The sequence below is a fragment of the Aythya ferina genome, assembly GCF_964211825.1.
Source record: "Aythya ferina genome assembly, chromosome: 1".
In the NCBI taxonomy this organism is placed as follows: domain Eukaryota; kingdom Metazoa; phylum Chordata; class Aves; order Anseriformes; family Anatidae; genus Aythya; species Aythya ferina.
In genome coordinates, this window is record NC_140296.1 from 64,019,932 (window position 1) to 64,284,414 (window position 264,483).

General features: G+C 43.6%; 1 protein-coding gene across 1 annotated transcript; it reads right to left on the reverse strand.

Annotated features, from left to right (window-relative positions):
- Positions 1-8,149: 8,149 nt before the first annotated feature.
- Positions 8,150-240,399, reverse strand: SH3RF3 (SH3 domain containing ring finger 3). Its single transcript, XM_084539157.1, has 10 exons — positions 239,975-240,399; positions 91,617-91,892; positions 84,894-84,989; positions 61,131-61,478; positions 49,447-49,541; positions 45,720-45,890; positions 42,428-42,675; positions 38,228-38,532; positions 18,746-19,083; positions 8,150-11,458 (listed from the first exon to the last, which is right to left on the reverse strand). The coding sequence occupies exons 1-10, from the start codon at positions 240,368-240,370 to the stop codon at positions 11,290-11,292; spliced, it is 2,442 nt and encodes an 813-aa protein (XP_084395283.1). The 5' UTR covers positions 240,371-240,399; the 3' UTR covers positions 8,150-11,289.
- Positions 240,400-264,483: the final 24,084 nt, after the last annotated feature.

The window sequence follows — 264,483 nt, forward strand, 5'->3', positions numbered from 1 at the left end:
CCATTGATAAAAGCCATGTTTTAAAATTTGCCTGGTGTTTAAAAAAAAAAAAACACATAGAATCCTGTGTTCTTTTTAAAAAAGATTTGCAGCTTAAAAAAAATCATAAAATGCACTAAAATATAAGTCGTTTCTCATCACACCTGAAGCAGTAAATTCACTGCTCTCTGACAGAGAGGACCTCCATGCTGAAATGTTAGTATCAGTTTTTAGAAACTGCCTTGGGCAGCTTGGGAAACTGCAGATGGACTGGTGAGTTTGACTTGTTAGTGACCTAAAACATTTTTCAAATAAAACATTTTGATTTAGCTGCTTAGAAAAAAAAAATAAAAAATAAAAAATAAAAAAATAAAAGAGACCAGAGGTGGTGTTTTTGGAAACACCACAACTCTTTGCATGAAAGACTATTTTTAAAGAATACTACAATTTTCTGGGAAATTAAAAAGGGAAGATACATTGGCGTTGTTCTCAATCTTGTATGTAATACATTTTTTGATATATTTCTTCTCTCTGTATTTTAAAGCCCATTTTAGTCTATTTTATACAAGCTGCCAGAGAGGGGTGCTAAATAACCATGCTTTAAAGACTGCAGCTTCTGGAGCTCTGTCCTGCTGTAAGCCAAAAATGATGTTTAAGTGTAAAAAACAAACCCACAGGCAAAGAAAAGCTGTGTAAATCCCACTTTATACAGAGGAGGAAAAAAAAAAAAAAAAGACTGTCAGGATTTTATTTCCCAGAAGCAAGTGGGATGGAAAATCCCTGGGCAATTTGAGGTCCGTGTAAGATCGTAATTGCACAAAGAATTCAGCAACACAAAATGTGAAAGGCCACATCATGAGGTCTTTGGTTTGAGAAAGCAAAGGGCACAGAGCAGCCAGAAAAGGTGAAGATGAGGGCCTTTGGGACAGGCATGGCATGGCAGGATCTTGACCTTCCCAGTGTGACGAGTTTCATACAATGTGTTTTAAAACAGGTCTTCCAGAAGGAAGACTTTTGAGATTTTTCTGTCTTGTCTTAGCTGTCAACTATGAGAGGTTGGTTGATGTTTTTATTTAGACCATTATTTTCTTTTAATACCAGATGTAACAGTACACCCTTCCTCTTCCGAGTTAACTACTTGCTCAGTAAATCTCCTTGTGATGATTCTCAGCCTCAAAATCTGAAAATGTGCTTTTACCTAAGTGTGAAGGAATGTTCTTTAGTAATATAGTCAGTGTTTTACATCTTAAAACATTCTTTGAAGTAAAAACTCCACCTCTGATGTCTCTGTCCTCTTGCACTTACTGTCAGCACCCGAGCAGGAGGATGCGCTGGCTCTGCCAGGTGCTGTGCAGATGATCGCTGCTTCCTTCTGTGATGCTTTCTCAGGCCAGGTGTGAAAGGTAGAGGCTAAAGGTGCAGATGTAAGCAGGTGAGACAACACATACATCAGAAGACTTCCTCCTTAGGAGAAAGAAGTCCTTGGGATTTCTGATGTGACGACTTCTTGTAGGGCTGGAGGAGTGATGTCTGTTGCTCTTTAGGGTCAGCATAGGATGGGAAGAGTCCCTCTAGAGCAAAGAGTAGGGACAGTGGAGGAAATAACTCCTCACCAGCTGTTACAGGAGGAGAGACTTCCCCACTGACATCTAATTTACCTGGAGAGGAACAAACTACCTGCTGGCAATTTCCTACAGTTTCCTGCTGGGAAAGAGCTTGGTATTTCAGTCAAATAAAGCACAAAACGATTCTTAGCAATCTGAAAGTGTTTTCTTCTTCTTTCTGAGCAAAACCCAATGAAATAAAACAGTGAATTCCATTTCATTCGGCACAGTTGTTCCTCTGGGTGCAATGAAACGCTTTGTTCTAGGGCTGGAGTAGGTCGGCGCACTCTCACTCCGAGACCTGCAGCCTCCTGATGCCCTGGGACCAGCGATGCCCAAATAACAGCAGTCCTCAGGGGCAGGCAGCAGGGGACCGGTGGCTGGAGGATAGCTGGGGAACCATCCCAAGGGACAGGCGGAGGGGACAGGTCCTTTCTGAGTCCCTCCTTCATGGCATGCCTGTGATTATTTTCCCCAGGTATGTTGGGTTGCTCCTTCCTCAGCTTGAACTTCATGGCTTTTCTTTGTCCACGCAGGGTTTGCACACTTTCCAGGTCCTGCTGTAACATTTCCCTGTCCTCACTTTTGATTCCGACACCTCCCAGTTCCCATATTGGCTCCAAATGCAGCTTGCTATTTTCTGTAAAGAGTACTAAGACATCAGCTTGACATCTACTCGGCCTCCTGCCAGGACATGTGCTCCCGACGAGGCTGTTCTCTCTTTACCCACCCTAACGAAGCGGTGACAAATCACTGGGGTGTCTTGCCTCGCCTCCAAGGCCGTGAGGTCATGTCTCGTGCTCGTGTTGATGAGCGACCCGCTCAGCTGCACACAGCTCTGGCTCATTTAGGCTGGGTCCTGCAAGAGAGCCAGGCACCGTGGTGGGCCTGTCATTAAAACATGGTGCCCTTTGCTCCCCGATGTGTCACCACGGGTGTCGAAACCACCACTTCTTCACATGATTCGCCTCTATGGACCCAGGAGGAGCACGAGCATCTCGGACCCCACCTCACCAAGCCTGAGAAGAGGTTGCAGTGACCTCGGAAATGACTTGGGTTGACAACAGACATTTGATAGTTTTGTGGTTTTTTGGCTGATCTTAGTGATTGCAGTGGGTGAGAAAGCAAGGACAGATTTTTACTCTACCAGCTAGCTGCTCAATAACTTCACAGTCGGTGTGTAAAGCTAAGAGCATCCTTAAACCTCTGTAGGACTGTGATATCTTTTTGTCTGTTTCCCCACCAGGATGGGAAGTTCCTCGACTTCTCTTTGGAAAATTGAACTTCTGCTAATTGCCAGCCAGGACAAGGCCTCCTTTAAGGCTTGTGCAAGTGTGGGGTGGGCGCCAGGAGCCCAGGCGGCCTGCTTCGCTTCAGGCCTGCTCCGCCCGGAAACCTGAGGTAAAAAACAAGTTAAACTTATTAGGATACGATGGGGATTTAAGTGAGACGTTAAAGAGATGTGATCGGAGTAATATATTGGATTTGGTGTAATTTTATTAAGTCAGAGTTGGATTTGGCAGCCTGCCTGCCTTCCCTTCGCAAGTGCATCGTAGGTGTGGTTGATGGCCCCAGTAGTGGGAAAGGGGCAGGCCCCACAGGTGGATCTTTAAATTCATCCTATCCCAGTTTGGACCAAGGAAAGCTGATGCCTTAGAGGGGCTAAAATCAAGCCTGAAACCCTTATAAACAGAAAACGGGCTGGGTTCACATCCAGAAATGATTACCGGCCTTGCTATTCAGCACCCTAAAAACACATTTATGCCTAAATTACAGCTTCTGCTCAGCGAGGATGGTAATTTTCGACTTTCTCCAAAGGTCGTTTCGTGCTGCATGCCTCCTAAAAGCGTTATTTTCGGGTATCCTCTCTTCAGGCACAACTGCACCCGCGCCATTAGCAGAGCCGACACCGCCAAGCCCACTCCTGCACGGCGCGGAGACAAAGGCGAACTAATCTGCATCGAGCCGTAATGAACCTAAATTTCACCTTAACCGTGCTCGGCTCTTCTGCCGTCTTCATCGCATGCCAGAGGCCTTTTTCCTAATTGAAAATGATAGCTCCCTGGGTGCTGGGGAGTCACATGGCAGCCTTTTATTGCGGGATGTATTATGTGCCCACTATATTTCACATACTGCCTGGAGAAATGCGGCAGATTTTATTGATATGAGGGACAGTTCCTCATTGGGTTTCTCCGTCTCCTGCGTACGTTCTCAGTGCAGCTCATTTCCAATTTTATTAACGTCTGGGATGTGGCAGGAAGGCTTCCATACAGAAATTAGCAGAGAGAGCAGGGAGAAAAATTCCCTGACAGTTGGGTTACGGGGATGCACACTCACCAACTTACACTTGCACACATAAATGTGTTTTATTAAAAGAAAATGTGTGCAAAAAAGCCCCTCAACTTGCTTGATCATCAAAAAAAAAAAAAAGAAAGAAAGAAAGAAAGGAGATTCTTTTGTCCTCAGAAAGGTTAATCTAGTCTCTCAAGCTGGGGAGATTAATGAAAGTGCAAAACCTAATGTAGTTTAGAAACTAAGTCAGTTTTAGAAAGCGAGATAAGGCTAATGACAAAATAAATCACTCCATGACCATTTAGCAAGTGCTTTATGACTGACGAGCTCCCGGGTGGGTGTCCCCGTCCCCGCAGTGTCCATGGCAGGGCCAGCTGCTCACTCCCTGCCTGGATGGGGCTGGGGTGCAGCCGTGCCTGCTCTGAAACTGCTCGCAGCTCTTTGAGCCCTCAGCTTGGGCAGCGTTGGAGGAGCAAGGGGAGATGTTACTCCAACAGCTGCTGGAATATTGTGGTAGGCACAACCAATAATGAGGTGATGCTGAGGCTCCCCACATCCCTGGGACACCCTCCCTAACTGCTCGCCCATCCCATCCCATCCCATCCCATCCCATCCCATCCCATCCCATCCCATCCCATCCCATCCCATCCCATCCCATCCCATCCCAATCAGGCAGGGTGTGGGGGCTGATGTGTGCCTTGGACACTCGCGGTCTCACTCCACTTCTTGTCTATGAATAATTTAATGCCCACTGGAGCAGGCACCGGCAACCTGATCCTCCCCGCGCCAGTCGAGCTCTCTTGCTTTCTCTCCCTCTCTCAATCTCTCACCTAATGAATATTTATTCAGACAAAGTGTAGCAGTGCTTTTTACAAATTGTCTTGGGCAAAATTTACCCTTAATTGGGTGTGTGTTTCCAGAGCACTTTACTGTCCTGCGCTCATGGTAAATGGATGGAGGTGCAATATTGCAGCAGCAGCTTTTTGTACAAAGCCATGGAAAATGCTCAAGAATACATTTCTCTGCCTTCAAATCTGAATAAATGATGCTCTGTGTAATGAAGAACTCTTCTGTGAGGACTGGAGGGTCAAAGGAAGGATGACTTCACTTTTTCCTTTTTGCTTTGTTTTCCCTTTAAAGTGCCTTTTCAGAGCCCCCTGACATCAATAGAAAGCTTAGGCACGGGATCATTTCTTAAATGCATATTTATGCATTTGGATTTGCCAAACTGTCCTTGGTCCTTCTTCTCTCATGGTGTGAGGCATCCCTTGTGAAGGGTCGCTGAAGGTCTGGCTCGCAGCAGCAGAGCCAGGGGATGAAATCAAAACCCTGGCATCCCCCAAACACAGGGCACAGCCCTCCCAGGTGGGCTGCAGTCCCCACTCCTTCATTGCCCTTCCCAAAAGCACAGACTACCGCAGCCACCCCAGCACATTCACTTGCTTTCAAATGTCCCTTTCAGCGTGGATTTTGGTGAGTTGCTTGGCTGCCTTGTATTAAACGGTCTGTGAGCCCCACCATTTATATACACACACAACCTGTGTTGTTTTTGCAGATCTATTGCTTTTTTCCTGCCTCGTAGAGAGCCGTGTGCATTTTTCTGCATGAGACATATTTAATACTGAAAATAAAAATAACACATTAATCTTTTCCTTCCTCTGCATCCCAGACGAGCAAAACTGTTGGAGTAAACTCAAAACTGTTCCTTAATTTATGGAGAAATGCAGAAGCCTAAATCAAGCTCAGAGATGGTTATATCACAAATTTTCCGTGGAAAAACTTCAGGGAGACCAATTCTGCGAGACGCTGAAAGCGTCGACTTCTTGACCCCCTCTGAACTGCCGCAGACACCTCTTTGCCCCAGGATAAGGGTAAAGAGAATTATTGTTTTCCCTTTGGAAAATGCCACACCGCCTAAATGCCAGCACAGCTCTCACGGGTAGCCTCAGGCAGGCTGCCTGCGTGGAGCGCTGCCCCAGTACCCGCAGCACAAGAGGCAGCCGATAGCAGTCACCCCAAAACTGGGCTCTGGAGCAGGATGCAGGAGCAGGAATTAGGATGTAGGAACGCTGTGCGAGGCAGGTTTGAAGTCTCTGAATTTTGTACTAACTCTTTTTTTGTTTTTAATTCAACAAACCGAAACAGGAGCTGCTGCACATCCAGCCTTGGGCAACCAGCTGGGGAGACACCGCCGAGCACGTGGCGGGGGCGTCCTGGGAAGCCGTCAGCCTGGGTTGTATTGCATTTCTCAGATGTGTCCTGTAATTGTTCCTGCACTGGGAAGGACATAAATATCCCACCAGAGCGGAGCCTGGGAGCTGCTGGAGCGGCGGTGCAGGGAAGGGGATGGGGACGGAGGTGTTACGTGTCCCAGTGCGCGGGGCTCCTGGTGCACCGCGTACTCGCCAGGCACCTTGGCAGCGCTGCCATATACAAACCCGCTCATCTAACAGGAGAAACAGGCCAGGAGCATGGCAAATGGTTTTTTTCTGTCTGTTCTCCAGCCTCTCCGTGTGTTTCATCAGGGAGAACAAGACAGGAGCCCTGGACGTGGCAGGGCTGTGACGGTGGCTGCTCTGTCATGCTCCACGCCAGCTCGGGGGCACGTGAGCTGCGGAAATACAACCGCAACACCGCTGTGCTACATCTTGTTTCAAAAAAACCCCAATTTGTTAAGAGAAATCCCGCACCGAGTGACCGATTCTGGTCCATTAAAATATGTAAACAGAGGGCCCCGCCGCTTAGCTGTCACGTATGCTGATAGCCTCTACGAACTGAAAGGCAATTCTCTCCCCTGGCTGCGCTATCACGTAACCTCATCAGAAGACGAACAGCCTCCTTACCCCCAAACATTTCCCAATTTGCATTTAGATTGTTCAGAGGAAGACGCTTCCCGGCTCCCTCAGACAAAACCCGGTTGTCATTTAGCACAGCGGCAGCCAATTTACGTTCCCATTAATGCGGATCCCAGGCAATTATACAGGGAGGGGAGGGGGGAGACCCTAACAGATTGCCCCCCACCCCTGTGCCTGCTCGGTTTATTGCCAAGCGGGCAGCTGCGGGGCAAATTGGATGCACCCGTGAAGAGGAGCATGTTAATGCTCTTCTGCTACTGCTTTGGGGGGACGGAAGGTGTGGGGTGGACCTCGTGCATGCCTCGAGTCCCTCTGCAGCATCGCCAGCTGGGAGAGACTCAAAAAAGTGCTGAAAATCCCTTTCTGTGACTTCCTCGCTGAGCCCATGGGATGCTGAGTGATAAGGGTGCAAGGGGATGGGCTCACCTGCAGCAGAGCTGCCCCTATAACTACGGGGGGAAGAGGAGCCCAGTGCCAGCCCCTGCCTGGTGGCCTGGCTCGGGTGGCTGAGAAAAAACAAGTGGGTTTCTGTGGGTGGGGGAGACACCCACGCTCCAGTAATTGGAAATCCATCTGTGGCCGCTTGGAAAGTTATTTTTGCTACATGAAAGGCTGGGATGTGAGGACGGGGCCTTCTCCAGACTGTATCACCTCTTGGCTCTCCTGCTAGGACAGCTCATTTATTTGGCTTGGCAGCGGTGCGCCGAGCTGCGGGTCTGCCAGGTTCACCATGTTGTAAGGAGCTGCTGATGTCAGGAAGAGCTTTTGGACGCAGGAAAGCCCCGCAGATGTTGTCCAGGTGGTTCTGCTCTCCACAAGCAGTTTCGGCCCAGCCAAGCCGCGTCACAACTTTACGATGATTATTTTTCTGTTGAAACCTGGCTGGAATCGCGTCGCGCGCTGGGGCAGGAGCAAAGCGCGAGGTGCGGGGCCGGGGCTCAGCGAGGTACGTGGCCTCGGAAAGTAGCTGGCCTGCTCCTCCCGATGGCATTTTGCACCGTCCTGTGGGTCAAACCGGGCAGCTGGCGAGGCTAAACAGGAGGGAAAGCTGCTGCCTCCCCATGTTTTAATTCCTGCGTATCCCACGTTTTAATTTTTTTGACTCAGGAGCCAGGTCTGCAGGTTCCCCGGCTGTACTCAGCCCTGGGGACACACGGGGCACGCTGCCAGCACGTTGCCTGTGCCCATGCAGGGGTCTTCTTCTTCTTCTTCTTCTTCTTCTTCTTCTTCTTCTTCTTCTTCTTCTTCTGCCCATCAACCTTCTCAGTCTGAGGGTTGAAGGCTGCTGAGGTCCTTGAAAACGCCCTGAGCACCTCCAGGGATGGGGCAGCCACAGCTTCTCTGGGCAGCCTGTGCCCGTGCCTCAGCACCCTCTGAGTGAAGAAATTATCTCTAATGAAGAGAGAAACCTCAATCGAGTTGCCTTAATGTTTATTTTATTTAAAGAATCAGAAACACAGTCATTGTAGTTCATTTGTACTCATATCCGCCAACATTTCCTAAACCACATTAACATTCATGTATAACAAAACATTTTCTGAGCTGTGCAAAGTCCAAACAATTCGTTCAATCACTTGAACCCACTTCTAGAACAGCAAACCTGGCATTTTACAGACTGAGGCCACCAGAAGGATTCTTCCCCTTTCCCTCCCTGTTGCAGGAGATGCAAATCTCCTTCCCCTTCCCCTTGTAAGACAGGTAGAAGTTAGACCACAGTACAAGTCAAACCTCTCTCAGCCCAGGACTTTCCAAATGGCACTGGGTCACGTTTCCGTATCACGGATCTGTATTTTGTTCTGCACTTGTGCTCCCTGCATGGAAGTGATTTGTCCAGGAAGATTACTCAATAACCCGAAGTGTGATGCTAAGCAGTAAACAGGGGCCAGAAAACAGCTGTGATCCAAACAGATCTCCCCCCCCCCAGCCCCAACTATTTTTCCTTGCAGGAGGTATGACGGGAAGGGTTGTTGTCCATTAAAAAACCCACCATCCTCCCCTGCAGAATAGATATTAAAGCACTGATTTCACGACACAACATCTGCGTGTTTCCCTTTATCTTCTCACATACCAACTTTTGTCCTGCTAGAGTTAAGCGTTAAAAGGTGGAAATCTGGAACCATTTTAGATCTGGCTAAACACAATAGGCAGCAACCAAGCCGTCATCCTGTTCTGTTTTGCTGCGTGTAGTAAATGCACCCATGGAACAGAATTTTAAAAGAACTTTAACCGCTGTAAGTTGTCAGAAAAATCTCCCCGCCTCTGACGGAGCTAACCCAGAATTTTTATTGGACTCAATAACACGCATTTTGGCATTTCCAACTCGCTAACTGTGCAGTTTCCTGTTTGAGGTGCAGCGATACCAATTGTGATTTGGACCAAATAAACGGACTGATATGGCTCTATTCTCAAGCAAGTCTTTCCAGAAGACATTTCTTCAATCTCTTAGAGGTTATGAAAAGGCAATTTCCTCTCAACAGTAACTAAACTTTTAGTGGCTGACTCATTACAATCTGGAATACGAACAAATGCGGCAACGTTGAATATAAAAAGAAACATCCTGAAAATAATGCCTCCCTGTTCGAAGGTGCTATACTTGGCCATGGACTGTGTTTCTGGAATCTGTTTGTTACGTGTGACAGCAAGAAGAAACTTATTTTACAGAGAACAAAGTCACAGAGCTGAACTTAAATAGGAACCTTCACTTACACGTTTTTTGATATGTACTAGTATACACGGCTTGAATGAAAAAAAAAACTTACACCTTCACATATGAAATACTGGCAACGTAGTAATGATGATCACCCACTGGGCCTCTTCCTTTTAATAAGATCATCTCCAGGTTACAGTGCCTCCAACATGCTTTTAAATGACCACCACATGTTGGCTTTGGCGAAGAGCCAGCCGCCGGGAAAGGCAAGGTACAGATACAGCTAAGAAAATTCTTTCATCACATTTCATTCACCAAGAGCTGATTTCTTTTTAAATACTCTCACAATTACATTATTGAATTTTTCTCATTCTGCTTCATAGGAATAACTGACTAAACTCGCTTTACATTTATTGCACCTTTAAGTCCCTGGTAGATGGAAGCTCATATTGCCTGATACGATTTGTATTGTAGCTTGACTGTGTTAAGAAATTGAACAGTCTCCAAAAACTGTACATTTCTACAGTAAGAAATCGTGTGTCGGTAATGCTAATTACAGCCGTCGCAGATCAGCTCTCATCTCCGTGATGCAACAACAGAGGAAAACTCCAAGGTCCCTGCGCGTGCTAGAACCTGCAGTGTTCTTCTTATTGCCATGAAAAAGTCAATTAAAGCGACTCCTCCGGGAATTGCTTCCAATTCTGGAGTAATTATCACTCTCCAGACAGAATGCTGTGCTTCAGCGTGGGTCTTCAGACACTATAAATATGCAAGAGAGAGCGAGCGTGTGCATATTGCACGGGCACGCTCCTCCAGGTATATTTATCAGTGACCAAGCAGCTTTTTCTCTTTTCCTCTATGAAGCATGAACAGTCTGATCTCGTTCTTCTGGTACACTTCTGATTTTGTGTGTTGAATGCAAGCTTTGTTGCAGCCTCTCTGTTTAACCAAACCGCATCTTGAACAATTAAAAAAAATAGCACCAGATGTATGAAAAAGAGGAAATGTCTGATCTAGTAGGAATATATATAAAGTATAACAATTCTTACAGTAAAAAGGTACGTCATTACAAAAAAGCAATGGAAAGTGATACGGAAGGACACAACTCCATGCTGCATATAATAAGGGCAGAAGACGGGCAAAAGGGATTCTGCTTGAATAACCACAGTTTCATGGTGGAGCCAAACTTCCTCCAGGATCTCCCCGGTGCAAATGCCGGGACACATCGGATGACGGGGGACTCTGAGCACTGACACACTTACCGACAAACTCACGCAGCATCTCTCTGAGGTATATAGAAAGCATGACGTTAACGTTTTGGACTCCTCCTTCTTTCTTGCAAGACGACGCGCAAATCTTTAGTCGTGATTTTTTATTTATTTATTTATTTTTATTCCACCCTCCCCTCCCTCTTTTTCCGTCAAGAAAAAACAAAATCCCAGTTTAAGAGCTTCCTAGCACACCTCCGTGAACTCTCAAATCCATCTTGCATAGGCCAGTAATAAGAACACTGCAGCTCTGACAAATAAGTTACAGCAATATAACAACTTTCCTCTTAATTTTTTTTTTTCATTCTTTCTTTCTTTTTTTTTTTTTTTAAAGATATTTTCTCTATAATTTACACAAAGGGATAACAGCCGGAGTTCGGGTCACGTACAGTCCGGATGGGCGTCCTTTCAGTCTGTGATTCCAGGTGGAAGGCACTACTTCAACATACCACTGTATGCACCGCGCGCGGGTTCAGAAGCACAGCGGGGCGCTGCGTCTCCAGAGCTGTAGACTGAAGGGCCTGGGGGAGTCTTTGGAAATAAAAATGGCAGTGGTTATCAGTCCAGTTTCCCTTTGCTGTCTCTCCTTGTGCTATGCAGTTTCCCCTGACAGCTCCTCCAGCCCGGAGAGCCGTGCTCCGTGCTCAGAAGCTCTCTACAAAGCTCCCGGGAAAGAGGCCCGTCCTGCCGTTCCTCTGTAGCGTCCCTTTGTACCAGCCGTCCTCCCGCTTCTTGTGCACAAACACAATGTCTCCTTCCTTCAGTTCGATCTCCGCCTCGCTCTGCGGCGGGTAGGGAACCACAACGCGGTACCTTGGAAACAAAAAAGGCAAAGAGGGTGTCAGACACAGCCCCCGACCCCGACCTGTGGTGCGGGGCGGCCATGTCGCAAGAGATGGGCGGGCATGGCCGGGCCTGCGCCTTGTCCCCCCCTCAGCTTGTTTGGCACCATCCTGAGTCCCTCAGCACCTCCTGGGCTGGATGTGAGGGGCTGTGTGGACAGACAGGGTGTCTGTCAGACCCCTCAACCCCATTGAGGGCCCCCTGGGGGGTTCCCTAGGGATGTGACTGGGAGGGATGCATCCCCAGGGAGAGAGATGCGTGCCAGCCCCCGCTTGGCTGCTGGGAGCCTTTTGCCTCTTTCTGGTGCCGAACTGTAAAGTGAGATCTGTAAGGCAGCCTGGCTTTCATGCTGCTTTTGCTGCTAATGAAGTGTCAGAGCCAGCAGCTGCCTGAAACCCCATGTCAGGCCGGCCTGCTCCGGGACAGAGAAAGGAGCCGGCTTCCTCCTCCCCTCCTGCGCCCCATTCCTCAGCCCGGCGGCCCCAGGGGCTGCTGCTAGCTCGGCCAGGAAGACATGGGAAGATTTGTAATTGGGAAAAATAAAAAAAAAAACTGGCTGTGTTTCGAGGCAGAAACATCACCTCGCCTCTCCCTCCCCCGCTTCCTGCGAACCAGAAACCTTGAGGAAAAATACGTTTGGGAACATCAGTAAGTCAGGTTTTCTCCAAGCAGTTGTGTCTGAGGCAGCTACATTTTCTACTAAAACTCAATATCATGGGAAGATTGCTGGCCAGATCGACCAGAGGCTTCGCTGGGACGTGCTCTGGAGCCGGATGGTGACAGCAGGACGGTGCTGCCACATGCCTGGAGCGACAGCCTCGCTCACTGCTGCATCCCTCCATCCCAAACGGGACTTGGCAGGGCTCTGGCAGACTGCCTTTGGTATCAGCAGAGCAGCCAAAGCACTTCACATTTGTCTTCTTGCTATGAATGTACTTTGGGTCCCTCAAACCCAAAGGGAAACTAAACTGGAAAGATGTGAAATTGCTTTCGAAGCCTCTCCAAACCAAGAGGGAGCCCTACCCAGGCCCTTTTACACCGGCGCACTTGTGAGCAGAGCTGGGAACTCACTGCCTCACTCTTCTTCCTTCTCAGCACGTGTACTTTCACGGTCCTCTGGTGTTTGCTTAACAATCAATACCTGTCTTGCTAATTGCAACGTAATGAATATGGTACGATAGTTGCCAATTGATTATCTAAAGCCCATCTCCTGAGGATTAATATTTCCACAACCGCTGGATGGCCGCTGATGCCCCAGTCAAGCTTTTATCAGGCAAGCATTTATTTAAAATAATATCCTGTCTTATAGGACTGAGTTTGACATGCACTGAAGGATCTGGAGCACTCCCTGCAGCCATTCCCTGTGAGGTGGTACCAAGGCAAGGGGTTACAGAACCAGAGAATCAGAGAACCCCAGAATCATCTAGGTTGGAAGAGACCTCCAAGATCCCAGAGTCCAACCTCTGACCTAACACTAACAGTCCTCCACTAAACCATATCACTGAGCTCTACATCTAAACATCTTTTAAAGACCTCCAGGGATGGAGACTCCACCACTTCCCTGGGCAGCCCATTCCAATGCCTCACAACCCTTTCAGTAAAGAAGTTCTTCCTAATATCCAGCCTAACTTGGTTGTTGAGTGGCAGCTGCTCATTTTCTTTGCAGACATTTCTCAAGTAGCTAGTGACCACCGTTCTGAAGCTAGGGACCCCGTTTTGACATGACTGTGAAAATACCAGATTTGGCTACACGTTTGGACACCTCCACGGCCAAACGTCCTGTTACTTGGAAACACATTCAACTCCATTTGGAGTGGGGGTTCTGTTCAAAAACCTGATTACAGCCTCATTAACTTGACAGGGCAATAGTGTCGTGTGGGAAATGGGTTTGTTTGAGTGCCATCAAAAATCTGTTGGTCACCTCCATCAATAAATCTCATTGTCACTTCCTTTCTCTGCGGAAAAGCAAATAATGGAGGTTGAAAAGTGTGCTGCTGGCTGGCTGCAGGAAAACGGTCTATCACGCTATCATCTGTGGAACCGCTACACTTACATCGTGAGGCTTTGCCAATTACAGCCATTATGCAAATGAATGCACACATTATTTCAAACACTCCGCTGCAGTGTTGATTAATTAAATTATCAGAGTGGAACAATTTTAGCTAAGACGACGCCAAGTTTCAGATCTCACAACTCCACGTACAACCGGAGCTCTGCTCCGGGATCTCGAAAGGCTCTGAGGAAGAGGAGGGCTGGAACAGCAAAAGGTTGTGTCTGGTGCAGGGTCCCCCAAAAACCCACCTGTGACTGCCAACACCTCAGGTCATACCTTAAGTGCACGGCCAACCTTTTAAAGGCAGGCTGGGCCCTAGGAGTGATGAGTTGGCCGTCCCTAAATGGTTCACATTTGAAGGGAGGTGACCGCGCTCCATAAGAATGTGCCCATCTTCATAAAAGGGATCCTCAGAGCATTTCCTTGGAGAGTTAAAAAAAATAAATCCCAGTCACTGCCTTACAAAACGAAGCACTCCTTCCCATTTAAGGAAACCCCAAACGCTACGGTTTAAATTTAATTAACTACGGTACCTCCTAGGATAACACCGAAGTGTTTTTGATGGAATAAGGAAATCTTAGATACAAAAGCCCTTGCAAATCGGTTAATAAGTCCTCCGTGGGAGACAAAAAAAAAAATATAAAATAAAATAAGATGCTTGCATTTTTGTTTCCCTTGAGAGGCTTTTGAAGCAGTGCCGGGGAGAGCCAGAGCAATCAAAGTTGCAGTGTGCAGAAAAAAATGATCAGACGGCAGGGCTGCCAGCAAGGGGCTCGCAGGCACCATAAATCGCTCCTGTCAGAGCATGTGCTGCCACTCTGAAACCTCCAGGTGGCATTTCAGCCTAGTTTGTTTTTTTTTTTCTCTAGAGCTTAACTCATGTATTAGCCATACATATATGCAAATACATAGATTAGCCGTCTTTTCTGGCAGAAAAGACCTTTTTCTCTTTTCCCCCCCCAAGACGTTCTCCCTCGCTCCCAAAAAGGCAGTCCTCTCTGCTTCTATTTATATCTCCACTTTCCATTTCCCTTTTTGTCCCCTTGTCTTTGAGAAGCTGCAATAAAATTGCAGGTTTCCTCACATCATGCTGCCTCCTGGCATTTCAGATGGATCTCAGACACATCCCATTTTTGTCGAGGTCACGCTATACCTCTAACTCACCAACTTTTCAAAACGCTAAGTGGCTGGGCACCAACCACGATTACAAGTGTGGCAAGCACCTCTGCCTATTATTAACGACGTTGGGTATTTTCTGCTGCAAATTGTACCTTCAGACAGTCATAACTCTGCCACAGGCTGACCATTTCATCCCAAACTCTCCACAATGTCAGGCTGAGGGTCCCACGTGCAGCCTGGATGGTCCCATCACTTCGAGGGAGAACGTCAGGGTATTTTTGCAGTGCCAGCAGGACGCAGGTGAGGGCTTTCCCAAACTGCTATTGCCTCCCTATACTCGGGGAGCTGAGGAAAAACAGGACCATGATGGAAACTGGAAGCCCTGAGATGAGGTGTGGACCTGCCTGCTGAGAGGGAAGCCGTGCTGAGCTGAGCACGTAAGGGAAGAGACGTGTGGCTGCCGAAGCCACCTCATCCTCTGCGGAGGCTGGAAGATGCCAAGCCAGTGACCCCGGATAAATTCACTGAGTAGTGCAGGTGCGAGGCGAGCGGATTCTCCGACTCCTCCAGCTGCAGAGCCTCGTGCCACGCTTTCCACAGAGCGAGACTCATCTCATGCATTTTAGCAGCGTGGGAGGCAGTTGTCTGGTCTGAATTACTCACGCGGGCTCCTCTGCCAGTGCACGCAGACAGGCATTGAGCAGCATTGATCAGAACTGATCGGTAATTAAGGGCTGAGCTCAGGCCTGAACACTGAAGGGGGAAAAAAACAAAAAACAAGTATCTGCTCACTGAGTCAATATGTGCATCCAGTACAATGATGGAGGCACAGAGATTTACAAAATAGGGGTACAATAAGGCAAATTAGGACTGCAGGGCTAACCTCCACTCTGGAAATATTGCAGGATTCAATTCCCGAGGTGGCTAATTCCAGTTCCCCAGTCCTGAGGCAGGTGACCCTAGTTGGAGAAGCACCTAACCATGTGTACACGTGTTTGGTTAGAACACACTCCCGGGGTCATTTCTCTGGTATTGCTTTCCAGGAAAGAAGCACGCCCTTCCTTTGCTTTCCTTCTGGCAAAGACATACGTGCACGCCGAAATTGAAGTCAATGGGCGCTGAGCACATGCTTGAATGCTCCCTTGAATTGAGAGCTCGATTTCTAACGTGGCAGTGATTTGTAGGGAGGACACAGGGGAACACGGAGGGGGCTATTTTAAAGGTCAGACTCACTGCTCCTATTTTATTCTGCAGTGCTGCTGTGGCCACAACGTGCTCGAAGGCTCCCCGAAAACCACGCGAACACCGCGCGGCTGCGCCGGTCGTGACGGCAGGGCTGGCCATAAAAGCTTCATCAGAGAATGAGTGCCAGTCCCTACGAAAGAGTCAACAACGCGTGACATGTTTCACTCAGGTTCGCATTTGGGAACGGTGCCAGCCAGCCGGGGGGACACGGCTCAGGCACGCACCCCCTCGGCTCTCCCGCTCCTCTCCGCGCGCATCTTCTTGAAGGGGGTGGCAGGGAAAAGAAAAGATAAATAAACAATAAAATAAAATAAAATAAAATAAAATAAAATAAAAAATAAATAAAATAAAATAAAATAAAATAAAATAAAATAAAATAAAATAAAATAAAATAAAATAAAATAAAATAAAATAAAATAAAATAAAATAAAGTAAATAAAAAAGCTGCAATGAGGACCATGTCATGCACCTCCCACTGGTGCTAGTGGCACGGCTGCTTGTCCTTGACCAGTAGCCTGGCCGTGGCGAGTGCCGGAGACGCCGGGCAGCCTGCAGGGGAGAAGTAGCGGTGCTCTGCTGCCTGTGTGAGCCCCGTTCGAATGCCGTAAATATGAAGGAATGTGCTACTCCTTCCAACCTTCCCGTGCTCCGTTTCTGTGCGCACAGATGGGCGTTGGGGGACAGAAAGCCAAGTACAGCTAAGTGCGCTGAAATGCTCCGCAGCTTTTTAAAATTTCATCCAGCATCTGAATCTGTTTATCTAACCTTTTTTTTTTTTTTTTTCTTTTTCCTTTTCCTCCCCTCCCTTTTCTTTCTCGGAGAATTGCTCCTACTGTGCAGATGAAATGCACCAAAATGCAAACAAGCGAAATGTGGAGCTGAGTGATGTTGAATGCAAGTTCCTCCGCTGCCAGATGTGAAGAGAACAAGTGGTTTGAAAACCGTAATTTGTTTTAAAAAAAATATAATTTGGTACTTCTGAGCAATTTGATGATTTAATGAGCACAGATGGATGTGGGATGAATTTCTAAGAGACAAGTGTTTAATGTATCTGCTCAGATTATTCCAGGACTAAGCATTATCCTTCCTAGTGCATGAAGGTAATTAATATTTCCCATTATGGGCATGAAAAAGCCCATACGATCAGTTAAGGAACGCAGATACACCAATGATATGGAAGTTAATTCATAAATCAATTAAAGCATCTTGCCTGCTGTGTATAATTAGGGTTACTTCAATTATAGCTTATTTTCAGATTTAAGACTCAGGAATCAAAACGCTTAAAACCGGAGGAAGTTCCTCCCCACCATATACTGCAAGCGGAAGGCTTTGCACAGTCGTAGCAGCCTAGATGCATTTGCTCCTCATCCCAGCAAGGCTGAGCAGACGCAGCTAACTTGTGTCCCTCCGGCTCCATCCTGTTTCACTCCAGCTGCTTATAATTGCCATTAGTTGAACGTCTCACTGTCAGGGCCCTCCAGAGCTGAAATGAGAAATTTGTAGGATACGAGGCTGGCCCTGGCGTGTTAAATAAGGTGTCGCCAGGGAATAATGCTCCTCCCGGCTTCTTCTCATGGCTAGGTTTAACTAAAGGTGCAGCATTCCACTGATGTAGTTACGCCGGTGCTAAATCTGGTTTATATTGATTTAGCTTTTCTTATAGCATTAATCTAAACTGATGTAGACCAAATTAAGTGTGCCTAAATAGGGATTGGTTTTTCACTCTTTTCACTAAATTGGTTTTTCATGGATTTTAAGGGCAAGAGACTACTCTGATAGTGTGCTCTTGCTGCCTTCATTACAGCGCTGAAGGACTTGCCTGTATTTATTTCTGCTTCAAGCCTAATAGCTGTGCTTGAACCACCACATCTCTTTCAGACAAAATGCTCAACCCAGAATAAAAATATTCCCATGTCTGTTCCCTTCTTCAGTCTCCTACAGCCTGGTACCAAGCTGTTCCTAAGCCTGCTATTTAACAGATGCAACAAAGATCTGCGTATCACTTCCTAACAGCACATTGTTTTAAATTTTCCATTGTTCTTATGATATTCCTCTGAGCTCACTCCATCTCACCTCAAATTTGGCTCTTCTGAAATATGCTGTTCCTGGGTATTGAATTATCCCTGTACCATCGTGTCTACCCTCTTCATCACCTTCCTCCCACTTTAATCACATGTCCTGCAGCAGCATAGACTTTATGCTGGGCAGTGCAGGTCCAAGACCCAACTCTTTTGTTAGGGATTCCCAGTCTAGAGTTACATGCAATGAATCAGTCTGCAATCTACGTGGTATCTGCTGGTCATCTCTGTACAGTTTGCTCAGCAGGACACTTTGTGGTAACAGGCCAGATGCCTTAGAGAAGTTTAAATATGTCACAGGGACACTGTTATCATCCCAGCCAAATTTCAACCTGCCTTCAGTGAACACTGTAAGGTGTGGACTGTCCTGTAGCATCCCTTGTGATGCCCTGCATCAGCTGCTCTGTAACCCTGACTAGATTCAGAGTCAGGCTGACCTGTCTGACGCATTTCATTTCGCCTCTTTCATACTCTCAGACAAAAATGATTTCTTTCAAATTTCTGCAGCTTTACTGTTGTTCCAAAATTGCTACATGAGAGCCTCATGAGTTTATTAAAATGCTGGGATCCCCTTTATAAAGTGGTATTTGCCACAGAACCCACACCCTTTGGGCTGAGAAAGCACTGCCCTCCTCTCCATTTAGCCACCTGCAGTCAATCTCCAGAGCTGAAAAACCCAACAACCCTTGAGCAAGTCAAGCTTGCAGCTCTCCCTGAGGATGGCTGCATGCTCCAGGTGACCCCTGGAGACACCCAGCTTACCTTTCCCGAGGCAAAGGCTTGGGCTCTGGCCGAATAGCTGCCATGGAAGAGAGGGGCTGCCTGGCAGGAGAAGGGATGGAGAAATTCAAATCCAAGGAGCCTGTTTTTCTGTGCAGAGGCTCCAGCCCCATGGCTCCCTGCATTTCGCTCTCGATAGGGCACGAGCCGGCCCTGCCGTGGCTGGAGAGGGAGGAGAGCTCGGGTCCCACTGCCCCTTGTAGGACCCCTTCGATGGCCGCCTGGGGGTCGTGCGTGGGGGACACGGACGGCGGGGAGCGCGACTTCTTTTTCGTTGATGCTCCTGCTAGCAGCTTCAGCAGCCCACTCTTCTTCTCCTTCTGCAAAGGAACCAAAGGAAATTAGGGCAGTGGGCAGACATCCCTCATCCCTGTTCTTCTGCTGGAAAATATCACCGTGTGGCAGGAAACTTCATAAAAGAGTTCAACCTCTTGCTGAAGAGATGCGTCAGACCCTGCATGATTTTTATAACAATGAGAAATTCTGCTACATGTCTACCTCAAGCACAAACACAGAATATTCTTTCCTGCAGGTAGAAAGTTTTTTTGAGTGCACTGTGTGCAGAAACTGCCCATCTTCTGGCACAGAGCACGAGGCTCGAGTTGCAACCAGCAATGCTCTGCAGTCATTTTTCCACTTTTTTTTTTTTAACCACACAAGAAGTTTTGTTAAACGTCTGTTAGGTTTCTCTCTCCTCCATCAGACGTGCAAGGCATTATCCAAGACTATCTTCAGAGACTCGGGGCTGAGAAGTTTGGCTATATTTGATAATTTGTTCTATAGTAGGTTCCTGGGGGGGGAAAGGAAATGAACCCAGCAACCACAATGCTCATGGAAAAGGATCTCTCTATCTTTGAGCAGGAACACTGTTTGGAAATACGAGCCAGCAATTTATTTATTCTCTGTAGACAAAATGTCTCATGCGAGGTTTCAAATGATGCTCATTTATGTGCTGACTGCTGAAGTAATTTTTCAAAGCAGCTTTGAAGAATAGGAGGGCTACACTAAAATAGATATAAGCTTTTAGAAGATGCTCAGAGTAGTAAATCTACTTGGAAATGTACTTGGAGCATCTGATAGCCCAGCTCCCCAAGTTCTCGTTTGCACTTTTCAGCTGTCACGGACTGATCAGAAAGCAGAAATACCATAAATGTTAAAATATGGAAGAGCAAAAGCAAAGTGTAGTTGTTATTTCAGAGACAACGTCCGGTGATTTTTGAAGAACACTCTGAGCTATGCTACGTATGGTGCTCTCCTGCATACCACCAGCTCCAGCTATTAAGGGCATTTGTCACTTACAGGTTACTCTACGGATGAAGGGATCCCTCCTGCCAAGATGTTCATCCGGGCAGAACCTGTGGAAGCCAAGGGAGGCTGGCCATATGGCACCGTCAGGTCTAAACCACTGCCTTCATTCCCCTGGATGCACCAGAAAAGCAAGCCAAAGGCCCCCGAGGAGCATCTCCCCTCCCTGTCCAGAAGGCAGCCTTGCAGGAGCTGTGGTAGCTGTGTTCACTGCAACTCACCTGAGGTACCAGAAAATACTTCATGTGTGTAAGAGAGTGTTTCTCTCACTCTCTAATTAAGAAATATCGCAGCTGTCATCATTACATCAAATTTTAAAGCTCTTCAGAAACTGCAAACCTCTCCGTTCCCTGTAGCTCACTGAAACAACAGCTCTCATGATGCCGGCAGCCTGTGTCAATATGGGTTTGAAGGTGTCTAAAGGTCAGTGCCAGCACACAATAGCCCTTGTGGGACTCTGGAGAAATGGCTATTGTGCAGCAGTGAGCACTCTGAGCCCCTTTAATTGGCAGCTTTGCACATGCAAAGTAACTACAGGAACTAAAGCCCCGTATAATGAACAATTAATATTCCTAGGTGGTAGCAGCTCTTCTCATTTTTGCTCCTGATTTAAATACCCTGGCAAATTTTCATTAGAGAAACCTTGTGTGTCTAACACCACGTAAGGCATAGCAGCCAAAATCTTTGGAAATAAGGAAATGCGTACATCCACGCCCATCTATACATTAAAAAACATTCAGTTTTGTTTACAATAACAGCTTCCACCCTACGAGGTTAGCTCCGGCATCAGTTTCTACACCGAAGCTCCCATCCTTCGGACAGCAGAGAGCTGTAATGGACTCGCTGATGTACCCGTCCTTCTGCTTTAACAACAGGCAAAAATAAAGAATTGATTTTTCAGCCTCTTCGCATTCAGCCGAGCGTTTTACTAAACTTTTGAGGCTAAGATCTGTGGTCTTCAAAGAGCTAAGATGAAGCACTTCATTTAGAAAACACAGACCTGCTAGTCAAAACCCAAAGAGTCCCATCCTTCCCTCTGTGCCCGTGGGCAAGATATTTGGAGGTGAACACATACAAAAACACCTTGGGTGCCTGGAGTGCAGACATTACATCCCTCTCTCTGGCTCTGCCAAGTGCTCGCAGCCTCTTCTGGCCTCACACTGCCAAGATCCTCTGCTCAGAGCACTTCAAGCAAGACGAGGACTGTCAGGAGCTGGTAATTTATCGTGATGCCTCTCATGAGAAACAGATTGGGGTTGAACCTGCTGCGATCAGCAGTTCAGCTTGAACCCCTTCATGCCTCCTCCTCCCAGCTGTAAAACGGGAGTAAGTTAAAACCCCTCCTGCCGTGGGAATTCATTAGCGCTATGAAGCCACACGTTTCTTTAAGAGCAACTGGTCCCTTTCCATGGCTTCGATACCAAAACGAAAAATAAAAAAAAGGATTTTGGAACGGAATGTTAGGACGCAATCCCAGAAAGGATTTATTGCGAGTGTCCAAGTATTATGAATTCATTTAATATTTAGTGTAATAGCAACCATCCTTCATAAGAAATTAATTTAATATTTATACGGCTGTCCAAGACAGACCTTTCTGCAGCAGTTTTCCCTGTAAATCAACTAAGCGTTAGCGGGCATGAGTGCTGCAGAGAAATCTTCAGCAGACCCTGTGGGTTTTGAAAAGAGAGAAGAAGTTGACAGAAGACAGATCTGATGACTTTCAGGAATTAGGTTTTTCAACGAAAAAGAAAAAAAAAAAAAAGATGGTTTCCTTTTTCCATTCACAGGCTGCTGTTATATCGCTTTCTAGGAAATCTGTAATCTACTGAAACAGCTGTGCAATTATTGAGTTTTCTTTGTCTGGTAGCTGCATTTCCAATTGACTGCAAACTGTGTTTGACGTCCCTGCCTCCTGAACCCACCAAGGTCAGACCTTTGCATCTGTGCTGATGGATGGATTCACAGCCCTGACAGCCCTTCTCCCATCTCCTGGCTGCTGCCCGCACGTCTAACCAAATTTCAATCAGCACCTTTGTGCTGCTCAGGTTTTACTCGAGGAGGGTTACGGTCAAAAATTTCCAAATCATTAATTTCATAAGGATCAATACCTTAAAAAAAAAAAAAGAAAAGAAAAAAAAAGAAAAAAAGAGAGAAAGAGTGGAAATAGCTTTCAGATAAATCCCAGTTAAGAAAAAAAGGACTGTGAACACAGACAGTATCTGCAGGCCAGAATTTCTTCCTTCCTTCTAGGTGGAAATCAGTTGCTGGCAACACATGGATGGGATGGACAATGTTTCTGAGACCCTGAAGCCTTGGGAAGCCAACACTTGGATAGGTACAACTTCCCCTCTATCTGTCTGATCGATGCTCTGTGGGAGCATTTTGAAAAGTGAGTACAGCCTGAGCTCAAGAACTCATGAAAGACTAGATCAGAATTAAAGTCTCAGATATGTAAATGTTGAAATATTTTCCTTCACAGTAATTGGGGATGATTTTTCCCTTCATTAATAACCCCACTTGAAGATAATAACCAGCTCTTCTTTCAGCTTCGGCGATGAGACGAGCACAGAACGCGGCTCCTTGGCTGATGACTGATAACGGAGTCCCGTGTCTGCAAAGTAATAATCATGCCATAATCCAAATACCAATTATACAGCCTGGCTTTATTAATACAAGTCGTCATTTTCTTTCTTTCTTTCCTTTTTTTCTTTTTTTTTTTTTTTTCTCTTCCAAACCACCCCAATAAACAGAAAATTCGGCTTTAATTTCTTCATCTGCAGCCCCTAATACTTCATTTCCTACCTATCCAGGCTCATTAAATAAATGAGGAGACCTTGCTGCAGCTGATGGAGAAACTGGCTCCAGCCATTGAAATGAGGTAATTTCTCATGCAACACCAGTTACATCAATAGATAAGAGAGCCAGAGGGAGGAAAAAAAAATCATTTAAAAATGAAGAAAAGAGAAACAAAACCGCTTAATGCTGCCCTGAGCCCTAAAGAACCAAGGAGGAACTCATCTATCAGTCAGTACCCCCAAAACACCACTTTTATTGCTTGTTTAACTTGGTCAGAACTTTTTTCCAGTAAATTGAAGTTAGTGTCTGGAGAGTAATGCATTTTTATTCAGATTCCAACTTGGTTATTGGTGACCGATGCTTGCATTGGAAGAGTAGGTGGTCTTTTGGGTTATCTTTCAGGGAAAAAGCTGTTGAAATCCTGCAAAATTATTGGACTTGAGATTTCGATGATTATTTAAAAAGTGCAAAAACCAAACCAGCATCACCTCAGAGGAAAACTTCTCATCTGAGAACTTTTTGGATACGCATTTGTCACTTGCAGTTCGTTAGTATTTCTGGTGAGGCATGGGTGATAGATATGCTTCACAGGACAACAGCAATTATTTTTCCGTAATTGCTACACAAATGTGTCTGATTTTAGGAAAAGACTAGTTGTACATCTCATGTGGTGTGGAAATACTTGCCAAAGATTTAGTTTTTAATGGAGACAACTGCTTCTGGCCAGACGTCTATTATTATAATCTCAGTATACAAGTATGCTAAGGAACAAAAAGGATTTTAGGTTCGTAACATCATTAGCTCTTAAATTCCAGTGATAGTAACATGCCTATATACATACATGCACAAACGTATTAGGCTTATGGTCACTGACTTTTACAATAACCAATATTAAAGCCATAAATGCCTTGCAGTTAGATCTCACCAGGCCTTTTAAATGTTTTGAAAACAAAACTGAGAAAAGAAATTAGAGTTCAGGCCCCAGAACCGCAAAGCACACAGGCACTGGGGTGGATGCAAGGCTCTAGAGACTACTAAAGGAGATGCAGAAAGAACCTAAAAATATATTTGAATATTCAATTTAGATGGAATATTAGATCTTTCAAATACTGGAACAAAGTTAAAGACTAATTTGCAGGGAAAAAAAATAAAAATCTGAAGTGGAAGCAGAGAGTCGCAGCCACCACTGGGCTTCCTGGAGTCTTTTGCATTTGTAACAGCCAGGAGGTAGAAGGAAAAATTACTGGTTCTCTAAAACTATTTACAGAGAATGAGAGACAGATGATCTGCTACCCTGATATTGTCTTTTTTTTTTCTGAGTTTGATGGAGGCAGAAACTGATGGATAGTTTTGTATTTCTTTGCTTTTCCTGTTCTGGTACGCAGGGAATAGGTGATGGTTATGAAAAGTATGGGAAGTTTTAAGATATGCAACTTACTCCGTGCCCTGATACAACAGTTTTCAGTGATATTTTTTAGAGAGAAAAGCTGAAACAGAGCACCAGGGAACTGAAAACTACTCAATACCTCGACGAAATTATTCAAAATTGTGTGCTAAAAAAGTGAAGTACAATAACACCAAAGGAGGTGATGAAACCATGGTTCTGGCCAAGTCCATGGCAGCATTTCCACTTATTTACAAGCAGCCAGTATCTCTGGAAATAACCTCAAGCTCAGAGGGATGTGTTTTAATCCTGAGTTTAGTCCATCTCTTCCTTTGAAGTGTGAGCAACCTCTCAGGGAGCTCAAAACAAGGGAGCAGACATGATATCCGCGCACACATTTGGCATTCAGCTCCCTTCCTCGCTCAACAATGCTCAAAGCACAAAGCACGGAGTTCTCCTTTGCTCCGTTCTCCTGTCCCTATGCCCCTCAGCCTACAGGCAGAGGCACAAAGCATACATATTTCACATGGTAAGCGTGGTCTCCCACCTCTCTTCAGGAGGAAACTGAACAGAGGAATTCCAGGCAAGTGCTGCAAGCACGAGATGCCCAAACACGACCAGTCGTCCAAGGAATCCTCATCCTGTGCTTCTGGCGCTCTGCAGAGCTGGGGGCATGCTGTGAATCCCAGGTGGAAACAAGGAGCTTCCTCAGGTTGAAAAGAAGATCGAAGGTACCCTTCCCCTACCGGTATCTCCCGGCAGATAACTTAAATACCCGCTCTGCCCGGCAGGTTTTGTGAACCCCGTTTCCTAGGCACTTAGTTCTACCCCCAGGTTAACTGGGAATTGTGAATTCCACCACGAAGCAAGAGCCTTGGAGGTAATAAACTTCAGCACTCAGCAAAAGTTAATGCTCATTGTGAGACTGGCTGACAAGTCAATGCAGTGCGCGCTCTGGGAATAGAAATCGATAACCCCGAGTATACGCGTGCTGCTATTGACTCTAAATTGGCTATTCTCATACAGAAAGGGAGTCATTCCTAAAACCCGATGCTCAGCAGTATCAAAAGGCAAAAGATCATATTGGGAATTGCTAGGAAAGGGCTGGAGAGCTTGGCAAAGCTCTCCTACAGGAAACACCATTGTGAAAAGCCCCGCCGTGCCTTCTTGAACACCATGTCCTGTTCTGGCCACCGCAGCTGGAAAAGGCTGTGGACTAAAATTAGAGAACTACAAACAGCGCAGGGAATGGCAACGAGGATAATGAGAGGTGTGGAGCAACTCCTGCACAGTGGAGATGCCAGCTTGGAAAGCAGACAAGTGACGGGAAATAGGATAGCGGCCTACAAAACCCATTACTGCACAGAGAAGGTAACTTGGGAACAGATCGCTTCTTTCTCACAATGCAGGAATTAGGGGAAGCATAATGAGATTATCAGGCAAATGGTTGCAACTGAAAAGTAGGAAGCACTTCTTTACACAACACATAATTAAATACAGGCTTGCTGCACACGGGACCGTGGAAGCCGAAAGTACAAGCAGGTTCAAAAGGGATTAGAGAAATTAATGGAGAACCCATCCAGCAAAGGCTGTTAAAACGATGGTATGGATCCAACCTCTGCTTCAGGAAGCCACGAGAGGTAAATGAAACAGCACTTGGAGCACACACAGGGTGCCTCCACCTTGCTGCAAAGAGGTAGCAAGTACCCTAAACTGAAGGCCAGAAATTTTAAATCTTTTAAAAAACATATATATATAAATCGAGTATGGATAAATGATTTAGGCAATTTTGGTAGACTAACTGTAGTTTCCAAGGAATTTAAGCAAAACAGATGGACAGATTACAAGCATCTTTCTGAAAAGTTAGGTTCATTTATCAAAGCTAGAGAAAAATCTATCACAGCTTCACTGACAGCACAGGATTCTGAAACGAGAAAAAGATGTAGGGACGCATTAAATTTTAGACAAACTGCTTAGAAATAGTGTTTTTTAAATATGATGATTTAGACTGACTGGTTAGCTTGCTGCTCCTTGTCTTTTGTAGGGAAATGAGAAAGATTTATCGGTCCTGGGGAGCACTGGGAGCAACACTCGCTTTTTGCAGCAAGCCAGAACAAGCTCACTCGTTGAACACTCGAATGAAAGAAAACCCGTGGCAGAGTTCAGGATGTGCTTTGACACACTCTGATCTTACACATAGTTAGCTCTGGCTCTCCCCGTTCGCGAGGGATGGATTTCATTTCAGAAGCAAACAGTTAGAACCGCGTGGTCTTGCCTTGTAATCTTATTAAATGACAGACGAGTGAGATTTGTACTTGTATGGAAAGCAGAAACATGTGGGTAAAAGCTTTGGATTAGCGGAGGTCATCTCGTCCCTTGTCTGTGAGGATTGTATTCCCACTTGGTTGATCCTACTGCAGCAGCCATGCCACCTCGGGCTGTAATTTCAGCACTTCCACCGAGCTAAACAGCATTGGGGTGGCTGGCGCTCAGAGGCGAGACTGCTTGTGGAAAATTCAGGCAGCACAGCAGGTAGATTCTCCTCTCAGCACCAATTCCACACAGAAGGGAAACAGGGCTGCCTGTGGACAATGAAAAATTGGCAGGATTTGCGCGCGCCAGACACTGAAACACATTACGGTGAAATAATTCCTACAGACAATTCACCAGTTCATAAAAACGCATTTAACTAGAGACCCAGGAACCAGCCAAGACTGACAGAGCTTATCACACCCACATGGCCTGTGGGCCAGAGGCTGTGAAAGCAACACCCAGTGAACCACTCCTGGGACACACACAGCTGGACAAAGCCCTTTTGCCCTACAGAGACCAATTTGCTACATACAGGAGGAGCAAGGAATCCCAAAATCATTTTAAAGGCTTGCAAAGTAACCGGCTGTCAATGTCAGAGGATTGCTCAGGCATGTAAACTACAATTTCTTTGATAAAGTAACCAAGGCACTGCGGCTTTCCAAATGTCACAACACTTGGGTTATTGTTACTAATAAAGCTCTGCGGTACCTAAAGGCTCGCTAGAAGCTGCTGAAGCTCTGGCAGAATTTATTACAGGAGCATCCTCTCTTCTGCAAAAATTGGGTTTCGCCTAGTTTTGTCTTTTTGTTACTTAAAAAATAAAAATTGAACCTGCAAAGACAATTTGCTAATACAAACAACCCCCTTATGCCAAAGTCAGGTCTTTAGAGGAATGATATTCTCCTTTCTTAAATTAAAGAGCTGAGCAAGAAGGATCATCAGTGAAAAGCCCCATAATGCTGTTAAGCCAAACAAAACAGCTATATGGTAAGGAGGGAAGGGGAGTCAATAGCGTTGTGGCTTTGTTTCCTTTTGCCCTGGTTCATTATACAGCAAAATCTTATCCTCCCACCCTATCTTCCCTTCCTGTGTCTGTTCTATCCACTTTTTCTTCCTAGGCACGTGACCTACAGGTACAATCATCTAATTAAACGCAATTGAGGCACACTGATTTAACTAATTGCTACCTGTCACATTTCCCACCTAAACCACCGTTCTCCATTTCCTCAGCCCACTCCAACTGTGAGACAAAACACGTCAGCTCAGATGTCAGGTGTCAGCTGCCTCGGGTGAACCAAAAGGTCTGGGGAAACGTTTTAAGTCAAAGCTGGCAGTAGGAAACCTTCAGTGGGGCAGCCAGCGAGTGCCCCCTCACACGGGTTGTGGGCATACTCACATCGTAGCCTCATGAACTCTCTGGACACAAATGGCTCACGTGCTGCTCCTCTGGAGTGTGCTACATGAGGCTGTGACGCTCAGTTGTATTCTCACAGTTGCCACTGCACAAATATCCAGCAGCAACGACAGATATGCAGCATATTCCTCTTTGCTCTACCAGAAGAGGCCGGAATGACCTGGAATCAAAGGTGGATCCTGCCAACTAATAGCACAAAATGGTCGATTACAACACAGAAGCTCAAAAAGCCTCTGTGGAAACGTTGGTTGCATAGATCTCATATCTGAAAATCACAGAAACTATATAAAGATAAAATCACTGCTGCACTGGAGCAGAAATGACAGCTTTGTCATAACAGCCTGTCTCCAAGCCTGCCTACCACAGCTGAAGTTGAAAACCCCTTTACGCAAGTCAGATGAAAGTGCACAAAGATTTCCCCTTGACCTCAGTGGCTGATCAAATGATGCAGTGTACCCAAAGACTGACAGCCTTTCTTATTTTCATTTTAGCAAACGGGTGTGGGCAAACTCTGGCTTTGAGTCATCTCATCTTCAGTTTGACCATGGCTAGCTGGAATGTCTCTGCCTAGGAAGAAAACAGAATTATTGGTAGCCTGGTAGTTAAGCACTCACGACTTGTAGCCAAGTTCTTGTACCGTGATTACTATTGCTGCGTCTGACAGTCCTCCTACAGTAGAGCAGACAATATGATGAGTATCTTGAACAAGTTTGCCCTTTCAAGTTTTTCTTGTTTGGACGGCAATGTGTGTGTTTGAGGGGTCCCTTCCAGACTTGCTCTCTCTCTGTTTTAACTCAGCAGCAGGCATCCAAGAAGTCAGACTGAAGACAGATAACCAGATGTTACCAGTTCCTTTGCAACGTGTTCCAGGTAATGATTTTCTGTCAAATGGGAGAGCATTTCAAGTAGGTACCAACAGGGCTTGTCTTAGGCCGGTGCTATTCAATCTTTCCATTAATTGCTTGGTAGATGAGCTAGAGCTCTAAAACCTGCAGTGGGCACTGCGCTGAGTGTGTCTGCCAGTAGCTGAGAGAATAAACAGGGTAAGAATTCAAAACAATTTTCCTAAAATGGAGAAACGGTCCCAAATCAACACAGTGAAATTGAGAAAGACAAGCATGACTTGCAACTGCTTGGAAGGATAAATCGAATGCAGAGATGCAAAATGAGGAGTGATGGGCAAGCCAGCAGCTCTGCAGAAAGGGACATGGGAGTTACAGCAGATAACAAACAGGGAGTGAGTCGAGATGCTGCTGCGGAAAAAGCAAAACTCGCCTGGAAACACATTAACAAGCATCTTTTATGTAAGCCATGGAAAGTACTTACTCAACCCTAACAAGGTCTCAGCTGAATTCCACTCTGGGGCACTACTCCTCAACACCCCAGCAAGCTGAAGACTGCCCAAAGGAGAGCTGAAAGTATTATCAGACACTCAGAAAACTGTACCTGTGAAGAAAGGCTAGGAACAAGGTCTGGAAGCAGTGAAGTTGTGAGAGCAGAACATGCTATTAGTTCTCTAATACTGAAACTATGGGAAGAGAAAGCTTATCAGCTGCTTCTCCAGAGCAGGACATCAAGAAGCATCTGTAACCATAGAAGATTTAGGAGGGATAATAAGAATTTTTTTACCAATAGGGATGTGGAAGGACTGGAACAGATCTCTCAGGGAAGTTGTAGAGGGATCTTAATTGAGCAATTTAAAGAGAAGTTAGGCATCCGTGCTCTGACTTTCTGGTGAACCCATCCCATGCCTGTGGGGCCATGATCCTTCCTACCTTCTCCCTGCCACCTTCCCTTCTGGTCAGCAGCATCCCTCGGCCAGGTTGTGTCTAAGCCTGCCAACCAAAAGTATCTGGCTTAGAGATAAAACCTATCCAGAAAAAAAAAATAAAAATTAAAAAGTCAGAAAACCAGTTTTCTCTTTTATGTCCTGATCAAAGCCTAGCTTATGCGTTTCCCTTGACACAGCAGGCACCACTGTGTGGACAGGCTCTGCCTGCCCGACCTCCCCCCTCTCCTGTTGCAAAACTGAAGACAGGAAGGGCAACATGATGTGGTACAGGAGGGAATTGAGATCTCTGAAGTCATCAAAAAAGCCAGCGAGTTCCATTTTTAAATATGCCAGGTCTGAACTGTTCATGAGTGGGGACTAAAAAACACAGAATAGCAAATTTACTTTACTGTAAATTAAGTTGGCCATGGCCTCACATTAAATTACTTCTCTCCCTGGGGCATCTGGCGATGAAGCCCAGTGCCAGTCTGCTGCTAGAGTGCTGAATACAGTCTGATGTGAATGAATATTTTACCTTCTATAGTCTTGATTTAAAGAAACTTATCAGGGAAGGAGAACCAAGCAAAATACATGCAAAAAAGCAAAGCAACGTGTTGAGTTCTGCCTTTATAATGAATAGTTCTTATGAAAGGATGGCTGCTTGACACCCCAAATTAATTGATTCCAAGCATCCCGCAGACATCGTGTCTGAAAAACAACTTCTGTATGGTGTACTTCCTGAATTCCTCGGGATGATCTTCTCTCTAGAGGGCATAATAAGAGCATTTTTCTTTAGACCAACAGGGACAACCACTGACTCCATGTCCTCACTTGGTCTGAAGGGGATTACTTGATGCTTGAGACATTCAGACGGAAAAAAAAATAATACCACCACCACCAAAACTCCCCAGCAGATTGACTTTAAAGTGGCTTCACCATTTGGCACAATAAAAGCTGAGGGCTCGTGAATCTTTCTGCTGCTACTGCAAAATGGAAAATAAACAAAAATGTACAAAATAAGATAAATATCCCTCTGCTATAACTTGGTTATGCCCTCAAGTTACACGATGAAAACAGAAGCATGCTGCAGATATCTGTTGTCTGTTACAAAGTCCTGTTTCTGCAGGACTGATGTTTGACAGAAACTGCAATTTCATTTAGTTTACGTAATTCTTCAAACGGAGCTTATTGAAGTATTTCTGTGTTGACCCCGGATATTTTAACCCGCCTATTATGAGTAACCACAGAGCAAGGCAAGGAAAAATATCAGTACCTCTGCGACAGAAAAAGACAAATGTGGACACTGAGAAATTGATTGCTGCCAATTGATTACTGCCAAAAGTTCAAACTTTTTCTCCATAAGACAACTGTATTAGCACTCGAGATATTTGTATCTCGGTGAATAATCTCTGTTGCCTCTTGGCTGTGTGTAAGCACATGGTTGGATAACCACTGAGGAAAGCAAACGAGCCCTGGGCACGTGGGAGGCCGAGATGCCACCGACTCTGATGCCCTGCAAACTGTTTGCAGAGTTGCACTGCTGCTCACACGCAGACACACACACACACAGACACCTCCAGCTTTCTGTCTCCAGTGCTTCCTTGCGTGCTTTTCCCCAAACAGCACTGAGGATTTAGCAAAAACCCACGGGTCCTACGCGTTATAAAACTAGGTCCCTACAGGTGCCAGCAGAACGCTGCACCGTGGCACCCAAGCAGCTTTTGCGCCCAGCAAGCAGATGAAGTGAGTTTCTTCCTGAAGCTAAAGCGCTCTCCATCCTGGCCTCCCCTGGATCTGCTTCCCCCCCACAGCACAGAACCACTCGAACCACTTCAGAAATCCTGCGACAGTGCTACGAGGCAGATAAGCAGAGGACGGGGGAGAGGAGAGGGAAGAGGAAGAGCTCTCAGAGGCTGCTTGGCAGCGAAGTCAACGCTGGAAATATCTGTGGGGAGTTCGAAAGCATTTCCTAACATCAAAAATGCGAAGAAGAAAAAGAAATTTTGATCAATGGCTTATTGCCCTTGATCTAAGCAAAAGAATCCTAGCCAGTCAGAAATAACAGAAATCTGTTTTATAGTAAGGCTGAAGTTTTCTATGTTTTGACAGCTGGGGCTGATGCTTTTGGCTGGGTTATTTGCCAGCCCTAAAATATTCATCAGCGAGTTGCCAGGCTTTTGTCCTTTCAAATTGAACTCTAACGATGAAGGAGAAGGTGCTGGAGAGATTTGAAGCATGAGCTCTCTGCCCTAAAGCAGAACTTTGTGGCCTGAATTCACATGACCAGAAAAAGAGGTTTCCACTCCCTGGCCAAGTTTCTGGTGAATCACTTGCTGGTCACAGAGCCAAGATCTGTTCTTCTGGAGCATGGGAAGCAGTGGTGTGCTTGTGAGGGATACAGCCCCCCCTCCTTTGCTGAAAGGAAATGGATTAACAGTGTGCATTCTGTGCACAAGTCTTCAGAGATCTGAACTAAAATATTCCAGATTAAAGAGTTCTTCCTGAAGAATACACGGGAACATGCGCAGCAGAAAAATCAAACCTGACTCTGAAAACGATGGGTGAGATGTTGTTGTTGGCAGCTCTGGGATCAACTCAGATGTCTTACAGATTACCCAGACAAATTAGCTCCACATAATTTATTCTTTATGATTTTCACACAAATTTTTACATTACTATTTTAAGGTTGCTTCTTCCTGATGCTTTCCACATTCTGGTACACTTATTCTGAGAGTGCGAACCAGACTCCTCTGCTGTTGAGCAATTTGTTCATTTCTGTGTCTCGCTCTGCTTTCACGTTGTCACTTGGCTGTTATCGTTCTGTTTCCTACCTGTACAACTCAGGGGGCTCTCTTAGGTGAACCGGCTACAAAGTGAAATATATTAAATCTTTTCATATCTGCTAGGAAGACTGAATTCCTCTTCTGAAACTTCAGGGCCGGTCATACTGACTTTGTATCTGAAAAATCTACTTTCATCAACTCTGTCCTAAGCTGCTTTTATTCATCCCAGGGTGACCACTATTTTTGTTATGTCATTTTATATCTACACAGTTCCTGCAAGTGCTCAGCACTTCACTTTTGAGACTGATCTTCCATTTTCTGGATAAGGAATTCAATTTCTTTGGTAGATATGAAGTGATAACAAACCCTTTCCACTCAGGGACAAGTTAATATGAGAAGACGCCGCAACACGGCGGCTCCCAATAAATGAAAACTGAAGGTGAACTACCATGTAGAATCATGTCCTTTAGGCGGTTTTAGTTTTTCCAGCTGACAGCTTAAACACATGGCTTTGATGTGAAATCAGGCCAAAGAGCATCTCGGAGTTTACAAAGCCAAATTTTTTCAAAGGGCCTTTGATCTAGCCCCCAGCTCTACGCAGAGCCAGGGTGGGCATTGCCTGGTGGGACGGGGCAGCGGGCTGTGACTTCGCTGTGAGCAGAGGAAGGCAAAGGAGGAGCGCTGGAGAAGGAAATCTCACTGGTCACATCTTCTCTGCACATAAAATGAGGCCAGGAATGAGGATCAAACCCTGGTCTGCAACCATTAATCACCGTGGGTTTGGCTCTCCTCCAGGACAGCGTATGGGCCACACCACGTACCAGGACTGTTCTCGATAAGCAGTCTGGATGCAGTCACCCTGCTTTGGGTGGAGAAGAAAGCTTAGAAATGTGGATGTAAGTCATGCTGGGACACTTGCGCGGCCAGAAAACAGGCCTTGGCTTGTTCTACCTTGTAATTGAGTCCTTGCACCGGGATCAAGCCAAACAGACTGTATCATTTGAGGAATGCAGCTATTTTGAGCACAGCTGATATTTGAGAAAGTGAGTGACACCAGTGAGAAAAAATAACAGACAGATGTTTACTGATTCAATCTTCACATGCAAAACTGTTGGTGCATGTTCAAAGTCATTTTCTGAAGATGTGTCTCTTGCTATCTTAACATCAGCAAACAGAAACCCACTGTACTTTCCCATTCCCTGTGACATGCTTATCCAGCTCCTCTCTATATTCCAGGAACACAGCTACTAATTTTAAAACTGCAAATGGATTTTTTTTTTTCCCCTCAGCACAGTTATAAGGAACATTTAATTTTACATTGCCAATTTTCAAATATCTCTATACACTCTGGCTAGGTAAAACAGTAAGGAGTTGGTGTAACTCCGCGATGAATTAATGGGTTGTTCACTAGAGCAAGCTCTTATTTTCCTCTTTAGCAGATACTGGGCTAGACATTTTGGAAGAGTTTAATCAAAATCCTCAACAAAAGCCAAATGAGTGGATTTTAAAGAAAGTTTAATTACAGTGGTCAAACCACCCAGCATGATTTGCTTGATTTGATTAACGTAATGAGGAGCACATTTAATGAGAAATGCATTAATTCATTCAAACAAGTGGTTTTATCTGAGGTATTAAGCATCAGCCCAGATTATGTACAGCAGAAACTATTATAGCAAAAATTGACCGAGGTCAAGGCAGTAGTCATGCCATAATTACAAGCTCTTGGCTATAAGCTACCAGTTGAACTTGCATGGTGCTCTTCATGACTGAAAAATCAGGGTTTCTGATCTGAAAAAGCCCCCAAACACAGGGTTATACTTCCATTTCGCAGCCGGGATCTCCACCCCTTGCTTTTGAATGTTCAGAAGATTCGGGAACTGGGATTGTTTGAGTTTCAGATGGCTGCACATGTAGATATCATTAACAAATGATGAAACTAGAGCTCAAAGGACCTCTGACACCCCTGCACACCCCTAAAGGAAATAGGGTGTACCCCATTCTCTCTCTGTTCTACCTCCTTCTTGCCCTTGTAATGTTCTGGGATCGCTCCTTGAAGAGTCAAGAGACTGACTTTGAGGGGAATTATTTCACTTCTGGGGAAGGAAAACCCCTTCTTGGAAAAGAATAAGAACTGGCTTCAAGCAAGAAACATTTAAGAAATAGAAGAAAAACTCTTCTTTATACTTTGTTCCCTTCAACTCCCTTATTTAGCTAAACACCAGCCCCTATGCCCCAGCTACCCCATTTCAGGTTTCCTCTCCTTAGCTTCACACAGCACCCTCACCCTTGCCCTCCCCACTGATATCCCTTCTCCTTTGCCCCGCTACATCTCCCTGCAGCTGCTAAAGCCCTTCTCTCTCCTGTGCTGCCCTGAGCACGTTCCCTCTTTGACTTCTGCCATGCTCCCGTGTCTGTATTCAGTGCCCAGCTTGTTATTCCTGCGGCGTCTGCCCTACCTCTGCGTGAGCTGCCTTTCCTGCTGCTCTGTACCGAGTCCATGCAGCACTGCAACAGCTTTGATTTTCAAGCGCCCTACTTCTAAGCTTGCTCTGCTGCCGGAGCACTTTCCAAGCACAGTTGCACGGTGGACTTGAGCACTGTCTATTGCTCTGGCTTACTCAGCTAGCACCAGCAGTCGGCAAAGGATGGCAGCTTTGAAACTGTTCCCTAACTGGGCAGGAGGCTGGTCCCGGGATCCTTCTGGGATAAATGCACACCAACAAGTACAAATTGGCACGGAGCAGAAATCACTTACATTTTTGTAAGTAATTTTTAAATTTAATATTTAATATTTATTTTTTATTTACAAACGTAAAAACTGGAATCAGACTCCACTGATTTTAGAAAAATCCCCAAACGTGCCTGTATCTGACTGCTGCACACCAAGAGAAACCTCTGAAATGTCACTGACATATTAAATATTCGTGCAGGGAAAAGCATTAGCAGTGACTGCCTCACCAGTGCACTCAACAAGGATGTTCCCAATGCAAAAACAATCCTGTTTTGGAAAAAGCTACCCAAGTAGCATATACAGACTCATTACAACAGCTGCCCCTTGATGCCACGTTTGGCACCCTTGAGTGGAATCTAGGCAGGAACTCATAAAGCACAAATTGGTAGAGGATCACATCTTAAAATACATTTTCCCACTCTCTCTCATCCTGGCCTTCAAGGAACCAACCAACCTTTCTAAACCTACCGCCTGGAGAAAATTTCCAAGGACCAGTATATCTGACTATGCCAAAGTGACAAATGCAAAAAAAAAAAAAAAAAACAGTTTGTCTCCATAGCCTTTCACAGGAAATATTCTCTACAACAAAACCATGAAACCCAGTGGATCCTCAGCATGGCCATCCCAGAATGTAAACCACTTCTTCTTACATACCATGTGAACTCCCTCTGTACCTGAACTCACACTAACAATCAGCATGTGAAAGAAACACCCTGTTAACAAGAGAATGTTTCTCAAAACAGCTGGTCTGCCTCTGATTGCTCAGCCCTCATCCACAAAGGAAACCTACAAAGAAACTGGAAAGACAAAGCTGGGATTAAAATGCATAATGTGACCAAAAACCATTGAATCCAACAACAATGTTAATTTTATGGCATGTTACAATTTACCTCTGATGCTGCTTGCTAATTTCCTTTTCTCAGGAGATAATTATCTGTGCATTTCTTCCACCCTGTGTTCTGTAGAGCTGAAGACCTTATTACCACTCCTCTTACTAACATCCTCTCTGTTCCTTTAATCTCAAAGTACATGACTGATAATAACAATGAAACTGAACTTAGACAAACTGCTTCCAGTCTTTGCTCATCTGGCAGTTCGTTAGTTATGTCCATGCTTCTGTTTTTTGCCCCTCAAACCTGTCTGTGTTTTTCTAACAATATTTAGCAATAACAGACATTGCTTCTCTCCACAGATATTCCTTCTGAGTGTTATAGCTGTTCCCTGTTCATCCAAAAACCTGCCCAACCAGCCTTCACTTCGGAAATATCAAGTTTGGTTCTAGACAGGGCTCCAGTTGTGACTCACACCTCCTTTATGATTAGTGACACGGATTTTAGTCTGGCACTATTCAACCTCTCAACAGCTTCAAAGAGATATTTGGGTTTGATTTGAATTATGCAGAGAGCAGGAGCAAAACTTAACTGGCCAAACATCAGTCACTACTTCTAAAAGGAAAGGAAGCATCATTCACTCAGATCTTCCTAAAATGAAAGTGAAATACGACATGGACGAGATTCAGGAACATATTGCTCAACACAGCTGAGCATAGTTTTATACCACTCTGCAGTCAGAGATGACAATTTTTAGTGTCACTTCTGTCTGGTACTTCCCAGGTATTGAACTAATTTTTGACAATGCTGATTGCATTGATGTAGTACAATATTTGTGTCTCCCCTTTATCCACGCAGCTCAAGAAATCATAAATTTACTTCCATGCAACCAAATTCAATAACTTAAAGCTGTAACAATCTGGGAAAGGTTAACCAATATCTTAGGTAGGAATTTGACATACGTTTGCCTAGGAAATTTTGGAGTGTAGTCCTACATGAATTAAAATATATGGATCTACAGAATAGCATGCTAGTTTTAGGAGGTATTAAACGTGCCGCTACCCAAAGCTCAGAGGTAATATGCAGACCTACCACCATGGCTGAATGCTATACACTTCCTTTGACTTGCAGAAGTAGCAGAAGCCCTTGATGAACATTTGGAAGTCTTTCTTCGAAAGCAAGTACCTAAATTTCACATCTCTGGCAGCAGTTTACGCCTTTCCTCTTTCACTAAAGGACAACCAGAAAAGATAGGACTACATAAGGGCTTTAAAAACTCATATTCATCATCTTGTGAGAACAGAGGCTGCCTGTGACCCTGATCATTTGTGAGATCTGTAACCTCAGTGTTACCACGTCCAGAGCAAATGTTTACCCTACGTGTGCCTGTCACCATGGAAAAGCCTGGTGAACACACGGGAAGGAATATTTGCAGATCCAAAGGAAAAGCAAGCCCCCAGTTCTCTTCTTCATACTCATATACAAACCAGGAGTTTGCTTCCAGCAGGCCATTTAATCAATGGGCTCTGATAGGCAGCACAGAGATAACCCTCAGCACTGATAAATGGAAGCTGTTAACCCAATGTAAACATTTGGTAAAAGGAAAACCTAAAAGGCAGAGCATGGAGAGCAGCTCTCCATGCTGGCTTTCCTCAGCCTGGTGCACAAGGGATGGAAATGTGGCTGCCAGGGCTGGCTCCTGAAGGGCTGAACCTGCCGTGAGCTGCTTTTGAGGCCCTTTTCCCTGCTCCACTGTGCCCTGGCAACATTTGCTGCAAGAAAACCAGATATTTGCAGAGTGCTAAAACTGCTCTGACTGCTCATGTGTTGAGGTTTTAGTGTATCTGGGTCAACCATACTGCCGTAACTTTTGCCACGTTATTGGCAGACTGCTTTTGACTTGGCCATCTGGCTTTGAGGTCCGAGACCCTGCTATAATGTCTTTATGCAAAAATGTGAGATCTGGACACCAGTCAGTGGAAGGAACAGCGAAATTCAGGAGGAGAGCAGCTCCCCACGCTTTGCACCCCAGTGGGCAACACGGGAACAGAGCGGTGGGGAAAGGACGAAGAGCGCAAACAACCCGAGGCATGGCAGGTGATGAAAACCCTCTCTGGCCCTCCGTGGTGGCCCTTACCTTCTCGTTCTTCCTCTCTTCAGCCTTGCTGGCAGGGCTGGGGCTGGCAGGGCCACCCAAGGGCCCGCCACCCACCTCGCCATTGAGGTGGGCTGCGCTGACGTTGGGCGGCGTGATGGCGGCGGCGGCGGAGGTGAGGGGGATGAGGGGCCGGGCCCCCGGGGCGGGCGGCTGGTGGCCGTGCTGTGGGGACACGGTGGGGTGAGGCCGGATGGTGGCGGCCGGCAGGCGGGAGGGCGAGCTGGGCGTCCGTAGCGGTGACACCGTGGCGGTGGGACGCTCCGGGGCTGGTGCCGGGGGGTGAGCTGCAAAGGGAAGGCAAAGTCAGACCTGGTTCCCTGCCACGCTGCCAGTCCCTGCAATGAGGGTGCCGGAGAGCTTCAGCTCGTCGCCTTTCACTGAGGGTATCTCAGCATGAAAGTGCTTTGGGCAAAATCCTAGAAATCCCCCTGTCTGCAGACCCCAAAATGGCCGTTCCTCCCTAGTGGTGCCATAGGGGTAGAGTCTTGCTACCTACCTCCACGCTCAGAAATAAATAAAAACCCTACCTCATTTTTAAATACCCAATCTCATTCCATCCGAGCTGTTTTCCAAACTGCCAAGACCCCCTTCTAATGCTGTTGTGAATTCCCTGAAATTTTCTGGGGCCATGTAGTGTGGGACCTAAAGGGTTAGCCCAGATGACCTCGCAGGAGGCAATTACAAAGGGAGGTCTCTTGTTTCAGCCTTAACAAAATGATCAGCAGCGCGTCGCTGTGCTGTGCAAGATAAATTAAGCTAGAATCCGCTGGAGAGTTTCTGAGATCAGCCTCATCTCTGCTAGCGAGGTCCCTGGGGGACTATGAAGTGCCTTTTAGCCTTGCTTGCCCTGATGAGCACGCCCTGCCTATAACCACTAGGAACCAGGAGCTGGTGCTCAGCTGTTTAATGGTGACCACGACTCACTGCTGAAGTCACCCCCCCAGGGATTCGGGGCACTGTTGCATGCCTCATGTTTCAAAAATTTTGACAAAGCTCCAGGTCCATTCCCACAATGACATTTCTTTCGACTTCCAGGTTGGTTGGCTGCTTAGGTTGCTACATACAACTGCATTTCAGGTAGGTACAGAGCAGAAGCTGAGCCCACTTAAATGATTAAATAGTACGACTGTCTGGAAAACACCCATTTCACAAATAATTTCAGAGTTTGATCATGAGGTTCAGTGCAGCACCATTTGAGCTTTTGAACGTTTTTCTGAGCACAACCTATTCACCCACTCTGCAATAGCCTCCTCGGCTGGTCAGGGAATCTATACCTGGAGCATGAAAGCACAGCATCCAGTCATTGTGCACTGCCTATGCTATGCAGACAACAGATCTAGGCAGCTGACTATCCTCTTTCTTTCTCCTTCTCCTTCTCATTGCAGCCTGAGCCAGGACAGCTTTGTGGATGAAGTCTGCTTGAACTACATCCATTCCTGACAAAAAGCTTTAATTCCGACAAGTCAGCTTTTCTTTGACCAAGAAGCATTTTTCTGGAAAATTTCTGACCCACTCTGATCTGTGGTTTTCTTAAAATTCTTCTGAAGGATACATTTTTACGCAGGACCAAAAGCAACTACTGGAGTTCACTCAATGCATAACTAAACAATAATGCCAGAACAACTCAAACCACTTTTTTTTTTTTTTTTTTTTTCTTGTTTGTTTCTATGGTTAGTAATGGCACCCATTACCGGGGATTAAAATGACAAGGCGTGCCATTTGTCACACCTACTACACCAGCTGCTCACTCCTGCAGTCTGGAGGGAATTTAATCCCCCAGCCTTAGGCCATATGATACTGAACTTGATGGGCAAGAGATCATCAGATTAGCACCTCCAAAGTTTACATGATTCTCCTTCACAGTAACTCTCTGACTCTACAACATCTTTTTTTATTTTTATCATTTCTCATAGAAAATCAATCAAACTATCATCAGTTGGTCTTGCAATGATTTTACCAGGTAGCATGAAGAAGGGCCTAAAAGTTGTTATTATAGACCCCTTCAAGACCGTTCTTACGATTAGTTACCTTTTCTCCTCTTCCCTGGATTGCCAAGAACATCCATTAAGAAGTGTAATTCATTTCCAGAGAGCCAGAGAGGGCACCACTGGTTATCTTGAAGCAATTCTCTACTAATTTTTCTGTTTGGAGCCTGTGTAATGCACGACCTCCTCTGCCAGAAATCTAATTTTTCTGGGATAGTTAAGCTTGCAGGGTCAAGGTTTTGTACCTCTGGTTGCAGGGAGGAATGTCTTTCCTAATTCTGGAGGAAAAGCACTGTAATGGAATTTCACTACATGGATCTGGATGCTGAAGACTGATTTGATAATTATATTGTGTATATTACTTTTATATAGTCCTCCATGTTTCCAGACACAAAGGAAACAGAAAGCATGGAAAACGGCAAAATAAATGTCCTGAGAAAAATCAACTGTGAGCAGGACTCTCACATTTTATTCTGTAATTTCATCTGCTTACTGTTATAATGTATGCCTTTGCTCTGGGATCTCTGGATCTGGACTGTGCTGCATCAAACATGCTATTAATTAGCAATGTTCACTGAAGGCTATTTTTGTTCTACACCACTCATATTTCATTTTGGGTGTATTCCTACATTAGTGGCCTTGTGCAAAATTGATTTGTTACTCATGCATATTGCAAGCCAACAGAAAACGTGATTTGAATACCGTGCCAGCTTCCTTCTCTCAGAAGGCTTTCAGAAAGTGAATGTGCATTGCCCTGTCCTGCAGGGCCGTAGAGCTCTTTTGGAAAGGCTGGAGAAGTCCCACGTAGGAGGCTTCAGAGCTGTCCTGTGGCCTGTGGATTACACTGCTTGCTGGCTCCTTGGCACTTTGAGATGTCAGAGTGACCTGGAAGAGCAGCCTTAAATCTGGGAAGCTGCTGGAGATATGGCACAGCAGCACCGTGGATGGATGGCATGGGGTGAAACAATCCATCACCTCGGTTTTGGGGCAGCCCATCTGCCTGCTGGCATGGGCACAGGACGCACCAGGAGCTCCTAAATACTGGGCTGACAGAGGTTTGCATGCTGACACTCAGGGCACCCAGCACAGAGTCACGTCCTACACCATTTTTGAGCGCATCTTGCCCAAGGAGGGACATTTCTGCCTTTGCACTGCAGGAGCAGAAGGGCTTTTAACAGTGTGTGGCTTTAGGGGAAAACAGCAGCCCTCTAAAGCAGACAAAAAAAAAGGATAAACAGATTATTCCCCAGCGTGGCATGGATGGCATGTAAAGTCCTGCCAGTGTGTGTTGAGCCGAGGAGTTTGCCCTGTTCGAGACTCAGATTCACACGTGTTTGATTACATTTTCTTGCCTTTGGCCTGAACTGTGTAGGAGGTGAGATTAGACGGTCATAATGGTCCCTTCTGGCTTCAAAAGGTACAAATCCGTGACTTACAACACTGTATATTTCTCATCTAGGCCTGCTCTGTTTTGTGTCTGAGACCTCAGTTTTCAGCAGTCACAGTCCTTACTGATCTGCCTTTGTAAACACCATGGCTCAAGTCCCTATAAAATATCAGAAACAAAATGTTTTAAATTTTACTGTGAAGTTCCACCGCAGGATTTGCTTTTACTTTATTCAACATCAGAGCTGTTTAACATCAGGGATAGGGGGGAATAAATTGTGCTCCAGAAAATTGTGCCGTACATCAAAAAGGAAACCCAGAAAGAACAGAGCCCCCCTGGTGTGAGAAGCTCTTATTCCTGTTTCAAAAAAGGTGGCAGCATTTTTCAGATCTCTTGCTTTATCGCTAACACCGGGGCCCGTTCTGCCTAATAAATACCTTTCATCCCCGAAGCCCAATGAAATGCTTCTTAATTTTAAGTCGCACATTACTTGCCCTGTGATAAGGGCAGTGTTATTCCTTCAGCGTGCCAGCCGGACTCAGAACTGTTAATCTCCTTAGTATGCAGGGCGCTTGCTTTCGCTCAGATAAATTGTACAAATATTTGTAAACACCATAATCTACTCCAGCTGTAGCAACAGAACAATCTGAGAAGCACAACGTGGTTCCCAGAGATCAATCGACGCCCATAAACGTTACGAGCAAATAAAACCTTCCCTATCCCACACTGACCGAGCTGTGACTGAACCGAGAGCCTGGCCAAGGCGATCTACGGGGCCGTGCTGCCCAGGGAGGCTGCCGTACGTACCCATCTGCATGGCGTTGCGGGCCTGGCCGGCCGGCTGCTGAGCCGAGTACCTCAAGCAGTTATTCAGCTGCGGAGAGGCCGCCTGGAGCTGGGGATGCGTCTGCGGTGCCGTGATGGGAATGACCGGCCTGACGGCCGTGGTGGCGGTGTGAGCGGCCCCAGCGGGGTGGATGGCTCCGGGAGCTCCTTTCGCTGCCTGAGCTCCCCCAGCTCCGCCAGCCCTGGACTGCCCGGCTCCCACCGGCACCCTGTGTGGAGATGGAGCGGTGTCAGCATGCTGTGGAGACCCCAATACCCAGCCACCAGGGTGATGTGTACCCCAAGTTACTCAACACGACACCCCCTTGGGTGTTAAACAGAGCTACATGCAGTATTTGTACCCTTACAGGACACAGTAAGTGTGCTGGTGGACATTTTCACCCCTTCATCCTATAGGAAGAAGTTCAGGGTGAAAACAGAAAATTTTTCCCACATATATGTATTTTTTTTCCTTAAGCTCCTCTTCCACCTGAATAGTTTCTAGTGAAACCACAAATCTAAATTCAGAAGAAACAGGCATCCCCCAAACGTCGTGTTGTGTGCCAGAGGCTATTTCACCGGCGGTAATGGGCTAATAATTAAAACAGACATGGGGATCTTTCCCTAGGACCAAATCTGCATACTGCCCCACAGGGGGAAAAAAGATGGATGGCAGCAAATTTGTGTGTGTGGCTTTTGACGGGGACCGAAAAGCAGAGGACTTGGCAGGGGTTGGCTTGACTGAGCTCTTACCCTACCCACGCAACCATCCCTAGTGTAGCCTTGCTGGGGAAATACAGGAGGGAAGAAAATGCAGCTGACCTTGCTGAAAAGGAAATCCAAACAATAATCGACCCCTCTTCTGCTGCTCACTTTAAACTGCATGTGTAGTTCTTGTCTCATCTGGGTGACTGGGGAGAGACCTCAGCGGGGAGGAATGAGGCCATGCAATGAGTTCAGCCTAAAGCATGCCTCGTTCCTTGTACCACTGAGCTGGAGACTCTCTGACCAGGGCAGGAGGACAGCAGTGGACAAAATTGCTTGCTGCTCAGCAGCTCTTGTTGAGTTTTTCACTCGGGTTTCTGAGTAATTTCCCAGTAGGAGATGCTATGAAACAGAGGGATCATTTTGTGCTGTCCTCCTCTCCTTGGCTGCTCTGTCTGCCAAGGTTCCCTTCGAGGAGAGGGCAGCAAAGGGGACAAGATGCAGAACAAATTGTGTAGGAAATGGAAATGAGGCAGTGTAAGGGGTGAGCAAGGGAAGAGGGGATAACAGAAAAGAGGCAAGACCAACCTATGACAGTGGGTTTGGGAGAACTGCTGGGGCCCCAAACTGTTGTGTGGGATCAGAGAGAGGAGGAGAGCAGAAAGAGGGAGTATGGTGAACAATCCAGTGCAATTCAGAAAGACTGGGGAAGCAATTCCAAGAAAAGAGTGGAAGGGGGAAGAACCAAATGAGTGAAATTCTGACAGAAAGAGGCCAAAAAGACAGGCTGGAAGATATGCGCAGAAGAGTGAAAGAAATGAAAAGTGCAGAAGAGAGCAGTCCCCTTTGCCCCCTCTCCCCAAAAAGAAAATCATAGGAGGAAAAACAACACTGTACTGTCATAAAATCCAGACAGGGTTTGCCTAGATTATTATTTTTTAAACGCCTGATTATTTTTTTTTCCTTCAAAGTTTTTTTCATCAGCCTTCAAGTGGGGAAAGGCTAGGAGTCCCCCCAGGTGGAAATCTCAGCTGTCTGTCATCTGCCACGAAGACCTGGCAGGGTAGGGAGCAAGGTTCGGCTGGGGCTGGCTTGGCCATCTGTGCGAGATTGGCTTTGCCAGAAAAGCACGCCTAGCAGCCCGCTGAGGGCTGCCTTCAGGCAAGCATGCACACTGACAGGTACAGAAACTTTATCCGTGACTCCAGTAGAGCTGGATAGATAGTAGATGAGGCAAATTTTCTTTGCTGCCCTGTGCCTATCTGCCCGTCTAGATGGTCTTGCCCTTTTCCCATTGTGCTTTCACTATGCAGCTTATATATCGAGCTCACTGGTTAAATTCTTTTTCTTGGGTTTTGTAGGCAGTGCCCAAAAAACACACATGAATCTAATCCTCCGCTTAGCTGTCAAAATGAAGGGGAACAAAGTAAGTTGAAAGTGCAGCAAATAGGAGATTTTGTTGCTATCAGATTTTTCTTGCTGTTCTCACTGAGGGTGATTTACACAGGAACTTAATTAGCTCACAGGATCATAAATATAACGATAAAGCTGCTTTTGGTTTTGTGGAAAGGACTTTTGCCCTTTAGCACTTCTCTGTGTCTTGTTCTAGCTGTGACATGCTGCATTTAATAAAGTCTTGCTGATTCAGATCAACAACACTTCAGCACGAACCTCTTTACTAATTAAGAGCTGAAGAGGCACAGAGTGAAGGCAGCCATGGGGCTCTATAAAATCAGGTAAATACATTTAGGCTGATGAACAGTGAAGACCCCATGAATTAATGCTTTTTTTTTTTTTTTAGGACTGTCAGCAGGCTTAGTCATCATCTTCTCATCTGCTCTGAATTTTAGATCTTGCCCAGTCCATGTCTTACAAACTTCACGTCAGCTGAAGATGGAACAAACCTGGATTGATTTTTCAAGATCCACGCTCTCTGCATGGTGGGGTGCCTTTCTCTGGAAAGGACCAAGAGATAGTGGGAACATGTGAGAGGAGGCACTGACAGCTCTTGAGAAGGGGTGAGCTCCTTTTGCAAACCCAGGGTGGCTCTAAAGGAGAGATGGGCATACCCATGGCAACGTTTGCCTGCAAGGAGCAGTGGGGTTAAACAGCTGGGGATACACTCATTAACTTTCTCCTCAGCTTTCAGATTATTTCAGAATGGTCTACAAAAACAAAATTTAGATGAGGAGCTACTGCAAAGCAATCCACAAGCATTGCTTGCTTTGTTTAATACTGGTGTAAGTTCAGTGGTTTTGTAACAACACAGAATCATGAGCAAACAGATCCTGTGCAATAATAAAAGCTGGGCACATCAGACTTTGTAAAGCCGGGGGTTGTAAATGCCATCTTCTAACAAAACTAGCCAAGTCTGAGAGCGTGGATGACTCTGATGCTGCAACCCACAAATCACATTACCCAAGCCTGCAATGAACAACGCTGCCACTGGAAAACTTCTGCAGGGGAAAAGTGATTTAAAAGTGGAGCCACCTTTTTTTTCAGCATCCTTCAGCCACAGAACGCCTCCTACCCTATCTCAGGCACCTCCACCCTGGCCGGCGGCCCTCACCTGGAAACGGGTGTCACGTAGTTCCCTGGGAAGACCCCGGACATGCCGCTCCTCAGGGACGTGCCCTTGAACCAGCCATCCTGGCACTTCTCGATGACCCGGTACATCTCACCTTTGCGGAGCTCCAGCTCGTCGTTCTTCTGAGGCTTGTAGGCGTACAGGGCCAGGTAGCTGCGGGGAGAGGTCGCACATGAAGAAAGCACAGAGCTGATGTCAGCCCCACCTCGACTCCAGCCCCACGGAGCAGAAAGCGAGCAGAAACACTGCTCGGAAAGAGCGGTGGAAAAGGGACAGGGTGCAATTGAAGCCAAAAACTGCCACAAAGCATCACTCGAGAATTTAGCTGCAATTTCAGAAGGAGGAGGCAATTGCAGTCAGAGACCCCAACCAAGGGGTAACCAAGACCCCAACACCCAACAGGAAGGTTTGTCAGAGCCTAACATCTGGACGAAGCACACGTTCATATCCTTCAGGGCACGAGCCACCTCCACTGTGGAGTTTCAGAAGAAACTTTTCTTTTGGGTAGGCTATTTACAAATGATTCAGGCAGCTTTTCTTGCAACTTCCTCTGTGCTACTTGTGCTGGCTCGCTTTAGAAGCAACACATTGAACTGTTCTAATCCCTTATGGTAACACTCGTATTACGAGGGCAAAACAACAAGTGACGGAGGATGAATTTTACAACAGGATTTTTGCTTACGTAAGCTAAGTGGTAGGATTTGGCTTCGGATGTTTTGTATGCAAGCACACTCATAAATATTTAATGCAGTTCCCAATACGTAGAACTTTTTATTTATTTAATTATGGCTTTTTATTTATTCCCTTTGTTTAGAATCTTTCTTTTTATCTTTCTTTTGTTCTTCTGCTACCACTTCAGGGATGTGTCTGTTGTTGTGAACATGACTACAGCTTAAAGTCCCTAGAGGTATTCTTTCTGTTTAGAGAGAGCCTTGTTGGAAATTAAGAATGATTGCTTACACTTTGTGGAATAATGGAAAGTCTGGCTAGAATAGCAAGAATTGCATGCAGAACAACATTTCCTTTGTAAATACTATTATTTTTTTTTTTTGTGCTGTCACCTTTCTACAAATGCAAAAGGGATTTCTGGTAATTCTTGATCAGGGTTGTGCCTTGAGTTCTTGTTTGTTTGTTGCAAAACAGTTATGGAAGGTGCATTTACACTACAAAGTGCATCAGAATGCGTTTAGGCTCAGGGGTGGCTGAGTAGAGGCTTGCTGCCCACCTCATAGTTGCAACTTCATAGTTGCAAAACAAAGAAATAATGAAAACTATAACCGTTGTGATTTTAGACTTGCAGCCAATAAAAATGATACATGGCTTTTTACTTCTACCTCCTAGGAAATATGATTGAGGAATAAATCCTGTTAGTTTTCTAATTCTACTCCTTTATGGTGCCAGTAGATTTCCTTATTTTTATTCTGAAGGCAGTAAACAAACAGCAGTAATGAGCAGAATATGAAATATTTGGTAACAGCTCCTCGGGGCATCCTTAGGCTGATGTGCCTGACCGTATTTACCATGTGCATGGGGTACAAAAACACAATAAGAAATCGTATTTCATTAGTCATCAGATGGGAGAAAGCATCCTGCACATCTTTTGTTTAGCCTATGTCATCAGGTGGGCCCGAGCAGGCCTGTTGTTGTTCACCTGATGGAAAACACGAGGCTACATATGAACTGCAGAACATTAAAATGCATCACCCCGACATGAAATAAGGTTACATGCTTCAGTGCTAATCCTTCAGCACAGTGCTCTGCTAGGACATAACGGGAAGTGCTAGGAACTGTGCTCACTTGAGGGAGCAAAAAGAGTGGCTTTGGCTATGCCTTTTTAAATTGATGCTTAAATATGGCTTGTATTTATGAGCTATGGGTAAAGCAGGAGTCAAGGAGAGAGCATTATAGACTGTTACACTCACTTGGGCCTTGTCCCAAGGGGCTATATGTAATAATGCAATTTACAGGTTGAGATGCTGGAAGAAGGTGTAAGTAAAATTACCCTAAGTCAGGTGGATCATAGGCTGCTTTGCCTTGCAGCTGTCCCCAGCTCTCCTATGAGTTTCTTTCTGCTCCCCCCTGCAAATTCCCCAAACTCAGCCCCCAGTAAGTCTGAATAACCAATAGGCACATGCTCAGGACAGAGCACCAAAATCCTTGCTGAGACTGAAGGAAGATGTACAACAGCCCAGCCTGGACTCCATGCCAAGGCCAGTCCATCTCCGTGTGGTTAAACTGACAAAAGCTCTGTGTGATAACCCACAACGTGACCCTGGGACAACAACGGAGGTGATCAGTGCTTTCTCAATGGACTGTGTGAAAATTGTCACCAGCCAACTCTCCACGGCCAAGATGAAAGCGATGGAACAACAATCTGAAATCCTGGAAGACGTAATTATTCTGGGCTATGTGAAAAACTGAGGCTAACAGGGAGCATGAGCTAAAAGAAGCCAAATCTTCATAAAATTCCCTAAAAAAATGCCTATACGAGAAAGTATCTCCCGCTCTTGGCCTGGGGGAGCTGCCTGTAGCTCCAGTTACAATGCAAAACCCCCATGGCTCTGTCTAGGACCGTGCTTCTCTAGGTCTGGTACAGTCTTCAGAGAATGCTTCCTCTTTGGCTGGAGCTTGGCTTGCAAATGCAAAATGTCAGACTGGATTACAAGGATGCTTCTCAGGGGAGAGGACAGGAGAGGCGTGGGAGGGAGCAGGGGAGGCTTGCCGAGCCACAGAGGCAGGGGTACTGCCAGCCAGCTGGCAATTGGCCTGATTCAGCAGCTAAATACCAGAAATACTACTGATTATGGCATGGTTTGAAATATTTTTTTGCCTCACTCCGTGTCACACACACACCCTGGGGTGGCTATAGGGGACAGTGTGAGCTCTCCGTGGGGCAGCCGGCGATGTTGGGTGCCCCCAGGTGTGCAGACCTCACTTTGGTACCGGAAAACGATTTTACCTTGGCTCTGTTCCAACTCCCCTCTTCTCCTTAAAGCAGTTTTCCTATGTTCCTTTAAGATTTTATTTCTGAATTCAGATATCATTTTACCCGTATCATAACAATATCATAACAGTGGTGTTCACGCATGTGTGTGTTTATATAGTTCTGCTTATATAAAGCATATGTGATCAGAGGAAAGGGTTGAGTAGCTTGACTAGACAGGTAACAAATAAGCCAATTGGACTCCGAGAGATTTATTATAATGAAGTCTACCAGTTTTGTGCTGTACCTAGTCAACCTTCTGTTCTTCCACATACAGTTTAACAAGCTCCTATCCTCATGATACTCTTGCACTTTAAACGTTCACTTGATGCCTGTGTTTATGGTACTGAAAAAAGAATGTAATTGGGTCATTTTTTTCTAGTTAATGATAAACGTATCAGGTGTTTGATTGCCTGGGACTACACCTTTATAAGAGCTTTAGCTGAAGGAAGATTTTCCCTAGCTGAGAGGCATTCTGTTTGCTCCACAGTGATTCATGCAGCTGTAGTAAATACATCAGGAATCTAAAAGGGCTCATAGAGGAAGGGGAGCCTTGCTTTTCACGACTGTTTTTTCAGACTCAATGGATGCTGGGTCATGTAAGAAATCATGGTGTCTCTCTTCTCAGAGTGCTCCTGAGCTGAGATTCAGGCTTGCAGATTTCAAACACATGCACACAATTGGAAGCAAAGAGTTAGCAGGGAGTGAAGTGAGCTGTCTGCTTACATATTGAGGGGGAGCTGGACCTTCGGTGGTATTCCCTGATCTCCAATTATTGCACTTGTCCTGGGACCAGCCACTGTTCCAATTGAAGAGGAATCCTGAAAAATTCAAGAAAGAATATACAAGGATTAAGGTGAAGCTCACTGTTTCCTGAAGTGGTATAGGGTGAAGGCACAGAGGAAAAAAAAAAAAAAACACACATCCTTTATCAATTTCCAGATATCTTTTAGCCTTACACATTCCAGAAATACGTTTCTGACACAAGGGATATTAGCTTATTAACTGCATTTCCATGTACCTGTCAGAGAAATTCAGTTATCCCTTGCACGCAAATCCCTGAAAGTTTTAGAAAGCAAAACTACTTGAACTGCTTTGTAAAACCAGCTCAACATGCACATCTCTGCAGTAGTACCTTCTTTGATAAAAGTAACCTTTTCCCTCAGTAGCTTGTTTTTTCAATTTTTTTCTCCTTTAATCAATGACTTACAGATCTATGGAGAAGAAGATACTATTCAACTTCCAAAATGCAGTCTCATTTCTGCATATGTTTTTTGTCCTTAGAAATGCTATCCTTAAGAAAAAGAGACAGGTGACAGCACAACCCAAACCAGGAGTATCTCTGAATGGAGAAACTAGGAGTCTGCTACTCTTTTACCACATCAAATACATCACCTCTCTCATATAGGGATCCAGGCAGATATGTTTTCTAGCTAGTAATGTTGAAAGACAAATCTAAAAGTAATCATTCTTTTTTTTTTTTTCAAAGTTAATGCTGAGCCAAATTACGCAGGGCAAACTCTTTTGAGTTGTCTCATCAAAGTTCCAATTTGTCTACGTAAAAGATGAATTCTGTCTGGAAACCCCCTCTGAAGTAATGACAAGAGCAGTAGCAACAGGTCTTTGCTGCAAATACAGGACAAAGTTGGGCTGATGGGACTTGCAATGTTTTTTATAGTAAGTCCAGCCAAATGCTAGATGCATGTCCATATGTAGAATGGATCCACAGTGTAGTATCCGAAGTTTGTGTAGCAACTGTGGGTTCAGACAGAGCCTCTTCCACACAGCAAATAATCTGAGCGGTTCTCAGACCTCCAGTGCAGCTTTTCTGTTTCCAAACGCTATCTAACAAACAGTAAATATTGATCTACTTTGGGAACAGAAACATAGGGGCATTTTTTGCACTTACAAATGACACCGAATTAAGCCAAGACACACATTGCTACTTAATTAATGGATTTCAAGGTCACCTCATTCCAGAGAAGCCCACATAATTATTACAGTGTCATGTCTCGATACTGCACTGTTAATTTATATTGCTCTGCTGAATATTAACACACTATCATTAAGGAATCAGGCAGCAAACTATGAAGACTGCTCTGTGATTCCACAGCTTTTGGCAACAAGCAGCAAGCTGTCTCCTCTCTCACCAATATCTATGCTCCATCATGAAGCTGTAGTGACAAGCACATCTCCTTTTTCTCATTATTTCCCCTCGCTTTCTGGCTGCTTGCTCGAAGAAGGAAGGTTCCAGGCAGCTCTTAGTCCTATGTGTAAAAGTAAGCATTCTTTCCAGTTCCGTGACTAAGGCTCTATTAATCCTGCCTGTCATGTCAGTGAGATAATATCAACCCACCCAAAAATGTTAGGGATAGCTGGAGCGTGATCCCTCACTCGTTATTTTGAGCTCGTTAATGGGGTTAGGGATCGGGGAAGACGCTGAGCAGAGAGGCATGGCAAATGCCTCACCCAAGAGGCAAGTGAGAAGCCAGCTGGTGCGAAGTATTTCATGTTGTGCCCACTGTACGTCCGCTTGGAGCTGGAGAAACTGCCTCCAAAACAGCAAAAAACAGGTTGGAACCCGCCCTTTTCTGCTATGACAAAACACTTTGTTTCTTCCTTACGTGAAAAACTGGAGCTGAGTGAGCAACCTCAGGGCAAACTGTATGCAGACAAGATCTCAGCAGTGTAAGACACATGCTATCCTTTCCTGAGCTCACACGGTCCTCTCAAGCCCAGAGAGCAGCATTGCTGTGCCAGCATCAGCCACTCATTTGTTTGCACTGACACTGGTGGCCTGTGCATCATCTATATTGCTAGAAGCACGAGCCCAAACGCTTTTTATTTGCTGTTATGCTTGTTCTAACATACAGGCCTAGGGATTAAGACATCATATAATTGTCAGTTAGCGTTGCTTGATGGCAGTGTTGCTTTCTTCCCTTGACTAATCCCAAAGAAGTCTCTGTAGTCCTCTACGTTCTCTACCCACTTGACAGCCAGTGTCTTGCCTGCAGTCTGTTGCTGTAATATTGCTGCATCTGGCGCTACCCTGGACCCTACAAACTGTTCATTTTTGCCACCTTGCTCAGCCTAGTAACAACATACAAACTCTAAATCTGTGCCTGCTTCCTCACTGTGCTCCAGTTTTTCTTTAGGTGCTCACCCCTGCAGCCTTTAGCAGGATGGGTTACTTGTCAGTCTGCCTCCGCCCTCGATTTTCACCACCAGGTTTCACTCCACAGGACCCACTAGCCTTTCAGGGCACTGACTTCACAGACTGACTTCTGTGTGAGATGTGGGTGTTATTTTTTCATGCTTTTGATTACTTTTGTGGAAGCTTACCTTTCCCCTTTCCCTTTTCACAGTCTGTGTGGGTCCCTGCAGCTACTGGTACCACTGACAGCCCTCCTGCAGCACACAGCAGGCCTTCCTCCATCACTGCAAGCAGCAGGGCTTAGTTTGTTTTCCTCTTTTATTTAGCCCTGGAGCCCGGTTTTCCTTTTGCTATTGTGATCTAAGGAACAAGGTACTAAACATGCCCTCTTTTCTTCTTCCTCTGCTACGGGGAATGGGAATAGGAGGCAGTGCTCTGATACTTTGTTGGATACTTTTCGGGAGGTCAGTGTGCCACATCCATCTGTTCACCTCCTGATTAGGACATTTACCCTAATGTTGGTGTGCAGCCTTCTGAACTAGACACTGCCAACTCTCGTCCCAGGTACTTAGGTCACTGTACAGCCAAATCTGACTTTCTCAGCATGCTCCCACTTCCATCTGGCATCCTCCGAGTACCACTCACAAAGCCTGATGCTCTCAGCTCCACAGCAACAGCTCTCCTCTTCCCCAGGACAGCCTGGGCCCAGCTGCCAGTCAGCTGGAAAAGCTCCTGCCCAAAGGCACTCTCAGGACACCTCCACACCAAGTCCTGTTTCTTCACACCCAGTGAAGGGACTAGAAAACAAGACTTAAGAAGAATGGCTGAGGGAACTGGAGCTGTTTTGTCTGGAGAAGAGGAGGCTGAGGGGAGACCTTATCACTCTCTACCTGAAAGGAGGCTGAAGTGAGGACAGTGGCAAACTTTTCTCAGATGGCAAGGGACAGGAAAACAGCCTCAAGTTGTTCCAGGGGAGGTTTAGATCACATATAGGGAAGGATTTCTTCATGGAGAGGGTGGCCAAGCATTGAAGAGGGCTGCCCAAGGAGGTGGTGGAGTCACCATCCCTTGAGGTATTTGAGAGACGTGGGGATGTGGCACTAAGGGACATGGCTTAATGGTGGGATTCGCTTGGTCTTGGTTGGACTTGGTGATCTTGAAGGTCTTTTCCAACCTCAGTGATTCTGTGATGCACAGCAGAGTTACGTCTCTGTACCGCAGAAGGCTAAATCCTGAGTAAAACCCCCAGATGACTCCAATAAAACTTTTAGATACTTAAATAAGTAATGGCTACAGCCATTGTTTGGGTTGCATCTGAAAGGAAGAGACCCACAGGCAGCCGACAAGACTGAACTTTCCAGGCGACCGTGAAGCCTGCAGGTCGACATTTCCTGGAGAGAATGAATAGCACGACTTCCTCAGGAGTCACTGAGATGTGTCTAAGCTCAGACGAGTCTCATTCCTCCTCCAGCTGGTAAGTATTATTTACACTAGAACTACAGGAGCATCAAAACAAATCACACTTTAATGTATATGTAATGATATATTTCTATTACAGTTTATAGCATATACTCCTGAGTAAATAATACGCTGCTGAGAAGTTGCTGCCTCTTGTGTCAGCCCTGACATCTATTTAAAAACAACCAGCCTGGCAAAACATTACAGACAAGCCCACAGAGACCAGGAAATTAAAGGTAATAACCACTCATCTGGGCTGAAAGTTCATTTCAAATTCATTGCCTTTCTCTCTTCCCATCCATACTTCTACGAAAGCATGAAGATCAGTGCTCTGGACTTCCAGCATAAAAGCATCTTTTTCTCTCCCTTGTAGATTCGCTTTAGATTTTCACTGGTACTTTAAGGCCATATTTGTGGTTTAATTTGAAAAGACATGGTGCCTACGGGGATTAGGGAAGTGTCTTGCAAAAGCACGGGACTCAGACTTGGAGGGGAATAGAAGTCATGAAGACAGTGATAAAAGTAGGAGCAGGGTATGGTGATATTGCAGGTTGCAGCAGCCTTCACGGAAAAATAATTGCTGCTGCTATCAGACGAATGTTCTTATCATTGAGAAAATCACCAAGCAGAAATCTCTATTTTGACTTCAAAGCGAACCCAGCACTGTCTCACCACAGGGCACTTATCACATTCATTAATTCACAGGAAAAATTCTTTTAATGTCATGAATGCATATTTACAGCTTACTTTAAATTTCTCTTTAGTATTTATAATAAGAGAAAAACACTCAAACATTCAGCTCACATAGGCTGATATACCGTCCTCTGAAACTACCACAAGAAATAGCCTAATGGTCTTTAAGATTCCTGTGACTTGTTTCTCTAATTCACTGACTCCATAAAACAATGACTCTGGCAATCACTCCAGGCCCTAATGTTCCCAGAAATAATGTATAAGCACTTAATGCATGGCGGTGCCACCAAGTATTGATGAAAAGTGTTACACGCAAGATCAAATAGCCTCATCAAATGCTAATTACCAAAGCGGGAGCAGAAATGGACTTTCCAATTCTAAAGTAAGACTTTCTCTTCCTTAATGGTGTGTGTGTAAAAACAAACAAATGTGCACCATGGCAGCTGCAGCTGCGTAAATTCCTTCCTGCAAAAACTGGAGCTAAATTTCTCAAATTCAGTATTTACTGAGAGGTTCTTACAGCCTGTAAGTGACTATAGCTGGGGATGCCAGCCTGTTCTAGCACCACATTGGCCCCGATTATTTTTTGGTTCGTAACAGGTCAAAAATTCTAGACCATGTCTTCCATGAGTAGATCATGGAGTTACAGAGAGCCACTATCCTGCAGTCTAAGGATGGTTGTAAATCGGAGAGAGAAGCCCAAATATTTTTTGTCGTCTTCTTCCAAATGTTCATCTGACATTGCCATCCATAAGAGCGCTGATTATTCTGGTTTGCAGCTTCTCAGTTTCCCCAAATGAGGCTTAATTAAGCATTATGTGGATGAGCATCATGAGAATTATATTTTATTCAGCGTTGTTTCTCAATCAGAATAACCCTTTCAGCACTAAGCACTGGTGTCTAGCTCTCCCCTATGGGCGTTTAAATGGTTTTAGAGTAAATAGATTCTTGCAATTTGGGGATCAAACAACATAAAAAATCAAAGGCAGAGAAACAGGGAAGCTTAAAGTGAAGGCTTGACCTCTAAAACATGTTAATTTAATCCCGAGTTCGTAATTACCCTCTTGATAATTGAACAACAAACTCATCAGGATCCTGTGCGATGGCTCCTGTAGGAAGTCCCCCTCCAGGGAGATGGTAGCAGTAAACAAATAAACAAAAACCCCACACAGACAAAGAGGGAAAATACACACTGCGGTCACTTCTGCTAAAATGTCATGCATGTATACACGGAGTGTGTCGGATGGACAGCATTTTGCAGTGCAGTGTAAATGCCAAGAGGCTGCCTTGCTTGCTCTCGAGTCTTCCAAATCAGGAGCTGACTGGCAGGTAGCGTGAAGCCTCGGGATTCGCCCTGTGCAAAAATGATTTCAGTGGTAAAATGTTTTTGGGTTACTACCCTGAGGAGCATCTGGAAAAAAAAACAACGCGTTGTTTTTGTTTTACAGGCAAGAGGATTTCATGCACAGTTGAATAAACACCCTTCTAAAGCACTTCTCTGCCTCGATCCAATCAAAAATTAGATTTTGTGGTTCTTGAAAAATCTTTCAAAATATATTTGTGATGAGACAAATTACAGGATAAAAAGAACCCATTGTCTCCATGCTGGTAGCTTCTGAAAGGCGATCCTGCTTTGACCTGGATTCTCAGTAGCTTATGTAATCGGTCAATAGATGTAGTCAGCTCGTGTGTTTCATTTGCAGCAGTTTTGACAAATAATGTAATATATCCTAATACACACAGAGCATATTTAAAGACCTACTGGTAGCTATAAAAAATTGAAGCTCGCATGCCTGCCCAAAATGCTCTCCTTAAAAAACCTCAGTTCCTTCCCACCTCCTAACTCCAACAAGAGTTCTCTATAAAGTTATTTAAAATTGACGTGCAACAAACAGGCAATGTTTTGCTCCGGGTCTAAATAATTTAGAGTGGAGCTGGGAATATACAGAGACCAGGGAGCAGATTTGGTTAGACTTCAGCAAAGTCTTACACTGGATACGATTTGGAATCCAGACCAAAAAAATGAATTTTGAGCTAAGAAACACTTGAATTTCTCTTCTTTTCTCAGAGCCTGTTGTGCGCTTGAAAATTCCAGGTTCATAGCTAGTCTTTGGGTTTTAAATACAATCTGTATGCTTCTCATGGTCAGCACATTTAGGCTATCAGCCAAGGCTCAACCAGAGTTCTGCTATTACATTTTCTCAGCTAAAACCCAGCACTCCTAAATAACTGATAAGGAGTCACACTTCCGAGTGATTTATACGGGGAGACACTTCAAGGAAGGTTTTTCATTTCACATGCTGTCACTGCTCGGGACTGGGAGCGTGCAAGACATTGTTCTCAGCTTTTCCTGAACATGTGGCCTCCGGTTAGGAGCCTGTACCGACACCCGCAGATACAAGCGGATTTCCTGCGCGTGGTGACGAGTCGTTCAAAACGCTCACACCACAAGTTCCTCCTGCCAGGAGGATCCTTTCTTTCTTCCTCTCTCAGCTGCTGTCCTGGTGCACGCAAAGCCACGCTTCATTATTCATGAGACGCATTTTCTCCCCAAAACCAGGGGATTTGGAGCGCTACCGACCTCTGACCTTTCCGAATAGCAGGGACGAATAATTCATAAGGGGTGAAAATGGAAGCAGGACCAGCCACCTGAGGCCTAGGCACCATTACCATCCAGAGGGGAATTTCCCTCCTCTCCTGGGGATCTCAGTTACAAGTGGCTCCTCTGCGCCCGCAGCCTAATTCAGCTTCTGCTCCACCACAGGCCCACAGCACCACTTATATCTTCAATAAAAATCTGTTTTGCCAGCATGATGGGGCATCCTGCATGACGGGCAGACACTATCACCTTTTAGATGGAGGTCTTACATTCACTGAATGATACTCGGCATGCAACAAATAGCATACAACCAGCAAATTTGGCTGCAAGCAGAACGAAGACCCCAGCATTGCCCTTTTGTCAATAAGTGCTTTGTATCCTGGCTATTGTGATCCTGCAGTCACTATTTTATCCAGCTGAGGTGGTTTGAAGTTGATCCTTCTACCTCTGAGCATCCCTAGGTTGGCAGTCAATTAAGATATTTTTTTTAGACTCTCAAAATAGCATCTTGGCTTTTTGGAACCAGCTGGGTTGGTTCTGCTTCCAGAACAACGAGCACGTTATCAAAGGCAAGCAGTCCACAATTACTGAATTAATGATATGCAGAAGTACTTTCAAAGCATGGGAGTTCGTACTCTGGTCTGCATGTCAGTGCTCGAGTTGCATAAATCCGTGCCCTCCTGGAGAAGCAGGAGGCTTATTATAGTCTAACAACTCATAAAAACAAAAAACATGTCAGCTCTGCGTGAGAGTCTGGTTTCAATTCACAAATGCTGACAAAAGCCACAGGAATATAGTACTATGCATGAACTCGCTTTTAAGGGGTGGAATATATTCCACATTTACTGAAACATCTAAAATTTGCGCCTAGATTTTTAAGTTCCTACAGCCTTCAAAGTCTCTGTTTCGTCTCAAGAGAGCAGAGAGAAAGCAGGTGCTCCAGGTGGAGGTCTGCAGGGGAAATGGATGCCGATATTAGGAACAGGGTTTCACCAGGCATGGGTCAGTTGCCTGAGGTAGGGCAGTGGATGCTGTTCAGGAACTTCTGCGATTGAATTCTCCTTGTTCTAAGAATAGGCTGTAGGAAAAAAAAAAAAAAGCGTGTTGAACTTTTAAAAAAGGTAGAAACCCCTTGGGTTTCAGCTCAACACAGATCCTGGCTTGAATCAAAGATGCTCATACCTACTAAATTGAACAAAATTCCCTTATTTCTTTTTACAAGGAGATCCTTTTGAATGAACAATGATAAAGTGCCTGGAAATTTCAAGGACATGATATAAAGACACAGTGACACAAATTTAGATTCTACTGGTGAAAGGAAAGGCATAAATTTGCTAGACAGTCAGCGCTGAAACTGTAAATTTGTTGTTTCCCCCTATAAAAACACACTTTGGCTGAATTTGCTGCTGCAAACCAGCAGGGGCATGAGATGGTTATAGAGAGGACCACTCGAGGGCTGTAAGGATGATTTGCTGGGCAGGCAAGGGAGGAAAGAGAAGGTGAGGCTTCTTGTGGCCGAGCTCACGGGTCAGTTTGGCAGCTAAAAAGCATTTGCCAAACGCATTTGAGAACAAAAACAACACAAAGACAAGACTCTTGCTGCCCTGAACACCTGAGTGTGACACCTCAGAGGTCCCCTGGTTGTCCTATTTTGGCTGGCGTTTATCCACACTTGAATAAAACAAAAATGCTGAGCTGATCTTCTGTCTGAGGCTGTAGCAGTGCTAATTGTTTCAGAGCCGTGTCAGGTCTCAGCAGATGGCAGAGAAGGAGCTGAATTTCTGACATTTTGATTTAAAATGTACATATAATTACAGGTTTAATAGACATAAATGTATATAAGCACAATTTCAGTGCTCATTTTGTGAGAGGCAAAGTCTGGACTCTTTGCAGACCTATCGAAAAGGGCTGAAAGCAGGTGAATTCATGTTGGTAGCTCCTGCGATTTTACTGCAAGTCTTACAGCAGCGAGGCATTTTTCTGAAGGCTGTTCCTACGGCCAGGAGAATATAATGAGAATGTCAGCTCCACTTTTTTTTCCTCCCAATAGATCTATATTCATAGCAAAGTTTGAAAATGTAAATTTTTAAATCCCTCAGACCAGACGGAAAATAGTAAGGCCCCTAAAAGCAGACATACGTATTCATACATGCAAATGCCACTCTTGTGGAGGCTGGCTCCTTTTTGGGCTGCGATAATGCATTTTGACAGAGGGAAACCTCTTTTCGCTGAGGCTGATCCCTCTCACCAAGGCTCTTCTTACCCTGCCTGGATTCTGGCTGTGCTTGTTTTGGCAGCAGTGATCGAGACACCTCCACAGCTGCCTTGCCTGCAAGCCTGGGGCGAAAGATCCCCAAACCAGTGCCACAGCACTGTCCCTGTGTCCGTCTGTCACCACTGGAGGGGCTTTGTTGTCCCCCAGCCCTAGCTGTGCTCAGCACTGTGACACAGATGGCATGCCCTCCTCTCTGCAGTGAACGACCCAACCAACCTTCCTTTGGGTTGGGTTTCAAAATTTCTAATGGGGAACACGGGCCCCTTCTTGTCCCCTACCACTTGCACACAAACACTACAACAGCCTGTGAAATGAACGGGGTTTTGCACAACAGTTGTTCTGCCAAAGTAGGGGAGAGTAATTAAGGCACTTTCTGCTTTCCCGTCTAATTTTTGTGGTGTGCTAGCTTAGACCAAGTCTTCACATGACTCTGGCAAAGGGTGTGCACGCTTCTCTCCTCGGCTAGTACAAGAACAGAAAAGCCGCAGGCTGTCACATCTCTGCAAAGTCCAAATGTGTCACTTCAAGTGCCAAAAACGTGGGTGTCATTTACTTGACAAGCCTGGGACCCTCACTCACATCTAGGGCTCGCGCTGCGTCGCAGATGTCCCAGTACATCTTGGCACGTGTGCTGCTTTGTGCGGGGCCATATCCTCACCTTCACACTCCTGCTGAGGGCTGAGAGGAGGCGAAGACCTCCAGAACAGCCCCTTGGCACATCGTTTTGGCTGCCCTGTGGGCAGACCCTGTTATGTTTGGGTTGTCTGTGCATTAGCAAGCAGTGCAGAACAAGAGGGGCTGTTCTATAGAGGGAAACTGAGGGAAATAAGGACATGATGCTCCCAGGAAATGCATTTCAGGGCTTTTCACTTCAGGTCCGCTCCAAGAGCACTGCAAAACACAGGTGGATGCTTCGCTTCAGATGTGCACGCCTGGTCCTGCCAGTGCAACTGATCCCTGTGTTTTTTCAGGTATTCATTATTTTAGGAGGAGCTAATCTGCACACACCATGCATACAAGACCCTGCAGGAAGGTCAAGGCAGAAGAGGTTTGGGATTAACATTATCTACCACTTTCTTCTACGCCTTCAAACTGCAAATTGCCATTTGCATTTTGCTGTCTGCAGAAACAGCAGGTGTTTGCTTGGGATTTCAGCGTGTCCCTGGTGGGTTTGTCTCCTGCTTTCGCTCGTCCCTTGGCAGCGGTGGTCCAGACGTCCCTTGTCAGATCTGCTGGTATTCTCGAGGGGGGAAGGAGGGAATGGCCTGCACAATCAGCACACGTGCTTGTTTGAAACCTTGACGAGTGTTTCTGAATGGCAGCTACTTGCCAGGTGCCAGCTACTTGCCAAACTACAACACATTTGTTTGTCTTCCAGTGATCTATAGGGAAATAATTACTCTACAATTGCTTTTTGTCCCTGAGGTGTAACAAGCACATGAAGTTCATACCGGTAGTGTTACCCTAAGGGAGAGCAAATATAATCTGGAGTAAGGGTAATGGGATCACTCAAGATGATCTCTTTATATAACAGAAAGTGATGAAATATAAACTGTAATACACTACAGTTCAAACAAACTGTATGATCACTTTAAAATATATATATTGCATTATTGTAAGTCAGTGATTGGGTTTCAGAGGAGAGGAACAAAGCTGGTAAAGGGGCTGGAGGGCACGTCCTGTGAGGAGGGGCTGAGGATGCCTGGGCTGTTCAGTCTGGAGAACAGGAGGTTGAGAGGTGACCCCATTGCTCTCTGCAAGTCCTGAGGAGGGGAAGCACAGAGGGAGGTGTTGGTCTTTGCTCCCTGCTCACCGATGTCAGGGCGTGTGGAAATGGCTCAAGGCTGTGCCAGGGCAGGTTCAGTCTGGGCATTAGGAAAAAATTCTTTACTATGAGGGTGGTCCAACAGGCTTCCTGGAGAGGTGGTTGATTCCCCATGCCCGTCTGTTCAACAGGCATTTGGACAATGCCCTCATTACTATGCTTTAACTTTTGGGTAGCCCTGAAGTGGTTGGACTTGACAGTCTTTGAAGGTCTCTTCCAACTGAACTGTTCTGTTCTGTTCCAAATCAAACCTAAAATTATTTGGCTTTGTTCTCCAGCCCATCTCACCTGCCCACTCATTAACACATAGATGGGAAAGACCGACGCAGAGCCCTGCCAAGTGAGAATGACAGCAGCTTTGCACAAGCACAGATCCCCTTGGAAGAGGCCATGCCACCAGCCTTACCTGGGCGGGCGCGCTGGAGGAGAGGTGGGCCAGATCCCCGATCCTGGCAGCCGCCCGCGGGTCGCTGGAGCTGATGAGGACGGGGGCACTGATCTCCATGGAGTGCCGGTTGCTGGCGGCCTGGGAGGACTTGTGGGTCATGCTGAGGGCGGTGAAGGAGTGGCGCTTCTTGGCGTTCTTCTTGCCCTCCGCCTGCCGCGGGGCCGACACCACCGCTCCTGCGCCGCTCGGGGTGGGACATGGGCCCAGAGCCACTGCCGCGGCCGGATCTGGTGGCGCCTCGCAGCTGGAGGCAGCCGCTGAGCACGTCTTGTCCATCTCGATGAGCTGCTTGGCGGAGTCGTTGAGCTGAGGGCAGGGGAAAAGGGAGAGAGGAGGAGGGGGAGAAAAGGAAGAAGAGGAAGAAAGGAGAAGGAGAAGGAGGAGGAGAAGGAGAAGGAGAAGGAGAAGGAGAAGGAGAAGGAGAAGGAGAAGGAGAAGGAGAAGGAGAAGGAGAAGGAGAAGGAGAAGGAAAAAAGGAAAGGGAAAAGGGAGAAGGAAAGGAAAAGAGAAAGGGAAAGGGAAAGGGAAAGGGAAAGGGAAAGGGAAAGGGAAAGGGAAAGGGAAAGGGAAAGGGAAAGGGAAAGGGAAAGGGAAAGGGAAAGGGAAAGGGAAAGGGAAAGGGAAGGGGAAAGGGAAAGGGAAGGGGAAAGGAAAAATGAGAAGGATGAAAACGGACAAAGAAATATAGGGAAAAAAGGGGGAGAAAAATATAAAAAGGAAGAGAAAAGAAAGGGGAGAAAAAGAAAGGAAAAGGAAGAAGAAGGAACAGAAAAGACAAAGAAAGGAAAGAAAAAAAAAAGAAAATACAAGGGTAGGAAAAGGAAAAAGAGGAAAAAGAGGAAAAAGAGGAAAAAGAGGAAAAAGAGAAAAAGAGGAAAAAGAGGAAAGAAAGAAAGAAAAAAAAAAGAAGGGGGGACATTAATGACCCATCACAACTTGCTGATGGCACCTGCTGGACTCACCCGGACCACCCTTGTCAAAGCACTTATCCTGCATCATGGAGGCAGGAGGGATGCTCAGCCTACACCCGCCCTGGCCCCAGCAAGGGGCTGATGCTGAGCACCAAAATGCCACCCCTGGGCAGAGAGGAGTCTCAGGTGCTGAGGCCTGAGCAACATGTACTCTGCTGTGGGCACGTCCAGGAGCAGGCAAACAGCACCAGAGGTGCATGTAACAGGCTATTTTTGACTGAAAACTGGCTATGTTGGTTTCCATAACCACTATATGAAATATGGCAGCATGCAAGAATTTCAGTCAAGGACAAGGCCCCCTTGGGCTTCCTCTCCACTCTCCCCACCAAAAAAAATATAAATAAATAAATAGTTGCTGCTCGATGATGAGCTAATTTGGAAACCTGTTACAACTGAATATAAGAAGGAAAAATAGAGGTATGGGAAAAATAACAGTAGAAGTGTGCAGTTAAGCAAATGTGTAACTGAGTAGCTTTTATGGCTCCAAATCTCCATCGCCATACTGCAAATACAAACGAGAAATAGAGATCATCACCAGCCTTATGCCAGCCCTCCCAAGTCTGAAAGCGCTTCTGACTCCACGAGGACCCACTTGCACGGAAGAGGCACTACACGCTCCAGCACCTAGAAAAGCATCAACCTGCAGGATCCGTGGTTCGGTGACAGCCGCCACCAAGTCAACCAGGAGCCCCCAATTAGTGATGCTCCACCGCTGTCAGAGCTGCTGGGAGTCCTGCTACCATTCAATTAGCAGGCCATTTTCCCAGCTGCACTCTCCAACACGAGACCATGCTTACAGTGCACTGCACCTGCCAATTTTTGCCAATAACAGCTGATCCCGTCTCAGATTCTCCAAGAACGTCCATTATTTCCCACTTCATCATGCTGTAAATTGGTACAACCTAATATTTGCCAGCAGGCTGCAAGTTGCAAGGAAACCAGATGGTTCCCCTCCCTTAAGTAGGTGTTACAGCTCTGCTTACCCAACTGATAGAGACAGTCTAGCTGAATTATTTGAAATAATAAGGAGGAAAGGAGAAAGACATCAGATATGCATAATATTTTTCTACACCAGAGGGTCAGGAAGTTCTTTGCTAGTAAATCAAGCAGGAGAGGAATATATTTCAATTCTTTGACGTAAGAAAATATAGAGTTAAAAATCATAATAATAATAAAAAAAAATCTTTAGAACTTCCTGATTTTACAGCAAGTCAATCAGGTAGGATAAGAATAGATTTTAATTCTTTGACATAAGAAAATATAAAGAATTAAAAATAAACTTTAGAACTTCCTGACTTTACAGCAGTGCTCCATACAGTCAACGAAGCGCTCCAGCTCTCAATATCAAAACTCTGATTTGTCTCGTAGGAATCAGATTATAAATCCCCCTGGCTGGAATCCAATTTAACACTGAAACTGTTCTTTTTAAAACAACAAAACCCATTACTTTTTTGTTGTTGTTGTTCAAAGTAAAATCTGGTTTAAAAGGTCAATATGAAAGCTAGCATCTAAATGTAGAGTGATAAAAAATAGCCCCATATAGATATAAACAAAGTAAATCTCATTACTGGTAGAAGATTAAAGGCAAAAAGAGCCCCCCTTCCCAAAACAGGCAAGCTAATGAACTTTTGGGAATGTCAAAGTCTTCCTGAAATACTATGAAAAAATTATTTTGGCCTGCCAAGATAACAAATGCTTTATGGCTTTACCACTTTATTTTCATAGAGAACTCTGTTTTTAAACAGCTTTGCCCATGGATGCTGGAAAATACTTCCCAAATAGGCTCGGAGCACCAGAGGAAAGGTTCTGCTTACTGCTTTGTAGGACCAAGTGATGCTGTCTCTTTGCAAAGAACTTTTAGAAACCCTTTTTTTAAACATAAACATGACTGCAAATTTCTTATTTTAAACTTGGGGTATGTAAACAAGCATGGCTTTCTGGTGTCTGTCATCAGATCTTCAGGCAGATCTGCTTCCAGAGGAGAAGCCTAATGGAAAGTTCTGACCCACAGTCAGTCGCAGGAATTTGACATTTCTGTAAGACTGTAACTCTTACAACAACCCCTGATACCAGAACATAGCTTTCTTGCTGGTTTCTGATCCCTCCTCTGAAAAGAGTGCATGATCGAAATTCTGGCCCTGCTAATCCCAAATTGTAAAATGCCCTTAAGACTGCAGCGGGACTGGTTTTGCCCCAAATCTATTCTGTAGTAACGGGATGCCCTAGAAAACTCAGTATATGCTATAGAGGGACAAGGCTTGGATTTGAACGCTGAGCCAGCCAAACATTCCCAGCAGCCCTGCATTCCCTGGGAATGCAAATCCTCATGCAGCCACACCGTGTGACAGCCAAGGGACACTGCTGGGTAAGAGATGCAGAGAAACACTGCTGTGAAACTGCTTGCAGGCTCTCGGTGACTGCTGCCTGCGGTGCTGCGTGCTGAAATAAGGATGCACCAGCCTCAGCTCACAGAGGAATTCCTGCCTGTTTCTCAGGAAGGAATTCCTTGCTGCGAGGATCCGTGCTGGAGACGGCCCCATCTCCTCACTCCATCCCTGGGGTGAAGGAAAGGAGCTGCGCTCACCTCCAAACAACCTTTTCCCACAAAGGGAGCAGTAATCGAGTGCATTCATTAAAAATCTGCTGACCCTGATGAGGGAGCCACGCGGCTCTCCCAGCCACAATAATAGGAGCTGTCAGAGCTTTGGCCTCAAGCCAGCCAGTCCCTGCAATATGATCTGAGGGAGAATGTTTTTTCTTGTTCTTCTACTTCCTCCTCTTCCTCTTCTTCTTCTTCTTCTTCTTCTTCCTCTTCTGGCTTTTAGATAGGACTGTTTTAGATATTCTACTTGTGACTTTACCATACAGGCAGCAAAGGTACCAACATTAAACTACCTCAGGAGTTCTCCCTGCCAAAATTACTGTTTCATTAGTCTGTAGATAAACCTCATTTTTCTGCAAAACACATTATGGTGACTTTCTCTCTCTCTCTTTGGGTTACATATGCTTACATATGCTCACACACGTGCATGTGCACACACAATTGTCATCTGCACTGGCTGTCCCCAGGTGGGATTAAATCTGCCCTGTATACCCTAATGTGAGACAATGCAGTAAACTTTCAGTGGGCAGCACTATGTACCTACATATATGTTGAAGCTGGGAAAAAGAGGGAGGAAAAAGCTTCTTTTTTGGCCAGTATGCACTCAGCAGGGCCATAATTAGTCCTAGTTTTAGTTGGAAAAACAAACTATTACTGTGGAACTTATTATTATTATGGAACAAGGTAGAAGCACAGGAGATTAGGTCAAATTTAAACAATTAACCTTTGCTGCCCTAGTCTGCAACAGCAGCATTTCAGTCTTTTGTTGTCACAACAGCACTGCACCAGCAAAAAAAAAGACAATGCCACCATAATTTCTTTGGGCGATCAATAAACAAGTGTAAGGCCAAAACCACTACTCGACTAATAGAAAACCACATCTCCCCTGACAAATAGACCATCATGTTTGCTAATCCACGGGACTGGCAAAACTCCTGCAGTGCAGTTCAGACCTCCAAGGGACCCTGTGACACACAGCGGCCACCACAGCAGCTCTGTCTTCTCCAAGAGAGGGGACGGGCAGCAGGCCTCCCTCTGCTACTGAAGGCTCTTAGCTTTCTAGGCACTGAGGTCTGGGTACAGGATTTGCTTCTGCAGACCTGTGAAAGAGCTGGCCTCACTCTCTGCCAGGTTTAGCAACATATTTTGGTGCAAGCTTAATGTTGGGCACAGACCAAAGTGCCACAGATTGGACTAAAACGCTGCTCTTCTCTGAATAAGGAAGGATTGCTTACATCCTCAGTGTTACACACGTCCACAAGTATTTTGTTAGGCTGCAGCCAGTTTGAACCAGAAAGTGCAGTTTATTAAGGCTTTCAGGAAAACAACAGTTCATTTACTCTGTAAGCCTTTTCTGTCTGTATAGAAAGAATTAGCTGAAGGGTGGTGCTCTTCAAATACAGGCATAAGATAGAAATATGTTACTTCAGGCTTTTTTTAAATAAAAAAAGGTTTAAAAACCCCTCATATCAATCCATACTCAATAAAAAGAATAAACTGGTCAGGAAAAAATGTCATGCTCAAGGTTTTAGAGAGGAAGCACTTAGGAGAACAGAAAGGAAAATTAAGACTATTAATAAAAGTTCCTCACGATGTCTCTGCGAAAGACTGAAAATATTTCCACCTAGGGACTGCTAATTTTTATACTTCGCAGTTCATAAATATTGAGCAGATCACGCACATCCCCATTTTATGCCTTGCAGAAACTTTGGCAACTTGGAGTTCCACAGCTGATTCTGTGATTAAAATAAACAGTCTGAATTTATTACCGTGCTTTCAGTTTGGAGTAGTTACTTTCAGGAAATATTAAGTTCTTATGCCCTCATTAAATTAGTTTTCGCTAGTATTATGATTTATGCTCTGAAGCACAGTGAGGTTATTGAATAAGTAAGGACATAGCTATGGAAGAATCTCTGTCCCTGCGAGTTTCCTCTGAAGACTGCATCTATGGAAGCGTTTTCATCTCCAAAAAGCAGCATTTCAGGAAGTTCAGGCAGCTTTTCCTTATTGTTATCCCTACTGGTAAATGCAGGGTACAGCCTTTCTTCTGCTATAGCCAAGCAGCAAAACCTCCCAGTGACTCAAATGGGTGTTAGGAGAAAGTATACAACACCTCACCTAATACTGCAAATGTTCACGGGGTAAGTTAGCACAGACGATGCTACTTCCAAAGGCTTCCTAATGGGATATTAGCAGCCAAAGCTGTGCCAAAGGCTCTTCAAACAAGTCATACTGAATGCATCTATACTTGTAATCTTTTATATGATTCATATATTCGGATTTAAAAATGTTTAGGGAAAGCCTCCCAAGTTCTCCATGGACAATTTAAAATCATAGGGCAGAAGCCACAAAACCCTATCTCAATTATTCATTTATGCACTGTCTTCTAATGAGGAATCATTAGTGTGGCATGGTTGAAGAGAAAATACTATAGCTAAAACAAAGCATTATTTCATGGTTTTGTGTTAATCTCTGCAACAATCCAGTATTGCCTTTTCTAATTTATTGTCAGGGAAGGACAAGAAAATGCGAAACAGATTTGCTGCAAGTGGTTTATCCATCATGTAGGACAGATTTCTGAAACCCCACGCTGTGACTGGGAGCACAGTCACTCCACGCACCCAGAACATACAAGAAAAGCAATACAGGCGTTTGCTTGAACATATTCATACAGAATGATAGCTGCAGAAATACTTTGCTAGGACACATCTCAAACTGCAAGTGTCCCGTCCCTCTGCTCACAGGCCGAGGTGTAAGCCTTGTTCCCTATCCCAAAGCCTGCTAAATGTGTCAGCAAGTTCTGAAGGAAGGAAGAGAAGTCCCAAAATATATAGCCTTCCTAGTCAGGGTCATCCATGTACGTGTTTTTGTGCAGTCTGGAAAAACACAAGCCAATCATTTTTGTCCTCAACATGGTTCCTTGAGAGGCAGCAGAGTGGTACTTAGCAGTCTATTTCCCTGTCTTACAAGGCCTTTCTCATTTAGCAGCAATGTCACTTCTAACGCACTGAGAGGCCGAAGGAATGTAGCATATTAGAACAGCATGTGCTTGGACGAGCGTGTCATCATGATCTTGCAGAATGAAAATAAATGATGCGTGCAGCAGAAGTAAACACTAAGCCTTGGGTGGTGAACTGGGATTCTTTTTTTTTTTTTTTTTTTCTTTCCCTTTTTTCCAAACAGTTTTAAGATGGAAAATGGTTTGCAGTGATAGAGAGCAAACACATAGCTTGGTGAATCCCAGAAAAATGTTCGGTCTGCTGCAAAGTCTGCTCAGGAGCAAAGCGCAGCTAATTACCTTATGGAAGCTAATGTCCAAATGCTGAGAAGAACGAAAACAAAACTAACTGCAATGGCATTAAAAATAAATGAACTCACCAAAAAGAAGCGTGATTTCTTCATCCCTCCCCATTCCTTGAAACAATTCTAGCTATCTAGCCTTCAGCTCCAAGTATGAGGACTATCTTACTCTGATCTGTCATCTCTGAATCTCAGATCTGCTGTGCGTCTTCAGTGTGCCTGAGGATTTCCTTCTCTTTTCTTCCTGTCTGTCCTCTGTGGGCACCCTTTTTCATAATGAGATGCTCAGGATGGCACCAAAGCTCCTTTGAAACCAAGAAAAATAACCAAATACAGCTTTACTCAAGATCAGAAAGAGTGGGAGAATCCAGCCTATTTTTACTTATAAATTATTCAGAAAGCTAAATAAAAAGTGCAGTCGTGAATTCATGGGCTTGATCCTAATTCCTTTGAAGTCAGTGGCAAAACTCCAGCTGTCTTCAACGGTGGAAGGGCTGGTGCCCATCTGGCACCAATTTCAGCACCAGAAGAGTCCCTGTTGGAGGCTGCGAGGAGTTTACTGACAAACTGATTTATCATCAAAAAAAAAGAAATTCATCAGGACTGAACCACTTCCCTGGATCATCCTACTTTTGACAAGATGCCCATCAAGAGATTGTTTCTAGATGATATTTCTCAGCTAAAAATAATGGAAATAACCAAGTGTATGGTGGTTTGGGAGTTCACTCAGGTACCTGGGCCTGAGGCTCAAGGTCCCTGAGCTGAGGAACAGCCACTGGAGATCTGGAAGGACAGTGTCATTTTCCTGGGAGGAAGCCACTGGGTTTCTGGCCGTGCTGAGTCTCCCTTGCTCTTGCTCTTGCTAATTGGAAAACCTTCGTGCCTCTGTGAGCACAGGTGCCCATGTGCACCGAGGCAGAAGATACTGGTGCTGGCAGGAGAAGTGTGAGCAGCCTCGTGCTGGGTAGCAGCCAGGGCAAGAGGCTAAGACAGACTCAGGAGCACTCCCAGAAGCTTCTCAGATGTAATCCTCACACCTCGCTGATGCCTGGCAGCAGGATGAGCCCTTTACAGTTGCTGCCAGTTACTGTGAGGAAGGGAAGCCCTCTGAAGCAGCTCTGTGCTGAAATCTAGAAACCTCTTCTCGTGCAGAAACATTGAGCCAGCTGGATGCTGAAACCTCAGCACGGGCTAGGAAAAATCCTGGAGAAGAGCTGTGTGGATTGCAAGTGATCTCTGAGCAATATCTGCAGAGCCTACCTGCTTTACAGAGAGACAAGCCTCATGTTTCCAACGTTTTCTGGCAACTTTCTGTCTCTTTCCCTCATGTCCCACAAGGCTCCTGGTACTACTGTTTTCTTGGACGTGCAACAATACCTAAAACATTTTGAATTAGCTGAAAACTGATGGGTCAAATACCAGCAGTTAAGGCTGAGGATCACTTCGGAGTAAATGCACACATTGAGTCTGTGAGTCTCAAGGTAAATGACTTCCAAACAATGGTGTGTGACCCCAAGCAATTACAAATGGGACTGTGAACCAGGTAGTATTACGCTCACATTGCTGCACGGACCTTTGTTGTGTGCATTGTGGCATGGACCCACATCTTCAAGATGCTACATCGTGCCCTTTGGCTCATTCTCTGAGATTCACTCTCAGAAATATTGTGCTCGAAAGTACTGCATTTGTAATGTTCGGAGTTGTTGTGAAGGAAGCACCGATATTATAATGCCTTATTTAAGGAAAGAACTTCCTTCCAACTTAATGTGATAAAGGAAAAGGATGAAAGAAACATTAAAATAAATATAGATGCTGAAGATGATTCCTTTCTGAATTTGATTACAAAAGTGTTCTGGTGGATGCTGAGAAAAAGGCCTAAATGCACCCCACATCATGCTTTGTTATCCGCACAAAGCATGAGGTTGGATTAATCTAAGAAGCCCTTGGAATAACAGTACAAGGAGCATGTGGGAAAACAGAAGTCATTTTTCAAGCACTGCAAGGCTTTGCCTGCACTGAGCAGGCAAGGAGTCTTTGTTGAGGTGATTTACAACTTTGTGTAGAATAAGAAATCTCATGCAATTGGGGAAAATTAAGTTTTATGTGCTGCAACTGAAGATTACCTGTGGGGAATTGCACACAAATAAATGTACTGCTGTCTCTATCTCTGATAAAGCAGTGAAATGAAGAATGAAAGCAAATGCCAAGAAAATGTTTTGGTTCAATTGCTTGCAAAAGGAACCAAGGTGTACTCACTCCAGGCAGACATCAGCACTAACGGGTTGTGATAAACAGCCTTTGCCCCGCGTGTGCTATACATAGGAAAGAGACATTTTTGACTGTGTACTCTTGTGGCTCCTACTTCCCTGGACTGCTGGATGTGGTACAGGCTATTTGCAACACAGTGATGTCCCATGGGACCGTATAGTTAGATACTGTGTGTGTGGAGCTCCTGCCAGAGCTGGCTGGCCTGGTAAAACACCACAGCCCTCCGTTCCTTCAGTGGGAGCATGACTTTACACCCTCCTTCACTCTGTACAGCAACCAATCATCTTAAAACAACTTTCACACAAGGGTGTCTTACCTTGAAGACCTTTATACTTCTGTTATATTTGGTGAAAGGTGGGTAACAAATGGGCTGGGAGGGCATTTGGAAGCAGTGGCTGTTGCACAGGGCATAACCACGTGCATCTCCCTGTGTAGGGAGCCTGAGCAGTAGCTGAAGGCTCTGAAAGCCATCCTGCAAGACATGAAAGCGTGTTTTCTGTGCTGTACGATGATGTAATTGGGTTCACAACCCTCCCCCCCCCCATCTGCTGGAAGAGAAATCTGTCAGGGCTGAACCGCGACGAATTCCCTCGACTCTGCAAATTCTTGTCTTCAAAAGACGTTTAGATGTAGAGCTTAGGGATATGGTTTAGTGGAGGGCTGTTAGCGTTAGGTTGGAGGTTGGACTCGATGACCTTGAGGTCTCTTCCAACCTAGAAAATTCTGTGATTCTGTGATTCTGTGAAAATGGCAGCATTCAGCCTCGCACTCGTGGTGTGACTGAGTGTCCCACAGCTAGAGGAACCGTCCAAAGCCTTCTTTGGAGAATCATAGATGTTAAAATATGATTGGGTACATGGCCGAGGTCAGGGGCCGATGTCTGTCGACAGACTTGCCAATGGCCGCAGCCAAGGAGTTCACCGAACTTTCCGGCTACCAAACGAGAAAATGCTATTTGTTCAACCCCCTGCATTTGATTTCTGGCTCGGGGCAGAGGACACATATCCGGTGCTGTTGTGTCAGGCAGCAAAACAGCTCCTGCAAGCACACGGGAAGCTGGATTCACCCTCTGCTGTCTGTCCGAGCCCGCTGTGTCACGGCTAGATGAGAGGTGTGCCGCTGCCCCAGCGCCGGGCAGCTCGGAGCAGATCCCTGAGGATGCTTGGGCTCATGTGTCACGTTACAGCCGTGAAGTACAATGATTGCCGGCATTAGTCATTTTTATGACATCCACATGCAAATGCTGTTTATGTTAGTGTGCTGCAACTGGAAGGAATTTGGGAAACCACTGCTCTGGGCCATGTTGTTTGAGTTCTGAGATGGCAAAATTGATGGGCTAACAAGAAGTCTGCACAGTAGGAAATCTCTCTGAAAGGGCAGACCACTGTAGCCCCCCACGCCCCCAACATTACTCAAGTCCAAATATTTTCCTAACCCATTGCTTCCTGAAAATGGACTGCCCTGGGATGCACCTACATTCTTTAGGCAGGGAGACAAGTTGTCCTGAGGGAACTCAGTTTTTGCAGACTGCAACCACACTATGTGATGAAGTTACACAGACACATTTGTTAATAATGCTTATTATATTTGCCATTAAAAGCTGGAGAATTCTCACTACGGATCACAGCTCCGTTGTGAGAAATATCATGTAAACACAGAGCAAAAAGACAGCTCTTGCCACAAAGAAAGCACAAATTAAGATGAGGACAATATATAGATATAGTCAAAGTATACAGAGAGACAGCCTCATCAGCAAGAGGGACAAAAGACTTGGCACATCAGAAATCTTCTGTAGGCATCACAGCTAAGAACAATTTCAGAGAGGGGTCTGGAGGACCAATGCTGATGCAGCTGTTCAGATGTCTTTGAAGCATTCTTCACAACAGTGAAGAACAGAGCACTACAGAAGTAAATGACAATTTGGAAAAAAAAAAAAAAAGATGAAGTGATTGGCATCACTAGCTGATCAAAGGCAGGAGTTGATCTTCCAGTAGTAAATAAAAAACAGTAGATCATAAGAGAAATGAATAATCAAAGGTTTGCAAGTATGGGCAAGTTGTATGTATTCAACAGGAAAGCAAAGGCCATGAGAAGGACAGAATTGACAGCAGATGAGCACTTTCATGAGGTCACGAATGAGGCAGGTCTGCATTTGTTACGGATTTGTTATGGATTTGTAATAGGATGTAGCCCTAATGAGGATACAAGATGATCAGAGTTTGATTTTTGTGGATGCTCAGCAGTCAGGTTGTCCTGTGACTGTGCAGCATTGCCAGATACACAGATGAATGGAGCCAGGTGTGAGGATGTGATTCCCATGGGCAATGTCTTTATTACTTGTCATGAAAGCACATCGATCCCTCTTTAACCAAGGAGCAAATAGGAAAAATAACACATTTAACTCTGACAGTGTACTGCACTGAAACCTCAGGTGTGTGTTGAGAGAAAGTTACTCAATGCGAAAGCAGACAGACATGTCCTTTGCTATGAACTTAAGCTCAGCTCTCAGGAGCACTCTTGTGCCATCAAAGACCCTCATCTGCCAAAATTTAGAGGTAGTGCTTGAAGCAGAGCATGGCCCTAAGCAGCTGCTGAAAAGAAGCCACCCAGCTTCCATGGGGCAGAGAAGCCCAGTAGGTGCACCAAGAGCTCCCAGAACATGTTGTGGTTCAGGGAACTGCTTTACTTTCTCCACCAATATCAAAGCAGGCAGGGCTTGAACCAGGAGTGCTCTCCTTGTTACTGCAGATTGTTTTCTTCTCAATAAACAGTAAAATGGAGCAGAGTTGCCTCTTCCCTCAGTGCCCTCCCCTGAGAACCTGGGCAAGGGAGTACCTCCAGCATGAGTCCACCACTGCCTGAATGCTCTGGTGCCTCTCCTGCTTTGTCCCAAGGTTTCCAGAAGAATTCTGTTAGAGAAAAATTCTATTACGGAAACCTCCCTCATGAAATTTCCTGTCAATTTGATTTAATTGTGTCTAAGCAGATCGGAAGACTTCAAAGTCAGATTTAGAGCAGGACACTCCCTCCAGCCTTACTTAAACCAAGGGTAATATTGTTAGCATTGTTTACGGGGTATCCAGTGCTCCTTTGTCATAAAATTACAACTTAATAAAATAATCGGATAAATTGAGGGATGACCAGGAGGAAGAGGAGCTTGCTTGCACAAACGTTCCTCACCTCACCATTTTGATTTGGTGGGTTAGAGCACAATTCAACAGCAGCATCGCCTGCAGAATATCTGTGGGTGAGGGTTGGTGCCCTGGCCATGACTTCCTGAGGTAAGCGTGAGGTGCCACGTGCCTTCCTTTCCCTTTTTCACACTTTCTGCCCTGTATCCACGTGGATGCTCATGTGGCTACACAGTAAAAGGGATGAGGGAACAGACATGACTGGAAACTAACAAAGTAATGACAGCTTAAATGAGCAGCTTTCCCTGATCCATCTCAGTCTCTTAGGTCTGGAACAAGGGAAGTGACGTGAAAGTGTTGTCGTGGCTGAGGCAAAAGCAGGATAATCAATTCCTTTGGCAGCAGCCCTTGCTTTTGTCAGATTAAAATAATGACAGGATCACCCAACCCCAAAATGGTGCAGCAGAACATAAAATAAACAATGGCAGATCTATTTTGTAGAGGAAAGAAATAACCAAGATGAAGGACTTGCGTGCAAATTCTTCTACAGTGCACGCTAAATACCAAGGGATGGGCCTTCCACAATCCCGTACTCTAGAGAAAATGTTGAAAAGGTGGAGATCTCCAAATTAATTCCAACTCTCTTCCCCTGTTTCTGATTTTTGGTTTTAATTTGCTTGAACTGATTCCTCCTCTAGTCTTGTGAAGTTGGTATTCTCAATATTCAGCACTAACACCTAACAAAATGTTAGGGGATTTAAGACTTAACATCTGGTTTTAGTACAGCTAATGACATTTTTTTTCAGACTAAAAATCAACTTCACATGTTATTTCTGTTGTTTGAAGCAAGCATTGAGCACACATATGCAATCCCCTGTCTCTGAGTGTAGTATAAAGGGAGTTTGACCACTGCCACAATAAGAAACAATGAAAGAGGTAAAACCACTTCATAGCTTCATCATATCGTATGTTCTTGAGATGACTCCTCTTTGAAAGCTTAGAGGGTCAAGCTTAACCAAATTTAGTAACTCCTGAGCATGGGAGAAACATTATTTATATAAGATGCTATCTTCTGGAAGTAGAGATGAGGGGACTCTAGCAGGCAACTCCCAGCATATCATTTATGGTGTCACCAGCACCAGCTGTCCATCCTGTCCTTCTGATGGGGTTAACACACCCATCACACACATAGCAAAGGACAACATGAGCCTCCAGCTCCTCTAGGCCCTTTCACAGGCTGGTATTTTAATACTGGGCCCACTTTCCTTTGACCAGTGCCACAGCTGATGGGTGGGCACGTTTTACCCTCTGCTCATCAGGTTGTTGCCACCAGCAAAGGGGCAGGGGAGACAGCCAGTTGGCCATGGTTGTCCTCAAATCCTCTGTTCTCCCTCTGTGGCTACACCTGGATTGCTGATCTCCACTGGAAGAGCTCTGCAGCACCAGGAAAGCTCCCCAGGAAGGAAGCTAATTAAGACATGCGACGCACAGTAATAGCAACCGTAGGAAATGAAGTGAAGAATGTGTGAGACATAATGAAGTCCTTGAGGACTTTATTTTTCATTAACTGCTAGACAAATCGTGTATCTGTTGACATACAGCTTCTTAATATACATTCATGCATTAGCTCTAGGTAAGCGAGACCGAAAGACATTTTCTTTTTCAAAAGGAAAAAAGATGCCAAGAATTCAGCACCACTGAAGCGATCTTTAGAAGCTGTCAGAGGTGATCAATGGCTGGAAAAGACAAAAGCCCCTTCCCTTGCCTCCCCGAGAGCGAGCGGGTTGCTGATGTGCTCTAGAGCTGCCTCCAGGCCTGGGACAGCGGGTGTGCTCCGTGGGGGATGGCACAGAGGCCCACAGAAAACTGTGCCATTGCTAAAATGTTTCACTCCAATGGTTGGGTGCTACGAGGAGGCACTGCGGGGAAGTTCAGAATGGTTAATGGCAAATGCACAGGCAAAAGCCAACCCTAATATCCTACCCACTCAACCGGTCCTTCTGAGCGGGGACAGGGCCAAAGGGATGGATGGATCCTTTGCCTGAGGTATTTTCCCACTAGAAACATCTGCTTCCAAGTGAACATCTCCTTCTTATTTTTATTTAATTAATTACTTATTATTTTGTGTGTGTGTAGCCTCAGCTACCCCAGGAGCAGAATAAGGAAGTCATGGGTAGTAAAGGGTTTGCCTGGGCTTCCCCAAGGTTTGCTGCATGTATGTTTAAGCATTGTCAGAAGCTCATTCATTCACTTGTCAGAGATAGTTACAAGCAACCAACCAACAATAACAGCAATAAAAACCCTGTAAGAGATGTGAAAGGACATCTTGTTTCATTCTGAAAGACACGGCAGCTTTAACGTTTCTTAACAATATCAGAACAAACATCGATAGCTGTTTGACAGATAGGTACTCGGGGAAATTGATAAATACTGCCTATAACACAAAAGAACTGACCTGAACGTAGATACTCTTTGCTGAAGAGATGTGCAGGCTGTGCGTGCAACACCTGTGGTGGGCCTTCCCCTTGCACAGCAGGCAGAGCACAGACTCACAGCCTGAGCCACCGCAGAGTGGGGTCAAGGATTATCCCCCCACCATTGCCTTAGGCCAGAGCTGTCACCCCTGCCTTCCCCTCCTAGTCAATGCAGAGAAACAGGCTCTTCTACAAGGAGGCTGACATATTTCAGATGTCTCCATGAAGTGGCAATGTCTGTTTCCTCGACTGTGAGAACCTGCTTGCCTCAGTGGTAAGGGGCAATCTGGACAATTAGCTGGCCTGTAGAGGAAGATCGCACTTGGACAGATGAGCTGTACCTACAGACCTACAAGGTCTCCCACATGATTTGGAGCAGTATTTCGCAGTCCACAAGTGGTACTGGAGGCAGAACTGCTGTCCCGTTCCTGAATCTGCTCTGTGGTAAGACTGGGCTTCAGCAGCTGTCTCTTCACTTACAATGTAACTGAAAATTTAGAAGTTTAAAACAGGGAGGAAAAAGGGACAAAAGGAATGCAAGAGAAAGGGAACACTAAAATGGATGAAAATATTAGGAAGAGAAAACAGTTTGTGATATCGTTCTCTGTCCAGGGAACATGGGGCTCCATCAGCTGCTGCTTTTGTAACACAAGCAACTCTGGCAGCATAATGACATCACTTTGAGGCAGAAACCAAAGCTCAGCATAGAAACAGCAGAAACAAAACAGAACAGCATCCAGGGGCTGAAAAACACGTATTCAAGCACAAGCATAGTTCAGGAGAGTTGGAGGTAAAGGGAAGGGCTAGTGAGTAGCACTGTGTGCTGAAAGCAGATGTAAAACACGGCAGGAGTGTCCCCAGTCTTTTTATACTGGAGAAGGACAACAAACAGGATTTTGCAAGGGAAGTTCTGGAAGTTAGAAATGAGGAGACATTTCTGCTCAGAAAGAGCAGCCAGGCACTGGGACGGGTTGCCCAGGGAGGTGGTGGAGTCACCGTCCCTGGGGGTGTTCAAGGAGAGGTTGGGCTTGGTGCTTGGGGACATGGTTTGGTGGGTGACATTGGTGGCTGGGGGACGGTTGGACCAGATGATCTTGAAGTTTTTTCCAGCCTTAATGATTCTATGATTCTGTGATTCTAAGTCCGTGAGCGGATGATGGCTAGAAGTCTTGCTATCTGATCATGAGCCATCTTACTTAGGTACATAATTAGCACTTCAATTTTCAGTTCCTAGTAGGCAGCACTTAAAACATGCCCCATACAGATATCAAAATGATATATATGTTTTTAAAGAGTCAGGAAATGATCTTATTTGCCAAGGCTGTGTGTTTACATTGGCTGGACTGGAAGCTGCCTATAAATAACCCTGGAGAGTTATTTTTGCAAAACAAAATTTAGGAACTTCAGATGTTACTAATAATGGGGGGTGGGTAGGGAAGATATTCCTGAATGTGACAGCTGGCCAGTTTCTGATTCAACAGTCCCTGAAACAATAAGAGTTGGTAAGTGTTTAGATATGGTTTTGATTAATAGAAAGATTGGTCATAGCATGTTAATCTGAATAACTTAATTATGAATTCATTTGTGTGAAAGTAGGCAGGAGGAGAAGCAACAGAAGACCCGTAACTAAAACTGTCACTTTCCAAATGGCATTTTTTCATAACCTACAGCTATGTCTAAATTTAGGTGCCGTCTCTTCCCACAGCTCCCCGCAGGTCTCGTGACTGTCTGGGCTGGAGGATGACTCAAAGGTGACAGCGCTCCCACCCACCTCTGTACGCAGGCTTCCTCTTTGTGGCACCCACTCAAGATGAACTGTTGATGTAGGAGGAACATGCTCCCCGATGTGAAACCAGAAAGCAATCCTGCATCGACTTGTCCAGACATAGCCTAAGGGGAATGAGTGATTAAAACAAGTCTACGGAGCTGAGGAGCTCAGCTAATCCACTGTAGGCGAAAGCGGGCATTTAAGTCCAAAGGTGTTAACACTAGCTCAATTTTGTATCCTGAAGACAGAGGAAAATCTTACAGAATATGGATGAGTAATCACCTCATGAAGGATGCTAGAAAGTAATGGAGAACTTCAGAGAAATGACTTAAAGGTTAAGAAAAATGGGAAAAAAATGCCCAGAGTCATGCTAATTTACATTACATTAAAACAAGGAGCAAAAGGTTCTTCATTCATATAAACAAAAGGGAAAATAAGACATTGTTATGCAGAAAGGGTGGGACAGAGATTAAAAATAATACATATATGACTCACAAACTAGTGATATGCATGGTCCGGGAGAAAGTTTCAAGTAGATGCAAATACAGTGGCTATTGTAAAGATAATTCTTGACTGGTTTCTGAAAGGGATGGTATATTACCTGGTGGTTCACAATAGCTGGAACCCGACTAAGGAGAATGACTGTCCTACGTCCTTGCTAGTAGAGAGAAGTACGTGTTTAAAAGCAACAACCTGCACTGAGAACTGATTACACAGAAATCCCAGACCTGTCACTGTAGCTTTCATTTGGGCTATACCAGCCGCATCTGGAAAGCACAAAAGTCGCTTTTCAGCAACACTTCCAGGACAGAATGGGAAGGATGGTATATGTTCTATATATTTATATAAGCTAGAGACATTACAAGTGGTGAAAGCAGTGAAAATAGTGCACTGAGAAGTTGGATATGTTCCAGAAATGTGCAACAGACACTTACCCAAAGCTTCCCCTAATGAACAGCAGCACATTTGAATGTTTAATCTTCTTCTCCCTTCTGACTGCTAATACTCTTAGCTTTGCTGACTGGCATCATAGTTATTTGAAGTTATTTAAATGATTTTACTTTGTATGTGTGTGACAACACTTTAAATCAATAAGTTTTATCCACGGATTGACGTGAAAGTAGTAGTAAGTGTACAGGTTCTTACTGAGGTCCCTCTTGCAGCCTACAACACAACTTCTGCATGTTTCAGTTTGAATGTGAAACAGGGGAACTGTGTTTTATACTCCATCCACGCAGAAATCTGAAACCAGAAAGGATGCTGGAATATTCTAGTCTTCTATGCAAGAGGAAATCAGGTTGCACCAACTTTTTAGAAACTACGAAGATGCAGGAATGAGAGTCTTACAACGATGTAGTTACAAAATTTGAAAACGCATATCAATAATGCTTTTCAACAGAAATTAGCTGAACTCCTCTCACAGCTTACATTATTGCCAGATTTACAAGGTTCTTATACCATTTTTATCTGGCACACAAAAGGAAAGAGAACAGAAAAAATCAATTGTGATGTTAATGGGTATAATTCTCTACTCATTAGCGTTACACCTACTTACTACAGGGATGAATCTGCTCCTCTGAGATTTAGTAAGTCAGCTTTTCTAAAACCATCTACAGTTTCATTCTATCCACCTCTCAAAATCCCCCAATTTTATTATCATTAAATGATACTAGCAAGGTTAAAATGAACCATTTTGGAACCATTTTGACAGTCCCTAAAAACAGAGATCATTCCTTTTTTTTTTTTTTTCTTTTTTTTTTTTTGATAGGGCACCAAACAAACCTTACTATTTAATGACTGTCTAATGATCCCTTTTTTAAAAGGATGTCATAAGTGAGCCTCTGAAAGGTGTAGAGTATGCTCCCACAGAGGCCACACATCTCTAAGTGATGGGGCAGGCTTTGAGGCTGAATTCATTATGGGAGTCTCATAGGGATCCATCTGTCCTGCAGCTGCAGGGAGGAACCAAAAAAGGTTGAGAACAAAGAAAATGTAGACATGAAGTACGCAGTTTTCACGAATACAATGATATTTGGATATTTGGAACTAAGCTGGGAATCTGCAGACAGACAAAAAAAAAATCCCAAATCTGCCATCGAGACTGAATGTCAGACTGTGGGCAACAGCACCAGGAAAATGCTGAACACTTCAAAGTGAGGCAGGGCTATAGGCTGGGCTGTGGGATAGGCTTCACTGCCTTCAGACTGGCTCTCTCATCTCCTCCTGGAACACTCAGTCTTCAGATTAACTTGACACATACACACTAAACTCTTCACTGTTTGCACTGACCTGGTGGCTAACTAAAGGTTACCCTCAGCAAAAGACGTAGTTACACAATTAAGGACAAATTGTGCTGGGAAGACGGGTTTCTGTGACGCTATGCAATGACCACAGCTGGGATCCTGGGAAATGTGCTTGGGTACCCTTGTATGGAGTGAGCTGTTCTTACTGATCAGTAGAACCAGTGGTACTGTACAAAGCTGTTAAGAGGAGTGCTCTGCACGTGCAAAGCTCATTTTGGAATGAAAAAACATTGTTTTCTTTAAGAAATGCATTTGGTTTTGGATTATTTTTTTCCCTTTGTCTGCACTCCTTCTAAACACTGACTGACAAGATCTTTTTTCCCCTGGATCTCACGGGACTCTCCTGTATCCATGCTGTGGGGCACTGAGACCATCGGGTTTGTCAGTTCTCTTCCTCCCTCTTTCTCCTAGACCTCCTTTCCACCTTTTCCTGTTTCTGACTGTGAAGAACAGAAGATCTCCACTACGCTGCTTCACCGCTCTGTAAAAAGCCTTTAAAAACTCTCAATATTACTTAATCACAGCTTTCAGTGCCCCTGCTGTCATAAAACATTATAACAATGGGCTGGCACTTCATCAATTGTAATATGCTGATATTACAGTCACAGCCGTGCTCCACGTAATTGCCCTGCTCTAGCACGGACTCCTAAGGTTTCTCGATCTCAAGCAATGCCTCTCTGCACTGGGGGCTGCAGGCAGAGTTTCGGGTCTAACAGCTCTGCTTTCTGAAGTTACGGTTACTGATCATCCATCCGAGCAGGATTTGGCCTTTCACATACTAGGCGTGCCCTCAAATTTCCTTCCCACACACTTGAATCTATTAGGACACCCTGTATTCTTCATTATTCCCAATTTTAGACAGAACGGCGCTGCATTTACAACTTCCAAACAGAGATAATAGCAGTTATTAAGAATGAAGGAGCTAGCTTGAAGACAGTACAATAAAAGAAATCTTGTTAGGACTTTGAACTCCTTACAGGTCCTACACACTTCCCAGCAAAAAGATGACTTCAGACTATGGAAATTATTAATAAGATGCTTATTTCCAGGCAGAAGGCACCTTGAGAATAATTTTGATTGTTGTGTGTTTTTTTTTTCTGTAGCCAAATTAAAACATAAATTATCATCCCAAATGACTTCTACTGGACATGAAGGATGGCAACAAACTAAGAAAAAAATTGGTGTAAACTCTCCCTGACCACATCTTGTGTGTGACTCACTCTGCAAAAGTCGCCATAGTGAGCTGCAAATATTTATTGCTCACGCTATTGTAGCTTCTCTGACTGTAGGACACAGATGACACTACAGAGACAGGAAAAAGGCTCTTTGCAGGGAGCTCTCAGGCACAGCAGGCCTGCAAGCATCCTTGCTGGACACTTTTGAGGAGCAAAGCATAAAGAATATGCCACTTTGCACTGTGTGAAATATGGCTGCTTGGACAACCACACATAAGGCTGAGATACGGACTTTCTAAAACACTGCCGGGAGCAGATTTATTCTGGTATCTTTGTCCAGTGTTTTGTGCCATTGCTTTGTGACACAACAGTCTTGCTCTGGAAGTTGTCCTCCCAGGCACAGAAACTCAGCATCCATGAGCAACCAGAGTGGTTTTTGGAGCTCTGGCTGCTGTCGCAAGGGCAAGTGTCCTTGTTTGGGCTCCCTCCGGAGTGCACAGCTTTGGATGCCAGGCAAAATCCCACATGCTTTGGCTGATAAACTTGCACAAGTAAAAGGCTACTGTGCGAGTTAAACTTTGCTTATTCTGCACATTTTGCCAAGATTTTGAAAACCGCTTAATGGACTTGGACAGACTCAGGGAGTGTTTTTAGATGGAAGTACTACTTGTTTAATGGATTTATTTCATAAACATTGGCATTGAGATTTTCAAAACTTCTTTGGGATTTGGCCTGCTGCATCCCCTTAATTTTTAATGTAAAGTAACATCTGAACCTGGCAACAGTGAAATAACCATAAAACTCCACTAGCTGCACAAGCCCATTTCATACTCAGAACAAGGCCTCCATCCAACAGGATGTGGATGAAATAGGGGGCTGATGCTTATGTCTGGAGGATCTTTTCCCTTTGGCTTTACAAATCATGGCACAAGTATTATGTCCGTATCATCCAAGTGTCTCATTTGAAAACTTTAATATTACCAATTTCAAATTTGTGCAGATGAAATATGTGTGCATATTATGCAAGTATATGCATAAAGGTACATAGTTGTACTTATTTTATATACGTGTCTGTATATGAATGTATATGCACACACACATTCGTAAGTGCATTCTTCTCTCGTGGTGCTGGGTGCCTTGCTGTTGACATTTCTTTAGAAACTTCCAGTATTGATCTTCTGACTCTATACAGCCTTTCCTCTTATTCCTTTGTGGCCGCTTGGGACAAGCTAGTGCATTGAGAACTTCAGTGAGACAACACTGCACTTGTTCCCAGCAGGCTGCTCCTCTGAGGTTCCCAGACCTTCATCCTACAGGAGCAGTAATTAAAGAGAACAGATACCTAAGGGTGGGAGAGGCATCAGGATGCTGTATGGTGTGTAGGCAGCGCAAGCACTTGCAGCCTGCATGCGAGACTAGAGCTGGGGAAAGGTGGTGCTGTGCAACAGTGCCTGGCTGGCAGAGGTCCCCTCTTCGCTCTTTCTGTAGCAAAGTTCAGGACAGTCACCTTGTACCCTCAGGAACTTGAAAGAAAAGGGAAAAAGGATGGAATCTGGGAGAAATCCTGGTTCTCTGATTTAATCACAACAAACTGAAGAGGTCTTTACATGCTCAGAGTAGAAGAAAACTAGTCATTAACTTATGGGCAGCAGCTGGTTTCCCAATAAAGGCTCCTACACATTCTGGTTTTAATATCATTGTTCTTGTCAACTGTGGGAATGCAATGTGTATTAATGATAGTTTATTCCAAATTGGTCATTGTCAGAGTTAATAATTAGGTAGTCAGGCACTAATTATCTCTGTTTTGTCTCAAGTCATTAACTAAGAAATCTGGAGAAGCGATTTTGGAGGCAGGCATCAGAGCTGCATGTAGTAGGGCTGAAGCGGGCTCTGCTGTGCCCACACAAGAGATGCTTCACCCTGGAGAACAGCACCAGCCTACATTGATGCTGCTGTGTGGCTTTGGGATTGCTGAGCCTCTGGAGCAGAGTGGCAGCACCTCAACAAAATAGGAACACATGTGGTGCCCATCAGCGCTTTGCATGCATGGTTCATCTGTGAAGGAGGAAAGTTCTCTGGAAGTGCTCAGAGAGCAGAGCAGCTCCAACAGGGCCACCGTGATGGCACCCTGGGCTCTTCCCCTGACCCTCTGGCTGGATGGGAACCATCAGGAGGACACATAGCAGTGGGAAGAAGTGGCAGGACAGCTCTGCTTAGAGGACATGAGGTCAAAGTGTTTACTCCACAAGATGTCTCGTGTGGAAATGACTTATGGAAAGTGCTCAGGACAAAGAATTCTCTCTCTCAGAGACTTCAAACACAACTGAATTGTGAAAGACAGGCTAGTGACCAGTCCCTAGTCGGGTTCCCCTGGGCTCCATTATATGGCCAGTTCTTTTCAATGTTTTCATAAATGATCTGGACACAGGACTTGAATGCATACTAAGTTTACAGATTATACTAAATTAGGAGGAGCTTTTCACTCCCTTGTGGGTAGGGATTCTGTACCTGGGCTGGAGCAACCTTGAATACACGTATAGACTGTGGGACAAGAGGCTGGACAGCAGCCTCTTGTCTGCTCTGGTTGACAGCAAGTTGAACATGAGCCAGCAGTGTGCCCTGGCAGTCAAAAGGGCCAACTGTACCTATGGGTGCATCAAGCGCAGCAATGCTAGCTGGTCAAGCGAAAGGATTGTCCTGCTCTGCTCTGTGCTGGTGCGGCCTCACCTTGAGTACTGGGTGCGGTACTGGGTGCCACAATGTATGGACATGAAACTGTTAGAGAGTGTCCAAAGGAGAACTATAAAGATAGTGAAGGGTCTGGAGGGGAACATGCATGAGGAGCAGCTGAGGCCCCTTGGTGTGCTCAGCCCCGAGCAGAGCAGGCTGAGGGGAGGCCTCATGGCGGCCTGCAGCTCCCTCACGAGGGGAGCGGAGGGGCAGGCGCTGAGCTCTGCTCTCTGGGGACAGCGACAGGACCCGAGGGAACGGCATGGAGCTGGGACAGGGGAGGGTCAGGCTGGGGGTTAGGGAAAGGGTCTGCACCCAGAGGGGGGTTGGGCACTGGGACAGGCTCCTCAGGGCAGTGGTCACGGTACCAAGCATGTCAGAGTTCAAGAAGCATTTAGACAATGCTCTCAGACATCTGGTTTGGTTTTTGGGTGGTCCTGTGTGGAGCCAGGAGTTGGAGTTGATGGTCCTTATGGGTCCTTCCAACCTGGAATATCCTCTGATTCTAAGACATCCTGCTAAAATAACCCCACAAAACAAAACAAAACAAAACAAAACAAAACAAAACAAAACAAACAAAACCCGCCACTCATGTGGCACTTCCAGGCCCTTCAAAGAGCTCTGCTTCTGGGGCATGGCTGAGACTGTGGAGGTGCTTCCAACCCACTGGCAGCCCCTGCCTCTCCTTGGGTATGTGCAAGATGCCTTACTGTGGTCATCCTCTCCAATTTCCCATACACGTTGAGGAGATGACACCAGAAATGCTGGGTGGAAAGTCTTCAGCAGTTCCTGGTGTATGTTTTTCTCGCTGCTCCAAATTGAATTGACTGAGACAAATGTACTCTCAGTGCCTTAGGGCAGAGCACCAAAAAATTCAGTTACTGTGGTATATTTTGTGCTTCTCATGCAGGGATTTCCAAGGTTATCCTTCCCTTGCAGGTGCAAAAATAAATGGAGGATGTGCACAGAAGCCCACACCTCCACCTGTCATGAGCTTACCTCAACATAGAGGATAGGGAAAATGCCAATCTTGTCGCCCAGCATTCCTTCTGCCCAGTTGTCATCTACCCTCCTGATGACCGTCAAGATTTCATCCTAAAATCAAAAATATACAAAATACATCATTAGATTTTTTCCACTGGATAAATTCCAGGTTTTATAGTTAGATGTAGAAATGTTCCCTGAGTCCTGGACCAGCATCCTACCCCATGCATCCCAACCACAGAGCACTGTGTCCTGCAGCTCATGCCAGCTGCCAGCAGCTCCATGTGCATATACACAGCAGTAGGAACAGGTAACTCCTGTCTTCACTGCAGTTGTTTCTAATCTGAAGGAGAAAACATTCCAGCATAAACATGACACTTGGCTCCTGCAGAAGGAAATTCAGTGGGAAATCCCAGCGAGCACAAGTAGACCTGGAAACCTTTTCAGCAAGAAACATAGTATAGTGCAAGGTGCCCAGCAGCTATCTTTCACTGCTGGTGCACTGAATGTCAGTTTTCATTAAAAATAAATAAATCAGAAGGTGAAAATGCAGAGCAAGTAAAAAGGCAAGTATAACAGTATAAAAAATGAGTTGCATTCAACTGTTGGATCAGCTTCAGTTTAGATACAAGTTAGTTTGGTAAAGCCAATGGTGTTATAATACTATAGTTAATTCAAGATATATTGCAAAAAATCATAGCAGAAGATAAACTTTGATTATAAAGCAGATTAAGAAAAGCGTTGGTAAAGAAGACTCATACTGTACAAAGTTTCTTTTGATAGACTAAAACCCAAAACATACCAGTCATTACAAAAGCCCACATGACTAGAAACAAACCCTGAGTGTTTCCAGTTTGGGTGGTTTAACCCATCGATAGACCTGTGCTGTCACATCTGTGTGCTCAGTCTGCCACACCAAGCAAGACCTTGACCTAGCACCACTTTTTACAGCTGCTGCTGCAGGCAGCCCTCTCTGTGGAGCATCACCTGCATGCCCAGGTCCCACTGAGACTTTCCTGTATCTGCAGGAAAGGAGTGGGCTGAGAGAAGCTGTGAAGCCAAGTTTGCTGATATGCCACTCATTCTCTCATACCATCCAAGCCTCCTCCGTTTCTGTGCAGAAATTTGTAAGAGAGAAAAAATCCTTTTCCTCCAGAAAGCTGAGATGGAGTTCCCCGCCTTTCTTGCTTTATTTTCACCACTCAGCTAGGAAAATAAAAGCATACGTATACATATGGCATACAGTCCTCTGTATAACAAGTTATCCATGTTAACTGCTGAGGTGAGGGGAGATTTATTTTTTTTGCAGATAACTCTCAAACAGGAGAAAAAAAAAAAGAAAACAAACAAACAAACAAACAACAAACTAACTTCTGATCCAAGCTGTTCAGACCATGGACTTAAATTGATAGAAAATGCTCAGAACAGCGAGGTGACGTACTTTGCTGTTTTGAGAACGTGTGCATTTTGAACATGCACACTTTCAAATAGTTTAAATGTTTCCTTTGAATTATTCATCTGAATGATCCATTTGGGGAAAGCAAAGAGAAACAGCCACAGACTGAACCTTCAGCTATTTATTACAGCTGGAAGGATGCAAAAAGAATTTGTGCATTTAATTTCCTGAAGAGAAGAATAGCATTCCCTTCCAAAGCTGTGTCTGCACGGACCATTTTTGATCTGTGTAAAGAACTGACAGTTATATGTCTCTGCAAAGTTTCCACATGCTCTTACAAAAGACCGATTATCATAAATTTAGAATCTAGGTAAAGAGGGTAAATAAAGAAAATAAAAGACTTCACTGCTTCAAGAAGCTGCTATGAGAGTTTCTACTGCCTATATTTGTTCAGCTATTTTCTTAATGTACTTTTTATAAAACTGAAAGCGTGATGAGCCTACGCTTTCACTATATGTGTATATATATATGTACATATCTTATGTGTGCTTGTGTATGGGTATATATGCACACGCACATGTAAGATAAGAAACTGAGAAAAAACTTTTTAACTGTAAAAGCCCTGAACTCCTCGATTTGCCTTCATGTTAAAGGACCTGTGCAATTTTTGTCCATGGGGCACGCTGGACAGGCACATGACAGAAGAGGTGGATCCTGCTGGTCCTGCACAAGGATGGGGCAGGGAAGAGGGACCTTTGAAGGTCCCTTCCAGCTTTACTTTCTACAGACTTATAAAATCTGGAAGCATTTCCATACACTGATTTTAGTTTGGCTCTGCCAAGTCTGGCTGTTGAATGTGGCCATATATGAGAAAATCAGATCGTCGTACGTAATGAGATATACTGACATTCAAAATGTGCATCTTTGTGGGAGAGCAAAGTGCAAATCCTTGAGAATGCTTTCCATTACAGAATTCATTTTCAGAAGGGTTTTGAAAATCTGTAAGAATTACAGCAAAGCCTGAAACATCTCTTGACATTCTTTATTAATAGAAAGTTTCTTTGAATTCACAGCCCACGACATCATTCTACACACTGGGCTGGCAAAAGCTCCAGCATGAACTGTTTTAATGCCTTAAATTAGTTGGATGGCTGTGCTACCTATAAATTCCTAGAAGGGTTCCCTAAAGGATCATGAATAGTAAAGAGCCACAGATCTCTTGGCATACCACTTAAACTTTCTGAACTCCACTATTTCACATATACTAAATTGATTCCCAGGCAGCATAAGTGAATCCAAGCCTAAAGTCTCATTTCAAAAGCCGATGGTATCCACTGTAGGTTGACAAAGATAGCTCGTGCTCTTTTTATGCCTGTTCCTAAAGTTTCTCATTATTTGCTCCCTTTCACCTGCTGAAGTCTCTCCCTATTCACCAGCGTGGGGCAGCCCTGCTCCAGGCGCGTAGGACCTGCGCTTCCAGTTTATAACATTATCCGAAAGGAAGGCAAAGATAAATCACTCAGAAAGCAATCCGACTGACAGCAAAATGAACCCTTTTGCTGCGGAGACGGCACAAAACTGTGTCCAACAACAGCCGTGACTCACAGCCTGGTTTTTACTCTCGTCATTAACAGCCATTAACGGAGCGATACCAAGCAGATGAGTCTGCTGCTCTGCACGACGACAACCCCATCTCGAGCAGCAGGGAGATCCTGGCGCTGGCAGGGTGGCACCGTGCAGTGCTCCGTGCTCGTGCTGACCACTCTTGCCAGCTGGCGTGAGCGTCCCCGTTGCCATCTACCAGCATGACGGTCCCTCTGAAAAGCAAAGGCTGCTGGAGCTGCGTGCCAAGGGGCTGGGATGCTGCTCTGCAACCAGGCACCAGTATGGGATGTGGTAACTGTAAAAGTGGCAGGGCACTTGTTAACCAGCACCGTGGGCTGGGCGCAAAAATGATGGGAAGGGAAGGAAATGGCTGATGGATTAGCAATAAGGATTGGGAAACAGTTCGTGCTACCTTGACAGGTCTGAAACTTGTCTGCCACTGGGACTCGGCCTCCAAAGTGCCACCTGAACTTCTCCACACAAATGTGGTCAAAAAACAAAACAAAACCGGGCTGAATTTGGATTCTAAGGCTGAAGTAACTACACAGACAGACAGCAATGGGATTACTCCAGATTTGCATTGGTGTAGTTGAAATCCTTTTTGAACCAGAAATCCCAGCCCAAGGAAGGATGGGTCATTTTTTAAAACAAACAGCAGGAGCCCAGGTTCATACAGCGGTGTCACCTGAGGAGACATTAGAAAGCTGTGTTCAATGAGCATATCCCAAAAGTGTGCAGAGAGATGTCCTCTGGTGATAGCAAACACCAGTGAGAATAAGGAGCTGCCAGATTTAAATGGACCCAGGGATGGAGGCAGTCATTACAGAGAGCAACGTAGCTGCTTGGTCTGTCTGATCCCTACTAATCACTGAGGAAAACCACGTTAAGCTATAGATCCAGGGTGTTTTGTTTTCTTGCAGACACCGAAGAGGAGGGAACAGAGACGGAACCCTCAGCCTTAACCTACAGCTAATTTGGGAGGGGGAACTAAGGGAGCAGTCCACATGGTATAAGAAAATGGCAAGTTTGAGTTTTGTTTGTTGGCCTGGATGCTCAGGGTGCTGGTTGCTCTTTGCCTCCTGTTTTTAAACCTACAGCCACACATACAGAAGTGTTGTCATCGATTTATCTTTGGCCTTTTCTCTGTAGAGTGCTCTGCCTACAGGAGATGAGAATGGGTAAATGGTAGAGGCCCTCTGCAGAGGATCAGTGTGCAGCAGATTTCATTTCCTTGCAGTCCACCTCTGGGACAACAGGACATCTAAATATTGAAAAAAGTACTAAGAGGAAAACCCAAATATCCTTCCTTTGTTTTCTTTTACTGCACTGAGATACTCTGTCTGCACAGTAACAAAGAGGATGAGAAAAAGCAAAGTCTAGCAAATGAGTAACAAAACAGTGATACAGAAGGTGCCTGTGTTTGATTTATCTTCTTACAGTTGCTCTTCAGAATAAAATTGTTCTTTATTGTATGTTTACGTATAAAATCCAATTTCTTCTTTATTGTATGTTTATATATACAATCCAGTTATAAATGTCTGGCAGCATTAAATGAGATTTGGGACACCAACAGTTTACTCTGGTTTATATGAATGGTGTCCTGATGCAACTTCTCCTACCTGAGAAAAGAGAAAATAGAGTAAATGAAATTGAGATCGTGTCCGACGTCTTCAGATGCAAACTGAGACATTCAAATGACTACTACTCTGAGTGACAAATCGCATCTCCTGCAAGGCAGTGCTCGTGACTCTGTGCAGAGGAACTGACTGCATCAGCAGATGATCTGAAATCTGGGCTAAACAGGAACCTTCACCAGCACAGGTGACAGCTAAAATTAGCATTGAGAAAACCAATGAAAACATGACGGTAAAGTCCTGAGATGAAAAATAGATTATTCACTGTCAGAGAGAACAATAGGCAAGACATAAAAACAGTTACAAGGTGACAGTGCACGTAGTGGAAGCAAGAAAGCAGCAGCAGAACTGAAAGCAACCCCCCTTGGGGAAAACACAGGCGCCGGGGATAAAAGGATGCAGAGAGTAACAAGAGGGGCGAAAAAAAGGAAAATTGAGGGATGGAGACTAAAGCTACACAGCAGAAAGAAATGCTGCCTATAGGAATGGCGTTGGACAGCCAAGAAAATGAGAACTATCCGTATAAAAAGGCAGTTACTGTAAAGGGGGGATACTTAGATATGGCATCAAACAGACCAGATACCAAAGTGGCTAAGAAAGGACCCGCTCAAACAAAAGAGACTGCAACTCTGCCATCCCGACTGAGTTGCTTGGATCAAGCAAGCGATGAATACCTCGGGCAGACTAGGAAGAGTGCTTCTCAGATAAACCTCCTCTGTACCTCTGGGCAAGGGAAACCACACGCCAGCAAATACACTTGCTAGTAGCATCTCAGAGGTAACTCCTGGCTTTCTGTTAGTGCAGAGCTACTACTTGCCACAAAGCAGCCCGTTTTCTCAGAGTTTCACAGCTCAAATCAGTCCAGGTAGTGGCAGGGTCTGCAGTGTTTACAAGCAAACGCTTTGCTCGCTATAGAGCAAAAGTGCTTACAAATCTTCTCTTAAATAAATACAAGAAAGTGTACACTCTAGGAAATTGCATTGTGCTGAGAAATGTTGCACGAGTGGAAAAGATGTTCCATTTGGTGAGAAAATTATATGCTGCAAATAATTCATTCAGCTATAATAAGTAGCCTCAAAAGAGGAGGTCAGTAAAACCCTGGTGAGGGATATTTTTATCATCTCTTTCATATTCATTTCCAGCATAACTGTTATTACTTTATGTGATACTATAACAACCACAGACAGCTGAAATAAAACAGAAAATGACAATAAGCAGGTTCTCCATGGCATTCAATGCCATAAATTAACATTAGGGGATATGCTTTATTTTACTATGGGTTTTTTGGTATCCATGAAGCCCCTCCGAGGTCATCACAAATTGCTAGGGAGGGGATGGGGAGGCAGGAAGGGAGGTGGGGGGAGAAAGGGAAAACGTGACATTTTAAATCCAAAGGAAATGACAATATCTCAGTTTTCCCTCATTCCAAATGGAATTTATTAAACATTTCAGCTTTAAAAAAAATACAACACACAGACTATTTCTTGAATGTCTGCTTTTTAATATGTTTGTGTTCTTGAAATAGGAAATGCTGTGATATATGATGATAGTGCATTTCAATTGCTAATTGCTATACGGTATGATGCAACGTACATTTTGAAGCTGAATGCCATTTTAAAACAAAATACTGAAGCATCTGATTCAATGAGGAACACTAAAGGACACATTTCGATCTGATTTTTTTTTCAGAAATTCGGTAGTTCCTGCATAACACTTTAATGCAGGTGAAATATATGCCTTTTAGACAGAAAAAATGATCTCAGAAAGTGGGTATTACTGTTGTGTTTTGTGTTAATTGTGTGCTACCTGGCCCAAGCTATCTCTGTGGTGCATCCTTCAGACAAAATGGGAGCAATTTTCAGAGGATGCTGCCACAGGGCTTGCTGGGGGCACTGCAGAGTGGGTTCTGCCCCCGTAGGGAGGAGGATTTGCAGGTGTGGAGATGTCAATGTCCTTCAGCACGTGGCATGAGGGGGAATCCTGCTTGGCAAAGGAAATCCACCCTGCCAGCTCCCAGCATCACCTTGCTGCTAGCACCATAAGTGCCCCTTCAGTCCCTGCAGTAGCAAACTGTTAAAAAAAAACACACCACAGTTCCCCTACCTTGGTGAAGGTCAGGCAGTCCTTGTCCTGGTCTTTATCCTTTATCTCAAAGTCGTAAAGTGCTTTGCCCTGAGGTGGAGCTTGCGGGAGGGGCTTGATGCACTGGATGTAGCTGGCGGGGAAGAAGCCGTGGTTGCCATTGAGCTCCCCGTGGTACCAGTTCTCATCCACCTTCCTCCGCAGGATGATGATGTCCCCTTTGTTAAACTTGAGGTCGCCGGGCTCTTTCCCCTCATACGTATAGAGAGCTTTGCCGTAGGGAAGCTGAGAAGCACTCTGGAAAAAAAAAAATAAAAAAAAAAAATACATGACAGCTTTAAGAAAACTCCAGCCAGAGTCGGTTTCCTTTTCAAAGTCACTCGGAGCCAGACACAACCCGATTGCAACCAAACTACCCTGATGGCTGCAGCTGACTGTTACACAGCTCCAGACCCCAGACCCTACAGAAAAACGAGAATGTGTGTGGTAGCAGGATGGAGAAGGTGAGACACCAGAGCCAGCAGTGTGGCAGCAGAGGCTCAGCAGTCCTCCTGGAGCTCAGCTCAAACCCACAGCACCTCTCACACCATCGAGCACCTCCTGTCTGTCTGCACAGCGTGCTCTGGCAGCGGGATTTTGTGATTAAACAAGCAGAGCTTGGCATGCCTGGAGGTAACATTTCAGACGTTTTGACCTTCAGGGTTGCTTTGGTTTCTGCGGCACAGCAAGACAAACTAAACCAAACCAGCTTGAAGACTCGCATGGTTTTGGAAGTTGGCAAGTCGAGAATTGTTCGCGGTGTTTGTTTGAGCGATTCCAAACACTTTGGAGTTTGAAGCTTTGAGTTCAGCTTCTGATTCTGAAACCAAATACCCTCACTTCTTGCAAAATCCCCAAGTCTCCTGCTGTTCACTGAGGGCTACTGTAAACAGTTATAATAGTCATTGTTGCTTATGAATTAATGTCCCTGGGGAGAAGTGGAATAGACAGAACGCATCAAATCTTTCTTTTAGAGCTAAAAACAGCTCTGAGGCTCTTGCTCTCATTAAAAGAATGAAATAAACTTTTAAAAAATGACAGCACAAGCCTAAAAACTAAATACTTTGGTGCGACAGAAAACAGAAACCTATTCTGATGGAAACTACCCCATTGTGTGAAGAGCTCATGCCAGGGTTCACTTTGGCTTGGTGCAAGATCGTCTCACCCTGGCTGTGACTGCACAGACACTGTTTTGGGGGCACTGCCAGCTTACACAGCCCTTGCCTTGCCCTCCCTGGGGACTTGCTGCCCTTCCTGCTGAATGTCACGGTGCAGGGAGGAGCGGTGGGGACAGGTAGCTCTGCAACTGGCAGAGTGACCCATGCTGGTGGGGGAAAAGTGCATAGCTGCATTACCCTGTGACATCTCTTATTTTATTTAGCTCGATCTGAGAGTCAGCTTGCCAGACTCAGCACAAATGTGTAGCAATGTGTACAGCAGGGAACGTCAAAGGGGTTTTGTAAAGTCAGCCTTTCTCAAGCGTCTTTCATTCTGAGATGTGATCCCCAAAATGACATGCTTTTCTGCTCTCCCCTGCTCTGGTCACTGGCTGTGAATAGGGTGTCCTACAGGGACAACGAAAAACTAACAGGTATGTTCAATAAAACACGCTGGTATTTCCCAGGGTGCTTTTTGCACCTGTACTTCTGGATGATGCTCGTATGCATTGGAAGACTGATCTGATGCTTTCATGAAGGAGAAGGTGCAATGGCATGGCAGAAACACTCCATTTCTCCACCCCAACCAGAAAATGCAATGCTAGAAATTCTTTAGAGCTTTATTAGAGCAGCAAGCAGAGAGATTATTGGGCCCTGGTGGGAGAATTAAACAAATGTGGGGCAGTTTTTGTGCTCTACATCCTCACCATCCTGCCAGAGAAGCAGAAGCAGCAGCGCACCGTCTGCAGTGCCAGGTGCAGGGCAGGCACCACACTGATCAAAAAGGAAGTGTTTGGTCTTCATCCATGGGCATTAAATTACTCTTTTTATTAGGAAGGGATCAAATAGTTGTACAGGTTTGGGAATGGGTGTGCAACAGGTCTTCTTGCCTGTGTCAGCCACCGAGCCAGTCAGGCAGGTGCAGCCATAGGGAGCACTGTTTGTGCTGCCTGCATGAGGATTTGTTCTCTCAGATATGTCCCCAGCTGTCTCTGCTTTATTGTTCCTCTCATTTCCCTCTGTATTCTTTTTGCTTTTGGTGTGTACGAATGAAGGTAACCACTTAAAGACCAATATTTCGGAAGCACCTTCAAACATTACAAAAAGCAAAGAAGAAAAAAAAAAAACACAGAGAAAATCTACAGCCAGCTAACAAAACATGCATCAAACAGTCTCTGCCAAATCAGTGGCAGCATCCTACTGATATTTTTTCTCTCTGCCAGGATGGTTATTTCCCTTGACACCAAAGCTTTGCTTCTCTTCCCAGCATTTTAAAATTAGGCATATGATACAACCAAGCTGCTTAGGCCAAGGCATGGACTGCATTACCTATTTGAAACTATATATAAAAAAAAAAAAGCTGAAAGAAAGACTATGGAGCTTTGTAGTAATTTAGAAATAAAAGATTCATTGCCTTAACTCATGCTGGGAGAAGACAATTTATCAAGCATGGAGCAAGCCTTCTGCCAGGTGTGCACTGAACCACTGCTGATCCAGGCGCGAGCCTGGCAAGCACGCTCCGGATCACCTGCCCAAGACTGGGCCTTCCTATACGGAGATCTCTGTAGCAAGCCAAGGTCAAATCGCTTTCTTTACTTTTTAACCCCTTTCTCTTCCCAAGCCTCATTTCTGCTGTGTTAAAAATGCACAGCCCCGAAAGGCACAGAAAAAGAAACCAGATTTTATTTGGATTCGCATGTCATCGCTGAAATCCTCACACAACGTGTGCTGGGCTTTTTATCTAATTAATTGAGCTGGCTGGAAAGTTATTCAGGTGCTTTTTTATTCCTTAACCTGATAAAAAAAAAAAAAAAAAAAAAAAGGCTTTTAAGGAAAGCAATCAAACTGCAGCACAACAATGTTGATTTGAAATCTGGCTTTGTGGTTTTTTTTTAGAAACCCTAATGGGGCATCCCAGGGAATTTGCAGTTTAGGTGCTCGTGTTCCTGTTTTTTTCTTTTTTCTATAGCCTTAGTTATGGACCATGTCATCTGGCTGGGGACTGTCCTGCACAGACGAGGTCTGCACATATAAGGTACTGAAACTACAGCTACCAGTGAGAAGGTACTTCTGAAATGAAATGTTTCCATTATCAGCCAAAGCTTTTCTATTCTGAGCCACAGTTTTTAAAAAAATAAAAAATAACCTGTAAAGTTTTTTTTTTTTTTTTTTTTAATAAAAATGTTGGTTAGTGAAAAAGACACCCTCCCATTGAAAAATAGCTATAATTGAGACTTTTCCCAGTCTTTCTGTAAGGTCACAAGTACTCATTTTGATTTACACACCCCGGGTAAAGCTTGTGTTTACCTCTGCCCAGGCAGAGGTGAAAATAACAGTCCTCTAAATGTTTTCAAATAAAGCTGCTTTTCCCTTTCTAAAGCTCTAAGTGCATGCACCAATCAATCTCGGAGAGGAATTCAACATTGCAATTACTGAAGAAAAACAAAATAAACCCTTGAAGCTTTCTCAGTGATATTTTTCTGGCCCGAAGGTCCTGATTTCAGCGGACTTTCAGTCAATGAATATTTTATTTTGTTCCAATGAATTCTGATCCCTTAGCAGCAATTTTGGGGTGTTTCGCTATTATCATTCCTGCTTTTGGTTAATCCATATGTGCCTGGCAGACTGGATTCAGAAAGTGCCTCCTCACCTGAAAGGAGGGATCATTAAGCACATTTCAGAAACAGACGAAAAATGACTGCTGCTGCTCTTCAGTAGTTGAAACATCACTCCCTGTCAAGTGCTGGGTCATTCCTAGAAATCTTTGCATGATCCTGTGATTGTTTGGAAGCCGGTGGCTCCCAAATCAAATGGCCTCCTTCTCTGACTGCATGCTAAGAAATCGATTTGCCCCCCTTGGCTTATGGTTAGGCTAACTGGAATTCAGCTAGGATGCCTATTAAATTTCAATACTCCGTGTGGGTGTGTATAGAAATGAAGAACGCAAGAAAGAAAGGAAGGAAGGAAGGAAGGGATGAAGTCACAGTCAATGGCAAGGGCCATTTTCTATTCCCCTGCCAGAAAATGCTCGTTGGCACAGTGCTGAATTCTGCCAAAGGTTTCTTTTCTCTTTCAGCAATCAATACTGACGTAAAAGCCTGAAGCGTTAATATGCTGAAAACCCCCCTCGCAGAAGACTTAATGATATGTTGGCAACTCAATCATTCCGCATTTGTGTTTCAGCAATGTCAAATGGCAGCAGTTAAGCAGAAACCTGCTGGCAAATTGACAAACAACAGCCATGAAGCAATTAAGTGGCAACGCTGGAGAATTTTTCATTACATATCCCGAAGAACAAAAGGAAGGGAGAAAAAAACCCACAAACACGCTTGTTTCCAATAAATTCTCCCAGTAGAAAGCTTTGTAGAGTGTGAGCTGCTCTAGGTAGAGAAGGTCTTGAGTTGTCAAAAGTTACAGAAAAGAGAGGTTTTCTCAACATGCTTGAAAGCAACATGAGCTCCAAGCCTCAATTAGGCATGGCGTACACCAAAGACAGCATCAAGACCCCATGTACAAAATCATCAGAGAGGCTGGGCAGATTTGCTTGCTCACAAACACACAACAGGAAAGTACAAGACCAACGCTCAGCACCAGTACATTGCATTATCCCCTCTGCTATCCCCTCTATTACGTCCCTCTGCTGTCTCTCTGTGGGTCTCAGTCATAGCCAAAGCCAGTGGTAAAGCAGGAGTAGATGAAACCAAACAGCCCCAAAACACGCTGCTGTAGCAGCCTGCTAGCAGCACTACCAGGGGCAGGACATTTTTTTAGACTGTGCTTCACAGCCATTTTAGCAAAATACACTGGTATGTTACTTGGTGCAGTTCTTCAAGTTTCTACATATCTCCATATCCCCTGCCCTCTAAATACATTTATGAAGAGTCTGTTCCTTCGAGTGAATGAATGTGAATTTATCACTTTCAGGAAGTATCACCGAGTGCAAACTTCAAAACAAATCAAAGGCCTACGCAGAAGAAAAGAGACAGAAAGGAAAAAAAGTCATGAAAAGCACGTGCATCTGAGTGGTAATCTATAATTAAACACAAACCACCAGCATAAGGCATAAATAATAATTAAAATACACATTGTTAATTTTTTGCCTCATTTACTCTGAAGCATCACACAAATCCCAGTCGACACAGAGGTTCGGTGGTGACGCATGGGACAGTGTTTCTGGCTTCTGACGGGTTGGAGGCTCCCCATGAGGAGGTTGGGTGACCACTTCAGCACGTGGTCTCCTGCCGTGCAGAGAAAATCACCTCAGCTGTGGTAGAGAGGACAGGGACTGTGGTGGAGAGTTCAGAGCAGCCAGCACTGGCTTGGTCACAGTGGCAGTGGCAGCTTTGCCTGCCAGGCTGGGCAAAGGACAAGGCAGTGGGGCAGCAGGGACCAAGCACTGTCACCTTGCTCCTTGCCATCAACCCCACAGACCCATCCTCTCTGTGCTACCTACAGTCACTGCATCTTTCAAGAGTAACACATCTCAGTAGCCTACAGACACATGGGGACTTTGTGGCCAAGTCCAGGATTGAACTAGATCTCCTAAATCCCTGACCATTGCCCTTAACCACAGAAACAACGTATCATTCAGGCAAAGGTCTTGCTCATAGACTGGACAGGGCACTGATCCCTTCTGCTGCTTGTGCAAATGGGGAGCACCAGAACATGACAAGAACTTTTATCCCCTTTTTGGATACAGAAAATGAGGCAGGGAAGTCATGGGAGGAGAAGCAGGGGGAGTGAAAGGCATGGGAAGCATTAATGGGCTTGTCCAAGCTCACTTGCAACCTCTGCAGCTGTTCCATGGACAACATAACAATTTGTGGCACATGCAACTCTGCCCCTGCCTTCACAGATTTTAGATATCAACATCTATAAAATACCTAAAGAGAGGGTGCAGAGGACGGAGCCAGGCTCTTGTCAGAGCTGCCCAGTGCCAGAACAAGAAGCAATGGACACAAAAAGGCACCCAGGATCCCTGGCACAGGCTGCCCAGAGAGGCTGTGGGGTCTCCTCCTTGGAGGCCTTCCAAAGCCGCCTGGAGATGGGCCTGGGCAGCCTGCGCTGGGTGGCCCTGCTGGAGCAGGGCTGGGGTGTGGTGGCCTCCAGAGGGCCCTGACAGCCTCAGCCGTCTTGTGACTGTGGTTCTGTGATTCTGTAAACAGGGCAGAAAGCAAAAAAAAAATGCAATCAAATGAAGAAACTAAGGGGGGTAGGGCAGACTTCAGCTAATGCAGGTATACCTAATGTTACCACCATAAGATCTGTGACCCACACAGTTTTAAGTGGCTTCTGGAGGAGCCTTCAGGATGACTGATCACAAACCATCATTATGTCTCACAGCAAAGACTCTTAAAATGTTTTGTATGAGATGGTTTATCTTACATAAGGCCATTGTCCCCGGGTCACCTGACTTGACAGAGCGTGTCCGTGACACAGCCTCACTTACTTTCACACAACGTTAGTAATAGGAAAATTAATCAAAGAGAATCTAATATTGCACAAAGTAGCAAAGAGGAAGGCCAGCAATGTCAGCTCAGTGTGAACCATTGGTAAGAGCCTGAAAACCACAATTTGAAGGTTCAACCCTTAAAAAATCATCTTTGTGACAAAAAGTAGTTAAGCTGACAATAAAAGCAGCAGCATGAAGAATGAAAGCTGAGTGTAATCCTTTTTATACCCTGTGCAGCGTCATGCATATTTACTGTGATTATTATTAATAAATCAAGATACAAATAAAACTTCTTAATTAAAGCCCTACTGTTTCCTTTACCCAAGGACTTAGTCATAAGCCATTAGGCCCTGATCCTGGCTGATGATGCTGCAGAGCACTGCAGTCCCTGTGACATCTGAGGACACACACAGACAACATAAACTTGAGCACTAGGCACAGCTCCTACCTAGAGCAGGAGGTGAAATGTTTCTCAGAAAAAGAAAAAAAACATGTTCTAGGTTGTTTTGTAGTTTATACAGCAAGCTGGCCCAACTTGCATTTTACCTTATAAGGTCCACCTTGGTATACACCAAGAGTCAAAAATCTTTCAGACTTTTCCTTGGCAAACACAGTCAATGCCTGCAGCACAACTGCGAAAGAAACAGCAGGCTTTCCATTGCACAGCTTGTCGAATAGGTACATTTAGGATCCTCTGCTTTACCAAAATAAGAGCTGGGTTTTTATGATGCAACACCATCTCTCAGGAAGTTTAAAAACTTGCCTGCAAGAATGTCCCGTGCTGAGCTCATCTGATTTCATAAGCACAGCTAGAATAACTTCACACGTCCTGCACATCTCACACTATTTCAGCCAATCACTCAGTATCTATCAATATTTACACATCCAAAGATCTCTTTTGCCTAGTAACGCATTGTTTAAAGTGAAGTCTTTTCAAACTACGTGCACTTCTGTTAAACACCATGTGATTACAAGGGTCAGGTTAGATTTCTAGCAGTGCATTCACAGCTATTGCTACTCAGAGGATCTGTGGGTAACATCAGCCAGCTGTTTAACCATGTCAGAACAAAGTCTCTCATGCTCTGCAAAACCTGAAACTTTCCAGATTCTGTGTTCCTTAAGAAGTTGTACTGTCAACACAGTGCTGGCATTGTAGGTCCGATTCTGTTTTTGGTTAAATCACTTTAATCCAGTTAATCTTGATGAAGCAGCATGGATGTATAGAAAATTCCAACGCAGTATAGAGCTTTATCTTACGTGTAATCTCCTCTGAAACAAAGCTGAATGGCTGGCAGCCTCTACCGATACCAAATATTTTGTGATTTTTCACATGCTGGTGATAGCCTCTGCAAAGCCTAGGTACAGTCTGAGAGACTGCTTTTACCTTTCAGGAAGAAATCTGTCACTGGATCCTATGTCTTACCTATCACCCTGCGCCCGAGTCCTGGTGTAACATGCTACATGCTGGCATTTCAGAGCAGAAGCTGGTCTGAGCAAGCCTGGATGACAGCTGGGAGGACACAGACCAAGCATGAAGTGTGACCCTGAGACTGGCAGCAGCGGGGCTGACTGCCTCCCCCAGGACCTGGCCACCACACTTGTCCTTGGGGAGGAACACAGCAACTGGCAGTGGGTTAACGCAGGGGGAAGCAAACACCAGAAAGAAATCTGCTGCTGTGACTTAACAGGCAACCTCATTGCAGTGTGGTGCTTGCACAGGTCAAAGAGAAAAGACAGCAAAATTGGATATGTCTATGTACATTGTATATTTGTGCCTTAGAGAAGAGATGCTATAAACCAAGGCGAAGCTCCCCTGAGGCTACAGCAAAACGCAAACCAAAACTGTCTATTCAAGGCACTACGGCAGCTCCATATTTAAGGCTGCTCGTATTCTCCGTTCAAGGTGTGCCTTAAATCCTTTAAACAAACACGAAATCTCACGCTGATCGCTCCCCAGATGACACCGCTTCAGGCAGGACCACAAGCTGGTTTTCCCAGCTGCCTGCCAGAGCCTGGCCCTGGCTGGTTTCTTTTGGTAAATGAAAGGAGTTAAGAGTCAGGCTGCCGTGCAGTTTTGAGAGTCGTTATGTTTTTTCAGGCTCCTTCACCTCCACAACAGCAGCATTTACTGCCTTGGAATTTTACACAATTCTTTATGCCGTAGGTCACTGCAAGAAAAAAAAAACAACATTGTGGAGAAAACTCTAAAAGCGTTGCCTGAAAGCCCATAGCACGCAACTCTGCTGCAACTGCTTTATTTGATCTTTCCTGGTGGAAGCTGACAAAGCACGGGACAGCTTACATTTTCCAGTAGTGCCTTTGTAACTTTGCCACCCAGCCCGATACCTTCGGCTTGCTTTCCAGCCTTTCCACGTCTTTCTTCTTGGCTCCCTGCCTTGTGACTCAACCGTTTCCTCGGCAGCAGCCCTCTCCCACCTCCGCCCCGGAGAGGACTTCATGGTCCAGCTCTGCTGCAGCTCTTTGGAGCTGGATTCCCTCTTGAGGGACACCAGGCTGGGACACCCTGCTTTGGCAGGACCACTGGAAAGGGAAAAGGGTAGGGAAAGGCCTGGAGATGGATCTGCCCCAGACAGGAGCAGGCAGCTGTGGTGCAGAGGAAGGCATTTTCCATCTGGCGAAGCTCCCAGAGCTCAACAGAGGGAGCCCCACTCCGGCAAATCTCACCGGGCCTGCTGCGGGTCGGCAGCGGGCCTCAGGTTTTCTAACATAAATACATGCACACCAGGAAAATCTTTCTCCTCTCTGCCTCCCCCGCTCCGCGTTAACTTGAGGATGGCGCAAAAAGCTTCTGCTATCATTTCAATCACCAAAAATCAAGAAAATCAGCGGCTGAAATGACGCAAGCCACTTCATCAGCCTCGGCTCACAGGCTCCAGCACCCAAACAGCCTGTGACAGCTCAGGGGAGTCTGCTGGCAGCAGAATGCAAAACAAACCCTAAAAGCTTAAAAACAAATTATTTTTTTTAAAAAATCTAAGGTAAAACAGGGTTGATCAGGAGCCATGGTAGGGTCTGAGAAGTTTCCGAGGGTGTCAGTATTACAAGGTCTGAAGGGGGGACCTGGGATGGTGAACAGGGCAGCAAGCAGAGCCACGGCAGGGCTACCAGGGCATACATAAGGGAGAGGCTGGGGAAGACAAATGGCCACAAAAACCCTCTAATATGACAATATGGCAATGAGATGAAAAAATGGGAAAGCAGCTTTAACTCTTACTTCAGATGAAGGGAAGGAACAGAAATTCCTATTGAAAGCCCGAGGCTGGTTTATGATAAACAGGTGTGGTGCCCGGGACCGAACTATTTCTGCTGTATTTTCCTCATTGCATGTGACCACAGAGTGGAGTCCTGCACTACAAAGATGAAAATACATCCTCTTGCTTTCCTCTTACCCCAAGTTTTAGCAAGGCAGCTTTAAAATACATGCTCTGTGAGGACTTTCTGAAGTGGTATTAACAGTTTCATAAATACTGTATTACCTGAACAGGGCCTTCACTGGCTTGACAGGGCATTTGATGAATGCGCCACTGGCTGCATACACAGTGGAGCTAAAGAACATGTTTCCTTGGTAGCTCGGTTGTACACTTCAATAGGTGGATAAATTCCCATGTCACCAGAGAATATTTACAACTGAATCTTATTTATCAATAGCGTACCCTTACCAACAGCCCACACAAATCCTGTTACACAAAACCCGCTACAGCTCTTTTTTTTTCACGCTTACATTAAAACCGCGGAGGTTTCTTCTGCACCGAGGCAGGCTTTGTGAGAAGAAACTGCATCAGGAGATGCTAACGCTGAAACATTCTTGGCTCGGTGTCAGCGGGAGAGGAGTTAGCTCATCCACATCTGTGTGAGCAGCCTCCTCATCCCTCCACTGTCAGGGACCTTCTCAAGCGAGAGCACATCGGGTCCCACCATGCTCAGGTCGTCCCAAGGAATGAACGTGCCAACCCCCTTGCCAGGAATTTAAGGGAGATTATTTCCCCCCCTGTTTGCTGTGGTTAGTAATATTAAAATATCTGGTATCCATTAAGTATAAAAAAACCATGCTTTTTAAATCACGGAGTTGCAGCTTTGTTTATTGAAAGGGACACCATGGTTATTATTATTTCCCCCGAAAAGGACCTTTTCTGGGGAGATTCCTGCCTGCTCCCTGCCCCCCTGCACCTTGCCCCTGCAGCACCTGCCAGCTTTGTCCTCCCATCCAGGTCCCTCGCCCCGAAATGATTCATTAGCTGCAATCCACCGACGCGCTCTCCTCACAAAGACGATTAGGAATCGCTTTCAAGACCAAATCATGCTGACAGCACAGACAGGCGCCTTCCCGCACACACACACGAGCCAGCTTACAGCCAAAAGGACTTTAATCAGCTCCTGCTTTGATAAGCACTGGGCAGTGGGACCGTGGCCTCACTGTGCAGAGGAGGCCAAAAGGCATCTCGCACCCCAGCACCTCCAGGTGTTGCCTCCTCTGCAGCAGGAAGGGTCCCCCATCGTGCAGGGCTCCCATTAGGAGCAGCTGAGCTCCTCCAACAAACCCCTGTGTGTTTTGATGTTACGGAGTAACAGGAGTCAGAGCAGACAAGGAAAACATCAAGGAAGATACAAGGCTTCAGAATGCAAATCACACTTTTATGTCATCCTCCCGAATCCCCTTAGGGGGGAGGAAAGTTGATTATCTGCAGAATATGGGTCACAGTTATGCCTCAAGGATCTTTTGGAGCTTTGACTGCTGCTGACATACTACGGGGCTCCTTGGTGCCTTTTCAGGTTAATGCTTTCAAAGTGCTGTCCCTGTGCATAATAATAATAATAACACCGCCAAAAAAAAAAATAATAATTTCCTGCACCTACTTCCCAGAAGTTTCTCTCACACTGAATGTAATTGATACTTCCTTCTGCACTCTGAGGCATGATTAAAATGAAGGCTACACATGTTTGGAAGCACCGCGGATTTTGAACTCTGCGTGGTTTCTAATTAAAGTGATGCACACAGGATGCTTGTGCTACGTTTCACTCCTCTGTATGGCTATTATGGCTACATACATTTCATCAGGAGTCAAAAGAATATCCTCTACCTCTCATAATAGAATCCTGATCTAGACTGGATAATCACCAGTCATTGATTTGGGTGAAGAATGTCTTTAGGAAAGGAAAAAAAAAAGGCTCGTGATGCCACTAGCCCTCTGACACAGGCACGGATATTAATGACTGAAGTGTTTGAATTTCTGGCTAACCTGGAGTGTATGCTGCCCAATGTTAAGCACTGGTGCTAATGAGGTGCAAGAAAAGAAAAAAAAAAAAAAAGAAAAGAAAAAAAAAACAACACACACAATCAGCTAGAACAAAATCCCCATAATCTGCAAGGATGCAAACAAGTGATTAAGCAGTAGCACTGCTGTCTGAGTGTTAAGGTCTCTGCCACTACAGCCTGAATACTTGTTTTTAGGATTGCCTGTTCACCAAGGTAAAGTGCATCAGAAGACCTGTTACGCTCTCAATCATATGTCTGAGTTTTGCAATCCATCTTAGCATGTTATTGACATTATTTGACATATTCCTCTATCATCTAGGGATGTGTTTCCACAGAGCGTGGTCAAACCTGCAGACATGCTCAACTCCAGAGATTTCGGAAGCCACAACCCCACAAGCTCTGTGCTGTAGGATATGGTGTGCTGCTCACTAACCCTTCTGCATGGGTCACACACATGGCAGCGGCTCGGCTTCCTTCCCCTTGCTGTCCCAGGTGCAGGCAGCGCTGAACTCTTGCCCCAGTTACACTTCTGTATCATCAGCACCTGCACCTGACACCAGCAAAGCTGCACAACAAGGTCAATGCCCCTGTTTTCCTGTAAGAAAAGATAGGGCTGAAAACCTCAAAGGGGAAAATACTTCACATTTTTTTGCTATTAATATAAAGCCAGCTTATAAACCTCGCCTCGCAAAGCCGTACACTAATTTTGAAAGCTGCAGCTACTCATGACTTGATGCAATGACCTTAATGTTTTCCAAGGCCTGCTTCTGACTTTGCTTACACGAATGTAAATAAATCAAGAGCTCCCCCACTGACCGTAATGACGGTACTCCTGATTGTCACTGCTGTGATGGCACAGTCAGCTTCCATGGCAAGTGACACCGGGGGCAGTTCCGCGACAGTGATCCTATACTGCATTGCGTGCATCTTTTACCACCTAGTAACATCTGAAATATGGGATGCATTTGCCTTTAGAACGACTTGTAAAATGCTACATGCTATAAATAATTCAAAGCAATAATAATGGGATGCCTGGGCATTTATTTTCCAGGCTTAAGAAGATGACTGTCTAACTTGGTGGAGTGAACTGTTTTTACTGGAATAGTTTTCACAGCTGATAAAGAAATGGCTTACAATTAGATACACTGCATATTAGCAAATAAAAAAGACTTAACAACAAAGCAAAAATTGTGCTGGTGTATACATTTTTATTCCTTATTCATCTTCTGTATATTTCTGAATCCCTTCAGAATAGAATTGAACTCCTGTGCCTCTACCTCAGGCTAATGCTCTAATCGCTGGGATATTGTATAAAACAGGAGCATCGGTTTCTCTTCTAGCCATATCATCAGACTGAAGAGCATTTTGACTTTCAAAGACAGATATTAGACACCTAACTTCAGGAAAGGATTAGGGCATATCTCTCAAAACAAAGAAGATGCTTTGGCCTCTGAGAGGGGCAGAAGAAAGACATGCTCCTGCCATCACCACTCGCCTAGCAGCTAATTCAGGACACCTCCTTCACCTCTCACCTCCTTCACCAGGCTGACCCTTCAGGATCCCAGCCTCTCCTAACTATTTTCTCTGTGTGGGAAGCATAGGTGACCATTTCAGGACAGTGTATTCGGGAATGGTAATGCAGGATGTAGTCTTTTTCAGAGTGCATTTATATTTTTGCAGAGCAATGCTTAACTCCATACTTAACCCCTGGAAGCTCAAAGTTGTCACAACTGTTTGCAGGTGTCTCACCTCCTTTTTCACTGGCATTCCCTGGAAGGGCTGTATAGGCACAGCCCTATCTTAAAACCTTCAGTACGACAGTAAGTGATAGATAGCTCCAAGTCTAAGAATGAGCACTGGATCCTTCACTTGAGCAGATGGGAATTTCTCCGCTGAATTTCAAAGAAAGGGAATTTAATTTCCATACTATGCCAGTGCTTTCTTTTCACCACCTTTTCACCACAATTCATGACACAATTGTCCACATCCTGGTTTGAATGGAGTCAGAATTTGAAGGATTATGCCTGTGCTCAGAAATTATGCATCAGTCCATTACAGCACAACAATAACTCAACTGTAATTGCCTAACAGTACAGGCTGGAATAAACCAAGCATGAGCAAATCCAGAATCTGGGTAAGTCTGAGAAAAGTCAAGAAATGATGGACAGAGACCCTTTTGAGATGACTGGACCACTGAGTCTAGCCATCTGCGATCAAAAAGAAACATTGCAATAGATACATAGTCCTCAGGTTCTCAGATATTTTTTCCACATGCTCTAATTCAACACAGGCAACAAAGCACTTCCCAAAACCCTCTCAAGAGCTTAAAGCCAAGTAAGAAGGACCAGAAGCTGTAACTGTCATGCAATAGACCTGTAGACTGAAATCTAGAATACAATTACTCTGTGTTAATGATGTCCAGAGGAAGTGACAGGAGATGCTGCTTATAGGACATCAAGCCTATTTTACCCTAGAGCAGATATTACATGAAAGGGCAGCAGCAGCTGAAGATGTTCCCTTCCATCTTTGCCAGTACTGACCTTGATCAGACCAAATTATCAATCTCTGCAACTCCTGTGAACTCCCGTCATTATGAGAGCACACACACACTCGGTGCCTGATATGCATACATTATCTACAAGAATTAAAACAACTTGCATTTGTACGCTGAGCAGCTGGTCTGAAATTTACTCTAGAATAAAAATTAAAAAAAAAAAAAAAAAAGAAAAAGAAAAAGAAAAAGAAAAAAAGTCTCCAAACCATATATGCAGCTGGGATTGCTTATGAGTGAAAAATGTGGTATCTTTATAGCCAACAGCATATGTATTCAGTATGCAGATCTACAAATATTGAATTCACTGCCAAAATCATTGTTAAGCAAACTGGCTGACTCTCTGCATTTTCCTGATGAACCAGAAGGAACCTGCTGATGAGCAGGAGACAGAGCACTTTGCAAAAATTTCAGATCCCATCTTTACGGATCTGGCATCTCGCTAGTCACAGAGGAGCTGGTATGTCCCCACAAAACGGGTTGTTTCTGACCAGGATACGAGCTTGGATCCTAGGGAGGTGTCAGCACAGTTGTGACGAGCCCTGCTGGTGTGGTTATCGTGCTGCAAATTAGCTTGCCTGGAGCAAGCTTAGGTGCCTCTGCCCAAAGTTGTGGCGAGTGCTGTAGGCTCAGTGGAATGAGACCTTGTTTTCAAAGTGATGTAGTGGCCTCCTAAGATGACACACTCAACAGCCCCTTCCTCTGTAACGCTTAAACCAGCTACATTGCTTAGTTTGCAAGATCAAAAATAAATATTAATTAAAAAATAAGTCCTTGTTTATGTCTTTAACCGAAACCTTAACAAATGCTAAATTCCCCCCTTCTTATCTTGGATAATAGAATCTATGTAATGAGAATCATTTTTAATAGCGCTTCTCTGTGTTTTTACTTAGGGCATATTTTTACCCACTGCGTGGAGCTGACTTTGCACATATTCACTCTGCTATTTTAGCAGTAGGAGACTAGGTTAACACACCAGTCATTCACTCCTGGAGATCTGGATTCAGTTGCTGGCCTACATGACAAGTGATAATGAGTTTGGTTATTGAATCTCCAGGGGATATTTGTTCACATTACTAAGCAACCGCATAATTTGGCAAGATGTGTTAAGTATGTGCTAAGGATAAGACCAGGGGCCAATTGCTCAAATGACTGACACTATGCAGCCTCGCTCAGATCACTACACCAAGCTCTTCCTTTGGGTAATTCTGCCAGAGATCAGAACTGTGCAGGTTTTTTCCCGCACGTCTGTATTACAGGCTGTACTGAAACAGGTCAGTGCACAACACAGCGGGTAGGAGCTGGACCTTCAGATGCATAAAGACGCAGGGTCTATGTCCCTACTATCAGACCTAGCGCATAACTCAAGGTTACTTTAATCAGCTCTGCAACTTTTTTTTTTTTTTTCAGTGCTTGCAGCATCGCAAACCCCAAGCAATTAAAAAAACATGATGCAGGCTGAAAAAAACCTCAAGACTTAAAAAATAATTACGCAAGTTATTTTTGTTTGCCTTTTGGCAATCAGTTCTTCAGGGTGTGCATCTTAAGGCTTTTATTCGCAGACACAATGCTTAGAAAATTTCATTTAAACAAAATGTGTGATCACAAAACTCCATAAAACAGTGTGAAGGCAATGGGAAGTACCAGTAGCACTGTTGGGTGATGTTGGCTATGCATTTCAGGCAAGAGCATCCTTAAAATGGGCATATTGCTTCTGCGACCTATGTGGACCTTCTTTTGACCCTAATAACCTTGCGGTCTAGTTGACTGTGTCTCAACAGGAGGCATCTGCAAGCTTTTGTAGATGTCTTCTAACCACCAGGAGAGCAGATTGGGTCTTTCAAGAATAATACCTATGGGTATATAATTGTTATGCTGCTTTTAAGGATTCTGGCATCCTTCTTTCCCTGGGCCTCTATATAATAGAGAGGGTGGCTCCCTTTCAGATCTGTGAGCTCTGAGCACATCTGAGGAGTGGATCCCTCCCAAGACTTGGGAAGAGAAGGGCTGATTTTGCCTCGTCCTGCACCAGAGTGGCACATCTGTTGGTGCTACGCATCTGGTATTGGTGGCATGCCTATCTGCATGTTCCTGCACCTGTGGACCTTGGGAATCCTGAGGCCAAACACTGAAGTGCAGAGGGAGATTTAGATATCTGAGGAGCAAAGTGTTCTTGATCACTATCTGGGACTTTACTGTCTACATCTTTTAGGTCTTGCCTAATGCATTCTGCATCCTTTCCTTGGTATACCAGAGTAGTAATAAACCTTAGTCATGGGCCACAGGCATCTGCTGCAGGTTAAGGTTCAAAAGGGGTTAACTCTTCCAGCGTGTAGGAGAGCCCCGTGTCACATCATCGTGCAGTCATGCCACAAAAGTCAGAATTCATTGACAGCTTCTGCAGAAATTAAGGTTCAACACCTGGCAGGCTTAAACCCATAACACAGAAAAAAAAAAAAAAAAAAAAAAAAAAAAAAAAAAAAAAAAACACCACAGATAATCCTGCTCCCATTCCAACAGGAACAATGCTCATTGTGGGGGTGGCTGGTAGCTGAGTAAATCTGGAGTGACTGCAAATGAGGAAATGGCTTGTCAGCCAGCTCCAAGTCTTTTTTTGGCACACGAGCCTCCTGGGGAGGCTAGTGGCAGGAATGAGGCATTAATGTCTGATCAGTTGGGAATTTTATGAATAAAAAGATAAAGTTCACTCGCTGTGAATCACAGAAAACCAGAAAACTCTCCCTGCAGTGACCAAGAAAGCGTGTGAATAAAGCTTCATTGAGGAGAGGCCATGGTTGAGCGTGGTGTTACTCACAGATAAAAGCCAGTTGACCACGAGCTGAGGGACACAGCTAACAATTAGACAGCTCCCGTTTACACTGGAAATAATGCCGTGGCATTGTTCCAGTTTCCACTGACGGTCTGGACAGTGGCATCAGGGGGAGGTAAACGTGAGCCTGATGTGCGAATTCCTGCTCCCTCCCACTCTGCCCTCACATTTCAGCCCTGCATTGCCTCTAAAGCCCAGGCTGCCACTGTGCTAGCAGTGACTCCAAAGTCAGCAGCACGGGGGAGAAGGGATGGTACAGCCTACCTGATTTGGCAGCCTGTCTACGGAAACCTCCAATAGTGTCAGAAATGATAGAGAAAACATTTGCTTTGATGTAGAGTTCCTGCCTTCTATTGAAGGGATGCCAGAGACTCAAGAGTGTGAAAAAGGAGCGAAGCAAAGAAGGCAACTAATCTAGCACTAGTATTTATTTTATATGTATTTTTCTCTCTTCTCTCACAGCTCTCCACCTTCCCCAGATTATCTTTAAATCAAGCTCTGCTTCAGTCTGATGTCGTTCTTCAGAGCTGTATAAACCTGTGTGCTCAAATGCTCTGCCAACAGAAAAGCTATGCCAGCTTCAACTTCATCAAACCAATCATAAATCCTAGACATGCCAGAAAATGCTGCTGAAATGCCAAGAAGCAAAAGCAAGACGTGTCTTCCAGCTCTCCTACAGGCAGGATGAGCCCCAAACCCCAAATGAAGTCTTTGAAAAACTGAGTAAAACTGTGATTGCTTTTTGCTAAATTGGAAGACCATTAATACAAACAGCACTTTCTTCATGCATCAAGCTGCCTCTCCTTCTGCCAGATTCTCTTTTAATGACCCTGTCTTCATATATTAGAGTATTTAGGTGCGTTCACATCCTACTAAAAAGCCTAAAAACACAATGACAGGAAAAATATGAATACACACGAGAGAGAGTGGGCTGGAGAGGCCACTTAGGCCAGTGCCTTTTCTTGGTCGCTCACAGTAAGGTGCCCCCAGAAAGCATCCTACAGCCATGCCAGTTGGTCTAGCAGCCAACAGATAGATGCCTGACCAACAAATGGGCGGCAACTGTCTCCAAAGGTAAAGATACCCTCAAATCTTCAGGCAGTCAGGCCTCATTATCCACTGACCACAGCATAAATCAAACCTAAGCCCCTGGTGAAAAGGCAGCCCAAAGGAAATGAGAACCAAGAGGCATTTTGCTTTTGGCACATAAGATGCTCAGATATTCGGGAACATGCTAACAAAAGGCCTCTTGACTCAAAATTCTGCCTCCCTGTCATGCGAAACGCGAGCCATAGCAAATTCAGAAATTATGGCCTGATCCTATTTATGGCGCTAATCGGTGTAATGCTGATGATGTCAACAGCGCTGTGGCAACTTACGCCAGCTGAGAAAACGGCCCTATGTGTCGAATATACCACGTCTGGACATCTTTGGCTCTTGGAAACTGCTCAAGCGGCATCTGTCGCAGGTCAGCTTTCAGCTGAAGGGATTAGGCAGCTCCGGCGGCCGGTAACAGGAGACGAGCAAATCCGTCCCCGCTCCTGGCCAGAACTCAGCCCAGGTTTGCGTTGACCTCTGTGGATGAATGGCTGTTACGTGGCCATTCACGGCATGCCAAGAGGGCGACCCTAGCCGACAGCATCTCCTGCTTCCAGCTTCTGCATCCTCAAAGTAAATCTTGGTTATTATGCTGGTAAGAAACTGGGAAATTGGAAGTGCAGTTGAACTATCTCTTCTGGCCCTCAACTCACGGCATCCTGGTGGGACATCCAGGTGGGACAGGGTCCCTCAGCCCAGGATTAATTATGGAGATGACTAGCTCAAAGTATTTTATCCAGATGAAGGCTGGCATTTTCAAGCAGCTCCTGGAAGGCAGAGAAATCTTCAGAAACTTTTTATTCAGGCAGCAAAGTAAGATTTATTTCGTTGAAGCAGCTACTTCTGCCAGACTACAGAGTTCAAAGGCAAAAAACCCTTTATGCTATCTTTGAATGTCAAAAACATCCTGGCTAACCGAACAGAAAAAAAGGAATCTCCTAACTTTCCCTCTGAAAACAGGAAAAAAATACCAGGAAAAGTAATTTAAAAAGCATTAGAGATCAGCAAACTGCTTTGGGTAGGATCCGTCTGGGTTGCACCATGGCATTTGGTTCCCTCTGGGAGGAGAGGACCGGCCATGCCCCCATGGCACAGGGGCTCCTCTTCCCTCTGGGGCTTTCAGAGATGCCCAAGAGTCGCCACAGCCCCGCTGCCACCCCCATGAGCCTGATTTTGGCACGAGAGGCAGCACAGTGGCAGGATATGGGGCTGAGGCTATACATTCCTGGGGGCAGCTGGACCCTAGCAGGGCAGCTGGCGGAGGTCCTTCGCAGCTGCAGAAGCAGGATTTGCCCCAACGCAGTGAGGTAATGACACAGTTGGGGTCTGCTGAGTTTTGTAGCTGGAACAGGAATTTTTCTGGAATCGCTTGCTGCGTATAAATGTAAAAAAAAAAAAAAAAGAAGTAGTGTGCTTATACAATGCCGAGACTGAAGGCTTGAGCAGTGGGACAGATAATATAATACTCCTTCTGTGGCAGTGTCATTAAATAGAAGTTTGCATAGAAGCCAAAGCACAGCACTGCAAATCTCTCTCTCCCTGGCAAAATCCTCGCTGCCTGCATTTTTCTGTATTACTCATTACCACCAGGAGAATGATTTATTTTGAAATAGGAGGGAGAGGAGATGCTTGGCACTGCGGCTTTGAAGAGTTCCAGTCTTCTGCTCTGCAAAAAGTATTCCAGCAAAATACCATTGGAAAAAAAAAAAAAAAAAAAAGTCACTTACAAATGAGAAGAAAAAAAAAAGATTCTGTGCAGTGCGAATTCCAAAATGATTCACATCCTGTTCCCCCTTCCTCAACATACATCTTTATGGTAGGATGACATCTCCTGCGACGAGCCTCTCCTGGATGGTGCAATTCGCCGAGGAAGGTCAGCACAAGGTTTATGCAAAACTGAAAGCTCCCCCGCCCCCACGTTATTAGTGTGGATGGGAACGACGGGATAAAGCGAGGCAGCAAATAACAACTGCCCGTCAACCAGGGAAAGGATGGGGACACTCAATGGGATGGCAAATGTTGACATAAATTCTGTGTGCATGACACATGAGACATCTGCAGCGGGGAGGGCGTTAGACAGCTGGATCCTCCTTGGTTTGAGAAATGAGAAACTTGAGTTAATTAAGCTGTACTGACCCCTTAGCAAGGCAGAAAAGACTTTACCTTCCTGCAGTATCTCCTCTCTGATTTAATGCAGCTCCCTGAGGGGACCAAAAGGACATTGGGGACCTACAAGTTCCCCCATTTTTTATAAGGGTCCAAAAGGAGCATAATTCTTTGGCTGGCCCAACACAATAATGATATTCACTCCTGAAAAATAAATATATAATAACCTTAAAACTCCTTTCCTGCATTTAGTTTTAATTTCTTATGCACTCTAATAACATCTAGTCACATGCTATAAGGGCATTTGACTCCAAACCTGAGAGGTGCCCCCTAAAAACGCTGTTGCTCAAGGTAACCTGTACAAGATTTATGATGGCTATCAAATTATTCCCATCCTCTGCAATTACAGCTTTCCTTTCCCTCTTTTTTTTCCAAGTGTCCAAAGAATCTAAGCCTTGAAGACTACCTGAAAAGCATACAGGAGATGCTGTAGAGAGTTTTTTGTTCTCATTCTCAACAACTTGTCCAGAAATGTTCAGTTATGCAGGAAATCTTTGCCCACAGCTGTCCAGTGTAGATATCATTTCTGCCATCATTAGCCATGCAGGTTGTCACTGACTTTTTCACGTCATTATCTGCTCGATGGGCAGCTGTCAGTTTGCTGCTAGCCCTTCTCCTGATAAGCAGCTCCATGAGGCAGCTCCGTGCTGGCAGCCCTTCCCGATGCTGGTTTGGTAGCAGGGCAGTGCTGTCCTGTTTGTCAGGAATCAATCACAGCCTGCACTCCATTTATTTTATTACAAGGGAGCCGTCGCTTGATCGCGTACATGTAGGACAGCTGGTTTAATCGGACTGACAACCCTCAATACAAGGGGAAATGTTGGTGCTGACAGTGTGACAGCTCTCCAGCGAGGCACCTGTGGGACCTGGACAATGTGGCTGTGAACAGGCTATTAGAGCGTGCCATGCCACAGCCCCAGAAAATCCCAGTGCAGAGCACTTTAACTACTACAAACATGTTATGTACTTGTCTTCTTTCATTAGATCTTGTCTAATCTCATTAAGCTAACAACCTAGCCCATGGAAATAAACCGCTCGCTCAACAAACACCGTGCGGCTCTAATTGACGTTAATAGGGAATACCCGCCAGCCCCTTGGTGCGTCAGAAAGGTGCAAACCTCCATCGCTGCAGGGACCCAGGCTTGTGCAAACAGCAGCTCCTCTACAGGCTCTGAAAAGGTCAGGGAACAGGCAGCTTTACCTGCTAATCCTGGGTGCCAGTATGGCTCTCCAGTAACTCAGTGTAGACCACTGTAGACTACAGGACTGGTACTCTCAGGATGCTCCTCCAGCTGGGAAAGCACCAAGCCCCAAACACACTCCCTCTGGTCTGTGCCAGTAATGTCTTTTTCTGCCAGGGAGGCACTAGTCCCCTTGTGCGGAGCTCTTGCATTCTTTAAATATTGCACAAGATTCTATTTCCACATCCAAGAATGATAAAAATTGGCAACACACGGCAGATTTACTCGCTCAGATTTATTCTTGTACCAGCAGCAGTGAAAATCTGCCTCTGTGCTTTACTATTTGAAGCACCATTTGTGAAATTATTCATTAGCACTTCGTTTATAAGTCAGTTTTCTAAAAAAAATGTTGGCAGCATCTTCCTCTTTCAAATTCCAAACTTTGATAAAAATAGATTTGTTTCAGAGATTTGTGTATGCAATACGTAACAATAATTTTTTTAACTTTTTTTTTTTTTTTTTTAATTTGACCACAAATCCTCTCCACTAGCTTTCATTTATGAGTGGCAGATGTGCTTCTGAGCACAGGTTTTATTTGAAAGGAAGAGTGCGCATAGGATGACTCCTTCTGAGACACCAGTCCTTTCCCCAGATTGCTGTCCTACGTAAAGACTTGCTTCAACATTCAGAGCTGCCGGGTCCCCTTGGTGACCGCTGAGGACAGATTACTCCTCCTTATCCAGGAACAGATCCTTATCTAGGAACAGATCTGCACAATGTCGATTTTGCTCAGAAACATCCAAAAAGATTAATAAACGAGGAGACAAACAGTGCAAACTGTTACTCACAGGAACACTGCCCCCCCAGCCCTGCCAGTGCCAAGTCTCTTAAATCCATCAGGACTCCCCAGGTTTCCAGCTTCGCCAAAAGCCCCAGCTCCTGGAGGACAGAGAAGCTTCCAAGACCAATGGAAAGGAAAATTGATGGGTGGCCTCAGTGCAGCCCCATCTATTAGCTGCTCCTCCCTGACAGGTACACGTAGAAGCTGTTGGCGAATTCCCCTTTGATCAGATCTGCTGTTGCAAAGATATTTTTAAAATAATCATGCATTTTTATGAATCAGGAAGATTTTAATTCATAACCTTCTGACATGAGAGTCCATAAAGCTTGTCCACCTAGAAGTAGTGGTGAAACACCACCAGATAATTTTCCTGTGTGAAAAAAAGGAGGCCATGCTTTGCTGAAAAAATAAATTATGTCACAGTACATGCATTCATTGTACGAATTTATTCATTTTACAAAAATACTTAAAAAAAACCCACAACACACAGCTATTCATCTGATGCCTTAATCAAGAAATTACAATCGCTTGGGAGATAAATATTGCTGTTTACTATTTATAACTGCTAATAAGCCTCACCCTATGAAGTAAACAATTCTTCAGTTCCAATCCAAAAGATTCTCTGTAATGAAAGGAAAAGCGTAATTTGATTTTCAAAACACACCAAAAATGGCCTGAATTAGGGAGGCAAGTATTTAGTTCAGGAATTTCCCTCTCACGTGTTAATTCCTGTCACTTCTCACCATATATGACACTCCTGCATGAGCAGAAATCAATTTACATGGCACATTTCCTCCAACAATTTATTAAATTAAGTGGCAAAAGAAGGAGGGGGAAGAGACGCCTGATGTGGGAAGAGAGATTTAGGATAGATCCAAATAGAAAGCACACTACAAGACAAAAGATAATCATAACTGGGGCACTTCTGTAATCTGTGTTTGAAGTAACATGAATTTAAATTTTAGACATAGCCTTTGATCTCGCTTTTCTGTGCTTTTTAAAAGAAACACATATAGTACAACAGCCACGAGCAAAAATTGCCTTTAATTTCTGGTGGATAGAGGATTACTCGATACCAGAATTTTGTGGGGCTTCATTGAGGAAACATTTAGAGCAAGGTTTGTAGGCTTACAGGTCGACACCTCCTATCAGCGGTGCTTTCTGGGCAAGCACCACCAGCCTCCTCATGCTATAAAAATGGCCTAAAATTGTCAAGTTTGGCTCTGGGTTTCCCTGAGAGCAGAAGGAGTTTTCCTACTGAGCACGAAATGTTATCCGGCTTCTGCTTCCAAGTACTAAGTGCCCTGTTTTACTGTTTATCTGCGCTTGTTTTACCACCAGGAAGGTGAAATGGAAAAACGCCCAAATACAGAAAATCTGTCTGTACATGGAATAGGGCCATGTACCTATTACATTACAGGCTCTGTCTTCTGCTGTGACAACAAATATGCATGCAAGCAAGAAACTCAAGAAATGCTGCAGACACTGGAGCAGAGCACCCCGAGCGTGCAATATGATCGGGCTATTGTTTAAGACCCATTTTAGGAGATGAAAATACTTCCCTGGCACTGCTGCAAAGGTAGAAACAGCTTAAATTATCTGCTGTGTAAGCACCATTCACATGAATGAAATATGCCCAGGGACTATGAATCTTGTCACAGACTTCCCTAGATGTATTACTCATCGCACTCTCTTCATTTTTAGATAGCAAACACATTTCTTTGCTCCTTTACGTTTGTGTACCTTGGTCTTTTGGTTTCTGCCTCACCTTACTCACGTCTGTTAGGCAGCCGGCTCTGCAGTGATGACAAAACTGCGACAGACAATTTCAGAGCCACGTATCCTTGCTCTGAGAGGAAAGCAGCTTGTATGTGCTGCTAGCAAGAAATGCGAGTTTAAGGCTCATCTATGAGCCAACTTCTGGGAAGTACCATGGGTGCATGCTGGGACTTCTTGGTTGGAAATGTCCCTTGCAAGGCTTGCCCATGAACATGGTCAAAACGCCTCCTGGGATGTACTATGGACACACACCGTGACATTCTGGTGGAGAACATCCCTTGCAAGGGCTCTGGGAAGAGTCCATGTGAAGGGACATAACCCCAAATTACATATGGCTGTCTGAAAACAGGTAATACGACTACATCAAACAATACTCTCAAAGGGAAAAATGGAGGTTCTTGCTCCCTTCCTGTGAATGTTGATTGTGTTGATAGAAGACGATAGTAAAGAAGAGCCCTTTTCCCAGGGAATAACATTATCTTGTTTTCCTGAAGACAATTTTACAAGTCTGAAGCAAAAAGCTATGGAGGCATCACATCCACTCCAAAATTCAATCTACCGTATACACATAAAACCAATACACTTGAATGAAATCAACCTCTCCTCTTTATCCCTCTAACTTGTCCTCATGAGTCATATTAAAAGAATAGAGAATGTTTTAGGATTCAAAATCTGAAATATTTGAAGATGTCTAAAAATAGGAACCTCTGAACGGTTCAAAAACACATAGCATGCTAAACCAAACACACTTCTTTTTACTCCGATTTAGTATCAAATTCCAACCTCTCTTGGCAGCTCCTGCTTGGAGGATCACCTCTGCCCTATTAAGTCTGATTCCTGCTAATTGTCTGCTGAAAGCTGAATAAATATGCTTTCAGTGTAGCCAATGTGCTTTGAGGGTTTTGGCTGTCTGTTGATATGAAGGATCCAAATTTTCCTTGTTCCTGGTTTTTTTTGGTTGTCGCTGTGGTTTTGAGAAAGATTGTGTTAATATTTTGAAAGCAATCCAAGCTGTTTTACTTGAGTAATTATTTCCACATCATTCAGCGCTTCCAGCTTGGGAAATATTTCCTGGGTTCCTGCTGGTGGTCATCTGCCCCATCATGTAACGGGGGACAAACATGTCACATTTGGTTTTTAGCAACTGGGAGGTATGTAGCTAGCTCTGGGACAAAATTATTCCCAAGCCAGCCTTGGCTCAGTTTCAGTTTCTAAGTTATTTCTTACTTCCACGCAGCATTAATTTTGGGATTCAACAAACACTTAAATTTGTCCTAATTTTGAAATCCGACTCAAGGATTTTAAATGTTGTTTTCATTCAGGCTGCAATAGCTCTCTCTGCTTGAAGGAAACTTTTACTAGGTCTTTTCGACCAGTTTGAGGTTTAACCTAACAAAAATGTCCTTGAGGTGGTGACCTTTGTCCTGATCCATTTGCATCACAGCTGATGGAGTTATTTGAGAGCACACACTGCTCAACTTTCCTGTTTTACCAGGCTTGGCCTTGAAAGCCAGTGTTTTGCCAGGGCTGAGTTTCTGATGTGAGTTTTGAATTGTATCACAGAAGTCAAAGAGGTGGGCAAGATCAAAACGATAAATACACCTCCAGATTGCTGGGCATCCCTATGAAGAGAACAAGCTGGCAACACGCTAGGCACAGCAGGGCCAAATCTGCTGTCCTCATTCGCAGAAGTAGGCCAAGGCATTTTAAGGGAGCTTTAGTGAGCCAGTGAGGTGCAGCTCAGCGTAAGGATGACAGGCATTAGCTCATCGGCTGGCCAAAAAAGCTAATCTTTCTTGCTCAGTCCCCTGCTCAAAGCTGTGCCTTAACCCGTATCATGTATTTTAGCGTTTCCACTTGGAAGTCAGGAGAGCTTCCCTCCAACTTCTGAAACCCTGTCAGCAGGCCTGGGCTCTGCAGTGTTTTAATTGGTTCACTTGGGAGCCACCCAGATTTGAATTCCTGATTTATGTTAATCACAGACTGAAAATTCTCTTTATGCAGGAGAAGTCCTTCTTATTCCATCCTCACTTACTGCCATAGCAGGGAAATATATATGAATGCGATTAACATTTATGTTCTTGACTTGACTTGGACGGAAAAAAAAATCTCAGTCCGTGTAAAATTTACCATTTCTATTTTTATTTTAAGAAGAATTAAGTAAGTCAGGCTTTCGAAAAGAAACAGGCAGAGGCTATGTACCCATCACTTTTACTTTGTAGTCTCAGATGCTACGTGCATATATTTGGAAGATAAAAAAAATCAATAAAAACCAAAGGGTTTTAAAAAATGTACTCTAACTCTCCTATTGCTAGGCTTATCACCCCCGTACGTTCTGAAAAGCTGGAAGGAACAAACTTTCTCATGTAGGAAAGCAAGACTTGGACACCTTTACGACGTACTCCCAAAGGTCACCAGGACACTTTAGAAGAGAAGGGCTCTGCCTATGTCAGTGCGTGGTGTGGAGCAATAAAAGTGGACTGGCAGGGTGGAAGAGCTGGTGCTGAGGACCTAAGGACCACGCTGTACATGTTTGTAAGCTTTACCTCGGAGGAGGATCAAGTCTATGCTGTGAAGTAAATGCCTGTTACCAGAAGAAGCACATGAGGTGTGCTGGGCTGCATCCTCCTGTTCAGTTCCCTCTGAAACAAATGGAATTTGTGTGCTCCAAGACCACCCCATGATGGAGCTGAAGTAGAGTAAGTGATGCTTGAGTGGCATGTTTCAAACCGACTCCTGCTCCCAGTGATAACACCAAAGCAAACAAATGCACAGCGACCAGACTGGTGCACAGCATTTACTTGTGCCTCAGGAAACTCGATGGAACATAAAAATGCCACCTCTGCCTGGCCCTAACACGACTCCAACCCTCAGTGTGCAGCTGAAGCAGGCTGCCACAACTCTTCCCCCCCCAAGGTTCATGCTGCCGTACTTGCACCAGCTCTCAGTGGTGTAACTCCCTGCTCCCACCAGCTCATGCCAAAGCTGGCCTCCTTCCTCTGTGCTGCCCCTCAGACGCGTGTGCTGTGCCTGGGCTCGCTGCCCGGCAAGCACGCATCACTCAGCAGGTCAGGCCTTATTCTACTCTTTCTCATGAAAACCCTTCTTCGCACGTGTGGGCGACTGCTGGCTCTTTTCCATCAAGTACAGACAATGCTGATGAAAGCAGGAGTCCACCAAAAGGGTATCTGGTCTGATGTTGTTGTTTTTTTTTTTTTTTTTTAGGCTTGCAAACACAGGTCCATTATTTGCTAACATGCATCAGGCAAAACTCATATTCTTTAAAGTCTCTTAGACTGGCGTGAAAGAGGTGCAGGTGAGCCTCCAGCCCCAGAAGTAGCAGTGCTGCATTGATGAGAGAGGATGACCAGCTGGGATAACTTCCAGTGCTTTCCCTGGTGGCACTGGTTCTGCCACTGACACCCCATGTAATGTGCACAGCAGCTTGACACTCTTTCCTCACCATTTATGCCACCCTGTTAAGAAAAACTACAATTGCCATATGGTGGAAAAGTGGGTGGGAGCAGCAGAACCAGATCAGATCAAGCAAGCACTCATCTGACTGCCTTCTACAAATGGAGGTGAGGAGCCCATGTCTTCTTTTGAGATCCATGGTGACATCAGGGGAAGGCCCAAGCCAAGCTGAATTTTCCTGCAGTGGGAGGCGGATCTATTGCAAGGTGGGGAAGGGCAGCTGTTCCTGCAGCACCTCCCACCAAGCAATAGGAGAAATCCTATAATAAAGTCTGCTGAGGCCAGACGTCCTCCCTGCTCCCTTGTGCATCCTATTGCTTCCTGCATAGTAGTGTCCATCCTGAAGACCTCTCCTGAACAAACACACAGCCCCTCTACCTTGCTCATCCTGCTGCTGCTTGAGAGCATCACATACTCCCTTTAACTCCAGTTGGCATAAAGCAGTGCTTTTGTTATCTGTCCTTCCCAATCCTGTCTGGTTTCTTCACCAACAAGGCTGTTACACTTCATTTAGTTCCCATGCCTCCCAGTTTTGTCAATATTGTATCTTACTTCTAGCTATGTCTTTAATATAACTTATGTTTATCTGCCTCTTGTGTCCCCCAGCACTGGAAAAGGACACTTGAGCTTTAAAAATTCAGATGCTATTTTTGGAAAAACTACCCATTTTGTTGTCATTCTTTCCAACATGCCGAAGACCAATTTTCCCTTAATAGGGTCTTAGGAACCTGGAGAACCTGGACAGGGCAGATGAAGTGGAATTGCTTCATTTCTAATAACCCAGACACAGTGCAAAGTGCTCTGAGAGTCTTTCATTCCGCACTTATTTATTGTTCATAATTCACCTCCTTCTGACAGAGAAGGGCATGATAGAGCTAATTTAATATTTCCATGGTCAGATTCTATTCATATTTGAGTGAAATATCAGTAAATAAACCTGAAGCCCCATTTATTAGGCCTCTGAAATTGTCACAGGTTAGGTTATCAAACACACTGTGTGCCGACAGCATAAAAATTAATTCACAATCCTGCTCACCAGACAGTGGCCAGGGAATCATTCAATCCAGGTGACCAGTGCTTTTGAAAAACCCTCTGCCCTTCCAAAAACACAGCCTGATTAAAAAGTCCGGCTGAGATAAATGGGAATCAAGTGAATATGGCAATTTATACAAAACTGTTTAATGGAGCTGAGTAAAGCTGGTTGGTTGGAGTGGGGGGCAAGGAGAGTACATTTGGTTTATGGGAAACATGGAATGGATTCGTGTCAAGTTGTTCCAGGCCATGAAAGATGAAATCCTTCTCAACCCCGAAAGGGAAATGTTCCACCTCAGCATTTACCAACTGACACAGAGTTAATTCCTTTTTTTTTTTTTTTTTTTTCTTTAACTGAGACTTATCTGTTTCAATCAGCATCAAGCAACTGGCTGCTGCTGAGTCCTGGCTCTGCTGGAGGACGGCTGGAATTGCCGGGAACCTTGGCTTGGACTGGTGTTTGCAAGTCCTGCAGGCTCCCTGGCTTTCAGCAAGCTCACTAGGATTTACTGAGAGCCAGAAACCAGAAAGGTCTACATAACCGCTGTTAAAAAAAGCTAAGGAAAATAAAGAGTTCTCCAGCCACTTCTAGATTCAAGGTAGACTTGACCCCGTGCTGAGTTTCAGAAATACTGGAAGAAAGATTTCCTTCCCCTTTTCCCCAGTGCATACATTGTTTTAGCTTCCTGAAAGGTAAAAATGGGAAATTATGGAAATCGCATAAAAGAAAGCTTGGTCTCACAATATTTCCAGCTGACTTTGGCAGCTTCAAGAATATTGCGTAGGCTGCTGAACTACTAGATGTACATCCAACCTGACCCTTTGAAGTGTACACATGTGAAGTTCGAAGTGAGTCAGAGTTTAATAAAGTGATTTACTTAAATTGCCTGTGTTTTGAATTCTCAAGGGCCAAATGCCACATTTAATTTGACTGGAACCATTGAACTGCGATGGGCCGTTTTCAAGCCTTAAACATACCAGAGTTCTCTCAAAGCTGAAAGTGAGGGCATATGTAACCCAAGAACTACTACATCAACATCTCCTACTGAGTCACTCATTGTTAAACAAAACGAGTTTACAGGGAAGATAATGAAAGCAAAGGACATATAAGAAAGATGGAAAATAGGAGAGCTAGTCAGCTAGGTGGTTTAGCTGAACTCATGAGTTTGTGCTATGATTTATTCTACTCTATGTGTCATCCGTTGGACTGTCGTAGCCCATCCACAGTTACTAGTATTTACCAAATCAAGTCATGCAAAGAACTGGCAGCGAAGGATCACTCACTGTAATACAGTACATCAATCAAAAGGGTTATTTTCATGGACTTGGTCTCTAATCAAGCAGCAAATCATTCTCCAGTTTTGCTATCAAGGACCATTACTTTTAGGAAGTGCTTAATCTGAAAAAAATGCATCTATTTGAAGCTACAGGGTGTCTGGTAAGATATACTGGAGACAGAGGAAATGAAATATGTGCCACACGATTTGCCCCCCCTGTAGCATTTTATGAGTAGCTTATTTGTGGAGAGAGAAAGGTAAGTTGCTGGCAATACAGGAGAGTTTTAGCTTTCTATTTGTCTAGTTTGTTGAGTTATTACAAAGGTCACTCTTGCACTTCAATTATCTTGACTGCAACTTTTGATGGGGGAATTTTCAAATTATATTCAAGGTGCCTCAAATATTTGCAAAAGACTCCAGGGTACATGTGCCTTTTTAATCTAAGTACCTTGATAAAACTACTGTTATGTCCGTGTGTTAGAGCATTTTCCCATCAAAGACGGGGTAAAAGCCTATAAAGCCTCATGTGGCACCACTCAAATGTGGTTGTCCTCCTGCAGGACAAAAAGTCAAGCATCCCTTCCAGCTCATGCTGTACCATATAAATTTGCATCTCCATCCCCCCTGGCCCACCAACAGTCACTTGGGAAATCCCAACCCAAGAGACAGAATACGTGTGTAAGATAGAGAAATGAGCAAAAATATCAAGGTTGACTTTGAATTACCCCCAAAAAACACTTATCACCTTATCACGTAACACAATTAGTGTCTTGCAGAGCTAATAGTCCACACAGGTACATGTATGTCATGCAGAGAGCCGCATAAGCTGGTGGGATACAGGAGCCCACATCAGCTTTCATGAATCAGCTGTGTGAGGACTTGCACCTTCTGAAGAATGACTGCTCCTGTCTGCTGTGAGTTTTGCTTTCAAAACTTATTATTTTTTTTTTTTTTTATTTTTGCTTTTTTGTTTCTTTTCCCAGCAGTCAAACAGGCAGACATGCCCCCACATAGCAGAGCTGTAGGTCAGCTTCCTGGTGCGCCCCATGGTAGGAAAACAGGATGGAGCTTGGATGCAACAGACCTGACAAAGCCTTGTGCTGTAGCTCCTGAATTCCTGTTTTCAACTGCAGGCTGCTCTTTGTCCTAACACCTTGCTCCAGGAGTGATCCCTCTGAAATTCATGGGCTCACTGCAAAACTGAACTATAATTCTTCAAGCAAGGAAGTTGCAAGAGGAAAACAAGCATGCAATGGGTGAAAGCAGCGCGGTCTCTTCTCGTACAGATCTTCTTTCTCATCCCTTCAGATTTCTTCCAAGATTTTAGGGGAAATTTTTCGCCAAAAAGTGTTCCCAACTGCTTTCACAAAGGACAAAATTTAGTCGCTGTTGAATGAATTCCATTAGTAACCACTCTTTGTTATACACAATGCACAGGCGATACAGAATTACTTTGTAATGGGCATTCAAAATGTGATCTAGATAATGAAACACATGTTAGATGAATGTGTCTTAATGCATACCCTCTGCTGCCAGCCGCCCGCTCTGTCTGCTGGTGCCTGCTGATTCCTAACAGTATGAGGAAATGCCTTCACTAAGTCACCATCAGCTGAGCACATACGTATTGAAACACCCAGAGGAAACCAGGTTTTGGATACAGCTCTGAGTATGGATAATCAACAAAGCGTACTTCCCTTTCTCACATATTTGTTTCAATTAGGGCTTATTGAATCATCTTTGCAGCCCTAGAGAGAGCTCAAGCAATCATCAGTGCTGCTCAGGAGGTAATTCAGGATGCCGCCTGGAATATTTGTCCTTTTTAATCATCTGCCACGCACTGCTCTTTTAGGATGTTGTCACTCAGAGGCTGGGGAACAAAAAGGAATATTAGAGTGAAAGGGTGTCTGTCTGAATGTGGCAATTCCCTGCATGAAAATGAGTTCCATTAACAGGAAAGCCCAACCTATCTCCAGGCAATATTTCAAGTCCTTGTCTGTCTGTAACCTCAGAGGAATTTAATTCCTTTATATTATTTAAATTATACACTCGAGGGAGAAATTATGAGGTACTGGTCATTTAAAACGTTTTCTTTTAAATATATAATTAAAAGAGCCAGCAACCCTTCTAACTGCAATTTCATCGTGGCAGTCTAACAAAATTCTGAATTTATTGGCATTCCGAAAGTGTCATTTTGTCCCACAGACTTTGGCAAGCAAGCCAAGGCTCAAACAATTGCACTCGCAGTGTCATTCACTAATATCCAAGCAAGCAATAGCAGTAAGTGGAATGACAGCAGACCAAAAAAGGCAAAGGAGCCCTAAAAGAAGATATACAGTGCTCATACACTCCCTGGTTCAAAAACTGAACTACATTCAATGGCTTCACGCTTCCTAAAGGAGCTGTGTTCAGGACATGGTTACTGCCTGCAATGGAAGCCCTGGAGAGTGAAATTTTGGGCCAGGCTTTTATCTCAGTTACCTGCCTGTAAGCCCAAAGCAGCTTGCTGATCTCAGAGGTGTTATTCTACTTTACAGGTTAGAAGCAGTTCTGCCTGAGCAATGCACACTTGTAAAAAATTCCTTTCTGAATTCAGCACTGGTTCAAACAAGCTAACTGAAAATCAGCTGTACTGCTGGAAACCATCACAAATAAGTGGGACCTGTAGTTGATAACATACATGCCCAGTAATTACATACTTGTTGCAATAATTTTTTTTATTTTTTTATTTTTTACAGGAATTGCCTGTATCTCTTATTCTCCAGTTCTACACAAAATTCCACCTCTGAAATCCATGGCAGATCCATCACTGTGTAAACCGTACACCACTATAAAACTAGAAAACCATTAATGCTAAAATTAAAAAAATTCTTTCTCCTGAAAACAGCAGGGGCAAAATGTGTCCTCAAATGTTATAAAACACCCGCGTGAGAACTTGATCCAAAGGGACTTTAAAAAGAAGAAACTCCACCACAATCAAGAAACTAATACCTTTTGCCTTGTCCACTAATACTTATATAAGATATATGTTCTTTTCTGAAAGTGAGGCTGTGCAGAATTTCCAGCAAGTATTTCCATCATTTTAGGATCAAATACATAATTTAATTTTATTTGGGATGTTTTTAAGTATGTTTAGAAGAGAATCAGGCATCACTTAAAGAATGAAAAGAGCCAGAGTTAAGTATCTTCAGCGTGCAACATGTAGTTGAGGAGCAAATAACCAAAGTTCAAATCTATCCTGTCTCTGGATAGCCAGGTAGCAAACGGAGGATGGATGCTATTTATTTATTTGCTTATTTATTGGAACAGTTCCACTTTCTATAAAGCACACGCTCACTGGAGTAGGAATCCATGAAGCTCTCTTCCCATCTCTGCCACAGGCAGGATGAAGACTTACTCTTTTTCTGCTCTAGTGAGTATATTTAGCACTTCGTAACAAAACACCTTCAGGGCTAATGGCTGAAAACAGACATGTCAGTGCTTAAGGAACAGCCTTGCAAGAGATGGGAGCTGCAGGGGTGAGCATCTGCCTTGCATCAGGCAGGATGGGGACATGGACCTGCTCCTTTTCCCTGTCACAGGCTCCTCTGCTGTTGCTCAATTCCCCTTAAGCATCCACTCTCAGGAAGAAAAATCCAAACATGAACTATCCCCAGTATTTCTGAACTGTTTTCTTCACTTTTTAGCCTGTTTTTCTAAGGACTGTGTGCTGCTACAGTGTGCCTACCCGTCTAGCTGCCCTAGTGACTTTTAGCCTGCTGGGCACTTCCAGCCAAATGTGACAGCAGGTACAGAGCTCAAAGGAACGGTGATGATCACGCAGAGGGGATGGTGGTGAAACCACAGCACTGAGACAAGATGGGAAGGGGAATGTAAAGAGAGCAAGACCCTTTTGAGTTCTCGGACCCATGAAGAGCTCCTGCCCAACCGTGTGTTGCTAAACAACAGGGCATCCTCATGGGAGCACAACTCTGGCTGAGGAGTGGATTCTCTGGTGCCTACTAAGGGACAAATGCACATTGCAGCTGCGGCATAATCCAGTTAAAAGTCAATCAACCACGAGACATGAATCCTTTGGAAAGCAGGCATCATTAGTTTTGCTGCTCGTGGAGCTATTTGCTTATTAGCTGAGACAGCATCTCTCTCCGCAACATGCTGCTGGAAAATTTAATCCACAATGGAAAAGAGGACGGGGGCACCCAGGTTTAATAGTAAAGAACAACCTGAGAGGCAAATACAATGAGCGGGAGACAAGAAATTTAGGCTGTCTTCTCCACAATTAAAAGTGAAACAAGAGTAGTGTAAACAGTTAACTTCACAAAGCTGAAAACTGAACTTGTTTACTCTATCAGTAAAAGTAGACGTAAGGCCTCTGCACTTCCCATTTCAAGGTAAAAATGTATTTTGCTCATTCTGAAGGAGTCAAAATGGGATCTGATTTCTGAAACAAGCACTACTTAAAGCTTAATTACATTTCTAAATGTTTGTTTCAGATTTTTATCTGCCATTGCTCTGTAATACAGTGTTAAAGGTCTCATTAGTATTTTTGAAAAAAAAAAAAAGAAAACATTTTCCATTTTTCTTCTAATACTGTTGCACAGGCAATTTATTAGTATTTTGTATGACTTATGTGAAATGAACTGCATTTAGTTGCTCACTAAGATGTTAGCGTCGTGCTTTATGTTTAAAACATTTTTTCACCCAAGGGGGGGTCTGTACTTCACCAGCTCATTTTCTCCAACCATTGTCTGCTCTAAGGTTCACAGACAGAACATGCTCTTATTTATGTCTGCTAATGAAGTTGACTCCGGTCCTTTATATTTTCAAACTCCTCAGCAGAAACAAAGATCTTTGAAAATTTGCAAGGAATGGGGATCTGATCTTTTCAGAGTAAAATTACGTGAAGCACTCTCTGCTCAAGCATCCATCCAAGTCTGTATTTTAATAAGGTTAAAGCTGCTCTCACAACAAATGGGGGAGCTTACTTCAAATGTTAGATAAAGGTACTGGCCTGACTGTGAGAAACACAGAGGATCCGTCTCCAGAAATGAATCACAACTGCATTGAAGTCTGAAAGCATCAACAAACGTTCCAAGGGAGCCCAAATATCCACAGCAGTATTTCCTGTGTAGGTAATACAAAATTCCTTGATAATTTTGTTACTCCCTGCAATCATAAACAAGCCTCTTTCCCCAGCTTTGTTCTCTAACAGCACAGTGAAAGCTCATGATAAAGCAATGTTGTTTTCCCTGGAGCACAATGTACGCCTAACACTCTCTACTCCTCCAGCTCTCCAAGGTTTCTAATTTATAAATTACAGAGGTTTAGCCTGAGAACCTCAGCTATACTGTGTTGAGGGAAATTTCCCTTCCTCTTGGCAAAATATGACTTGTGCATACACACGCATGTAACTCAAGCTAAACTCCTCATACTTCAGGAATTTGCAATCTGCATAATCAAGCTGTGCTTTGAGCTGGGACAGAGAAGCTAGTGCACAAGCCCATCACTGCCTTAGACAGTTTGGTTTTAGTTTGGTTTTCACATTGCTAAACCTAACCCCCCTGAAAATAAATGAATAAACGAATAAATAAATAAGTGCCAAAATGGCAAAAATGTTTCAGGTGAAAAAAAGGGGGAAGGAAACTAGAAAAAAAAAAAAAAAAAAGTCCCCTTTTTCTTGCCAACGCCACAAATGTACGGATGCCAGAAGTGTAGGGCTGGTTGAGCTGATTAGGCTGGAGCAGCTGGGAGGGAAGGTCTCGCATTCTTCTCCTAGTTATGAATGGGTGAGTCCCAAGGACTGCGCTAGGCCCTACTTGGATAGAGCACCAAGAGGGTAAATGTTTATTTAAGCCTATGTCAAACACTTAGAATTTTTTCAGTATACAAAACCGAGCTAGAATGTCATGAGTAAGTGAATACTGGGACGTTATGGTATTTCCTCCTCTGCTGAAAAGGCATTTCATTTTAGAAATACGTTTTTGGTTCTGATTAAGTTTGGGCACAAATTCAGGCGAGTTCTTTATTTACGCATATGAATATTTCCACTCCCTGAACTAAACTCCTGGACCTTTAGAAAAAAAAATACAATCCCCCAAACTGGGATAGACACAAACTGGGATTGGTGCTGCAAGACTGGGAAAGTCTGCCTTTTAGCAGGCTGCCCATACGCCTGCTTCTGGAAGCTGAAGAGGCTTTTGAGGAAAGTTCACCTGGCCAGCGAGACATGCTGGGTTACGGAGTGCAGTCTGAGAGACTGCAGAAATGTCAGAAAAGGGCTGGGATGAAACTATGAGCTCTGAAGGCTGGAGAGGAGCTAGCAAGTACACAGGTTTGTCCCCACTTTCTCTGCCCACTAATCCAGTAAAGACTATAGATCGTTAATCCACATCAGCACTCTAATTTGGCAAGTGCCTTGTCTTCTCCTGTGTACCAATACACTGGTACTGCATCAGATTTCTCGTCCTCCACCCTACATACCCTTGCTCAAATGTTTTCCACTACCAAGAAAAATTGTTTGGAACCCAGAGAAGACTCACACCCAGACCTCCTCCCAATTTCACTTCGATTGCCTGAATGATGATCTTTCAATAATTTGGAAGTCATAAATATTTTTTTCCAAATTTACTGCTGATAGAGTAAAAAAGCTTACTATTATAAGACTCCTTCATAAATTAAGATAATATCAACTCTGGGGTGATCTCGCGAAGACAGAAGAAACATTCTGCATTTCATCAAGCAGCATCTTTCATTAAAACTACAAATCTGCATAACCATTTCCCAGCCAACCAGATAAAACTTTTCCCCGGTTCATATCCTGCCAGTTAAGGCTTCGTGCAGGAACAGTTGTCTGAGTAATGCATGTATCAGATAAAACATTTAGAAGTCCTACCACAGCTGTGTCTGTCAGGAGCGTACACCCACAGCACATCCAAGCAATTTCAGGAAGGAGTTTGCCTTCCTGTCTGCCTCAGGGCCAAGACTAACAAATGAAGGATCAAAACTCTATCCCAGAAAGGAAGAAAACAACTAAAAGTTGTTTGGACAAATGCTCCAATTCCTCTCAAAATAGTGTACTTACTTGTAAATACACTACAGACCGCTGGATTTGGGAATTGTAGCTTACTCTTTGGATGCTCTGAGCGGGTAGCAGTGCCATAGGATTAACAGCCCTCATGCATCGACAGGTCCATGTGCTTCAGGACTTGTCTCTCACACTGGAGCACACAGGAACCCACATTGCCACCAATGCTTCACTAATGGTATATATGTATAATGGCTCTTGGCTGTACATCCTTCAAGGTATAGATGTCTCTAATTTACCTATGAAGTACCTGCTACTTGCCACTGACAGAAATAAGGGAAAGGACACATAATGCATCATGCTTTGAGGTCTTCTGAAAGGTGTCAGTAGAAGCACAACAAGTTCATCCACGTGTAACAGTAATGCAGTAGTGTGTGATGTCCATGTTTGCTGATCAAGTGAAAATAATCGGCAAGGGCATTCATTTTCATGGCTCAGAAATCCAAACCCAATACATTTGTAGCCAGCCAGTGCCAAAAGCAAACAAATAAAGATCTGCTTAAGTGGAAAACTCACCCACCTTCCTGACTGGGTGCAGCTGAGGTGACCTAATATCACCTGGATGCAGACAGACACAGTCACCTTCCTTCCCGTCTGCTCTACCTCTTCTTTGCCCCTGGCTCCCTCTGTACCCCTCTTAGTACTGAACTGATAAAAGCCAGTGGACAACAATTTGCCTTGCTATGCATGAGTTTTCTATGTCGATGGGCTGGCTCATCTGTATCATGTAAGTGCTCCCCAAAATTGGGGGGCAAAGTCAACCTGGCATGGCTAAAGGCTCTGATGGATGATGGTGTTCTCAGTGACTGCAATCCATGCCAGGGGTGCTACCAAACCCTGTGACCTGCCTTGGCTCCCCATCACTAGAAGATGTTGAACAAGAAGTGCTCAAAGGTGATGCAGAAGAAGGGTGACATGCCAAAAGATGAATACGAAATTCAGTGTCTTGCTCCCACGGGGAAAGCTGCCTGAATGGACAATGTGACTGAGCAGATGGCTATATGCTACAGGGCAAACAATGAGTATTCAGTGTGATAAAAAATGAGTCCAGAAGCAGCGAGTAAAGGTCAGTCAACTAAAACATCAGATGAAATACCAGGGTCTTGGTCCAAAAACCAAACCAGAAGTAGATACCCACAAAAAAGAGTATGACTATGAGCAGTCTGGGCATCATCGCCTCCTACTCATCCTCTCTGACGGGTCCCTTTCATTTATCACGCAGAACAGAGGCTGATTGTCTTCACCTCCCAAACCACTCACAGGCTATTTTTGATTCTGTAGAAGCTGGAATGGTAGTGCTGATCTCCCAGTGTACTCACAGTGATGGCAATGAACCACTCCAGCACAAATTAAGAGTAGGGGGGGGAAAAAAGATGAAACAATGGGTGTTTTAAAGAGGTTCTTTTCTCAATCTACAGAAACAAGAGGAGAGCGATGTGCCATCTGTGTCGGCTCAGAGTGCACTCGCTGTGTATGACCTCTCAATGATATTAAATGGATGCGATATTTTTAGTTTACACATTTCCTCTTTTTTTGGTGATGGCTCAGAAAATCCCCTGCAGTCTGATGAAAGTTATTTTGCTGCAGTACAATTTAATGGCAATCCAGTGAGCTTTCCATGAGCCACAGCAAGATCAGCACAAGCAATAAGACTGCCATTTGCCAATCAGAATAATTTTCTTTATGCCCTTGGTAAGTCCACAGTAAGTTCATCAATGCATTCAAAGATACACTTAGAGACAAAAATGCCATATCCCAAGCTTTGTATGCACAAGTACCAGTCACTTTTACAGTACTACCATCTGTTTTTCCACATACAGGCATTACAACTTCCAGAAGCCCACTAAAATGCTAAGCCATTAAACTTCCTTGTAGCTCTAGACCATCTGCTTCTTCATCCCAAAGGTTTCCCTCCCCACCTTCTACTTTTTTTCCCTAACTGAGGATGAGAATAGAAAAAAATAAATCCTCCTCAGTAAGGACTGTGCGTCTTTCAACACATACAGGTTCATGGGTACAGTTACAACAGCCTAAGAAAGTCATGTTGGAGAAACTGTCATTAAATTCCGCATTTTCACAACTACACATAAGGGTAATGTGACATGTGATGCTTCTGGGAACACACGCAAAGGCTCAAAACAGCATTATAGTGGATTCCCAGGGATTTTATCAACAAAGACTTTTTCTCTTATTCACTTCTTTAGCAACTATCTTTCTTAAAGGATAGTACAAAAATGTGTAGACCCCATGGCGTCTAGAGAGAAACCAGATCTTTGTTTGTATACTTACTAATACAATTTAGATCCCTGGTGATAAATATCTTATGGATTATCCCTTTTTATGCCTGAGTTCACTGCACTTTCCCACTGAGAAAATGTTCTGTCAATCAACCTAGGTCCTGCTTCCTCTTTGTCTTATGCCAATTTTCTTCCACAGTGCCAAATCCAGAACTAACGGCTTACAGCAGGGAGAACAGATGGGCACACAACTGCCCTGAGCTATGGAGATGCTACAAACTATTTTTAACATTTTCTTAAATATATATATGAATGGTTTACAAAGAAGGATTCATGTAAAGGGAGAAACAGTCACATCAGCATCTTTCAGCCATGTAATCTATGCTTGCAATGAAGATGGTAACTTCAGAGGCAGCTCAGTTTAACTTCTACTTAAATATAACAGCAGAGCTGGTTGTCAGTGCCCTGCTGAGCCCCAGGCAGTGCTGCATGTAAAAGTACTCGCTGGACCCTGCTGCACAGGAGCCCAGCACTGCCATCGCCTCCTTCCAGTCTTATCTGCCCCAGTGGGCTTGGGGATTTCTGAGGCCCATGTTAAATACTAAGCTTTAGCTGGAGGGGGCAGAAACTCCAAGGAGACATGAGTAGCCAAAATCTCAGCTACAAGCTGGTGTTGCTCCTGTGCACATCAGCCTGGAAGCAGCTTACCTAAATGTTGCCTCTGTGCATTTACCAGCATAGTTTTCATGGTATGAATGCTGTATGCATGAGTAGCTATGAAATGCATTTTTATTTTCAGTGCTTGTTTTTTAACACTATTGTAGCCTCTTGAAGCAGTTTCCCCACACACAAACTGTGCAAATGACATATTTAGATTTAAAGACCCGGAAAATACGAATCATTTGCTACCAACACAGATCAAACAGTTGGGAAAAGGAGAAAGAGAAATAAAAAAACATATGAAATACATTAACGAGCACAGAAAGCAAACAAGCAATGGCATAAATGACATAGCAAGAAAAGTTCTCACTACCCTTTGGGAAGTAAGATTTTCTGCGTACCAAGGAATTACGTCACATGAAGATATTGATATAAAATACTGTCTGTGTAAACCAGACTTAAGAACATGGTGCCTCTGTGTCTGGATAGTCAATGCATTAGAGGTTGGTGCAACCTCATAAAATTTGAAAGCTTTGCCTGATGCTTTCTGTTAAATTTCTCGTCACTATTGCACGGAGGTAATTAAAACGAGTGAGGATTCTTACATATGCTTATTAGATTCTATCTTCCCAATAAGGCTTTTCTTAAGATTATATTGCCAGGTCCTTTCTTTCTTGTGCCAGAGATGCATCAACTACTTTAAAAAAGAAAGGCTGAAAAAGGCAATGCCATCCCCCAGACAGGTCATTTAACACATCCTTTGCTTAATTGATTGGAAAACCCAATAGTTTCTCAACTTAGACAATATAGCTCCTCTAGTGCCTCTAATGTTTATCAGCCCATCTGAGGATTTAGTTGGACAGCAAACAAAACCCTGTTTCTCCTTTTGGTTTTGCTCAGTAGCACGGGTTTTCAGCCGCATTCCCATGACAGGGAGTCCTTCTGGTAGTGCTGGTACCTCATGGGGATGTGGCAGCCCACCTACCAGGAGCCTGTTCTTATCCCAAGAACAAGCAGTGTGAGCAGATAAATGCAAGGCATTACTCACTACCGCAAATGTGAAACTGCTTCCTCTACCCACATCAAAATAGCAAAAGTGTTTCCATCTGCAAATGTGTCAGCTAACTTGTTTTAACTAATGGGATTTTAAGCCTGACTTGACATAAGTGTGGACAAGCCACAGGCTTCCCCAGTGGTCTAGCCACACACAACCTACCGTTTTTAAATGAAGCCTGCCCTCACTTGTGTCCTGCATTCCTGGAGATTTCCTGGTTTGCACATGCAAATTGAACGGATGGATCAAGCATGTGATCCAGGACTCATTCTGGGAGGAAAGGAGCAGGATTTCCCCACGCTCAGGCCTCCTCAGGGCCCTTGTTGTGCTGGCTCAGCGGCTGCTGGAGCGTGGTGGCCAAGGAGAGCATCACACTGCAGGGCAAACACACCCTGACAAGCCTCCACAAGGCTAAAGGCAGCACTTAGATCAAATGCCACCTCCTAAATCATGAAGAAATCTAATGCAGGCCTAACACTATTCGTCTTCTGGAGGGATGTCCCAAAACGCTTTGTGGATCCTACACCGTACATCTCACAGAGAGAAGAGGTGTGAGGATATGGGAATCATGACAGAAATTTTCAATCCTCTGGAACTGGTCATGTGGGAAACTGGTGGGAACTTGTTCCTCAGCCTTCTGTCCCCTTCATGCAGCATTGCTTCTAGGGGGGTCACAGCAAGCGCCAAATCACTGTGTGAAAGGTGTCTTCATAACCTCTGTGTTGATCATGGCCTCCTAAATTTCTTCAGGAGTTCCAGCCACTGCACCACTCTGCCAGAGTCCTAGCTTAGAGGCAGATCCCATTACAAGCCCTCTCGCAAACCTTTCTCTTTTCCCCAAGAGAATTAAAGACCTCATTGCAAAATGTCAGACACTGTGCAAATGCAGGATTTTTGACATGCACTGTTTTCAATGCAAAGCAAAACTTGTTCAGACTTTCCTTTACCAAGAGCTATCTCATCAGCTGTGGGAGTTCCTCCAGTTCTCTGGGGCATCCTAATGACCCCTCTGACAGCTTGGCTCACTTTGCCTTTGGGTTTGAGAGCCAAGCTGTGAGCACTGGGGCTAACTCTTGGGTCCCTGTGCTCCCCCAGCCCCTCTGAGTGCCACCCAAGCTTTCTCATCCCACTGGCACCTGAGAACTGATACTCTGGGATCTCTAAGTGAGGTGTCCCCAAAGCCAAAGAAGCCACAGGGCTGGGACCTCCCATTGCTGCAGTTTCTACACTATCCCAGCAGGTAGCATCTCTCTCACAGAGGAAAAAAAAAAAATGTGAGAAATGCCAAACGTCATGGTTCTGCTTTCATATGGTGAAGGGCTCTGTATAGGGAACTTGCTTCAGGCAGTATAGCTTTATGCAGGAGACCTCTCCCCAGTTTCTCCAGAGCCAGTGGGAAATCCATACCTCATTTCAGCAGAGGTAGGACCCCAGTTTGCTGCCTTGGGCAGGCAGCAGACACAAAGGTCTGACACCGAAGAATAAGAAGACATGCCTTTTAACCTCCAGAATTTAAAAGGGTTTGTCGTCTTTGCAACAGACAGATGTTGCCTGACAAATCTAGTAATGAAACTTTCATAAATTGTAACGTGTTCTTCTGTAAAGCACAGCTCTCCAAGGCTACCAGAGAAAGGCTAAATGAGCTCTCATCCCATTCACAGTGCATGAAAACATTCTCTGACTGTGAATAAAACATGTCTTTATCAGCCTCCTCCCCCATTAAAATGAAAACCTATGACCTGCTACCCCAGCTGATGATAGCTTTACATTTCTGGGGGGAAAAAATGAAAAGAAAAAGCAAGCCACCAAAATGAAACTTTGAAGACAGCCAGCTGCATGTGCTTTAATTCCAATTACGAGGACAGCATTTGTATGCCTGTCTTAGAGAGACAGAATGCTGATTCCAAAGGCTGTTTAAAATGGCTATTAGTTTATTTTAGCCTCCCTCACAGAAGCCTCGATTTGTGCTCTGTAGCAAGGTGTGAAGGAGGAAAGGCTGGACTGAGAAGCATCCTGGGGCTGGAGGGCTTTGCTCCATGGGTCTTGCATCCTTCCCCCTACCCAGAGCGACGAGGAGCTGCTTCTGTGCCCTGCCTTTATCTAGCTGTGATCATGGGACGAGGGAAATCTGACTGCATTTTGATGCCACCTGTTGTGAAGTCCAAGAACAATATGCATTGAGACTTGCAGCTGTTTCCTACATCGCGCTCATTTTTAATATTGTGAAGCCAGAATTCCCAGAGTGTCAAAGCAGCCTGAATTTAAAACAAAAACACACAAAGCCACGGCTGCAGTGCAATTTAACAGAAAGCACAAAAGCACATGCCTGGCGCTGAGATTTACTCCTCGCTACACAGAAATGGTCTGGCGGATGTGTACAAAGGGACCCGCTCAAACAGTCCCAAAGAACAAGCTGGATCACACTCATGAAGGACAGAGTGGATTTGGCACAGACCCCTTCTCGTGCAATCATTTCAGCAAAGCAAAAAGTTGCTCTAATTACTTTAATGCTCTCTTTGGACTTTCTGTAGATATTCAGCTCCTTTAATTATATTAATTACATAAAATCTGTCTCCCAGCCATTACCTAAAGTTTCCACTGAAGTAAGAACTTCACTGATGCTATAAAAAAATAACCTTTCTTTCTGTATGGGAGTGCATGTGTATGAACACAGCTAGTCCATGTTATGTTATCAGTGCCTCTTCTTCCCCCTCCTGAAAACAATCTGTGTTGTTTGTACATTTTGGTTGTAAGCTCTCCCAATCATTTTCCTCAAAAAAAAATAAAAATAAAAAAAAAATCTGACACCTATCAGCAAAAGGGACGTGAGAAGCTTTCCTAATGCAGCACTGACAGCAGCAGCAGCAGAGTCCTGCATAGCCCTTACTATTACTCATAGCCCCTGTAACGTCTGCTGGGACGCTGAACACAGTGCCATCAGTCTGAGCTGGAGCACAAAGATCGGTTCAAAGGTTAGGTCATCCCATTTAACTCCCACACAAAGGCTCCAACATAAAACCCTACCCTGATTATTTATAGCATAAATCAAGACACTGTCCAGAGAGCCCGAACCATCCCAAGCCTGCCTCAACTGGCCTTATCAATAGCTTGTTGTCTTGCCTTATGCCAGGCCGCTCCTCTCTGCAATAACCATGCAAATCAACAGCAACTCATGCATATATATTTGTAATTTATGTGCTTAGGGTTAAACCAACATCTTTGGTGAAACCATGGAAGAACTCTAGCAAAAACAAAACCAAAAAAGAATAAAATCTAAGGATGTCCACAGTGAAACGCTTCTTTGCAGCAGAAAATGCTGTGAAAAAATATTCTCAGAAGCACATTTTTAAAACACTCAGTTATCACTAAATGGATTAAGTTTTACACCATGCCTCCCATCATTTAAACTATTTATATCACCCATTTTTGTAATTTAAGTCTTCTTTACAAGGAGTTAAGAAATCTTACTCTACATTTTAACAGCAACCCTATATTTTTATGAAGAAAGATACCACATTTGTCATTTTTATTAGCGTCTGTCACAGATTCTATTCAGAGTTGAGAACATATAAGAGAGAAGAACACAGTGCTGTTAAAGGGCTGGCTGGACAACATGATACAATGCTGAAGCCGGGCACAGTTTTCAACTGTAAGCTATTTGTTGGAATAAAATGAAGACTCAGCACCATATAAATGTTTCATGAATGTGTATCAAATTTGCTGAATTGTTAGCTTCAGACAAAAGAAATCAGTGAAAAATGGAAAGGCTTCATTTTGACATTTTGAAAATGAAAGGTTTTGATTTTCTCATTTGAAGTTACTTCCGTATACAAGTTTCCCTTATTTCTTAGAATATTTGAATTTGTTTGAAACCAAAAGAAAACCTTTCATTTCACGTCAAACAAAATGTTTTACTCAACCCAAAGCATTTTTGAAGCTTTGGGGTATGGTGGGCATTACCCCTCCATTCACTGAGAATTTCATTTAATTCACTCAGTCTGACAAGAAATCATCTTTTTTTTTTTTTTTTTTTTTTTTTCCCCCTCGGAGACACTGGTGAACACAAGTATCTGCTGTTCTCCATCCTCTGCTCAGTGGGCATTTTTCATATTCAGCATCCGGTATTCTGTGAAGTGGTTTTAAATATAGGGAAGGTATTCTGAGAAGTTTAAATACTTCACACTGATAAATAAAAGAAGCAAGAGAAGCAAGTGTAATAGAGACAGAAACACACAGAAGCTAGCTAAATACGTTTTCTTACAACTTATCACATCTTCCTTAGAACCCCCTACTCTAAGGACTAGAAGCTCAGTCCTATAGTATTATTTTGTGTGACATCGGGATTCAAAAAGCCCTTACAATCACCAAATTTCTTGGAAGTAACAGCTGTGGCAGTATCACAGAAGGCGACCTTTCTGCATCATTCAGATGCTGAAAACCAGGCACATCTCACCCAGCCCTAACAAGTAGGTATCTGGCTTTTATGGCAACGTGGGATCTGCCTCTCTAGGCAATGGAGAGAAACAGGCAGGTGAACAAAGTGATTTTATTCTGGGAGAAGTATCTCAAACAACAAGCAAAATTTACCTTTGGCAGTATCTACCACTATCATAAGACTATAGGGAGGTTTGCCCACTTTATCTCAGAGCAGACGCACAGTTTTCAAATGAATCTGGCCCAGCACAAACCCAAACCCCTCAAAGCCCTTAACTGGGAAGCATCGTCTGTGTCTGCTGTGTACTTTGCTAGCTTTGTGCCCATCCTCAGACCCTCACAGAGAGGCAGTTCCCATTCCATGGTCCAGTGAGCACCACCAAGGAAATGCTGATCTCTTGCAGGTCTAACAACTGACTGCAGGGTTCAGGATAATGGGGACCTTTTCCTCTTGTTGTTGGCTCTGTTTTAAACACCAGAGGCATGCAGAAAAGCAAAGCTTTATTTATTTCAGTGTATCTAAGGCTAAATGCCTAGAAGCCAGTAGTGGCTCCCTCTCGAAGGTCAGCACAAGGAACAGAGTTGGCTGTAGACAAGCACTGGCTGTTTCACCTCCAGTTTCCCGTTTGTTTTTCTTTGTCACCTTCTATAGAGTGCTTCAAAGCTGTTCAGTGAACTCTGTGAGTCCTTAAATGACACCTTGCTTGCCTTGCACAATCCACGTTCCCAACATGTGTCTGCTAACCAGTCAGCTTTCCTCCCCTCCCAAAACCTGAGCAAGAAATCTCAACAAACTTCCTCAAAACTGTTGTCTTCACTAGCAAGCAGAGCAGAAGCAACAAGAGAGGCAATGCTTGTGCTTGCCCATAGTCACACATTGTCCCACAGGTGCTGGCCACCTCTGTCACCAGCATCACCATAACACCAACACTCGGCAAACAACTCGTCCTCATACCTGGCAGCCTTCCCATGTACCCTGTGTCTGCTCTGCAGCATCCCATCCCCTGCTCCCTGGCCATTCAAAGCGTCTAATGATGGACAACATCTCTTCCAGTCCCTCTTCCAAGAAAGGGAGAAAGGGAGAGGAAAGACCATCAGGCCTACCAGCAGCAGGCAGGCAAGGAGGTGCCATATTCCTGGATATCAGCATTTTCTCCATTACTGCTCCATGGACAGCTATGATTATTGCTTTTTTTTTTTTTTTTTTTTTTTTTCCCAATTTTCTTTTCTTTTCTTTTCTTTTCTTTTCTTTTCTTTTCTTTTCTTTTCTTTTCTTTTCTTTTCTTTTCTTTTCTTTTCTTTTCTTTTCTTTTCTTTTCTTTTCTTTTCTTTTCTTTTCTTTTCTTTTCTTTTCTTTTCTTTTGGCTTCCTGAAGAGTTTCCTGTGATTTAAACCTTGGAGAAAAGCAAGGTGGAATAGTACTACCCAGCTCAACTGAAGTCCATGTTATTCATAAAAATGCACTTATTATCCTCAGTACTTACTCACTGAGAACATGTCTGGGCACTTTTCCATTTACTAAAAGAAAAATAGAGCAAATGGTTATTCTAAAGCCAAAGATGAGCAACAAATCTGTTCTTCTGTAAATAAGAATCTTCCTAATATATCACTTAGAGAGAACTTTCAGTTTGTGAAAAACTCAAATAAAAAGACCATTACTATGCAATAAAATACATGTTATTGTTTTCTTTATTTTCTTTATTTTGCTACAGATTATTTGTGTCTAATTTTTATTTATTTTTCTGTCTTGTTACATGCTAAAAATTCTGCACTAGTATTACATCAAATCATGTACCCTGCAATGAAATTGTGCTGTCACACACCCAGTATAATGACTTCACTGCAAAATGAAGAAAGAAAAATAACTGAAATGTAGGCATGGGGGAAGAATCTAAGTGCTATCTTCTACTCGTAAGCATACATAACGTATTCTAAAAGTTTTTTATGATGTTCAAGTTTCCTTTTAAGAAGATAGACTAGAATGCTTTTTTTTTTTTTTTCTTTTTTCATTTTTTTTGGTCTTTTATTAAACAGTTGTATAATTTGCTGTGATAAATCAAATCATTTCGTGTTCTGCACTTTACATACATTACGGGTAGTGTGTCAAAGAGGATGAGCTACAGAAATAGAATTATCTCTTTCAGGACTAATTGGAAGGTATAAGAATTCCGATGATTATTACAGAAGCTATTATCTTTACTCATGTGTCTAAGTAAGAATCAAATCTAAAATGTTAGTTCCTAATTTAGTCTGAATCCCTGTTCTGTCTCTTCCGGTGATATGGATGATTTACCAGTTTTAGAATACACTTTCTGGATAATTAATGCATTGGCAGAGCTTCAGTGCCTTTCTCAAGCTCAGTTAATTTTCCACATGTTCGTATTCCAGCCATAAAATCACCTTTTAGTGGAGTTCACAATATAATAGGAAAGAAAGGAAAAACACCCCAAAAGATTTATAATTCGTGTCTAATTGCAACCGCGTGGGCATGAAATTAGCAGGAGCACAAGTAGAGTCATTCTGACTTGTAAATTGTCAGGTAATGCTTGTTGTATTCCAGATCCCAGGTATCAGCTCTATGTCCATTTTCCCTGCAGGTACAGTACGTTTGCACTGATAGATAGTGCAAGGGAAGGACACATGTCCCCTAGGAGTCCCCCACAGCTGTCACACTGACATTTCACAACTGCCCTCATTACTGTCACTGCATGAAGCACAAATGAGAGAGCGCCACATGAAACCCTATCAATTTATGAGACCTTGAGACTCATCAAGACAATACCCACTTTGAAGGAAAATAAAATGCTTTGAAAATACATAAAGAGAAATCACATATGGAAGGGAATTGCTAAAATGACACATCAATATGTGAAATACTCTTCCAGCTCGCTCATTTGTACAATTTAAAAGTTACTCTTTCTCTGGTAAGACAGGCTCGATTATGAAGACGTAAAAGAAAGCAATTCTTTTGATAATTACTTTAGCAATACACATGTAAATAGCATTACAATTGAATCTTGCTCAAAAAAGCCTTCTGTGTATTGGGAGAAGATGGATTTATGACAGAAATGTTTACAAAGAGAGGGAGGCACAACAGCAAGAGAAGAAGGCAAGTTAAGAAAAAAAAAACAATTCAAGCAAGACGTATTTATAATGTGTGGTTTTAGGTTAATGAGAACAACCTGAAGTAATGACTTTACTTTAAATGCCTACTTTAAATGTAATAAGCACTAATTACGGGTAAAGACTGATATAAATTAATTTCTAGAAGCTGTCACTGAATAGCAGAGCTTCGAAACATGATGTAATTGTACCTTAATGCCTCCAAACCAGAAGACAATGAAGAAAAAATAAAATTGCAAGGCTTTAAAACAAATGTTGCCATGAGGGTGTCTTGACTTAGAGAGTTCAAAAGTCAACTTCAGTTCAAAAGGGTGGGGTTAGCAGCAGTGCAGGCCTCGAGAGGCAGACGTGTAACATACAACATGCTTCTGAAATCACGCACTGCGGGGAACAGACAGGTTCAGAAGAGAAAGCCACAAGGTCCTGGTGGCTGTAAGGCCACATCAGAGAGAAGGAGGAGCAGAAGTGCTAATGCTGGCCCTCTGTGATTTGCTGCAGGCTATGAAGGGACCCAGATAATGACCAATTTTCTTCTAACAAAATAATTCTAGCAGGGAAGCCCAGGAGGGTCATAAACTATAAATATTCCTAGCTGTTAAATTACCTCAGCCGTTAACAAGTTTTTATTTTTGTCCCGACATTATTTAATACTAAATACAACAAATGCTCCTGAGCTTTTTTTGTGCCACCTTCACAAGCAGGGGAAATAATCTGCTTCTGTACGATGATGTCAGTAGCTCTGTGGTGAAGTACAGATGACTAGCAAAAAAGTTGGAGGGATCTACCACTGAAAAGGGATTTTTGCCCATAGTTTTGATCTCTGTTACCACTGTTTCACCTCCGTAAGTGTTTTCAGCACAAGAGCTTTGGTTTCTGTAAGGATTATTGAAAGTCTTATGTTCAGTGTTGAAATGGCAACTCCTAAGAAAATCAAATTGCGCTTCTTAAAATGACATCACAAAGCTTTATGCTGTCTTATTCTTCATGTAACATCTCAGTATAATCTGGACCCTTCACTGTACCAGTGTGGCCACGCATACCTTCCCCATACCCAGAGCAAAATCCATTTCCAGTTCCCCCAGCACGACTCAGCCCAAGGAAGGATTGTCAGTGGCTGCTCTTCTCAAGTCTGATCCTCACTTACAGCAAGGCCCTTTCCCACTGCTCTTGCAATGCAAAAGGACCTGCAAGAAGATACAAGCAGCATAAGCATACAAATTGCAGATGGAGTCTGTAAGTCAGTCCTTGTAGAATGACGCATTTGCAGAGTAAAGGTAAAATCACAGTAATTTAAGAAGGAAAAGTAGAGGATTCAAAAATACAGGGGGTGTAAATTATAAAGGAACTAAACAGCTACCACCTAGACTCAATTCTTTGGACCATTAAATATTGCCAATTATTTCTGAACTGAACCCCAAAATTTGCATTTTTTTGAATTCTACTTCATCTCAGGGTAAAGGACATCTTCCATACAGTCATCAAGCACTGGTCCTAGGTGAGTAGAGGAGGAAAAAACAGAGGCTTCCCAAGACAGTTGAGTCTGTGGTTCAGTTGTGTTCACTGCAGTGAATGTGATTTCTCACTTGATGTGGTGAGACTTCAGCTTCCAATTATTGACCCTTAGCAGCCTTCTCTCTGCTGCATTAAGGAGCCTGTTAACCCAGAACTTTTTACATCCTTCAATAAAGATACCTCTCCATATTCTTCTGGAGAATTTAAGCAGACTAAGCTCATATAGTTTGGCGGTATAAGGCATTTGCTTCAAACCTGTAAATTATTCTGTGTGTCTCTTCAAACATCCTCATTTTTTCAATAGCCCAGAGTTGTGTGTTAGTTGTTCTAAACACAGTCTAACTGATACCATTTTAGTATATAAAGCCTCCCTTCTATTTCATCATTTTTCTAGGTTTCTTCTCACCACTTTCCCGAACCTCTTACAATTTAGTAACTATGACCTCCTAGATCCTATAAAATGTCATAGCATCCTGGACCCTGTCCACATATGAAGATGTGTCCTCTGCTCACTGCCTGCATTCAGAGTTCCGCATTTCTTTGTAAATTGCTCTGTAATTCTGCCCTAACCTGGGAGACACACAATGTTGTCTTTTGTTACCGCTGAGCTGGAAAGTACTTTACCATCATCACCTGATTCATACATGTAATCTTGCCTTTTTTTTTTTTCCAAATACGGAACAGAAATGTTTATTGATGTTTTCTTGTTTCTGCATCATTAACAACTTTGCCATCTCCATCAAGTGATGCCTTATACTATACTGCTAGGACATCTTTTCTTTCTAACATACTTAAATAATCTTTACCATCCCCAGCTCTGCTAACCATTGATTTTTCCCTGATGTCTTTAGCTCTCCTCATCAATTTTCTACACTTCATAACTTCTAACTTTTATCGATTACCATCTTTACTCTTTTTTTTTTTTTTTTTTTTTTTTCATTTTGCTATAATATTGCTTCTTCATTTCTGATTACTACCTTCCTCATAATTGTGAAACAGGATGGGCTTCTAGATGATAGTGTCCCAATCTATGAGAGAATCTATAGCTGCTCATCCCATAAAACCCCTTTTAAAAACTCTTCTTTGCATTTTTATAGCAAAATATTTTCTTACAGTTAATTTTACTCCTCGTTTTCTCTAGCTTTGGGTATAGCCTCTGCTGAGGAACAAAGCATAAATACGTTACTCTTTCATTTATGCTACACATTTGTATGCCTGCATTGAATGTAATCAGACTGTGATCACAGGTTGCTCATCAGCAACTAAGGCACATCTTTACCAGATTATTTACAAGAAGATTTTAGAAGGCTGTAACTTCCTTCTCATCTGCTTTGTATTCAAACTGTAATAATGTGTTAGCATTGTCTCTTTGTGGCAACATCCCCTGTATAAGTGTCATTCTTCCTTCCACCCATAAGCAGCACATAACAGATTTTGGATAGGGCTTTGAGCAGCCTGGTCTGGTTGGAGGTGTCCCTGCCCATGGCAGGGGGTTGGAACTGGGTGGGGTTTAAGGTCCCTTCCAACCCAAACTATTCTGTGATTCTGTAGTTCTATGATTTTATGCTTTGCCTAGTTTCTAAGAAAGAAAATCAACTCTCCTTCCTCCCAATTTGTACATACAGGACTCTTTAATCTAGGTAGGAAGTGGCTCAGCATCTTCCTGAGAACCTAAACTTCTAGTTTCACCTCGGAAACACAGCCAACTGTTCAAATCCCAGGTCTCCTGCATTTTCATTTATTTGCATGAAATATCTAAGAAAATCATGCTGGCTTTTCTACACGTCCTTGCCTGAAGTCTTCTTTTATCTGCATAATTCTACATTTGCCCAAATAATTTATTCTATTGTTGGTAACCACTGGTGGAAACTTGCCAGCCTTACAGTTTTGATTCATATTTTTATACTAGGGAGACAGCTGACAGATTTCTTGCTGAATTCACTATTCATTCTCCTAAACATAGCACTGCCAGTGACAGCTAGTTGCATTTTAGGATGGCTGAAGAATCTCACAGCAGTAGATTCCTTGCTCCACAAGCTGTACCCCTTCAAATAACTCTCCAGTAGCTCTCTTTTTTGATCTGCAAGGAGAAATTTCTCCTGTAGTTTTTTAAACAGATATCAAATAAGGGTTGATATATCTAGCTAGAATGCATGTCTTCTGGTTTGTGCCCTTCACATAAAAGTTTCTTTAATTTTTAATTTTTCCTTATCATGCATTCTTCCTCATATTATCTCCTAATACCTGGTTGGCCAAGTCTTTCTCTTAAGTGCTGCACAGTGGTGGGATCCAAGCCCCACAGCTGACAGAATAAAATATAAGAAAAAAGGAACAAATAGAATGCTTCAATGAAACACCAGACAGCATTTCTGCCTCTTCACCCAGAAAGCAGCCTGAAACTCCTGCCCTGCCCTGATGGGCTGCAGGTAGGACAGCCAGTGCAGAAGCTCTGTCTGTCCTAGGGAGTGTTTAACTATTCTCCTTTTACTAACTGTATCACCCTGAGACGCTATGACTGGTTCACTTAGAAATTCTGGAGAATACATGACATTTCAGTACGTTATTATCTGAAGATTTATACAGATTAGCACAGATATGTCATTGTAATATATGTCTGGATGCATACAACTTCAGCAGTCAAAAGGGAAAAAGCCGCTGGGGTCGTGGTATGGCTATACATACAGGCTGAGATTCATCACTCCTGAATTCAGAAACCTACCTGAGGCCCCAAAATTAGAAGCACAGCCACCCTTGCCTCCATAATTAACTGATGAAGAATGATATACTGAAATCAAACTGTCCTCTGGAAAGTGCTTATTCCTCTCCCCTGACTATACAGAGGGGGCCTCGCTGACATGAATTAGGTGGGCTGGGCCCTCGCAAAGGTTAGCAGCTAGCAAATACCAGTGAAGGTACTTAGTAAGGGTTCACCTTGTTTGAGCTACAGTGTTTTCCCCAAATGGACCGGTCAGCTCCCTCCTGGAGAGCTATTTGAGTTGTGCATTTTCCTAACAGGCAGCTCTTGTGATTCCGCTCAGACACAACCAGTGATTTGGTGCATTAATAACACCTTGGTGCTAAGGTAACCCAGGAATATAAAATGTGGAGGGTGTGTGGTGTTCCAGCCGTAATGTGCTTTTCCTGAGGAGCCCCGCAGAAGGACCAGTTGTTAAGCGTTGTTATGACACACTCCTGGGCTTTCACTTTGACTTCTTTTCACATCTTGTTGAGTTTTCCAGTGTCTGAAAAGGCCATTTCAATGTGCTGAGGTCATATGTTAAAAAGCTGAAAGCAGGGGCCCTCACTAATGGTGCTCTGAAAGCAATTGTTTGGCAGAAGTTCATCACATAAATCGCTCTATACTTTTTTCTTAGGATCGTAAAAGGAAAAATTATACTTTGTCCTCTAAGGAGGTGATGCAAAGATGATGTCCAAGAGCCATTGTTAAGCCACCGAGAGCTGGAATGGGAACTGGAATAAATGGGTGGGGAGAGAAAAGTCCATTAGCATCAGCAGAGCGTCCAGAAGAGCACTGGCAGGCGAGAGGAGGAGAGAAGAGAGGCAGAGACATTGTAAAAACAACCAGGAGAAGTAAGAATATCCCAAAAGACAAGTACAGAGGCAGGCAAGTCCTTCATTGCAAAGCTGACAACATCAGACTTTTGTTATGTGATCGAGATGTAATATTTAAATTTAACACTAATTTTCATAACTCTGCTTAAAAACACTGCAAATTCTGGTTTGGAAATGTGTATTTTGCTTTCAGAATACTTTGTTTCTATTTAGGCTGAACAAAGTGCTCAGCAGTTTAAACCAAGCAAACTAATGTTAATTAAAACCAATGAAAGAGATTTCCCACAGCCTGCTATACTTGACCTACTCTGTCTTAAAGACATACTGAAAGTAAACAAATGTGGTATTTTTTTTGTTTGTTTGCTTGTTTTGTTTTGTTTTGTTTTGTTTTGTTTTACCTTTCTGATCTGTCAAATGCCCAGATGCTGGGAACAAAGTTTGAGATTGGTGATTTGCGGTAAGGGACAGCTTTGGCCAGTACAAAGAGGAACCACGTGGGTACACTAAATTCCTGCTTCAAGCCCTTTTTTCCCCAAACTGGTAACAGCAGCACCTGCAGAAACAGTTTGCAGACATTTCCTGCCTGCATGCACAGAGGGAACATGCCACAGGTTCTCCCGGGAACCTTCAAGAAGACCTGGCTCCTTGGCAGGTGACAGAGTTGGGCAGCTAGAAGAAGCTGAGGAACCAGAAAAAAAAAAAAAAAAGTACAGGTGCTAAAAATGAAACCTCAGCAGGGACAGCTCATGGGCTGGACCTGTCTTCCTTGCTCAGGCTTACGTGGGACCCGGTGAGGGTGTGACAAGGTGAATTGCAAGCTCTGGATCACACGTATGCACCTTTGGTGGCTCGCCCCACCAAAATGCATAAGGGAGCTTCATGGGTGGGACACGGAAGGCTGTTGTGCCTTCTTTAATACTCAGGTATTCAAGAATCATGTAAAATACAATTGCACGTGTGTCTAGTGACACGCTATGTGGATGCTGGTCAGTAAAGCTTGAGTACAAAGTGAAAAGGGTTAAATAAAAAGTCTGTGCTTCAAGGTATCAGCTATAGTTGGCACACAGAAGGCTACCATGAAGAAACTTACAGCAAACTTTACAGGAAAAGCACAAACAGTTCAATTTGTTTGTTTTTACAGTCATCACAGGCAAAATAGAGCTGCTAGCAAGAGTAAGAGAGAGCAAACAGAATTTTTGGCAAGCAGGGCCATTTCCCTTGTGTTCTGCCTCGTTTCCAGGTTTCCATCTCTGTTTTATCTGCTTACACTGCAGACTCCAGTTTGCAGAAAGGCAAGGATAGTGAGACCCAAGTTGGTATTTTAGTCCATAATATCTATATATGAATGTTTTGATCTATATGAATCTGATTTTGTAAAGTTACATTTATGGCTGTCCACTCAGTGCTACTGACAGCAGAACCAACAGTGGAGACAACGGGAAGCACCAGGAAGTTTTTCCAGGACCAGTGACTTGACAAGCAAAATCTCAGCCAGTTCATGACCTCTTACACGTGCTGTGTCCCATACTCTACCCTCAATTACAGTTCGAGCAGCCGTAGAGTAGGGTATGAATTATTTTCAGACGCATCGGTGTTCATGCTGTGCATCAATTGTAAAATATTTTAATGCCCCGTGCAGTCGAAGATGACATCAGACCTTCTGAAATGTATACTAAACCTCCGGATTGCAATTCAAAGCATATGTTCTGCCTGGTCTGCTGAGGACATAATGGTACAAAACTAGGATGCTTTTAATGAATAAAACACTAGTCACCGATACCACGTGCATTATACATACTTTCCACTTCACAGGAAAAGCAGTTACAGTTTTTGCTGCCTGAAGCCATACTACATTGCACTGTGACTGTATCACATATAAGAACATAAGTACATTGAGCTGGTGCGGTCTTTGAAGGGGAAATGTTTAAACAAAACCTAAAGTGTTGCTGGCAACTCCAGACCCAGCACCTCAGCCTCTGGGCCAGCAGCAAATCCACCCCATAGCCCAAGCTGGGGGTGCAGCCCTTCCAAGAGAAGAAAACTGCATGTCTAGCGTCACCTCTGCTCAAAAAAGAAGCTTCTTGCATGAGTGGTACTGTTTGCTTGGGCTGCCTGGACAGATTTGACTTTAAACAGCCATACCCTGCCCACTTCTATTTCTCCAGCAGTTTCAAGTGTGCATTATAACCTCATTATTCTCTGCCCTAAACTATCATTTTATATCCCTCCGCACTGCTGAAATAACTATCTCAATCCCTGCCAAAAGTGACTGCATGCCAGCAATACTCAAAATCATATTAAGGCTTTATCCTAATCTTCAGCGGGGTAAATTTAAAGTGCCTCAGCAGAGGAGTGGCAGCTGCACCACAAGACAACGCAGAGGCGGATCTGAAAAGTTAATGCCCGTCAGGAGCTGAAGTGGGATCTACCTGTTTTGCATCTGGCAAAGAGCATCCCTGTGCTAATCCACATCTTCTAAGGCAAGACAAACTGGAGATTCATGAAAAATTGGCCCCCACCCTGGCAACAATAAGAGAATAATGGTTCATCGATACTTGCATTGATTTAACCGTGTTTATTCCAAGTTGCTTTCAGGATAAATTTAATGCAATTTCAAAGCAGATTATTCTGGTGCAGGGTCATAAGGGAGAGTGCTTGCTTTGTGATTGTGTTTTTGTTGTTGTTTTGTTTTGTTTTGTTTTTCAGGATTCACATAAACTAAACTAAACTGTACCTCTGGTAAAATACGAATGTTAACAACAGGACATGCGATGCTCCAGATAAATCAGTGTCTTACACCGATCTGCAGATCTCTCAGCTTTCTTCTCTTATGTCGTGAAGTCCTATGCACTAGCACGTCCCTGTGTATCCAGTATGTGAGATTATCTACTGGGTATCTGGTCCTGTGAGCTGGGGTGCACCAGTGACAGGTGACTTGCACCAGTGGACCCCCTTCTGCCCTCATCCCCTGAGTAAGGGGATGCAGCCCACTGCAGCTCAAACCTCTCCACTGTATGTGGACACCACGGGAGAAGATGGGAGCTGCTGACATCTTAGATAACGCCCATATTTTGTGGCATCTGACTCTCATAGCCCATTCACAAAGAATTCAGAGGCTGTGTGCTGCCTTTAGTATAAATTCACTGAGCTTTTCTCAACTCCACACACTTGTATTCCAAACTGAGAATGCCCATAAACAGATTTTGCAAATTAGGTTTGTTTTTTATTATTTTTGTCTCAGAGTGCCTGAAGTTTAACCCCATTTGTATACTGCTTAACACAGATACTGTTTATCCTTGTTTATCCTTTACGCTGGCGGAGTGCGTTTAAGAAGACAGAATGAGTGATTCTGTTCTCACTTGCATCTGTGTAAATCAGGGGTAGCTTCATTAAGCCAATGTAATTACCTCGATGAAAACTAAAGCTTGAACCTTTTATTTCACATTATTTTGACAGAACACAGTTTAGGCAATTAAGTTTAATCTCACAAAAAAGTTCAACCTCTTATTGACAAAAGGGTATGTTGACTTCTAGTTTCCTCATTTTCATCACCTCTTTCCAGCAGAGCAAATATTTTTTGATGAGGCCCAATGACCAGTCTTTCCTAAGAGACCTACGGTGAAGACTATTCCAAAGTATTCAGCTTTCCATTTCCTGAGGCAGACATTTCATTAGCTTTAGGGTAAGCTCAGCCAGTCAGGAAAGGCCCTCTTTTTTTTTTTTTTCCAGAGTGCTCATAATCCAGGTCCTTTTTCCTGGACATACTGCATCCTACTTTACTTGGTGTATAAGGTAGAACTTGTAAGAATCTGAAGCAGATCACTTCTTCCTCCCCTGTTCCCAGGCCTACTCTCAGCTGCCCATATGAGTCTCAGTGCATCCAGAAAAGCTGCCTTTTGCCTTTTTGGCTTTGTGCAGTGGGAATTATTTCTGAAGAAATTTATAAATATTTGCTCTGAATGCCTGAACAAATGAGTTATTTCCTGAGCCTTGCCTCTTGATACCTTAAATCTGTTAGCATTCTGGCATCAGAGCCTCTGTTCCCTCAGTGTCTCGGATCACAGCGTGAACTGACGGCTTAAGAAAAAAGGAGAAAGTAATCTCTGGAAAGACCGAGGAACGAGGAGAAATAATTAAATAAAAATAGACAGGAGAGCAGCTCCGGCTCATCTGGAAGCAGAGGCTACGCTGAAGAAGCTCTAGCGGTGCCTGGTAGCTCTGTTATCCTGCCCCTTTCACTGCTGTCCTTCCTACAGCTGCGAAGGGCAGGTTTAGGAAGGCTTTGCGTCAGCCGGGCTCTCGGGCTGCTGCTGGGTATTTATGAGAGTCTCCCTGCAGAGAGGTCAGAAAAACACCCAATGGGGGAACAAAGAATTTCGGGCATTTGCTCTTGCTTCTCCACCCTCCCGCCTGGGTTTTGCTCTGCTTTCGTTCTCTTCTCTCCAGCAAGGGCTACCCTGATGCCCCTGTTAGCCTGCAATCCTCCCAATTGCATTTGCAAAATACATCAGAATTATCAGTGATGATTTGCAGGGAGTGCACTGAGTGAAATCGCCAGCTGTGGCTCGTGGGGGCTGGATGTCCCCCAGGGCAGCAGGAGTTCCTCCACACCACGATGCACACACTGCTCCAGAGCCAGCCAGCAACCGCACGGCCAGCACAAAATTGCTTTAAGAGAGAGGAAAAGTCTCCAGCAGCTACTTTCGGTCTTTCCTGAAAGGACTGTGCTACAGAAGTACTAACAAAGAAGCAGATGTAAGATTTTCTGTGACTTATCTCCAAGGCAATTATTTAGAAATCTTGATTCATGACGTGCCAAACCTAAATTAATCCCCTGGTTTAACAATAGAAATGTATATGTAGCCCTCTACGTTGCAACCAATAGTGCACACTAAGCATTTTGCTTTACAGATTGTTTTTGAAAGTACAAAGCTGTTTCCCCCCTTTTGAGTATTTTAGGCAGAAAATTAATTTTCTTAAAGAAAAGACCTTGGCCAGGGACAGTTCCTGCTGCCAGATCTTATATCTATCTGCTTCTGAGGGCTTCAGAGGGGTCAGGGAAAGCCAGCATCATACATAGCTGAGAGCTGTGCAGAAAAAGCATGTACACGTGCATGCTTGTGCACACTCATGTGGACACACGTGCACACAGACAAGCACAGTTATACAGAAAACAGCAAAGCATGTTTTCCCCTCTCTACTCCCTCCCATAGGAAAGTAAAATTAAATGGCACGAGTCCCTGCGGATTAGCATTCCCCAGGCTTAGTTATTGTGCTTATCCGAAATACATCTCACTACTCAACTCACTACTCATTGCCAGAGGCAGTGTGAACCAGGAAAGAAGGGGCAGCTGGCGTGCTGCGGTGTAGTTTTCTCTGTGCTCTAATCTCTGTTGCATCAGCTGCAGATTTGGAGAAGGGGCAATGCTGCTAATTGCACTGCGTATGTCACAACTTCTTGCTCAAAGTGTTGGAAACTTCATGTTTGGAGACCTATTTTCTCCTCCTCCCTTCCACCCAAACACTGTTCTTTCTTTTCAATGAAAGTCAGCTAGGTACAAGATTTTAATTTAAGCTGTCAGTCAACAGTAATGCAATAGCTGGAAGCTCTGACTCTGCTTCTTCTCTGTGTGTTGAGTACCGCTAGCGTATGTGGTATGTTATAACATGAATGAGGAAAGATGATCCAGGGCCAGAATAATTAGCAACCAGGCCTTATCTAGGACAAATAAAACAAGAGAATAAAGCTATTAAAATATGCCACTTATTTGCTGATGCTAGCGTAGATGAGGCTTCTCATGGAAATCAAAAAACAATCATGGCAACAGATTTCTTTTCCTGTCTTGTTACAATAACTGGCAGAAACTTAGCTCTCGCCAAGGGCAGGAAAGTTAAACCCAAAATAGGAGATGTCAAATAAGTGCCCGCAAGCCTACACAGCATGGTGCCAGCAGTATATGGGAGTCTGAGCTGCAAAAGCTGTGGATACAAGCTGATGCAAAGTTGTGGATACTCCTAACTTGGAGGCCAGCCTGGCAAACCATCCACATGTCTGCACGGATGCTGTCACACGCAGCACCGGGTCCATCAGGCCTGTGGTGATTCCTTCCTTTGGGTTTCTGATGAAAACCCAGATCAGATGAAACCAGGTTTGGAGCAGCCCGCTGCAGTGGAATAAACTACCAAAATGAACAATGTAGACATAAAAAAACAGCTTTCATTTCCTCCATTGTTGTTTTTAATTACCGTTCAGAATGAGAATCCATAAAGCAGCATTTCCTCAAGGGGAGGAGACGTCACCTCATCAATCCTCCAAGAAACCAGTGCCAGCAATGCAAGGTCTGTCTGGGGACAGAGAGTAGCCCCATCCCTATCCCCATCCCATGGGGGCACCCACCAAGGGGACAGGGGGAGGCCCTGGCTCTGGGGACCCCCATGTGGAAGGGCTCATGTGAGCACGAAAGGGAGGAGAAGCCAGCTCATGGCTTTTTGGCTCCTCATGATGCTATTTTTGGAGGGCCTTTTGAGCTGTTCTTGTCGATGCTGTATAATTTGCCCCCTGCTTGTCCCTCCTTTCAGGATTTCAACAGGAAGTGCTGTCTGGTTTTATAGTCTGCTTTGACATTCATTTCCTATAAGGTGTAGGAGGATGACGTAAAAAAAGCTATACATACATATATATGTATCTAATAGATGGAGAAATAACTCTGCCTTAAATGAGACACAATGCAACTCCCGATTAAATTGCCACATTAGTTAGGTTTGACAAGTTCTAACCTTGAATACTAGGAAACTGGAAAAAAATATAAAGAAAGATATATGCAAATAGGAAGGACAATATTTATGTACCAGGTGGCATTAGACTTCAATCATGTTGGCTGAGATGCTCAGTTTGGCTCTTTCAGTTGCTTTGTCAAAGGGCCACAAGTCCAACTTTCTTTTGACTTCCAGCAGTCTGGGATCTTTTATTTGCTATTCACAGTGTTATTAATTCTGGCTGCCTGAACATTTTCATTACAAGACAGAAAGGAGGAAACCAAAGATAACTTATCGGGCTTTGTTCCCATTTAGGTGCTCCTTTGAGATTTTCTTTTGACTGGAATGTATTTCATTAATTTGGGGGACGTTCTGGCATGGATGTCTAATTAGATCTGCTTAATGGTTTTCATGTCACATAGGCATGTAAATCTTTCCATGAAAGACAAGGTTTGCATGGAGAGATAGTATCTTTTATTAGACCTTCAGATATAATTGAAAGGAAGGGACAACATTTTCAATTTTTCCTTTCTTACCCCCTTCAGAGACTCAGCATTGTGAAGACCTGAACACTGCAGTCTCTTCATGGTCCTGTGTATGAGCATCCACTCACTTTTTCAATAAAAGTATTTGCCACATCTGCATTTTTCCTATTTCTTCTGGAATTTCAGTCTTCCGACGTTCACCTGTTTTTGTTTTGTTCTGTTTTTTTATAGCCCACTGCACATTATATATATCTTATGAATGTTTATATTCAATGCTACCTGTTCAGAGGTGGAAGGCATCCCAGGTGGATTTCCTTCCAGGTTTCTATGTCAAACATCACCTACTCTCAGAGATTTACAAAATGCGGTCACTGCAGATTTTGTGTTACTGCCTACTTGACTTAAATGTGCATTTGGCAGTCCCATATACTTGTCATCTCGTACACCCAAAAGCAACCATAAAAAACATAAAATATCTACTCTTCCCTCCTGAAATCTTTAGTGGCAAGAGACAGAGGAGTTTGCCTGGCTTGGTGGCTCACCGTTTCTCCTAAGAACAGCTCAGAAAGCACACCCACAGGCCACTTCCATCCTTCAGTTTAATCTTTATTTTCCTGATGCTGTAGATACTTAAAGTAACTGACAAGGCACATTCTACCCAATGTATTAGACCTTGCACAAGAATTTCAACCTTTTTTTTTTCTTTTTTTCTTTTTTTTTTTTTTTCCCAGCCTGATACTAGTATGTTCTGTAAAACATGCAAAATACATTACTACAATTTGGAAAACTTCAGTTCTTGAAATAATTAGTTTGGTCTATTACTTGAAGTTTTAGGCAGCTTATAGTTCAGCAGAAAAGTGGAATCCCCTGAAAATCTTCCGTTTTGCCAGACACCACAAAAATTCTGGATCGTTCTTTCAAGCTTCCTCATAAACTTCCAACCTCTCTTTTAATGTTGCTAAATACAAGGCTTCAACCACATCCCATGGCAAATTTCATGGGTTTAATCTTAGTGGCACACCAAGACCTCATAAAAATAGACTTTTCTATATGTAAAAAGCACAATATTGGGATATATTCTTGGAAAAAAAAAAAAAGGACCTTCCAATGTGACAAACTTTCTTAGTTGTAGAGATTAGAAATTAATTATCCCACATGCAGTTCTGTTTTGCAAAAGAATGGGAGGAAGGTTAAATTAGCTCCTATCCTCTCAAAAGATAACTTTAATTTTTTTTAAACGCATTATTGTATATGTGAAGGCTGGTTTTAAAACCCTCCTATTTAGGATATCTCAAGGTTTCAAAGGCTAGGTAGTAAGAAACCTCTAAAAATCAAACCACTAAAGATGCCTGGAATTTGGCACCTGAAAACAGAAGCTGTGCAAGTGTTTTCCTTATGGACAACTTAACATGAGTTTTGATTACACTCATGTCTATTGAAACTCAAAATTAAGTACATCTGATACCTGAAAGTTTTCAGTCTCACCCAAAAACTATATTGCCTATCAGGCAGTAGGGTTCAACCTCAGCCCCCATCAGCAGTGACTGATTGCTGTTAGGTCACCTAATGGCTGCTCTGGGATGATGGGCAAGGAACTGATGGCCACATTTCAGCTCACACTGGACAGGTTTCTGCCCAGCATCAAATGGGCAGCGGGACACGGGGTTGCTCCCTCTTCCCGAGCACAGCCCAGATGCTGGAAGGAAGCAGGTGCTGCCCATGGTGGACCCATCAAACAGACGGACAGACATCCCCAGTTCCCAGCACTGTCAACTACCTACTCTGCTCAAACACGGAGCTCACTTTTTTGGAGGAAGGATGAAAAAAAGTCTGTAGCCTCACGATAAACCCAAGGGATTAATAAAGGCAGTTTATTTTGCAGGATAAAGGAGAGCCTTTATCACCTGCAGTTCAATCTACCAACTTAAAATACACGACATCACAGGACTGGTTTCAACACCACATGAAATAAAAAGCTGAAAGTAAGTCTATTTGCGGACATATTTCCAAAAGATAAAGACAGAAGGATACCCAAGACTGAAGGTCATGCTAGGGATTTCTCCCACCCTGTAAAGCTTAAAATACTGAATATAGTGTTGTAGTAACACAGAGAATAATAGTTGTCAAGAGATTTTCTTTAAGACCATAGACGAGAGAGAGGGATAGACCCAGGAGAGAACCTCAGGTTCACAGAAGTGGAGGAAGTTATAAGCTTTCAAATTATCTTCCATTTGCTGGCTGCTTTGGACACTTTTTTTTTCCCCCTGAAACTTAAAACCTCCTTCTAAGCTTCTGTTTTCTTCTGAGCACACTTTATCGCAGTCATATTTTATTTTGAAATGCTCTAAAGCATCAAGGCAAAATGGAAAGATGAACTCTGTTTAATCCCCCTATTGCACTGCAGTAAGAGCAAGCAAGCAAGCAGAAAGGTGTGAGTTTAGGAGGAAGGCAGAGAAGAAATGGGACTGGCATAATCTCCTTGCAACTGGGTTTGGAGATCCCAAAAAGGCATTGAAAAGCTTCCAGTGCAGAGCTATCTGGTTGTGGAGAAGAAAACCATTTTCAACCTTAACTTGACATCATTTGGCGTCTCCTTAATTGGCAGGAAGAACATGCTGTTATTCTACACGGCTATGCAGTATGTACCGCAAGAGATTTTAGCTGCAGCGAGAGCCAAGTGCAGACATCAAAGGCTAATATTTGGATGCAAAGAAGTGAGAAATAGGCTGTAATTCTCATGATGAGGAAGCTTTATCAAACCCCTAGTTCTATTAGGAGTTACATAACAGAAAGCTCAGCTACTCTCTGCTGACTGCCAAACAGTTATCAAATATTAAAGAGATGAGCAGGAGCTCATCAGCAAGAGCTGTTGCACAGGCACAGTGCGGCATCCTTGATGTGTGTGTGTGTGCATGTGTATGTGTACTCGTGTATGGGAACAAGACAGTCTTCATACCCGCATGGATCCTGAAGGCCAACCAGTGAGTTAAGTGGCAAATTTCCACCTTCTGTTTTGTACTATGTTCCCCCCATGATGCAGGCATCCCATAGAGGCCGTATGGGAAGAGATCAGAAAGATTTGGGTCAGGTGCTGTTTGCAGCCCCTCTACCGATTAAGTTAATGGGCTGCCAGTGATGGACCATTAGGGACAAGTCCCTAAGTCACTATGGGACAGAGACAACAGCAGTATCAGTTCTCAAAGTACTGGGGACTTTTTAAGACCCAGTCATGGAATAACATGGAAATCTCAGTTTTCCCCTTCTATAGAAGTTCTTTGCTGGCCCCTGATTAAAGTTTTGCAGTTCTAAACTAACCCCTGTTTTTTCCTAGAGAGGAGGGAAGGAAAAAGTCTGACTCTTGGATTCTTGATACTTGGAGTTGGCAGTACTGGGGTTCTGCCTAGATGACCCAAATCGAGTGTTGGGAAGAAGATGAAACACATGGAAAACCATCTGTTGGGCATCTTCTAGACTAACCTTCAGTTTAAATCTACTTTCTTGTAATGCTGAGTTAGCAGGGAGGTAAGCCCTCATGACAGTGGATGAGGCTTTTCAAGTGGATCAAAGCCTTGGAAAGCAAAGAGGAGTGGGATGTTTCCACTGAGTTCCAGGTGGTTTTGTAATAAGATGAAGTATAATTTGATTCCTTTTGTACTCCGTGCTGACATAGCCATTTTCACAGAGGGAATAAAAACAACTTCAGGACTTGTGGGGAGCAAGGCAGAACTGCTGACTGCTTGATTTCAAGCAGTTCACCCATCGGTATAGCCTGGTCTAAAAGCACACTGGACAGGTATGTAAAGAAATGAACTACAACCAACTATAGTTTTATATTTTTGATCCTGAAGAAAAAGAAAAGAAATAAGGGGAAAAAAAGAAACTGAAGAACATAAAAAACATTAATGCAACATAAATAATGTAAAAAGCAGTTTTGTAGTATCCTAAACAATGAATAAATAAATTCAGATATGATCTTGAACACTGTCACTGTCAGATAGGTTGAGATTTGAGACGTGTAACTACAGGCTCTATCTATAAGGAGCTTATGCAAGAATTCAGGATCCTTAAATGTGAGGTTATCATAGTCTGGATAGAACTAAGAAAATCAGAAAGGATTTAACACTAAACATACATTTAAATTGTATCTGCTTTGACAAAATACAGACACATATTGAACAACCAAGGATTTGGTAAATGTAAATGTTGGCATTTCTGTTTAGCAAAGGCTGATGACATTACCGTGGAAGAACATTGTTTTGTTTATACGTGTGGAGCATCACGTGTGTGTAAAGTTCCTAAGTTTATCCAGAAGCCTTTGCAGCAAGCAAAGTTGCTAGAGAATTTCTGAAACTCTGTGTAGTAAAAATATTTTCATTTACTAACAAGTGAAAAGAGATTGATCTAATCTGCTAATGATTAATGTCACCAAAAATTTGGTAGGGAGCACTTCACAAACAAGAAAAGGAAGGTAGTTCCCGGTTCACATTTTAAAAATCACATCTACTCCAGTTGTTTAAATTAACCCTAAGAACTGAAAAAGTAAGAAAAGAAAGAAACCAGTGTGAAAAAGTATGCTAATGTGTTCTCCTCTCAAAGGTAATTAATGAATAAAGAAAAAAAAAGTCAACAGAAGTAAATAATGTCCTTTGATAAAAGGAGAAATTACTCCATGAGACTCTCCCCAACATGCTTCAGAACTTCTTGCACAAGTTTTGACCACTCTGACTAAGCTGCTCATTAACTGCCCATTTTTGCTGTATCATCTAAAACACAAAGGCAGGCATTAAATTTCTCCATCTTATGGGCTGCAACCAGGTCCCAGAATACAGTCCCCTAACCTAAAAATAACTTTTTTTTTTTTTTTTTTTTTTTTTTTTTTTTTTTTTGCCACACCCGGATAGCATTGACCGACCAAGAGGAACCTCAGCCCACCACAGGCACAGCCCAGACTTTTGGGGCAAGGATGGGGAGCAGCGTGGCCTAAAGCCATGGCCATGCAATGCATGACAATCCCCACCTCTGCAACCTCCTCCTTCCAGATCCACACCCGATCCCAGTCCAGGACCAACACCCACCTTGGAGCAAACCACATCTTGTGCAGCAATGCATTTGTTCTGCTCATCTCTTTGGTATATGAGCTTAACATATATTAAACTAATACACCAAAGAAGTTGAAGGATTAATGCCATATTTATGTAAACAATAGCAAGCCTTTTGCAGTGCTAAATGAAAGCCCAACCACCTGCAGCCAAGTTTAGTTTGGCAGTGCTCTCCATAAATAAATGCACTTTAATGCTAACTGCTAGCATCACAGCTATGCTTGCTCAGTTTGATAATTCAGCCAATGTTAGACCTTTCATCAAGCAGTTCAGTGTACGAATGCTCGTTTTCCCAAAAATAATTGGAGCCTTTGGGGTTTCTTTGGATGGGTTTTCAATAGACTTAAGCCATGCTATGAATGGGGTATTAAAGGACAGACCAGTGACAGAATGAACTCTCCCTTGTAGATTTATGGACAAGAGACACCAATAAAGAGAGTACAAAGAAAATTTTTTGTTTGTTTGTTTTTAAATGGCACTTAAAAGAGACATCTTTTCCCTGGTGCTCAGGTACTGGTCTTAAATGAGTCAAACATAAAGAAAACTCAGATGATAACAGTTTGGAGATTTACAGCAGGCATCTCCACATTAAGCAACACACTGGGACTCTGACCTTCTGCAAAGGTCTGCAGAGGTCTCCCAAATTGCTTTCCCCTTCACATGTTTGAGGGTGCATTGCTCAACAGCCAGAGGTACTTTTGCTGTGGTTTATTTTGCTTCCCTGGAACATGATCAAAGACCCAACAAATAATTCTTCTAGTCCCACACAATCGCAGTCTGAGCATCAACTTTTCTTTCAAGCACACTATTTGTACTTTAGTGTTTTCAACAATGCATTTAAAGCCAACTGGCACAGGAAGGGAGGATAGTGCAGAGGATATACGTATTTTTTACTCCAGACATGTTAAACCCACAGCTCTATTATGCCTAGCACTTCAGAGACATTAAGTAAACCTTTGCTGAACATCTATCTTAAAAACTGTCAGTTATGCTTCATTTCTTCTATCCTTCTTTAGTTCCATGTAGTAAAGTATGTCTTTTCCTATAATAATGTTACAAAAAATTAGTGTAAACCCTAATTACTCAGCATGGTTACAGGGCACACATCACAGGTCAGTCTGCAGCACCAGCAGTCGCCATTCAATTGCTCTCCTACCTTTGGTGCTCTAACTGTCCCCTTTCCCTCCTCCTCTGTTTCTTCTCTAGAATAATCCTTTTTTTCTTTCTTTTTTTTTAATTTATTATTTTATTTTATTTTATTTTTTTCCCTCTAACTCATTGCTTCTCCTTTACCCACACACAGCTATTGTATGAGCTTGGGCTGATATCTGGGTTTAATTAAGCATACTTGTATAATGTAGCAATACAATTTCGATATGACTGCTATGTTAGGAATAGTGCAGTAATATAATGGTCTACTGAAGCGTAGCATTGTCTGTTAAATTGAAGGTGCAGCATCTCCTAACACACAGCAAGCAAAGCCACCCACATACTTCATGTACTATTAAAACTCCCTTATTCAATTTCACTCTCAAATAGTCTTCTGAAAAGAAAAAAATGTATCTTGTAAAAACATAAGGTGGTCTGAAACTAAATGCATATTGGTTTATGATGAAAAAATGCCCTCCTGTCACCAGCTGGAAACATTATCCACTCAGAATAGAATATGTATTGGGAGAAAGGAGCGCAGCAAGGAAATTCATGTCATCAGAGTGGTGTGAGAAACGTTGCGGCTCATGTACATGGTCCCCCACTGCTTGATACCTCTGTATGTTTTCTTATTTGGTTTATTTTCAGGATTTCTAACATGCTGCACATATACATATGCACCAGGGGAAAAAAAATACAAAAAAAAAAAAAAATAATTCAAAAGGCCTGCAAATGCCTCAACTACTCTGTTGATCAACGTTTCAAAACATTTCGCGGTCCAAGTACACAGGTAACATTTTTGCTGACACAACCAAGACAAAAGTCACATTACTAAAGCTGTATGTGTAGATGAAGTCAGAATGACAAAGGAGGGATTATGTTTAGGCAAATTGTGTTTAGACATAGTTAGGGATGTTTAAAATCTACAGGAATCTGAGTGCTGGAGCCAACTAGAAAAAAATTGTTCCTGCCCTCACTTGCAGTAGGATCAGTGCAGTGCTGTTGGGAAAACTCTTTCTCTTGATGAAGACAGTCAGATCTTTCCCCCCATCCTGCTCTAAAGCAAAATTAGAGGCTTCAGTGTTTTCCACAGTTTGTTGGGACTGTTGTACGGATTACTGAATGTCCCAGAAAGCATGGGGTGCTAATGGCATGGGTCTGGACACTCTGATACAGGTTGTCAAGCATCTTTTGAAGCACTAACAAGAAGCAGGGCTGCGGTGCAGCTGGGCTGACACTTGCGTCTGGAACATTAAGAAACCAGCAAATGCCCCTTTGATTCAGCATCCAAAATATTTAAATTCGGCAATGTCCAGGCTTGCCACTGTTTTGCTTTACGATCCATCAGCAGGTGTGTCAGGGACTCACACAGGGCACAGCCTGAACAGCAGAGGGGTCACGCTGGCAAAGCTGGCTGGTGGCACATCCTTTTTCAGTAAAGCAGGGGCTTGCCAATGCCAGCATGGCATAAATGGCACCATGCAGTAAGTGCAGCACAGGAACGATCACACAGTAAAGTCAACCAAAAGGCACTTAATAAAGCCAAAGAGCAATCTAAAACCAGCGTGCTGCAGTTTGCCACTTTAAAGCCAACATTCAAAAGCAAAATCTCTGATCACAGGGCTCTCCACGTTGCAGATGAACCTCCAATTAGTTCCATTAGGGCAGCTGCCAGGCTGGCAGCCAGGATGTGACTTGCCAAGCTGCAGACTGTAGCTGGCAGTGCAGCTTTATCTGTTTAGGAAACGGGCACCTTGGCTCTGAGATGTTACCAGAATCCGACAGAAAAATGAAAAGCAGTGTTCAAATGCCTCAAGACTTCTTGTGTCATTTGGAAACTTGTGCCTGCAAATCAGTTTCCTTTTTTTTTTTTTTTTGCCCAGCACAGGTGCCAGGAAGGTTTTAGAAAGAAATGAGCAAAACCTTTGGCCAGTCTTATGTTTTTCTGATTCTGTTTTTTTTTTCTGCCATAAAGCAGAATCCCTAGTATTAGGTTCTGTGCTCCCCTGCTCTATTTCTCCACAGGCTATTAAACAGCAGCCCTTATTATGGGTGAGAGGCCAGATCATGACTAGAGATGAACCAGCGTAAGTACAGAGTTAATTAACTCTGCTTTAGACAATGAAGTTTGCCCAGATTTACAGTGATGCAGGAGAAGAGAAGCTGGCCTGCTTCTGCCCTTCCACTGAGGGAATTACATAAAGCTGGATGACCATCAGTTTTAACATGACCATAGGTGCTGGAGGAAAAAATGCTTGTTAGCACCCAGTTCAGAAATAGTCTTCATCATTTCAATACGGCTCAATAAAAGAGTAATTTGGGGAACATCAGACATCCCATTTTGCATTTTGTGAGCAATAACACCCAGCTTTCACTCTCTGATTTATGGGCTTGCTTGAAGGTATTCAGTGCTAGCTCTATAGCCCAGTTAAACATGATTTGTACTATTCTGGAAGCCCAGAAAGGACACAAAATAGACAACTGAGGATTCTTTTCACACCAGGAAATTCTCATTTGGCACAGAACCAGCAGAGCCAGCTGTAGGCAGTGTATGGGACCTGTCAGGGATACTGCTGAGCGAACGAAGCGTGATCAGACTGCAGATCGGAGTGACCCAGTTGTTGCTTTTAAGGTTCCTGCACGCACCTCAAATATCTTTGGGTCTTGCACTGTGGTGTCAAGTGCAGCTCCCTCGGGAGGCAGTGGGATGCAGGAGGCATTGGGAAAGCTGTGCCTGTGCATGGTGGGTCTGTCCGTGTGGCTCTACCAAGCCAACGAGGAGCTTCTCCCCAACATGCAGCCAGCACCGGGGCCAAGCTGCCTTCGTGCCAGGTGAGCTGATTCCAGGAGCGGGTTTTGTCAGTGTGATGGTGCCCACGCTGGGAGCTTTGGCTGGCAGAGTCATGCCAGCCATAATTCAAACCTGATCATACTGAGGAGTGATGCCAGTGAGAAGTCATGGGGAGACTGGGGCCAAGCCTCGTTAGAGAGTCTGGTGTCAGCTTATACAACTTGGGTTACTACATTTGTAGAAACCCATGTGCTGGCTAGACCTTGTAGACTTAAATCACCAAAATACACCTCACACTATCAACATAACCCAATGCTGAAAGTTATCTTAGCCTTACAAACAGTGTAATCTCCACACATCCCGGTAAAGAGTTGGGCCACGTTTTGCGAAATGCAGCCCTGCTGGGCAGACAGCACACAGCAGGGTTGGGGGACACAGAGCACCCAAACAGCCCCTGCTCTGCAGCACTGTGGGACTGCTTTGGATAGACAGGCTTCCTCTGTCAGGTATTTCTGTCTTCTTTTTCTTTATTTCCTTTTTTTTTTTGATTTGTTTTGTTTTTAAGTCATCATTTTCTTGAGAAAGCAGATGCTTTTGACATAAATGATTTGGCCCAAATCCCACTGTTTTCATAAAAACCGCTTTGAAGGAAATTTTTCAGACTGTTTCATTAAGCACATACATACAACTCGCAACACAAGACTGTAAAGCAATGCCCAACTGTCAGCCATGTGCTTCCTTAGATTAGAGATGCTTCATTTTGGCAATTTTGACCAGGCATGTGGATAAAAGAAACCTAAATTGACCAACCTTCCCACTATCTGACGTATAGATGTCAAACTTCCTCGGCTCATTGTCCTCCCCCTCTGCTCCCTTGTCAGTGAGCAGATTGCCTGTACCCATGTTTTGCTTTGACCCAGTGCTGCTTGAATATCCCATTAAGAAGAAGAGGGTCAGACTGTGATGCTGAGTCCCAGCTCCTGATGGCTCACCCTCCCTTGTCGTGCGCCCACTGCTTGCTCTGCGTGGTTCGTATCCATGCTTCCTCTTCCAAGCACAGATTTTTAAATGTGTTAAAGACTACTTTATTATTAGAAATTGTGTGTGAAAGGCAGTATGCTGTATCAGGGACAAATAATTGTGTGTGTGGTTTGTTGGTTTTTATTTTTTTCTCCATGTGTGTTCAATAAAAATAATATAATCATATCCAAAGGACATTCTGAGAAACCAGATTGTATTAAGTAACTTCAGAAGAACTGCTCTACAGGAAACGTATAGTTAAAGCCTGCCATCTCCTAATATTATTTTTGAAACAACCTTCTTTCTTAACACTCATGTTGAATTTTAATCTTTTGTTCCTGTTAGCATTGTCTGATATTCCCATAGCAATAAAAACAAACGCAACTAGTGCATGTGTGTTAAAAATAACCAACTACTACCGCAAATTATTTTTGCTTTTTTTTTTAAGATGTCTACATTAATACCCATTAAGATATGAACTAGCTCAAACAGACAGCCAAGAAATGTCCTTAAAAATAAGTTTCTTATTGATCTCCAATTTTAGAAAGGTATATATTAATGGGTGATGGTATAAAAGATTGCTTAATACCTTTATTTCTGTATTTTTCCATGCATGGCTAAGGAGTGAAAAAGTCAAAAAGGGCTCAATACCTTCAAAACTAAAAATATCATATATTAGATAATGCTTACATTTTGTCAAGTTGGGGGATTCAAATAAATGGCTGTCAAAATACAGTCTTCTGGATGCAGACATTTTTATGTTTTTACTTTCTTAGAGCATTTGATAGGAGGGGATTCGGAAACTTTAAGCAGTCCAGTTAAACTATATTTGAAAAGCCCAACTATGGCAGATAAGCTTAAGCCTGAACAATGGAATGCATGCAACTTTTTGAAGACTTGCAGAAACCTTATCATATTTACAGCACATCCAACTTAATGTTTTATTAGTGTGACCTCAGTTTTCAGATGGTGTGAAAATGGACCTGAAACATGAAATGTATTTGGCATTTCAGCCTTTCTGAAATGCTGCTACTGGATAAAGAATGTAAATTGCTTTCACATTTTCATTCTTTTAATGATAAGTGTGCAGCTTAAGTACCTCTACCTTATTATTAATACCCATTTGAATTAATGTTTTTAACTATGCATGAATACCAGAAAGTAATTTTTTTTTTCGTTCTTTTTTTCCATTATGAAGGGGCAGGTTGAAGTCATCTGCTGAAACTCCTATTCAAAATGCCTTCCTGGAGGAGGATACACTACACATACATGCCTCAAGGAGACACCTGCATGGAAGATGGTGAAAACTATTCTTGGGGGCTCTTGCCTGTGATTAGCATTGACACCTCAGTGAAAGAAGCTAAATAAAATGGCATGAGAAGAATAAGAAAAGTGGAGGTCAACAGCAGTCTTGATTGGAACCAAGAGCCAAAACCAGCTTGGGGACAAGACCAGAAGTCACAGAGGTTTTTGTGAGAGAGAAGTCAGCAAGAGAGGTACAATCTGGACTTCTATGGCATGAATCAAAGCTGCTGTAAGCCCACTCCTTATGAGTAAGTGGGAAGGACTGGCAAGATAGTGTTATCTCTGCTTACAAGAAAGCATAACGTGCTATTCTGAAATGCAGTTGCTGCTGAAAAAAAAAGGTCACATTCAGCAAACGGAGTTGCACTACAGCATCATGTGAAGCACACTGTCCTCTCCATCCAGGCAAAGAAAGCATTCACTAAAGTTTGTTTCAAGCACAAAGTCCTCCCAGAAAAACAGCTTTAATTGTGTGCATTCAAATAAGTAATTATACTTAAGGCTATTATGCTAGTTACCCCAAAACAATATAAATAGTCATCTCGCTGACAGATAAAACACACAGTGCCAAACTTCTTATAACAAGAGGACAGGCTATTAATCATGTTCAGTTTTGATGATTTAATGCCTCAGAATATATTTCTGTTCACGTTACTGACAATTAATGCAGCCTGCAGACTGAAAGAAGAAAGCTTTGTGTTCAAGGGGAGTAAAATTTCCATGTAAATGTGGGACAAAGGTTCCAAATGGATGGCAAGCCTGAAAAGGAAAGATTTACTGCTCAACGTGCATTGCCAAAGAGAATTTTTTTAAGTAGTAGTAATAGCAGAGAAATGTCCTGCCTGTTAACTAATTGGATTTGTGCAATTCAGACACCCTAATTTATACTGAAATGGTTTTCCTGCCTTCTCTCTTCTCAGTCTGGCAGATGGACTAGACAAAAATGTGAAATTCATGCAGTCATTGCTGCTCCTAGCCCACTTAATTCACAGGCCTTTGTCAAAACTTCTTCAGTCAAGATTAAGAGAGAGGGTACCATATCTATCATAACCATCTGGACTGAAATTTGCCAATCTGGACGGATTGGACACAAGCCTAAGCTATACTAAAGAGTGAAAGCCTGTTTGGGCTTTGCTGAAGGAACTCAAACACAATGGACATGAGGTACTCCAGGAGCTTGGCACACCGAGCCCTGCTCTCTACTGCTCAGCTCCTCTGTTTACACAACTGGAAACAAATGAAAAATGCTAACAAATCAAGATGTTAGCATTTTATTTTTATTTTTTTTCCAACTGGTAGTATTTATACAAAGTGGCAAGAAATTAAGAACACAGCCCTCATGCTTTACTTGTAAAAATGAGAAATCTCTTAGGTGATGTACTGTCAAAGCACCATGCTTCTGACAGAATAAGAATAATCTTTCTAACATAAACATACTGCAGGTTGCTGAGCACAGTTAGTATATTGACTATATATTTAGGATCCATCAAAGTGCCGATGTGCTCAGATTGCCTCTAGTGCAGGGCAGAGGAGCCAGTCTGAAGAGTTTAGGAAAAAGGGATCAGCCTGGTTTGGCTGGTGGGTAAGTTTATCTCTGATTTCATCTGTTGATAAGCAGGAGTCTCTACAGATCTCTAGACTCCTCATGGCCTGAAAATTGGCAGCAACCCCTCAGAGAGTATTTGTTAACACCTGTATTTGCAAAAAGCATCTATGGCTTCTTTTTTACATTTACATGCACCTATGACTTCTTTTTTACATTTACATGCACCTTTCCACAGCTATGCTCAGCTCTGCAACCTCAAGAGAATTATTGTGGCAACCTCCATGCAGCGCAGTGCTCACTCTCCATCTGTGAATAGCACCAGGGACAATATCAGGTCTGCACCCTCCTTATTTCCACCCCATGAAGATGCTTCTCCTTTGGCTTTGCCCCGTTACAACTCTGCAACTGAAGTAACCATCCTGAGCACTAGATCTGGTTGACATAGTATGGTATTGTCCAGGCATGGACTAATGCAGCTCTCCAGCAGCTTGGCTTCCCCCAGAGGGGTGGTAAGAGAGCTTTGTGTTGTACTTGAAACTTACCAGTTCTGACAAGCTTTTCCTCCAGTTTTGGGTGCGAGCTGGAGGATGGGCATGTTAAAGACTATTATGAGGACTGTCTGTTTTGATTAATATATATGTAGAGATTATTACTTTTTAATTGTGGAAAGTATGTTTGGATTTCAGATGGGCAAAAATTGAATATGAATGAATAAACAATGAGGTTTCTGGGGTAAAACAGCTATAAAATCTTTTCCTTTGTAATTCTTCTCTGAGAAGAAAAAAATACACCAAGGTCAGATACCTGATTGGAAAAGTGAGGGCAAGCAAAGCTCCCAGGGGAACACCTTCCCTTGCAGATGCTCTGCTTTCGGCTGACCAGTGCTAAACCCTTGGCAACACACCAAGAGGTAACGCATCCACCGAGGCCCTTTCACATAAAGTGGCTGGATCCCAGGAACCCAGCCGAGCTGTAACACTTCCTTTTCCATCCACCGGCAGGTTGCAGGAAAGCTGCAATGACATGGCTACACATAGCTTTACTGCAGATTTTTCAGCCATGTTCCTCCTCTCTCTCAGAGCTAACTCTTCTCAATCTTAAATCCTGTTTCAATTTGAGAGAGAGACATGAGGATAAGGAATTTAAGTGTCATTAAACATGCCATCCCATCTCTGACAGCTGCATCCAGCCCCACAGGGCTATGTGGATGAGGAGCATCTCCCTTCCCCTCCTGGTCACTCTGCACAGAGTTTCTCCATTTTCATGGAGGATGTTCTCCTGTGGTGGTAAAAATGCACAGTGCCACAGAAAGGAGGGAGAACAGGGGCCAAAGGAGTGCCTGTGCCATCTCCTGTGGTCATCAGCTCTCCAGAGGATGTTTGTGTTTGCTAACTACCAACCTTCCCTAGCCAGCAGGCCACACCACAAGCTTGACCCCTTTGTCAATGCTGCCTTGACATAAAACATGGGCCTGGTATCCATGGGGCTGGGATCCATGCACAAATCAGCCCAATTATGCCTTGGCATAGGGTCCTCCTGATTAGGCGGGCCAGAAAACCACTCTCCCATCTGCTGCGAGCAGGGACACAAGTGCTCCTTGGCACCCAGGCTCCGAGCAGAAGGCCTCACCCAACAGCTCAATGCAGAAAACAGCTTGTTACCATAGTGCATGGGGAGGGGGATCAACATCCTCCTCTGAAATGGGTCCAACACAACATGGGCTGGCAAACGGGGGGGGAAACGACCGTAAAACTGTCAAAACATTGGTGTTTTTTTTTTAAAGACTGTCCCACCTGCAGTCAAGTCATGGGGAAAGCAGTAGGGCTTGTCTCATTTCTCAGTGAGCAAAATCCCCCGGGGTATGACACCTCCAGGTTTGTCTCAGCGCCACCCTCCACTGCCAAACCAAATACAGAGAATGAGCATCTTGTGCAGTGTTAGGGCCAGGCTTTGAGCAGTGAACAGCACCGTGGTGAAGCACCTAATGCTTTTAAAGACACTCACAGGTGCTTTGCATGTGTGCATACCTTCACGTCACACTGTTATGAATCTACGGGACATGGGATTCTGTGTATCTTAAAATTTGGTGCTGAAGCTTAGGAGTAGGTATTGTCTCTTTAAAAGTCGCATTTCTAAAAATCCAGTCTTCCAGAAATTAAATTTTGGGTGCAAAATATGACTTGCACTACTCAGATATGTCTATCACACATGCTTTTGGAAATTTGGGCACTATATCTTATTATATATTCAGGGTCAAATCTGTAGGTGGCTCCATTGACTCGAACAAATCAAGTTGAAGCTTCTTATCATCTTAAGTCTGATTTTCATGTATTTTACTTTAAATAGAGTTGGCTGAGAGTAGACTCACTCTGTTTAACTAAAATGTTTTTGTTTACGTAACAGAACTGACAATAACGTTATGAGCTTGTGCATTTAGCTTTCATTCATTTGACTTAAGTCCTTTATCAAACATTCAATTGAATAAAATACCTTTTTTTAAAAAAAAAAGACATCACTGTATACAGTTTGGATCGCAACAAATTAAACTTTTGCTTTTGCACTGAGCCTTTGTTTCAGTGAGTTTCAAAGGAACAGAAAGAAGTTCCATATTTAAATAACACTATTTTTCCTAATTTTACTTTGTAGTAATTATTTTTTTTAACATCACCAAGATAGTGATAACAAATCAGAGAACAAAACACATGGAAGTACAGGTAAAACTGATAATATTATAAGAAACAGAAAATTCCTCACAGTATTGACATGTAAATCTCTTGTTTTGGCTTGTTTATAACAGCTAAAATGCCTATTAGCTTTGCATAGAGTTTCATGTTAACTATAAATGAGACTGACAACCATTGTTTTTTTTCCAGAGGAATTACAAATTGTATATAAACACAAATCTAAGAAATAACTTGCTGTGTTAAGTATACGTAAAAAGAAACATATTACAAAATATTTTTACTGGCATAACATCTGGAACTCCACAGGAGGGATCGGGTTCCTTTTAGCTATGAAATAAGTGAATGAAGCAACATTCAAACACATCAGCAAAAGCAGGAGGCAAACGGAGAGGGATGGGGATCAAGCTATGGTCAAAAGAGGTGTGTGTATGGGTGTGCATATGGGGTTCTAGTCCCAGTAGCCAGAAATGACCACCTGCCTAACAAGAGTAGCCAGTAGTAATACTGCACACAGCCCACATCCATAAAGGACTTACAAGATAACAAGATGGTATCTTTCACAGTTTTTTTCCGCAGTAAATGTGACTGCATGGGTGGAAGGGGTTAGGTATTTATGGGGAAAGCAGATAAGCAGTTATTAAGGGCAGAACAAAGATAAGGTTATACTTGAATGATATAATGGGCTGATAAAGCTGGGGGAGATGTCTCCTACCCAGAGTGTTTCAAAGCCCTTGATCACTGTTGCAGTGCTAACCAGTTAATTAGAGTTGGGACACAAGTAGTAATTTACTGGGAAATGAAGTTTCAAGGTGCCTTAAAGGAAAAAGACAAAAAAAAGAGGTTTTCCAAAGCACTGTTTTCAGAATGCTTTGATGTCCTGCTAAATCTAATAAAAATGAAGAAAGCAAAGGGATAGTTTCCTAAAGTGGGGGTGAGGCAGGAGAAGGAAGTGCACTTTCAGAGCTGGGTCTCTCAGTTGTGACATCCAATGTCATGCCCAAGAGTGGGGGCGGGGTTGGTACCTGTCATCTCCTGGCTGCAGACCCCATGGCATACTGCCCCTCTCACCAGGAAAAGCCATGTCTCTTACAGCATCCTTGCACAGCAATAATGTGGTTGTGCATTATGGATCCCAAGCCAGCTCGGAGGCAGCTGAGAAGCCTGCGGGCACATGGAGGTTCATTACCTCCGGTCCCCAAACAACCTGGGGTCTGTGTGGTTCTGCAGCCCCCGTGCAATAGTCCTGACTATTTAGCAGCAGGCTGATGAGCTCAGGACCACAGCTCCCTGGACGCTGCTCTACATCCGGCTCCATTGCAGAGAGCTTGCTTTCTCCTCACTTAATGAATATTTAAGTAAGTTGTGCGAAGTGGGAACAGAGTTGGCAAAGCAAAAAGTGTTCTGGGATGAGCCACTTCCACTCACATTTATAGGAACTGTTCCTGGAAATGGGTTCAAGTGCCTCCAGGCAGTAAAGGGAATTGAGTCTCTTGCATCTTGGGTTAGTGGTATAATTATCTGCAACTGCATAAAAAGTCAATGGGTTCACCCTTCCTCCCTGGTATTCTAACCTGGGCTTTTATCTCATTTGCTTTTATTGCAAGGCTTGAAGATGAATTGTGACACAGAGAAAGAGAAAACACTGGAACAAGAAACATGACTTTTTTTCCTTTCTTTTTCAGCAAGAAAGAATTGCTTTGGATTGATTTAAGACATTTTTTTTTATTCCAATTTCTTGCTCTTAGTCAGAGAACTAGAGAATGAGTAAGTGTCCTATTAATTGCAATTTGGGATTTTGTATCAAACTCTTTCTTTTTTTTTTTTTTTCTACAAAACAAACAGCGCTCATATATACAAAGTTTTTAATACATTTACAAATAAAATTCATATAAAATAACAGAAGTTATTAAAAACAAATTAAAAAAAATCAATATCTTTTTTTTTTCATTGTCACTGTTTTTTAAAGGAGAAACTATATATCCGTGTATCTATACATCCATATATCACAGTACAAGTGGCATTTGAGGCCATTACATTTATTTTGGGGAACAAATAAAGAATTGCAGATGATCTTAAGTTGTTTTTGAAAGTCTTTTAAATTAGAGCATGAAAGGAAAACAGTCACTAAGGAAGAAATTTCTGCTTCTCCGTGGGCATCTCTCTGTCTTGCAAGGCAGCACGTGAGAAATGTCATTAAAACCAGTTAAGACGGCCTTATGTGTCTCAGTGAGACCTGGCAAACTTCACAAGCGGAAAGCTGAAAGCACTGCTTATAATTTGTCTTTGTATTACAGTCACGTTGCCGGTCTTGGCTAGTTACACCAGACTATTAAAATAAAGTAGCAGATAGGAACGAGGAGAAGAAAAGGGGGAGGAGAGAGTGGAGACGGGGGTCGGAGGCAGCAGGCACCTGACAGGCAGAAAAGAGGAGGGCGGCTGCACGGCTCTGCAAGTGCTGGCTGTGGGGACGAAAGTACTTTCACCCTTCACCCTCCAGTAAGTCTCTATCTGAGAAAAAGGGGAATAACACAAACAGTGAACAAAAACCTGACAACATTTTACTATTCACTTGTCCAACCATGGAGATGGTTTGATGGCTCAAGTGTCACCAATGAGCAGCTCTTCTGTGTATTCAACCCAGATTAACATTGTGCATGTTGTTAGCACTGGTGTGAAGGTGAAAGAGGGGTAAAATTAGGATAGCAACTCCAGGGAAAAGATTTGTATAGACAGAGTTGCAGATAGCCTGGAAGGTGTGAGGAATCCTGCACATATAGCAAGTCTGCCCACACACGTATTAGTCATTTCAGTGTCTGAACTTTCCAGTTCTCACTATATCTCCCGTTATCAACGTGGGAATAAGAGATGTTTGTCCCTGTCTAAAATAGCTCTCCCCCCAAAAATTCTTCACTTCTGGGGCTGAAAACAACAGCGTGCACAAACATCGGCCTGAAAACCCTCTGTCCTTGACTAGCAGTATCCATATCTCGTCTTTTTCTTATCTCTGCTCCAAAACACGTAAATGCCCCAGACTTCCCAGCCTGTTAATTAACTCTCCTCAAGAGTAATGAAATTGTACTTCACAGGTCAGACTAGTTGTCACTGTTCCTATAGAAAAGCTGGTCCCACACAGCAGATCGCTGAGATAACGCAGGATGGACAATGTGCACCAGAGTACTTTGCACCGTGTGGATTATGACAGTGTGAACTCCTTGGTATTTCAGCATTATTTCTCATAATAAGCAACTTCAGAACAGCCTTGCAACCGTGACTGGGAATTGTTAACTTTTCAAAGCAGTGCTCATTTTGCAGAGTGTCCATAATCTGAGAGTGGGACACAAACATCACAACATCTCTGTAGAGCACGCATTTAATGCCTTCTGTAGAAAATGTGGGACAGATTTGGGAATAGACATGCCCACATCAGATTGTAAATCACTGACAAAAATTATCGATCCTATGTACTAGCAGTTAACCAGAAAGACAAGGTACTGGTGCTGTAGTTCATTTCCACGGATTCAGACATTTCCTCCTAACTCTTTCCATACATGCCCTGCTCAACATCCTGAACTAAAATGTTTAGATGACAGAGGAGCACAGTCAGGAGACTCAGCAAGATATCTTGAAACAGATTTTTTTTTTTTTTTCCGTTATCATACACTGCTAGCATTGAACTCGGTGTTGTCATGGAAATCCTCTCTTCCCCCAAGATGTTTAAAGTAAACAGCCATCCCTCTGCCTTTCCTCAGTTTTCATGAATGACAGCTTAACTACCACTGCCACCACTTATCCACAGGTGGTTTTGGCAGTTTAGGGAGTACTTCTCATGCTTTTTCACTTAAGTTTTGAACACAGGTCAAGACATTCCTCTCTAATCACTGACCTTCCTTCCTCTCAATTTCTTTCCTATGCCAGCTGCTAGGAAAAAATACGCAGCACTATCCATTCATTGATATCCACAGATGAAAAGATATCAGTTTGAAAGCTCCCACCTTTCAAAACCACATGAAAGTATGCATTTAAAAGTCTTCCAGGTGGTACCTTATACTCTTCTTCCCCTGATGAAGGGGAGGGGAAGAGGAGAATCATCCCAGCACCAATGTGTAATATCAGCACCTTCCTTCTTCAAGACTGGTATTAACAGGATATTTGAAGGAAAAAAAAAAAAAAAGAAAAACACTGAAATCACTAAGAAAAACACCATGTGAGTGAGAACAACCATCATTAACACAAATGATCTTCTTTTCAGAGGGTCCACTATGACAAACAGCCATGCAGATGACACTGCAAGTCATTTCTTCCTTGGGGACACCTCCATCAGTATTGTCCAAGATGAAATACCTTGAAATTCTGCCTGGTTGGACTAGATGCTTGATTTTAAAGGGAAATCATATTTTTCATGTGTTCTTAGTGCTTTAAAAGGGAGGTCTGTTCAGGCAGGTTTTCTGTTGACACAAATCTACCTCATGCTCTCTGTGTTTTAGAACATAAGAAAACAACTTGCATGAAAACCAGTGTCACCACACTTGCTGGTTTCCCTCTTTTGCAGTAGCAAAGAAGAATCTGGGCAAGTTAGCTAGACAGCACCGCATGCCCAGATAAAATCCCTTCCACCTTCCTGTGGTGTTTGTGCATTACAACCATAATCAAAACTTAGGGTGTCCCTAAGGTGCCACAAAACACTTGCAGCCAGCATCCCCAGGGAGGATGCTCCTGGAGGAGGCACAGCTGTGCAGCGAGGCATGCAGCCACCTGCCCAGCAAAACCAAGCCATCAAAGTCAACAGTTAAAGGTGTAGAGCTGGTGAAAATACCTACTTATGGCTGAAATGAGTGCTGCTCCTGCTAATATCATCTATCCTCTTTTGTCGTGAGTCTCTTGCCTCTGCTTCTGGGTCACATTAAGAAATAAGAGAAACACAGGAACTTTGCACAATGACGGAACCTCAGCAGCTCTGGCTGTAGGAAAATGCCAGTGCCTTGCCGCCACTCACTCACTCTCATCAGTTCAAGCATAAACCACACTGCCCAAATATATCTTCCCCAAACTTCAGCCACTCCACAACTTGAGCCAGAAGCTTTGAAGCAAACTTGCTCATTGCTCTCTCTGGGTACTATATGCACCCAAAATTTTGATTTTAAAGTTATTTTTCACTGCCAAATGACCTTCCAGAAAGCCAGGCTTCATCCCAGAGACAAAGCACTGAATGGCTCCCAGCTTCATCTGCCCCAAGCTCAACAAAAACATGCAATTCTAATTGCTCCTTTATGCAAAATCTTTGCTGTCACCTGAATTTGAGCTGTCAGTCTCCTCTAAATGTCACTGGTTGCCCCTCACAGCGTGCTCAGAGCTGAGTAGCCCCTCGCAAACCCCACATAAGCTTGGGGACATGAGGCAGCTGCCACCTGAATGCATCTTCAGCTTTGTTTGCCAAATCCTCTGCTTTTCAAACTCCGTGCATACAAATTTGGAACACTACAAATGTGCATTTTTTTTCACTACATGCTACGGTCAACTTGACTCACAGAAACATACCACACAATGACTGAAGCATCGTTTTGGTCTGGAGCAATCTCCTAGGTTCATTTTAGCTCAGGGAATTACTTCTTCAGGTTGAAGTGCATGGTAATGGACTTAATAAAGCCAGAGAAAATTTGATTATTTAAATATTTGCCATGCCAAAAAAATATAAATAAATAAATAAATAAAAATTATTAGCTGACATGGGAGTGATTCAAGGTGTCTAATGACACAGAAGTCCCTTTCTTATCCAAAAGCCCTCCTTCCTTTTCCTCTAATCTCAGGCAGATGTTGGAAGCAATGCCTATGGATTGCTTGATGTGTGAATGGTGAGGCACCGTCCATGAGCAACGAGGGGCTGCAGATATAACCAGCTGGATTTTGCAACTTTTTGGTACACAAAACTCCCAGTGAGACCACTGGAGCATGCATGACAGTTTCCTGATGAGACTAAAGCCCTTGGAAACCCCAAACCTGCTAGCTGAGCTGTTTTGGCATTGGTGTAATTTCTTCAGCTCTCATCCTATGCACATGAATCAAAGACTTTCTGTAGTGCTTTGGCTAGGTCACAGACTTGGAAGGCAATGGAAAAGCAAAGGTAATGAACCACTTTTCCCCTGCTGTTGATTAAGTCACATATCTATCCTCTCTGTGACTAATTTTCGCCTTTGCTAGGATCAGGATAACAATGCCTCATCCATCCGCAGGGGATGTCAGGCAAGTAGTTTCACATCAATAGATGGAAAGTGCCACAGAAATGCACTTTATTAGTCTGTTAACCAGAAAATGTCATTGGAAACCATGTAATTAGACAAAGAAATGGAAATAATAAATGTCTCAATCAATACAATAAAATAAAATGAAATAGTCTGGAGCAGTATCAAACCCAGAGCTGCTTATCATCACCACTGTAAATTTTGTTTTCATTCCAGAAAGTCTAACACAGCATAAGGAAAGGTAGAAAAAAAAAGATATTAAGGAATGGAACGGCATCCTCAATTGTTTATGAATTGTAATGCTAACTGGAAAAGAAAACAAACAAACAAATAAACAAAAACACACAAAACCAAGCATTTGTGAAAACAAGCGTTAAGTATATTATCCATCAAAACCAATTTTACTTCTAGGTTCTCTGACTGGAGTGTTTCAATTTTCACACTCTAAACCAAACCATACTAGAGCTTTAGATGCTCCAGATGGGATGCCTTTTGTTAAAGCTTTTGAAATCAGCGCTATGGTTGTGCTTCACGGATGAATTTTGGTTGGTGTGTTACTGCAATCAGTAATGCTAAAACAGTCTGTCAAGCTCTCTAGCAGTGAGAAGACAGAAGAGAGAACTCGGGGAAAAGAACACACGCAAACACTCTTTAAAAACCTATAATACGTCATGTTGGTTTTTTGAGGACATGAATTCAGAAACAAAGAAGAGACAGACACTCAGGAATGGCTCTGCCAATAAACTGCACATCATCATTCCAAACACTCCCAAATTTATGGACAAAAGCTTAAGGGAAACAAATAAAACCTTTATATTATAAATCACAGTCTGAAATCCTCCTAAGTATTATGCAAAACAAATGGAATAGATTCCCCTTAATTTCTAAATCTAGTGGTTGACGTTAAACTCTTAATGAAATGATGATAGCATAATTAATTCCGTTTCTAAAATAATTAATTCTATTTCACATGCTTTTGCAGGAAATAGGACTTGTTCAGCAAGGTTGTTACTGTTTTCTTGGACTTGACCACCAGAAGACATATACTGTCCCATGATGGACTTCCACCAGGCATGGAAACTTGTGCACAGTGAGAAATCATGACTTTTAAAAAGCTGTTTCACACAATCAGTGGTGGAGCAAATGCTAAATTGATTAAAAAGGAGCTGACAGTGAGTTCACACTTGTGAATAAAAACCCTCTAATTGTAGCAGTATTCATCATCCAACAGCAGCGTTTTTAATGGAGCCTTCAGGCATCTGGTTTCTGAGACAATACTGCTCCACATCTTTATCAATGATCTGAAAGGAAACACAAATCAATGTTTGGGAACAGTTGGAGAAGGGCAAAAATTGGAGTGCAGGGGGAATAAATACCACTATGGATGTGCCAAGCACAAGAAGGGAACAGGAAAGCTGCCTTTATGGCAGAGGGGAAGTCATTATGGGAGGATCAGGATGCCTGTCCTTTGGGGATGAGATTGACAGACTGGAGCTGGCTCAAGAAAATGCTACAGAAATTATCTGAGACTGAGGAAATAAAACAATACCAAAAGACTTTCTTATTTGCCCAAGAGACAGCTCAGAGGTGACTCATTAGCAGCATTCATGTAGTTAAAGAGGAAAGAGGTTTCCAGCAATAACTTATGTTTTATCCTACTGGGAAAAGACAAAAAAGTATCTAAAGGCAAGTATAAATTCAGAATAAAAAGCAGAATTCAGCACTAACAAGCAGCATTTAACATACCAAGACCCTTCCCCAGGTAATAGAGTTTCTCATCTACTTTGTTCTTTTGAGCAAAAACAAGGGGCTGCACCGCTGTGGTGGGGCACATATCTCTCAGAAATGAAAACAACGTGCTTTAAAATAATAATACAAATAAACCTTTCCATTTTACAGGCATACAAACTTCCTCAAGGCTCTGCTGAAGAGGCAACACTGACTGATTCATCACACTCAAAGACTGATTTCCTGAGGAAAGCAAGAGCCATGTAATAAGGCCTTGAAGGAAGGCAGCAGAGCAAGACGAGGCACATGCGAGGACTGGCCTGCTGCTGCCTTACCACCCCATGGCTACAAGGTCTCGGCCACGCTCACGCTTCAGCTGCACTGTGAAGGGACTGCACTTAATTCATTAACTCTCCAGGATTAGCAGAAGACGCACGCCGCAGCCAAGACCAACAGAGCCAAATAAATTTGGGGTTTTCAGGCCAAGTCACAGAGCTATGACAAGCCAATTTTTTTTGTATTTTTTATTTTTTTAATGAGGAAAACATTCACTAAGTACTTTTCATTCTTCAGACCTTTGCAGAACACTTTGGATGACAGAATTCCCAGGGTGACCAAGACTGATCCTAGATCAAGCTCCAACACAACACTTCAGGAAGACTTTTTGTTTTGGTGATATTATTTCTGAGTACATAAAAAAGTGGGTTCACATCAAAAGGTCAGCTTCCAACTTGTCTATGAAAAAGAGCAGGATACATCTAAAACAGATCACCACAAAGAGCTGGCATACAACTGTTGGTGTGGATGCAGGTGAACAGGAGATTCTCCATGAAAACAGCTCAGGCAGAGGAAGGGATTTCTGCAGCCTGCATTACTGACTGCCCTGTTCCGAGGGACCAGCCGTGCTAGCACAGGGCACGGCAAACATCCAAACATGCCAAGCCAAAGAGCATTTCCATGCCAACAGGCTCTTTATATCACGGTCACCACAAGAGTCTTCAGTTGTACCGTGAGTGAAAACAAACACAGGCCTGTGTTAATGACTTCATGCTTGATGAGCTACCAAGCATCAGGCTGGTTTGGGTGCCTCCACGCATGCATTTTGTATTAATGCATCACCCAAGGAAATAGTAAGTTAGAGAGTTTCTGTGAAGCTCATTTGTCTTTAATACACATATATGCAAAACCATGAGGAGATATCATTCAGGAGGATTTCCAAGCAGGCAGCATCCACTTGAAGCAACGGGACTCACCCAGATCCCCCTTCCTCTTCAGCCCCTTCCACCAGGTTTCTCCACATGCTCATCCCACTCATTACCCCACCACTGACCAGGTAAACCTACCCCATCTCAAAGAGAGTAGGTTATCTCAACCTCCAGAGACACAGTCCCTTGCTGTCACCTGGGTGCAGCTGGTCCCCCACATGCCCAGGGAGCTCATGCACCAGTGCTGGGTGCTGGCACCAAGCTGGAACCAGCGAGCACTTTAGGAGAGGACCCCACAACTTAAAGGATATGGGTGAAGACATACTGCTTGCTTTAGGCACAACGCATAGCATCATCAACCTCACCTCTTTGCCAGGAGTGAGAATAATAACCATACCCTAAGAACTCAGTATTATAATTGTTTCTTAATAAACTCTCCAAAAGTCTGTGCTTTCTAAGTGACATCATTTACTTATTATTTCCCTAGAAAAACATTATTGCTGTTATATAACCAATATACATTAGCAAAAGCTTTATATTAAATTCATATGAATACGTTCCCATACCTGAGGTTGCACATTAAGATGCCAATACTTCCTCCAAATAAAAAGGCAAAGGTATGGAGGTTGACAGCAAGCTCATCTTTTACATACTCAAAAAGTCCCCAGGGTACTATAAAACTCAAGAAGTATTGTGCATTATTTAAAAAAAAAAAAAAAAGTAAAAAAATGTAGAATTTCTTATAAAAGGTGACACATAGTAAAACATAATTTGCACAGTAGAAGAACATAAAAGCATGAATAATAACCTAGTATTAAATATATATAGAAGTTATTATTAGGGGAAATCACAGCTTTTCTTTTTATTGGAAATTTGGAAAATTCTAAAAAGAATTTGAAAAATGACAGGACTTTATTCAAAGAACTTTCAAGTGGAGTAGTTCTGTGTTCTTTCTTTTTTCTTGTCTTTTTTTTTTTTTTTTTTTTTTAATCCTTATAACTTTATCTGCTCTTTCTCTTGCTGTGAAATAATTCAGAAGCAAGGCTGTGGAGGCTGATGTGGAGGCAATCTCCAGCAATGTTTGGTGTGACAGCCAGGAGCATGCCCTGGTCCTTTCAGCCACCTAGACATCCAAGGCATGCTGTGATTCTCCATCCCAGCTTCATCTTCTCAATCCACCAGAATGGCAACATTATCACCCCAATAATTACATTACAGACTGAAACATGCATGACATTTTTCATGCTAGGAAATGGAAAAAAGGTAACAGATACCATACTGGACAGAAGTATGCCAGCACACTGCTTGCCAAGTGTTTTTTTCTTTCTTTTGCTTCCCAGTCACTTTCTACCCCCCACCTTCTCCACCCATCTCCCTTGTGTCCCCGCACGATGTTTTGGTTTGTCAGCTTTCACATGTCAGCAAATATTGACCCTGGCAAAGGAGACACTTGTGCAAACTGGCAAGCGTGACTTCTCTGCAGAAATTACATCTCCATGCCCTTGGCCACCCGTGTCTTAAGTATGACTCTGAAAGCCAACTTTACATTGTCTTTAAAACTGGATCCTTCCAGTTATGCTACTTTTTTAAATAACTGGACACCATTCAGTACCCTTTAGGAATAAATACACTGAAGTCCACCTCTATCTTCTTCTTTTGCTGGTTGCTCAAAACTTGCTTTTTAAAACCTCTGCATAAAAACTCTCCTTGTGAATATTACCCATAAAGAAAGAGTAACAGAAAAGCAATGGGTTATACATTTGTGTATAACCCATAGAGTTAGACAGGGGTGGATTTTCTTAACTAATTTCCCTACAGCAGAGAACACCGATCTCTGACTTCATGCTTGCTACTGAAATACTCAAGCTGCTGTCAGGTGTATGCACTGATGAGGGTTACAGTACTGGAGTGGAGGCTTATTATCAACATGCTAATTAATACTATGGTTGTGGCAAATGCAGAACTTTAAACAATGTGAGTACTAGGTTGCAAAACTTGGAGAGCTGCTACTTCAGGGTTTATAATTAATAACATTGCTTTTGATGGCCAAACCAGTGAAGGAGAAAAAAGATTAAATTTTTTCACTGGATCACTGAACACTTGCCAGAAAGACAACACTAAAATCTGCACAGTTACACTCCTAATTCACAGCCACTAAGATTAACTCTAGTTCGTAAAACAATAAAATATAAAATTGCAGCATTATATCAAGTAGGCTACTTCGTATTCACAAAGCCCCTTTACAAAGAAATGTGTTTTCCCCAAACTCACTTAATCCTTGTTCCCTTTTTCCCAGTAATTTAGAGTCAATCTAACGAGAGAAAGTTGTGATTCAAACCCAGAAAAATCTTCATCTTAAGAACTGGCTACAAACCAGTGAGTATCTACACGAATCCAGAAACATTTTCTAATGTCTCTAGCATGCAAAGAAGCCTTTTGTTTATTTGTTTCTCCTAGAGGAGACAGCAGAAAGGGAGGAATGGAAAAGCAGGACTCCAGAGGGTCAAATTTTGTATGAGGTATCAAACAGTCTCTCAGTTTGAAGACCTTAAAATTGCGCAAAAATTAGTTTTTGCAAACGTTTTTAAGCTGCTGTTTTTACATAAAGTAATTGAAAATGTTTCACATCAACATCAAAACACAGAATAAGGTTATGTCTTCAGTTTGACATCTGAGCTAAAAAGCAAAGAAAATCACTCTTCTTTAACCTACTTTCAGTCCAGTCTAATAAAAAAATACTACAAAAAATGAAGAGATTGCATGCAGAGGCCCACATGCAAGTAGGGACTGAAGAACTAATCTGAACCCAAGGTAAAACTCAGAGAATTGAGAATATCTTCTGCTTTCAGCTACAATTAGCTGTTCCACATTTATGACATCTTCACAATGACTGTGGAGAATTTGGCCTACATTTTCCAGGAGATGTTTGTGCTGTTAATAAAATGCATGCATTTTTAGATTTCCTTCATTCTCTTTGAGCAGACTAATAATTTTGAGATTAAAAAAGCAAAAAACAAACAAACAAACAAACAAAAAACAACACTACAACTACAGAGAAAAAAAAAAAAAACACAACCATATCAATGAAAAGCCATCAAGGAATGACAGAGCGTTAACCTGCCCAGTAACTGCATTAACCTTTCCCTGAAGGACTTTTTCTTTGAAACTGTGAAAAGTTGCCAACACGTTGGGTATGTTAGCATGCATCCACAATGACAGCCTATGCCTTTCTGTTGTAAAAGAGCAGAAATTATAAAAAAAAACAACAGTTTAAGACACAGTCACAGTACTGACCATTTAAACAGGGAATTTCCTTACAGGCTCTCGCTGTAAAAAGAACCAGCAGGCTTATAAACATTGCAATTCAGAGTCTCTTCAAAGTCAGTAATAACAAATATTAATTATCTTCCATGAACTACCTTCACGGCTGCCTCTGTAAACTGACATCCAGGAACCTTGAGGATTAATTACAAGTAATGAAGCTTGCTTCTGCCTTGCACAGTTAAACACAACTCCGTGTAAATGAGTTTGACCTTTCCCGCACGGCGTGCTCTGGAATTTCTTACCCGGGTCGGGATTGCCTGCAGTCAGTGTGTTCACATGAGAACCACTATCTGATATTAGCTGTGATAGAATCACAGAATCACAGAATTTTCTAGGTTGGAAGAGACCTCAAGGTCATCGAGTCCAACCTCCAACCTAACGCTAACAGCCCTCCACTAAACCATATCCCTAAGCTCTACATCTAAGCGTCTTTTGAAGACTTCCAGGGATGGTGACTCCACCACTTCCCTGGGCAGCCTGTTCCAATGCCTCACAACCCTTTCTGTAAAGAAGTTCTTCCTAACATCTAACCTAAAACTCCCCTGGCTCAACTTAAGCCCATTCCCCCTCGTCCTGTCACCAGGCACGTGGGAGAACAGGCCAACCCCCACCTCGCTACAGCCTCCCTTGAGGTACCTAAAAAGAGCGATAAGGTCACCCCTGAGCCTCCTCTTCTCCAGGCTGAACAAGCCCAGCTCCCTCAGCCGCTCCTCGTAGGACTTGTTCTCCAGGCCCCTCACCAGCTTCGTCGCCCTTCTCTGGACCCGCTCAAGCACCTCCATGTCCTTCTTGTAGCGAGGGGCCCAAAACTGAACACAGTACTCGAGGTGCGGCCTCACCAGAGCTGAGTACAGGGGGACGATCACCTCCCTAGCCCTGCTGGTCACGCTGTTCCTAATACAAGCCAGGATGCCGTTGGCCTTCTTGGCCACCTGAGCACACTGCTGGCTCATATTCAGCCGACTGTCCACCATCACTCCCAGGTCCTTCTCTGCCTGGCAGCTTTCCAACCATTCCTCTCCCAGCCTGTAGCTCTGCTTGGGGTTATTGCGCCCCAGGTGCAGGACCCGGCACTTGGCCTTGTTAAACTTCATGCAGTTGACCTCAGCCCATCGGTCCAGCCTATCCAGATCCTCCTGCAGAGCTTTCCTACCCTCAAGCAGATCGACACACGCACCTAAATATTCAGGCTTTAACGTGAAATAGGTATTTAATATAAAAACATGTTTAAGGAGACATCACTACGTGAACCACTGATAGTTAAACAGACTTGCTGTAGAAAACACTTTATGACACTTGCAGACTTGCAAACACATATGGGAGGTTTACTTGCACGCATAGCATAGTACAGAAAGGCTTGGGTTGTGAATTTTGAAACTGCCACAAAATCAGAATGTTACAAGGTCAAGATTACTGCGGGAACAAGCTAAAGAGCTGCTATGTTGTTGACAAACTACTGAGATAAGTTCTCGCAGCACGCTAAGAAACATTCCCATATTCTCAAGTAATGCCATTAAGTAAGCAACAGCATGAAATTCTATCATGCATTCCACATTGACATTTTTTGGAAAAAAATCAAGATAATGAGATTGTATAGCAACGCTTTGCAAAATGAACACAAAAATGTATAATGCAATATAATTGTTAGTTCCTCTGGACAGACAGAACTTCTGTTTGCCAATTATGTCAAAACACACCTTCTGCACTTTTGCTTGATGCAGAAGCCAGGAGCTCAGGACTTACAGCCACAGGGAAGACAAAAGAAAAATAAAAGAGTTCATCAAAAGATCTCATTGGCAGATAAGTTACTCAAACAATTGTAACTTGTATATCTCCTTCTCTGGAGATATTCAAGGCCCGTCTGGATGCCTACCTGGGCAACCTGCTGTAAGGAACCTGCTTTGGCAGGGGGGTTGGACCCGATGATCTCCTGAGGTCCCTTCCAACCCCTGCACTTCTGTGATACTGTGATTCTGTGATTCTGTGTGATTCAAATATGCCATTTTGTGTCAACCAGTAGTAGTATGAAACAAAACTAGAAAAAAAAAACACCTAATTTTCCAAACTCTTTGTCACAGACATGAAGACTGCATAAGTCATGTTTTAAAAATCACATCTGACATTAGAATTTAAAGACCCCAATGGACTTGATCTTCATAAGCAGGGACAGCCTTGTCCTTGTCCTGGATAAAGTGGAATACCTCCTCCTTTAATGTGCTCACTTCTGAGTCTGGGAACTGCCTGGTTGTTGACAAGTCTTTGCAGGTCAGTTTGCATTTTCGTAGATGGCAGTTGCTGCCTTCAGTAATCACTCCCAGTAGAGAAGAAATAGTTTTGAAATGCCAGAAAATTGACAATCTCCACTCTTGCAGAGGGAAGCCACTAAATCTAACATCACTTCTCATCACCTACCCTTTATAGGTCAGACATGTCCAACCGCAAGTTAAGATTAAAAATGGCTTTGCTACTAATCTTAGCACAAACATTAGTGCTGCTCTAATACACCGTGCTGTACAGGAGCAGGGCAGTTGAAATAATCAGCTATCTGACTGGCCTCTGACCTTGGCTTTGAAGCACCTGTGGAGTGGGGGCAACATCAGAAATATGTTTAATGATCTCTGCCTGTCTGGGTCAAGTTTATTAATAAGTATAACAATAAATATGAATACTTTCTCTTCGAGATCTGTTAGAAGATGCTGACTCCAGCTTTGATTTATGTTATTCACAGTCAAGTAAACAACACTTAGTGCCTCTCAAAAGTACGGTATCTCCTGCTTTGTCTTGCGGATCCTAAAATGACTTGGGATGGCTTTAACAAGTTTTAGTGAATAATGGCACTGACCAGTTTTCCGTATGACTTTAACTTCATCACTGTGATTATCTTTGGAGATACTTGTGTACACATCCCAGTGGAGCATTTTAAACTGGGCCAAGGATAACATGTTTGGATCTACATATTTGACTGCATTCTGCATACAAGTGTTTCCGGTGATTTCCCTAAGGATCTGTTCCCTGGGTGCATTTATTTTTAAACAAAAACACAACTTCATTACAAATGAAGAAGCAAGATGAAATCTGTTTCTTCCTTCTGTGCATCTAAATGCAGCTGGATGTCTGCAAATTATTAAAGTTTCTTGGAAAATCAGTGACCGTAACAAGAACCTTCTGCACCCCTCAGTGAACAAAAACCATCACTGAGTTGTGAACCTAATTTACAGAGCAGAAGTACTTGTCGACTTTATTTCAGGAAAAAGGTTTGAGGTGTAGGAAAAGCATCAAGATAATGATTTACATCATATGGAACCTCTCGGCCTCGTTTACAGTCATCATATGGAGACAATTCTTTTTGTCTGTTTCCTTCTTTCAACTTTTCGGACTGAGTACTGTTGCTGCATTAACCATGGTACTGCAAATAAAAGAGACCCAATAACTAGCCTGATAAAGCATTAACTCTTTTCACTTACAATTTATATGCTCAAAGCACCAAATCCTAACTATCCTACTAAGTCACCCACCATGAAAAGCCACGTTAGTGGTAAAAGTAAAACTATTTATGTGTTGCCACCATCCCAGCAACCACTGCAGAGCTGCAGGATGCTCCTCGCTGCTGCTGAAGAAGGTGGAAGAGGAGATGCTGCTGTGAGCCAGCTGTAGTTTGGCTGTTTCTTCTTCTTAAAATGCACAGCTAGTTCAGGGACACCTGCGACTGGAAAAAACTGCACAGATGGTTTTTGCTGGAGACTCTTCAATAAGTTACATTTACATTCACTTTAAGCTTGGAGCAAAATAGCAACATTACCGTTAAAATTAATGAATTTATGCTTTATTTTGCTGTAATAGTTACTTTGCTGTAGATTGACTTCCTACTTGTGTACGGTCTAGCAGACAACAGCCAGTGAGTGTACTGTTATATATACCAACCAGAGTACACTCTGTTGTGTAAAATTGTTCACAAAATAAGTCTGTTTATTAACATGGAGGAGCTACGGCTAAACTAAAATAAACAAAAGTTTCCTTAGAAAAGGATGACTAAAATTTAAAGTGCAAACAGTTACAATCCATGGGCATGCTTGGTTCAGACTATTGGCTCTAACCATCACAAGAACAAAATGGGCTAATCCTATGTTCGATGCCAATGCAGACCAGATAATTTAAAGAATTTTGATACTCAGCTTCAGGTAATCCAGTTCAGCCTTCACATGGAAGACGTGACTAGCCCCTTCCTGAAGTCATTTGGCTAAAAAAAGGAAAGATTAATCTTTTGGAGAGAAGGGGCACTGAAGGTATCAGATTCAGCTGTAGGCCATTTGCTTTCCATTTTCCAGAGCCAGCAGCTGATTAAGATAGCAAGATAGCCTGCAGAGATTTTTCTTAGCTCCTAGGCTTCCTTCATCCAGGAGCACCCGCGGCGACCCCTCGCAAGCCGAGGGGATCTCAGCTTGGGAAGCCTCACGGACTGCTTTCCCATCCCCAATTAAATCATGCTGACAGGTTGCCAGAGGAGCCAGGGGAGCATTAATCACTCCAAGTAGCACTAGCCACAACACCATACACCCACAGCCCTGTGGTCACCATTCCCCTCCTAAATTTGGACTATATCCACCGCTGAATGGATAACCTAGTTTATCTAGGGATTCTTCCTTTAATATTTCTTGAATATTTTATATTCCTCAAGCTCCGTTCACAGTAATTGAATAATCCAATAATTCTCAGCAGCCACATACAGCTTAGTCTCTCTCTAATTTGAGCATGATGATGCCTCATAAATGAGTTGGGGCAAGCCAAAAACTAAAGGCGTTTCATGCGGTAATGAAATCTAAAATGCTTGCCTGCATCAATTTATTAACGTCACCGCAGAGCAAAAAGCAATACAGCATCAAAATGAATCGCTGCATCTGCAGCTCGCCTATCACCTCTCGCTCACACGCATGCGCACACGGCGTTAATTAACTGCGAGGCTGTAGTACAGGTTCCTCTTTATTGAGCCTTTCCGAATTATTTCACGTATAACCCAGACTGAGATGCTCTGATAAAACCTCAGCAGAAACAAGAGTACGAGGAGCTTGCCAAGAACCACACAGACTTGGCCCGTGGACAAAACACAAATCCACAGCCGTGGAAAGGAAAACAAAAACGAGGACAGACAACCAACTTCTCTTTCATTTTAGGATATGGAAAATAGCAGCATGTTTTTCAGCAGCTGATTGCCTACATGATATATTTAAAACTGGCTCTCTGCAGCACAGCCTGTTGTTTTCCAGAATCAGGACCACATCGGAGGTCGCTGGACTCCTGACGACGAGCATCACTCGAGCGAAATAAGGAATTAAAAGAATCTCCAAAGCTGCACCAGTGTAACCGTTAATCTTTGGGAAGCAAAACCTTTCCTAGAAGAAAGCCCCAGAGAGATTGTCATAGACTTAGGCTACACCTGTTTCAGCTCCTATTACAAAAAGCAGGGAGTTATGTTGACAGTGAGCCAGATTTTTGAGAAGAATGCATATAAAGTACTTCTCTGCACAGCGAACTACCATATCTCAGTCTGTGAGCGCAGCTATCTGATAACATTTTTTTTTCTAATAGCACACTGTGCAGACAGCTGTGCCCTGAGAGTCCAACGTAATGTCCCTGCTCTGGTTTGCACAGCCCTGAAGGATTTTTATGGCACTTTACAGCACTTCACTTTTACAGTGAAGTGTTTTCCAGGAATTCATATACATTTACTTAAACCTAGATTTACATGAGAGCATTTTATGTTGATCAGCTGACAGTACTATGCCTGAGCAACAGAACGTCTCAATTTTGACATTAGCATGATTTGAGAAATGCTATTTTAACCAAGAGAGAGAAGTTGGAAGACAGGCAGAAAGAATGAGATCATGATGATCCTTCCTTGAAAATACTGAACTGCAAGGCTGGAATTAGGCTGATTTATTTAAGTATGAGGTATTTGTATACATGCATATACGTGTGCAGGTGTATGCATTTCCCAGACTTCTCCTGAAATTCAATACATCAGGCAAAAATTCAAAAAGAGCTAAACAGAGCTTCACTAATTTCTTCTAAATGTTCTTTTGGCCTACAAAAACAAAACATAACATAACATAACATACATAACATAACATAACATAACATAACATAACATAACATAAATAAAAGTTTCAACTCCATGCCAAGCAAAGTGCTTCATTTGAATAAAGAACTGAATCAACTTACTCTGCTTTTTTCTTTTACCTTTTCTATTAAATAGTTTATATCAACATAAAAAGCTTTGAAAACACTGAGCCAATTCATCAGCAACTCTGTTTTATCTTGAGCTCTAGTTTTTGGTACATAAAATATGGACCACAATATTTCACTCAGTTCTATGTCTAAAGAGCTGGACTGTCACTGCAAACTAGACATTTTATCACATTTGAAACATCATCCAAAGCAGAAAGGCTAGCTGACCTCCTCCTTGGGTTCACCTCCCCTGTTTGCTGACATGGCCTGTTTTGCTATTCCTCTGCTCCCCGTAAGGTTATTGCTGAGGCTCCCAGCCTCAGGCACTCTAAATCCATCCATTCTCAGCTGTAATCCAACTTTTTCTACATCCTAATTGAAGGTACAAAATCCATCTCACAACATGGCTGCAAATTAATTATGCCATACCTAACTGCATAGAGGGTTTATATACCCTGTGTCATGATGACCCACGAGGCACTTATCATATAATTGAGGTGTGATAAAGTATACCAAGCAAACAGCAAATGAATAGCAAAAAAGGTATTCAACAACTTTAAATTAAACGGCAGCAATTAAATAACTTCCCTAATCCTTATCCTTATCAGTAACACCTGGCACTGACTACTGAAAACCAAGAGCTAGAAACCTCGTGCAGAAAACTTGATCTTTTGTAGTTCACCATAAAATCACACTAGCTATTCAGGTAATCAGTGCTCACTTTACAACTGGATCCTCTTTTGTTCCAAAAGTGGAGTTACAAAGGTGGCAAGCCAGCTGCTAACTCTCCAAAGCCCTTGAGAAAGGGTCTATGGGGAAGGCAGAAATCACTCGAACAAGACAGATCACGGAGAACAGAGAGACAACCCGTTCAGAAGAACAGAACAAAGCACGTGGTTGGTTCATAACTGTGCAACAAGATGCTGGCTGCAAGGACGGAGCACCCAGCATCTGGATTTCAACAAAAGGTCCCAGCTGGAAGCTCAAAAATAATGGCCCTGTTTAATGCCAAAACTGTGTACACACTCTACAGGTGACCTTCTGGTGACATACCAGTGACATTCTGGTTAAAGAGACACCCTGCAAAACTGACAAGGTCCATCCCTCCAGACCAAACTACTATTTTTTTTTCCCACTGATGCTTGACACAACACATTTACCCACTGGGCAGGATCACACCAGTGTTGTGCCTCTCATGTCAAATGACAAGGACGGGTCTGGCTCCATGAGATACAAGATAAAGTAAGGAATTTGCAACTTAAATGCAAAATCAGAAGGCTATCTCATAATCACAACTTTATCCAGCCCTCATTCTCTTTCCTTTTATCTTTCTGCACTTTTTTTTTTCCCCTTTTCCTTTATAAGGATTGCTCCTTTCCCAGGCTTTATGCCACTTTTCAATATTCTGACCAAAATACTGATTCTTCTAGTGTTCTTTTTATGGTTTTCTCCCATTGTTGGTGTACTTGTGACAGCCCCATTTACCACCTGCTTTAAGAGTCAGGATATGTGGTTTACTTTCATCATTTCATGTGAGATTTTATGAAACACCACATCAAATGTCCAGCCCCTTAACCAGATGAAGATCTCTTTGTTTGTAAAGGGCCATAAAGGGCCATGGTCTATTCTCCCACGTGCCTGGTGACAGAACAAGGGGGAATGGGCTAAAGTTGCACCAGGGGAGGTTTAGGTTAGATATTAGGAAGAACTTCTTTACCAAAAGGGTTGTTAGGCATTGGAATGGGCTGCCCAGGGAAGTGGTTGAGTCCCCATCCCTGGAGGTCTTTAAAAGACGTTTAGATGTAGAGCTTAGTGATGTGGTTTAGTGGAGGACTTGTTAGTGTTGGGGCAGAGGTTGGAGTCGGTGGTCTTGGAGGTCTCTTCCAACCTAGATGATTCTGGGATTCTGTGATAAAATGAAAATGAAAAAGAACCTCCAGTGATATAAATATATAAATGCAAAATGACCTATCATCTTTGCTGCAACAGCTGCTGAGGAAACACAGGATTTCCTTGCCTTAAAATATCCATTTCCAGGTTTCCATCAGGTGGAAAACAGTTTCCGAAAAAGCTCTGCATTTTGTTTCGTTGCGCTATGTTAACCTGAACACAGCAAACAGAATGAAGGATTAAAAAAATATATATTTTTTTCCTTTAACTTCTGTGCATGCCTCGAATAAAAACCCCATCCCATTCCTCCTGGCCACACAGACGTTTCCCTCCCCGCAGCCCTCCGCTCCCACCAGCACAGCATCAGGCCTATGGCATGCCTTGAGCAAACAGCACTGAGGTCACCCCGAGGAGCTGCGCCAGCCTCACCCCGCAGCCTGCCTGCTGTCGACAGCCCTGGGGAAGCGCTGAGGCCAGGCAGCCCGGGCCGTGCTGCTCATAAATTACCTCAGGGCCCTGCCAGCACCTTCGCCTTCTGCGAAAGCAAAAATTATCGCGGCTAAAGCTAGCATAAATCCTGCACGCCAGGTGGTTCTCAAAATGCGGTGCACGGGCTGCTGGCTGCCTGTAAAGAGATGGTTTTCCTCTTTATTTCCAGATACTAAGATGAAAAAAAGGAAGAATTTTTTTATTTTATCTTTTTTTTTTTTTTTTACAGGAGTACTTCCCTGTGTAAGCAAGGCATCCCTCAAGGCAGCCCCACTATCAATATGATATGGGAAGAACTAACGCCTGAAATTGCCACTTTGCACCCCTAGATAAGTCCTCTGCTCACACATGGAGTCCCTTCCCAGTCTGATCTGCCAGCCACCAAGAGCACAGCCCAAACTGCCAGTCTCAAAGCTTTGCCAGTGCCAAACACAGTGGTCCAGAACAGCAGGACATTGCCCTGTGAAGTTCTTCCAGGTTCTGAAGAAGGGAAAATAAATCTGCATTATTTTATCCCTGAGCTGGTCTGGTTACCTAGCAGCTCCAAGACCAGGAGGTTACAGATCAGTTATATCAGCATGTGTCCATTCCATCATGAAACCATCCTGGCTGCTCATTCAGGGTTCAAGCTTGTGAGTCTTTAGGGGAATCCAGTAACCACAGTATAACTTTTGGCTGACTAGAATGATCATGGTGTATATTTCACATTTCCATAAAATCACAGAACAGCCTAGGTTGGAAGGGACTTCAAAAGATCATCAGATCCAACCTTTCATGGTAAAAGGGAGCCTGGATGAGATTATGGAGCACCCTGTCCAACTGCATCTTGAAAATGTCCAGTGATGGGGATTCCACCACATCCCTGGGGAAGTTCCAGTGATTGTAAAATCACTTCGACACTGATCACTGGATTTTACAATCCAAAAAAAAAAATATGTTTGTAAAAAAAATTATTTTGTGTATCAAGGGGAAACCTCTCCTGGTGCAGCTTATACCCATTGTTCCTTGTCTTCTCCATGTGGCTCCTCATGAAGAGAGCCTCTGTCCTCATTGTAGATGCCCTTTAAGTACTGGAATACTGTGATGAGGTCCCACCAGAACCTTTTCTTCTCCAGGTCAAAAAGATCTTGCTCCTTTGGTCTTTCCTCATAGGGCAGGTCCTCCAGTTCTTATTTTCTTTTCTATTACTACACTTCTTATTGAAAAAAAAAAACAAAACAACGAAGAAGCATTCGTAAGCCTGCATGGATACAGAGATGTCCTCCTGGCCGTCTGTGTGGTCACAGTTTGGCTTTTGTGTTATTGTTTATGAGTTGCCTAATCTCTTTCACAGAGAGATGATGACATAATAACACCAACAACTCAAAGACACATGGTGAGAACATCTTAAATGAAGCAAACAATGCATTCCAGGTGGAGAAACATTCAACACAGATAAATTATCCATCAGCTTTTTATACCCACAGGTTGCTATGATTGTCACACTTCTATAGTGTACTGGCCACACAAAGAAAGTTGAGGAAATGTTTTAGCAACTATTTTTAGAGTACTATGTATTATCAGTCTGCTAACTCTCAACTCATGGTTCCAAAGTGCATATATATAAATAAATATGCTTCCTCTGACTTGACTTTAAATGCAGTCTTATGGCTGCACAATTCAAACCACTCCATGGTGCCATTGATTTCTAGATAGCAACTAGGAGTTTACGGAGCTACTAGGTAATCACGGGACACAGTAGGACAAAAAAAGAGCTGAGGACAAGGACAGGCAAGGGTTTGGAGAGGTGTCATTGTGAGAAGATAGAACAGACTCAGACTGGGCAGCATATAGAATAGAGTTGACTGAAAAACTGGGTAACATCACGTACTGTAAGGACAAATTGGTTACCTAATGACTACTCACAGTTGCTTATTGCACAAGAACTAGGGTGCAGTTGGTGAAAAACTTTCAGTCAACAGGCCTGAAGTAAATGAAAGGATTATCTTTTCATGTGAAACGTAAGTATAATTGTGAATCTGGATGCTGCAGGATGCAGTACTGGCCAAAAATGTAAGGGTTCAAAAACAGATTACAAAAAGCTACTCAGAGATAAACTCATTACTTGCCACCAAACCAGTGATCTACACACAGCACCCAGTCTGGGAAACTCCTGAAATGCTGTCTGGAGAAGCTAGTAGAACATGATGCTGGGAAGGATTGCTTTCAAAAGGTCCCCCATTGTAGACCTGCTCCCTGAGCAGCTGTACAGCTCAGCAGTAGAAACAAGCTACTCAGAGAAATGTATTTCTGTGGCAACACTTCTCCCATTTTTGTACTACACTCAACATCTGAACTACTCTCAAGCAAATGACACCAGAAGAAAAGCAACACCGGTGCTTGGTATAAGCATCTATAAGACATTTGCATTTTAAATGCAGCATGGTTACCACATCTGAAATATTCTTACTTCCCTCGAGTAATTCCGGATTGCCTTTGAGAAGCACGGCAGGCAAACAGGTGGGAGGAGAAAAAAACAAAACAGACTTAAAACGTGGGCATCTTGGCAAGGTTTGGTTGGTAGAGCCTTCCTCCTTACCCCTCCTAAAGATGAATCTGTGCCTGCCCATCCTGTTCAGGATGTTGGCTGGACTTTATACTCCTCCTTCTCCCAATGGATGTATCAAGCATCCCATGCACCACATGGAGGATGTGGTGCCCCTGAGCACAAGAGAGCCTCCTCAACCCCACTCCTCACCCAGAAACACGGGCTGTCCCCCCAGCCTTCCCCCCACTGCCTCTGCTGACCTTCCATTTCCAGGATGGATAATGTTCCCCTGATGGAAGCACTTCTAGTTTTGATTTCTTTTCTGCAAAACACAACACACGGGGGAAGAGCTACACCTGCTTCCCTCCGGCCTGGGATGAGGCTGTTCCAGAGCATCCTGCTCAAGGGCAGGTCTGCAGGGTGTGAGCAGCACCTTCATTTTTTATAAAGTGGCAGCCGTGACTGGGAAAACACCAAGCCTGTTCCTGACAGGGTATGCGTAGGTGTCGTAGCCAAATCCACAAGTTAATTAAAAACTGTATTTTCTATGGGAAAACAACATGGACAGCATAATAGAGCTATAATTATACACAGGTTTCCACTGGCAACTTGCTAATTGAATCTTATTCTGCTCCTTAAAGGCGAGCAGTGCTGCTGTCACGCCCTCTTTCATTCCTGCTGGTGAGATTTCCTCGGCAGTCTTCGCACCGAGATGTCAATACGTTTGTGTGCCTGCTCTAAAAGGGACTTGGCATAATGCTCCATGACACACGCGTCCTGAAAAGGAGCCGCTGTGCTGCACGGCACATTGCTACACGTGTAATTACCTGCGTCGTTTCACACAGATTTTCAAAAATGAAAATAGGATAAGCCTCTTCCATCTCCAGCCCCGCGCTGTCGTCATAGCAACCTGACACTTTTTCTCCCCCCCCTCCCTCCCTCTGCTTTTTCCCAAGGGACAAAGAAAACCACTGGAGACTCCTCGAATCAGCACAGGTTAAGCACAAACAGTTTGCCAAACGCGTTCGTTCACCGACACCTCTTTACTTTTGTAATTGAATGCATTGTGCTCACCGAATTTGTGCTGCTGCAAGCACAGCCACCTGCTCCCTGCCTGGCAGCACCCCTGCTTAACAACCCAAACCTCCTCTCCTTTACCCCCACCTCTCTCTGCAAGCTGAGTCAAACTCATCCAAGCCAATTTGTTGGGTTTTTGGTTGTTCTTCTGTTTCGCCATTACCTTCCCGGTTAAATATTTCATGCTTCCTGATGCATGCATAACCAGAGGTGAGCTCGGTTTGACTCCACCTGTACTGCCAACTCCTAAATAATTCTGGCAGCAACAGGTTGAAGCCAAAATCTGTGTCCTATAGGCAGTCCTTCGACGTGTGGCATGCTAAAGAGAAGAGAGATCCAGGTTTTGTGACCGCACACACATTTGTATGAGAAAAAAAGTACTTCTTTCCATCCCTATGAACTTTCATCTGAGTTTCAGCACTGTAATCCCCCATGGAGCCCCTCCATCCTCACGTGTTGCAGAGGGATTTTCCACAGCCCGACACCCATCTTTACGGCAGCCCTGGCCACAACACCGGTGAGAAGCCCCACGAGAGGGGTCCAGTACCACCAGCCCCACAGCTACGTGCCCACAACTCCACCCTGCAGATGCTGTGAAGTCACCAGCAAGGCCCTCGTGCCCCAGGGGGAGCGTGGGTGACAGAACCGTCCACCTTTGGAAACCCTCTCTTCCAGACGAACGAGGCTGCTCACTGCCTTCAGCACAAATGAAGACAAAGTGCTGAAAAGATGATGATGACCTCTCATGCCAGCTGTCAGGAGGCGGTGTGGAACGTAAAAATGGAGCATAAAGGCTTACTGGCACTGGGTGCCAGCCACGTCCACTTGCCACAGCAGTCACCAGACATTGTTTTCACAGATGCAGCAGGCTCTGTCCCATTTCAGGTCATAATGAGCTGCAGATGTGAGATGCATTTCAGTTTCTGAGTCTGCAGAGATGAAACACTGTACATAGACGCTTCTGCCACATTTTTACTTGCTATTTTTTAATAATGACAATTTAACATCATTGTGCACTTCATATACTGTAAAGGCAAATTCAGCAGTCATTCTAAAGGGCTCTGATTGCTTAACAAATCTTGCAAATAGCTTCCCAACATTTTGCAAAATCCAGATATATGCTGAATTTCAGTGCCACTTTGATAGTTCTCGAGGGTGAAGTAATAAATAATTAGGAAGCACCATACTTTGGAGATACAGAGCTAATGTTTCAATTAGAAGCATCCCCATCTTGCTTTTAAAGTATTTCAAAATCTGCATGGAAAAAAAAAAAAAAAAAAAGCTGGCACTATACAGAATATATTTACACACATCAAAGAAAAAGTTGCAGGGAAAAGCTTAATTAAACTGAAATTCTCATTGATAATTCAATCATACATTTCAGAAGGGAAAAACACCTTATATAACACCAAGAAAAAATGACAAATGTTGGAAAGCCTAGAATTCCCCAAATTAAGCTAAAATTAAATGCCTTCAAAGCTGCAGAATTTATCAAAAAGCCTTAACACTTTTTCTAGTTACCCTTTCACATGATGATGTAATTAGCTCCAACTTTCTGGTTGCTTTTGGCGTAGACTTAAAGCTATTCAGTATCCCATGTTACCAGCTCCTACTGTGGTTAAGAGTACAGGGAATGCTGTATTAGAAACAACCTGGACCTACCAGCAGAGCTACAGCAGCTCTATATCAAACTCCAGCACTGACTTTAAAAGCTGCTTTCCAGCACAGTTTATTTAACATTAACTATGAATATATACAGTCTTCAATGCTCCTCATTTCAGGGAGGAGATGCAATAACCTAAAGCTTTGCAGATGCTTGCAACACATAGAGCAAGACTTTTGCAAGTTATGCCTGGATATCATTGCCTCTCAGCATTCATGAAACATATATATTTTCCAAAGCATGTGTTGAAATGCTGCAAATGAATGTATTTTGTTCAGAAGCAAGAAATTATGTTAAATGACGCAGAATTCTATGTTACTCTGCTCTAAGGAACTTGCAGTGTGATATGAGTTGTTTTCAGCTCTTTTACAGTTAAAGTTACAAGCCTGACTGAGGAAAGTTCTGCAATAACATCCTTCACATAACAAAGATCTGGTCTTTAACAGCTATGCACATCATTCTCCTATATGAAAGGCTAAGAGAGATGGGGATGTTCAGCCTGGAGAAGAGAAGGCTCTGGGGAGACCTCATTGCAGCTTTTTAATACTTCAAGGGGGCTTATAAAAAAGGAGTGCAACTTTCTGCTCAGGCAGATGATGATGATAGGACAGGGGAAAATGGTTTTAAACTAAAAGAGCAGAGATTTAGATTAGAGGTTAGAATAAGGTAATTCTTTACTATGAGGGTGGTGAGGCACTACAGGTTGCCCAGAGAAGTTGTTGGAAGACCAGGTTGGATGAGGCCCCGGGCAACCTGAACAAGTGGGTGGAATCCCTGGCCATGGCAGTGGGGTTGGAACTAGATGATCTTAAAAGGTCCTTTCCAACCCAAGCCATTCTATGATCCTATATTCACAAAAGGAACATGTACACACAGGTTTGGGATGCATTCTTATACCTTACATATTTGAAGACTTACATATCAACTGCATGTATGCTCTCCAAGCTTATGGAGAGGACTTCTGCCTACTAGGAGCATCTGGAAGTGAGACTTTTGGGTTTTATACATAAATCTCTACTTTGCATCTGTAAGAAAAAAAAAACAGCACGTTATTTTTTTCTGAAAAACAAAATCTTTTGAACTGTTCTAAGTACCTCTTAACAGGCTACATGATTCACCCACTTGTTCCAGAAAAAACAATTCTGTATTATGAAAAGTTATGGTGTGTGAAGTCTCGTGTTAATTACTTAATTTTGGTGCATTTAAGTGGAGAGAAGGATAGAGACTGAGAAGTCAGGCTCAGTGCAGAAACCAAGCTCTGACTTAAAATTTGGAAGGACGAGCACTCCCTCATAACACAGATCATCACAGCATATTTCCAGGAATAAGTGCAACAAACCAAAACTGGTGGGGAGGTGGAAGGGTGTTGGAGTATAAAATCTAGGTCAGAGGAAGAAGCTAAACAAATACGACACATCCTTTTTCATTAGCCTCACAATTGATTGTGTGAAAGTCTCATCTCCTTCCACACTTGTGCATATGTGACACTAACTGCATCACAGCAGAGCCAAGGAAGGCAGGAGAGGGAATGACAGGAATGTTAAACAAAGGGAGCTCAAGGGACACGTTCAATGAAGCATGAGATATCACATCAGGGTAATAACACACCTGACTATACTAAAGAGAGCTCTCTTCTGGGAGAATTCACTCATGACAGATCCTGCAAAAAAAATGTATTTTTCTCAGTAAACATAGGGACGAAGAAGCAAATGAGGATTCCCAGTGATACTGTGCTCAAGGTAAGGCCTAGTAATATAGAAAGCAGTTACTGCATTTTTTCACAGACTAGATGTGCAAGTGGTTCCTACACACCAAATTTTTATGATACGCTATTCACAGTCCTCATTCTGCTGCTCAGCCACCAGGTTTTTCATTTACAGATGGCTTTGAGGTCATAGTTTGTTATTTTATTCAAATGTAATTAACAAACACATTTCATACTTACATCAACAAAGATCTGACTCCCCATAATAGAACAACTAACATAGAAAACTTCAGTAGACAAATGTCTTACTGCTTTCTCTCATCCTCATAGGGATGTCTTCAATACCTCCCTCTATCCTTGCTGTCTTCAGAATAAGTCCTTTCCTATTATACTAGGGACACAACTCCTACTTAAAGTCACTATCATTTTTCTTGTCTTTGAATAGAAAAGCAAATTAACTGATGAATACATCTGTTATTTCCTTATCTTTTGTGTTCAATTAACCACTATCATTCTGAGTGACAAAAACTGTCTCTTACCATCTGCCCACTACAAATCTGCCTTAAGAACGTTTACCATCATTTATTAATCCCTACAAACCAACACTCTTTTTTTTTTTTTTTTTTTTTTTTTTTTTTTTTCTAATTCTTAAAGTAGTATTTTTGCTTTACTTCTGGTCTTTTGCTACATGAAGAGAATATCACAAAAGTCAATTATCCCTTCCCATGTCATTGCATCCCAGGTCAAAAAAGAGCAAGTATAAATCTAAGAGCTGTATAAAAATTCAAAAATAACTCACATTTTCTAGCATCTTGCAACCTCTCTGACCTCGAAGACTAACTTGGGTGGTGTGTGGAAGCAGGAGGGCAGAGACCTTACATTGCCCTCCATGCCACCTTGAAACAGTCCACCAGGATGATCCCGTGTGGCACATGGCAGCTTTTCAGATGTTTCCTTTCTCAAATCACAATGAAATGCAGACCAAGGGTGAGAGAGGGTAGTTAAGGTACGTGTTGGGGGTATGGACATGTAACATGCATCTTCAACCTCATGGAGTTAAAACACCCATCTAATGATGGTGACAAACTGAATAGAAAACAAAAAGCATACAGAATTAATAATTATACCTTAAGGCTACTGGAGCATCCTATGGGGCCCAGAGGAGACTGAGGGTGAAGCACATGAGGTGGATGTGCCTAGCCTGCTCCAGAGGGTGCTAGTCTCAAGCAATACAAATGCAAACCGACCCATGGCTCCTGGCCTCAGGGTCCAGGGTTTGTCCTGGCTTGCTTTTATTTTATTCCAGTGGGTCCAGGAATTAAAAGACTCCTTTGTTTAGTCTGCCAATGAGAAAGACATTCAGTAATTCAAAGTACATTTTCCAGCTAGTAGTTCCTACCATACTTACTGATTCATGTTAAGTAAGCATTGCTCTTCAGTGCTTATCGGGAACCCCTCAGCAACTCAGGGCTGAATTGCCTTTCTTACTTGACCTCTTCTAGTACTCCTTTGTCACTAACATTGAAACTTTAACAATACCAAATCCTACAAAGCAGCTATAAAATCCTTTCCTCCAGGGAGGACGTATTGGTTAGCACAGCAAGCCAACTTTCTGGCTGTGCAAAAGCCTGTCTGGGCCTCAGTTCCTTATGTGGAAAAATCCATAAAAAAACAAACACACAGCTATTGTGTTAATAATACTTCCTTACAAAGATTTCGAGGATAAAAACATCTGTATCTTGTCCAGTTTCATATCTTACAAGGAGAACCCATTTGCTGCTCATACTGAAACACATCACAAATTTGCAAGCCTGGCTTCAAGTTCCCAGTGCTGTCACTGTGTAATCCAGTGTCATCGCGCCTCTGCTTCAACTACAAAACGGACAAGCCTGTGTGCACAGCTCTGTGGGAAGAATTAAGGTGGGTAAAACAGCTCGATAGCCCTAAATGAGAATGAGAATTTTGTGCCAGAACTGGAAAGAATCATTAACGACTGCAGCTACGTTACGTTTAAGAATGATGTCTCAACTAGTCTCTGTGGGATTTTTATTCAAATTATGTAAGAAAGCAGTTCTGCATTATTTCTACAGAAAATAAATCTCCTTTCATTTTTTTGTCAGTTATTATTTCAGTCATTATCAGAATAATTAAAAGTCTCCAATGTCCACGATTTGTCTGTTTTGTGTTTGTTTGTTTTTTTTTCTCTGTTTGTTTTCAAATAAGCTTTTCTTATCTGTGAAGAGCCTTTATTGTCTATTTTCTCAAACTGAAAGAGATCTACCATAGCTGAGGATTACAGCAAGGTTGGGTGGTTCTTCATGTTCTTCTACTAGCCTCTGGTATCTTTTCCAGAATTCTTAAATCTTGTCCTTCTGTAGACGGCAAACTATCAGCAGTTATGTTTATCTTTTTGTTTGTTTGTTTGTTTAGAGTTATTTGTCCCATGTTCTCTATTTTTTAAATTACTTTTATAAAAATCTGTAGAAGGACACAATAGCCCAAGGAGAGATAACTATATAATATATTCCAGAGAAGATTTATCTATAATTTAGTAAATCAATTTCAATATCACAGCATTTGGATCAGCTTTATTTCAATCCTGTATAGGAGCCACCATCACAATAATGCTTACTACTTGCAAGGGAAACCTGTTACCATGGCATTCCCATTATGCCTAACATAGACACGGGGGGAAAATTGTTAAGCTCCCTAGAAAATTTCCTTGCTCCCAAGAAAAAGGTCTGCAGGTAAAGACATCTACCTGCTTGCAGCTTGAGGGCACATGGAGACCATTCAGTCATCAGTAGCAGTTTCTCCAGCTGGAGACACTCCTGCAATCACTGCAGTTCCCATCTGTTTCCTTGAATTATGGCCACATTTGGACAAACACTACCAAAATTTCATTGTGGTGTGGTACCAAAAAAGTAAGCCCCTGTCATTTCTGTTCTCATTTGAATTTTAAATGTGCCATTTGTCTCCAAAGTTGATCAGTTGCCCTATTACTCAAAAATAGACATTTTTTGAGTGAGAACAACCACATTTTCTGATGCTTCTCCATGCTAATGCCTGGCTGAACCATACTGAGGAAATCATGGAGTAGCATCTGCAAGAAGAATGACATTAGTGAAGGAGCATGGCTTGTAAAAATGTGATTCATGGACATGGTCACAGTCCGGGAGAGAACCTGTGCTGTTCCCTATGACAGACAGAATTTCTCTGCTTAGGGAAAGGCCTTAGGTGGCTGACAGGCAGCAGCACCCATTTGTTTCTCACTTTGAAAAAAGAAAAGATGCTGGATGACCTACTGGCTGCCAGACCTTGCTGTGGAGAGAAGAGAGGGCTTCTAAGTTGGGATTTCTCCTGAGGATTCCTTCAGGAGTTGGACTTGATGAACTTCTTCAAGGATATTACCTCAACTCAGGATATTATATGACAGTTTTCATGGTGTAGCCCCTGCAAACCATGTCTGCTGGGGCACATGGGTCTCATCCACATACACAGAGTTCTGCCCTGGTCTTACGGGCACTCTGAAGGCTTGTGCCTCCAGGAGAATCTGAAAGCTCCCTTTGCATAATGTGGTAGTTGAAAGCACAAATTTCGTTTCAGTTGGTGGTTTATGTTTTCTTTCATCCTTCCCTAGAGCCCACAAGTGATATGTCCTCCACACGTCTATTTTGGACATGCTCACTCCAATAAAGGCATGGTTGTTGCAGCCTCACCAGCAACACACTCTGAAGAGAGGGACCATGGTGACAATAATGACACTGAGGAGCCACAAGCCCTCCCAGTGGAGCAGCAGGCTCTGCTGCATGGAGGGGTCATCCTTCAGGAGGACCCAACCAGGAACCAAGCATGGGTGTCTTCCAGATATGCTTATTTATTTGGAGGTTAGAAATGCTTTTCTTCAGTTTAAAACACCTTCCGCTCCTTCTCATACTGAATCAAGTGGAAGCTTGGAATGACATTTACATGCACTTTGTGTTGAAAATGCCAAAAAGAAATGTTTATAACTATCCCAAGTTATTACTTTTGTTTTATGCTTAGCCAAAATGATTCAGCAAGTAGATTCAGATGCCCTGAAAGTGTTTCTGGAGAATAACAAGTCAGTAGGACAGCAATTTTTGCACAACTCTGGCCTGGATCTGGCTTCCTGCAGCTCTGTCTTTGCTGCAGACTTAACTTGAATTATCTGCACGTATGCCACCCTCTCCAGCTGAGCTGCCACCCTGCGAAATGGCAGTGTGCAAGTGTCAGGATTAGTGAATGGTATGATTTTGTTAGCAGTGCAAATGGACTGCAGTGATACCAATATGGCCAAGCGAAGATTTTGGATGAAGTGTTTATTTGTCAAACAATGCAGTTCCAGACTCATTAGATGGATTCACAACCTTCACTTGAATTTAGAAAATAATCTGATAAATATTTGATATGTATTAAACAGCTAAATATTTCAGAGACATCCAAGTGGTCTCTTTCACCACTTTTAATTTCTTTTTAAATAAAATATTTCTCATCTTTTATTTTTGACAGACTTTTCAGGAATGAAGCTTAGCTCTTGCCAAAGGTATCAAAAGATCATTTTCTGTCACTATTGATGGCATTGCCACTTGGACCAGTGGTGCCCATGTGTGACCTGAACAAGTCTCACAGCCAGAGATGGTTTTCTAGTGCTGGCTGACAGGATGCAAGCACCACCTCCTGCCCAGTGGGTGGCATCCCTGGTGTTGCAGCCTTGCCTGTGGTGAGAAGGGATTGTTTATCCTCTCCCTTCTCAAGGGGAATATTTGAGTGGCCCCAGCACCTCTGGAAGCAGAAGAAAAAATAGATGCATCTGGCAGAGCTCCTCAGTGAGCCACTCACTAGGTAGTGAAGCAGGAGACAAATACTCTCATTTTCCTTCTGGCTCTTCCCAGGCTAGCCCACCCTTGAGGCCTGCAGCAGCTGCTGCAAATGCTCCTTTCTCCTTCCCCATCCACCCGCAGTTTTCTCCTGCCCAGAAACCAAACACGTTCCCAGGGCCCTACCAAGGAAGGAGACAACTGTGTTGAAGCAAAGCCTGGAAATATTTCCGTGGCAGGGAGAGCTGGCTGAGCCGCTTGCCTCTGGGGAGGAGAAAAAGGGAGAGGGAAGTCCAAAGGATGGCTGATCTGCTGCTGCTGGTCCCTGGCAGCCTCCCCAAGCCAAAGTACCCCCCGCAGCAGAGCTGTGGAGGACAAGCTGTAAATTCCTCCACGATGTCTTTTGTAAGTCACACTCCAGTGAATCACCATGGCACTACTCTTCTGTATTACATATTCAGCATCTACTCCAAAACAATGTTAAAAATAACTGATTTACTTCAGGCAGGCAGATGGCTACTAAATCCTTCTCCGTTTTTCTGTATCTCGTAAAACTGAGGCTTCTCTCTTCAATATATATACGCTGTGATATAAAGACATTAGAAATACTTGAAATTACAGTGGTTAGAAAGCTGCTAGAATTCAATATAGCCTCAGAAATAAAGTTAACATTTGGCACTGAAACTATGTCAGGGCTGTTACTCAGATGTCAATGGCACAGCATTGCCCAGAAATTGAACAGCAAAGCCAGACTAAAACTTCTCTGGGGGCCCTTCTGCAGAGTAGGAACTGAGGAGGATAAACCTTCAGGAGACACAGCTGTCTGGATGCTGCATCCCATCTTCCCAAATTCAAGTCCTCCCTAATAAAACTGCATGGATGGAGGCTTCAAAACGGCAGTAATGCATGTTTTCCCCCGCAGCATTGATCAGGAAAGACAAATATGCAACCTGGAGCCGCAGGGAAGGAGACCTCATGGCAGCATGCAGGCAGGAGGGAGCCCATCATAGAGCTGCCCACGGGCAACAGCCTCTGGGGTTGACTGTCCCTCAGCTGGATTTATCGTTTTGCTTGGCTGGGATGCTCAAGAAGGAGGTTTGGAAGAACAGTACATATGCAGCAGCCTCTATCTGTCCAGGGACAGGACCTAGGAGCAAACGGGGGAGATTAGCTATTAAACAGAGCAGGTCCCCCCATTTGCTCTACAGAGCTAATAAATGGTTTTCCTCTCACGGAAAATAAATAAATAAATAGAAATCTTACCCACTATGACAGTGTTTTCAATAAGAGCTTTTCAGCTACCTTCAGGCATTTGCCTGCATCATGAAATCCCTGAGAACCACCTAGCTTGGGCTGGATAGTTGCTTTCTGAGTTTTTCAACCGTTGCTAAGAAAAGAAGCAGGTAAATGCCCGGTCTTCAGCAGGATCCTGTATTAACAACTGGCAGCCTGGCACCTGGCTGGCTGCTCTGGACAGCAGGTGGCCACTTGTCCAAATGGCTCCGTGCCCAGGCTCTCGCAGAGGTTTTTCACCATCAAGGTAGAAGCACAGAGATACTTGAAATCAATTGGAAACTCTGCTTGTAGAGATGATTGCATGGTACTGCCCTCCATCTTTGCTTCAGTGTTAGCCTTGAGTCCTCTGCAGAATGAGAAACTAATGGGGAGCTCAGATGTATCATCCTAAGTGACAATTAATTGACCTCAGAGCTGAAGCAGCTCCAAAGGCATCGTGGCTGGCTGCTTTTTGTTTTCTTGTGTCATTGGAAAAAGGTCAGTAGGCTCCTTCAAGAGCCATACAAAGAACTGCTGTAGCAGATTGCCAGCTTGAGAGAGGATTAAATTATGATTCCTCAGACTCCAGTTTTATCTTATGGTAGGTGATTTGTGTGCAGGGCAAAATAGAAGGGAACAGACATCTCAACATTTCTCAAAAGCTTTTCATTTTCAGGTGACCTACAACAGACATCATAAACTATTTGTACTATGAGAGTAGCAGGTACAAAGATAGTGTCTCACCCTCACTAGATAGCTTTGCTAGGCCCTGTTGATGTATTAATGCCGCTGAAAAAAGCTGTAAATCAGAAATGTGGGTCTCACAGGGTAACTGAACACTGTTAAAGAGCTGCTGAGTTTGGAAATTAGAAGTCCTACACTAAAACAATATTAAAAACTTCACTCCTAATATGGAGCTAAAAAGGCAAGGATGTGCCCTTCCCTGGTGTCCAAATCTTCAAACTCACTTCCAGAGTGCCAGAAAAATACAAACCATTTGTTTTGCTTCACAGCATTAAAACCGTCAAGCACCCAAATATCAAAGATCCAGATTTCCTTTCCCTGTCAACAATTATTACAATGAAATTATATTGTTTAAAAATAACTAAATATCTGCATCACACTGAAACTTGGCTGTGTTGGCTGTGTTGAGCTGGGTGACTAAGTCCTTGCCATAGCACACCTTCATACAAAAAGCAAAAGTAATCACCAGTATCCTGATGCACTAAAGAAAAAAAGAGCATGAGTAGTACTATAGGCAGCACTCCAAAATTCCTGTAGAAATCATGAGGATGCAAGATGTAGGCTAACTTCAAGAGGAATAACACAGCACCTCAACAAAGGAAACAGACTTCTTGCTCTGGCAAACAATATTCATCTAAAGTAATGAGTGATAATTCATGAATAGTCTTTTAAGTTACTAAAGTATACAATGAGGCTAAATTTTCAGCAAGAAGAGTTTGTGTAGAGTTTGGCAAATAGTTTGGGTCTTCATGCTTTTGTTTTTGTTTTTTATCAAAACAAAACTCTTTAATAAAAATAATAACTTTGTTGTCCTGACTTTGCATACAGGTTCTTAAAACAAAGCTGTGGATAAACCTGCAATTATTACCAAGGGTCTTCTTTCTGTAGTGATTTGAAAGAAGTGCGATCTTCCATTATTTACTTTTACAAAATATTTGTAAAGAACTTACAGTGACAGAAAGGCAATTACACGTTTGTTACATGCAAGTATTGGAACCATAAATATGGTCTTACGGGTTTTCCTTGGCATTTCAGCAGCCTAGAAACTTAAGCTTGCAACCCCCTCTGCCACCTGGGATGATGGTGTGCTGAGATGATGTGGAGCACAGGTTATGCCACCATGCAGGATCAGTCACCCCTCTGTCACCCTGACTTCAGCATCCCTGGCAGCATCGCCAGCTATTTGAGACAGCTGCTGGAGGGAAGGCCTTCAGCTCTAGGCGTCTTTAATACCACTGGTTACTTTCTCTGGACATTTTTCTATCTGTTTTCATGACCTTTAAGATACATATTTTTGCCCACTTATAGCTGTGGTGAGAACTTTTAGGATCCTGCTGCCCATCCACAGTCTTCCCTGAATCTCTCCTTTTAGACATTAGCAGCTTTAAGGTTTAACAGTGTTAAGCATGTATCTCTTTCTCTCCACACGCAGCACATCTGTAAATGTTAGGCTGAAAGCCATGCTCGCTCTGAAGTGTTCCAGGAAACACATGTGTGAACAACAAAACAGTAATTTCAATTAACGGGGGATGCTATGTGCTTAAGTACAGAAGAAATGGGACGTGTAATGTTAGTCTCTGAACTCTGTACATGTTTTTGTGTGTCAGTGAGCATAAAACCCATCTTTCATCATTCACATATTTCACAACACGCTGGTCTAGGCTGGTGAAAGTATAATGTTTCTGGCTATGCAGTCAAGACAAATGGGATTTTTGAATTGCACTTACCAAAATAAAAATCCTAAGTAACTTCCATAAAGATTGAGCATAGCTTTATTGGACTATTATTCTGTTAAGGTGGAAATCATTAAACATTTTTCCTTTATGCAGACTTCTTCGAAAATGTATTAGAAGCTTTTTAAATGTGAACATAAAGGGGCTGTTCCAGAAAACAGCAACTTAAAATAATTATGAAAGGGCTCCTACATTTCTTATAGGGAGGCACATATGATTTTTATACTTCCACCTATTTCTGAGAGAGGGCAGGCCATTTTTGGACCCTTTGGGTAGCATGACAAATCACAAGAAAATTCCTAATATTTAAAGAGAGTGGATGTTACATACAGAGCATCTGTCAAACAGAATAGCAGGGCTGTTTATTCTTAAACTGAAGAATAAACATTGGTATGACAGAAAGAAAACAAAATTGATCGACTGAATGTGGTCTTTTATTTGGACTCAGCTATTTATGCGTATCATATATGTGAGATTCATGTGTGTGTAAGAAACATGGTGACAATGGAACGGGTTGCCCAGGGAGGTTGTGGAGCCTCCTTCCCTTCTTGGAGATATTTGAAAGCCTCCTGGGGATGGCCCTGGGCTCTGGGTGGCCCAGTTTTGCAGGGGTTGGACCAGGTGGCCTCCAGAAGTGCCTTCTAACCTCCAGGTAAGGATAAGGGATGAGGCCCTATGCAGCCTCCACCACACATTTATGTAGTCTTGCTCCTTTTTATTCCTTCAGGCTCACTTGGGCTGGGAAGCAACCTCTGAGGGAGCACGAAGAGGGACCTCTCCAGGTGATGAGCAGGGGAGGGCTCCCTCACATGCCAAGCACAGCCTGCTCCAGGTCAGCCACGTTGCTACCTCTGGCACAAATGAAATTTACAGAAAGTGATGCAATTTTCTATACTTGGGGGCAATAAATACAACATAAAACATGCCGCATAAAAGTCAGTCCTTAAGATGGATAGTTTCATTAATATATCAAAGGTGAAAGTTATTTCAGAAATGCAAAACCTCATTATAAAATAATGATGAAACAATATTTACTACACCCAACTAAACAAAAAATAGGCAATTTATTGGATGGTATAGAAGACCCTGCTTTATTTGGGTTTATTAATAAATCATGGTAATTTGGTTCTGTTGTTTTGCTATTAAAAAGTTAGCCTCGATATTGTATTTGTTTCTATTAAAACAATGATTTATGGAGTACTCCTTACATTAAAACTGTTACAGAAACATCAATTTATCAGTAAGCCTTAATGTACAAATAAACTGGAGACAACATGTTCAGTTCAAATAAGATTTAGCCTATTACTGGGTTTTAGACTAAGGACACAGTAAATTGAACCTTTGTATATTAAACAATATTGTAAGCAAATGTAGTTTACTGCTTTGTTTGTTAGCTATATTTTAATAGGCAACCATGTCCCTTTGCATTGTAAATCCTAATGTTGTGCTTAATTTGAAGCAGAAATACAGCACTAGAATATGAGAGGGCTATTTTTGTATCCTTTTATTTCAGTTGCAGACTGTACATTTTACTAACTCAAAGAAGGAGGGTGACCTTATAAAAAGTTCATAGAAAAATAATAAGCATGCGCTGGTAATTGTTCCAGCCAAACTTCCAAACTTTCTGGGACCAGCCAGAATTAAGAGAATTGCATTTTTCATGGGGGTAACAGCAGTTCTGGCACCGAGGGACAGTTTCCAGCAAACATCGGGTGCAGAGAGGAGCTGCTCTGCCTTCCTCTGCACAGCGATGGCCACGATAACGGGAAATGGCCAACAACCATTTGGAGAGGGTTTCTATCCATCTTACAAACAATGTTTTGCCAGCTTGTGAAAGCTAGGCCCCACCTCAGGAAAAGGAAATCAGATGCACCCCACAATGAGTCAACAAAAGCATGTCCCAAACTGTGTTCCCATCTGAAGAGCCATTCCCTGTGTCCCTGCACACACTGGGGTGGACAACTTGGTTCACACCTCACGGTTTATCAGCACAGCCTCACAGCAAACGCCAGTGCATTTCTTTCAGGTTTTTAATCTATTCCTGTTAACACGAGAGCTGTTTGCTTCTGCTTTGGTGTTTGTTTATTTCTGTTAATTAAAATCTACAGCTGTCAATGAGGCTTGAGAGGCTTTCTCATTCCTACTTCTTTGTTCAAGCACCAAAACTATTTTAAATTAATTTAAGGTCAAGTTTACAAAAATCTCATTATAATAGGCAGGACTGATTGTGCATCACAGCTGCTATATGGCATTAATTGTAAAAATTAGGTGGTGGGCTTTGGCCGCCTAGAAACAACACAGCATGTCCCCTACCTTGGTGGTCAATGGATGTTGGGGTACCCAGCTGGGTTTTGCTAACACAGAAATAAATAACACCTGGCACTACTGTCCCAGTTTGATGTTCTCCAGGCTCCCATCATCCATGTTAAAGGGAGCAGGCTGGTGCCATGCGATGTGGTGGGATTGAGAGGTGACCACCAGCTAGCTGGGTTTTGGGGGAAGCGTTCCCTTCCATGTGACCTGAGTGCAGCACCACTGTTTGAAATAAATTTGTAGGTGTTAATGAAATCAACAAAGGGTCTCAGACTTTAAATTAAGCAGTGCTGCTTTATTTTTAATGAATGTTCAAATTAATTTATGGGCAAGATGAGTTCAAAATGCTCATACAGCAAACACCAGGAACTTATTGCAGGTTTCCATGAACTGAGCCGAAACATGAGCTGGCATTTCTGGAATTTTTTTTTTTATTTTTTTTTTTTTTTTTTGTGATTATACCAGAAAGAAAGCAGGAATGAAAGGCGTTCCAGCCCCAGGGAAAGAGTCCTGCAAAGCGCTCATATAGAAAATCGGTGCAAGTCACATTGCTACCGTATCAGCCTCGCAGAAAGGCTAACAGATGGTCAGCTAGTTTCAGTACGCAGGAATAGGAATTTCCTCTCAAATACTTTGTGAGCTGTCAGGTGGCATTCAGCCTTTCAGGCACTGCCAGAAACCAACCAGCTCAGCAGCATGCATTGCACTTTGTCTGCAGTCAACAAGCTCGGTCATTTGGGAGCGAGACACGGCCGTGCAGCTCCTTTGGCTTCTTGTGGCTAGGAGAGCAGCAAGACACTACATTAAGTGCAGTAAGTACCTGCATATGTTTCATGCAACTTTTATCAGCCTTTAAAATGTGCCTATCCTCCTGTTTTCTAAAGATGTTTAAGGGCAAACTGCAGTTCCTGTGGACTTCTTAGCTTGTCGTTGCTCATATTGTTTCTTAAGACGCTACAGACGTATTTGTGGCAAACTAATGTACCAGTTTGGCTTGAGAGCTTCTTACATGCCTGATACATAACAACTACTGAAAAACTGTGCCATAAATACATAGATACAGCATCCGGATAGATAGAAAGCTCTGGTTCTGCCTGAAAATACTGTATATTATTACATAGGCTAATATATGATGAGCATCCTAATAACAATGACAGAGGCTATTTGGTCGTATAAAGGAAGTGTGAGCATTTTGTAAAGCAAGTGCCTGCTACATCTGCAAATAACAATTAAGTCCAGGCCTTTGACGTGCAGTAGTTCTCAGCAAACTTTAGGGAGGTGAGGCAGTCAGAGCAGCACAACGATGTGAAGGACACCTCCCTTGACCACCTCAGCTGACAAGTGTTTAATCAATTCCAGCAATTAATTATTAGCAATAATTCTTACAATTAATTACAGACACACAATGTCTATTTCCTCAAAATTATTAATTATTAAACAGTATTACTAACACAAACGTTTGCAAAACTTCACGTACCCTCTCTGATGGAGTTTCAAGCAATTTACTGTTTTACTGCTCGTTTTTAACCAGTTTAAATAGGGCACTGGAAAAATGAACCCATTTCAGATGAAGAGTCTGCAAAGAAAATTGAGACATCTGCTGTGGCCCTGGGGCTAGGCACTTGCATCCTGCCTGAGACATGCTTCACAGCTGAAGTAGGTCCATTTCCAAACGAATGCTCCCTCAAGCCAGGCATAATGCTGATCACCGTAACAGACTACCGGGAGATGTGATGGCTAAGCAAAATCTGGGCATCACAGCTACCAAAATTATTTTCTGAACTAAAATAGGAAAAAAAAAAAAAAAAAAAAAGACTGTGAGCAACTTGGTAGCTCTGCAGGTAGAACACTTTATGAAAAGGGCAGACAGAAAGATTTAGCCATAGAAGAGACTTTTATGGTAATTTTACCTATTAATACTCACGTGTAAAACAAATGTTTCACAGAGAGCAAGGAAGATTCTGATGATAGTTTTTGTATGCTCAACCATAAATTTAAACCCATAGCTATATATTGGAGATTCTGCACACTCGATCACCTGCAGTCAGCAATTCTGTCATGCATGGCACGTGTCACATTTAACTCACAGGTCAGGATCAACAGGTGACTCTGCAGACCTAGTGCCTCTGATGTGACTGGAGCATGTCAGCCTGGCAGCCAGTGCTTAGGAGCTATTTGTTGCAGGATTTTGGACTTCGAGCAGTCCAGTCTGAGCTACTACTCACCCTGCTTGCTGGGCATACAGAAACGTGACAAATAACCAAAAATAAAAAAAAAAAAACACAGCAGTAATTAACAGTTAATGTAATAGTCCACCAAGAATACAAGAAGTAGAGCTGACATACAGGTGCCTGTTTTGCCTACGTCTTTGCATTAGACATGTACAAAAACAGTGAAATGAAACAAAAACAGTTAAATGAAAGATGTCAAAAAGCAAGAAAAAGGTGGCTGGTCAAACTCTATTAGCGTGAGTGAAAATTAAATGCCTAGATGCTTTGTGTGCCTTTGAAAATCTCTGACCTAAACTGAGAAAGAAATGTTCTTTGCATAACACACAGAATGCCAAACACAGATTTTGGATTCATCCATGTAACATAATCTGTTTTATTTTCTATCAGAGAGAGAATGGTGAAGCATCAAGCCTCCCATAAACCCAGATGCATACATACATACATAAATAAATTCCTGACCTGCCAAATTTCCTTAGCTGATGTAAACTGTTTTTAAAGATATTTCTATTACTTGAGTAAACATCACTTCCTATTTTTCGTCTACTGAGTGTAAGGATTTAAAGAAGACAAATCAAGTTTATTTTAGATTCCCTAAGGAAAAACAAACCCATCTGTCCTCACTCCTTCCCTGCTGTTTTACAATGTTCACTATTAGTTATTTCCAAAGCACACCTACATTTATCCCTATCTACAGGAGGAACATTTATCTCACAAATATTCCTGTCAAATGTCTCTAAAATGCCAGCAGATAAAAAAAATAGAAAAGAAAAAAGAAAAAAAAAAAAAAAAAAAAGAAATTTGATCCCCTTACAAATGAAATAAACAGCACAACAAAAAAATAAAGATGAGACCTAACCTGAGAGCCCAAAGCTGGTCCCTTTACACCTTTCAGGTACGATGACATGCCTACAGAGAAGTGGAAAAACGTGTAATGGACAACAGAGAAGTGCTGTGGCCTCTACCAATGTCAGGCTTGTTATCGTAGCAGTGCTTCTTTCGTAGTTCTGTGGTTGAAGGCGTCACAACTGTTTGATCTTTTCCCCTTCACAGGTGTCACACGAAAAAGCTGGAGACTTGTACTACCTGTAAAAGGGAGGCAGTCCCAGTGTGGGAAGTCCTGCACACAGGAAGATGTTCTTTAGGTAAATTCCACGGTTTTGCAGGAAGAGGCTTTTGAAATACAAGGAGCTGCTATTTATTCTGGAGAGAATTTACTCAAAATAAGGCTTCTGAATAAGGCTTCTGAATTATTTTTGATTTTAATCTATGAAACGGATCAAATAATGAAAAGACAAACATACTGTCTTGCTCTTTACCCCAACAGGACGTATCAATAAGCAATGGACCACACTTAGCTTCATTACATAGATAGCCATTTCAACAACATTTCAACTTCATTAAAACAAACCTGGCCATTCAGACAGAGTAGGGGTGGCTCTCAAAGGGTGGTGCTTATGGACTAACAGCCAGGAGCCACATTTCCTTTGGAAATTTCCTTTGGAATTGTTTTTACATGCATCCTCTCCCAGATTTGTGGTAAATCACAGCATAGTAAACTGACAGGGAGATATAATATAAGCATAATTAATGTGGTAGAGAGCATCATCTACATATGGACAGAAACTTAAGCGGCCACCACGGGATCACAAACTGAAATCAGCACGAAAAGCCCTGTGTTCTTTTAGGCAAGAAAGAACTCCATTAAATTTGAAGTTTATTTCTGAAGCATATTATTGTTAAAACACAAGGACTTGCACCAGCAGCACTGAGAGAAAACTGTGAGCCTCAAAATGCAATGGTAGAGGCTGCTTCTCTGGAAAGTTTCGTGGCTGTGTCCTACCTACAGAACAGTCGGAGTAGATGCAGAAGTGTTTCTAAGCCCCTTGCCACATAAGCAGGACTCAATCCAACATTTACAAATCATCCTGTACTATGAACTTCCATTGATAAAACACTAATGCACTCTCTTAACAGTGGCCATACATATTTCCACTCTGGACAGGAATGGCTTAAAACACGATTTCTGTCATGCTTTTGCCTTACATGGTGGGACTTCAGTCCTACCCCTTATTTTGGCAGTGCTGCTGCTCATGCTGCACCCAGATGTAGAGATGCCAGCACGGCACACTGCCATACTCATCAGAAAGCGTGGAGAGCAGCAATGAGGTTGGCAATTGCATTTCTCCAAAGCTGTGAGCTGCCTGCCTTCCCTTGGAGGCACACGAGCCTCCCAGGCACATCTCTTTTAACTCGTGTTTCCACATCAGCAGTTCCAGTGAGTATCTCAAGACGGTTTTGTTTAATACGGCGCGAAGCTGTGCCATTTCATTAGTCTCAATGACAACATCTAAACCCAACGGTGCCACAGGTTCACGTTGCTCTGCCTTGACAATATGAACACAATTTAGCTTTTGTTCAGGATAATCACAACTCCCATCTGTCTTTGCCAGACGAGAGCCCTCCTGGGGAGCATCCTGAGCTGTTGTCTGCTAAAACGTGGTCTGGCAGTGCTGTTTCAAGGTGGGTGAGAGACGAGGAGGCAGCTGGGCTGGGCAGGGAGCACCACGCTACGTCCATGCCACCTGAGATGCTCCCACCAGTGCCCTCATGGCCACTCATGTCCAGTGGTGTAGACACAACCACTGACTTCACACTATTCCCCATGCCTTGTTGATAAATAAACTATCTTCTCAAGGCAGCTTCAGTGTGAAATAGGTGGGAGTTTGTAGATGGAAACAGACAGGTGTGAATACGTTGGCCTGGGGAGAGGAACACTGGGCACATGAGTCAAGGGCAGCAAACAGCAGAAACACATCTCATAGTAAGGGAGATAAGAAATACAGACTGTGTACCAAAAACTGAGGCTTTTTCAACGGGACAAAATAGACCAAACTATTTATAAGAACTACTGCCATTAAAAGCACAGACTTCTAACAGCCAGCCTATGGGAGCGGGTTGTAGATAAGGTGGATTTAGACTGTGCTCTTCCTTTTTTTTTTTTTTTTTAATCTTTCTAAAGAAAAAGCATTTCAATGAACCTTGAATGTATCAAAAATTTAATGATAAGTACTCCTATTATATTGCCAACTCTTTGGAAACCATAAATAAGTTTAACTAAGGTTGATCATACATTTGCTTTCTGTTTGGCTTTATTCTCAGATCACAGTAGTCTTTGTAATACCGACTGCGAACACAAAGATATATAAATTGTTTACATAATTCTTCCTTTTATTTGCTTTGATTTATTTAAAAACAAAAACATGCGACATCCTTAACTTTCACACCATAAGCAAACACAGACAAACAGCTTGCCTCCAACTTGAATTAAGTCCTATTTAAAGCACACCACAAGGCTAATTTCTCGTACTGGCAGCACAGTGATACTGATAACCACATTACGCTACTGAGCCCAACTGTGGGTTCCAGAGAAAACAAAACAGTTGAGGGAAAAATGCAAACCGCTTCTGAATAGAAGCATTTACATTGCTTCATTACTCGGGCACCTTTAATGAGCATCATTGTACGTGCTTTTGTAGATGTACGTGGTGTTGGCATTATCTTCTCTGTTTTTTTGCCCCAGCAAAAGTTTTATTTTATCCTTGAAAAGAGGAATGCTAAGATACTTCACCTTGCACAAAAAAACACTTCTACATTAAATGCACAAAAATTGTATCAGATTTCATTTTCTTTACTTCATTTTTCCATACTTCTTGCAGCCTGCAAGACCATAGGACAATTCCATCTAACCCTCAAATGACTTTCCACAGTCATGTAACATTACCAGGATTTTTCCCATCTGGCTTTTTGAGTAAACCTCTACAATTTAACCCAGTCTGCAGTGCACAAAACCCAGCAATGCAAGTTTCCAGGACCAGAATAACATCTTGTCCGTGTTTGCTCCTGCTGACATGGCAGCCCCTCAACCACTCCACTCTCAATATGCAACTGCTGAAAGGGTTTGAGTGTACCTTTCATTAAGCAAAGCATTCAATTATCTTACTCTTTCAAGTTTCAAAAATGCAGTTTGAAATGGAGGATACTTCAATGTACACCAAATTAAACCTTTGCAAAGCTTTGCAGGTCCACAGCAGCAGCAGACCAGATGGTAAAAAAAATAAAATAAAATGCAACCTGTCACCAGGAGAGTGCTCCTTTCACATATGGTACTAAAGCAGCTGCAAATCTCCACTGACAACAGGAAAAAAATTTCCTACACCTTTGACTTGGAATTAAAACCATGGCTTCATGAACCCTAATCAGTAAAAAGACTGGTCAGACACATCTCTCTGCCAATACACCTCCATTTTTAAAACATCTACTGAAACCAATGACATTTGCTACATAATTTTTTGTTGTTACAGCTATAAAAATGTACATAAATTTAGGCCCAGCAACATCAGTGCCTGTTTCCATTTCATGCTGAGAACAACAGAAGGAGTGTCAATGGCAGACCCCTGGAAAAAGTATGGGGGCCAGATTGTCCTTGCAAGAAGAAGATGTTCTTTCCTCCAGCAGCAAAAATTACCTTCTAGTTACTTCTAATGTTTTAAAAGAACCTTGTCACTGATCTTGTTTACAGAAGCTTGCAAAGCTGCCAAAGCATGCTAAAAGATGGGGAATGTGGGGCCAGAGGAGGAGCCAGTGACATACAGACAGCAGCAACCTGTAGTTCCTGATCCCAGCCTGGTAGCACACTGAGCACCGAGCTCCCCTGCACGGCTAATGTAAGCACGCCAGGCTCCTTGAGATTTATCTACATTAAGTGCTTTCCCTAGAGAAGGACGACAAGAGGATTTACGTCGAGTAAGGCAACTGCAGCACACGCACAAGTCCCGGAGGGGAACCATTCCCATCACTAAATTGGGAAAAATCAGGTGCAATGCCCTACAAATAGACTGAATGAGCTTGTGTAACTCACGTGGAATGCTGAAGGCAATGTCCCAGCATTCAGCTGCTACAGTGCCAATTATTTTAGTGAATTTAAGTTAACAGAAAACTACCCTGTCTTTTGCTTTACAGGAGAAATAAACACCAATATATGCAAAGGGTTACGTCATTTCTCAATTCCCGCTCTCCCATCCTTGTCTTCTACATTGCAGTGAACTTCTCACTAACTGCAGTGGAAGCAGCTCACAGTAAACAGCAAAATACTGCTGTTGTTCACCTTTCAAGCTATGATTCAAGCTCCACCAGCTCTCAGACCCATGGGTAGTAGAAATTAAAGGCTATATTAGACCATCAAAGCAACAGAAAAGGACTAGAGAACAAGCTGCCAAAAACAAGCATAGGATTTGGTACCATTCAGTACAGCTCTACTTCTCAAACCCTTTGTAGGACTGCAGGAATTCACAGAATATGTCACAGCTGCAAGAGTAAACTCTCACCTTACAAACCTAAGAATTAGCATTTGAAAAGTCCTCCTTCATATTTTCTGTTTGCCAGCATAATCCTGTGGATGCGCCCTTGCACAACACCTTATTCCTCAACCCCCCTGTGTGCCTGCAGCACGTGCTGTGTTCACACAGTGACAATCCCATTAGCCTTAACCAAAGTGTCATCAATTTGCTGCAAAATTCGGGCTGTGCACTGCAAACAGATCAGGCAGGCCTCCTCCCCAGGGAACGCACGTATTGCATATTGCCAGCTATATATCTCACTTTGCGCCTGAATTTGTAGCTGAGCCCACAGAGCCCAGTGCAACCCTTAGACAAGATGCATGGCAGCAAAGGTGATGATCTGAAGTCCTCACTGCTTCCTAAAAATGTCCTGTAGCAGATCTCAGGAAAGCAGTGGTTGCATAAACAAGGAGAAAAAGCATACCCATCGTGTTTCCCTGCCTTTTCCCTGCTTTTTGAGCCTATTTCTGAAAGGCAAATTTACTTAGAGGAAAAAAAAAAAAAAGGAACAACAAAAAAAGACTATTGCAGAGAAAGCTAATTTTGAGCAGAATGACTACTTTTATGTTGTTTTCAGTTTTCCCTGTACTTCACTTTTCAATAGTCTGATGCACAAGCAGCAAATCCATAGAAGAGTACTAGGCTGAAAACTCCAAACCTGAAGGAATCTTCACAGAATCTCTTCTTGAGAAGAAAGCAAAATAACTTCACAGTCAGAGGAACTGAGATAAAGAGAAGCCTGGAAGTTGCTCAGCTTCACTACTGCACTACATCTGGTCATTGTTACTATTAATACTCCTTTATAGAATATCCTACTCACACGGGACTTTGCAGATAAAACCAGGACCTTGGCTTGCAGGTGTTTATGGTCTAAGTTACATGACAAAAATAGCAGTGATAACAGGTACGTGTGCTGTGAACGCTGGAAAGCAGGTGAGCAGAGGCAGCTGTAAAGCGAGCTGAAGACACACTGTGTGAGGGCTCTGGAGAACCATCACTGGATGCTACCCTTACTGTTTCAGATAGGTGAGTTTTAAGCTTTTCTCAGAAATAGGCTTCACATAGTTGACACACTCTTTATTTGGTCTTTTTTGAGGGAGCCCAAGCCAGGTAGCTAAACCCAACTGCTGGAAACACTGCACAGAAATCAAGACAACTTCTAGTGAAGAATGCAGATCCATTACTGTTGTCTGAGGGCCTTCTGGAGCAAACAGACGGTATTATAGGAACCTGTCAGGTAGGATACTCAAAGCAGAAGCAACACCTTTGGTCCCTTCTTTTTCCCAAGCTAAACAGGAGCAGAAGGGTCCCACCCACCAAGACCATGTATTGAGAAGCAGCCGCTAGGCCACCCGACTTCCTGGGCCTTCTCCTGCCTGTCCCATGCACGTGAAACCTCTCTGCACCTGTGGAAGCAACGGTTCATGACATTAGAAAAGAGTAAAAAACTTAAGAACCATGTGTTATTAGAGTGCAATAACTTCTCTGCGTTTATTAGGTGAAATTTAGGATGGGGGCTAGCTGTATGTATCCTGTAAACACCGCAAATAGGTCGGTGTCAGCATATCTTGATTACCTTTTGTTGAACTACCTTGAGCACTCTTACTTTATAACCACATACAGGAGGAGCAAGACTCTTTTTTAAAACTGTCATGTCAAGGTGTGTGTATTTATAAACAAAACCATTCAACCAGTGCTTCTTTTGGACCCTCATGTTAGAAAAACTCAGTAGAATATTAGTTAAATATACATATAAAAATGCTGTTAACAGATTTTTACCTTCACTTAATTCTCCATACCCAGGGCCTTCTACGAACCTAATATTGCTCAATAATGCCATAAAAATATTGCTTTTTTGTAGTCTCTCAAATTGCTTCATAAGTGTTGACTACTGTTGTGAATCAAACAGAAATATGTACGGAAATTGTTTGTAGAGTATCAATTACAATGGGCTTCCATAGTTTGTAGCCCTCTTGTTAATGTGAACAGCATGACAAATAAGAATGCAATTCTTTTCTAAAAATTAACACAATGGCCATCAGATTTCCAGTATTCACCATAATCACCACTCCTTTTTTACTGAATTAAGAGCACATTCTGAACTGAATTAAACCCAGAGCTTTTATAGAAATTAATATGAAACCCAAGAATGGAATCGGCTTTAGCCATCCATTAGCATGCTTGTGTTGCATGTGAAAAATACTCTTCAAATTTCCATTAAGGAACCTGAGAATTTATCCTCCACGCGGGGGCTGAAACGCAGCACACCTATAACCATGCACAAGTAGAAGCCCATTAGTGGTTACTTTCATCATCCATGAAATCAGCTGTCAGGAGATCACAAGAGAGCAGGGCAAAAAGCCACGCAAAGGAGAAAAATATAATCGTTTGTAAAATATTCCCTTTCATGTCGTACCATGCTCACTAAATAATTAATTACAAATACATCAGCCACTGTTAAAAAAAAAAAAAAAAAAAAAGAACGGGGGAAAAAAAAAATCAATGAAAAGCTCCAAAATGACATTAATAAAAAAAGTACAAGAAGGACTGCTGTTCAAAAATGCGCAGGTTAAATGCTGAAGAAAGCACTGCCAGCAGCAATCGCCCGCAGGCATCCCAGGCATGATTAGTGACTTAGTGCCACAGAAACCGCTATGATGAAGAAAGCCTGTGACCTGAGCATCTTGACACCAGGAGCTAATTGCAAACCGTGTAATCGCCCGTTCCAGATGGCTCTGTAGCACAAAGCTCCACTGCCTGCTCCCAGCTTTTCCAGAGCAGTGGCACCACGCCGGTCAGAAGGAGCCTGCATTCATTACTCCCCTTTGTCAGCATCACCTAAAATTGCTAATGGTTTTTGGATTCTATCGGTAAATAAAAATTTCCATTAAAATGCCTCGGAGGAAGCACCGTTCCCCTTGTTGAAGATGTGAATTACAGATAAATACCCTGCCTATTAGCGTGATTTTCTGTGAATGCAAAATAAGGTTTTCAAAAACTACTGCACATAAAATATGAATGTCTTTATTCTGTGAAGAGGAAATTGTTGCTGTGGAAGAGTCACTCTCCTTTACCCCCTCCCAGGCCACAGCAGAGACAGGCACTGCCTGTTGTTGAGATTTCACGTTGCCACAGATTGAGCTCTTTCACGTTACGTGTGAGACAGCTGATCGCTTGCTACCTGAAAGGCAACCGTACGGGCTGCAAAGCCTCTTCAAAAGGGAAATGGCTCAGACAAGAGAGTTCACAGTGGTTAACCTCCTGGAACACATTAGCTACACCAACTCCCAGTTGCCCAGACTAAACAACCCTGAAAACCTCTTGATTTTATTCACTAACAGGAAATGATTCAGATATAGTTCTGCAAAGGCAGTCAACAAGAAGAGGTAAATTACACATACTCGCTTTACTACATTTTGCTGTAAAACAATCAAGAATAAAAATTATTCAGCTCTGGGGTAATTTCTTCTTCCTTCCTTCTTTTTAGTGTTTTGCCTTAGGTTGGTATATCTAAATATACCTTGTGATGTGTATAAAACACACATATCCTACAGACTCCTAACGGAGCAATGCTTCACCAAGTGTGAAACAGAGACGTAAACCAGGATTTCTTACAGATAAGGATGCCTGCTTATAAATAATGCTGAAAACCAAAGTGCTGCAGGGTCTGGGGCTATGAACAGAAAGACTTTCTTTATCCTTTAAAGCCTCCTCTTCATAAGAGAGATTTATTTACCAACATAAACGTTTCACACGCATCACAGAACCAGCACGTAGAAGGATGAAAATCTTTTCTAGCTCCACAACTCATCCCAACTGCTCTCTGAAGAATAGCTATGGTCACAAACCCTAATTTGCCTATCCCTTAGCAAATTACATCATGCTGGCAGTAGAACAGCCCCTGTACTTGAAAATTAAAGTCAGTCTCCTTTGTCCTACATAGATCGGCATGACTGAAAGGGCCAGACTTCAAGTGGCACTTTCTATGAGAAGGCAGAGGGAGAGTTCATACATTTTGCAAAACGTTAACCATATTGGCTCTATATGTTTATACACTTACTGCCCCATAGAGAAGCAGAAGAATGATATTTGGGATGAGCTGCCAGCATTCTTGCAATTTTTGCTGGTCAAACAATACCTAATTTGTTGACTTCTTCGTTATCAGGCACCTGGAGCACTGCTGTGATCAAGGACAAGCTATAGACCTAACAGCCTCTCCCTATCAACTCCAGACCTTGTTGTTGCAGACTACTGGCAATTATTTCCCATTGTCCTTATTAAAAAAAAAAAAAAAAGTCCCAAAGGGCCTGGTAAAACCCTTTCATGACCCATCACCGTGCAGGGTTTTTTTTAAGCGCTTCAACCACATATTTACACCACATGCAGCCAGCATAGACTGGCTAAATCCACGTTCAGAACAGCTCATCTCCTGAGGCAACTTCTGGAGCTTCTTGTGCCAGCAAGACCTACCTGAAAGGGGTAGGGGCTGGTTAAGCAATTATGCACCTCAAATGCACCTCCATGGTCTGCAAGAGGATAAGAAAGCAGCAATTTGCCTGGTCACATGCTGAGGCTTGCTGCAAGGTCGTGGGAGGAGGCACCTCACAAAATGCCAGCTCCGTGGCAGTTTTAAAATACGGGTTTGGCAGTGTCCAGCTTCCCACTGCTGGAGCTGGTCAGGATGCAGCCTGCACACACCCGTGCTAAACCCCATGGTGTGTTGGGCTGTCATCCTCTGTTCCCACATTCACGTCAGATTCCCAGCTGGGAGAGATGCTCTCCTGTGTGTCTGGGTATGATGCATTTCCTAAGGTATCCTGGAAATTTTAATGACAGCTTTCCATGCTGTTCTAGCAATGTATAAATGCTAGCAGAGCCCTTCCTGCTCTGTTACCTTTGAGTTAAGCCTTATATTGATAAAGAAATGCCGGTGAGTAGCTTGCAGCCTCTGCTGAATTGGGGTGCGTTGAGACAACCGGCTCCTGGCCCTATCCAGAACAGCCATTTTGTTGGACGTCTTCTCCCACAAGAGGAGGCTGAAGGCGATGACCACATGGTCCCCCCAGGTCCCTTCCTTGCAAAACCACAGGAGGCAAAAAATGAAATTGAGGCACCACACTGTGAGGAGGGGACTAGGATGATGCTGCGGATGCATGGTTCATGGAGATAGCGCCGGCCTTCCTCCCCTTCCACCACCCTGGTGTGACAGCACCACGGCACGGGGCTGGCACCAGGACACACTCTGAGCTGACAACAGCCTCAAGCGTAGAGAAATGAATGATGACTGGCCTTGGGGGGCTGCTGCTGGGCTGCACCTAGCTGAGCTAGGTTATTAAAACAGCAGACCCTCCAAGTCACGCTGTTTGCACCTTGCCTTTCCCCGGCACATCCAGAACAATCGCTCCGTTCATCGCCCTCCACCTGTTGCCAGCTGTAAAAGTTTAGTGTTCCTATTTCTAACACAATTGTAATGTAAGAGCAGACAGTAAAAAACACAGTGCTAAAACCAGTTCCTCTATTTTTACATTTGTTTCAGACTGGAATTCACACAATTTGCTAACCATATGCTTTATGGGACTAACCAGTCCTGCAGGGCTCACAGGACTCATCAAACCTAGAACTGAAGAGAATACTTGCTTTTGAATTCTGCAACACTTATGTTTTCCTCTAACTCACGGCCTCGGCTCCCCAGCTGCTCATCAGAAGCCAGGATTTTTTCACACTTGCAGCACTTACGACTTTAAGACACATCTACAGCAAATGTTATTGTGGGATGGGTTACAAAAAGAAAGAAGGCACATCAGTGAGAGGTAGCTTTGATTTTTTTTTTTCTCCATAAACACAGCAATCCAATCATTTTGCCAATTGAAGAACCTGCGTCAATATTTAAGAATAACCTTTATTCCTTCCAACCAGAACTTTCACATTATATATCCCTTCCTTACGAAAACTTCACTAAGTAGGCCATATAAAATTAAAGACACCTGTGACACTTGTGATGCTCATCCTCCCTGCAACAGCTGACAAAGAGCAGTAACCCTGAAATTGCATTTTATCATCCTGCTTCTTTCCAACCCCTTCAGCTGCTCTCCTATGAATTAGCGAAGGACGTCAGCCATGTTCTTAAAGAGCTCCTGACACGAGGACACAGGCTGCGGCAGCACTTGTTGCCTTCTTCTAAATGGATGCAGACAGGTACAGCCAGAACAGAGTCCAGTAGCTGCACAGAGAAAATTAACCTCAAGTCAGCCGTTTCTTTCTGCAGAGGACACATCAGACACAAGCTTAATTGAGAACATGCTGCGATAGTTAGCCACAGGCAAAAATGCTTTAACAGAGTTTAACACGAGCAGGCATTTAAGGCCTCTGCTGAGTTGTGGGCCTAGGTGAGCACCACACTTGGGAACGGGGAATTCTTGTCAGAGTACCTGTGCTTGCAATGGGCTGGTGGTAGCTGCTTTCCAAACCGCTCCTGAAATACTCTGTTTCCAACATCCTATTATCAACTTCACTTTGCAAGCAGTGGATTTAATTTAGGGAAACACTTCAGCAAAATGCATGGGCTGTGTGTCACTTCTGTGTTCCTTCAAGAGCTGTTTCCTTCCTACGTTTTGAGAAAGCTCATGAATACCTATGGGAACAATAGTTATGAACCCCATATGCTCTGAATACATAAAACACCTATATTTGAGTCTAAAGCTGTTTGGCAAGCCCTTTGTGTTTCTGTTTCTGAGGAAAACTAGGCTTTGTGACCTCTCTGTTTATCATATTCCACCATTCAATACTACTGACAGTGACTGCTTTCTTCAGTGGTTTGTGATGAGCCTTGCCAAGTTAAATAAAGGGCTCCCTGCTATTCATCAGCTCTACTGAGGTCTCTTATTTGGCTGAACCTGTTTGTCAAACAACTATAATAGCTATAAATACTTCAGATTAACTCGCAGTAGCCCCAAAGCAAAGACGAGCTATAAATTTTCAGGACAGGTGACAATTTCCCGAGTCTGAAGAAAGAGTCTCGCAGCTAAATGACGCGAGTGATGGCTGCACTTTCCAGCTCTGCTTTCAGTCACAGAAAGCACAGATGCAAACATCAAAAAGCACCCCCAACCAAGAAGCTACCTGATAACATCCTTTAAAGTTTAGCAGAGGGATGCAATTCCTAACAATGCAAGAGCAACGGGTCTGTAGTTTTAAGGACTGCTAAAGCTATTCCATGGCCAAGAACTGAATTCCATGGCTTCATTGCCATGACCAGGCACAGCCTGATGGCTTTGTTGTCCAGTACCTCTGGACACGGTCCTGGTGGACCTGCTTGAGCACGGGGATTAGACCAGGTGACCTCCAGAGGTCCTGTCCAGCCTCAGCCTTCCTGTGATTATTTAATGTACGAGCAACACACAGGGCCACACTCGTCCTATTCACACCCAGGTCCTCCTACACACCCCTGGCAGGAGGTCAGCTGCTTTTCCGGCACATTTTCAGTACTTATTCCCAGGCACACATTAAGGACCCCTTTGGCTGTTCGCATACCACAAAGAGTGCATGTTCCTCAATGCATCCAGGAATCCTGGTCCCCCAGGTACAACCTGTCTGAGCTGAAAACCCAGGGCACATCTCCTCCTCTTCCTGATCCTTCAAAAAAATGAACCCTATAAGATGTATTGAATGTGGTTTATGGTATCATTTGCTCACAACCCATCTAGCAGGCTTGAGTACTTTAAATAAACAGACAGTAGAAGATAATTTTAGAAATTTTAATTATATACATTGCAGCTTAGCAAAGTTATGTATAAAAGTTACAATCTGTGTATGCCCAGCTCAGCTTTAATCACTTCAGTAGGAAATGAGACAATCAAAATATGATTCAGAGCACGGACACAAGCCAGGGCCTTTCCATGGGCAAAGATGAGAAAACCAGATTGATCACAAACAGACAAGAGAGAGATTTGCATGCCTTGTAAAGAAGCAATAGGCCGTTCACATGAGCTACAAAGGAATTTGTTTATCTTAACAGACAAACAATTCCCTATCAGTGACATTGGTTATTTTGTAAGGGTAAAATAACAATGCTTTATATTGAAATAAATTGTTTGAAACTGAAATAAATACAAAAACAAAAGGAAAGCTTCACTCTGAGGCAGCATTCCTCCAGCAATGAGCTTGTCACGAACATTTCAAAATTCCCATCCGCAGAAACTTAAAAATGAGTTCAAGCGACAGCAATGCTTCTTTCTTTATAGACTGACCACTTGCTACCAACCTTCAAAGAAAAATACAGGCCTTGCACCAGAACATTTATATTCTTCCTTGTTTGCTCTCCCTCCTGTTGTGGGAGCCACTTTGCTGTCTGGTGGCTCACAGATGATGATGTGGCTCCTTTGGACCAGCAATGCTGATGGGCATGGTATTTAAAGGCTACTGGTTCAGCACAGTACTTCTGGGTGGCAAATCCTAGCCCTTTTAGAGGGATAGGTGGCAATCTCATCAGGAGCACCACCATGGGAAACCTGAGAAAGCACAGAACATTTTATTCCCCTCCTGACTTTTGCAGGAGGATTTCAACAGGAGAGGGCGGTGCAGGCACAAGTGAACATCTCCCAAGAAATAATTATAGTATCCTTAAACATAGGTTTCAGTGAGAGACACTACCTTGGTGCCCCATCTTCTGGCTTTTACAAAGGACAGTGTACTCCATGGGTGGAGCTTACTCCAGGCAAGTACTGATTTACACCAAAGTTATACTTTTACTGTAAACATTGACATCTGTTAGAGGAAATAAACTTTTTTTTTTCTTTTAGGGTTTTTCTTTTCCCACTCCTATTTGCAGAAAAAAAGAAGAAAAAAAAAAAGAAAAAAAAAAGATTTTAGGGAAAACTGCAGGAGTGTGGGAAATAGTTTTGATGTGAATTCTTATCTGGGCCTTTTTTTTCATTTTACTCATCGGTTCTCTGGCACTGGTAATAAACTCTGCAACCATGGATAAACAAAAGGTACCAAATGGTTCATATTTTGTAAGCTCACTAAACACGTCCTATTTTCCCATGGCAGATGTATCTAAGCACATCCATTTCCCACATTGGACAAATGTATGGGGAATTCCCCCATATTTTTATCTGCTGCAGTAGGCACTGAAAACAAGGATTCCATTTTTCAAGCCCAGAGATCTTCCTCGGAAAAAAAGAGAGATTTTCTCTTTCAAGCCTTCCATGAGGGCTAAGGAAGAAACAGTAAAACCGAAGAGCAGCATCCTCTATTGGAAGACTCCCAAAAGGCAATGAACAGCATTCAAAACTCCTCGAGGAGCACCAAAATGTGTACTCAATGGACGCAGTATCATGATTTCCATGTTCTCCATCTTCTCCAGATATGGAATGATTTCTTATAACATTATAAAACAAAGCACTGTTTAGCAAGAAAAGTAAATTGAAGCTGTGCTTCATCTTTTTCCTTTGCCAAGACAATGGAGCTGTCAGTAACACAGCCTTGAATGTGTTCATTTTAACACATTAACCCTTCTAGCTCTGTAAATATAACTCGTCTTTTTGTCTCACGGGGGAGAAAGTGCATTTTAAGCTTCTGTAATACTGGAGAACAGAAGTTTTAATTAAAGCTTTACTTGTACATGGGCACAAATAACCCTCCCTAAACAAAAACAAAAACAAAACAAAACAAAAAAAAAGACCTTTTTAAAATTAGAGTTATCATGCTGAAATTATTAACATAACTCCTGGGAAAAATGCATAATCTTTGCCTAGTAAATGCCAAAATGACTAAGTGAACAATGTTTAATAAATATTATGTTTTCCTTCGAGTTCATACACTTAGTTAATCACGCACTGATAGGTGAAAAATATTTTTAAAGCTTTGAAGACCGCAACAGTTTTCAATCTGACTGGTGCTGAGATCTCTGCGAAGGTCTAAAATGTTCCTTCCTCGGGACGCGAGCCAGCAGGAGTCACTTGGAAGAGCTCTCAGATCAACAGCGCTTTTACACAGCTGCCAACTTCTATTCTGCTCTGCGTCTTTTAGGGCAACCACTATTTTATTTTGCAGAGTCGTGTGCCCCATGGCATGGGGAAAGACATCCTGGGGAGAGGACGCAGCCTGCTGCAAGTGGGTGTCTGGGGTTACCTGTGTCACCTGGGCCTTAACCCAGCCTTCATCCAGGCTCTCTGGTACTCATTTTTGTTCTGTTTTCGGGCATGGGTAGCATTTTTCCTGAGTGCCTGGGCTGGCTCAGGGCACACACTGCACGATTCTCACTGAATCAGTGTCAGTTCATTATTTGCTGTGGCCCCACAGCTCAGCACACAGCTGATATTTCAGAGTATCGGTATGTTGGTGTGCATGAGAGAGGAAAATTTGCAAGTGAAAATACAGAAAGCAGCAGGCCCTGCCCCTGTATTTTTGAGGCATCCCCTTTCAGGTCTGACTGTGAATCAGGCTCGCTTTGAATCACCATACGTTGATGTGTAGCATCCACCTGCCCCCATCCTCTCCTCCCAGACCTCAAGGTGCACCTGCACCCCAGCTCCAGTAGTCCTCAGCCATAACTCAGGCTTCCCCACAAGGTCTTTTACCTTGGGACACTCGTCCTGATCCAGCCAGTCACCTTAATAGCCAAAAGCCATCTTCTGGCAAAACAGTAATAAAAGCAAGTTATGAGCACAGTTGTTACCATTAGGCAGCTATGTATGCAGTTGCTGTATTTAAGAGTAGCCACTACCATCCAGGGAAAGCAAATTAATTATTTAGATATATTTATAGGATTTATAAGGCTACCGAAGGCAAAGCTTGTTAATTGAAATCCTGATAACAGATTGAAGCCTATGCTAGATCCTAAAGTCTTTATTAAATAAAGCCATTAAGGAGGATGATAATCCCTGTGGCCTTAAATATGAATAAGGTGCAATGTAAATAATAAAAGGCAAAAATCCAATTTTCATGCAGTGAACTTTCAAATACTCCACTGTTTCCATTAAATTACCTTTTATTCAACATATTGTAATGGCACTGAGGGCACATCAGGCTTCCTTGTAATACAATTATTGTTCAGCATAAAAACCGGTTTTTAACTTGAAACAGCAATGCGAAATATTTTATTTGGCTTCTCTGATATATCAAGTGACATGAAAATTGAGAACAAAAGCTTCAGAGATGCAATAAAAGAGAAAATAAGCTCAGGAAAAATAAACACATGCGAACAAAAAAGACCCAGAATACGAAGACAAAAGAAAGAAACAGGGTACACAATAGTAGTTTTCCAGTTAATTTTACAGCAATTTAGTAGTAGGAAATAGAAGAGGGAAACAACTGAAATAAGTGAAGTAACTAAACTTGGATATAGGCCAAATGAAGCTGTAGTGCACACACAGTGAAGTAGGTGAAGCTTGTCACAGCACTTTCAACCAGAGCAAAACCTGTTATGAAATGTGTTACGCTCTTTCCAAACACACGTATGATGATAAGAGATTGAGGATATCAAGGGCCACAGAAGAGCCCTCGAGCCTGGTCTCTGTCCAGCTCTACCCCACTGCTAGGAGGCTGCTCCGTGTTTCTCATCTAAAGGGGCAGCACTAATATTCACTATTTTCTATAAAGCTTTCTGTGGTATTAAGAGACATTAAATAAAGATACCTCTACTTATTAAAGAACTGAAGCTGTAACATAAGGTCAACATTTTACTATCACTGTTCAGAAACTGAATATCCCTATTGGGAAATTTAAACAATCCATTAAGTATGAAACTATGCTGGCTTTGGCTGTTGAACAATTTTTCCACTCTAAACCTTTCTGCAAATCAAAGGAGTTCCTCCAGCAAGGCTGTGATGAAATAAGACACGAGAACGACTCCATATTTATGCAATTCCATATTCAATCTGGAAGCAGTATAACCAAGGAAACCCTCCAACACAAAAATGTAATTTTCCTTACAGCATCCTCACTGCATCAAGACAGCTGAGGAATCAACAGCAGAGCTCCTCATCAGCTACTGTAGCCTCCCAAAACACACATTTGTGTGTTTTGCAAGATTTACTTTTGCCTGTTCCCTGTCTGTCGCTGTGCCTGCCAGGTTCTGTTTCCTGTGCCCATTTCTCTGGTCCATCTCTGCCCTGTCACTGCTCAGGTGTAAAACAGGCAGGAAGGGGCTGGGATGGCTGAGGAGCAGCCCTGTGGTACAGCCCTGTACCAGGGGGCTCCTGGCACCCAGAGGGTTGGGGACAGGCAGGGGGACAATGCCAAATGGCCACTGGGGGCTCACAAGGGCATGGAGAGAGCAGGTTGGCAACAAACAGGAGGGAAAAGGCAAAAATGCTCATTGCATGCAGAGCCAAAACCAGGTACACCTGGCAGAGCCGCAGCAAAGCAACAGAGCAACTCCATCAGCGCAAACCATTATCCTGAATAATATTTGTACCCGGGCAATGAAGCAAAGCTATCCAAATGCTGTTCCTCCAGTCTGTCTCACTAGGAAGGAGACTCTTCTCCTCCAGCAAAGTGGGTCTGTGGAGGTGCCACGATATCGCTGCTAGCTGCAGCAGTGATTTCTCACACCTCCCACAGCAACCCAGTCACAGTCCACGGGAGTACCTGGCCCCCGAGGCTCTCCTATGCCCCTGTGAACAGCTTTGGCATCGCAGCTCCTTCACGCTGATCTTCAAAATCTGCAGTCCCTTGGGCTGCAGGGACTGAAGGGGAAAAAGAGGTGGAAATAAAATGAAGTTAAAAAAATGAAATCAATTCATCCTTTCTGCTACAGAGAGAGGCGTTTGCTCTCTTACTATGTGCCTGGCAGCACTGCCAAGAAGCAGATTACTCACTTTTCTTCATTAATCACTGGGAAAAAGAAAAAAGAAAAAAAAAAAAAGTACTGAAAAACAAAACGGTGTTTATCTGAAGTTCAGTCGGACAAAGCTACTGAACGGCTAGGACACGGAACATTACAAAGGTCAACATCTCCCCATATGATTGCTCTCTTGGGTCTGCAACCATACAACTTTAAAAAGTGAAATATTGTTAATAGAAGCATCTTCTAAGGCTCTTCATCAGCCAAGGATGCTCTTTAGAAAAAAAAGGAAGAAAAAAAAAAAAAAAACAGAAAAAATAAATCTTCGCCATCTTGACTGAGATTCACTGGTCTTTACCTACTCACCACCAGTCACTCTGGGTTCCCAGACTAACGAGGCGATTTCAGGCTGGCCACAGCCTTTGCTGTGCATTTGCCTTCTGTATATTCTACCAGCATTAGGAAGGAGTGGCTGATTCAGTGAGCTGGCATCGCTGCTCAAAACCGTTTGCTTTTCAGTCATGAGTTGACATGCAAAGGAAGCAAGTGTTCACCAAAACCATCTGAGCAGCTGAGGAACCTGAACTCCATCTGGTCCTCCGCAATCTCTGATTTTGCAGGTGAGCTTTGACTCTTCTCACCCCAGCCTTGAAGTAACAAAAAGTTTTCCTCTGATAGCTGGGACTAAATGAAATAAGCTTTCCTACATCAAAGACATTCAAGACTAAAAAAAAACCCTCACTTTGATCACAGTTTTCATAACCAGAGGAACTTATGCTCAAGTGACCAAACTGCAGAGGAAAGGGCCCCTCTGACAGGGCAGTGTCCCAGCACTACACAAGTGCCACTACTGAGAGAATTTAAATTTCTGCTTTGTAAAAATCTAACTAAACTAACAAAAAGCACATTAAGAAGGCTGGAATAACTGGAGTGACTCCTGGAATTTTTAATCCCTGTTTGATGAAACACAAAAGAGCAGTTGGAAAGCATTTCCCCTTGGGAACCTTCCCCCCTCCTGCCCTGTCCCTTCCTTGTCACCTTCTGGCGTCCTGCGGGTGGTGGCCCATGTGAAGAGTGCTCACAGCAAGAAGAGTTTTAATTCAACAACAGATAGGCCCCAGCACAAGCACACAGGACTTCCCCAGCTCACAGAGGGTCAACACCACCCCAAACCAGCGTCCAAGGCACTCCCCAGATCTTACTAACTACATTCACCAGCTCCAACCTGCAGCGCTGCCAGGGCAGCTCCTCCCCAAGCAGCTCCCCTCATGCCTTCAAGATGAAGCAATCACACGAGACGTACTCCCACGGGAAGCCGAGCATCCAGAACACTCCTCCCTCGTCTCTTGCCCGGCTTCGTGCTGTCTCTCGGTGTGACTAAGTGCCATAAAGGCACATCGTCACCAGCCACTGCCCGGCATAGCCCACCCCAGCAGTCCTCGACCGCCAACAGCACTGGCAGCGTTTCACCACCCACGTGCAAGAAGCGTGTCTTCTCCGTCCCACCACGTACCCACTGCACGGGGAAGTGTGACGATGCCTGCCTGAAAGCTGGGCCCTGCACTACGGGCTAGAAATGTGCTTGAAGGATTCAGATGTGTGGATGTGGCAGTAAGAGGCCTGGTTTAGTGATGGGACAACCTGACCTACCATCAGGTTGGTGGTTGGACTTGGTGATCTTGATGGTCTTTTCCAACATAGATGACCCAGTCTATGTTCTATGACACTGATATGGAGATTAAAAATGCCACAACCTCCTGTGCCACCATTTTAGATGATGCATGCTGAGAGGAAAAGGAGGACAGAGGGCCCTGTGGATGTCTTCAACCAGTGACAGAGTGCTGCAGGAAGGGGACGATGACACAGATCACTTATGAGACCTCCTGTCTGCACCACTGACTCTGCAGGTTGTTTCTGGGGCTCCTGTTTTTAGTAACTTCTTAAAGGAGGACCCAACATTTTGGAGAGGATAGCCATCAAAGAGCATCATAAGGCCCAAGCTCCCCAGAGGAGCACTGTGATCCGGTGCACCCAGCCCATTTCCTGCTCTCGTTCAGCCACAGGCCTCTTCTCAGCCCTACATGCAGCAGAAGGCAGCAGATTTGATGCAATATTTTGTAGTTTTTTAAAAACACGGTATAGGCCAAAACAATGCTTAGCAACAGAGACTCAGGCAGTACAAAATCCATACCAAATATATATATATATATATATATATTAGGAGCAGAGAAACTGGAAAGAAAAGGACTTGTGGCTCTCTGTACCTCTGCATCTCAGTGTGCTGCTGGGGAGACAAAGGGAGGAAGACACAAACCTTCCCCTTTAACTACTGATTTCCTGGTTTTCAAGGCTTGTGATGAGTGGGAGATGTCCGTTCAGCTCTGTCTGCTGAGCTGTTGTTTGTTAATAAGCACAAAATGACCTCTCCCTGACTGTACGATTATTACAGATGCTGAAGCCAGCTTAGCCCCTTCAGTCAGGTGTGCTAAATTATGTTAATAGCAATGACTACAGTGACAGCCTCGCCACTGAAATATATACTCAGATAAAAGTGAGACTGACTGCATATAAAAGGAAGTCCTGTGTTTTTCAGAACAAATAAAATTCAAGCTTGAAAAAAATAGTTTCTCCTCTGCAGCGTAGCTCAAAAGTATCAAACTTTCATTTTAGAAAATAATGTACTGATTTTTCATTACTAAAAAGGTATGATTGGCTCCGACTGTACGTCAATGCATGACTGTGAAATGTAAACATTGAAATTCCACTGTGATCTAACAGCACAATTACCTACCCGGCAGAAGACAATAAGCAAGAAAAAAATCCTTCTCATGGTTGTCACCTATTATTTTACTGTGTTTTATGACGCATATGTATGACTGTATTCTCCAAGGGCCTTGCTATTATTTGTGTCAGAAGGAAAGCATGCAGAAGAAGGGGACTCTTCACAGGAAAGCTGCTGAATGAACAGTGGGATAGTCTCCACTAAACACAAAAGTCTCTGCAAGGGACAGCAGATAGACCAGTGCCCACCCCCAGTGCTACTGGGGGTGATTCTCATCAGTGCTACTTCAGCCTGTGATTCTCATTTTTTCCCATACAAGTGGGACCCCATCCCTGAAAATGAGGTGCAACTGCAGCAGGAACCATCCATGCACATGCACAGGGCAGATGGAAGATTTGGGCAGCTCAGCATCCCACTAGGGACAGGCTCCCAGTCTCACGACAAGCACAGATCTGTATTTATGGTGTGCGGGAGGAGGCTGCCTACGCGAACACCCAGCATCCCTCCAGCAGGCACGATCCTTCACGGGGCACAGTGGGCACATGGCCAGAGATGTAGCAGGAGCAGCCAGCAGCCACCATGCCATGACACAACACACTCCCATGCCCATCACGTGGGGACAACACTGCACGACTTACTCAGCTGTAGCTGGATGCAAAAAGAATGCAAGAGGCTTTTCAGTCCAACAGCTACAAATACCAGAAGATACATATATATACTACATACACACATGCATATTTACATTAGTGTGCATGTGTGTGTCTTATTTACAGATAAATAAATGTCAACTGAAGTCAACCTTCTGCTTCCCTCCACTTTACTGGGTTAAAATAATTAAAAATTCATAAATTACTACTATCATCAGAAATGAAAACGTATTGATTTGCTTATACGGATGACAATACAGTGAACTTGAAGCAAGTTGCAAGGAAAGCACTACAAGGCATGTATGAAGGGAGCCCATAAAGCAGGCAGCCTGCTAAAAGCTATTTCAAAATGAAATTAGAAATTAAAAAGTAAATTCATAAAACAGCATCTTTTTACAGTAACCCACTGAGGAGCTTTTGATTTGAATTAGTCTGAAATTAATCCACAAGTAAACATGTTCAACAACATTTACCAAAAGCATCATTCAGTAAAGTAAATACAATAGTGCCTGGATTTGGGTGACTTTTTGGCTGTCAGACAGAAGGCAATCAGGAGGCAGCACGCCAGACACAGCAGTGTCCCTTTCTTTGTGGTATCTTTACCCATAGTACATCCACAGCTGCACACTCAGAACTTCAGATCTCTCTTCCCCCCTGCCCATCTTGCACCTAAGCCCACGTTAATGATACATCAGCTGCAGCAATTAATGAACCTCTGTCCAGAAGGGGAAAGACTTTAACAGCTTAATGAGATAGTAATACATATTAAAATCAATCTTATTCAGATGATGTGTCTATTCTAGTCCTCCCTCTGAAAATAACTGAGACTGTAGGAGAAATGATCATTAGCATTTTGATAACAATCTAGCCAGCCTCCTGTTAAAATATTTTTTCTTTATACCGAAGCTGGGATTTGTTATCTTGTGCAAGCAGACCATTCTAAAATTAGCAATGGCAAATTCATATTGGCTTGGATCTGATTTAAAAAAAAAAAAAATCTTGGGGAAAAAAAATTAATGATAACTTGACTGAATAATCAGACTCTCCTGCTGCCTGTTGCTGTAGCAGCGGAGAGGCACTACAAGCATCGAGGCAGAAGCAACCTCTTGCCATAATTACCACTTTTGTACACAGAAAGGCACTCAGTCACCATATACAGCATTAGAGTCACTTGTCTGATAAATCATATTCCAAATGACAGCCAACACGAGGGACAAAGGCTTCGCTGACACAAATCCTTAAGGCACTCCAGACCACAGGACCAAGCTTTGCACCTTTGTCCCGTTGTCTCAGTGTGCAGCTGAATGTCCCTGCGCACCTCTGTGTCACGCGGTGTTAGGCTACTGCCATGGTGAAAGCAAACAGTCCTGTCCACCTCTCTTTTTGATCAGTGCATCCTACAGCCTCCCCCTACCCAGAATCCAGTGAGGGAGACTGCTACGCCTTCCAGTTTCCAAGACAGGAGACCCGCTGCAAAAACAACTTCACGGCTTTCACGGGGGCATGCGCTCTTCAGAAACTCCTAAAGACCAACTGAGAGAAGAGCAATCACACCAAAAACCCAAACTGCTCAGACAGAACAAGAGGCCTGCCTTCAGAAGGGGCCAACCCATCCTTTCAAAGTGCCAGAAACCAGTGATGAGGCCAACTGACTACAGTGTTAGCTACTTAACCCATCCGCAGCTGGCCTACAGATGTGGTGAGGTGAACCTGGTGCCTGACACCGAGCATCCCTCACACTGAACCAGTGACCCCTGGCAGAGGGACAGAGCACGGGCACAGCCCCACTTTTGGCAGATATGTCCCCCTCGAGTGACTTTTCAGTGCCTGGCTGTGCAAACACTTGTGTCATCTATACACAGGGTGCAATGTACAAGGAGAAAGCACAGCCAGGGTTGGGCACAGGGAAAGAGGCAGTGGCTGTTGTGGGCAGCTGCCCATGGCTGTGCATCACCACAGTCCATATGTGCATGGTAAGTGCTGCAGAGCTGGTCCCAGTTATACTCAAAAGACTGGGCAGAAAGTGTTCTTCATTCCAGATGTTTCGCATTTTTCCCTTGACTTTTAAAAACAGAACGTCTTTTTAAGACCAAAAGTAATATCCCCTCCTTCTGTCTTTCCCCTGGACTGAGAGGCATCCCGTGTACATGTAGCTTTAAATTAATGTTTGCTAGTTTTATAACAGAATAAAAATGATCAAATTACATGCAAAGACAATTAAATTAAAGCACTGGGCATGCACTGTGGTTGTGTTTTTCTTAAAGCTATTCAAACAATTTCGAAGCTTTGTCATCAATTCTCTATCAGCAGAAGCAATACTTCCCACAAAGAGGAGAGAACGAGTTTAACATTGCTGCTGAAGGAGCACGGGAGCAGAGACAAACAAGTACAGGGAGCACAGCAGCACCCTCCTCGCTGCCCCGAGCTGTCAGCGAAAGGCTGGGGCTATCAGACCCAAATCTGAACCAGCAGAAGAAAGAGGATATAGGGCTGGTAAATGGGAAGGACCAGTTCCCAGGCGCAGCACTGCAACGCACTAGTAAGACATTTTTCTAACTGCTTTCCACTCCCCTTTATTTTTTTGAGTTTTACTTTCCCTTTCGCAAAGAGGTCCAGCCAGGAAGCTTGCAGCTGAAGGCCAGGACTGCTCCAAGCAACAGGCTGCTGCTGTGTGAGGCTGAGGACGAACCAGGGGCTCGCAGTCGGCACAGCTCTTCCCATTCCTCTCTCCCCCAGCTGCAGAAGCGCAGCTGCTGTGGGAGCTGGGGCAAGTCCAAGGTCATGCAGCTTTTTCAAATCCCCTAGTTTATCTTCATCCAGGCTCTCATGTCCTATTAGGACTAATCTCGGGTTCTTCCCATGACAGCTTGCCCCAGACTGGGAAAACCTGTTGTAAAATATCAGATTTTAACAGGACCACATAGCAAACGCTAGCTAAAATTCAGCTCAGTGTGTGATGAGTGACCACTGGAAAGCTGAAACCGGGAGCATCCCAAAGAGCTTTGGTCCACAGAAGTCACCAAGCCCCTGAAAACGGAATGAATTCAAAGAGGTCAGCAATTGCAAAGCTTAGAGATATTAATCAGAGTGAAATATTAGTTATAACCGGCCTTTCATAGCTTAAGGAGAGGCTCCTATGGAAGAGTGATTTATGAGATCAAAAGGAAGTGGCTTCCCATCGCCACAGATATTACTGGTGGGTTGCTGGAGTGCAAGAGGGAATTACGGGTTTATCTGAAACTTAAGCAGTGACAGAGACAGAGATTTAAAAGCACATGAAATGTTGGACAGAATAGTGAAAGTAGAGAGGAAATTCTAAATACAGCAGTGTAAAACCCATGAAGTACCCAGACATACTGTTAAAACAGTAATCAGATTATTAACCTAAAGTTTTGAGACAGCAAACTAAAATAACTCCAGACTATAAGAAGAGACCTCCCCGGCACAAATAGTGTTTTGCTGTAGGATTTTATTGCCCACAGGGACACAGCTTCGCCTAGCAAGGTCTGCATCGCACACACATAGCCTCACCCTGACCCGTGAGTGCAGGCACGACTACATTAACAGCCAGCAGCTTCAAGCACGTGGACCTGCTGGGCACCTGGCCAGCAAGAGGAGCCCTCCTGATCCCGAACCCATCAGATGAGAAGCAAGGAGCACCCCACACTCTAACAGCATGTGCACCGAGCTCAGCATCTCTGCCAACCTCCATTTAGTGGCAGAGAAGAGTCCTAAGAGCTTCGGTGTACGCAGTCAGTGCTTTTTAATTTCTCACAATCCCAGCCCCTTCGGGAATAACTCTGCCTTTGTACAGCAGCTTGCATACGAGGATCAGAAAGCACACATGGGTAGGTGAGCGCTGCTGCTGCAGGTTTTCAGCTGGGACCTCTGGAGCTCAGCAGCTCACACGGCCTTGCTTGATGGCCAGGCCCAGAACCATGCTCCCTCCTCCTGCTCAGGCCTCAGCCTGAAAAACACGGCTCCCCAGAGAGCAAACAGCAGGAGGTTAGGGGAGCTGGGCAAAAACTGCCAGAATTAAAATGTGCACAGGATCTCAGACTTGCCAGTCTGTACATTTTCTCTCGGAGCAACCAGCTGCTGAACTCGGAGCGCTGTCACACGCCATGCGTTACCACCATCCATGAATCATTCAGAGGGGTGACGTGCAGGGATTAAACTTAGCATCCACGTTTGATGGCAAGGGGAGGCATCCAAAGGCATGCCACACCGACATGGATTAATAGGGAGGGTCTCAGGCTAGTGGCACAAAGTCCCCCCCACAACTTCGTGGCTCTTCCAGATGTGACTGAGTCGCTGCTGGCCACCCGAGAGCAGAAGGAAAAGCCCTCTGTTGACACTGTCACCCTTTTGGTCACATCAGGTCCACCATGCATTTTTCTAGCTTGCAAGAAGTTAACAACAATGTCCAGCATCTGGTTGAATGTTTCCATTTGTGTAAAAATACAGTGGGCATAAAGGTGATGCTTGCAAATGGCAGTATTTCTGAAAAACGTAAGAGCTCAGTGAATCATGATGAATGCATCTGATTTAGCTCCTCAGCAGTCCCTTCTCCCCTGCTCACTCACTTCTGTGATGACTGCCTTAATTTCTGGGATTGTAAAACTCGCAGTTATATTCATTACAATACCCTTTAGAGGTCTTACTAATCTCCTGCACTGAAACACATTTTTAACCACCTGCAAGACAACATGAACACACACACACACACACAAAAAAAAACCAAACAAGATCAGAGTCCTTGATAGAGTCCTATTTGGATGACTTGATGAGAAAGCTCAATCATTGGCCAGCAAAACCGTAGAACCATAGTACCAGAAGAAAATAAATCTGAGAAAAAGAACAAAATAAAGGTAAGTCTGTTGGCCCATGTATACTGTGCACTGCTAACAAGAAACAGGCCTGCAGATTGAGTCCAAGATTCTCTTCTGCCCAAGACAATGTGTCCTACTCAACCCACTGGTGCTTGCAATGGATGTAGATGCACATAAACGCAGGACTTCATCTGCTTTCTCTTGCCTAACAGTGTGGGATATACACATAACAGAAGGTGTATACAATGAGGAAACGTAGCAATGGAAAACTACAACTTCTACTCCACAGTTGATCCACTATAACCTTGAAAACATACAGATGGTGTAGGATGAGACAGAGCTCTCATAAAAAGTAATGACTCAATCTCTCTTTTAGACAATTTCTGCAAATGGAGCGACTGAAAAGAGCAGGTAACAAACCACCGCTGCTCGCTCTGCTTGCGAAGCCAAAGGTTAGTGACCTCCCTCCTGGGTTAGCAAATTGCAGTCAGTCTTCTGCCCAGACCCGTGAAATAGCTCTGCGGATCTCATACGTGGGAGAAGCACCCAGTGAAAGGCAGGGGAGCGCAGCCCATCCGTCACTTGGCTGAAGCACGCTGACACATCGTTTTCCTTCTGTGCACATCTTAGTCTGCTGTTACCTATCCCACCTTCTGGTAATGCACCACATGTGTATCTGTCAACGTGGCCATGCTCGCTCTTCTGGGAAAACCGAGACACATCTTTTATAGGTTGCTTTGTTTTTATACAGGTGTTGCTCTCGGTTTGTATTTAGAGTAAGCAGGCAATGAGCTTTGCACCTGGAATGGAAGAAGACTGGTTTGGGAGGAAATTGCCAAAGATTTGCATGCATTTAGCTGTCTATTGGATCTTGAGAACTCCTGAGAAGATTCTAAGTGCTAAACTCCAACAATTAAAAAAATAAAATAAAATAAATAAAATAAAAATTAAAAAAAAAGAAAAAAAAAAAAAAAACAAAAAACAAAAAACACACAACCAACCCTTGCTCAGTAAAGAACCCAGATTTACCATAATGCCTCACCAGTCTAAGGGAGCCATTTACTTTGACAGAACTTGAATTCCCCCAGCGGTTCTACCGTGGTAATGGAAACAGAGGAGCCAATAAATTATAACCTTGTGTGTAATGCGACTACCATTATAAACCACTCTTAGCCTCCCGTTTTATCCCCTGGGGTGGTCACTCAGCTTCTGGATTTCCTTACTCTCGTTCTTCTAGTGCGTTCTTTCAGCTTTCAGACCCTTTTATTAAGTCTATAATCATACTCTGCATTTACACAGCATCTTTAAGGTGAACTCCCCAAAATGCTTTATACAGTGGAGAAGCAATTGTTTTTGCAGGCTGAAATTAAGAGACAAGCTGGCTTATCAAGGGCACACATTGCTGCGTGTCGGCAGAATCACAAATATCTTTGTAGAGAAACAACATTTCCAGGCCTCTCACGCTGGAGATGCATGCCACGTATCTTAAAGCACCTGCACTACTTCTGAAGTATCGCTGAAGTATGGTCTCAGTCAACTATCCAAAGAGCCTCAGTAGCAGTTCATCCCCAGTCCCTCTCATGCCATGTTTCAGCACTCTGGAGAGACCGAGTCCATGTCAATCTACCCAAAAAGAACCACCCAAGTCCAGAGAAAGAAATACAAACCCCCCAGAGTTTTGCCAAATGAACGTGTTAAACAACATTCATTGATTTTAGAAAATGCCATCTATGCAAAGAAGACTTCCCTGAAGTGTAAGATGTGCAGTGGCAAAACACAGACATAATAGCAACGCGCAAGCTGGCTCTGCTCTGTCTTCTAAGGTTAATTAAAATTCTCACTGAAACATATCCCTGGTGTGATTGTAACATATCGGTCTGAGGATCTGTGCAAGACTGAAGTCTGATAGAAGTGACCTTGGCTCCGTGCCACTGCCTCTCACAACTAGCAGTTTCCTTCCTAGCCAAAAAGCCCATGATGGCATGTCCCATTTTTATACACTGAGCAACCTACACTGAAAGGTATTAATTAGCAAAATAGTTGTGATTTGCATTTAAGCCCCAGGCAGCAGATCTATGGCAATTTTTGAAATTAATAAAAAAAGAAGAAAAAAAAAAACAAAAAACCACAGAAAGAATCACTTCAGCTCTCTCTGAGAGATCGAGATCTAAGCTGTCAAAGACCAATATAAGATTGAAAGGGATACAATCCTGCCCTTCAGTACCAGCCCCCAAAAGCCAAATTCTGGGCAGGTTCAGGCCATCTATTGTTTGGTAAAGAGAGGTGCTGTACTCTGCCTCCAGCACAGCTCAGCAATCAGCTGTATCAGCAGCTCCAAGGAGGATTATTCTCCCCTGCTGCTTTTTTTAAAAGCAGATTAGTTCAGACTTTCTTTCACTGTAATGAACCTTGTAAGGATCAAGCACGTTGCATTGATTTCCCGGCTAAAATTGCGCGGTCAGTCAAAAGGCTAAGCAAACGGCACCTCAGGGCCACCCTGCCCCAGCAGACCCACTGCCCCGCAATCACCCATTGGCCCCAGCAAGCGAAGGCAGCCGTTGTTAACCATAAAAGCCTAACTGTGCTTCTAAGGTCACGTGCAGCTTTGCTTTCTATCAAATTCAGACGGGTGGCAACCCACACGCAAAACACGCGACAGAAGTGAAGTGCCACTCAATCAAAGTCAGAAAGCGACAGAGCATTGATGGGGTTTTATTTGCTGGAGGATATCTGCAACAGCGGTTAGGGAAGCGACTTCTTAAAGCCTTCCCTGTTCATGGTAAAATAATAACAACTCAACTTCTCTGACAAATTGCACAACGCTATGAAATTACTCTCAAGTTCTCCCCCCCAAAGCATTTCCTTAGAGGTGCACCCCCTGCGGTTACGAGGTCTTGAAGGCATAAAAAGCAGAGGCTGTCTTGCGGGATGATCACAAAAGCTTGGTCAGGGTGCCAAGAAGCCCTGCCTCTGCCAGAGGAACCGTGCAGGTGCAGTAAGTCCTCCATACGGACCCTACTTCCCACCGAAAGGACTACCTGGAAATCAAACCGGACCAAATTCAGGATGACAAGAGGTGTCTGCTGTGACAAAGCAGCACGCCTAAGTCGAGTTGCAACGCGTGGCTCTGAAAACAAACGGGGAAAGAAAGCGGAGGATGGTGTCCCACCACCTTGCTTCTGCTCTAAACTTGACAAATCATTATGAAATACCTGAAGATCACTGCAATCCACAGCAACCTAATAAAGGATCTGCTCTTCCAGAAATATTACCGAGCATATTTCACTTCAGCCTCCAAAATTGAATTTTACGGAACAATGTATGGCATTTGCCATCATTTCCTGTAGGCAAAACTTCAAAACACCAGTACAGGTCTAGTCATTCCTCTCAGGAAAAAATAAAAAATAAAAAAAGGAAATGAATTAATTGAAACATCCAATGCAGTGATATAACTTCGGGAGGAATCTCCGCGTTGACCTTTCCAAATCAAAAGCCTGTACGTTAAAGTACGGCTCAAGCAGATCCCATGGAAGATATCAAAGGTAATCAAACATATCTACTGTATATATAGGGCATCAGGGAGCAGATAAAGTTGACAGTGCTCAGAGTCTCCCTGCCAAAGGGGGCCGGCGGCCAATGTCACCCTACGGGCCGACACAACACGGCTCACAGGGAGGCACTGATCCCGGCCCCGCCGTGTCAGTGCGACCCCGGGCATCGATTTTAAAAGCAGCTGGGTTTCTGCGGGCAGCTCTGAAGGACACAACGCGCTGCCCTTCCCCGCACCGCGCACCGGCACCGCACCGAGCCCCCCCGGCGGGGCACAGCCGCCCTCCGACGGCCGCCTCCCGCTGCACCTAGCGGGCTCGGACAGCCCCGGCGGGACCCCGCAACACCCGCAGCGCCTCCTCGGAGCCCTCCCGGTCCCCTCCATCCCTCGGGGGGCTCCCGGCCGCCGGGGGACCGATGCCGGCGCTGCGCGGCGGCCGCCCCCGCGGCCATCCCCGACGGGACGGCCCGAGCCCGGGCGGCCCCCGGGGGTCCCGCAGCCCCCTCCCCATCCTCGGCACCCACCTTTCCCAGCAGGGCGCTGCGGCTGGCGGCCGCCAGCTCCCGCAGGCTGGCGGCGGCCGAGGCGGCGGCGGCGGCGACGGCGCTGGGGGCGGCGGCGGGCTGGGGGTACGCGGGGGCCGCGGCGTTGGGGCTGCCGCTGGCGCCCCCGGCGGCGCGGGGCCGCTGTCGGATGCCGTCCAGGAGGCGGACGAGGAGGATGTTGGCGGGCAGCTCGTCCACGCCGCAGCCCACCAGGATGCGGCACTCGGGGCAGCGCAGCTCGTGCCGGGAGCTGACGATGCTCTCCAGGCAGCGGCGGCAGAAGGTGTGCTGGCACGGCAGCACCTTGGCCGTGGTGTCCAGCCGCTCCAGGCACACGGAGCACTCCAGCAGGTCCAGCAGCGACGACTCGTCCATCGCCGCCTCCCCGCCGCCGCCGCCGCCGCCGCCGCCGGCTCCCGCTCCGCCGCCGCTCCGCCGCCCCCTCGCCTCCGCCTCCGCCCCCGCCCCGCCGCCGCCTCCGCCTCCCCTCCGCGGGGCAGCGCCGGGCCCCGACGCCCCTAGGGCCGCCAGCACCGCCGCCGCCACCGGGGGGGCCCCGGCGGAGGCGCTGCGAGAGCCATCGGGGCACCGGGAGGAGGGGGGGGGGGGCGAGGGGATGGGGGGCGCGGCGAGACGGCGGCGGGGCTGCCCCCGGCGGCGGCGGAGACCCCGGGGGGGGCGGCCCCGGTGGCGGCGCCCAGCGCCCTGCGGAGCCGCGGTGATGCCGGCGGAGAGGAGCGGGAGGGGGGCGCCCGCCTGGCCGCCTCCCCCCACCCCCTCTCCCCGCCGGGGCTCGGTCCCCTCGGGGAAAGCTGGGGGTAGGTAGGGGGGCCCCCCGAAGGCCGGCCCCGGAGCCCCGACGGGGTCCCCGGGGCGGGGGGCGGCGGGGCAGGGCTGGCCGGGCCGGGCCACCCCCGCTCGGGGGCCGGGGCCGGGGCTGCGGGCGGACCCCGCCATCCCTGGCGGCGCGGCGCCCCCTGGTGGGGTCGGGGGAGCCCCGGTGCCCGGCGCAAACCCCGGTGCTTCAGCGCATCCCGCTGGGGTTGTGCCCCCCGGCCCCGCACCGAGCCCCGCGGGGGCTGCCAGGGCGATGGGGTGTCGCTGGGCGCCCGCCCCGCTCCCCGTCCCCGTCCCAAAGGGGTGAAAGCGATGGTGTGCCCGTGCCCCGGTGTGTGCCAGCGTCCTGCTGGAGCCTGGGTTTTGGAGTTTGTGCCCCCCGTCGTGTAGTAACAACACGGGAGTGTTGTAAAATAAGGTGCAGCCGCTTGGATGTGCGGGGTATGAGCAGATCTCTCGCTCAGAAGCTGCGGCAGAAGCCCCGCTCTTCACCTCCGCTTCTTCAAAGTATTTCTTTGGAAAGATCCCTATTTAATTAACATTTAACTAACGTGCGATTGAACGGCCCTACTCAGGCCAGGAGCTACTGTTGAAGCAAATGGGAGTCTTACCAAAGAGAATTTGCATTTGTGGTCCACCCCATCACTCCACACGACCCTGCTGTCGGCTTTACGACCCTGCAAATAACTCCTGACATACACAGCAAGATGAGGGCTCTGTTGTGGTAAGGGTAACCTGCAGCAAAAATCACTAAATTTCAGTAGGAGAAAAGCCTTGGATCTCTTCTCTTGCTGTAGAATAGAAGGAGCAAGAGTACAGCTGAAGGCACGCTCTTGATACGGTCAACTGCATGAAGTTTAACAAGGCCAAGTGCCGGGTCCTGCACCTGGGGCGCAATAACCCCAAGCAGAGCTACAGGCTGGGAGAGGAATGGTTGGAAAGCTGCCAGGCAGAGAAGGACCTGGGAGTGATGGTGGACAGTCGGCTGAATATGAGCCAGCAGTGTGCTCAGGTGGCCAAAAAGGCCAACGGCATCCTGGCTTGTATTAGGAACAGCGTGACCAGCAGGGCTAGGGAGGTGATCGTCCCCCTGTACTCAGCTCTGGTGAGGCCGCACCTCGAGTACTGTGTTCAGTTTTGGGCCCCTCGCTACAAGAAGGACATGGAGGTGCTTGAGCGGGTGCAGAGAAGGGCGACGAAGCTGGTGAGGGGCCTGGAGAACAAGTCCTACGAGGAGCGGCTGAGGGAGCTGGGCTTGTTCAGCCTGGAGAAGAGGAGGCTCAGGGGCGACCTTATTGCTCTTTACAGATACCTTAAAGGAGGCTGTAGAGAGGTGGGGGTTGGCCTGTTCTCCCACGTGCCTGGTGACAGGACGAGGGGGAATGGGCTTAAGTTGAGCCAGGGGAGTTTTAGGTTAGATGTTAGGAAGAACTTCTTTACAGAAAGGGTTGTGAGGCATTGGAACAGGCTGCCCAGGGAAGTGGTGGAGTCACCATCCCTGGAAGTCTTCAAAAGACGCTTAGATGTAGAGCTTAGGGATATGGTTTAGTGGAGGGCTGTTAGCGTTAGGTTGGAGGTTGGACTCGATGACCTTGAGGTCTCTTCCAACCTAGAAAATTCTGTGATTCTGTGATTCTGTGATTCTGTGAGGTCATCACTGAGTAACGCCCAGTAATCTAACCCACGTCCTTGTGGGGAGAAAATCCAAACTCACCAGTTTTAAACTCTAAATAATACGGATGCTCAGAGGCATGTGAAATACAGTATCAAGGTCTTGGGCTTTCTCCAGAGTAGTACAGTTAATTTAAGAAAAGAGGTAACGGAGAACCTTAAGGATAAAAGGCTTCACCAAGGAGAGGGAAGTGCAGGTAAATCTGTAATGAGAAGCGTTTCAGCATCTCAGATTCCCCCTTTCAGAAGTGAAGAGTTTGCCTTATCACTGTCAAAACATATAAGCAGAAAGCGCTCTCTTCACATCAGTGTAAACCCAGAGGACCTGCAGTGGCTAGACAGGCTCTGCCCACCCATCCTTCCTTCTGGTCACGCAGGGCTTGCAGCCAGGCAGACCTAAACCTCCCAGCATTTCCCAGTTACATATCCCCAAACCAGGGAAAATACGCGGGAGAACCAGCATCCAAAGATGAGACTGGCTCCCTTGACACTGATACAGCCCTAAAAAGGTGCAGATGTGCAAAACATTTATTATTCGATAGAAGAAATCACTGACACGCTTACAAGGAGCCTCTGCTGCAATCCACCTGGAACAGGAATGGGTTGTCATTGTGGAGAAGCAGAAGCTAAACCTGAGGAAGGAGGTGAGGGAGCTCCCTCCTGGAGGGCTGCATCACCGTGGGACACAGGGGAGGACGGAGGACATGGGGAGCCCAAGAGGGATGGGGAGAATGGGAGGTGAGAGAAAAAAGAGGGAAAAGGAAAGGATTAAAAGAAGGAAAGATTTCTGGAGAAATTACATGAGGGACTCGAGAAGTGTAAAAGTGAACTTCTGTGGAGAGGAGGGAGAAACCAGTTGGGCTCCAGCTAGAAAAAACACCTCCTGAGTGTTTGCATCACCTTTGATACCAAGAGAAGCATTTTCACACTTAAAAATTTAGCACATATTTATACGCTTTGTGCCTCAGTCTAAATGAGAGTTAGGCAAGGCCTGATGGAAATGAAAGGAAAAGAATTATCACGCATGCTTCATCTGTTTGCCAAAGAGACCATGGGAAATAATACATTAAATATTAAATAACAAAATAGTCTGATTGTTAAGAATTTTGGAAACAGAAAAAAAGATGAAACCCTCAGAAGCCTGGGATAAAACACATAAAAAGGAATGGAAAGAGATAGAAATAGATGTAACCAGTTTTGGTTTACTTTAAAGAAATGTAGGTTTTATTAATTTCCTGTCTCAGCTGCCAAAACATCTAGCTTCAGATTATAACTGTAAAGTGATTATTTGTGAACTCATTAAGTAATGTGATTAGCACGGTTCTTAAGCAGAGGTGCTGTTTTACACACAGTGATGGAGCGGCCCGTTTTGCCATGCATTCCTTGGTTTGAGTATTTGAGGAGACAGATAGAAAATAATTCCTGTTTCAAGCTGTGGAAGAGACCTCATTCCCATGGTGGACGAAAAAAAAAATCCTTCTTGATGCATTAACTTTGAAGAGTAGCTGCAGACAAGAAGAGACTCAAAGAGGAGGCAAAATGCTCTTACAGGAGAGCAAAGGCTAACAAAGCATTCCAAAGTATTGATTTGTTGTCCTTAATTATAATAATTTTACGATTGACTGAGAGATTTCGCTGTCTGTGGCTGTATCTAAGTTGATTTTGAAGGCATTTTCTGGTGACAGTGTGTGGATGTTACACCTTCAGCTTTGCCTTCATGCATTTGCATGCTACACTTGAAAATGGCTAACTTTTTACCAGTCTTCCACTAAATGTGATTTGATTATACAGAAATTATTCTCAATTCTCGTTTGTATTCTTGATCTGTTCGTAAGGGTCTACAGCACAAAAACTATTCAGTTTACACAGCTTGGGAACATTTGCCTACTAAATAACAAGCAATGGGTAGCTCTTGTTTGTATGATTCTTCAAAAACCTGTGAGGCATTATAGGAATGCAAGGCACTGTTATTATTTCAGAATGAGTCGATGTAATTAAACTTGTGGCAGAAGGCACAGCAGTCCACTTTTACTATTACATTTTCTCCCAATGTCTAAATGATCATTCAGTTATGCTTACATTATTTGAGCTATTTACATTTAGAGTCAAAAAACAAAGGTGTTCTTGGATATTTGAACTGAATAATATTAACACTCAGTGGAGGGAAGGCTGGGAGCTGTCAATTCTGTCCTTTTTTTTTTTTCCTGGTTTTGGATTTAAATAATGCAGTGGATTGGATTTGGATTTAAATATTGTGGTTGCCAAACTGACTTTAGGCCATGGTAAAATTTCTTCAGAATGGACAAGTTTGATGATGGGATCTTCTGTCTGTTCCTTTGGCTGGAGATAAGATTTTTGATTTAGTTCTGTCTATATGTACATTCCCTTCCATCGTATAAGCCTTTCAATAGCTCTGTACATGGGAAGAGTAAGTTCTCTGTTGTCTGTCAAAAGAGAGATTATACAGAATCAGTGGCTGAAAATCCTTATTGAAACCAGGGCAGGACCACTGCCCACGAAGTACATAGGTTGCGATTATACCCGTCTTGGCAATACATGGGTATAGTCCTGACAGCCTACCCAGCATCATTCTGGAGCATGTATTTGAGATCCTCCTTATGAAACAGTCATAGAAAATCCATTTAGGCAGACTCTGGATTTTTTTTCAGTGCCAACTTAAATGACCACTGGAGGAGGACATGTTCTTTACATTTTTCTTGACATGATCTTAACACTGAAAACAAATCTGTGCTTGCTTTGTGTTTAACAGCAACACTGAAGGAAAGAAAGAAGGAAGGAAAAAGAGGAAGAAAAGGACATCCATATACCTCCATAGTGTCCTAACAGGTATTTTTATCATGTCATGTTGGCCTCAGGTCAGAAAACTGTGTGCCTAACGGCACAGCTAAATAGTAGCAGATGTTTAGGCAACCCTGCATCAGCCCTGCCTTATCTTATCTTCCCCAACAGCCCTGGCTGGATGTCCTGCCCCTTCCGTTGCACTTGCCAACGCATTCAACATGTCTTCATGAAAAAACAACCCTGAAATGAAAAAAAAATCCAAAGAATTTTGACTATAAAAATGACAGATCAATCTTTAAACTCCATACATTCTGCACAATATTGTGGTTTTGATTCAATAAACTTGTGAATTAAAATGGTACTTCCTCCAAGAATATACTGTGCCCTCTGCCAGCTTTCATACACCAGCCTATCAAACCACCATGGTTTTGATACAATTTTTATCACATTCTGTGTAGATTGGGTATTTTAAAGATGTGGATGCTGACAAGCCAGATATTGTCTGGCCAGATATTGTCCTCTGTGCAGTTTTCCCTGCATGTCCAGCCCTCCTGATAAAGCACCACATCTCCAATGTGGTTATATGACACCCATTCATTTTACATGGGTTTCAAGATGCATTTTGGACTTTCATAAAATTAAAACTTTGCTTCTAACTACACCTATTTATTATTTTTTAAGCTGAAAAAAAAAAAGCTTCAAACATTTATGAGACTAACTTCTGTGCAGTAAATTATGCATAAATTATGCAAGCAGTTTTTAATCTTGGTAGAAATCAGCTTGATGGTATCAAAGGCTAAAGAGGAATTTTATTCTCGGTCCTAATAACTTTTTCAGGTCACAAGGACAGTGACACCTGTTAGGCCTTTGCCCTGTCTGGGAACCAGTTACAGTTCTGTAAACTGATAAAAAATACATTCTATTTCTTCTCTTTTCTTCATGGATCATAAATTTCATTAAATTGCCTTTACTTTAGACAGTCGTATTTTTCTTAAAAATGGAAAGATACTTCTGTCAGTGATGAATTCATTTAGCCCATTCATCAAGATATTTTTCCAGCTCATTGGTTTCTTTGTGTTATTCCTTTACACTAATACTTCCCACTAACTCATGTAAAATTAACAGGATCTTGGAGGATATCTGACGAAGTGCCTTCTTGGGATACTTAGCAAGACTACCAATATACTGCAGCAGCAGGGTGAAGGCACCTCAGTCGGCAAAGCTGGATGTCGTGCCGTCACAGCAAGACCACTTCAACAGCAGTGGCCAGGTATGGCATCAAAGTTATTCCTCCCTTATGATTTTTCTTGTCACAACTGGGAGAAGGTAGATTACTCCATCGCTGTCCTACCACTAACAAAGTGCCAGTCCAGATGCTCTACAGAATTCCACAGCAGGAAATAGGAAGAGATTGCCATGGTTAATCTATATATTTCCAGTTATTTTTTAGAGTTTAGAATTAGTCGTTTAATCTTCTTGTGCTGCAGTTGTTTTTAAAGGCCCAGATTAAAGTTGCCGGTAACTTGAACTTGACATCCTGATTTCTTGGATTTGCAGGCCCTCACATTTCAGTTGGGGATGCTTAATATTTCCAGTTTTCATCAGGGTTTCTCCGCTAGTCAGTGTGCAGCAGCTTGCCCAGAGCCCTGTTTTTCCTGGAGGCCCATCCTGTGTGTACCTGGCCAAGGCTGCTGAGCACAGCAGATCTGCTCGGTTTAAGAAGCAGTGGAGGTGCCCTGGTGGTAAGCTCCCATGTGTGGCAAGAAAAAACTTCACCAGAAGGGCTGGGTGCTGCTGTTTTGAATGGTTAAATTATTAGAGCTTTCCTCAAACTTCAGCCAGCACGAGCAGCCCACAGAAAGTGCTACTGCACTGAAAATTAATCGATGCATCATCAAATTAACAAGCCATCTGCAGCTAAATTATGAATTGGAAGAATACTATGGACTACAAAATCTTTCATTTCTGTATCATGCTTTTGACCTAACAAATGTGTGTTGTTTTTTTTTCAAAGGAGAATTAACTTTTATGTTCTTTCATGTGGTTCAGGAATAACTTTGACTTCTATTTGTAAAAGTTGGGAAGAATAATGATTAATTACCATGCACAAGAGAAAACACGTGCTCTTTCAATCAGCATTGACTTATTTAAATCAAAGAGGGAAAACAGCAACCAACAATGCTGCCAAAATAAATGTTTAATGGAGCACAAGGCTGTAATTTTCTCTATAATGAGGCGTACCATCTCTAGGAACAAAACGGGTACCATCTCTGCAGATAGGCATGTACTTAGAAACATAAAGACGCAATACACAGAGAAGTCTTCGCTCTTTCGAGCTACAGACAATACAGGCAGGGAATAACTCAATAGACTGTATTAATATTCAAACAAGCAGCTGTCAACACTTCAGCCCAGAACAAGCTGAAGCTCCTTACATAGCTTTTACTACCGTAATAGTTGGGTTCACTGGCAGTAGATTGGAAAACACGCAATACTAATGAACCCTCCTGCTTCTCCTGGCCCACCATTTAATCCTTCCTAAAGTGAAAAACATTTACTACGTATGCAATACCACGTTCCCAAGAGGCTTCAGGTTCAAAAGAGATATTTCAATTTTGTTTCTTAGCAACATCTATCCAATAAAAGTGAGACGCTATACAAACTGTAATGTTTGTGTTGTTTTAATCTATAATGCAGTGCTTTGCCATTGCTAAGGAGGTGTGCCACTACAGCAGCTTTACAATGTCTCCTATAATTAGACATATGCATTTTTGCGTTCCTATGCTAGATTACCTGCTGCAGAATATTGTTTTGAAGACACTGTAATATTTTCATGAATAAAGGACAAGTTCTGTTCTGATAAGGGCACACTTGCCAGGATTACAATGTGGCCCTTTACATAGGAAGAGATCTTTTGATGTTCAATTCATGGGCAGCTTTTGGGCATCTTGCAAGGACTTAATTCCTAGGATGAGTATCTGCCAGCCTCCAATCCAGGGCTAAAAGGATTTGTACAGTACTTACTTCTTGGAGGGATAGCAAGCAGCATTTTCTGAGCCCCTCATTGACTGACTTGATGTGACCAAAAACAGTTTTGTGTTTTCTTGACTTTAATGTCAAGCTGAGGAAGAGGAGGAGCCAGATAGGTCCCCAAAGGCACCTAGGAAACATGCCCTACAGAGTAACTTGCAAAATTTCACTCACCACAGCTATGGCTCTTTCCCTCGGTCATTTGGCATAATTACTTTTGCAATACCTACAAAGAGGAGTAGGAGAGAAGTGGTATTTATCTTCTTCCTCTCTTTTTATCCTTCTCCTATGTATGTTTGTCTTTAAAATTCAGAAATTGCTCATCCCTAGAAAAACTCTGCAGTACTTGTGTTCTCTAAGTGCCTGGTAATAACAGCTCCAGAGTACGAATGCTGCATTTTCAATAGACAAGTGTTAGAAAGGTGGAAATGACAACATCTACTATATAAAGATGTGCTGCCTTGTTATTTAATGCAGCACCAGAGAGAGAAGGAAATGGGATATATGGTGCCACATCTTCCAGCAGCTTGGGAATACCCGAGACCACAGTACCTCCAGTTCACACTACAACTTACCTTACCAAGGAACCTTCTGCTCCCAGTCCTCTCTGTGCTGATTTTATACTTCATTTTTCCTGTGTTAGGCACTTCGACAGATGAACTGGTATTTTCCAGCAATGTGGGCTGAAAAAGCAGTCTGAAACGTTCAAGGAAAACTGATTTGAGGGGAGGCACATAAGTCTCTAGCACCACAGATGTAATTTCTGAGTTATTTAACATTGAAGAAAGCTGAAGAAAACACTACCACACAGCAACACCAGGTGGAACTAGGAGAAGAGGGAAGAAGGAAAGAAAAGGAAGATCCTCCTTAGTTTGCCAAGTTTCCTGAAGAAATACCTTTTCCAAGTGCAGTCTTGGCAGAAAATGACTTATTTACTTTTATTTCACTAATTATCAGCTTCTCTGGATTCATACAAAATTAACGGGCTGATTGGCTCTTTAAAGCAAAGAAGCAAACAATCTATTCAGAAATAATCACTATGATAACTCAGCCTAATATGATAACCCAGCTCGACACCTCCCTTTTCAGGCAAAAAGCTAGTAGCAAGGCGTAAACGTTCCTCATGCTGTGCTCTAATTACCTTATATTTTAGAAAAGCTGAACACTTTGTAGCTTTTGCTGAGGTCAACTGAAACTGGTGGCTGCTGCCTGCCTTTGTGAAGGAGGTTATACATGTCAACAAGCCCTGTCAAAATAGCAGAGGAAATGAATCACATGGTGCAAGGCCACAGTTTCTCTCTCGGAAATAGTTAATTCATCTGCCTAACATGAAAGAAGAAGGTTTTTCACCTAGTAGATACCATTGCAATGCAAGTCCCCGTGGATCAATAGTTACCCCCTAATTTGCACTTAAGCCCTGAATAGGAAATCACCCTCAGCCATAGCGAGATGCTGCCTACGCATTTTGCAGAGGGCAAGAAGCCAAAGACAACGCTGAAGGGAAGTTTCAGAGCAGCCCCCGCTTCTTGCCTCACAGAGAGACATTAGAGGAGGAGGTGCTTGGTGGTGGCAGCTCCAAACCTTCTCCCTCCTCAGTAAATAGGAGTGCTGCGCATCCGCCTGTATGGAGAGAAATCCTATTAGGAAGTACTTCAGATCTGGTAGCATTAGCTTTGGCTTCTACGGGAAACACACCTGCCAGATCCTGAGAGCTGTGGGATTCAGCAAAAAGGGCGATAAAATCTGCCACTGCTGGTCAAGTCTCCTTGTGCTTATTTTTATAAACTTATATGAGTTTTAATAACCATTTAGGTATCACTGTTAACCTTCAAGTGACTCCCCATGTTAAAGTACTAACATTTCTTGCATTATGCTGATGAAAACATTAAGATGCAAAACTTGAAATTTCTGTTTCTGTTTAATCAGAAATATTGAATGAAAAAATTATGTATAAAATGTATTGTCCGTAACACAGTAATAAGTCAAGTGTTCTGTGCCCACAACGCAAGGTGATTTTCTTACACATCATATTTACATGGAGGCGTTCAAAATTTCTGGGTAGAGCAGAGTGATCACTGGCCCTGGAGAATTTCTGCACGTGTATCCCCTTCACAAATCAGCATTCACTCCTCATACACTTCTCTGGGATTTACCTTCCTCATGAGCATTACAATCAGAGCACTTATTTGCTAGTTCACTTACAGAAAGAAAACACAAAAAGGTCTTGAATGCAATCAAAGCACATTTTCTTTGATTTGCAGAAATATTCACTATGCACACAGCTACTTACCAAAAAGAAAAAAAAAAAAAAAGTGTTTCTTTCAACCATGTTAATTTTTCCTATTTTTATTTCCCACTGAGAAATCAGATTGTAATAGTTTATAACTGGAAGGCCAGTCAACATTGCCTTACCCCTTCTGTAATAATTCATCCTTGTGCAAAAAAAACATTAATGGGGAGCAGCAGAGCAGCATTTATACCTCATTTGCAGACCATATATTGTACTGTCCTGAGTGCTGTGGATTAGGTTTTCCACCCCATAATTTAAAACTGAACATAATCAATAAAATTACGGACTCTGTAACATTGCAGACCACATTTGCATGTTGTTGGTGCTACTGTGTGTTGTAAAAACCTGCACAAGCAGGAAATGGTGGTGTAATAAGTCAATAAATGTGAGAGAGGATCTTCTTGCCCTCAACCAAAGCATATCATAAACTGCTTGCTCCAAAATTCAAACTGGGAACTCACCTCTACTGCATGAATGTAGAATGTGATAGGGGTGTTTATAGCCTAACAGTGACTTACAAAAAGCATGCAAGTAGCAGCAATTAATAAATATGACTAGAAAATGATATGTTCTGGTCAGAAGTCAGGTTGCTGTTCAGGAGCAACACCATCCTGTGTTTTTTTTACCAAGTCACACAACCAAAATGTGCAAAGGCAATGTAATGTGGACCTCTGTGGCAGTGGGGCTGTACTGGCTTAATTGATTTATAATGAGTCAAGCTGCCTGGGTATACAAATGGATCAGCCAAGTCCTGTGATATTAACATCGTGTGCCAAACTGCTAAAAATATTTCTGACAAAATGAGCTGGGAAAAGTGATAAAGCTTTACTGCTTCCTGCTTTTACTTTCAGTGTGTTCACAAATACTAATAATATGCTAAAATGTAGCACTTGGGGTATAAAGGTGTCCCCCCAGCTTCGTAACAGACAGGAGAAGGACAGTTTCCCATCAAAGACTGTGACTCTTCAAGATGTGCTGCCCAGATACATGTATCTGAAGATGCTGATGATCTCCAGGTGTATGAGGGAAGATGCAGAAGGGGCAACCACATCCTTCACCACTGCAGAGGCAGGATGCTGGAGGCAGTGGGCAAAACAGATCCCAGGAGCTGCTGGCTTTTGAAGAACTGACAAAAAGGAGATGTTTCAAGCAAATTTGACATTTCAGCTATTCTAGCCTTGTTTGTGCTCACACAGAGATCAGTAGACATCTCTAAAGTGTTGGCTGGGCACACCAGCAAGGCATTTTCCCAGCTGTGGAGAAGCACTGAATAGCAGCAGGTACTGATACATCAATATCTTGAAAATATCTGAGACACAAACCTGTGCTGTCAGCTGCTGTCTGTGGGGTCAGGTCCCTTTTGGTGGACTCAGGCAAAGCAGCCTCCACATATCTTGGGGTAAAAAAAAAGGTATGAACAGTTGAACTCTTTCCTGGCAAAAGAAAAAGGAGGCCTAGTACCTCCAGGCAGATTATATGAGAAGTGGGGCTCAGTTTGGCTTTTTCTTTTTTTTACAGATTGATGAAGGAAGCATCTCTGCTTTCACAGGAACATAAAGTAGTGCTTTTGCTTTTAGACTACCTTGTATGATAAAAATGCAACAGAGAAAAGGTTCTGAGAAGAATGGATGCCAAGAAAAAGCAAAGAGAGCTGAGGCCAGTGGTGATTCAATCTGCTTTGGCTAAATGAACAGCTTAAGCATCACTGCCTAACGCTCTTTCCGAGGCATATCCCTGCCAAAGATGCCATGGACACCTATGGTAGTGCAACCAGTTCCCATAATAAGGGGAGAGAGGGATATTTTGCAACATGTACTCAGCAACTTGAATAAATGCCCAGCTATGGAGGAGAAGGTCCAAAGCTCGGTGTGTGTGCCCGGTGCTGGCAGAAGCAGCTGCCTGGATCCCGGACAGGCCTCCCCCACAACACATTTGTGCCTGCTGACAGCTCATTCTCCATCACCCTCCTAAGCATCCAACCCTTCAGAGTAGCTGTGTGCCCTCCTCTGCCACCACCCTACAGGGTGAGACCCCAAAGGCATGCTCCAACTGTCATAGCTGTCCTATGGCTTCATCTTCTCCATGCACACCAGCCCACAGGTTGTCTGGAGAAACCATCTGCAAGGAGAAACTGATAGAACAGAGGTCTCTCTATCTACAGAGCCTCGTGAAGAGATTTGAGTACCAGTGGCTGGCAGAAAAGCACTTTATCAGTGCTTATCTCTGTGTTTTCATAATATCTAATGAAGCGGCACATGAAGATAACAATGTAATAGACCTCCTGAAAAAGACATTATATATTCACCCTGTTGTTTTTTTTCTTTTAACAGAATGAGTTGCATTGTGCTTCAGAAAACAAGTAGGAGTTTTTTGCAGGCTTGCAAGAGCCTTCTGTGGCTTGCTGAAAGGAGCTCTCAGAGATCAACCAGGCTTTAGGGTAAACCACACTGTAGAAAAAGAGAAGTGAACCTTTTGAAAACTTTGCATAAAAAGGAACTACTGTCACAGGGAGAGACCGAAGGAGCTTTATTGTCTGACTCCTCAAAGAACCACTTGCCAAGATTTTTAAAAGGCAAACAGGAGAGCAGCATCTACTGGGGTGGAGATGAGCCCAACCCAGCCCAGGTGGGATCTCTTTCCACAGCCCAAATGAAAAAGGCAGGGACATGGTTAGAGACAACACTTTGTCGAAAGCAGTTTTTCATTTGTAAGCCTCGATACAAAGAGTGGGGTGGACAGGGATGCATAAGCCCACATCCCAGTACAATGCCCAATGTGAAAAAACAGTGCAAAAACCAGCAGGAGACTGAGCTATTACATGTCTTAGGTGCACCTGGGCTGCAGGGGCTGGTGGCCCAGAGGAAGGGGAAATGAGTGCATTCGTCAGCACACCACAAGGCTCTAAGCAGACAGCCCCAACCCTTCTCTGCTGGCACTCCCCATATGGTGAGGACTCAAGGGCTCAAAGTCTGCTTTCAGGCTAAGTTAGGCTAATACCTCCCAGGTGTGAAATAAGTACGGGTCATCCCACCTCAAAATGCACTAGGTTACCTCCCAGGACCTACTTTGGCCTTGTTTTCTGTGGCTTCTGGGTTAATACACAGCTAAATAATGGAATAGTAGAATTTGGCTAACGTAGTTTATAGCATCCACAGCTCTGTGGAGACCACAAGGGAAATAGATGGAGGTTTTACAAAGGAGTATTTCCTAGAGAAATACTAAGGAAACAGAGGTGTTTTTGCACTGTTAGAGAAAAAGGCAAATGGGAACAAGAGAACAATGTTCTGCCATTGCACTGCATTCCTGAGAGGAAGGTGTGGGGAGCTGGGGGTCGGCCTCTTCTCACAGGTAACCAGTGATAGGACCAGAGGGAATGGCCTCAAGTTGCACCAGGGGAGGTTCAGGCTGGCAATGAGGAGACATTTCTGCTCAGAAGGAGCAGTCAGGCACTGGGACGGGTTGCCCAGGGAGGTGGTGGAGACACCGTCCCTGGGGGTGTGCAAGGAGAGGTTGGGCCTGGTGCTTGGGGACATGGGTTAGTGGTGACATTGGTGGTAGGGGGGTGGTTGGACCAGATGATCTTTGAGGGCTTTTCCAACCTTCATGATTCTCTGATTCTGTGATTTAAGAGACCTGTTTTCCACGTGAGTAAATGAGAGGAATTGGTTTGTGGTCAGACTGGAGAGTAACCCCCTGCAGAACAGGCAGTGCAACAAGCAACTATTGGATGAAAAACAAGAGCACACCTGAATTTGGCAAAGGCATGTCCAAGACCCGCATCTTAGGGCTAGATCAATGGATGCACACTGCAAAGGCTGTGGGAGGAACTCATCAGCTGTAAAAATATCCCCAGACTGTCAAAGTTACTGCCAGGAAGCCCGATAGCTGGACGTGTTCCTCTCAATTTTCTGAGCTGCAAGGTGGGTTTGTGAAGAGGGACTGAGCCTGGTTTGAGGAACATCTCTAATTCATTGAGGAGGCTCAAAGGGATAGAAAAAAATATGGTTTTGTGAGTTTAAGTGTGTTTTCTCCAAAGTCCAGTAACTACAGAACATCTTAGACAATTTCTATCTGTGTAATGTTGTCACTTAAGGTTCACCAATGTCTCTTGTCCTGCTGCATAAAAGCACAACTGTATTTTGACAGGGAATTATGGCTTTTGTGGAAACAAGATAAATAAATGCCAGTTGTCAGAGAGAAGATTGTCTTTTCCACATTTGAAAATTGTGGGGACAAAAAGAGTTCACAGCACCAGCAAATGCTACTTGCTTTGAGCATTGTTTTGAGTCAGAGGAGTTACATTCCAGAGGTACCCTTTCTGGGAAAAGAGCCTGTCTCTACTAGACGGTATGGTGCTGGTGAAAACAGTGAGGCTGAACACAGGCCTTCTCCCTTGGGTAGCAACCTGGTAGCACTGAGTCAGAGTGACATTTTTTACAGGCTCTCAGACAAAATTTATGGAAATTGCTCTGGAAATTACAAATCCCCAAACTGTCAGTGCCCAGAGCACCTGGGATATGGACACAGCCTATTCCTGAAGACCAGTTGAGGCTTTCTTACAATGCCAGCAAATCAGTATTTCGTGTCAGCAGTGTGTGCTTTCTGAAGTAGCTGAACACCACCACACAAACAAGCAGATGGAGAAGGGAATCAAATGAATTGGGAGCCCAGCACCCTGTGCTAATATTAGTTCTTGATCTACACCCCTGACTCCAAGAATGTATTCATCCACTTGTCCCTCACATTTATGCAGGTGAAGGCAGTAGAGCATAGGGCTGGAAGGGAATTTCTGGGTTACATACATTAATACAGGATTTGTTCAAAGGGGCATTTCCCATGCCCTCCACACACAAATGTCCCTCTATAAACATGAGACCTGTAGGAAAAGACCAATCACAATGCCTCTAATGCTGCATAAGAAGAAAAAAAAAAGGGGGAGGGAGGAGAAACTGTCATCAATACAGCACAAGTTGTTGATTACTGCTAGTCTGGACCCCAAACCTACATGGGGGCAGGTTAGGTGTGCACACCTGGGGCACATCTTCATGCTTGGCCTTCTCCAAGGAATCCCATTCACACAGTCCATGGGGTGTACAATGATCAGGGACTATCAGGACGATGACTTCAAACCAGTGTTCCTGATCTGGGTTAAAATGCTGATGTAGATGTACCTACAAACAACTTTCTTGGGGGCATCATGCAGTCAAGAGCACTGGACTTGGCCCTCTTTCCCACCTTCAAAAATAAAAACTCATGCCAAATTATACATTAAAGTGTTAAAAAGGACTTCCTCTTTGTCCCTTACTTGTGATCAGTGGACACCCACAACGGAATAATATTAGATAAAAGCATGGTGCAAAGAAGCAGCAGAATAGCATCAGCTCCTCTTTCAGGTGTCAGCACATCAGAGACCTTTTCTGCCTCCAGTAAACCTCACTTTCTTTTTGCAGTTCTTGCTGTGAAAAGTGGCTAGGAGGGATGCGGAGCTCTTTGATGAAGAACAAACCTGAGAGCTCAGAGTAGTTCAAAAAAGCTCTCGCTGCTCGTGAGAGCCAAGCCTTGACAAGCCCCTTTCCTTCCAGACTTAGAGGATTCCTTCAGACGTTGAATTTCAGGAAAACGAGCTTGTGCAGGTCTCCTTCACTTTATTTTTAGAGAAGAGAAATAGGCCAAGCATCTTTCAGATGTGCTCAGAGAGCCTGTCACTTACTGAGACATCAGCCTCATGAAGGGGACATGCTTTAGGCTGAGGGAACTCACACCCAGCCATAACAGATTGGAACATGGAAATGGGGATGCCCTCTCCTCTCCAAGCCTTTATGAAAAACATAAAATGCTGTCACACTTTGTGTGATACATACAATAGAAAATAATGAACCTTACTGACTCCTCTTAAGTAGGAGTCAGTGCTCAGATCATTCCTGATATATTATATATATACACATCTCCCACAACATCTACAGATAGATGTGTGTATATATATATATATATGCTGCAATGGAATTACATGTCATCTAGAAGTGCAGACAGAAAAGTTTGCTGCTGATGAAGGGTTGTTGAGTTTGCATGAGACCTGTGTTTCTCAGGAGACTCCAGATTGACAAGTGTTGAAGGAACTAACATTTAAGAAAGAAAAAGGACATTTTCCCCCCAAATTCAAAATGAACACATATGTACAGTTTTTAGTGCTGTTCTTACCTCCAGTATGAGAAAACTTGCTTTATCCATTCATTAAATCAGAATCCATTTATCACTACAACTGACTGAAGTGATCCTAATGATAAATGGCTTGTTACACAAAAACTGACGGAGGGAGAATTAGTGACATTAAGAATATTTCACAATTTAAATTAGAATGTCTTCTTTCTTGTAAAGTTATTTCTTTCAGTAATTCATTCTGACTTTAGTATCTCCTGAACTAGAATTAATAATATTAATACACTTTTAACTATTCAAATTATGGTCTGTCTTTTTTCTATATCTGGGTATTTCATTTAGTAAATTAACATCCACACAAGGAGATTATTTAATTTAACAAGAAATCTTTCCATGGTTGGATGAGGTAATAAAAAAGCCTAATTCTTGAAAGTTACTGATAAGCATAAAATCTTAATGAAAGGTATGCCATTTATAAGAATCTGGAAATCTCTGAACTTTCTTGTTCAAATACCTGCCACTTTCCTTTTCATACCTACTTGTTACTCTAAATCCCTAGAATTCATAAAGAACAGAAGAACCGTAGCATCACCTGAAGAATGTAGAATTTGTACATCTGGTTTTCTATTTTATCATTCTCACGCTCACTTAGACCAAATTAATACACAATATCGACCTCTTTGGGGGAAAAAAAAATAAAATGGCTACAAAGGGCTTGGATTTATGGGTGACAATGGGAGATGATGCAGATTTATTTAAGAGAACTAATTGTACCTCATTATGCGTAATGAATGCCTTTCCAATTAGTATTGTAAGAACAGAAATTGGCAGCTAAAAAAATCCAGTCACACAAGGAGCTTGCTACTGAATGGAAAGGTCCCTCGTGTCTGGCTATTGCCGTGCAGGCAAAGCACCTTCCCAAGGCCAGACCTAACAAATCCTTACTGAGGTTACCCTTAGCAAATTATATTGCTATCTATCTCTCTGTATCTGATATATAATGCTAGCTTTACAGGAAATGTAATGAGACTTGTAATGGACTTTATCTGCCTTTTAATAACACTGTACTAGGAAGAAAATCATTATGAAAGGCAAAATCGTTATTATAACTGGTTTAACACAGGCAGGAGCTGAACGGCAGTTATGTAAGTAATGCAGCTATTTATTAAAGAAAAAAAAAAAAAAAAAGAAAAAAGAAAAAAAAAAAAAAGTTAACCTGGAGAAAAAGATTTACTTTCAGGGCATACTCCTACAGATTCTGTACTGAATCTACTAAAGTCAAGCTCTAAATGATTTACAGAAATACATAGAGGTTTTTAGCTAGTCTTCTAGTCAACCATCACAAAACCAAGCTAAATGCTACTAAGGAACGTGACTTGTGTATTTCCACAGCCACTTCTCATACTAAAATTAAAAAAAAATAATGGTGATGAGCCCATTTCCCTCTCAAAGGAGTCACTGGGAAGGAATCAGAAGCAAGTGCCAAGTCTGTGGCTGAGGCCCAAATCTTGCCTTTCAGCAAGGCCAGACTTGTGATGTGTCCCAGGTGGTCCATGGATGCATCCAGTCCTGCTGCCACTGGTGAACTTTGCAATGGCAGCTGAGTATTCCCTCCTTGAGGCCATGAAAGATGTTTGGAAGAGCTACAAACCTACTTTGCACCTTATTATTGAAGGAAGTAGCATGGTAACGCTGCCTTCTGCTGCCTTCGGTTAATAAGGGTCATGGCCTGAAGGATGAATTTTGGCGCTCTAGACCAAGGTTTGGCTTTCTTACAGCTCAGAGCATTGGATTTGGCATAGCAGTTTCAGCTTATCTCTGAGCTGATGGAACCAGTTTTCACAAAAATGCAATCCAGAAAACTTGAAAAATGCAACATTACATAGACTGTGGTATTTTATTTCTTATGCTGTCCGGTTGAAGAAAATAGCTGGAGGGACATTAAAAATGTCCTAAGCAGTAGGGAAAGAAGCTGTATCTGAACACCAGCCACAATTCATATCCAAGTATTACCTTTTGTGCATGGAAGCGTCTAGGCAACAGTCTGGGACATAGAGCTGTAGTGGGTTTATGTGGCAAGGTTTTGGTAGCAGGGGGCCATAGGGGTGGCTTCTGTGAGCAGAATCTAGAAGCTGCCCCATGTTAGGTAAGGACCCCACTGCTGGCCAGAGCTGAGCCAAGAAGTGATGTTGGTTGCGCCTCTGTGAGAGCAGATTTAAGAAAGGGAAAAAAAAAAAAAAAAAAAAAAAAAAAAGTGCTATTACACAGCAGCTGGGAGAGAGAGAAAAGCAGCCCTGCAGCCCTCCAGGGTCAGTGCAGCAGGAGGGCAGGAGGTGCTCCGGGCAGGCAGCAGCAGTACCCCTGCAGCCAGTGGAGAGGCCCCTGGTGGAGCAGGCTGTCCCCCTGCAGCCCATGGGTCCCACATGGAGCAGATCTCCACGCTGCAGCCCCCCATGGGTGGAGGAGCCCCTGGTGGAGCAGGTGGATGTGGCCTGGAGGAGGCTGCGGCCCATGGAGAGCCCCCGCAGGAGCAGGCCCTGGGCCGGAGCTGCACCCCGTGGAGAGAAGACCATGAAGGAGCAGGGGATCTGGGGGGAGCCACCACCCACCAGTGGGGGACCCGTGCTGGAGCAGTTTGCTCCTGGGGGATGGATGGACCCCGTAGTACGGAGCCGTGTGGGAGCAGAGAGTGACCATGAAGGAGCGGCAGAGAGGAAGCGCTATAGACTGACCACAACCCCCATTCCCCATTCCCCTGCACTGCTCAGGGGGAGGAGGTGGAACAGGGTGGATGGGGGGGAAGGCGTTTTTGGTTTCTTTCCTTTGTTCCTCACTTCTCTACCTTGTTAGGAATAGGCAATAAATCTTACTGTCTCCCTATGCTGAGTCTGTTTTGCCCATCACAATAATTGTTGAGTGATCTCCCCATCCTTATCTCAACCCTTGAGCCCTTTTCATCATATTTTCTCCCCATTCCTCTTTGAGGAAGGGGAGTGAGAGAGCGGTTGTGGTGGAGCCCGGCCGCCCACCTGAGTAAAACCACCACAACAGCTCATTTCATGCGGGAGAGGGCAGCTCTCGATCCCACATCTCGGCCCATTTTGCACATGCTTGGCATGGCGTGAAAGAGCAGCGAACTTCCAGAAGTCATCCAGTGCAGGTGTCACAGAATTGTCACTGTTCAACATAATGCGACACATTACCCCACACTGCAATCCTATTTAATCATATTAATAATACTCTTTATGCCACATTAATGCATTATTCTTTTTTTTTTTTCATTCCTAAATCCACTACATTTTCAGGTCTACATCTTAACAAAACTCAGACTCAAAGTGCACAAAATGCATATTTTATACCACCAGAATCCATAGCCTGTATAAAATATTAACCAGCACAATTAAAAAAAAAAAAAAAAAAAAAAAAAAAAAGCCAGGCTACTCAACACTGGTATCCAAAATGTCAACTTCTCTTGATTTGTATTGGTTAAAGAGCCCAGCAAATGAAAATAAGCTACAGAGTTATAATTACTGCTCTACTGATATGACAGTAGAGAGAACTGGTTTACAAATAATTATTTCACTTGAGTTTGAAGATTGATTGTGCAACATTCATCAATGATTTATTTATTTGAAGGTCTTTATCAGTCATTTTAGCACTAGAGGCAAAGCCAGTTATCCTGTGGGCAAACTTCAGTCTGAGACTCACTGAAGTATTTATGGAATGAGATATTTGCTTCATCTCTGGAGCAGGCAAAAATGTGAGCTCCACAGTGTGGAAAACCAGCAGATCCACTAAGTACCTGATTTCATCAAGTGCACTGAACATCCATTTAAGCCATATGGATAGGCATAGTGTTTAAGGTTGTACTTACAGTTGCTACATTCACAGCATTCTTATGTATATCGCAAACTGTTCAGGGTGAGAATGAATGGACGATACAGTTTCTTATAAAAATATTTACCATTATAACGACATACCCTGTGCATTTGGGACCTGTATTTACTGCATTTGCTATAAACCTGCCATGCATTTTCTGATTTTATTTGCTAGTTACTGCTTTCTGCTCTGGCCTAGGCATACCCGTGCTTTGCTCAGAGCACCACAAAAACAGTCAGTGTTCTCAGGAGGCTTATAGGGAAATTTTGTCTCAAACACAAAGGTGACAAATGCATCTATGCTTTGCATTTTAACAGCAAAAAAAGGGGAGGGAAAGGCTAAAGAGGAGAAGACCAGAAGTGCCCCAAAGTGCAAAGACAGGATTCTTTTATTGAGATCCTTTTTTTTTTTTTTTTTTCCCAACTTTATAATTGTAGCTCTATAAGTAGAAAATTTGTATAAGGTGGCAGAATTTAGTATTATTATTTGTCTTGACAGTTCCAGAAGAAATTAAAAAACTCTGAGAGGCAACAAGAGGAGAACTCTCTTGGTTCACCTAAGCATGGCTGTAAATGATTTTAAGCAGATCCAGCCTTAAAGGTTTCATTAAACAGTTCTGTTACTGTTTTCGAGAGAGGAGAGATAAGGGAGCAAACTCACTTGCAACCAGTTAGCTCCTGAGCACTTACGGGATTTCATGAGGCTGTCAGACATTGATTTGACACAGGCAGGTACAAAATAAACTCTGTGGAATGACTGCACCAGGATACAACAGTGTAAATCGAGGCCTAGTACTCTACTGTATTAAGGGACTCTGTTCCTTGTACTTTACTCTCTACAGGTCTGTCGTGTTAGATACCAAAAGTAAATTGATTTTTGCAGAGATACCTGCAAGTAAATAGCATGCGCTCTGCTAGGAAATTCCACATCCCTGGAGGTGGCAATATCCCTTAAGGAAGATTTCACACAGAGGAAAATAGGGGGAGGTTGTGCTTTTGAAAAATTCCACCACACAGGTGACTGATAATGAGTAACATACATTTTCTTCTCACCCTACTGAGACAATTTCTTCCTATCAAGAAAAGACATTTTATAAATACACTGAGACTCTTTATTTTAAATACAGCTGTAAGGAAAAACCCAGCATAGCTGGAGACAGAAGGAAAGATGGGATCTGCCACAGCTTCCCACAGAAAGCTATCTAAGCTGATGTCCCAGCAGGGGAAACATTGTGTACTTAATGCACATTCTTTCACTGTCTATTATTGAAAGCCATTATTAGCCCCGAGAGAGAAAGTGGTTTGGCTGCATCTTTCACAGTGGAGTAACTCCAGTCTAGTGGATTCTTGAAGCAGGCTCTCTAAAAAGTGTATCATAACTTCCCCTTGATTTCTTTGTGTCTCTACTCATTAACAAAATACATGACTAAATATCCTAGGATGAAGGACGAGAGAGCTGAAACAACAACCACTCGCAGAATAACACCAAATTCAAACACCATTTTTTGGGGTTGGCACAGATGTGTCTTTAGGTAGTGGCCAAAACTGAAGGTATATTACAGACTGTCCCCAGACCTTTGAGTTGTCCAAGTGTTGTAGATACCTCAAAAGTTAATATATGGAGATGGACCTCCTTGGGTAAGCCATGCCAGGAGAGCGTTGTCCTCACTGTGGAAATCAGATTCATCTTCCCGTCAACCTACCCCACCCAGCTGGCCATTGCACAGCGAAGATGACCATCAACATCCCCCTGCTGGAATATTACAGACAGAACAGAGGTATGGAGAGTGGAGTCCTGCTGGGGACAGGTGATAGGATACTGTAGGGCAGTGAGCAGTAGAGCCTGAATGCTGAAAGGAAGGGTGTGGTGGTGCAAGGCTCTTGCCTACAACATGTAAGACAGTAGAAGACTTCCCAAGCCCATCCTGCACAAAACATAGCCACTATCTGGTCTCTGATGGATGCTGGGAAAATGTTAGCATAAGCAAAGGGCTCTAAGCCAAGGAAGACTGATAACGCTTCTCTCTAGTCTCCCCACCTTCATAATTAAAAGGAGAAATGAAAAAAGGATTTAGATTGTATTGAAAGAAAAAGGCACCAGAGAGCAGATTCAATTTTTGAGCCATCACAGAAATTCTCTAAAATTCAATTACAGTGATGTAGATCTGACATAGGATGTATTATTATAGTACCCCAGAGAAGGTCAATAAAGTGTATTGTAAGGTCTCCACTAGATTTCATCAGGACTATAATATAGATAAGTCTCATTATTTCACATGTTTTGCAGCTGCTCTAACTTAATTTTCAGGGGTGCCATCATACAATTATCAAAGATGATTAAATTTTATGCCCCCAGATCTTGCAGGTTATGTCTACAGGGAAAGAGTTCAAACCTATTATGTAATAGCAAAGATATAATTAGACTCTGGGGAGTGAATAAATAAATCATGCTAAGCTAAAAAGGGCAACATATCTACCAACAGACCAGCATATTTATGGCTGAAGTTAATGTCGTATGATGAAAAGACCAATTTAAAGAACTGTGGATTTGCGGGTATTCTACAGAACTTTGACTTTTAACCACTTGCCAATAAAATATCTCTGTTCCTGTAGGTACAAAATCTATCCACACTGACTGATGTTTTTGTCTTCTCTACAAATACTGATGGGTCATAGTGGCTTAATATTGCATGTGTGGGCCAGGTTTTGCCTCCAGCACTCATTGCGGAATTGCAAGTGTACAAGATTTATGTATATTTAACTTCACATTATATTCGCAAGAAAAAAGAAAAAAAAAAAAAAAAAAGATGAAAAAAAAAAAAAGACATGGCTAGTGGGGCTATATTATCTAACCACAGGTGAAGACTGCCATCTGACACAGCCCAGGTATCTGGGGCGTATGAATGAGACTTGTGAGAGGTCTGTTCCCTTGTGTAATAGCAGCTGAAGGGGGTTAGGACAGGGGCATGATGGTATCTAAAGTGGCTGTAGATGTCATTATATTTTAGCACATTAATTTTTCCTGAGGGCATATTGGCTGTAGAGTTTGATCTACTGCCTGTCAAAAGACCCAGGTGTTTTGGTCACTGGGGTAGGTCCTGAGACAATGTTAATTATCAGCCTGTGTGGGGCAGGGGTTTAAGCTAGGACCGTCCATTTATCAGTCTGTAGCTTTTGTGTGGTAAGTGAATATATTTAATATTGCTGACCGTGTTAACCTCGCCTTGAATAAATGTGACAGGAGTAGCAGCCAAGAGATGATGAGGACATCGAGGAACATGCAAGACCAACCCATCAACGGGTGAAGGGAAATGTGGATGATGTCTTACCACTCAGAAGCACATTTACTGCTGGGCTGTAGGGTCTGTGGCCCAGCCCCAGGTTGTAGGAGCCCATGCATGACTATGCAGCCAGACCCAGGCCCTTTGCAGCGCTGATCATGCTTGCTTTCACCAAATGGACAGTCCTGGGACAACCCTCTGCCAGTTCATGATTTGCACGGAGTAGCTGTGCATGCTGCATTTGTGGCGTTAGGTGAGAGGATGGTGTTTAAAGCACTGGGGAGATTTCAAGAAGCCTTTCAGAAAATGCAGCTTTCGTGATGAAGTGTACATTTATTTGTGGACTTAACTGGAGTACAGCTGGTGCTGTTAGGATGGGGTGTTTCTGAGAAAACAACTAATTAATCATTGCTAGTTATACCCAGCGTGTTTACATTTCAGCCCGTTGTACTACAATACACTTCTGATAAAGTAGAAATGTTAAAGGCAGTTCAAACCACTTGCATTACAAGCTAGGACTTCTCTTTGATTGTTTTTGTCTCA

What these genes read in the sequence shown, in the direction of transcription:
- SH3RF3 (XM_084539157.1), bottom strand. Translation starts at nt 240,370, where the DNA reads ATGGACGAGTCGTCGCTGCTGGACCTGCTGGAGTGCTCCGTGTGCCTG. An exon ending in ACTGCCTGACCTTCACCAAG is followed by an intron (nt 84,990 to 91,616) that starts GTAGGGGAACTG and finishes TTTTGATTTTAG; the next exon opens with GATGAAATCTTGACGGTCAT. An exon ending in TCCCTATCCTCTATGTTGAG is followed by an intron (nt 61,479 to 84,893) that starts GTAAGCTCATGA and finishes CCCTGCCCTCAG; the next exon opens with CTCAACGACTCCGCCAAGCA.